Source organism: Heloderma suspectum, chromosome 15 (assembly GCF_057233095.1).
Source record: "Heloderma suspectum isolate Gila_16-S chromosome 15, 16-S_ref, whole genome shotgun sequence".
NCBI classification, from domain to species: domain Eukaryota; kingdom Metazoa; phylum Chordata; class Lepidosauria; order Squamata; family Helodermatidae; genus Heloderma; species Heloderma suspectum.
The window spans coordinates 12,136,654-12,396,202 of record NC_139472.1 but is presented as its reverse complement, the minus strand read 5'-3'; the positions used below and the strand labels follow the sequence as shown (position 1 = coordinate 12,396,202).

Sequence of the window (259,549 nt, the reverse complement as noted above, 5' to 3'; positions counted from 1 at the left end):
CATTTTGTCGCGGGCCCATTGTGACATCTATGCTGGATTTCAAGTACAAGTGTAATTCCATTTCAGTAATACTCCCCACATGCCTGTGGCACAAGGGGGAGGTGAACTGTATCTCTCAACCTACTGATCATGGCAGGAATTAAAATGCCTCAGTGGCGGAACATATATGACCTTTTCAGGCAGAAGGTCCTGCATTCAACCTGTTTCTCTCTAAATGGACCTCAGGAAGCAGGGCTGGGTAAGACCCTCACTGGAGACCTCAGAGAGCCACTGTTAATCACAGGGGGCGGTCATGGGAGAGACAGATCAAGGGTCCTATGTGGTATAAAGCAGCTTCATGGACTCAGTTAGCAAAAGGATCAAAGCGCAAGGGCAGAGCATAGGCTTTACAGCCAGAAGAACCTAAAAGCAGGGGTGAGGAAACGCAGGAGCCTGTGGCCTTCCAGATGTTGTTGGATTACAACTCCCGTCACCCTTGACCACTGACCATGGTGGATAGGGCTGATGGGTGCTGGAGTCCGACAGCATCAGGAAGGCCAACGGCTCCCTACCTGTGCTTTAAGGTCCCACGCTCAATCTCCAGTTAAATGAGCTCAGGCAGCAGATAGGAAAGGGGCCTTGGAGATTCTGCCCATCAACGCAGACAATACTTGGCTAAAGGGACAAATTGTCTGACCCAGGAGAAGGCAGCTTCACAATGTCACTGTGCTTTGATTTGCAGTTATTTTTCCTTCCTTCAGCAAGGGAAAGGAACACAGGCACAGCCACATTGTCAGACTGCATTGTGCTGCCTCCTTGTGGGCACTGCTGATTTTTTAACTGAGAAGGGAGACCTGCAACAAGAAGGTTGCAGCGTATCTTCGCCTCCTGACAGAAGGGCTTCTGTTCAGGGTTCCAGCCAGCCACACCCTCCTCCAGGGTACTCCATTCCATTCCCTACACCACCAGCTTTCCCTTGTCCTTTTCCAACTGACATTCTGTGGCTACTGAGCATGCCGAGTCCTCACTGGACTGTTTCTTTCTTTCGATGGGGGGGAGGAGAGGGTTGCCCCCTTAGGTTTTACTTATTATTATTATTTGGGGTACTCCTGCAACCCTCAGGGCTCCACTGAGCATGCTAACACATCCCTCATGTTTCGCTGTGGCGGGGGGGGGGGGGGATTTATAGCCCTCCAGGTTTGGTTTTGTTAGCATACAACTCCCATGATCCCTCACCATTGGGTATACTGGCTTGGGCTGATGGGATTTGTAGGCCTAAATATACTTATATAGATCACGTTATGCCAGTACTTTTCCAGCTGCGCTGGCTGCCAGTCCATTTCCGAGCCCGATTCAAAGTGCTGGTACTAACATTCAAAGCCCTTAACGGCTTGGGACCAGGTTATCTGAAGGATCGCCTGCTCCCATATGTCCCTGCCCAGACCTTAAGATCATCCTCAGCGGTCCTTCTCCGTGAGCCCCTGCCAAAGGAAGTGAGGTGGGTGGCTACCAAGAAGAGGGCCTTTTCTGCTGTGGCCCCCCGGCTGTGGAATGAGCTCCCCGGAAGGTACACCTGGTGCCTGCACTGTACTCTTTCCGGCGCCACCTCTTTATTCTCCCAGGCATTTTAGCTTCCTAGTCCTTTAGGTGATTTCAATCTGTATTTTAAATCTCTGCATTGCTGCTAGGTTTTATTCCGGTTGTATTGTTATACTGTGGTTTTCACGCCTTCATATTTTATACAGTTTTGTTCTGCGCTTTTGGGGTTTGATTTCTGTGAACCGCCCAGAGAGCTTCAGCTGTTAGGCGGCTGTTGTTCAGTCGTGTCCGACTCTTCGTGACCCCATGGACCATAGCACGCCAGGCCTTCCTGTCCTGCGCTCTCTCCCGGAGCGTGCTCAAGTCCATATTCATTGCATCGGTGATGCTATCTAGCCATCTCATCCTCTGCTGTCCCCTTCTCCTTTTGCCTTCAGTCTTTCCCAGCATCAGGGTCTTTTCCAGGGACTTTTCTCTTTGCATTAGGTGGCCAGAATATTTGAGCTTCGGCGTCAGTATCTGCCCTTCCAATGAGCAGTCAGGGTTGATTTCCTTTAGGATGGACTGATCTGGCCTCCTTGCAGTCCAGGGGACTCGTAAGAGTCATAGAATCATAGAATAGTAGGGTTGGAAGGGGCCTACAAGGCCATCGAGTCCAACCCCCTGCTCAATGCAGGAATCCAAGTCAGAGCATCCCTGACAGATGGCTGTCCAGCCTCGTCTTGAAGGCCTCCAGTGTGGGAGAGCCCACCACCTCCCCAGGTAATTGGTCTTCTCCAGCACCACAGTTCAAAAGCATCAATTCTTCGGCGCTCAGCCTTCCTTATAGCCCAGCCCTCACGGTACAGAAACGAAATAATGAAATGTAACATACATATAAAAAGTAAAGGTGTCCCCAACCAGTCGTGTCCGACTCTAGGGTGCGGTGCTCATCCCCGTTTCTAAGCCGAAGAGCCAGCGCTGTCCAAAGACGCTTCCGCGGCCATGTGGCCGGCATGACTGAACACCGAGGTGCACGGAACGCTGTTACCTTTCCCGCCGAAGCGGCACCTATTTCTCTACTTGCAATTTCTTGCTTTCGAACTGCTAGGTTGGCAGGAGCTGGGACTGAAGACGGGAGCTCGCTCCCTCACGCGGCACTCGGGTCTCGAACTGCTGACCTGCCGACCTTCCAGTCTGCAGTTCAGCGTCTTAACCACTAAGCCACCGCGGCCCCTAACATACATTTACTTATATAGATAATATATATATACAGTTCGAAGGACAATATAAATATTGGTTATACTGGCTCAGGCTGATGGGATTTGTAGGCCTAAAGATCTGGAGGGTCACCTGTCCCATTCTCCAATCCCCCCAGCCCTGTTTTGGTTCCATTTCTTCGCTCTCGCCCCACCCGCGCCCACTACCACGCTTCCCCCACAGTAAGCCTGCTTGCACACGCATCCTCACTTTGCACGCCTTTGCCCGCAAGCAAGCCCCCGCTGCGCTCCACGAGGCGTGCTCCTGGCCGGTGGGCGGGGCTCCCGGCAGGCGTGGGCGGAGCCAAGCCCCCGGCCCCGCCCTCCCCACCCCGCTCCTCAAATGTACGCGGCGCCTCCGCCTCCCCGTTTTACCTCCGCCCTGGCATTAGCACGCAAAACTTATGCGCATAAATTTGCATGCTTAATGAGGCCGGCCGCGCAGCGAGCGGGTCGATGCGTCCAAAATGGCGGAGCGCGGCAGGAGCGGCGGCGGCAGGAGCGGCGGCGGCGGCGTCAGCGGCAGCCTGGACAAGAGCATCACCCTCCCGCCGGACGAGATCTTCCGCAACCTGGAGAACGCCAAGCGCTTCGCCATCGACATCGGTGAGCGGGCCGGGCCGCGCGGAGGCGGACGCGCCGCCCTCCGTCCCCGCTCCGCGCCGCCACAGTCTCTCTCTCTCTCTCTCTCCGTCTGAGGCGGCGAGAGGAGGCGGCGGCGGCGGCACAGCTGAGGCGCCGCGCGGGGCACGCCGGGAGATGCAGTCCTGCGCCCCATAGGCGCCCGTTGCCGCCGAGGGGGCAGCGGACGGCAACTCCCGGCGTGCCGCGCGCGGCGCCGGGCGGCGCGGGGCCCGGCGGGAGGTGTAGTCCGTGTGCTCGTGCGCTGCTAGGGCTGGCGCCGCGCGAAAGACTACGAAGCCCAGCGTGCCCGCCTGGCTGTGAAGACTGAGGCGAGGCGGGCGGGGGGGAGAAGAGAGAAGGTATAAACAAGGTGCCCTCATGATCGCCCCTGTCCCTCGTTTGGGGTGGTGCGGGGGGGTGGCTGTTGCCCCCTCCCCCAAGTTGGGGGGGGGATGGCTGTTGCCCCCTCCCCCAAGTTGGGGGGGGATGGCTGTTGCCCCCTCCCCCAAGTTGGGGGGGGGATGGCTGTTGCCCCCTCCCCCAAGTTGGGGGGGGGATGGCTGTTGCCCCCTCCCCCAAGTTGGGGGGGGATGGCTGTTGCCCCCTCCCCCAAGTTGGGGGGGGATGGCTGTTGCCCTCTCCCCCAAATTGGGGGGAGGGGAGCCTCTGTGACAGGAAGCATGGAAGGGGTTGTGGGGTGAATGCTGCCCTGGGAGCAAAGGCAAAACACTCACAACAGTGAGGAGGTGGAAGCTGCCAGGAGGAGTTTTGGGGAGCCTTTATTATTGGGGTGGGGAGGGGGTTGGGTTTAAGAGGTGCTCAGTGGACAGTAAGGGCAAGGTAGGACAATAAGGACTAGCCGCTTAGGAATCCCCCCCCCCCCCCCACACACACACAGACTTGCATGTGCTACTGTGTATTTGTTTATTTGCAACATTTGTATACCGCGCCACATCTGAACGGATCCCGGAGCGGCGAACAACGGGAGATAAAATGACACCGATTTGCATATAATGTGCATGTGCTAATGTGTATTTGCTTATTTGCAACATCTGTATACCGCTCCACATCTGAACAGATTCTGGAGCGGTGAACAACAGGAGATAAAATGAACGAGAGATAAAAAGGATGAAAGGTGATATTAGAATTATTCTTTAAAAAACAGCTTGCCAATAAAACCGAGGCTGGTTAACCGAGGAAGTCTTCCTGGAAAAGAGCTGTTTTCAGCAGGCGTCAAAACCAACCCAGTGTTGGTGCCTGCCTGACCTCCAGGGGAAGTGAGTTCCAAAGAAAGGGGGCCACCACATTGAAGGCTCTTCTCCGGGTGGCCTCCAGTTGGTCCATAGGTCCTGTATAGATATAGTATGTATAGATACACATTTCAAAACCATTATTATGATTTCATTAGAAATACAGTCCATCTTGCAACTGTGCGGAAGACAGTGAGCAGGGGACTTGTGTGTTTCCCAGTTCAGTATGCTGTTCAGGTGCTAACTGTGGATGGGCAACAAGGTCCTTCAAATAGAGGACTGTCCTCTGTAAAAGAGGACATAGGGCCACTGCAGTGGGGCCCCTCATGGGGAGTGTAGGATTAGGCTGTTGCTATGGAAATAAGGTTTTGAACATAGAATAAATAATAATACAAGGTCGTGTATGCAGAGTGCTTTGAAAGTGGAAAGCACTATATAAATGCAAAGCAATAACAACATTTTTTATTATTTATTTATTTATTTATATTTATTTATTTATTTCATTTCTATACCGCCCAATAGCTGAATCTCTCTGGGCGGTTCACAAAAATTAAAACTAAACAACACACAATAAAACAATTTAAAATATATAAAACATATTTAGTGTTTTATACCGTGCTTTCAGCACTTTGCTTTCCTGTGTGGTCTGGTATTATCATTAATAACAGAAGGTGTATGTAAAGTACTTTGAATATCAGAAGTGCTGTATAAGTGGCACAGCCTTTTGTTTCTTTGTTTTTATTTCACTGTTGCTCTCCCACCTTTCTATGATAATGTCGAACTTGAGATGGTTTACAAATATACCTCACAAAACCTAAAATAAGCTTAACAATGACAAAACAAGCAAAGCAGTAAAAAACAAACAAAATGGCATCATAATACGTCATCATAAAAACCATGTGAGCAACAGCAGAATTAAAACCATATCAAGGCTCAGTTTTTAAAATGCCCACCTGAATAAAACGGACTGAAAGGCCCATTTAAAAGCAGGCAAGGCGGGGTGTGTGTGTGTGTGGCAAACCTCCCTTTGGAGGCTATTACATAGTAATTTCCCATAGTTATTTAGCATTTGTACAATGCTTTCAGTGTTCAAAAAGGGCTTTGCATACATGATTTTGTAGTGTTGTTATGTTTACTACTACACGATCATGTATGTGAGATTACTTCAAACACCCAAAGCACCGTACAAATGCCATGGCATTTATATAATGTTTTCCAGTGTTCAATGTAGTTTGCAGATGCATACTTATCATAGTGACTGAGGTATGGGGTGGGGGAAGGGATTTAGCTCTCTAAGGCTGAAATTGATGGATAATTTTCCACTGTAGCCCATGAGGCAGACAGTAAACTCTCACATGTTATAAGGTGAGGTAATGGAAGGTATGAGGTGTCTTGTTGGGGGCAACAAGGAGAACTAGTCTGCATTTATCAGTATTGCCTCCTTATATTTGCTTCTGATTTTTCTTTTCTCCGTGTTTGTGTCTGAGTGAGATGAGGTCTGGAAGAATTTGTGGCTTGGCCAATAGCTGGCTTAGTTACGTCCCTGTCAACCTCTTTACCAGCATTGCCTGTCTAAAAGGAAGGATAATTTTCATTTTATCCGTGGGTGCACATCTCTGAATTTGGATGGGAATAATCCTCAAGATTTGTTCCAGAAAGATGGCGTTTGTCATAAGAGAGTTAGTAAACTGAATTAAAATGAGCTAGAAATCTCTTGTCATTACATGTAATCATGACTACTCAGAACTGTTGCTTAGTAAGCAGGAGAAAAAGACATTCTGTGTCTTTTCTGCTCTCCTCTATTCATACTTCTACTTCCACCTTTTGTTTTTTGGAAGAAAACCCCAAGCTGTGGTTTTGTCAGGTGTGGTTCAAAACCAGAATCTCAGTTTCTTTCACTCTGGAGTTAGCTGTGTTGCAACAACAGACATTTTTCTTTCCCTCATTTTTATCCAAGTTTAAAATGTTCTGTGATTCGGGCCGTATGGTAAGAAATAGAAAACTCTACTTAAGAACCTTGCTTTACATAGTGTGTAATCAAAGTAAATGGTGCGTGCTTGGACTGAGAGCTTGAGTTGCCACTTTTCCTCCTCTCATACCAAAGTGGGGTATAGTTTTCCCAAAAGGTATGGTTTGTGTTCTTGTTTATCACAGCATCGACTGGAAGTGTGGGCTAATGCTTGAGTGTGCTCCCTTCTCACTGGGTCAGAGTGGAATTAAAGCAAAGGGATTAGCTGTGAACCTCAGATGCAAGAGCATCCCTCAGTTTTCCAGTTTCAGAGGGAAAAACCTCCAATAACTGGATTTTGCCAGTCTAAAATCTGATATCACATGTTGCTATACTCCAGCAAAGCTTGTGTGCACGCCTACACTTTCAGACCAGTGTCACAATGGATAGAAATATAGTTTTTCATTTTTAAAGAGAGTTTTATTCAGTATGCTGATGCTTTGATTCAGTGCCCCCTTTTCAGGTACAAAAAAGGGCAGATTTTTAAAACTTCCTGTGACAAGCGCACTAATTCAGCTGATGTAGTAAAATTGGGCTCAGATGCCCAGGTTGTTTTATCTGATCCTATACTCACCAAGGTTTCTATCAAATCTGGAAAAATCCCAGAAGAACTTGGAGGTGCTTTTCAAAAGACACATTTCTAGTCATGCTTGAGGTTGATTTCGGTTCTTTTTAGTTTTTATTTCACTCTGTTTTGTGGATAGTTTGTTCAAAACTCTGTGCAGTCACAAAGCTAGCTGGATGGGCCCTCTCAGCATAACAGGGTGGTTGGTGGTTATGTTGCAGGCATAAAATGTGAAAACTCCATGTAGGGAGCTATGATTTTTTGGGATGGGGAATAGGATATAAACGTGACAAATATTGGAGAAGGCAATATAAGCAGATGTTTCTTGTGTTCAGGCATGTAATTTCCATGGTCTGCATGGCTATCTATCCATCTCCAGGGCCTCCCATTGTATTCCCTGTGGAGAAGTATGGAGTGTTGCTGGTGCCTAGAGATGTGAAAATGTAACCAGGGCCTTAGAATTGCTGGCACCCAAAAATATAATGCTGACTTTGAGAAAAAAATACAAAACTGGAAATGGGTTTTGTCCCTGCCAATCCATCTGTTTGCTACAGTGCTGCTTATTACAGACTCAGATGCATGATTAAAAAGTCATGCAATTTTATGCAAAACTAGTTGAATAGTATATGCCTCTTTGGGCCTTCTGCTAGAAATACAGCTAATAGGTTTATTACATTAAAATAAATCAGTTAGCTCTGCCAAATGTATTTCAAGCAAGGAACTTGTGATTTCTTTGGGCAGAGTAAGGACAACCCTGAACCATAAGGTTTGTTTCCAGTAGCGTTCAGAGTATTTTGAAATGAGGCCTTTCTATGCATGGCTAACTCCAGTGACTTCATCACAATTCTTGCCTTATGTCAAGCGAAATATGTCTTCAGAGGAACATAACTTATTGCCCCTGTTCAGACACACGTTGGGGAAGGGTGGTTAGGCTAACCATGGTGCATGGTGGTTATGGCTAACCACTGTGAGTGCTACTGCCACACGTGCAGGTAGTCATGTGTGGTTAGACCAACCATTGTCTAACCACCTTCCCTCCCGCAGGAACCCGCAGTCCTCCGGATGGGCATCCCAGCAGCTTTTGTGTTGTCAGCTGTTTTGGTGCTTGGTGCTGCCGGCCATTTTGGTGCTTGGTGGCTGCTCCTCCTTTGGCCACTCTTGCCACGGAGCTCTATGGAAGCTGTCAATTAACCATGGAGGCTGTTCAGACATGCTATCATGCTAAGCCATGATAGAGCCCACTAATAATCTTGCAGCAGGTGGTTAGTGAACGTGGTTACTCCATTGTTAATAAACCTCCAGGGACTGATGCATGTTCAGACATCACAGTAAGCCAACATGGCTAGCCCCAAACAACTAACCATCATGGCTTAGCGTGATGTCTGAACAGGGCCGTTGTCTTCCCAACTGTTCACCAGAGGTAGCTTGATAGTTATCTTGTCGTTGCCCTCAAACTGGAAATACGGAGTTGATCCTTGTAATCTCTTCTCTTAAATCTCCTTTGCTGTACAAGTTACTCTTTCTATGGCTAAAAAAGTATTAACCCACTACTGAATTGGAGGACGTGCATGGGAATTGAATGTGTGGTACAAGACGTTTGTTTACTTATAATTGTCTAATTTTTACTTAGGGGCAACTCCTGTTGAACCATTTGTTGGATTGCAGCTGAAGCATATCTGGCTGGGGAATGCTGGGAGTTGTAGGCCTTTACTCTGCCTAAATGTGCATAGGATTGCGCCCTTAAGAGTGTTTGTAGTACTTCGCATACATTCTCAGTAATACTTTCAAACCACCCAGTGTTGTTAGAGCTGTATTGCAGATTGGGAGGGTGTAGCTGGGAGACTAGGGGGTTTGTGGCAGAGGTGAAATTTGAACGAAGTCTCATAACTTGGTTTCCTAATCACTATACTACACTTCCAGATTTTGGGGTTAAATAAGTGGATACTCTTCAATGTGGCTGGGTTCACACAACACACTAGCCCACAGTCAATGGTTGAGTGTGGGTTGTTGTTGAACCGTGGGCTGTCGTGTTGTCTGAATGCAGCGTGGTTTCCGCAGGGTGGCTTGTTAACCATGCAATGTGGCTTACTTTTCTCGAGCAAGCCACTTTGAGAGCTCACTGTTGTTGGGTTGTTCAGGATGGTTAACAAGCTACGCTGCATGGTTAACAAGCCATCCTGTGGAGAAAACGTTCCTGCGTTCAGACAGCACGATAACCCACCCTGCAGAAAACATGTTGCGTTCAGATAACACGACAACCCACTGTTCAACAAATGACCCACGGTTCAAAAACATCCCACACTCAACCATTGATTGCCGGTTAGCATGTTGGGTGAACCCAGCCATGGTCTCATTCCCTGGTTCATGCCTTTTCCGTAGCAGAGGCTGCTTTTTGTGTGTGTATGTTTTGCTTTATACCTTCATTCAGTTTCCCGCTACTACACTTGCCTCCTTCACAAATTCCTAAGTTGAAAATGTATTGTAGTCAGTGGGGAAGAATTAGTTACTCCCACTCAGCATTCTTAGAAATTGGGGTGAGAACCACTGTAGACCTTGTGCAAAACTAGTAGAAATTGTTAAGTTTTGCCTTGCAAATAATTCCACAAACTCCTAGCCCACAATAATCTTTGTTACTTGGCCACCAGCACATACCTGTGAAAGGAGGAGAAGAAAAATGAACCAATTCTCTTCTAGTCTGTCACTGCCTTCTTGCTTAGGTGTAATTTTACTTGTCCCAGGTGACCAGGTTAAGTGGGTGTTCAGAAGAGTGGTTGCAGTACCATGTTCTTGCTTCTTGTGCCATATTAGCAAGATTTTCTTGTATGTTGCATTCTGCGTTAATCTTAGCATTATAGTACAATTGCGAATAAAGATCAACATTCAACAAAGAGTCATGTGGCACCTTAAAGAGGAATACATTTATTTTCTCATAGGTTTTCTTAGCCTAATAATTTCTTGCATCTAATGGAGTGGAGTTTGGTCCCTGAAAGCATAGACCACAACAAATTGTTCACCTTCCAGGTGCTATAAGGGCCAAGCTATGCTATACATGTAATGCACTTAATGTGCCTGGTGTTGGTTCTTTTAAAAAACAAGCTGGGGGAGGGGGCCAATTCAGAACATGGGAAGGGGCGGTTAACCCTTTACCCCTACTGCAGTCCCAATTAACACCTTCCCCCCAGGTGCTAGTTGACCTAGGAAGGAATCTGTTATTGGTGTAAATAGCAGCTTCCCTTCTGGGTCAGCCCACAGCTCCAGGGGTTATGACTTTGGTTGGGATTATGGTCCAGGGGGAAGGCTTAAACCCATTTTTCCATGCGCCACAGTCCTGATCTCTCCCCCCGACCATGGTTGTTATTTTAAGAACTAAAAAGATGTTTATCTTGATCCTAATAAGTTGTTTTGCTGCCATAGACTAATACTGCTATGGTGTAGCTCAGAATTGTCACTGAACTGGGATACGTTTCCTTGATAATCCTTTATTTGTGTTTCACTAGAGGTCCTGGGGTACTTCCAAAAGAGGCTTTTATCATGCCATCACATGTCTCATTCACAGTATGATGGGGGGGGGGGGCAGGCAACATCTTCCACTCATAATCCTCCCATGTTTCCCTACCACTTCAATCTTTTTTTCCTACTGCAGAAAATGTGTTAAGGGGAATAAGATGAAATACCTGCAGAACAGCAGTGCTAAGAGCACTCCCCCCCATCCTTTCACTTGGATGAAAGAAACATAAAGGGCCATTGGCAAGGATCCACCGTAACCAAGGGCCAGTTCACACAATCAGCAAGATCAAGTGGTACTGAACCACTTCCAACTGTGTGTGTATGTGTGTGTGTGTGAGAGAGAGAGAGAGAGAGAATTGTTCCCCAGTGGAAAAACCCTCCCTGGGTTCACCCTAACCTTCTTCCTAGCATGCTAGTTTTCTATGTATAAACATTCCCCCACCCCTTGGGGAACACGTCAAATGTGCATTTTACTTTAATTTTTTCAGCCCAGAGTACAGGCAGCTTGGCCTTATTTTACCACACATCCCTGATTCAGTGTAACACAAATGTGGTTTTTTTCCTCTCTCAAATACCGGAAGAGGCTAAGCATACACTGTTTCTCTTTTTAATTTTGGAGACCGTTCTGGGAAAGAATTTCCTACTGTTATGCAAGTTTTAAAAGCTTATTTATTAAAGCAGCATACTTAACAAAAAGCAGGAGAATGTTAATTTCCTGTCTGCATGTTTTCCTAAGGAAGTAGGCAGTTCTGAGGTGGGGAGGGGAAACCCATTTAGCATTTTCAGCAGTTTTCTGGAGATCAGTCATAACTGAAGGAAATAGCTGTACATGTTGGGGAAACATTTGTGAGCACCAGCAAATACCATTTCTTTCCTATTGAGAGGGTCTGCTTTGCAGGCTTGGACTTGAATATAACATATCCTTGTACATAATCATTGTCTTCCCTCTAAAGGCCTGCCTGACTACTTCACTAAATAGCTTAAGTCCTTAGGGAACAATCCAGCCAAAGGTATGCAGGCACGTAGAAGCCCTTTTCAGGTTGCATAGCTAAACCAAAGCATCTGCTTCCTGATTTAAACTAGCTGCAATTTGTTGTTGCGGACAAACTGAGAACTGCAGTTAGTTTAAGCTATGATGTAGTAAAACAAGCCAAGATCAGAAGCCACAGGCGTTAGTGGCTGCTTCTCATCCCCTTTTCTGTTGTGTGCTGGAGGAGGAGAGGAGATGGGATAGCACTCAAGCTCATAACAGTAGCTAAGCCATAAGGCAATGGTTTGGGTGAACTGGGCCTCAGTCTCTCTGATTTCAGTGGCAGACTTATGCACATGATTAACTCACTCCCATTGAAACCGGTGAGACTGAAATGTGCTTAACTTTGGCTGGATTACACGCTTCTTCTTCCGCCAAGCCTTTTTAGATGTCATAGCGGGGAGGGCTATTTTGTTCATTGGTTTTTTATTATCCTTGGAGCAGCTGTGGGGGAGATTTTTTCAGTCAAGGGCTGCATTCTCGGGTAATTTGTGGGTGGGGTGAATATGCCATTGAGGGGTGGGGCCAAAACCAAAAGTACACAGGCCACTCCTTCTCTCTCTTTCTGCCTCCATCTTTCTCTCTGGAAGGATGTAAATAGTGGGGTCCCACAGGGATCTGTATTGGGACCAATACATTTCAACTTGTTCATAAATTGTCTGGAATTAGGAGTGAGCAGTGAAGTGGCCGCTGTGTGAACAGAATGCTGGACTAGATGGACCCTTGGTCTGATCCAGCAAGGCTCTTCTTATGTTCTCTTCTTCCCTGCCAGGAGAGGGACAGATCATGCTTGCTAGAGGCCCTCCTCTGTGGTAAAATTAGTCCCAAAGCCATAGGTTTCCACCCCTTTGATTATGCAGAACCACTGTTGTATTTTGATTGACATTTTTGTGTGCTTTATCCTTAAAAAAATGTTTTGATAGGGAGAGTTCCCTCCCTCCTCAAAAAAGGTTAGTATAAAATCTTGAAAATAAACACATAAAATAAGGTAGGATGCCAAACCTGTAAACCCCTCCATGTCTTTACAAAACTGAATCGTAACTAAATCATGTTGTGCCATTGGCCTTACTTATCTGTGGGAAGATTAGCTGTATTACTCCCAGACTCAAAATTCACTACTTTAAATTTCTGTCCTGCTTATTAGTCCATGTGGGGTTAAATGAACTAACTAACAGAATAAAATTGGAATTAAAATGTTACTAAGGGTGCAGACTTGGCTGGGTCGGGGGAATGGTGGGAGTTGCAGGACTGTTTTCTGTCTAAACATGCTTAGGATAGGGTCCTAAATGCTACCATTGCAAACTGCAGACGGGAATACAAAATGTCAGCCATTGCAAACTGTAGTTGGGAATACTACACCCTTCAGTTCTGTGCAATTGCTTTTTTAAAAAAAATCTGTGTTCACCATCTTCCTGAAAGGAGAGAACTCGCTCTTTCATCTCCTTCAGCAGGGAGTTCCAGAGGTGAGGTACCGCTACAGAGGTGCTCCAAGTACTTGCCAATTGCATTTGAACCTCATAGGTAAGGGTAAGAGGAACCATCTCCTGGTGGCCTTCGACTGGGGCTGATGAGAGTTGGAGTCCAACAACATCTGGAGGTCACAAGTTTCCCACCCCTGCCTTAAGGCATGGGGGGGCCCTGGATATGTAGGGATGGATATATGCCTTGAGCTGCTTTGACTCATGCATCACTTTCTCCCTCCAGTTCTTTATTTAATTCCAACTTTAAAAGGTCTTTGCACTTGTAGCAGTGATCCTATAGACACATTCAAGCATTTATCTCACACCTATCCTGTTTTATTTTGCTAACAGGAGGATCTTTGGCCAAGCTAGCTTATTATTCAACAGTGCAACATAAAGTGGCAAGAGTGCGATCTTTTGATCAGTCAGGAAAGGTAAGATTATCATTATTATTATAAGTATTTTGCATTTATTCACTTTTCTGTAGAAATAAATTCAAAGTGACTACAAATGTGTGAATATTGCGATACTATATGCAATCCCATGGTGCTAAGATGTTAATTTGCAGCAAAAGAGCAACCTCTGAATTGTGTTTCTTCCTTAGAGGAGGAGTCTTGGCAAGAGAAGTTAAAAAAAAACAACCCTGAAACCTTGAGTCGTTTGCATCTTTTTGTTGTTGTTCCCAAAGGACATAGAACATGAATCGCCGTACGAAATCACAGTTCAGGAGGAGATAACAGCTCGGCTGCATTTCATTAAGTTTGAGAATGCCTATATTGAAACCTGTCTGGATTTCATCAAAGACCATCTCGTCAACACGGAAACCAAAGTGATCAAAGCCACGGGAGGCGGTGCATACAAATTCAAAGACCTTATTGAGAAGAAGCTGGGATTAAAGTAAGTGGAAAGGCGAGGAAGCTCCTTGTGTGGAGAATTATTAGACTTGATGGGGTCTGCTTTGATCACTTGGTAACAATGCCAGCCACACCATGAAGCGAAGTAAAACCGTTGCTTTGGGAGGCAGGCTTATGTCCTTCTCACTTTCATCTGTCTGTTTTGTTAAAAAAAAAACAACAATTAACTGTTAGGTGATTACTTAAGAGAGCCAGTGTGGTGTAGTGGCGAGAGTGCTGGACTGGGAGCCAGGAGATCTGGGTTCTAGTCCCCACTCAGCCATGGAAGCTCGCTGGGGGCCTTGGGGCAGTCACAGACTCTCAGCCCAACCCACCTCACAGGGTTGTTGTTGTGAGGATAAAATGGAGGAGGAGGAGGAGGATGTATGCCTCCTTGGCTTCCTTAAGGCGGAAAAAGGTGGGATATAAATGTAATAAATAAATAAAATAAGACCTAAGACTAACATGTGATAAACAAAATAACTTTCTCCATCAAACAAGTGAGGCTGCAATCCTGTACTCCCTTACCTGGGAAGAAGCCCCACTGAACTCAGTGGGAGTTACTTCTGAGTAGACATATATAGGACAGTGCTAAAGCTCTTTGAGCTGACCAAGGGTGAAAATCTCAGTCAGTAATTCTATGTGTAAATAAATCAGGTACAGTGCTTACACATAAATGTGCAAACTGATAAAAACTAACTTAGGGCGCAATCCTATGCATGTTGAGAAAGAAAAAAGTCCTACAAAAAAAGTTCTACAGTCCTGCATGCTGGGAGTTCTAGGACCTTTTTCTGAGTAAACATGCATAGGATTGCGCCCTAAGTTGGCTTTCTTCTGAAGGCAGAATATGACAACAGACTTTCCAGTTTGTTTGGGGGTTTGTTTTGTTTTGAACTTCATGAGTTAGAGGGAGAGGAGGGTGGCAGGTTTATTGGGGCCTGTAGATGCAGAGCGTGGGGCAGTGGGCATCAACAGTGTTCCAGAGAGGGTTAAGCCTTACCTAGACTTGTAAATGGCCACTTTCCTAGCTACCTGTGGTGAGAGAAAACAGAGTCCTGTGATATCTTAAGAACTAACCAATTCGTTGTGGCATAAACCTGCATGGGCCAGAGCCCACATGATGAAATACAGGAATTGTCATCCTCAGCAGTTATGTATATCCATAGGTACAGAAAAAAGAAAAGGCCAGGATCAGGAAATGTGACTACGAAGTGTGGACAGATCAAGAGAGAGATGGATTGCCTTAGAGTTGAAAGCAAATAAGGCAGAGTTAAAAGTGTAAATGATCCAGTCAGAAGTGGGCTGACCCACTCCCCACTTCTAAACTGGCCAAGCAAGATGAACAGAATGCAGAAACATCTTACAAGGGACAGTTTACTTTCCCTAGTAAAAGAGAATCATCTTTAGGTGACCATGTAGGGAGACTTCATGAATGGGGGGGGGGTCTTTATTTTAGCTCACAGATGACTAGGATGGGTATGTATGGGCCTAGAAACGAGAGCTGATCCAAACTTGCGTGTGGTGGGGGGAGAGATTGGGGGTGGTTTGTGAAAAACAGCAACCCTAACCCTGAAAAATGCACCCCTTGCAATTAGAGGGGGAACCGCAAAATAGGTTCCCTGTTAGGAAGTGGAGTTATATCAAGTCAAGACAGCTCATCTGTCTAGTTCAATGTTGCCTATATTGATGGGCAGGGGCATCAGACAAGGGACTTTGCCAGCCCTACCTGGAGCCATTGAGGATTGAACCTGGGACCGTCTGCATACACTGCATATTCTCTACTGTTGAGCTATGGCCGTTCTCTAAGAGTGAGGGCAGAGTATTTGTTGTAGCTAGGAGGAATTAGAACATTCCTCTCTGTTGGTTTTGAAGATACCTGATCTGCTTCTTGAAAAAGCCTTTGGGCTCTGTGGCTACCAGTGATGCCAGTGATAAGGTTTTCTTGAAAAGCTTTGATTTGTGCTTTTATTTTTTTCCTCTTAGGTTAGATAAAGAAGATGTCATGACCTGCCTAATTAAGGGGTGTAACTTTGTGCTAAAGAACATCCCCCATGAAGCATTTGCGTACATGAAGGATGCGGACCCAGAGTTCAGATTTCAGATGAACCACCCACATATTTTCCCTTATCTGCTAGTCAATATTGGCTCTGGAGTTTCTATAGTGAAGGTATGTAAAATCTCCTTAATGACTGAATTGATGATCATTGCGCATGTTTTTAAAAATGTAATTCAGACTGTTAAAGGAAAGGTGATTTGAACCTGGCGGGTGCTTGTCCATTCAAATGACACTTATAATTTTTCTGGGTTTGATCTAAATGATATTAGATCATTTATGCATGATGAGATTTTGCTTCCTTATGTCTCTGCCCACACTGTCTCCAACTGTGAAGATGTTCTTGTTTCTTCATTTCCCCCTTTCTTCTAAATGCCTATATTGATTATTTACTTTAATTTATTTTGGAGATCTATATCTCACCTTTAAATAGAATGATTCTCAAAGCAGTTTACAACAGGTTGCAATAATACAACACACACAACCCAACAAATTGTTATCAACCCACGCCCCCCACAGAGAGAGAGAGAGAGAGAGAGAGAGAGAGAGACTGCAGCAGTCCTTCATCCTCTGGCTGATGGATGAAGTCAGGGAGCTTCCTTTGGTTTCTGCAGCCGAAGTGTAATTGGCAATAGGAGCTGAGTGTCTTTACCTGTGAGGGCGGGGAGGCAGGAAGTAAGGCTCTTCTCTGGCTGATGGATGGGGCCAAGCTGGTCTTCTCCTTGCCATGATCTTCCTGAGATGCAGGGAGTGCAGCTTCCCAGTGGCCCTTCTGGTCTCTTCTGTCTTCTTCTCTACATCTTCATCTCTACAGTCCCGGGCAACTGGCATTTAGAGCTGAACGTTCTACCTATTGACATGCATGGAATTTCTAATATCTGTGCTGGTAATATAGAATGTGTTGTGGAATTTCAGGAAGGCATCCTAGCATTCCCCAAATCAGTTGATGATGTTTATCTCTAATCTGGCCTGTTCAGATGTTAGTCCTCTGCCTCACCCCAACCCACCCTTCTGGTACATAGGATCTCCCTGGGATAAAAATAAGCCCAAGTGGATATATACTGAAATAAAAATGTGTTTATGTAAATATCACAGCTGCTGCCTGTGTGGGATAACTTGGTCCTTGCTCTTGATAGGTGGAAACGGAAGATAAGTTTGAGTGGATTGGTGGAAGTTCAATTGGAGGCGGAACTTTCTGGGGTCTCGGAGCATTGCTTACAAAAACGAAGGTAATACTGAAAGTTACAGTTGCATCGTGTCACAGGTGTGTTGCTAGTAAGGGACGATGTGTCTTTGTCACATCTTAGAGGAGAAGAAGTAGAATGACACATTGGGGACCCCCTTCACCCAGAATAAAAGGCGCAAGGTCCTGTGCTCCCTGGCCAAAAGCCACATTCTTATGGAGGTGGTGAGTCTGTATGTGGCCTGTACCACTTTCAGGTGGGGGGTCCACATGTTTGATTGTATGTGTATATAGTATTAAACTTCATTCTATTTATCAGTTGCCCAGTAGCAGCATTTCTCTGGGTGATTTACAAAATAAAAACAAATCCTAAAAAATCACCACATCAGCCAAACAGAAATTCACTAAAGCAGCAAATAAGACAACTCTAAAACAAAACAGATCATTTTAAAAGTAGAAATTAAAACATCACAGCAGCAGTAGTTTAATTCAGAAAGCTAGATGAATAAATGTCACAGGGCTACACTGCTCTACTAAAATCATAGTATAATGCAGAGATTAAAAATAAGAGGGCAGGTAAAAAAAAATTAAAAAGTCTTTCCCTAGTGCCAAAAAGACGTTAAGGTGGGCATGAAGCAGGACTCTCTGGGGAGGATATTCCACAACTGAGGCCACTGCTGAAATGACCCTGTAAAAAATCATGCTCACCACCCCCAGCGCACACATATAACAAACTACTGACTTGGATTCCTGCATTGAACAGGGGGTTGGACTTGATGGCCTTATAGGCACCTTCCAACCCTACTGTTCTATGATTCTAGCATTAATAGAGTATAGCTTCCAAATCACGTGAAGTACTAGTTCCCCTCTACTCAGCACTGGTTAGGCCTCATTTTGGGTACTGTGTCCAGTTCTGGGCACCACACTTTAAGAAGGATGCAGACAAACTGCAAAAGGTTCAGAGGAGGGCAATGAAGATAATCAGGGGACTGGAAACAAAGCCCTATGAGGAGAGACTGAAAGAACTGGGGATGTTTAGCCTTGAGAAGAGAAGACTGAGGGGAGATATGATAGCACTCTTCAAGTACTTGAAAGGTTATCACAGAGTGGAAGGCCAGGATCTCTTCTTGATCATCCCAGAGTGCAGAACACGGAATACTGGGCTCAAGTGACAGGAAGCCAGATTTCGGCTGAACATCAGGAAAGACCTCCTGCATGTTAGAGCAAGACGACAATGGAACCAATTACCTAGGGAGGTGGTGGGCTCTCCCACGCTGGAGGCATTCAAGATGAAGCTGGACAGCTGCCTGCCAGGGATGCTTGGCTTGGATTCCTGCATTGAGCAGGGGGTTGGACTTGATGGTCTTGTAGGCCCCTTCCAACCCTACTGTTCTATGATTCTATGTTAGAGTGAAGGGACATATTCTAGTGTTCTCCCTGACATGCTAGTTTTCTATAATAAAACTATTTTATGTATTTTGGGATGGAGAAGCATTCAATCATATGAGCCCTCATCTGGTGTGGTACAGTCCCGACACAGGTTGACCACCTCAGTGTAAAGCTAGGCCATGTGAGACATCGCAAAACTCAGGCAAAGTGGAGTCAGACAGAACTTGCACTGTTCCTACAAATAGCTCATGACTTTTTGCTGAGGAGAAGGGTGGCGTTAATACCTATGTCCTGAGTAAGAAGTGCAGAACGACAAGTGTGGATAAGAATTACTAATCTATGGAGATGTTCGAGTGACCATTTTTTGGGTGGGTGGGGTGGCGGTTGTTTTGTTCTTCGTTTTAGAAATTTGACGAGTTGCTGCAGCTCGCTTCAAAGGGACAACACACAAATGTCGACATGCTGGTGAAAGATGTGTATGGCGGGGCCTACCAGACCCTTGGGCTAAGCGGAAACCTAATAGCAAGTAGCTTTGGGAAATCTGCCACAGCGGACAAAGGTACCACTCAAGAATAGACTTCGTAGTGCTGGTGCATTGATGACTGCCCCCCTCCTGAAAGCACGCATGTGTTTGTTCAATGTATTGCTGTCTTGCTCTCATGCTTTAAACCAAGCGTAGCCTTAGGGCGCAGTCCTATGAAGATAGTTGCCAGCCTCTGAAGTTGGGGGCTGGCGGCTGTCCTGTGCAGGGCGGCTGAAGCACCAGGGGGATCCTCTCCTCTGTGCACCAGCCACCCTGCATTTTTGGCTAGATGGCCAATTTTGGCTGCCTAGACGCAGCTTTGGGGAAGGAGGCCGCACGGCGCATGGGAAGCTGTGTAAAGTGGCTTCTGCGCTCTCTGGACCCCAGGACCCCACCCCCTTTCTCCCATCTCTGTGCCCTGCTTCTGAGTGTAGAAAAGTAGCCAGCGTAGAGAGAACCACACCAGCTATGAGGGGGAGGGGGTGGGGAGTGCGGTTTCTGGGAACCGCATTCGGAGCCCTGGCTCCAACCTCAGTTCCCAGAAGCCGAAAAATCCTATGGCCCTCTAGACAGTGTCTAGTGGCATAGGATTGCTCCCTGATGTTTCTGGATATGAGATGAATAGACATAAGCAAACCTAGCCCTCCAGTGGCCGATGGATTCAGTCGTGATACATTCTAGAAAAACCACCTGAGTTTTATGAGCATTCTGTTAGGTGTGTTCTTCCCTCTATTCTTGCTTCTTGTTTTTAGAATTTTCCAAAGAAGACATGGCAAAAAGCTTACTGCACATGATCAGCAATGACATCGGGCAGCTGGCTTGCCTATATGCCAAACTCCACAACCTGAACAAAATATATTTTGGAGGCTTTTTCATCCGAGGACACCCTGTTACCATGCGCACAATCACTTACAGTATTAATTTCTTCTCCAAGGTATTGAACACTTGGTTATTTCAGGAACCTTACAGTAGATGAGAGAACACGAGGAGGAGGCAGCTTTAATTGGGGGGGGGGGATAACGAAGAGGGTGTGTGTGTGTGGAGTTGGGAGGGAAGGGGAATCCAGATGTTTGATTAATCCAAGAACTGCAATCCCTATTCTCTCTACTTTTGGAACAATTCCCATTGAACTCAGTGGGGCTTTCATCCAATGTACATAAATGCATGCTGTAAGTCTGTAAAAAAACCAACAAAAACAACAACCCATCATTGATTTGAGCCATTCTAGTCTAGAGGTGGGCAACCTGAGGTCAAACTCTGCAAGTGATCAGTTCATAGCTCTAGCAAGAGCGATCTGTCCTTTCCCCACAGCAGCTTGCTGGGTGGGGAGAAAGACTGAGAGAAGGGGGTGGCAGAAAAAGAGAGTGGAAATACCCTACCCACCATCATGATGTGGCCCCTTGCATGCTGCCATTGACAGCAAAAGGGTTTCCCACCCCTCTTCTTTAGGGGTGTTAGCATTTTTAAAAACACACAATATTGCAAGCAGTCCTGCAACATGACCTGATTTGGATAACAATGTCACTAAATGGAATTGTTGTCGGCCTTTCAAAAGCCCTCTAAATCCCAGGGATTCTCATTGACTCTTGTCACTGTGAGATTCCCCAAGTCAAGAGAGTGTTTAAGCCCCCCACCATCAATACAAACATACATTTATCCCCCAATGATTCTACTGCCCGTGTGCACTCTTCCTGTGTTCCTCTGTCACATTTGTTAAAAGAAGAGTCCAACCAAATTGGATTAATAATGTGCCTGGATTTTTCTATGGTGGTGGAACCAAAACAGTTCAAAACGCAGCGGAAAGGAAACTTTGGCAGCAATGTTCTCTGTTGCTTGCCTTTCCAGGCAGAAATGGCTGATCCAGGAGGAATTACTGAGAGGGAATTTGTGCCCTCTTCCGTGGCTCTCTGGTTCTACAACATATCCACTGCAATATTTTCACCTATATTCTCCTTTTATCCTGGATGTAAGCAGAGACGCTGAAAGCCCAGTTTCAGCTCTTGTGCTTGTAGCCTCGCAGAGTTCATCACGCTGGAATGCAACTTAGAATTGCAGCATGACCCCAGCGTTACAAATATTTTCTGTGCGTGCCCTTTTAGAATTGTGAATGTAGTCATGCAAAAGAGCCGTTAGCCATCGGGGCCATCCAAACACAATGTTTCATATTGTGGCAGGGGGAGGTTCAGGCCTTGTTCCTGAGACACGAAGGCTACCTGGGAGCCATTGGGGCATTTTTAAAAGGAGCCGAACAAGACAGTAAGTACAGCAACCGCTACGTTCTGTAACTGCAGTGTTCTGAAACGTTCAGGTTTCTGGGGGGAGTCTGTGTTCCCACCCCCATCAAAAATGATTAAGCCACATAAACCCCACTCCCCTTGACATGATTGGATTTCTGGGCACAGTATTCCCCATTTCTCACTCCATTTGCTATGGTGGGTTTTAAAGGATTTGGGCAACTCTAACCTGTGTGTTTGTGCTGAAAGTTGCCCTCCCCAACTCTGCATGGAAAGAGGGGAGGGGAGGTGCTGGGCATCCAACCATGACCTCTCCCCTAGCAAGGCCCAGCTGTGACTAGGGTAGTGTTCCAAAAGAGCATAGGATTGTCAGTTTGGTTGTCTGCCCATGAGAAGGCTCTCTTTCTCTCCCCCTGGCCCCACACGCATAAAGGACGTCATACCCACGCCTGTACCTTTTTGGGGATAGGGTGGGTGTGATCACTGTCGTTCCTTTTCTCCCTCTTCCCTCTACCCCCAAGATCTGATTTAACTGTACTTATGACTGCTAACTGGATAAGCTCTCAAACAGTTACTGTCAGGATCGATTCTGAGCGCAGGGAGATAGTTAGCAGCTCAGATACAGAAGAGGAGCAGCCAGAGCTGGGGGAGGCATTTTCACAAGGCAGTTCAGATATGGATAGGTGCGCTTCTCAGGTTACCAGCTCCCAGATGGCCGGGCATGAAACCTCATCCTCACCCCACTCTGAGAAGCAGCAAGCAAGAGGAGCAGGGGATTGAGGACTCTGACCTAAGGGACGCCAGGTGGTGACACATAGCTAAGAGGGAAATGTCAGGGGCAAAGCTTAGACATTTGAACCGGTTAGCAATGTGTGATAGGCTATGCAGGGAAGCAGCAGGCGAGGGGCAGAACCTCCCTCTCTATGCTAGCCTAGTCAGACAGCCGCCTTTTCAAACGGCCAGGCAACTCTCGTTTATTCCCATTTGAATCCCCTGGAGGCATTCCTTCGTAGCCAGAGAGTCTTTGAGTATTTGCATCTGTAATGAACCTGAGAATAATGAACTAAAGGCGTGAGACTGAAGCCTCTCTTTTTGTGTGTTGTGAGTGCTGGAGGAAAGGGGGGGCAGGGGAACCCTGACAGTTACACAATCGGGAAGCAACAATGTTTGTCATCTCTGACGGTCAGACAGTAAACAAGCTTCCAGGCACTCGCCGAGAGTGATCCCAGTTTTACACACATCGTGGTTTTAAATGCTCCCAGGGGTCAATGCATTTGTTTTTTATTTTGCCTGCTGTTTTCAATGCAAAAATAAGCTTGTCCATTATGGGAAAAGCTTTGATAAATCCACTTGTTAAGCCTGAAAGGTCTGGCTCAGTTGCTGACAGCTTTATTTTTGGGGACGTGTGCCTGGCATTTTGGCACATGTGAGGACCCCCTGCCCCCTTCTTGTATATGTTCTTACTTTCAGTTTATGCCTCATGCCTCCTCCCCCCACACCCTCTCTCTCTTCCTAGATCCGAATCTATACAGCTGGGGAGAAAACTATGCCGGCAGTTCTGGCCTCATGAGCACGTCGCCTGATATCTGCCCTATGCAGCGAGAAAGGAGTGGCACGGTGAGTCTCCATAGGACAGGACTGCCCAGTTTTTGACCCACTGACTTGAACACAGCTCCCTGCCACGTATTGCGGCCCCATTAACAGCAAGAGCATCCCTTTCAGGCACTTGGCATGGCTGGTGATGTTCCCAGGTCGTCTTAGGTTCAAGCAACACTTCTTTTTCAAGGACGCTGGCTCCTGTGCAATGCCTTGAGCATGTGGGGTCAAAGGAAGCACCCTTTCCAGCTCTTAGTCCGGGGGGGGCAACAGCTGTGCGGGAGTACAATTCTGCTGGAAAACTAGGGGCGCGCTCCCTGTGTGTCCTGTTTCCCAGCAAAACATTGTTTCTGCAGAGAAACAAGACGCGTGAGGATTGTGTGCCCCGTCTCCCTGCCGAATCACCCACTCCCACAGCTGCTTAGTGGCCTGGTGTTCCCCAGAAGTTTTAGATGACAGCTCCCACCAGCCTCAGCTAGCATGACCAGGGGTCAGTGATTACGGGAGTTGTGGTCCAAAATATCTGGAGGGTGCTAGGTTGGGGAAGGCTGGTGTGGACAATGCTGAATGAGAAGGACCAACAGTCTGAGATCCAATATGAGGCAGCTTCCTATGACTTGACTTGGCACCTGGCCTTTTGGATTTCTGGAATGCTGAAATATGTTTGCTTACAATTAATGGGACTTGAGGGCCATGTAGGCGTGCTAGGTTCAGCTAATGTGTTTAAAGCATCGTTTGTTTTCCAAGAAATTCCAGGGGAAAACCTGTGTCTTTGCACAGGTCACCTGACTGGCCTGTTCATCCTGTGCTTCTCATGATCTTCCTCTCCCTTCCCAGTTTGACATGTTGGAAATGGATCGTTTGGAGCGAACGCTCGTGAATCTTCCCTTGCTGAAGGACCCATCTGCTTACATCCCTGACACCGTTGATCTCACAGATGATGCCATGGCCAGGAAATACTGGCTCTCATGCTTTGAAGAGGCCTTGGATGGGGTAAGGATACTCCTAAAATGCATCACTGTCTAGATTTATGAGGAGCCACGGATTTTCTGAGGGAGTTCACTGGTTCCACAAGAGCATTTGTGGATATTCAGTGGCTTATACTGAGATCTCGTGCTTAAGCATACTTTTACGATTGCATGTGGTTCTCTTGTGTCTGCCTAGGCACCCGCGTGTGGTGTATGTCTGTGCATTCCGCATTTGAAAGTTACCGTGAAGGGTAGTGGGGAAGAGAGAGCCAGATGTCTGTCCACATGTTTGTTCCAAAAGGGCAAATCCCCCTTGCCTTCTGGAGCACATAGCTGCACACGTCCCCTCCTCTGAATTCTCCTTTGCACTGCAGTTTGGAGAAAGTAAGAAGCAACATACTGATTTAGGAAGGTGTCTGGGTGTCCACTGTGGGAAACAGGATGCTGGGCAAAATAGACCGTTGGTCTAATCCGGCAGCAGGGTTCCTTTTATGAAGCTGCCTCATATCAAGACAGACCAGTTGTTCATCTGTCTCAGTATTGTCTGTCCCAACTGGCAGCAGCTTTCTAGGTTTTCAGACAGCAGTCTTTCCCAGCCCCACCTGGAGATTCCGGGATTTGAACCTGTGCAGTGCCTTGAGCATGTGGGGTCGAAGGAAGCACACTTTCCAGCTCTTAGTCCAGGGGAGGGGGAGCAACAGCTGTGGGGGAGTACAATTCTGCTGGAAAACTAGGGGCCTCTGGAATGCAAAGCAGGCGCTCTACCACTGAGCTGCACTCCTTCCCTGCTGTTTTCTTCTTCTTCTCCAAACAGTGCAAATTAGAGAACGCTTCACCCCGTCACAGGCTGTCTGCACGTGTCAGAAGGGGTTGATGCTAAATGGAAATAGAGGTTAGCTGGTCAGTTAAGCCAGCATTTGTGGACCCTGGGAGAGAAAAACATGAAGCTTTTAGAATTCTCTGCGATCTCTTCCTGGCATCTTGGCTCTTGGGCATATTTTATTTTGGGGCAGCTGCTCTCTTAAACCAAAGGACCTCTTCTAACCAAATTGCTGTCAGTAAGGACCTGTTGTTACGTTCTCTTTGCTTCGCAGCCCCTCATGCTTCCGTTTCTGTTCTTAATGAAGCCACATGGAGTTGGAAGCGCACGTCACGTATTTGGCATGGCCTCTCTGCTCTCTCGTCCCCTTGCCAGGTTGCGAAGCGTGCTGCGGCCAGCCAGCCAGACTCTATTGATGCAGCTGAGCGAGCGGAGAAATTCCGGCAGAAGTATTGGGATAAACTTCAGACGCTTAGACAGCAGCCTTTGTAAGTCAGTGATGGCAACAGTGAGGGCCTGAGCTGGAATTCAGTGCCTCTTGCGAAGTTTGTGCATGCTTTCAACACTTCTTGATGCATGTGAGCCTCCAACCGCAGTCAGATCTGGGATAATTCCACATGTGGGGCCAGTTTTGTGGATTGCAAACTCAAAATTCTGCATGAAAACTCTGCATGAATGGATGGTTTAAGAGTTACCTAAAGCCAGCAGTATGCTTTGCCTGGTTGTTAGTTCTCATCTCTTCCTCATTCACATTCCAGAAGATAGCAAAGTGGCCAGGGAGCTACTGCTTAACCACTAGCATAAATGGCGTCCAGGCTCTCAAAACATGCTCCAGTTAGGTCACTTCCAAAGAAGCAAAACAGAAAAGTTTAAGCTTAACAGCTGATGATGTAAATATGAGCAAATGGTGTCTGTGTGTGTTTTCTTATTCACAGGTAGTATCCTCTTTTCACTGCTTAAGGCTTCTGCTAACTGGATCGTTTTTATTCACTTATCATACAAGACAATCCCATGCCACAACAACCTCCTTTTTAATTTTAGCTGCTTTTTTTAACCTTTTGCTTATTGTTACTTTTCAAATCTTGTGTGTGTGTGTGTGTGTCTGAGTTGCCTCTAAAGGAGTTGCATAGTCCTAAATCATGGGTAGGGAACTTGCTTTGGACTGAGGGCCACGTTTGGGGGGAGCCTTCCAGGGGACTGCAAGTAGGTGGGGCTAAAGCTAAAGTGGGCAGGGCTATCCTACACTCTTTCTTCCTCACATGTGTTCACTTGTTCATTCTCTCACTCTCACTCTCTCTTTCACACACATGCACGCACACACACCTGCTCAATTCAAGGGCTGAGATCTAAGTATCTTTAAAGGTCTACTTAAGGGTTTAGACATTCCAAGCTGGACTTCTGACTTTTTCTCTCTCACCAGCAGACCTCCACAACATATTACAAATTCGATTTTGAGGGCGAGGTTGGGGGGCAGAAGCAGTTTGTAAAACACGAGCTGTCTTAGGCATGCAGAACTAAGTACATGGTTCTTATGCATTCTCACATACCTAAACCATAAACCTTTGGATGTATGTTTTAAAGGAATTTGAATAATTCCTTTATGTCTGACAAACTTGCTTCATTTGGGGAAGGATGTGTCATTCTCTTGCCTTATGCATCATATCTGAGCCTCTGTTGTGGTGATGGATACGAGGTGAGAAACCACTCAAGTAGCATAGCAGATCTTACAATTAATTATCCTGCAGGAGTAGGATTGGGTTGAGGTAATAGACAGACACTGCTTTTTTCCCCTTGGGGTGGCTGACTGATATGTTCCCTCATTCTTTTTCAGTGCCTATGGCACCTTAACAGTTAGGAGTTTGCTGGATACAAGAGAACACTGTTTGAATGAGTTCAACTTCCCAGATCCCTATTCCAAGGTAAGTCCATTCTCCGTAACTTTCCCGCTGTACTCCAGTAACATTGATTTTGAAGTTTTGTTGTTCTCATGAGTAATAATGTTATATCTTTATATAAAATTACCATAGCAGGTTCCTGCCCTGGTTAGCTTCCCATCAGTGCAGGAGGCAAAGGAAAAGCCAGGAGTGTGGAGTTAATATGCACAAAAGAAGTTACATGTACCTAGACTCTGTTTCTGTTGGGGTGAGGGCATCAGGGGATGTGTTTACACAAGTCATTGTGTGGTCTGCATCTTGTTCCCTGACAACGGTGCACTTTCTTCCTGAGTAAGAATGCTGCTTAATACTGAACTACAGTGCCATCATAAACACCCAAATAGGCTCAAACGTTTCCACTGAATGTTGAGGGAAAAAATACCTTTATCAGTTTGGTGGCATGAAAGATGCTTTTCCATCTTTGGACATTTCTTTTGAATGGATCCACTCAATTCAAGGGCTGACATATACATATTTTAAAGGTCTGCTTAAGGGTTTAGACATTCCCAGTTGGACTTCAGACTATTTTCCTTTCAACAGCAGACCTCCACAACATACCGCATATCGATTTTGGGGGTGCGGTGGGGGGCAGAAACAGTTTGAAAAATACAAGCTGTCTTGGGCATGCAGAACTTGGTACATGGTTCTTTAGATCTCAGCCAGTTCTTAAATTGTTAGAAATAAACAGGGCCAGTCTCAGCTTACCTTGGAGTATTATTTGCTGCTTGGCGTTCTTGGAAACCTCATGTAAAAGCTGCTACTCTTAAAGCTGAACAAACAGTTGATGGGCTTCTTATATATTTGACAAACTTCAGGAGAAGGCAGGTTCTATCTATATTGAGCCTGATAAAATCTAAAATACAACCACCAATTCTGTATTGTTCAAAGATCTGAGGTCTTTTCAAACCCCTGAGGGTTTAGACCGTATTTGGAACTGACTTAAGAACTATATTAGAGACATCCAGATCTACCTTGGCACTGTACTTACTGTTGGAAACAGGGTCCTCTTCCCTCACTATGAAAATCTATTGGCAGGTTTTAAATGCTGGTTAAAACTGATAGGTACGCTTGACCAAAATGTGTTATGTGGGACAAATGGTATCCAGTTTAAATTTTGGTACCGAACATACATTGTGGCTTTGTAGAAAAGAAGTTAGTCTTGTGATCTAGAATTGCAAACATAAATAAGAGCCCTGCTGGATCTGATCAGAGGCCTATCTAGTCTAGCATCCTGTTTTTCACAGTGGTCAACCAGATGCCCCTCGGAAGCCCATGCTAAGACATGAGTGCAATAGCATCCATCCGCTTGTGGTCCCCAGCAACTGGTATTCAGAGGCATATTGACTCCGATCCTGGAGGTAGTATATACCCCTGATGACTAGTAGCCATTGACATTCCCCTCCCAGCATTTGTAGCAATTAAAAGAAATCATCCTGAGAGTGATCATTTTCCATACTAGCCTTAATCACGATTAATTGGCCCAGGAAAAGCTTGGAGAGGTGATCTTGGGAATGAGAGTGTTGATAAAGGAGTACGTTTCTTCCCTTTCTTTCCAAACACACTGTCTTGTGTCTTTCTCTCCCACAGGTGAAGCAGAAAGAAAATGGCATCGCGTTAAAATGTTATCAGAGTGTAATAGAATCTTTGGATTCGTTAGGCTGGGAGGAGAGGCAGTTCGCTCTGGTGAAAGGACTTCTTGCAGGAAACGTATTTGACTGGGGAGCAAAAGCGGTCTCGGAGTAGGTATTAAAATTCTTTGCAATTTTTTTAATGGACTCTAAGGGCGCAATCCTATTTGGGTATAGACAGAAAAAAGTCCTACAGCTCCCAGCTATTCTGGCTGGGGAATGCTGGAAGTTGTAGGACTTTTTTCTGTCTAAACCCACATAGGATTACACTCTGAATGACCCAGATGTTTCTCAAAGCAAGTGCACAGATGGCTCACGCTTTGTCGTCTGCAAATGTTTGTTGGTTTTGTTCTGGTAATGGTTGTGTAGCAAATTTGGCATCATCCAAGATAAAATGGGGCAGATGGGTGCCTTCTTTAATGTTTGTATTAATCTCACAGAGACTCTAAATGCATTTATTAGCAATGGGTTGTATCGAACATTAGTCTAACCTAAGCCCATTTATTTCAGTAGGTCCATTCTGACATTGGCTACAACCCAATCTGTGGTTCTCTGTTTTCAGTTTAACCTGTCTAGTTCCTTCTTAAGAGATTAATATAGAACTTACTGGGTGTTCAGTTTCTGATATGATGACTGGGAAATCACTTCATCAGCCAGTTCAGGATGGAGGAACTAGTTCAGATTAGACCAATGAACCAGCCATGCTTCCTCTCCAACTGACAGATGAATGGTGCTTCTAGTTAGGATTGTGTGTATTCCATACTAGGAATAGACCATTGGTATCTGAGGGGCGCAATCCATCCTCTCGGCCCGTCTTCCTCAGCCTGGTCCCCACCAGATGCTTTGGACTACAACTCCCATCACCCAACCATTGGCCATGCTGTCTAGGTCCAATGGGATCTGCAGTCCAGAACCCCTGGACCAATCTGGGTTGCGGAAGGCCGCCTTAGGCCCCTGATCCAAAGGACCATCTTTCCTCCCACTCCAAAGGCTCTTTCTCCAAAGCTGTGATTTTCTGTAACTCTCTTCCCCACTGTGAACGGCAACAGAGCAGGGCGAGAGGGCTAGGTCGCCATTACTGGTTTCTTGTCAAATCTCATTCTTATGTGATGTGTATCTATTTTAATGCTAAGCAGGGGAGCATAACTCACTGGTCGATCACCTGCTTTGCTTGCACAAGGTCTTGGATTCAGTCCCTGGCATCTCCACTTAAAACGGTCAGGTAGCAAAGGCCTCTGCCTAACACCCTGGAGAGTTCCTGCCAGTCAAGATTAGGCAGTAGTGTGCTAGACGGACCAACAGTTTGTGTCAATAGAAGGCGGCCTCATATGCATGTTGACCAGCTTCCTTGCAGAAAGTGCTCTGCCTTCCTTCTCAAAATGTGAATGCCTGTTGTACTGAGTGCAGTCCATCTGCTATTCCCTTTCGGAGCCAACTGTTGAGGTATATATTAAAAAAGAAAATCTTGATGGATAGTACGTGTTTGTTCAGCTGCGGTGCTGTTCGAACAATGGTACTCTATAGAATCTCTCTGACAGCATTCCTGTTCTTCCTTTTTTTTTTTCCTTCTCCTCCTCCTGATGTCAGCGTCCTTGAAACAGAGCCACAGTTTGGATTTGAAGAAGCCAAGGAGAAATTGCAAGGTATTGGATGGGGAAATTGCAAGGAAACTCTCCTTCTTGGCATGCTACTGGGAGAGGTGATGATGCTGCAGCTGGTGGAAGATGATGAGCATCACTGAGGGCAAGCAGAGATGTGACCCTTGGAACACAAGCCCTTGTGATGCTCTCCCTTGCAGCCCCCATTGAGATAAAACCAAAGGTGTCTGAGAGCATGGTGGCTGTTGGTGCCATCATCCCTATTTCTGTGCCGTGCATGAAACTCCTTCCAGTCTCCTGCCATATTGGAACACCTTTTCATGGCTCCGCTCTCATCAGCTGAGTCTTCCAGCCAATTCAGGTGACCAAAACACCTGGTGTTGCAAGCCCCAGATGATTAGGGAATCAAAACCTATTGCATGTTTTCTAGGGATTTTGAAAACCCAATACATTAACTTGGTATTTTTCCTGATGTGCTGCCTGTAGGGAGGGTAGAGCTTGCTGGTAGAACACAAGCTTTGCAGGCCAAAAGTTAAAGGTTCCATGAAGGTTCCATGAAGGTTCCAAGTGTCTTCAGGTAGGGCTTGAAAGCCTTGAAAAGCCACTGTCAATCGGTGTAGACAATGTTGATGTGTTCTGACTCTCTGTAAGGCAGTTTCCTGCATTCCTATCTATAGATTTTGTTTACCCTATCTTCCCTCTTTGAGGCAACTTGCCATTTTTTGAAAATTTAAAATGAACGTTTTGGACAGGCTGCGTTAATGCTTTTTTTTATGTTCCTTCTCTTTGAGCATGAGGACTTGCATGCTTTGTAAAGTGTTTGGTAGGGCTCACTTGGGCTCTTACAGGTCGCTCAGTTGTGAACCGCAAACAGTTTTGCCCACCCTTTGCTTGCTGACCCAGAATCTCAATCAGGTTCTCCCAGTTTGCTGACATGCATGTAGCGCTGAATCAGCTTGGTCTTAGAAGAACTAAGACCGCTCCCCCAGCCCCCCAAGAAAGCTTGTTGTAATTTTAGGTCCGCTTTCCAAAGTGCTATTTTGAGCAAGCAGTAACTGCCTTGCTCCATCAATTGGAGCTCAAGCGCTTTCTGAACATGTAGCGGCAACATCAGAGTATTTATTTTTGAAGCTTTTTGCCTTACTTCTCAATAGAAGGATTCTCAGGATTGGAGGTTGTTATAATATAACTACACACACACGCACACACACACACACACACACACACACAGACCTCAGCAGTCCTTAGTCCTCTGGCTGATGGATGGGGCGAGAGCATGCTTCCTTCAGTTCAGCAGTCCTAGGACAACTAGCAGTTGGAACAGAGTGTCCTTTCTGGCAGGGAGGTGGGAAGTAAGCTCCCTGCAGCTCTTCCTTCTTTGCCACATGGATAGGGCCGGGCTGGTCTTCCCTTTGCCATGATATTCTTTCTGTGAGGCAAGAAGTGGGGCCTCTTGGTGGCTCTTAGTCCAATGACATTGTGTGTTTCCCTTCAGCTCTGCGGTTTCCAGGCAACTATGCTATAGCAGCCTGGAGAATGAATAGCTTTAAGTGTCTGTTGAGCTGAAGAAACTCTTAGTAGACACTCCGCCCCACCGTGCATTGCCCTGAATGTACACACCTACAGAGTTGATAATATGCCATTTTTAATGCCATTTTACAGAACGCCCATGGCTTGAAGATTCTTACAACGAGTGGCTGGAACGTCTCAAGGTATGTTGTACTCTTTCGGTGCCAGGTGAAGACCTTTTTATTCTCCCAGTCTTTTAGCTCTGGTGTTTTAAAGCTGTGTTTTAAATCTCTGCCTTGCTGCTAGGTTTTATTCTGGCTGTACTGTTAGACTGTAGTTCTAAGCTTTCATATTTATATGGTTTTATGCTGCACCTTGTGGTTTTAATTTTTGTAAACCTCCCAGAGAGCTTCGGCTATTGGGCGGTATAGAAATTAAATAAATAAATGTGCTGTCAGTTTAACAACTGAATTCAATTCGGTTTAACAACTGAATAGTATACATTTGGGCAAAGAAAGTCTTCAGATGTGTCAACTTGTGTCATATGTCTCAAGTTCTTATTTTCTTTTAAACCCAGCAACAAATTGTGGGTTAAAACTCTGGGTTGTTTTCCCCTCAACAGCCCAGTGTTCTGAGTTTGCACGTCACGTTGAACAACCCAGGAATGGGGCATTCCTAGGTTATTTTCTAAACCAGATTCATAGCGGAAACAGCAAGTGTGCGGAAGGCAGTACGCTCGCTTGTTCCCGCATGGCCCTGACAACCATTGGTTGTCATTACATGTGAACCAGGTCATAATCTTTTATCTGCCTTTAGCAGAATCTCTGGGTTTCGTCCTACCTTAGCAAAATCTGAACGATTTATGGTCCTGTTAGGTACGCTGTTTTTTAAAGATGGTGTTGGGTCCAAATATGTTAAGAATCAGTTCCACTTGGCAAGTTTGGCAAGCTGAGTAGATCCAGGTTGGTTTGGGCCTGTGGTACAGCAAGTCCTATGATCCATTTGCTGCATGCCCTAGTTCAGAGTTAACTTTGCACTGCAACTTTTCAAATTGCTATTTTGCTAATTTTATATTGGTATTGGTTCTTACAAATGAACACACCGTAAGCCCTACCTTGCCCACTGTAGCCCACAATTTTCTCAAAGAGCTAACGAGAAACATAGCAAAGAAAGAAATGGCAATTTGGTATGTCGTGAAAGAAAAGGAGGGGGAGAAAGAGGAGAGAGAGAGAGAAGGGTGAGGGGTACACTAACTTAGCATGAATGGAAGTGCATATACATTCAGGGCCAGCCCTGCCATACAGCAGCATGAAGCAACCTGCTTCAGGCATCTCTATGAGCGGGGACAGATGAAGGCAGGACTTGGTGACTGAATAGTGCAACAAAAGTTCCTTAAAGCGTTGGCCCTGGAGAATGGGGTGGGAACACTATTCAGGCAGCAAAATAGCCAGCAGCACAAGCTTCAGTACTGACCCAACTTTCTACCACATAGAAATGTACATTTCCAGAGTTTTGTTCCTCCTTGGGCACAGGTGGGGAACATTCCAGATGTTGTTGGATTACAGGTCCATTCACCCCGACTTGGCCATGGTGGCTGGAGCAGATGGGCATTGGAACTGGCAACATCTGGAGGCCCGCAGGTTCCTCCTCCCTGTGCTAGGTACAAGGGCGAATGCTTGTCAGTACGTTATGAAAGCCATCACAGGTTTGTGCACATCCTTTCTGAGCTCTTGCTAAACCTGAGGTGTGTCAAAGGCTCTTGCAAAGTATACTCAGAAATCCCTGATGGTTTCCCCCCACCAACACGTCTCAGTCTGCCTGTTGAAACAGGTGGAAAAGGGATGTCTCTAAGAGATTTCAGTAGGGAGAGTTTAACAGACTGCATGGCCAAAAATGGCAGGGGAGGGGGGAACAATCAGTCCCTGCCAAAGACCCTTGAGACAAGAGCATCTTCAGCAGTGGATTGCTGCTGTTAACTCAGCTAAGAAGAAATTCTCAGTAACTGAAGAAGCAAGCCTCGTCTCACATCCAAATCAGACTCACGTGAGCCTACACTTAATTTGAAATTGGTCACAAGCTTTTAACCTTTTTGAATGCTCACCCCATCCCTATCTCTTAATATATGATGCTTTTTTAGCAGATGGAGCTCACTGTTCTTTTGCCCACTGCTCAGTAGCAGGAGAGCTGTGAGATTTCAGTATTGGAAATAGCAACCTCTTTGCCACTCATGAAGCTCGCTGAACCCATAAAGTATATTTAGAAATACCCCATAAAGATGAATATGACCCAGAACCAAGTGGATTACAGGGTGTCAGGGGGAATATCACCAGGATATTACCAATAGTAATGGGGTTGGCGTATTGAAGTGTAAATATTTATTTTATTAAGGGAGCGATCCTATGGCCTCTAGTCGGCAGCTAGACGGTCATAGGATACATCAGTTTCTGTGAACCGGCCTCGGAGCCTGCGCTCCGAGGTCGGTTCCCTGAGAACCAACCTCCCCTCACCCTTCTGCACTGCCTCGCGGACAGCTCGGAACGGCCCCACACTCGGAAGAGGAGCGCAGAGCGGTGAAAATGGGACACTCCAGGTGGCATTCCAGGGCAGGGAAGGCAGAAGTGCTGGTATGACACATCCAACGTGTCGTCCAGCAGCTGCTTCCCCCGCTCCACCTTCCTGCTGCTAGACAGCCGAAATCAGCTGTCTAGCTGCAAACGCAGGGCCTGCCTTGCATTGGATAGGCGGTCGCCTCCGCGTTCAGAGGCGGCCGCCTATGCCGGTAGGATTGCTTCCTTAGTTAGCGTATTTTTGCTCAGCAGAGCAAGTTCTATATGATAAATAAGAACAAGAAAGTTTCTGCTGACAGGCTTAAAGTCTAAAAGACATGACACAAAAGGGGGGAAAGGGATAGGGAGGGAAGAGGAAAAAAGCAAAGTCCAGCACCAGTTTTTAAAAGTTAAATAGTTCTTATAATGACTCGCTGGAATGGAAAATGGCTCAGGGAGAGGAAGAGCCAACTGGAGCTGGTCTTTCAGCAATGCTGCTGGAATGGCCCTGCTCCTCATCTTCCTCATGGAGTGATCCTGCTCCATGCTTTTGCCTGTGGGGCTTGGTGAACTCAGCCCACGACATTCCTTTAAATTTGGCATGGAGGCCCCCTCCACCTTGCTTCACAGGATAAAGAGGAAGGGTGTGTGGGTGTCTTTCAGGCTGTACAATAGCTTTGGACTAAGCAGGACTTTCCTTGTGGAGTTCTAGAAAAAGGCAAATTCAGAGAAGCTGATGAGCCTCTTTTGCTCTGGACAAGCATCTTCCCAGAGATATCACTTTTCTTAAGCACAATTGGTTTAGCTGAAGTGGCTCACAGGTACCCAGCAAAATATTTTTACCAACTTAGGGAGGAGGGGGTTTGTGATGGCCTAATTCTGTGTACATATTTAACATACATCTTAACCTGTCAGTTCTTCTCTGATACTTTTTTTTTTCCTTTGCAGGCTCCCCCTCACAAATGTGCCTTAATTTTTGCAGATAACAGTGGAATAGACATCATTTTAGGCATCTTCCCCTTTGTCAGGGAACTGCTCTCTAGGGGCACAGAGGTCAGTTGAATTACGGTGGCATCCTAAGGTAAAATGCCTCAAACAAGCTTGAATGGCACTGCAGAACATTTTTTGTTATTGTTTAAGAAGTTAGTGGCATAAGTAATTGGGGTAATGATACACCTGTATTCTGGCAAGTTTGGCCTAGTTCCTCATAGATGGCGTGGAAGGAACTATCCTATATTAAACCCATTGGTGTCTGAGAAGCTATAATGGAGGCTCTGTGGTGGCTCAGTGTATAGAGTAGAATAGAAATGTATTTGCATCAGCCACAAGCCATTGCAACGCCATATGTAGAACACAACGGAACAGATAAAATTGTCAGATTAAACATTATAGAAGTTACTTACACTAGCCACAAAATACATCAGATATAAAGCACTAATAAGCAAATAGAATTGATGGACTAAAAAAAAAAAAAGGACTCCGGGATTTATTTTAATGGCAGCTATCAAAAATTTGCAGACTTTGTTATCACCTGTACATTTTGGTTCACAGAGAGGAAATATATATACAAACAAGATGGGTGCACTGAGAGAGATACTAAGAGTGGGGTAATGAACTCCTTTTGCAAATCTCTATATGCAAACTCCTTTTGCAAATCTCTATATGCAAACTCCTTTTGCAAATCTCCTCTAAAGGGACATTATGAGGTTTTATGGAGCCTAGTCCTAGGCCTTATGCTGTCCAATAACTTCATTAATTACTTCATTGAAGAAGTGTGCAGCACACTTATCAAATTCACAAACAACACAAAATGGGGAAGGATTGCTGGCCCTATGGAGGATAAACTAAACGTCCAAAATGACCATGGTAAACTGGATTGCTGGCCAGAGGGCAAGTAAATAAAATGTGGCAAAGACGTGAGATAGGCAAGAAGAGCCAAATTCCCAAGCGGTGTGATGGGAGAAATGACTGGGCAGGCAGTAGCATGGCGGAGAAGGACTGAGAGGTTTATACTTTGATTGTTATAAGGTTCTGAGGTAGAAACGTGGCAGTGCTATTTCAGAGACTGTGATGGTGGAAACTTCAGTTAGAGTGTGGTCTGCCAGTTGAGATGTCCCAATTCTAGACAGTTGTTGACAAGCTGAAGGAAACTCAAGATGAGGATTGGGAAGATGATGTGAGGTAGTGAAGGCAGATCGCACAGAAAAGGGATGGTGACGGTAGAGCGTCTAGCCTGAATAAACTTCTGGATAAAGAAACTAGGTATCCCAATTCTAGGCATTTACATGGCAGTAAATCTAATTGATTTCAGTGAAACTTTACATCCGCATTAAAGTGTATCTAAGATCACAGCCTAAGAAGAAGGAAAAGGCAACTAGGAAATGTCGGCAAACGGCTAGAGATTTAAGGGAGCAACACTATAAACCTCATTATGGCAGAGGCTGGAAGGATAAAATGGCCAGGCAGAGTTCCAGATTCGCTAAACTATTATATACTCCAAAGCCCGCTAAGTGAAACTAGGGATACAGTTTTAATATTTTCAAGATGTCTGGGTTGCAGTCATGTCACTAACCAGGCGTACTGTCTCTCTTTGTGCAGTTGGTAGCTCAAAAGAACTAATATCACACCAGGTTCAGGAGATAGTTTGGGGCAAAAACCCTGGTGTCAATAGACTTCTTTTGCGTCTCTTCATATTAAGGAATCATAGAATAGTAGGGTTGGAATGGGCCTACAAGACCATTGAGTCCAACCCCCTGCTCAGTGCAGGAATCCTGGTCAAAGCATCCCTGACAGATGGCTGTCCAGCCTCATAGAATCATAGAATAGTAGGGTTGGAAGGGGCCTACAAGACCATTGAGTCCAACCCCCTGCTTAGTGCAAGAAGCCTTATACCCAGGCAGTCCCCCATCCAAGTACTAACCAGGGCTGACCCTGCTTAGCTTCCGAGATCAGACAGTGGAAGGATTGAAGGAAATGCATTGCCTTCAAGTTGTTGACTATAAATATGGTTATAACTTATCTCTGCTGCCCACACCAGAGGGGATGGTGCTTCTCTTTTAAGTTGCCTTTCACAAACTAGGCAGGGCACGTGCCTATAGGATCAGGAAATATGACTGGAGAACCGTAATCTCACCTGCCTTTGAAATACATTCTAATTAAAATTTGAAGTTGATAAGCTTTCGTATATGGCTGTCTATGTAGATCTCTCAAATAGTCACACTTTTCCAGAATGACTTTCAGCCCACCCCCCACCCACCCTTTCCTCCTCCTCTCTGGACTGCAGGTTATCTTGGCTTGTAATTCTGGGCCTGCTCTGAATGATGTAACCTACAGCGAGTCCCTGCTTGTCACAGAGAGGATAGCAGCTACAGATCCAGTCATACGGTGAGGACTACTTTGGTGTGTTCCCAACCTCTCACCCCTCAGAGTGAAAAGAACGATGATTTGAGACTTAGGGCACAATCCTATCAGGATAGTCGGGCACCTCCAAACTCGGAGGCAACCACCTATCCAATGCAGGGCAGGAGAAGCGCAGAGGGAATCGCCCCCCCCCCCCACACACACACTTCAGCCACTCTGCATTCACAGCTAGACAGCCAATTTCCGCTATCTAGCCGTGGGGAGTGGACGCCGGACGACGCATAGGAAGCATTGGAACGCCCCCAGGAACGCCCCGTTTTCGCCACTCTGAGCTCTTCTTCCAAGCATGGGGCCATTCTGCACTGCCTACATGGCAGCATGGGAGGAGGTGGAGGTCAGTTCTCAGGGAACCGACCTCGGAGCGTGGGCTCCGAGCTCGGTTCCCGGGAACTGACCTATCCTGTGGCCATCTAGCCTCTGACTAGTGGCCATGGGATTGCGCCCTTAATTACAAAGTTTGAAGAGTTGATGGCTTACTGAAGGAGGAGGATCAGAATTAATGTTTTCTGACTTTAGGGTGTTTCAGATACATTGATGTAAGCTGCCTTGAGCAGCCTTGATAGGTGGCATATGAACCTTGTTGTTGTTGTTCAGTCGTTCAGTCGTGTCCGACTCTTTGTGACCCCATGGACCATAGCACGCCAGGCCTTCCTGTCCTGCGCTGTCTCCCAGAGCGTGCTCAAGTTCATATTCATTGCATCGGTGATGCTATCTAGCCATCTCATCCTCTGCCGTCCCCTTCTCCTTTTGCCTTCAGTCTTCCCCAGCATCAGGGTCTTTTCCAGAGAGTTTTCTCTTCGCATCCTAGCCAGTAATATATTATGGCTAAATAAAAAAAGCTTCGTGGTCAAAGCTAATTTGCAGCTTCAAAATCTGGTAAAAACATTTTGTTTTATTTCTTCCAAGGCTTTTATTGATTAACCAAAATTCACTACAATGATGGATTATCATAAAATACACTGCACTACTTAGCAGGTGAATTTGGAAATTACAACAGTATTGTTCGTTATAAGTATTTTCATTATGAACTTCAATCATATTCCCAGGGTGGCTTACAAAAATATCTTACTGTAGACACTGTTAATGATCAGGCAAATTTAGCACCCCGAAGACCTAATCTAAACAATATTTCTAATTATTATAGGTGGCGTCTTGCAAAGCATTAATTGTTGTGAACCGCCCAGAGAGCTTCATCTATTGGGTGGTATAGAAATGAAATAAATAATGCAATCATAATTAACGTCTGACTTTAAAACTTCATAAAAACTTCAAAAAGTGAATAACTTGCCCAAAGCGACAGGGTGGTTGAGATGCAAAAGTTTCATTCCCATTACATGTGGATAACCGTGAAGGTCTGGGTAGGGGGGGGATTAAATGTAACATTACTTTGCCAAATAAAAAGTAACATTTTGATTTCTTGTGCCAGGATATTTAAGATTAATTTGCATAATATAATAATAAAACTTGCGTCTTTAAGACTGTCATGTTCCTGGCATGTTAACTTTGATGACAATTTTAGAATTATGGATCTTTTTTTCTTTTAGAGCTGCCTTGAAGGAAGAGAAGTTGCTCTTGGTACAGACAGGCTCAAGTTCACCCTGCTTGGACCTGAGGTAAGTGGTCTTCTTGCTGTATATCACAATCGCAGTGAGCTCAGGTGCCATCCCCATTTTCTTTCAAGGGGGGTATATGTAGAGGAAGTTCCCTGTGGCTTGTGACTGCATGTGGAAAGATCCCCCTCTCCCCAGAAGGGGGCAGTGAGTGTACGCTTTCTAGGTGTGTGCAAGCAAGGACCACAAGGTTTCGCTCAGACCCCAACTTGGCGACGCAGAAAACACCCAGTTTAGGCTCGGACCAATTCAGAGGCAGCCCACTTCCACTCAGGTCCAAATCTGGATCTTGGTTCGGAAATCCAAATCTTCATGCTTCCAGTTGACTATCATTGGAAATCAACAAACAGCTATAACTTCGTGTCTGTCAGAACTAGATGAAATTTGCCAGTACAGTATTCCCTTATGTGGGAATTATGCCTGCCAAATTTCAGACAGGTAGGTGGGGGGGGTTTGTGCTATGCACCCTTACATTTTGATTTTTCTTTTAAGGAATCTGCCAGCTTTTATCTTGGCACAATAGGATGCACTTTGTGGGGATAGTTGCTCCTGCTGAAGGAATCAAGGCTACCAGGTTTCAGGTGAATTGCTGCAGAGAGCTTTGTGCAAAAGCAGCCTTTAGAGTTTGAGGGTTTCAAAAAAAAAGGAGGCACTTATCCCCCTATGTTTTTTGTGGGCAGTTGTTATGAAAATAACTTACAGCACAGAGGTGTTGCTAGGCAAGAAACCTGCAATTTTTCAGAAAGATAGGTGCAGGGACTAGGGAATTGTGATAAATGGAAAGCAGCTTAAAATGTTTTCTTGCCAATTTCTGCCCTATTGCCCTTACAGCAGGTGGATGATGAATTATCATCATCATCCTATTTCTATACTGTCCCATAGCCAAAGCTCTCTGGGAGAGTCACAAGAATGGAGAACCATTAAAATACATTATACAAAGTAGGAAAACAATTTACATAAAGGCATAAAAACAGATAGCACACACAACAGACAACATATATCAAACAATTTTTTAAACAATCAGCCAAAGACAATCCAGGACCTGATTAACAACTCATTATATGCTGCCAAATGCCTGAGAAAACAGGGCAGTTTTAATCTGGCACTGAAAAGTGTTGATGCCAGGCAGGCCTCGTCAGGGAGATCATTCCATAACTGGGAGCCACCACTGAAAGGCCCTCTCCCTTGTTGCCACCCTCGGAGCCCCCTTCAGAGGAGGCACCCAGAGGGTTACCTTAGTTTGTGCCGGGAGAGCCACGCCATCACGATGTTGAGCGTATTGTGGAAGAGGCAGGAGGACTTAAACATCCTGCATTTTCCAAGCAAGCACCCAATGCCACAATGTCCCTAGCTTCATGCAGCATACGCATTCCCATGGGGGCAGAGCACACCATGCGAAAGGACTTGGCCGGTGCTGGAAGAATGGCCCCCCGCCCAGCGCTGGCTGAGTCCCATGCCAACTGCATCCCTGCTGTTATCTCCCGATTGGAAAGAGCAGCAGGGATTCTCCTGCATGGCACTCCCCCTACCAATTGGGAATCCCTTGCAAATCTCAACTCTAAGGTAATAGCAAGAGCTTGGGCCGGAAGTTATGCATCCCTATGTTAAAGCATCTATTCTTGCTAGAGAAATAAGCACTTTCTAGGCATAATTGCTGAGATCCCATGTTAAGAGGTACCCAGTGAGAGAGAGAGGGAGGGGGGGCGGAGAGAGAGAGAGAGAGAGAAGGCTTTGCTTCTCTGTGCCACGTGGATTTATTTTATGTTATTGTTCGTCATGCCCCAGGGTTGTACTTACCCATCTTTAGAAAGCAGCTGAAGCTCTTAAGAAAGCACGAAGAACTGCAGAGAGCTTCTGACACTAGTCTATTTTGCTAGTCAGTCCTCATTGAGCTTCTTTTGGAGTGTGTGGGTATGTTTCTTTCCCTAAAGAGGTTCCCCCAAACCTGCTAATACCTCCCTCCCTGCTAATACCAGCCATTTTTGCTGTATTCACTCTTGGAGAATGAGTTCACTATTAGTAAATAGGATAGTTCCAGGATATCACTCTGGCCTTTCTTCTGGAGCAGCCCAGTGAGGTCTCCTGGCCTGGAATTCTTCCTGGCTGTGGGTTCGCTTCTGGGCAATGATGAAGTGAATGAGTGAGCCAGAGCCCTATCCACAAGTGCCTGTTGTAAACTGCCTTCTTAGCAGATTGAGATTTAGCAACCCATTAAGAACATGACAGCTACTGCAAACGTGTCTGTGAAAATGCTTATCTGACATTGCAGTGTGAAATGTAGAATATGGGTGACTCCTACAGAATCAGTAAATGAGAGCCAGTTTCATGGTCACAAGAGAAACTTGAAATGGAGAACAGTGTTTACTCCCTATTTAAAAAGCAGAGGGGGAGACCCCTAATGCCACTCAGCTAGAGTCAGACTTCTGGACCGCCGCCCATCTCCTATATGGCCTTTTATTGATGTCCATCTCAATCTATCAATATGCTCCCAGAAGACCTTATTTAACTGGTGAGTTGTTTTTTCTTTTAATAAAAAGCAAATCCTACCGACCCCTGTAACACAGTGAAAGCAGACTGGCTTGTTTTTGCATCTGACTTCCATTTCAGCTTCACCCTCTTGCAATTTGTTTGTTTTGAAGAGCGCTAAACCAAGGCTGTTGCTCCCCCCTTCACTCTACTGGTTGGGATATTTGTAGTTTTTCCAGTTGTGAGTTGCCATGGGAGAGCGGACAAAATTAGACAGTGTCCACCTGCAGCCTGCCAGGTATTTCTCTTCATTTCTGTTTTATTTAAAACATTTGTATACCACCCTTCTTTAACACATGCCAGGGTGGTGTACAAAATCCATTAAAACTGCAATTAAAATTGAAATAAAAATCCACAATAAAAACAAAGGATCTCATTAAGCTAGACATTAAACTCATCAAATTCTTGGTTAAACAAATACATTTTTAATAGGCGCTGAAACACCATCAGAGCTGGTGCCCGCTGTATAGCAGGGAGGAGAGAATTCCAAAGGCAGGGCACCACAACTGAAAAGTCCCCTGTTGCCATCAGATGAGCAGTTGCAGATGACCAAATGGCCAAGAGGCTCTGATCTGTAGATCTCATTGAATGGGCAGGCTGATATGGGAGAAGGTGTTCCCATTGCAGAGCATGCGTACAGCTGGGCTGAAGTTGCCAGTGCCCCACGTGCAGAGATGGGTCCCAACTTGCAGATCATGGTGGGACACGTGGCTGGCCTTCTTTGCTGCTTTGGTTTTTGCCAAAAGCAACACTGGAGTGTGAGCTGTGCACCTTGAGGCTACGGAAGCTGACAAAAGACACGTTTAGGGCACAATCCTATGGGGATAGGCGGCCACCTCCGAACTCAGAGGCGACCACCTATCCAGTGCAGGGATCATTCCCTCTGCGCTCCTCCTGCCCTGTGTTTGCAGCTAGACAGCCGATTTCGGGAAGGCGGAGCTGGGGGAGGAGGCTGCTGGGCGACACATAGGATGTGTTGTACCGGTACTTCTGCCTTCCCCGTCCCATTTTGGCTGCTCTGGGCTCTGCTTCTGAGCACAGAGCATGGGGCTGCGGAAGGGGGGGAAGGCCGGTTCTCTGGGATCCACCGTCAGAGCATGGGCTCCGAGGTCGGTTCCCAGAAACCCACATACTCTATGGCTGTCTAGCCGCTGACTAGCGGCCATAGGATTGCTCCCTTAGCTTGTTTTCAAGCTAAATGTGTCTCTTAAGCCTTTGTAGCTGATAATTGTTTTGCCACTGCACCCCAGGGATGGAGGTTGTAGCAGAGAATGGGCTTACGAGGCGTGTGTTACCCATCCCTGACCTAGACTTTCCACTACAAACTCGAATCTGTCCCTCCCTCGAATAGCAAAGTCAGATGATGAGTGCCAACAGGAATGGAGCCGCTGAGAAACCAAGGGACGTGTTGACATGCTTGAAGGAACTCTTAGGTTTGCAAAAGCACAAAACAACCTTTTAAATAAAAATTTAAAAAGTCCACTCCAAAACAGCCCAATGAGGATCGAGCATGGTCAGTAGCCATGGAATATTTATTTATTTGATTGATTGATTGATTGATTGATTGGCCACCCATCTGGCCAGCCACTCTAGGCGGTATACAGTACTAATAACAAACTTACATAATCAACTAAACAATAACAACAAAGCCTAACAAAACAACACTGCTCTAAAAAACCCTAACCGACCCCATAGGCCCACCTGAACAGCTGGGTTTTTAAAGCCTGGCAGAAGCTCATCAAAGAGAGGGCATGGGAGGGTCACTAGGGAGGGAATTCCATGGAGTGGGGGACACCATAGAAAAGGCCCTCTTCCTAGTCCTCACCAGCCTAGCTGTCCTGGCTGATGGGACAGACAGAAGGCCTACTGAGGCCAGTCTTGTTGAGCGGCGTCCTTGGTGTTGTTGGAGGCAAGATATTGAGTGTTAGCTAAAGAAGAAAAATGGGTGATGGGGTAGGGAGTGTCCTGCTTGAGCTGCTTACAGGAGGCATGACTGGCTGGAATGCTGGACAGGAGCACTCCTGCTATGAGGTTAGTATATACTGCAGGTCCTGCTTGTAGACTTTTCATAAAATTTAAGTACATCTCATGTGGCCTGCATGATTGCCAAAGTAGATCCTGTATTACTTGTTCATGGTAGTAAAACACTTCCATCCCCATGATGGTTTGTGTGCCCTGCTCTCTAGGCACAAGCCTCAGGTGTCCTTTTCCTGGCAGGCTAATACCGGGCGCCCTTAATGTGGCTTGGACTACAGTTCCCATCAGCCCCTGCAGGCCAGTGGTTGGGGATGATAGGTGTTGTAGTCCAAAACCTCTGGAGGCCTTTGTAGGGTTGATTAGATGGAACATTTCACTTTTCTCAGCCGGCTCTCTGATTCTTCTTGCAGCCGTCTGGACAAAGGTTTGGCCAACCTGGTCCGGGAGCGGAAGACGGATCTGGTCCTCATCGAAGGGATGGGCCGGGCCATCCACACCAACTACTATGCAGCGCTCAAGTGCGAGAGCCTCAAACTCGCCGTCATCAAAAACTCCTGGCTGGCCGATCGCCTCGGCGGGAAGCTCTTCAGTGTCATTTTCAAGTACGAGGTGCCCCTGAAATGATGCATCCCGAGGAGAAGGAGGGACTGCAGGGGGCGAGTGGCGGGGGTGGCCGCCGGAACAGGACTTGCACTAGTTTTACTTTTAATTGTAAAGAATGTATTTTTATTACCACAGGGAAAATGAGTTCACACACAATTCCGTATTTATATTGTGCTTTTGTGACTTAAAGTGACATATATCTCTCATATTGGTTTTTTGGGTAAGTGTTTATTTTAATGCTGCAGTATTTGTGATGGGAAAAGATTTGATTTTCTTTTCTTTTTGTTCTGTGAGACATTCGTATTGCAATATTTAAATGTCAATGAAATCTCTTTTTATATTTTGGCCTAAATATACACCAGCCATTACTTGGCAGATACCAAATAGAGTTTTTAAAGAGCTGGAAGAAGTCTGGTTTTGGGGTGAGTATGATTTTGTGTTTTTGGTTAGAACTGTTAAGACATCAAAACAGCCTGGGGCGGTGGGGTGGAGTTGCTTCAGAAACCCGAAGCAATTGCCTGGGAGGGAAGTAGGCCACTGTTTAATAGTGGCAGCAGCATTTGCTCCTTCCCAGTGGCTGGGTTCACATAACACGCTAACCCACCCAGTGTGGGTTGTTGTTAAACCGTGGGTTATCGTGTTGTCTGAATGCAGTGAGATTTCCACTGGGTGGGTTATCGTGTTGTCCGAACGCAGTGAGATTTCCACTGGGTGGGTTATCGTGTTGTCCGAACGCAGCGAGTTTTCCACTGGGTGGGTTATCGTGTTGTCCGAGCGCAGCGAGTTTTCCACTGGGTGGGTTATCGTGTTGTCCGAGCGCAGCGAGTTTTCCACTGGGTGGGTTATCGTGTTGTCCGAACGCAGCCTGTTTCCCACAGGATTGTTCATTCACTGTGCAGCGTGGCTTGTTGGATTGTTCAGGGTGGTTAACAACAAGCCATGGATTTCTCAAGGTGGCTTGTTTGGGAAAAATAAACCACACTGCATGCTTAATAAGCCATCCTACAGAAAAAAACATGCTGCATTCAGACAACACAATAACCCATGGTGGATTAGCATGTGTCTGTTGCAGAAGGTTACTGATACTGAATTTTGTCTAGGTCAGCATGCCCCAACCTGATGTTGCACTTCAACTCCCAGCATCCCCTAGCCAGCCATGCTTGTTTGAGGTCTAAAACATCTGGCGGACACCAGGCTGAGGAAAGCTGGTCTAGGTAATTGTTTCCATATAGCAGTGTTATGATCTGTTATCCTAGGATAAAACCCCCTAATGTGAACACTTTTTTACATGCTGACAAAAAGTGAAGCAGCTGGGAGTGAGCACCTTCCAACCTCAAGGGCTGTGAGGCCTACACACTGATGACTTAGTTTTGGGGGTTGCGGTCAGGGTGGGGCAGAAGGATTTTAGCCCCTTTTCTAAGCATGGATTGGTAAGATAAAGGATATAATACCAGCCAGCTCGGGTGATTTTGAAGTTGTAATTTAAGTTTTTCCAGGTGACTGTCCTTAGCAAGCACACACACGTTCATAGTCTATTGATTACTAAACGGCAGGAAGGATGAAATCAAACCTGCAAACCACCCCTGCTAAGCCAGGTCCTTGTCTGGTTGGAGGAGAGGTGGGAAACCTTTTTTCCCCGGAGGACCATATGTGGGTGGTGAGCTGCACCTCTGCGAAACACACAAGTGGACATGCCAGAAGAGCCGCCCCACTGCCCTCGCACACACGCACACCCTGTGCACATGTATTCCGAACACTTGCATGAACTACAGGCAAGGATGGGGAGTGGAGACAAACACTCTGCAGCAGAAAACCACCTCTATCCATGGACGCTCTCTGCTGCCTTGTACGTAAGGAAGGTGACTAGGGTGTGACGTGTGTGCGTGTGTGTTGGGGGGCGGGGAGCTTGTGTACTCGTTCCCCACTCACTCTCCTCTCATCTAGAACCAGCACACTGTTAGAACGCCTGCGTAGGGTTAGCCTAAGCATAGGCAACCTGCTGCCCTCCAGAAGTTTTGGACCACGACTCCCATTGCCTCCAGTCATGAGCAGTGGCCAGGGATGATGGGAACTGGGTACCAGGTTTCCTACCTTTGGGCTAGACCAGGAGTGGACAGCACCTTTTTTGCCCAAGCCCGCATTCCCTCGTGAGTCTTCCTTTGAAGGCTGCACATCAATGGTGAGCAGTGCCAAAGACAGCAGTAGGCTAAACTGAGCAGGTGACCCCTTTTTTCTTTTTTCCTTTCCTCTGCCCCCTCCCTGGCTTCCCTCTCCCTCTTGTTTCCCACAGAACAGGCTGCCAGGGACAAGACAGATCGCGCTTCCCAGAACCAACTGCATGCAGAGGGCTTTTGAAATTCATTTTAGAGTAACATGAAATTAGGCTATAACTGGGCTAGACAGATGAACATGGAAAGAGAGGGGGGGAGAGACCCAGATTCAGCCTGCCAAACAGCTGTTAGGTGGGCTGCCCAGGGGGTGATTGTGCCAGGGAAATGCCATAGTGGGATGACACTCCTGGCTTCCCTAACAATTTGCACAATGGGGAAGGATTTGGCAGTGGGGGTATCCTTTATCCTGCAGCCCCACAGATTACGTTTTGCAGGGCTGCAACTTCACAAGAAGTCCAGCATTCCTAAAAATGAAATTAAACGCTCTTCCCAAAAATGCTGGTGGGGAGGACTTAAGCTGAACATGTCTTTCTCTTCCTTTTTGAGCCCAGAAGTCCTTTTTCTTGCTTATCCTTTAGCAAATTGGAGGTGTTGACCTAAGTGTAGATATACAGGGAGACAGTTTGGCCGCAACTCATTTTTTATTTAGTTGATTTGTAATACATAAAAACGACAGCTAATTCTTTGTAATGCAAGCTGATTGTCCCCCCTCTTTAAAAAAAAAAAAAATCTGGCTGGCTTGGTGTGAGGGTTTCTTAGAGATTTCTACAAGTGGAGACACAGCATGCTTAAAAATAGCTGGGGTAGTGGCTGTTTGCTTTTTAAGTGACCCTAGCTTGCTTCCCAACTTAATCTGCCCTTTTCTTTTTAAATTCTCAGTAAACTTCACATGAAATAAGTGTGAGCCCTCCCTGCCATTCTGCGATTCTCCCTGGGACACCTTTTCCCCCACCCCGTGGATACTCCCAATCACTCTGCTGCTGTTTGCAAGCAAGCGGAAATGCATGCCGTTTAGATTCTCCTTTAGGTAAAGAACTGCTGGCACTTTTTGGCCCCAGTCCAACACAGACTGAGTCATGCTTAAGCCAACTGAAATCTACAAGTCTCAGTCCAGTGTAGGTCTGGTGCCCTGAAAAAAGATGGGCATATGCACTGCTATTATGGGTAGCAGCAGCCCAGTCCAGACTCACTTTCTAAGCTTCAGCTGCAGGACACACCCTAGAATACCAGGAGGGGAGCCTTCCTGCCATCCACTGTTGAATTACTTGCTAATGGCACAGCTGAATGGGTAACAGAGGGCCACTTTCAGGGTTGCATGTACACTAAATAAAATCCTGGGCTAAGAGAAAGCTGTAGCCTGCATAAATTCTGCACACTGAGCAAGTTTGCATAATTTCATTCTGTTGCTGCCGGTCTCATGGAAGAGCAAGCTGCTCCACGGGCAACTGAAGCACTATGTCCGCTCTCCAGCAATCCCTCAGAAATTGTATCCAGCAGTGCCCAAATGTTTTCATGCTCCTAAGGACTAGAAACTTGGTCTTTAAAAAGATCATCAAGAAGCTCAATTCTACATTCAACTCTGCGTGTCACCCAACGCACATACACACAGAATTGCTGCTGTTCACCTAGAGCTGTGAACGATGCTTTGCATAGCTTTTCCTAAGCTTCCAGATGACTACGGTCAGTGCCGATCATCTTGCTAAGGCTTGCTGTTTACAGAAATCAGTAACACGTCCCCTCGAACACTAGAAATATTAGAATCCAGAACCCAGGCACGAGCAGTCCCCTGAATGGTTCAGTTGTCTGCAATGTTATGTAGAGAGTTAGGGTTCTAGGATGTGTTATTACAGAAAAGCTACACTAGATTTTCCCAGACATCCCCTACTGTTAATGAGAAGCTCAAGAGAGCATCACTATGGAATGCACAGTAGGGTAAAAATCAGAAGAAAAAGTTCATTAAGGTTTGGCCTCATGCTTCACCTACATCATCTCATGGCTTTGTTTTCCCTGCATTCTCTTGCTTCTTGTCTTCTCTCGTTCGCAATCGTTGGCTCAGCTCCTCTGTGAACACAGAGCAGCAGGATTTCTAAGAAAAGAAAAGATGGAAGAAGGGATGAGAAGGAGAAATCCATAATACACTAAGGCTCTGGCAGCAGGAGTGGTATGATGGAGGAAGAGAGCGAAATTGGCCTTTTAAAATTGTGGATTTAAATCATTGCCTCGATTTAAATCCAGCCTGCCTCCCATAGATCTAGGTACTGATAAGGGCTTTAAGACCTTAATCTTTAATTTTTTTTAAGCGAGGGTAGAAGTCAGAATGGGAAACCTTTGGCCATCCATGTTACACAGGCAAATCACCTTCTCCCAGGTGATCCCACAAGTACACAGCACCTCTCTCCACGCACTAAACAACAACATTCATTCTGAACCAAATCACACAAATGATATTGGGAATGCAGAATATAGGTGGGGTGTCTACCTTAATGCCAGGCATTGTGCTAGAGCTCAATAAATAAGGCATCAAGAAATGCAGTTTATAGAGGCTAGCTATGTTCGTCTATTGCAGCAAAAACAAAGAGTTTTGTGGCACCTTAGAGGCCGACAAATTCATTCTGGCATAACCTTCCATGGATTATAGCCCACTTCATCGGCTGCATTCGAGGTGTAGCTCACCTTCTCCCGTTCAGCTGTGCGCCGGCTTTTTTTGGATAACTCCACCACAGCGACGATCATTCCCAACACAAGGCCCAGTGCAAGTATGAGGAAGATCCCTCCCAGAGCGTGAGGTTTCAGGGGGCTCCACTTGTCATGATCTTCCTGGGAACAGCTGCTTTCCCACCACTTGCTCCGGAGGTAGTCAAGATCACCAGATTCTCCAAGTTTCAGGATAGCCACTGACAGTTTATTAGTCCAGGAGGATCCTAAGAACAAACAGGGAATAGTAAAGGAGTTGCTCTTGGCTTGGCCAATTCAGAGGCAAGTATTCCTTACCTCTCCAGAGAATGTTGTTCACACCCAAATCCAGGCTAGAAATTGGGTAACGTGTGTTATTTATTTAATCTTTCCCCGCTTTTCTCTCTCTCTGTCTCTCTCTGGGTTGGATCCAGAGTTAGGCACATTTTATTTATTTATTTATTATTAAATTTATTAATCGCCCATCTGGCTGGTCACCCAGCCACCCTGGGCGATGTACAACGTACAATAAAAACAGTTTAAAACAATAAAATTCTACAATAAAAACATTTTCTAAAATACCCTAACCCACCCCAAATGCCTGCCTGAACAACAACGTTTTTAACATTTTTAACGTTTACGTTTTTAACGTTTGTAACGTTAACGTTGTTAACGTGTAACTTGGTTGGCAGAACAGCCCCTCCAGACACCTGAAAATGCTACACAGAAGATTGGGGGACAGTGTGATGCAAGGGGAAGAGAATGTCCAAAAATCATGCTGAGACGACACCTGTGGACAGAGCCTCCTGCAGCCCTTTCTTGCACCAAAGACAGATACTTGATCCAATCCAATTTCTCCGTGGAAGATGAGGAGTAGGAGGATTTTTGCTCACGTATGGAGTGATCCCTAAGTGATCCCCACATTGGCGGCTGGGAACGATTTTAGGCTGGGTCAAATTCGGTTCAAGTTACACTGAACAAGTAAGAACATACGATGAGCCCTACTGGATCAGACCAAAAGCCTACCTAATCCAGCATCCCGTAGTCAACCAGATGCCTCTGGGAAGCCCACATGATTGTACAATAGCTTTTTCCTGGGGTTGCTGGATCCAACCCTGGAAGTAGCATATAGCCATCGTGACTAGTAGCCACTGATACTCTTATCCCGCCATACATTTGCCTAATTACAATGCATAACTTTTAAAGCCATCTAAGCTACTGGCTATCGCCACACCTCATGGCCATGGAGTCCACAAGTTAATTATGTGCTGTGTGAAGAAATCCTTCCTTTTGCCTGCATTGGATTTTCTCATCTTCATTGGATCACCCCAGATTTTACCGTCATTTCTTCACACGTCCATTTTAGAACTCCCCAGCTGCCTGTTTCCTAAACTAAAAAGGCCCAAATCTTGTCATCGCTCCCGTAGGGGAGTTGCTCAAGCTACTGGGTTGTTTCGGTTGCTTTTTTCCAGGGCCTTTTCCACCTCTGAAATATCCTCTTTGAGATGTGGGGACCAGAACTGTAAACAGTATTTCAAGCATGGACCCAGGTTTGTATAAAGGCAGTGCAATATAGACACCAGGGGGTGATTTGAACTCCCCCTCTGCAGCAAAAGACTCATGTACCCAATTCAAGGGACTGGACAGTAGCACCATGGTACTAGTGCACAGCTGGATGTACATCTGCATTGGCAGCAAGTGCCAACACCTGCTTCCATGTATGAATCTCTCCTGCTGGATCAAGACATCTTGCGTGTGGAAGGGCGCTTGTGCACACATCTGCACCTTCCTATGTAACATGTGACTGGACTCACCATTTTTAGCCATCTGGAACCATTTGCTCTGCAACCCTCACAAGACCGCACTTTGATAGCAATGTTCGATGTTGTGGCACACTCTGGTCTAACCGTATGCAACTCTTGGTCCCATTCCTTGAACTATGTGGCATTTTTGGTCCCTTTATACCCCCATAGGAGGACCTCTAGCAGCAAGGAGCCTTAAAACTGGCTCCTCTGGGGAGCTTTACTCCCGTAACCACCCTGCGCAAGTTTCTAGTCCTCAGTTCAGTGGACATCTGCTTGAAAGTGTCAGCCATACTGGAAACACCTCAAGGTCTGAGAACCTGGGATTTTGCCTTCAGGATCCAGGAGAACTCTTTGTTCCTCTGCTGAAATCCCTCTGCACACCATGGCTATTAGTCCAACAACCCTCACATCTCACTTGCCCCCACACTTGACTGTGCTTCTATTTCCCATTTGTTTTTTCTGTTACAAATTCCCAAGCATTTGAATAACAAGCTCTTGGGAGGCAGTGCAACATAAATCATTAAACGCAACATTTAATTTGCATTTATTATCCCGAGCACATAATTTTGATTGGGTTTTTGTTTCTAGGTGTGTTTGTTTTTTACAGCCCCAACAACAACAATCTTTCATGTGTGTTTCCTGAAAAACTTCCTTAGCCTTTCCACTGGCTTCTGAAATTTCACCCACGTGCTTTCCCTAAGTTTTCCTCATAGCATTTTGTATTATTATATTTATTTATTATATTTCTAATCTGCCCTATAACTAATGTTCACTTTAAAAAAATGAACTTGAGTCAGGATGGTGAACTCAATGCCAAATCGTACACAGCGTCCGAAACGTAACCCCTTTGTTAGGACCAATGTAAAATGCTAGAAAGCAGTGAGCAAACCTTTGAATAACGATGGATGAATCTCTGAATTTCAGTTCATCATTTCAATGAACATCTTTCTTCTAACATGCACATTTTTGTATGCATGTTTGTAACTGGAGAACTCCATTGCAAAATGTGTAAAATTGTGCATTTTGAACAATAACCGAGTTTCAGTTTGCATAGTGGTTTGAAGGTCCAAATTAGAAAAGTTCACATTGAAATGTGAACTGAATGAATCCGCCCCCCCACACCCCACCCTGGCCATCTGTACCTTTGAGCGTATCAGAGTTTTTGTTTAGGCTGAATTGTAAGCCAAAAAGGGGAGAGAGAAAGATGCTGTAATAGTCCAACTTCTCAAGATAAACTGGAGGTGTCATGCTGACAACAGATTAGACCATCAGAAGGTTCTGTGGTGTTTCGATCAGTGCTAAAAACACATCCAAATAAGTGTTGGTGTTTATATTTTCAAAGGGAGACCAGCCAACATTTCTCTATCCCCAGAGCTCTTGGAACAATCTGATTTGCACCATTTGCAGCCAAACCAAATTAAGGCTGCATAATAGCTCGTTCTCCATTCCACCTTAAGTATTTCAAACTCCAGGCTTGGCTTTTACATTATGCCTTGCAACATTTCTCTTTCCCCCCTTTTTTATTTTTGCTTTTGCATAATATCCAGCCTGAAGAAGAGGTGAATTCAAAAGCTCCCTTGCTACCTGAAGACATTTTATCTGGTCCTAATAAAAGTCTTACACCAGTCTTCCCCAATGTCATGTCCTCCAGATGATTTGAACTACAACTCCCATAAGCTCCAGCCAGTGTGGCCAGTGGTTCGGGATGATAGGAGTTGTAGTCTGAAATATCTGGAGGGCATGAGTGTGGGAAGGCTGTATTACACTAATGTTGATACATTATCAACAGCATAACATAAAAGTAGTTTGAAAAGTCTAGGGCAAGCAGTAGCCATGGTTATAAACAAATGCCAAAATAATGAGAAACGGCAAAAGCCAGAATGAAAGCTTAAGACCAAGTAGACTGCAACAAAAAACATCCCAGGCAAGAACATTGACACTTGCTGTCTTACCTTTCGGTGTAGCAATGCCAAACCCCCTGGCCCCGAGGACCTCCGGAGAGCGGATCAAGTTGCAGTGCCTGGCGACAGCGAGATCTTGAGAGATGGACTCTCCGATGAAAGCATAATTTGAATCCAGTACACGCTGAATTGCCGCCTGGTAATTCTTTGCCAAAACGGTGTCCTTCTTCTTGTTCATGGATTCGTAGACCATCTGCTGGATGGGGTTCTTGGAATTCTGCAGCGACAACCATGTCTCACTTGTACAAGGAAGGGCAGAGGCAGCCCACTGTGTACACAAGCATGTCCTTTGTGTGTGCAAGAAAGCTGCTACTACAGTTAAAAAGAACCACAGTTGGGGTTTCGTTAGGGGTGGGTGAGAAGTTAGTGAGGGTCACGTTTTGAGAAGGATTCATTGAAATCCACGCATTTCTACATGAATGGGACGGAAAGAACGTAAGATTTAAAACAATATGTATGTGGGAGAAACGGAAACCATCGCAGGAGATTTGTCCATCCAGGTTTTGAGTTCGTAGCTCTTAACAAGTCCGAATTTGCTTCGCTGTGTATTTACTCACGTTTGTGGTTCTGAGTTTTAAGGTTGCCACCTCTTTTTTTTCCTGAAAGGACAAGTCCCTGGGGTTGAATCTAGGATCTGCCTTCCATAAGAGGAAGAGCTCTATTTGCAGAACGTCCCTCTGCCCAATTTTGAGGGACCCCCCCCACAGCTCACCCCATTTAGCAGGGTCTCCTGACCTTGTCTGAAGCAATTTCAGTGGGCTGAGCGGGGGGTGGGGGCTACCGTAGGAAGGAGGGGGCAGGAAAGTCCCTTCCACCCAGTGCCTTTGATCCGGATGGAAAAGCTTCCCCACCCCTGATTTACAGAGTAAAATTAGCCACAGCATTAACAGAATAGGATGTAACTAGGAGAAATGCAAACATTCTCATGGGATGAGGTCATGAGCAACATGCTTGCATGTGTGAAACCAGCCCTCCAATTCCTGCGCCCGCTAGTAACAGAGCGGCCCTAGCCAGCACACCTTGAAATACAGGAGGGTGGAGGACCCTTCCATGGTGCCAAACTCCAGCTGCCTCTGCTTCACCAGATCTTCAAAGGTCTGGATGGAGAGCTGTTCGGATCCTGACTCCAAAACGAAGCTGAAGCCGGCAATGTATGCAGTCAGTAGCACGATGCTAAACAGCCACCAGATGGCAGAAATTATCCGTACAGAGAGAGACTTGGGTTGGGGCACTGTGCCTGCAAAGGCAAAGCAGAACGGGTTTAGCAGCCACCCTAACAGCACCGTAAAGAACATCGAGGCGGCTGAAAGACTGGGAATGCAGTGCTGAGTCTGTGTTTTAGTTAAACTTACTCTCTTGTGGCTTGAGAACAATTCAGTGCTACAGCCTTAGTACAGAAGCTGGACACACCTTCTTAGGAACCTTGGGAGCTGCCTTAAACTGAAACAGACGCTTGATCATAGAATCATAGGCTGGGAAAAGGCCTACAAGACCATCGAGTCCGACCCCTGCTCAGCGCAGGAAGCCTGATTCCCAGGCGGTCTCCCATCCAAGGACCAACCAGGGCTGACCCTGCTTAGCTTCCGAGATCAGGCTTATGCTCTAGCCTGGTACTGTTGACACTGACTGGCAGCAGCGGCCCTCCAGGTTTCAGGCAAGACAGTTTCCTATCCCTGCCTGGAGATCCAGGGATCAAAGCTGGGACCTTCTGCATGCAAAGCAGGGGCTCAAATACTGAACCATGGCCCCTCCCGTCTCTTCACTAATGTGAAAGCTAGGTTCCTAATTCATTTTTTGACAGCAGCCTCCCAAAACCTTTATTAGTGTTTCCTGAATAACTCGCTAGGCCTGGGAAAGATTTTTTTAAAAAATCAAAGAGAAAAAAGTTAAACTAGAAACAACAACAACAACAACAACAGTTTTCATTTAAAACAATAATGAATAAATTAAAAATAGTGAAAAATGAAAATATATTTAAAATTAAATTTTAAAAATGAGTAAAAATATGAATGAAATATAAACATAATAAAAGATGAGAATAAATAAAAATAGAATAAAAGCAGGCAAAAACATAGGAAGGTTGCCTCCACTGTACCTCATGCTCTGCTTTGGATGGCCATCAGCCTCCCATGTTCAGAGGCTGGTGGCCATCCCCATAGGATTGCACCCTTACCATGATCAGAAAAGACCATGGTTCCCGTGTTTGGTGGAGAATTGCCTGATCTTCTGATAACCCTAAATGGCGCCCTGAGCCCTTAGGCTATAACATCGAAAGGCCACGCTCCCGTTATATGGCTTACCTTGCAAGGTGAAGGATCCTACACCAAACCACAGGCTGTTCAGGAATGTGAAACGATTCTCTTCATTTCCATCCCATTCACAGGGGCTCATTCTAGGAAAACAAAAGCACAGTGGCATCATTCGCCCTTCCCTGGTGGACGCTCTGAGTGCACTGCAGGAATTCCCCAAGCTGTGCGCGCCACACAGGAGAGAAGGAATGACTCCTGGAACCGTGAGAAACGTGTAACGTAATTGGTTCAAAGCTCTTGGCTGGAGCCCCCACACACAGATATTGACTGCCCTCTGTGCAGGTAATTCTAGACTCTGGACTTCCAGGCACATAGGAACCCAGGACGCTGCCTTATCCCTAGTCAGACCATCCGTCCATCTAGCACAGTCGGCAACGACAGCAGCTCTCCAAGGCTGCGGGCAGGTGGAGGGGCCAAGGATTCAACTTGGGGCCTTCCGCACGCAAAGCAGGGGCTCTGCCACTGAGCCACGGTCTTCGTTCCCACCCTGTATTATTTTGTTTGCTTCAAATGGCTTTACGGGGATCCCATCCCTCTTGAGATGGCAATGTGTATTGCTTCCCTCACTTCAAAATGTGGTAAACCAGACCTGCTGTGTTGGGGGGGGGGGCTCCTGCTCATTTTGCTGAGCGGGGCCCCAGACATCTGCCCCCTAAATTCTGCCATGCCAGTGTAACTGGCACTATCTAGGTATCACCTAGACCACCTAGCTCCCACCTGTACCCAGGTAGCCGCATTCTACACTAGAAGACGTTTCCAAACCATTTTTAAAGGCAGCTCCACGCAGAATGCATTTCACTAATGCATGGATAACTGAGGCAGCTCTCTCCAGATAGGACCAGAGCTGGCATACCAGCCTAAGCTGGTGACACGCACTCCTAGCCACTGCCTGAGCTTCCCCAGTTAGTTCTGAGTCCAGGAGAACTCCCAATGAGAAGGCCAAAATAGGATAAGTCCTCTTCCTTTCTCCATGGACCTTTTGAAAAATTTTGTAGCCTCCCCCACACGCACATCACTGAAATGGGTCCCACATTTTAGCCACCTGGGATTGGGTGGTGTATTTGGGGGGGCCATTTTGTCTCAACCCTAAGAGGTGGATATGATCATTTACCATGTGGTGGTCTATCTATGTGTGTGCAACTGCTCCGCAAGCTGGGTTCTCCATATCCTGCTAAACGTTGTGGAGAAATTTTATTCTACACATACGCACAAACACACAGCAGGTGCAGGTGCAGTAAAAATGTGCAGATATAATAAAAAATGTGCAGACACTGTAAAAAATGTGACTGCAAAAAAAATGTGCAGACACAGTAAAGAAAAAAAAACACCTCGGTTAAGATAATTTTTGGTATCCACAACTGGGTGTTATAGCATGCTTACAAGCACACCACAGTAAATTATCACTTGCTTAATTTTTTATTTATTTCATTTATATCCTGCCTTTTTTCCTCCTTAAGGAACCCAAGGTGGCGTACATAATCCTTCTCCTCCTCTCCATTTTAGCCTCACAACAACAACCCTGTGAGGTGGGGTGGGCTGAGAGTCTGTGAGTGGCCCAAAGTCACCCAGTGAGCTTCCATGGCTGAGTGGGGACTAGAACCCGGATCTCCCGACTCCCAGTCCAACATTCTCGCCACTTCTCCCTCCTAACAACCCAGAAGGGGAAAGAGATATTTCACCTGGCGGCAAGGAACAAGCAAAGGCTGGAGAGCAGGTAGGCTGCAAGGATGCCGCCCCAGGTCTCCTTGCTGAAAGGGGTCAGGAAGTGGAAGAGTGAGGCGTCCTCGAGGGCAGACTCCTTCTCAAGCAAAATACCGATGCCGGTGTGCAGGAATGGCTGGGTGAAGTCAACGGCATCTTCTCTTGCTGACGTAATAGTTAGCGGAGCAACAGCGAGGTCTGCTTCCTGTCAGGAGAGCAGATGAGGTGGTGTCTGACAAGCCCTTCATGGTGGACTGTTTCTGGCACAATGTGAAAGAACACGGGGGGACACCCCCCCCCAAAAAAAAGGATATTGTGGAGTTGGAACGGGTACATAAAAGGACAACCAAAGTGAACAAGGGGCCAGAGCAACTCCCTTATGAGGAAAGGTTACCACATTTGCATCTCTTCAGCTTCGAACAAAGGTGTGCAAAGGGGGACATGATAGAGGCGTATAAAATTATGCATCGTGTGGAGAAAGTAGATAGGATAGAAAGTGGCTATCGTAATAGTAGAACTCAGGTTCATCCAATGAATCTGAGTGGTAGGCGGTTCAGGACAGATACAAGGAAAGACTTCTTCACACAGTGCATAGTTGAAAGTATGGCATTCACTTCCACGAGATGTAGTAAGGGCCACAAACTTGGACATTTAAAGTGGGATTAGGCAAATTCACTGAAGATAGGACTTTTGGTGGCAACTAGTCATGATGGCTATATATTACTGCCTGTACCAGTGGTACACCTCTCATTACCAGTTGCTGAGGAGCACCAGTTCTGGAGGAGGGTGCACTCATGCCCCAGTTGTGTGCTTCCCATTGGAACATCTGGTTGGCCACTGTGGGAAATGGAATGCTGGACTAAATAGGCCTTTGGCCCGATCCAGCAGGGCTCTTCTTACGCTCTTAAATAGCTCCTCCCGCAGTTGGAAATCATACTCGCTGCTATTTATAGCTTCTCAGAGGAGAATCCTAATTCTGAAAGGCGCCTCGTCATTCGGGGTGGACAGTCTTCAGGGTTGTTGTCCAGTTCTGCTTGGAGGGCTGCTGGGACGGAGTTCCAGGGATCCCGTCAAGGTCAACTGAAGGCACTTAGAGTCTGAGAGGGGGCTAATGATGTCTTGTGGGTTAGTTTTGATGGCTGTCTCCCCTGTGGGCCCTGGATCTGCCTCAAGTGGACAGCTCCTCGGTGATATTTGTTACGAAGATGGCCTGCCATATGCACGTCCAAACCTGTTTTTGTGTTGGCATTCAAGCACAAAACGTTTAAACAGGTCACCAGAGCTACACAAAGACCCGGTCTGAGGCAGCCAATTCATACCAGGTCTATCCACTTTGCTTTCTCTCCGTTTCTCATTTTTCCAGTTTTAAGTTTGCTTAGTCCTGAATGTCGATTTTTATTTTATTTTTTTAGAATTTCACATGAAAGTGTGCATGCACTTTTGTGCATATTTCGCCTATTACATGCACCTTTGTTTTGAAACTGGTAAGGCATCTATCCTAGGCAACTTCATACTGCCCTTTTCTCGTTGGGGTGGGCATACAACATGCCAGCCCACAACCAGATGTGCGTGCGTGCATGCAACACACACACACATGCTCTCCTGAAACTTTTTATATCGTATTTAACGTTTTCACTTTTGTAAGCCGCCCAGAGAGCTTCGGCTATGGGGCGGTATAGAAATGTAATCAATAATAAAATAATGATGATGCGAATTCATCCAGGAAAAATCTTACCTTCCTCACGACTTCTCCGATCATCCCAGACCAGTTTCCGTTGGGACTCAAAGCGCCATACTTCCCATCCTTCACAACGCCCACCTTGTACTTGAAGTGCAGCATTTGAGAAAGCTTCTCCAGGAGGTCAATGCAGTATCCCTCTAGCTCCGTGCCTCTTGCCATCACATAGGGGTCTTCCTATGGATGAGGCAAGGGAAAACTAGCTGAAAGGACATGCCGACTGCCCTGTCCCTCCCACAAGCACGTGTGAAAAGAAACATCATACATCAGACCCTACGGACAGAGCTTCATGGTTCAGCTGACCTGGTTCCCTTTTGATTGCTAGGGTTGTCAGGTTTTCATCCGGCCTCTGGAGCAGTGTCATCAACTAGGGAACTTTTTGCATGCATTTTTGTGGGGAGGGACAGGGTCAAACTGCATCTCCCCTTTTGCATTTACTGGGGGGGCAAGTCACCGGTGTCCCTCTGTGCTGCTGCCCTATTTTAAAATCACAGAATGCCTTGGAACAATGCTATGTTGTGATGTGGTGTGGGGTTGTTTCAGGGCATTATGGGATTTTTTAAAATGAGAGCTGGAAGCACAGAGGAACCCCACTGAATGTTGCATTGCACTGTCCTTATGCTTCACCCCATCCTGAAAATAGCCAAAATCTCTCACACGCACACTTTCTGTTCTGCGCTCTGTCACAGTGACAGCTGAGTATCAGTCAGTGCTGTGAAGCATGGGTTACAGGGTTCTGTTTGGGATTGGGTCTTTATAGGGTTTGGGGCAAGTCAGGTTTCCTAGGTAGGCAGGAATGGGGAAAAAGACTGTGGAGATCTCTGAGTGATGAAAGGGCTGGAAGCCAGATAAGCTCATCTGTACGTTGCTCCAACAAGCAGCAGATTGTGACTGAGCTTAAGTATGGTTTTGGCTTCCTTTAGGCTGGATAGCCCTGCCTAGGGATGTACGAAAGTCACTTACCTTTTCGCAGCTTGGCTTCACGGTGGGGGGGAGGCGCTTCGCTTCTCCCCCCGAAGTTCAGGCGGGGGGGGAGGCGTCCCGCCTTGCCCGGCCGAAATTCAGGCTGGGGAGAAGCGCCCCGTCTCCCCGGCTGCGACAAAGAGTGGAAAAAAAACCCCAAACCCCGTGATAGGCTACGTAACGATTAACGTAGCCTATCACGGCTAGATTTCCAAAGTCAGCCGTGATAGGCTACGTTAATCATCATGTAGCCTATCACGGCTGACTTTGGAAATCTAGCCATGATAGGCTACGTTAATCGTTACGTAGCCTATCACGGGGTTGTTGTTGTTTTTTACTTTATTTTGTAATGGCGGCGGCGGCAGCCGGTCGGAAGACCAGCCGCTGCCCCCGCCGAAACGCCTCCGAAACGCCGCTGAGAGGGACATTCGCAGGAGGTAAGTCCCATCCCGGGGGGGGGTGGCGGCGGAGAATTTCACTGCCAATTTCGGGGGGCCGAATGCATTGGCATTCGGCCGCACCGAGATTCGTGGAGAACTTCTCAGAACTTCTCCGCCATCCCTAGCCTGCCTCTATACTGAACATACTATTTGCAAATTTCACTCGGGACCAAAGTTTTGTGGTTTGGGTTAGATACATACATGAAAAATATATGTGCCATACAATATGTTCTCAGGGATTCAAAATGAATGTCACCAGCTGTAGCAAGGCAGTCTGTGTGTGACATGGTGCCTTAGTGTTCATGTGCACTAGTGAAAAGATTCACCCATCATTGCCACTGCCTCCACCATCACTTGGAGATTAAAATTCTGGATACCTGGGAGAGGGGGCTGAATAGTGCTGGAATTACATGGGACAGAGGCCCCCCAAGCTTTGTGTGATGGCCCACATAGTTACTAATATTAGAATGGGGGGCATGATTTGGTTAAATTGGGGAAGCAGGGGTGTTTATACATTTCATTAAGGGCCATCCTACTCTTCCCCCCCCCCAATAATTCAAGCTGAAACCTGGGGGGAGAAAAACTTACAAGAAACTCTCTTCATCTCATATATAACATGTAAGAAAATGTCAAATCTCTGAATGTGCCCCACCCCCAGACATCCAGATGTTTAGGAGGGTTCTTGCCCCTTCCTAAACATCTGAAATTGGGGGGAGGGGATGTTTCAAGTCCTCCCGTCTTTGGGGTCCACCCATATTGCAAAGATCAGCCATTTTAGCCACGTTCCAGCAACTCGCTCATTTGTAGAAAGAGTAGCGCTGAACTGTCTTACCAAGATGGTTGTGACATAGACTGTGGGCAGGTCCTTCCCACTTGCACCCACAGGGTCGCTGTCCTGTGGATGAAAACATCTTAGAGACTCAGCACCAAGAATAGAAAAACCACACACACACACACACACACACACAGACCATTCCTGCATTAGCAGTCACAGATGGTGCATAAGGTTGTTTTTCCAGCTTTCTACAACCAGGGGACACTTTCCCAGACTCGCATCTCTGCCCAGGAACGCCTGTATGAATTGCTGGAGTTTCCAAGGAATATTCCCAGATGCATGCTCAGTTTGGGGCTTCACCGTTGCTCTGTGTGAACTGGGAATGATCCCTAGAAATCACCCAACGCTTCCTTGTGTCTGGACTTTGCAGGGAAAGCTGGGTAGCTTAGAGTCATGTATGAACATAGGAAGGTGCCTTATACTGTAGTGGTTTGAGCGTTGGACTGGGAGTCAGCCATGAAGCTCACTGGGTGACTTTGTGCCAGTGACTGGCTCTCAGACTAGCCAGCCCCACAGGGTTGTTGTGAGGATAATATAGAGAGGAGGAGGACCGTGTGAGATGCCTTGGGTTCCTTGCAAGAGGAAAAAAGTGGGATTTCAATGTGATAATGATGATAATAATACTGAGTCAGACAATTGGCCCATCTAGCCCAGTATTTTCTGTACATACTGGTTTGACTCTTTCCAACCAGTGGAGGCAGGTGGTTGGGAAAGCTCCTCTGAAGTTCTGACTGGTTCTGACTGAAACCCAGAGCAGATTCACAGCCCCACTGACATCGGAGCCACCAGCCTCCACTGTCTCCAGCATTACGTAGAGTTGCCAGGATTGAACCTGGGGCCTTCAAAGCACAAAGCAGGTGGTCTGCCCCTGAGCAACAGCCTTCATGGTGGACCAGCTGCCCTTCAGGCAACTTTCTCCTCCATGACTGCTCTTCTCACCGAGGATCCCCAGGAAAGCTTCCAAGGAACTACTGCTCCAAAACGGTGTTCCTTAGAATGCTCAGCCCAAACAGAGCCTCTTCAACATGACCCTTGAGACCTCATGACCTTCACGATGACCCCAGAGCGGATTCACTGCCCCACTCACATCAGAGCCACCAGCCTCCACTGCATGGAAGTGCAGTGTTTTAGAATTGGAAGGGGTCTTGGAGGTCATCTAGTCTACACACACACACACACACCTGCTCAATGCAGGAATCTTGCAACTAAAGCAGTGCAGGAATCTCAATGCAGGAATCTTGCAACTAGAGCAGTGCAGGAATGAGGAACCTCATGCAGGAAACTTGCAACTAAAGGGGTGCAGAAACTCAGCCTGAGGGACGAGTTGCATTTCAGATGGCCTGGAGGCCACATCCCAATAGTGGGCAGGGCTAAAGGCAAAAGGGGGTGGGGCTGAGGTTAAAGAAGGGTGGGACCCAAACCCCCAAATTACCAGCATATTTTGGCTTAAAGCTCTTATGCCCAGTAAATAGGCCTCAGAAGAGGCATTTTGACCTTTTTAGAATGGAGAACAAATGGCACGAAAGCCGGGAAACCAGCAAGCAATGAGTGGTTGGGGGGAAAGTGGTGGGCCCAGGGGACAGGGGTGTGGCCTTCTGGGCCTGAGGTTTTGCATCCCAAAACCACAGCATGCCCGACAGAACGTCACCCAGGCTCTGCTTAAATACCTCCAGCGAAGGAACGCCTGCCGCCTCTCAAGGCAGACTGTCCCAGCGTCAAACAGCTCTTATTGTGAGGAAGTTTCTCCTAGTGCTGTGCCGAAAATTCCTCCCACATTTTTTTCAACCATTCTCACTCAATTTGATAGAAAAGAAATGGCTTTCGGAAAGAAATTTGAAGGAGAGATTTCAGAGAAATCCTGGGTTTGGGGTTCTTGTGTTCACCTTACTTGTGAGGTGGCCGAGGAGTGCGCATGAGTGTGCTGCCTGTCATTGTACAGTAATCTCTGTGGCAGCCTGCAGCCTCCTCGGCTTCCCACGCTTCAGTTAAAGCTGTCATGAGGAAGCCATCATGAGGCAATTCCTCTCAGGGAGCTTTTTCAGTTCAGAAAGTGCAGGTGGCCTGGGAGGCTGCAGAGCAAAGGAAAGATGTGCAATAGAGAGAGAGAGCACACAGCGCCCTCAGCCACCTCGCGGTGATTAGGTAAGCTCAAAAACCAAAAGAAATGCAAAATTCTGCCTCAGAAGAGTGGAAGCCTCAACACAGTGGGTGCTGTCCACCTACAGAAGCAGTGCAATACACCAAAAAACCCTGAGGAAAAAAGGAAGAAGCTGTGCTACAACCTCTGCCAATCGTGAGCCCTATCTGTGAGAAGCGGTTGGAGAATTTCTCCTCCCCTAGGAGAAATTCGGTGAAATCCCCCCACCCCCATTTCTCTGACCACAAATAGCCTGGAGAATTTTGAGAGGCCGTTTGTGCACAGCTCTAGTTTCTCCTAATGTTTAGCCCAAATCTGCTTCTTTGCCATTTCCACCCCTCCGTTTTAGTTCTGTCCTCTGGAGCAACAGGAAACAAGTCTGCTCCAGAAAACAAGTTTCCTGATAATTACCTATGGACATGTGGAAACCACACCCACCCACCTGCTAGGTTTTAATGAAACTCTTTTAGTTTCCCTGGATTTTTTTAAAGATGTTCAAACTCCCAAATTCACTTGGACGGTCACTTTCTGGGAAATTTCAGGGACAAATCTATGTTGCAAATGCAGCTCCCTTCTTTCCCCCTTCACTTGTACCAGCCTCCAGACATGCCTTCTGACAACATGCCTGACTGTGAGTTGTATTTCCAGTGTTGATCTTGGAGTTAGCCTTGCTGAACAAAATGGCGGACGGGATCTCACACAACCTCCCTTCCTCGGCACAGGCTGGCGTCTTTCTGCACGAGCCCCTTCCTGTACCGCCCCCGCCCGCCCCGACTCTATTATTCAGTGTTCCCTTAATTAAGTCCAGTCGTTTCAACTTTACTCATGTTGCCAACACAATCTACCCAAATGGAACGGGCTTTTAGAAAACCATGTTGGCAGTTCTTTGGTATACACATTCTTTCAAAAGGATCAATTTGTGTCACCAGAGGAGAACAGCTGGAAGCCAATTAAGGGCTCATTATGACAGAGTTCCCAGGATGCTCGCAGAGATGCAAGGAGGGAGAGAGAGAGAGATAACAGGGTGCGAGAGAGAGGGGTGCGGGGGGAAGAACTTCCCTGGCTCCCCTTTGAAAGGGCACGGTGAAGCAGAAATAGCCTATCTTTTCACGTTAGAAACTTACACAACCAATCTGGAGCATGTACAGTTGTAAGACCATAAGGGCTATCATCAGTTCTGGTCCGACACCTCAACAGACAGTGCCAACAGACAAGTGCAGGGCAGCAGCAGGAGCCCAGCTGGCACGATGCTGAAGCTACACACACCTCACCCCACACATACGCACACATTCCCAGAAGCAGTGGGATCCTGGACCACTCGGAGCCTGGACGTAATGGTCTTACGTGTGTGTGTGTGTGTGTGTGTGTGTGTGTGTGGCTTTAAACTTTAAGGGCACGATCTTATGCATGTTTAGGCAGAAAAAAGGTCTACAACTCCCAGCATGGCTGGCTTGCGCCCTAAATAGATTTTATTTTATTATTTTATTTTAATTAATTACATTTCTAAATCACCCAAGAGCCAAAGCTCTCTGGGAGGGTCACAAAAAAGTAAACCGTTAAAAATCCAATATAAAACATAATATAAAAACCATTTACACACAAAAACCATTTAAAACGATTAAAACAACAACAACCTAGGACTGGTAAAAACCTGATCATATGCTGTCACACGCCTGGGAGTAGAGGAAAGTCTTAACCTGGCACCAAAAGGATGATGATCTTGGTGAAAGGCAGACCTCACTGGGGGGGCCACCACTGAAAAGGCCCTCTCCCTTGTTTCCGTGCTCTGAAGATCCCTCTGAGGAGGCACCTTGAGGAGGACCTCAGGTGACAAACATATTATACAGGTAGGTTCATACCAGGAGAGGCTCTGCATATCAGTTTCGGTCCCAAACCATGTATAGCTTTGTATGTCAAAACCAGCACCTTGAATTGGGCCCAGAAATTTACAGGTGGCCAGTACAAGTGGGCCACAATTAGTGTCATATGTTCAGACTTTCTGGTCCCTGTTCTCAATCTGGCCGCTGCATTTTGCACAAGCTGCAGGTTCCAACCCATCTTCAAGGGCAGCCTCATGTGCAGCGCATCACAGTAATCTAGCTTGGAGGTTGCTGCTGAGGCCAAGTTATCCCTGTTCAGATAGTCATGCATATTACTTCAGTTGCAAAACACACAACTATCACTTCTCCCCAGCCCCACCACAATTCCGTGTTTTACAACTGCTTCTACGCTCCTGATATGTTAGAGCAAGACAAACAAAAACTAGCTTTGCCGACCCTGATTCAAAATAAATAAATAAATAAATAAATATTCTGAACATGTGCAGTTTCACATTTAAAACTCACGTAAATCATAGCACCATCATGACTACAGGGCCAAAATGGAAGTCACTTCTCCTGCCCCGAGGCGAAATATATTTACTTGAGATAAGCACCATTTTGTGGCAGAAAAGGAGAATATAAAAGTAAAACAATAAATGAGCATCTGTAGCTAGGTACCTGTCCAGCTGGCCAGCCCCTGTCTAGAACACGGTTTTAAAAATAAGAAGAAAGGATGCTGCAGTGAGCAGCATCAGCCCCAGTGACCTCAGGTGTTCATGCTGGACCTGTTTGCCACCGCCCCCATCTCTGGCTGGCCATTTGGACTTCAGCCCTGTGGTCCAGCCCTAGCTGCACCAGTGCCCTGAAGATGTGGAATGTAAGCTTTGGAGACGGCTACGCAAGCCTGCAGTCCATTCAAACATTCGAAGATCCGAATGCAATCCACTTTAAAGTGCATGATCTCTTCTGATGTCTTCTTTGCATCAAAATCTTGCAAGTAGGGATGCAGAGGAATTTCGTTTTGGCTCACAAAACATGCGAGCGACGAGCATGCCCCGTTCAAAGCTCCAAATGTGTGAACACAAGCGTGAGCACATGTCCACTTGAAAATATTTGCAATTTGTCGAACACAGGCTCACGTTCATCTCATTCCCAATTCCCAGTTCAATTTGCCCAGATTAGACTGAATCAGCACCGCTTTAGCCTATGGAGGAAAGTTGTGCAAATTAGGAGATATGTGTAAATTGGGGAAAATGTTTGAATGCTGCTCAATTTGCTCACATTTCCTGTTCATGCAGTGAGTAGCGCTTGCAAACACAAATGGGAATCAGCCAAGACAATGTTCAAAGAAACTTGGTGAGCAGGGATGTCCAGCGTTTGCAAATCTGGCCCTTTGGGGGCCTGACAGATTCCCACAGCCTGATCAGCTTGCATTTGAAAGCTGACATGAGGGGTTCCCAAAATCCAGGAACCTTTTCCAGTTTTTTTTTCATAAATACAAAGTTGCACAAATTGCAGCTGCAAATTTACGCAAATTCCAGCCATACTTTGCACAATTTGCCCAAATTGCAGCTATAATTTGCACAACTTTCTATTTACAAAAAACGCAAAATTGGAAAAACTGTGAGTTTGGCCTGACTTGATCAGGTCGGGCCAGCTTGTGGGGATGCGAGCTGAAGTCTGGGGGGCCGAACTGATGAAAGCTTGGTGAGGTCCACCCCTGGATGGATTCCTCCAACATCCCTACTTGCAAGTTATACAAGACTATGGACATCAACATCTTCCTCCTATCATGGCTAGGAACATTCTCTCTCTCTCTCTCTCTCTCTCTCTCTCTCTTTATGCATGGATGCAAGCAGAAGGTCCTCACTATCTGTGTTCTCACTTAACAATGAACACTGGCAATCAAAATTAACTCCAGACATCACTAACATGCCCAGAGATGTGGATACGCACCTTGCTGATGGAATCTCCATCCTCAGTAGCACCTGAAAGTACAAAACAAAAACCAGTGCATTATTATGGTATTGCAGCCACCATGGTGGGTCCATCATCCTGCAACTCCCCCAAACCTACAATGTAGATACATGGATATTAGGGTCAGTAGACATCAGGAACGGCTTTATACCAGGTGAGATTATTTGTCCATCCAGCCTAGGGATGCAGAATTAATCTCGGGTGGGGAATTGCCCCCCGCTAGGCGCTCTTTGGGGCAGATGACATCATTGCCATACATCCATTTTCACATTTCTTTGTGTATGGAGAAAGGGATGTGGCAGGCATTGGGAGTGGCCCCGGCCACCTACATCCCTGCTGTGATCTCCAATCTTAGATAGGACATAACCGTGTGGACACCTTCAGGGGCTGGGGCTTGGAGGAATCGAAGGAGGCTCCGCAGGCCAGATTCAGAATCTCTGCAGGCCGCATTAGGCCTGCAGGCTGGAGGTTATGCATCTGTGATCTAGCTCAGGATTGTCCACTCTAACTGGCAGCATTTATAAAACAATGAGCAAAGATTAAAAAAAAAAGATATTGTTCATCATCTTATTGTTTGTGATTTCTCTAAATAATTTGTAAAGATGTATGACGTATATACAGATATAACATTGACAACTAATTGCTAAAGGGGTAAACCATGTTAATCTGTCGTAGCAGAAACAACAAAGAGTCTTGTAGCACCTTCAAAATTAACACATTTATTACAGCATAAGCTTTCATGAACTACAGTCCACTTCATCGGATGCATGAAGTGCTATCCTGGTCAGGAGTGTTGTAAACAGTGACAGAAGAGGGAAATGAAGCACAGAAAGTATGGCCCATGATGACAACTATATTCTTAATGGTGGCCATTCACAAAATAGTTGTTGCTGAGAACACAAACATCCTGGCATTGGGCAAGTTAATTAACACATGTAGTGCAATATTTTTTTTTAAAAAAACCCTTCATCCTGATTCAGGCAACATCAGGTAGAACGGAACTTGTTGATGAACCTGTTGACTCAAGAGTTTCTTGTCCTAGTCTCCCTTACAAGTTTGTTTGCTCAAGAACATCCACTTTAAGGTCAGTGGCAGAGTATCCTAGGAATAGGGCTGGTACAAGCTCTCCCACTTCCTGAGGAGGGAGACGATACATGCACCAATGCCCCCCCCCATTTCTGGCACCAGCACCCCATTGTTGTCCCCGTCACTCCAGCCACTGCCGCCTTGCATCCAACCCCTTGTCGCCATGTCCCACCCTTCACCCCACTGTCATTGCCTGGGCTCTCTTCAGAGAGCCAGCCATGGCCAGTCCCAAATGCCTGGCTCTGAGGGGGTCCTTCCTCAGAGCCAGGCATTGTGGGACAGGTGTCCCAGGAGATTGCCTGTATGGCTGAGAAAGACTTGTATCTAAAACCCTGGGGAGCCATAACCAGTCAAAGGCAATACTGAACTAGATGGATCAAGGGGCTGACTTGTTATCAAGGGCCAATTTCCTCTGTTGCTAATTTGGGAAGGTAATGGGGGTAAATTGTCTCAAATAAAGTTTGATTGACTGAAACACTGGTATGCACACCGCTGAAATCTCAACAAACAAACCTACACATTTTGGTTTGTTTAACCAGAGATAATGGCATAACAAAAAATAAAATAAAACAATAAAATGGTTATGGTCACTAAGATATATGTATATTGGTTCCTGTATGAATTTAACTGATGTGGCTTTTCTCCTCCCCCTGCCACCTTCCAAGAACCCTGGAATTACAATTTGCTGCCAAGGCTGAGAATTCTCTGTTAGAGTCCCTTAGCTATGTCTCCCTCACGGGGCAGGCTTCAAGTGTGAGGGAGAACCATCGGCTGGGCCCCTCTCATAATTTCCCTGGCCCAATGGCCTTACAAAGGGCAACACCAGTGCCACAATCCATGGTAGGCCAATGCAAGCCTCCTGCCATTTTAAAATTTCCCACAATGCCCTGACATAGCATTGCTCTGGGCCGCTTTGGGAAATTCAAAATGGCGGCAGCTTCTCAAGTCTAGTGACTGCCATCATGAACCCACCAGAAGGAGCGCCCAGCATCAGCAAGTAGCTGGACTTGGTATAAGGCCGCTTCCTCTGTTGAGCAGCTGTGTCTTTATGGGAGGCACCGTGGCTCCGTGGTAGATCACCTGCTTTGCACACAAATGGTCCCACTTTCAATCCCAGTCATCTCCCGCTGAAAGAAGCAGGTAACAAGGGATGAGAAAAACACTTCTCTGTCTGAGGCCTTGGAAAGCCAGTTAGAGTAGACAATATAGGGCAACCGACCACGGGAGTTACTGGGCTTGGGGCGGGGGATGCTTGGGGGATGCATGTCATGGGATAATTAATCAACAGCTGAAACAGATACTGCGAACAGTTCATGTGGCACAGATAAATACCAATTTACGGATGCTAGTGTGTGCAAATGTTATATGACAGCATGCATGCAGGTTGCGTCTTGAAGTCATGAAATGACTACAAATGTGATGCAAAGCAAAGGTATTCAGAAGCTGAACAACGTTGCTTCCAGAAGAGGCTTTTATTGTGCCGTCACTCTGCCTCGTTTGCAGAATTTTACAGGGACTGGAGCGAGACGGTGACGTCTTCCACTCGCAAACCTCCCACGTTTCCCATCCGCTTCTTCCATCTGTTTCCTTACTGCAGAAAATCCATTAAAGAAAGGAAGATGGAATTCTGGTAGGTGGCACTACGAGCCCTCCACCTGAAGGAGGCCTGTCTCACCTGGAGCACCATTGGGTCTATGGCCAGCCCTGATACTGAGCTAGCTGGACAAAGCATCTGACCTGATAGAAGGCACCTTCCTATGTTCCTTCACCACCATCTTGCCTTCTACTGAACAACAGGAGCTAGCACTGATATAGTGAGAGATGTTTAGACCCATCCCCCTTTGAAAGTAGAAGGAAGACTAAGGTTGGACTGAGTCAAGTGGGCAGGGATCTAGCAGGCTACATAGGTAAACAACGATTTCTATCTTGAAAATCAGTTGTTGCTTTTTGCCACCATCATTATAAGTAGTATTTACCAAGGAGATCCTACAAGCTAGGCTTCAGCAGTATGTGAACCGAGAACTACCGGAAGTACAAGCTGGGTTCCGAAGAGGCAGAGGAACTAGAGATCAAATCGCCAACATTCGCTGGATCATGGAGAAAGCAAGAGAATTCCAGAAAAACGTCTATTTCTGCTTCATTGACTACGCGAAAGCCTTTGATTGTGTGGATCACAACAAACTGTGGCAAATTCTTAAAGAGATGGGAGTACCAGACCACCTTACCTATCTCCTGAGAAACTGTACGAGGGTCAAGAAGCAACAGTAAGAACCGGACATGGAACAACTGATTGGTTCAAAATTGGGAAAGGAGTACGACAAGGCTGCATATTGTCACCTTGCTTATTTAACTTATATGCAGAGTACATCATGAGAAATGCCGGGTTGGATGAATCACAGGTCGGAATTAAGATTGCCGGGAGAATTATCAATAACCTCAGATACGCAGACGATACCACCCTAATGGCAGAAAGCGAAGAGGATCTCAAGAGCCTCTTGTTGAGGGTGAAAGAGGAGAGTGCAAAAGCTGGTTTGAAACTCAACATTAAAAAAATGAAGATCATGGCATCTGGCCCCATCACTTCCTGGCATATGGAAGGGGAAGAAATGGAAGCAGTGACAGATTTTATTTTCTTGAGCTCCAAGATCACCGCAGACAGTGACTGTAGCCATGAAATTAAAAGATGCTTGCTCCTTGGGAGGAAAGCTATGGCAAACCTAGACAGCATAGTAAGAAGCAGAGACATCACCTTGCCGACAAAGGTCCGCATAATCAAAGCTATGGTTTTCCCAGTAGTAATGTATGGCTGTGAGAGCTGGACTATATGGAAGGCTGAGCGCAGGAGAATTGATGCTTTCGAACTGTGGTGCTGGAGAAGACTCTTACGAGTCCCCTGGACTGCAAGGAGGTCAAATCAATCAATCCTAAAGGAAATCAACCCTGAGTACTCATTGGAAGGAGGACAGATACTGAAGCTGAAGCTCAAATATTTTGGCCACCTAATGTGAAGAGGAAAGTCACTGGAAAAGACCCTGATGCTGAGAAAGATTGAAGGCAAAAGGAGAAGGAGACAGCAGAGGATGAGATGGCTAGATAGCATCACCGATGCAATGAATATGAATTTGAGCACACTCCGGGAGAGAGCGGAGGACAGGAAGGCCTGGCGTGCTATGGTCCACGGGGTCATGAAGAGTTGGACACAACTTAACGACTGAACAACAACAACAACAACAACCAAGGAGAATCAAAATACCATCCTGCTTAGCAGAAATACAAGGACATTCCAGAATTCTGGCCAATGGAAAGCTCTGTCTCTTTTTTTTACACTGTTTATAATTTTAAAAAAAAGTTCATCAATTTTGCCTCTTCTGTCTTGGGCTAAACTCTAAATTATCCCTCAACAAAAGGGGCTTTTACCCACACCACGGCAGCTCTCCATGGGAGCTGGGGAACCGCTGAAAAGAGGCCTCTTGTTCCCATTCAGTATCTGCCCGTTTGAGCCAGCGGGAGTTCCTTCGGCCTCCTTTCTGAAGACCTGCGCGGGAGCCTTGGAAGGAAACAAGTGGCTCCATTGAAGCCTTCAGCACCCCCGCTGCGGGCACAGGATGGGGGCTGCTCAAAGCACCATTGTCGAAGATGCCTCCGAGCTCAAAACAAAACAAAACTACACACACAAAAACTGCACACCAACCTCCTGAAAGAGGCCGTAAATAATCGAATGGCAGCAGTGACCCAAAGTTCGTGACAGCGACATTTGTGCAGCACCCAAATCCGACGCAGACCTTTTTGTTAGAAGCTCCGAACAAGTGCCACGAAGAAAGGGGACACAAGGTAGAATAACAACCATGAGTAGTACAGTGTGTGAGCTGAAATCCCAAAGCAGGCTCAAGACTCAGGGACGAGAGGCCATCTTGGGGCCCACAACAAAATCACAAAAATGTGCAATTTGCCATCCTGTGTGTTGCAGACTCTGGCTGTGGCCAGTTGGACACCTCAGGGAAATTCACCCCAGGAAAATTCACCTCAGGGAAATTTACAAGCAAGGTGTAAAGGCAATATACATTCCCAGTTGTCAGAGTCCCTCCTTTCCCTCCCTGACATCTGGTGGATGGAATAGGGTGAGAAATGTTACCAGTCTTGACAAAACTCTTCTAGCTTGCCTCAAAATCCTTCCAATGTTTGTGTGAGGTTATGGAATATGGGGTGTACATAGAAGGTGAATAGAAGGCAAAGGGAAATCAAGGCAAGGTGGAAGTCAGTTGGTGATCACAATGTCAGGAGGTCACCCCTTCCGCTTTCTGAAATCCTCAGGTAGCCAGAATCAATTTATTACCATTCAACCTAATGACGCTTACAGATGCTAATTGCTTGATCCTACGAGTGAGACTTAAGAGACCTGCCTACTCGGGGGTTCTAACTTTATGAATCAGTTGATCTCCATTTGGAGGGGAAGGTGGGAAACCTCTGTACTTATGGGCTGGGAGGAGAGAGTTCACCCTTTTCCCGTGGGGCATCGGGACGCTGCTGTTGCCGTTGCGCCAAGCGGGCTGAGCACCTCCTCTCAGCGCCCGCCATCTCCCGCTTGACGTTGCGCCAGCGCCTAGCATCCAGAAACTGCTGTTGCGCCTCCCTCTCCCTGCCAGGGTCACTATCATTCTCAGGAACGTGTACCAGGAGGGGCTCTCCCCCTGGCTGCTCCTCTGAAACGCGCAGGTTCCTCTCCCATGGTTTCTATCTCTTCCTCAGAATCAGAACTGCTTTGGGGCTCTCTGGGCTCCGATCCAACCCTGACACACAATAGTGAGGAAGTTGAGGGAGAAGAATGTGCAAGAAGGGAAGAGATCGGTCGGGGTGGTAGGAAAAAGAGGAGAAGAAGGAAGCAGAAACAGGTAGACTCCAAGGAAATTTCTATGCGGACTGTTAATATCCAGCTAGTGAAGGGGATTTGCCCTCATTGTTTAGAAATCAGAAGTTGCTTGGTTTCAGGTTCATTTTGTGTGTTCATTTCTGCATAATTGATTCCCTCCCTGCCTGGGCTTACTGTGTTAATTCATATGACAAAGAAATAGTGGAGAAGTGCCCATCAATCCAGATGTAGCTAGTTCATATCTATCACTGAGGCCCCGTCTACATGGCACCACTTTCACCCTTTACTCCGTCGCAACTGCGCAGCATTTCAGCTTCAGATTAGCTTCTCCTGGGATAAAAAGGTAAAGGTGTCCCCAACCAGTCATGTCTGACTCTAGGGTGCGGTGCTCATCCCCATTTCTAAGCCGAAGAGCCAGCGCTGTCCGAAGACGCTTCCGTGGTCATGTGGCAGGCATGACTGAACACCGAGGTGCACGGAACGCTGTTACCTTTCCCGCCGAAGCGGTACCTATTTATCTACTTGCAATTTCTTGCTTTCGAACTGCTAGGTTGGCAGAAGCTGGGACTGAAGACGGGAGCTCACTCCGTCACGCGGCACTCGGGTCTCGAACTGCTGACCTGCTGACCTTCCAGTCTGCAGTTCAGCGTCTTAACCACTAAGCCACCGCGGCCCTTCTGCTGGGATACACTCATGATTTACTGCACTCTTCCCTAACAGACGCCCCCGTGCCCTTTTTTTTTTTTTTGCCAATGCACAGTTGTGCAGTCCTGTGAGCATGGGGGTGTGACACTTCAGTGGCTGGTTTGTATTTTAGGGGCTCTGTTGTGTCTTTCTGTCCCTCATTAGGTAAAAGGTGGTGTTCCATGCTCCTTCATTTCCACACTATCTGTTTGTCAGTTCCCCAGCCTGAGACTCTTACGATGGTTCGCACTCACAAGCGTGAGCGGCACGTGCCTACCCATCGCTCCAAAATGGTGGCCGGAGCGAAGTTGGTCCTCCTCCAAGGACCCCCGGCCCTTGGGCACTGAGTCCAAAAGCAACCATTGCAAAGGTACAAAGCTGCAAAAATGTGTGGAAGTGGGATTAAATAAATGGAAACGCCCCTCTGTGCCTCTGTAACTGCGCAGCTGCGAAGGGACGGGGGGGGAATAAAGGGGTGTCACCGAGAGCTGCAAGCACTACGCACGCCTACAGTGCGCCCACTGCAAAATGCGAAGTCAGTTTAGGGAAGGGACAGACGGCTCACAACTGCGGGGAAACCCGCAGCAAACAAAAAACATTGCAGCAAAACGCCTCCTTGGAAATCCACATTTTCCGGGAGAAAACCATGGATGGCGGCGAAGTGGCAGCTGCGTCGTCTGTCCCGAGGGACCTCAACTCGCAGCCCCCCCCCGAGTAAAAGGCTCGTGTAGATGGGGCCTAAGAGACAGTGAGGTTTCTATTTGAAGAGGAACCCTCTAAATTTACTTTGAATTTGGCTTTAGGCCAAATCCAGCAACGATCTAAGGGTGCATTGGCGCCTCAAGCTACCTAGAGGGTGGGGTGAAAAAATGGAATTCATGTGTAAAGAGCAAGCAAGCAAATTGTGCAGAGCTTTCTGGAGAAATTCCACGTACCCAATTGCACCTTGAGATGAAAGTTCAGTGACAGCTCCAATTGTACCATTTTTTTCTGGAAATGGAGGCTGAGCTTTTGGGAGAGATTCTTAACAGCCACTGATAGAGTGGTCCTTTACATATTTATCTCCTCCTCTTCAAAAGGCCATTTCTAAAATGCTAGCAGACTTGCTTATTTTAAATAAATAAAGAACCCACCTTCAAAAGGCAACTTGCATTACTACAAAAACATTAATTTACCATTACAGTTAAACACACACACACACCAGTAGCTAATTATTTTTAAGCTCCAAATGCAGACTGGAATAAATGCATCTTCAGGATTTATTCAAACGCCAGCAGAGATGAGGCCATACATGTCTTCCGGGGGAGGAAGTTCCAAAGGGTTGGGGCCACCACTGAGAAAGCCCTTTTGCTTGTAGCCACGAGCCTCATGGCTTTTGCTTGGTCTGAGGTTGCTCTTCGTGCTTCGGCAGGCTCAAACATGTGTAGGCAGTCCTTCAAATGATGTGGTCCCAAACCATTTAGGGCTTTAAAGGCCAAAATCAGCACCATGGATTGATTGATTGATTGATTTAATCTATTGCATTTCTATCCCGCCTATTTTTCTTTTGCAAGGAACCTAAGGCGGCTTACGTTATCCTCCTCCTCTCCATTTTATCCTCACAACAACAACCCTGTGAGGTAGGTTGGGCTGAGAGTCTGTGACTGGCCCGAAGTCGCCCAGTGAGCTTCCACGGCTGAGTGGGGGCTAGAACCCGGATCTCCCAGCTCCCAGTCCAACGCTCTCACCACTACACCATGCTGGCCCTCAGCGTGGAATTGGACCTAGAAGCTAATAGGCATCCAATGTAAATGATGCAGAATAAGAGTAATAGGATCCAAGCGCCTAGCTCCCACAAGTGCTTGAGCTACTACATTCTGTACCAGTGCAGTTTCTGAATTGTCTTCAAGGGCAGCCCCATGTAGAATGCATTACAGTAATCTAACCTGGCCATAATCAAGCCATGTATCACTGTGGCTAAATTAGCTTTTTTCTAGATAGGATTGCAGCTGTTCACCCATCACTACACACGGTTGTATGTGCAGTGGAATCTGGTGGAGAGCACACAAGGCAACCAACAACTAGGTCGGTACAATGCAAACAGCCTTGGCTATCTTTGTCTTCCTCACCCTGGCAAACTTCCAATTCCCTCTTCCTTCACAGAACATCTTGGCAAAGGCCAGTCAAACAAATAGCAAGCGTTGTCATTTGATTTAAGAACAGCCACAACCCCCAGGACAAGAGGAAAGGAACAGGGAAAGGGAGGGAGCTCCTCCGTGGGGTAAAATTTAAAGTCAGGCTCCAAGAACATCTCCAGCACACTGAACAAAAACAGCCTTTAAATTCTGGGAAATGCCAACTAAGCCAGACCTGTCCAATTTAAAAGCTGATACTTCTCTCACATTTGTCAAAATCTTGATTGCCCAGTTTTTCCCCTCTTTTCCAAAGTTCAAACATCCCAGATATTTTTTAATATAAATAAGTAAGTAAGTAAGTGTGAATGAAATTGCAACTATGGAAAGTTTCCCACGAACTTGCTAGATTAAAGGAAAACACCTTGCAAGACAACTTCTCTGCAAGCACATTGAAATAAGCTTTGCAAAACCTAAGCCAATCAACCAAAGCTCAGCTGCTTGCAAGACCGCAGCTCCTTGGCATAAACATCCCTGAAAAAGTCTCCCTTTTGCAGGGTGAGGAGAGTTAATAAAGATGATTTGTCAATCAGACCTGCTCAAAGCAGTTGCTGCCAGCAGATTTTACCTTCCCCCCAACCACGCAAAGCCTTAACTTCTCTGTCATCGACACTCACTGCTCCAGGCCCCTTACTTTTTCTTCTAACAGTGTAATCATCTTGCACTCATTGCACGTGTAGGCCATGTGGATCTCAGGCAAGAAAACAAACATTGAACAGACCTTGCAGGTCACCACCACTGGAGAGTCTTTTCCTACCATAGTCTCTCTTTCCCTTTTTGTTTCTAGCTTTCTGATTATACTGGATTTTACCTCCCCACCCCCCACCGCTCAAAGCCTTAAGTTCTCTGTCATCAAGCTAAGCAAGAGCTTAGCTTTGAAATTACGAATCGAATAATAAAGTCTTCAACACTTGACTTTAGGTCAAGTTCAGACCTGAAAAAGCAAAACAACGCAGACTTAAACCAGCCCTTGAGTTTTGGTTTTGCAGAATAGGATTTGAGTGACTGCAAATATCAAAGTATCAACTCTGAGTGGCCACTGGCATGTTCAAAAATAAATAAATAAATAAATAAAGTAATACAGCCCTCTTGAAACTGTGCCACTTAACATAAGAACATAAGAAGAGCCCTGCTGGATCAGACCAAGCGTCCACCTAGTCCACCATATACTCCCTATCTATCTTGTCCAGCGTTCTGTTAAGAACATGAGAAGAGCCCTGCTGGATCAGACCAAGGGTCCATCTAGTCTACCATCTAGTCCAGCATTCCATTAAGAACATGAGAAGAGCCCTGCTGGATCAGACCAAGGGTCCATCTAGTCTACCATCTAGTCCAGCATTCTGTTAAGAACATGAGAAGAGCCCTGCTGGATCAGACCAAGGGTCCATCTAGTCTACCATCTAGTCCTTATCCATCTAGTCCAGCATTCTGTTAAGAACATGAGAAGAGCCCTGCTGGATCAGACCAAGGGTCCATCTAGGCTACCATCTAGTCCTTATCCATCTAGTCCAGCATTCTGTTAAGAACATGAGAAGAGCCCTGCTGGATCAGACCAAGGGTCCATCTAGTCTACCATCTAGTCCTTATCCATCTAGTCCAGCATTCTGTTAAGAACATGAGAAGAGCCCTGCTGGATCAGACCAAGGGTCCATCTAATCCAGCATTCTGTTCACACAGCGGCCAACCAGCTGTTGACCAGGAACCCACAAGCAGGGCATGAGCGCAACAGCACCCTCCCACCCATGTTCCCCAGCAACTGGTGTACATGGGCATACTGCCTCTGTTACTGGAGGAAACACATAGCCAGCAAGAGTAGTAGCCATGGATAGCCTTCTCCTCCAGGAATTTGTCCAACCCCCTCTGAAAGCCACTTAAAACCTGCTGAGGCAGCAGGGAAGCCATTTCATGCAAGGCTGTCCCTACCATTAGGCAGAATAAGGCAGCAGATGCTGGTTGGGGGTGTGTGTGACTGTGCCAGCTCCATGTTTTGGAGGCCCTTTGGGCAAGACACCCTCCATGGGTCCCCTCTCTCAGTGGGTCGACCTTCTCACCGCCATGGTCACCAGCTGCTCTTGCTCTTCATCCTGTTTCCCATCATTGCTCCCACTTGCATGCTTGACAGGTCAATGAGCAAGGAGGCCGCAGCATCTTCTGCTCCTCCTCACCACCACCACCACCCTTGTCTGGGCCAGAGCAAGAGGCAGGGGAACCAGCAGGATGCAAGGGTGAAGAGGAGGAGCAAGTCCGGGGGGCTCTTGTCAGTAGGCCTCTACTGGAGTGTGGGCTCTACCCTTGACGCTGGCCTTGGGGGGTGGGCAGGGAGTGGCGGTGAGGTTTTGGAGGACAGAGCTGTGTGTGCCCCAACACTTGCCTGCTACCCTCAGTTGTGGTGGTGGTGGTGGACACCAGCAACGTTCCGGTAGGATTCAGCTCCCAGTCCAGTTGACTTCTGTACATGGAGGGAGGGTGGGGGGACGACGCCCATCTCGTCCTTTGCCTCATGCAGCAAAATGTAATGGGCCAGCCCTGATTTTAAATGGCAGTGTTCCCCCACGTGAAAGCCTCCCTGACTTTGGAAGATTCATAATCCAGTCATCTCCTTGAGATGATTTTGTTTACATGCAGGGAGATGGTTATGGTGTTCTGTTCTTTTTTCTTCCTCCCTCCCTCCCTCCTTCCCTCCCTCTCTTCCTCTCTTCCTTCCTTTCTTTTAACATGGGGGCATTCGTGATGGGCAGAAAATCAAGAGTCGAAGCGTTCTTCACCATTGAAAGTCCATGCTGACCAAACTGCATCTGTTGGATTTCTGCCTGCACACAGTTGTTAAAGGTTAAGAGCCTCGTCAGAAAAAATGGTGGCAACCCTAGCAAATATGTGGATTTGTGGGAGGAAACTGGGTCAAAAGAAGACTGCAAATGTACGTATATAAGATCTGGATATGTGAATTTAGACTGACTAGTGTATAATTTATATATATATTTAAAGCTGTTAAGTCTCCCTAATGAAGCTGGACTCTCTTTAATGAAAACTCTTGATTTAGATACGAATGGGAGGAGGAGGAGCTTCCTTGTAAGTAGGCAGATCAATCTGTCCATTATATTTATATATTGTTTAATTGTTGTGAACTGGCCAGTCCAGAGAGCTTCGGCTACTGGGTTGTATAGAAATGTAATCAATAGATAAATTCAAGTATGTATTTTCTAAACTTTCATGGAGGCTCTAGAACATAAACTTGCCCTGGCTGGATCACAGCGAAGTCCATCTAGTTCAGGTGGGCAGCCTTCAGCCCATGAGCCCAAGGACCCACTGATCAGCTGGACTGTGGGGAAAAGATTGCTATTCTAGCCCTGCTGTCAGCTGAGGTGGAGGAAGCCTTTGAAGCCAGGACCAGTTGCCGGGGAACATGGGCGGGAGGGTGCTGTTGCAGTCATGTCCTGCTTGTGGGTTCCCAGTCGACAGCTGGCTGGTCACTGTGTGAACAGAATGCTGGACTAGATGGACCCTTGGTCTGATCCAGCAGGGCTGTCATTATGTAGATGGATAGGGACTAGATGGTGGACTACATGGACCCTTGGTCCGATCCAGCAGAGCTCTTCTTATGTCCTTAAAGGAATGCTGGACTAGATGGATAAGGACTAGATGGTGGACTAGATGGACCCTTGGTCTGATCCAGCAGGGCTCTCCTTAGGTTCTTAACAGAATGCTGCTGGACTAGATGGATAAGGACTAGATGATGGACTACATGGACCCTTGGTCCGATCCAGCAGGGCTCTTCTTATGTCCTTAACGGAATGCTGGACTAGATGGTGGACTAGATGGACCCTTGGTCTGATCCAGCAGGGCTCTTCTTAGGTTCTTAACAGAATGCTGGACTAGATGGATAAGGACTAGGTGGTGGACTACATGGACCCTTGGTCCGATCCAGCAGGGCTCTTCTTAGGTTCTTATGACCCCACTAATGGTGGTTGGGAAACAGTACTCCCAGTCAAGGTTGCTGGGGGTGGGAGAGACTTTAGCCTCCTCCTACTCCAGTGATCACATCCCCCTGCAGGCAGCCTCAATTTTATTGCCAATCAATTTCATTGGGTAAACTCAAGTTCTAATGCAGTATGAGGAAAAGGAGGAGGCAGAAGTGCATTGCTGACAGATTCAAGGTCAATTCAATGCCATTTGTAAGCCATGGTAGTCCATGAGAAAAAATATCCAAAATCCACCATCAGGCAATATCATTATTAGGACCAACCCAAATACACCGAACTGTGGGCAAGCTTTTGAGATCTCCAGATCTCTTCATCAGGTAAAACGTTACAAAAAGCAGAGTGGGGGTCTGTGTTGTCAGATCCTTAAGAGGGGCAAATGGATTAGAGGAAGAGGAGCAAATGGATTAGACTCTGCTAGGCCTCATGCAGGTTTCAGGTTACACCTAGGACTGTTCACACCAAGCAGCAAACTAGTTCAGCCATTTTACAGCCTATGGCATACAGCGGTCGTCCAATGAACAAAACTTCAGCCAATTTGTTCTATGAGTTTTGACTGATTGATCGACCAATTTCATTTCATATGAGCAAGAAAAATATGCCCAAAGCAAAAAATAAAATGAGAGCATGCTTCCTTTGTTTTAAGACGATATGCAGGGCTGCCAAAGCGAGCAACTGTCTGTTCCAAAGATTACATTTGATCCACTCCTATGTTAACCATGTAATATCATCATCAACAACACTATCATTATGAATATTAATATCCCATTCTTCTACTTTGGTAGTCAGAGCGGTTTACAACTGACCGTACATCAAAAGACAGCATGAAATGCACAACAAACAATTTTTAAAAAAATCAGTAGCCATTCGGAAACCCCTATACAACTTGCATTGGTCTATCGAGTCCAGTATGGTCTCTTTGACTGGCAGCAATTGTCCAGCAAAAAAAGGGAGTCTTTTCCATCACCTGTTACCTCATCTTTTTTACGCGAGATGCCAGGGATCGAACCTACGACATCCTGCATGAAAAGTACATGCTCTACCGCTGGGCTATGGCTACACCAACTAGATGGAGCTGCCTCATACCACATGGTCCATCTAGTCCAGTCCTAGAGGGTGGCAGTTCTAGAAAGATCCAGAAAGCAGGATAATACTCCCAGCCCTGATAGCCAAGAACCTTCTAACTGGAGATGCCTGGCTTTGGACCTGGGAGCCCCTTATGTTTAGAAAGCATGTGCTCTATCACTGAACTATGCCCCCACTGTCATACAAATAAAGAGCATGTCATGATAAGAGCGAGCTTTCTTTTCTCACCTGCGCAGTTAGGTTTGCCAAGCAAAAGCAAAGTGGTGGAGATGCAAAAGGCAACCTGGAGAGCTTTGTCCATCGGTGCAGAAGTTGCAGCTGCCAGTAGGGGAGCCCTGTTGGAGTAAAATGCAGAGCAGGTTGTTGTGATTTATTTCACACCTATTCTTTCAGGGGGGGAAATAGGGAACTGTACCACTTCAGCATAGTGATAGTGGCATCAGTCACGTGGAATATTCCTCCACATGAAAAGAAGAAGAAAATACCACCCTCCTCCAGGCCTGTGGAAATCTAACACCAAGGAGAATGGTTCTTGCCTAGCTTTCATCCTGACATGCTAGATTACTACTTGCAGGAAGTTTTTTTTAAATGGGAGAGTGTCCAGTCATGCACCGGAAAGCATTCTGAAGTGATGGGACTCCAGCAGGACTGTACCACATGCGTTTCCTGATGGCGTGAATTACTGATGGGCAACAGTCCCAGCAGATGGGATTATTCAGTACAAGAAAGGGCACAGTATTGAAAGAAGTTACACATTGTTCCCCTCCCAAAGCTGGGTCCTGAACTGAGGGGTCGGGTGGGGGCATGGGCGGGGAGGCAATATGCTTCTATAATGCTTCGTGTGCTTGAACATACAGACACACAACTCCCAGGGGCCCAGGGCTGATATCAGAACATGGGGAGAAGAAGGAGGTAATATGGGGTGCTGTGTGGAGGAGGGAGCTGGAACTGAAGTAAGGATTTCACAGGCCTTTAATTAAGAAGAAAGCATCAGCTAGGCACGTGTGCAAACTCCAGAATTACAATAAAAAGCAAACAAAGATGAATAGAATTGAAAAGATTAAAACTGAATCTAAAAATGTAGATTATTATTATTTTTTTAATCATTCATCAAACAAAGTTTATTAGAAGCTTTGTAAACAGTTCCGCTCCTGTGCCAGTGTGCAACCAGTTCATCAGCAGCCAGTCAAAATGATTCCACAGATGAGCAGTTGGACATCACGGGCTAAGCCACAGGGGTAAGAAGAAGCATCCCCAGAAAAGCCAGACATATCTTTTCCTGGGATGTGCTGGAATCCAAGGATGTGTGAAAAAAATTTTTTTCCAGAATTTACCCAGTTTGCACCTCCCAGAACCGAATGCGGACCTGAATGCAATCTGTGGTTGAAGTCTGTACATGTCCAAGCATGCAAAGCAATTCACAGAAGGAGAATACTATGACTGCAAAATGCAAACTTTTGAAAAACGAGGACAAATGCAACTTAAGCAATGGGAGAAAACTACATACATCTCAAAGATGTGCACAATTGATGCGTCCATCTGGAAAACTGCACACAAAAATATGTATGGAGTTATTTGTGGAAGGAAAAAACAAAGTTCACAATCTGATACAGACACAAGTCGGAACGAGTTTAGAGGTGAAATTCAGAGACCTCGATTAGCTCAGGTTTTGCTAATTCACACTTCCCCAGGGGTGTGTGGAAGTTCCCAGAGAAATTTCACAAGCCTTATCCAAACTCTGTTTGGCCTCTCTCAAAATCTCCTCCAGAGATTGCTCCTGAACAAATACCTCGACACCACTGGGCAAAACTTAGTAGCAGCTTTCCCACCCTACACTGATACCTGGAAGCCAAATTAGCAGGATTTTATATGCTGATGCCAGCCCTGCCTTGCATCTACCAGCCTTTGGGATCCATCAAGGGCCCCAAATAGATCAATTCATGTCACACCCGGGGAGTAGGATTTTCATCGGATGTTCATCCAAACTCCCCATCAAGCATGCTGTGTGGATGCACCTTTTAAACGGAAACAGATCCTTTCATAACCCTGGGATTACAAAGAGTGGGGAAGATGACAAATGAACTCTCCTTTCCTATGTCCAGAGAAAGAGCGGGTGCTGTTCTTGGGGGATTTGCCAGAGAGAAGAAATGTTGCTCCCTCTAAGCCTACAGCATCTCCTACTAAATATAATGCTCGAGGGGAATTGTGCACAGAAAAGAAAGAAATCGAAGTCACAATTATTGGCTGAGGATGGTGAGGCAGGAAGTGGAGTGGCAGGGAAGCAGTTTAGATAATCTCACTTACGGTTAGTGATTCTTCTGGCTTCGGCAGGACAGCCCAGCCCAGCAGCAGTAGCACCGATGGCCCAGCAAGGAGCTTCTGTGGAACGATCGCATAAATCAACTGTACAGACCCTCTTGCTCAATTCAGACTTAGAGGAGGAGGAGCTTTGGGGGGGAGGTTTCCAAAAAGGGAGTAGTGTTGTTGTTTTTCCAGTTCCTAGCTGGGAGAACATTGTGCAGCATTGGTTACTCTCCCAGTCGCTGAGCACCACATTTAGGCTACATTAAAAGAGCATTCTGCAGTTCAGAGAGGCCTGATGCACACTGCCGGTCGCAAAGTCAGGGGGAAATGGTCCTGGCCTTTCCCTGTCATGTTAGATTTCTACATGCAGGGAGGTTTTTTTTTTTTTTAATTATTCATTAATTCATCCATTTCATTTCTATACTGCCCAATAGCTGACACTCTCTGGGCGGTTCACAAAAATTAAAACCACAAAGCGCAGCATAAAATATAAATATGAAAGCTGAAAACCACAATATAACAGTACAACCAGAATAAAGCCTAGCAGCAATGTAGGTCTAAAACGCCGGAGCTAAAAGATTAGGAACCCAAAATGCTAAAATTCTGAGAGAATAAAAAAGTTTTCACCTGGTGCTGGAAGGAGTATGACATAGGTGCCTGGCGAACCTCTCTAGGGAGCTCATTCCACAGCCGGGGGGCCACAGCAGAAAAGGCCCTCTTCCTGGTAGCCACCTACCTCACTTCCTTTGGTGGGGGCTCCTGGAGAAGGACCCCTGAGGATGATCTTAGGGTCCAGGCAGGCACATATGGGAGGAGGCGATCCTTCAGGAAACCTTGCCCCAAGCCATTTAGGGCTCTGAATGTTAAAGACTGCATTCAGTACCAGCAGGACTGTACCATGTTGTTTTCCTGAACGTGTGGCTTGGCTCTTGGATGATGGGGGAAGTGACACAGCTGCTGGGATTTATCCAGTTCAGGGAAGAGCATGGTATTCAAACACCACTTGCTGGGGTTACCCATTACCCCCTGACTCACAACACAGGTCTTTCAGTGCTTCACCCTTGCCATACCCCTCAGAATTCCCCAAGGGCTAGTTTTGAAAAGGTGGGGGAAGGAGGCAATATGGGGTGCTTCGAGTAAGGGCACCACAAGGCTGAGAAACGTTTCTGATGCGGTCCTGGAATATACAAGCCACAACCGGGAAAGGAGGTCCAGCATTTGCTGGCCTCGAACCAAAGAGTGGAAGTTGCGGGGAAGAAGGCTTTGGCTAAATCTTAGAGGAGACACTTCCGAATGCTGTACTGAGGGCTGTCAAATGGTCTGCCTCAGGAGGTGGTGGGTTCTCTTTTGCTGAGGGGATTGGGCCAGATGGCCGCCTGTCAGGGATGCCGTTGCTACATCTTGCACTGAGCCGGGAGTAGATCAGGTGTGTTGAACCTCTTCCACCGGAGGGCCAAATGCAGTTTTACTCCAACAGGGACTCCCCTGCTGGCAATGGCAACTTCTGCTACTCACGGGAGCATGCACGCCAATGAAGCATTGCTCCCTGTTCACTGTAAACCTTATATTCAGCAACCCGCTCGGGTTTCTGAGTTTCAACGGGGGGCGGGGGGGGGGAGAAACAGCCGGTGCAGGAGACTGGGTAATCAATCCAAGCGGGGCCATTCCTGCTCCCCACACATTTCGAAACCTGTGAGTGTTGCAGGAGGAAGACTTCTAAAGAAACCATCAAAGAGATCAGCTTTTTCTGTCTCCAGAGGTACAGCTTAGATTTATAGATTGATATCAGTACGCTAGCCTCCTGCACACGCAGGATGTTTGCTTACTTGTCTGTTTTCTGGTGCCGCCCTTCTGGTGTGTTCTCTGGATCAGCACCAGGAATGCTCTGGCAGGGGTCCAGCACCCAGGCAGGGCATTGACACCAACCTTGCACCCCCTTTAAACATTTTTTTTTTCTGCTGGCACCACCAGGCCACCATTTTAATAATATCCCACAATGCCCCAGCCAGCAGGATTAAAATCATATGTAAGCAGCTCGGGGAAATTTTAAGAAGTCTTTGCTGGCACCAAAAATGGCATGTGTCAGCAGACTTCAGGCTCGTGGAATCTTCTTTGCTTTTATTAGAACCTTGGGGCTCACCAACCAGAACCAGAGGCAAATGAAAACAGTGGCTTAGGGCTGTGTAGTATTGGGGGAGTGAAAAATTACTTACATTGCTCTGTTTTGCAGAGATGGGGCAAAAGTTGTTTGGTTCACATTTTACCGTAGACTTCCCTAATTTTGTGCTTTCAAGCCAATATGTGAACCAAGACTTGGTTATCCTTCAACATTTGCGCTTCTCCGAATTTTCAAAATGGAGTTCTCCCATCCAAAAAGAAAACAAGGAAGTGTATATTAGGGGAAAGTGCACACAAATATGTATATTAGCGAAAATTGCTTGCAAAGAGTGTGTATATTAGGCAAAACTGCATACATGAATGCATTAGGAGAAAGGAACTCAAAAAGGCATACCAGTTTTCAGGTGTTTCTTGTTTTGTTTTTCATTTTCGATGTTCGAGACAAACTGAACTTAAGACTGGGAAAATTCTCAAAGTTCGGGATAAACCAAACTTAAGAATGAAAAAACGAGAAGCTGAGAGAAACCACACAGATTCATCCATCTGTACTGGGTTGACCTGCATATACTAGGACAAATTATATTAATAAAGATCCGGGTAAGCCAACAATTTAATGTACGAATGGGGAAGCCTTTTGATGTTGTTGCTAATGTTAAGCAACTTGGGAGTAGAAGTGGTCAGAAACCCACTGTCATCCATCACTAAAAGATTCCTATCCCACCAATAGATTCCTATCTACTTTCTACCCACTGCTGCATGATAATCTCTTCCCTTTAAATTTTACAAATCCAGCCATGGAAAGAAGTTGGTACTTCAGGAGGATTAACAGAGGAATAACCTTGAGAAGTACCCATGTGTGCTAGAAATGCTTCATTTGCACCCATTTCGATGGCCGATTGACAGCTGCTTTGAGTCTCGGTAAGAAGCACACAAGGCAAACATCTAAATTCAGTATATATAGCAGCTTCCTAGTTGGATGCAGAGAAGAAGTATAAAGCAGGTAATTCGCTGGATTGGATCGGGGAAGTTTGAGCGAGGCCAGTCACGCTCCTGGGCTAGTAAGAGCTGCGTCTTGTACTCAGGTTTTACATATATGGCAAACAACCTCCCCCCCATCCACCCCGCAGCCATTCACACTGATGCTAAATGGTGGTGGACTTTGAGCTGGTGCCTTGCGAATATTAATGAGAGAGGCTTTATTCCAATGACAATACAGGACGGGTCCCAGCACATCATACATTCAGTTTTGCCCATTGGCAAGATCCTTCCAAGACTTGAATGACATTGTAGGGTCATAGCAAAAGTTACTGCAACTCCCTAGCCCACAAAAAGAGAGTCCTGTTTGCCTTTGCCTTTTTAAGTGACGGGAAACAACAATTCTGGGAAACAACAATTGGCAGAGGAGGCAGTTGGGGTGAGATGGGACTGAGAGGCAACGTTCGACTCAGATTTGGAGACAATATTTAAGCTGAATCACAGGCAAAGAATGAGAGGTTCTGTTTTACTGAATGTATGCAGGTTGGCACCAGGTCCCAAGTGTTCCGATAAGCAAAGAGCTTGAGCACTTGCGTTCAACACGCTGCCGATCTCTCAGCCAACAAGAAGGATCTCTCTGGAATTGCCTGATTCCAGGAGAAGGCCTGTCCACATGAACAGACTTGCATGCCAGTGGTGCCCTGAACTGGTCACATACGAGTTGTGGAATTTCTGCTCCTCATGCCAAAATCACAGCTCAACTGACCCAGGCTCCAGGCTGGGCCAGTTCTAGAGCTGGGGGGCCACTCGGTGGAGAGCTGTCCAATGAGCACCCAGTTGGCTGCAGCTACCATCTTAGCTTCTCCAAACAGGAACGCCCTAGAAGCTCCATTATTCTGTGGCATTGGGGGTAAAAGCAAAGAAACATGGAAGCTACCACGTTTTTGTGATAGATGTCTTCTTTTTTTTACCTATAATGCCATGAAACAACATTGCATTTTGATAACTGCAACCCCAGCTGTTACATGCCCAGAGCAGGTGCCCTGGCAGACATCCACATTGGCAATGGACTCCAGCTGATATCACCACCGGCAGCGGGCCATGGCAACTGCCCCGCATATGCTGGGGCCATTGTGGGTATGCCAAATAGCAAACAGCCAATGCCAAATGGTGGCATTTGTGTGGCTGCAGCTATTGGGCAGTGGTAGAAAGGGTGGGGGGACTACAGCTAGGGCTTCCTGATCTGTGTCCTGTTGCTCCTTTGGTGAGCTATTTGGGGGCAGCAACAACAAAAAAAGGCTAAGACAGTTGCATCATCCCTCTAGATTGCCATTTATTTCCACTCACCCGGGTGCCCATTCCACCCCACATCTGACCTGTCTATTAATGCTTCCAGGTTAGGCCTGGATCAATGCCTGGACAATTGCCAGATTCTGGCCTTCTCTATAAGGCTCTCTAGGTGTTTTCCAAGTACCTCCACTTCCCACCTTGCCTATTCTCCAGTCTGTCTGGTAGTGTTGTCTTCCCAGTCCTTCCTATGCCACCACACTTTCCTTGAAGCTTGAGACACACTCTTGTGGGACTCATACCTCCAACGCCCTGTGTTCCTTCCAATACTGAAACAGCCCAAGGAATTTTGGTTCAAAACCCAATTTCATCTTCCTCAGCACTATGCCCCACTCTTGCAACTGTCATGGACCAGGACCCTGAACCCTCATCCTCAGAGGATCCCAGCCCCTGGTCATTGAGGGGGGCGCCAGAGTTAATAGCTCAGGAGGAAGACTCAGTCACGAAAAGGCATCACAAGGCTTCCACCTTCCCAGGACCTAGTTCCCCAGAAAAATTCCAGGAGTTGGCTTCCCTAAGTCCAGAAGAGGTTGCCTTGCCATCTTCAGACTCTGGCCACAAGGACACTGTGGATGTGTGGATTGTGTTAAATCCATTCTGTCTGTGTTTCGTGGATTGTCAGGCACCTTTGGTTCTGTTGTCCAGCCATCTACGAAATTGGATTTTTTCTCTGAATTTGCACAAATATGCATGTGCACAAATTCACATATATGCAAATTTCCCCAAAATGTGCATTTTCAGGCTTTAGCCTATGGGGCAAATGTGTGTTCTGGCTGTTTTTTAAGTTTTGCATATTTTATTGCGACAAAATCTGTGCAAAATTTGGGAAAGTTAGAAAAATGGTCCACAAGTCCACAGAATCCTCTGGACGGGGGAAAACCCGGTCCACTGTGGAATCTGCAGGTCAAATTCATGGAAATCCAAACTCATTTCATCTGTTGCAGATTTCTACACCATCCCTGGCCACAACCACTCCTACATCGTTGCAACTTGGGGCTGCTAAAATAGACCATTCCCTTTAAGAAACAAAGCCTCAGTTAGTGTAGAGGTGGACCCAACCCACCAAAATTCAGGCAAATTTATACTTAAGGCTCAGTCTTGATGTGCTTCTTGTTGGACCAACATACAGACAACCCTGTCTGGCTTCCAATTCCACTGGGAACTTTCCATTGTGCTGATCTCTTCCTGTCTTGCTTACCTCAGAAAACTGACCTAACCAGAACGCTGCTCAAGATTTGATCCATAGCAGTTCCCTGCAACCCATGCTACAGTTCAGGGCATCAGCAGAACCCACTGCCTGAAATGATATAGCCACCCCCTGCCATATGACTCAATAATATCTCACCTTACCAGGAGTTTAATCAGGAGATTAAGTATAGCAGCAGAGCTGTCCGACAAGGAGTTGCAGGGAGCACAGGAAGATTGAGACGTTGTTTCAGCACTGCCTTGGCTTCGGCTGAGCAGCTTTACAGTCGGTGGTGCTGCCCCACTGCTTCCTGGCCATCATCAGGGCCCTGGAGCATATGAGCAGTCAGGTGTCCTCCTCACGAGTAGGGTGCAGGGAGAGTTGACCTTGTCCTGTCAGACAGGCACTGCACCTTTGGCTCTGAGCTTCCAGTGGGACATTCTGCCACTCTGCTCCTGGGATCCTCCAGATGATTTTGGTGGGTTTGGGTCAAAGAGAGGAGACCATTCCAGGGCATTAGTTCTTCCAAACCTGTGGCTTCCCAGGAGAATTATTGGTCTTCACCAATGCCCCTGGAGCCCTAAGGCCAGCAAGTGTCATCTTCTTCCTCTGAGGACTCATGAAGTTCAAGGTTCATCCCACTGGAAAGGCGGTGGGACACAAAACACTTAATATATGGAACAATCGACCAGGTAGCCCATCTAATTTAGTATTGACCTTTACTTCTGAGTTCCTTTGACTGTAGATGTGGGATCTTCTGCATGCAAAACATGTTCTCTTCCACTGAGCTATGGCCCCTCATATACAGATATACCGGCCTTCCATTGAGTTGCATCCATCCAGCTGATATCTGTCTACTTCTGTATATTTTTGTGAACCACGCAGAGAACTCTGGCTAGTGAGTGGTATAGAAATTAAATAAAATGAAATATTTCAACTACAGGCTGCGAGTAGCGGCTTTTCCTAACATTCGTACCTGAGTTCTTTGGGAGACACTAGGGATCAAACCTGGGACCTGTGACGCCTCCGTTCTGACATGAGCCACATCCACTGCCCTTGTGCAATCCTCGTGATATATGATCTATTATATTTGTAAGAGCTGTAGGCTGGAACAACACCAGAGTACAAGATGTACAAAAGAAAGAAGAAATCAAACCATGTATTTTTCCCCCCAACATATCTCTGAGGATTAATAACAGCATGCAGAAAATCATTATATCCCCACCACCACCACCGCTCCAGCACCATAAACACCTCATCTGTCTTCATATGGAACACTGGCAGAGGCAGAGCAGAAGGTAAGCAAACCTGTCCTACAGGCAGGACTGTCTTAAGGTTTCCTTGCAGAAAACCTAGGAAGGGCAGAATAAAGGCCTCCCGCCCCAAGAACTGAGGGTGGGCTACAGAATCACCGGAAGCCAAGGAGGACTCATTGTTCAGGAAGGAAATTAGTTTGGTGGGTGACCTTGGAATTGTGCTGCCACAGGGAGGGAAGTTATCTACTCTGTTTGTCAAAAAATTAGAGGTAGCTATATTGATCCAGTTGAAAAAAACACACACAAGAGCCACAGTAGGGTAATACTGTTATTACGACCGACCAGGAACAGAGAGAGCTGTCTTAGGGCATGGGTATTTGTCCAGCTAGTTTGTATCATTAGCTCTGACTGGCAATGGCTCTCTGCGGTCTCAAGTGGAGAGAGGGCTTTCCCATTGCCTGCTACATGATCCTTTTAATTGGAGACACTAACAACTGAACCCAGGGCGTTCTTTAAGCAAAATATGTGCTCCTGCACTGAGCAGTGGTCTTTTCTCAAACTAAAAGGTTGCAGTGAACTTCTCTTCAGGCTGAAAATTAAGAGCAAAAGAAAAAGCAGAGCGAGGAGGAAAAAAATGTTGCAGGGTATGATGAAACACCCCCCCCCCATAAGAACAAAGCTTTATATTGAGTCAGAGCCTTGATCCACCTCACTCAGTATTGTCTTCACTCAGTATTGTCTTTACTCAGTATTGTCTTCACTGACTGGCAGCGGCTCTCCAAGGTTTCAGGCATGAATCTTTCCTAGCCCTACCTGGAGATGCTGGGGATCCAACCTGGGACCTTCTGCATGCAAAGCAGGGCTCTGCTACTGAGCTACGCCCCTTACTCCAGGCTGCAGTTTATAGGATGGAGTGGAAAAGGTGTTACACAACCTTCAGCAGCAATCCTATATACACATACCTGGGAGTAAGTCCCATTAAACTCAGTAGGGCCTCCTCTGCATAGATGCATATAAGACTGCACTGTTAATTGGGCTGGAGCAGCCTTCCCTGACCCGGTGCCCTCCAGATGCTTTGGACTGCAACTCCCATCAGCCCCAGCCAGCATGGGCAATGGTCAGGGATGCTGGTGGTTGTAGTACAAAACATCTGGAGGGCGCCAGGTCAGGAATGGCTGGGGGCAGAACAAATTGCAAGTTGCAGCAAGAGCTGCTGGGACAAAGAAATTGCAACAATCTTTGTAAAGTGCCCAGAGAGATCTGTGCTTATTCAGATCTCCTTTTTCCATCATGCCCAGCAACAGTTCTGGTGAACTTCCAGGCGTAGTTTGAGACGTCTGAGATGTTAGCTTGCTAGTTGGAGATGTTTCTAGATGGTCCTCGTGAAAGGTCTGATGCTTCTGATAATTCTGTGTTGACAGATGAGTAAGCAGGTTCTGGCAAACGCTCCAGGCAAGCTTCTTGAAACGTGCAGCTCCTGTCCCAGCTCCCTTTCATTTCAGTGCGCCTTGTGAAAGTGGACTTCCTGATGAACTAGGTGCCCTGTTCCCAGTGAGGCTGAGCAGGTGAGTGGGCTCTACAGAGGGCCTAGCCTTCGCCACCCGCCGAGGCTCACACCCCAGGAGGGGACCACATGCCAGCACCCGGCGCCCTCGGCCCTGCTGCTGTCTGTTCAACTGCCCTCTCCAAGCAAGCAATAGGTGAGAGGAGTGAGGAGGAATGGTTGTCTCCACATGGCTTGTACTCTGCCCTCTAGGACGTGGCGCAAGAGGCAAGCAGACAGGGAATGGCAACAGCAGGAATGAGGAGGACCCCCTGAGAACATCTTCTGCAAAGGCTCTCCAAAGCCTGAAACTGGCTCTGAGACCGGGGTGGGGGGTGGGGATTCTGAACTTTCCAAAACAGCAAGACTTGCAAAGTTGGATCCCCCGCCCGACTGGGGAGACCCAAGTTCCAATCTCCAGTCATCCATGAGACTCACCGGGTGACACTGGGCCAAGCATTACCTCTCAGCCTCACCTATCTCAAACAGTTATTGTGAGGATAAAAATGGGGCAGAAATCATGTAAGCTACCATGAGCAACTTAAGAGGAAAGGCAGGATATTAATGTAATAAAAACAAACACATCCATATGCTTTTTAAGCTGTAGATGGACCAGTCAGAGACAAATAGGTTAAATAATCTTTATTTTCAGTAGTGTCAGCTGGTTTTACAAATAGATTTTAAATTATTTGCAATATATAGAGAAGAAGTGTTATAAACAAACCACCCACACACACACACACAAAATCAACCCTCACCCAACCCCATCTCTCCTTCCCCGCCCCACCCTCCAGTCAAATATAACAAGGGCTGAAAATTAAAGTACAATTTCTTTTTCTTTCTAAATGCATCTTGATACATTCTCCCTCATTTTCTTCCCTAATAAAACGTACATCCATAATAATAAATGATAATGGTGGGAAAGGGGGAATTAAAACAAACATCTTTAAAAAGAGGTTATTTAACTCTGAATAGAGCTAATCTTGCCTAATTTTCTTTGTATACAAAAATGTATTTTGCACAGCAGTGCAAAACCAGACAAAGAAACCAACGAACTAACCAACCAACAGGAAGAGGTCATTCTACAGGTGATGTGATGTACAGTTGACCCTTCAAAGTACTACAAACATTTCCTGTTTTAAGTCCATGTTTCTGGGAAATAACATTTTCAGTGCTTACAAAGCTAAACAAAGGAAATGAAAAAAACAAAACAAAACATGGTCCTGCCTGTTTCATTGGCTACCAGAGCCCCTTTTCCCTGAATAACTAGTTAAAATGGGAAAGAAACACTGAAAGAGATTTACAGCAACTTGGACTTGCCTGAGCAACCACCTCCTCACAAGTCTTTCTTTTGAAGTTCTCGCCTATCACCATGGGTGCCTAGAGCATTAAAAGCCCTGAGACTGGCTGCTTGAGGAATTTGGACTTTGCAAATTCTAATACAAACTGCCCTGTCTCTCACCTCCCCGGGTACTGCGTGGATCAGAGCTCGGCTTTCCCACTGCTTTCGCTCTTCCTGAATGTTACGATGTGGTTCTCGGCTCAAAAAAGGGTATCCAGATATGTTTAACAATATGCGTTTTGAGAGAAAGTATGTTTAGTACAATGCGTTTTGGGAGAAAATGAACGGAATGCCATTTTTTGTGTGTAAAGTATAAAAGAGATCAGGTGCAGATCAATAGGAAATGGGACAGGACGGACTAAAGGGAGAATGCATGTGAAAGTGACACAGAGCAGAAACAGAGTGATCTGGCCATCCCTCCACCAAAGCACCAAGCAGGAATGGAATCCTTCTATTCCTCCACTAGTCTTCCTGCCCACCTCCTTTAGGCACCTGCTCAGGGACCAAAAGTGGAACCTTGTGACTCACAGGAAGCAGGCGAGAGGGCCGTGAAGTAGCAGGACGGCCGGAACAATAGCGATGCCTTGCTCGATACCTCAATGAATATTGAAAGTGACTAGGGATGCCAGTGAAATTGTCCCAAGCCAAAGTCAGGAATGAACTTTGTGGAGTCGGAAAGCCCACCTCAAAGGGGGCTTAAGGCCCCCAAACTATTTCCTAGCTGAGATGAAAGTCCAAACCAGAGAGGAATCATAGAGTAGGGTCGGAAGGGGCCCATAAGACCACTGGGTCCAGCCCCTTCACAGCTCCTGACTCACTCCTGGTGCATTCCCCCCTCCCTAGAAATCTTCCCCCCTCCCAAACACACTCCCCTTCCCTAAGGAGATAGAAGTGTCAGTGCAAGCAGTAGCAACAGAAAGAGGCAATGGAAACCAGTGGCCTATGTGGGATGTAGTTCTTCCGCTGGCTGCTGCTACTGCAGGTACCCATTGGGAGAACTACATCTCCCATGGGCCACTGGGCTCTGTCACTAGAGGGGAGGGAGGGAGGGAGGGGGAAAGACCATCCTTTCCCTGCTCCTGCTGCTTGCACCATCATACCGATCTCTTTTTGCCAGGGAATCATAGAATAGTATAGTAGGGTTGGAAGGGGCCTACAAGGCCATCGAGTCCAACCCCCCAGGGAAGGGAACAGGGGAATCAATTTGGCTGGTGGGGAGGACTTCTGGAGAAAGGCAAAAGGGCTGGTTGGTTTTTCAAACCCATTCGACTGGCTCAGAGAAGTTATCTGATTTTTCCTGGGCTCCCCCCCCCCCCGCCAGACAAAACTGGATCATTAACAAATCAATCTGAGGTAACGGCCAAGAAGCTTGCCCATCCTGCAAAGTTGCCTGCACTGTTTCTAGACTGTCCACCCTCCTCTCACCCATTTCAAGCAACACTCGTAGCCCTCATTTTTAGGCAGGCACAAGATGACCGCTGCTCATTTGTATCTAGGGATTTACTTAAAGTAGGGATGGCGGAGAATTCCGCCACGGACTCCAGTGAGGCCAGATTATTTCGAATCCGCCCCCCCCCCCGGAGTCCATGACGGAACGGACTACCCCCCCGCCACCCCCCGACGTCCCCCCTGGAACGGACCTACCTGGCGGCGGCAGCTACGGGTCATCTTCTGGCCACTGCCGGGCTGCTGTGGCCGCAAATGGCGGCCGTTGTAGCAGCCGCCATTTGCATTCCTGCATTAGGCCGTGATAGGCTATGTAAATACTTAGGTAGCCTGTCACAGCCTAATGCAAGGACGCAAATGGCGGCTGCTACAATGGCCACCATTTGCGGCCACAGCAGCCCGGCAGCGGCTGGAAGTCCAGCTGCGGCCGGCCCTGGCCGGCGGCTCTGCAGCCTTGCCGTGGAGCGGAGCCGGCTAGGGAGGATTCCAGGGGGGAGTATTCCAGCAGATCCAGGCAGTGGACTGGTAAGTGGCATTCGTACATCCCTATGTAAGCTATCACGGCAAAGCAGGGACGCAAATGGCGTCCCCTACGCGGGACGCCATTTGCAGCCGCAGCCCGGCCGTGACCAGAAGCCAGGCTGCGGTGGTCAGCCCTCACCGGCGGCTCTGCGGACTCGCCGTGGAGCGGAGCTGGCCGGGGAGGATTCCAGGGGGGAGGAACGGATTGCCTCCCCCCCCATCGAGGATTCCAGGGAGAGGAACGGATCGCCTCCCCCCCAGCAGACCCCCTGCGGAGGCAGGTAAGTGGGGTTTCGTACACCCCTAATTTACAGACTTGCAAACAGAAATATTGCTCATTCTGAGGCAGTCTGTGAGAGAGGTCAGGCCAAACCTGCGAGGAGGCAGGGGGCCTTGTGTAGAAGCAAACACTGTGGTGCAGGGAGAGATGTCTGAGCAGAAAACACCTTGATTTTTTGGATTAAATAAATGTGAAGAAAATAACCCCAAGAGATGGGGGAGAGATTTTTATACTGTTGTATCTGCCAGAGCTTTAACCTAGGGATCTCTGGGAATCGTAGTTTTGTTAAGGGGTGAACATCACTGCTTAGAAATGGCTACATTCCCTCTTCTAGCTTCATGGAAAATTAGGGATGGTGCGGGTGCCTGATTTAGTCCAGGAATCCAGCGGAACCACCCCTGCCTGCACCACCGAGCCCTGCTCACCGAGCCCCTGCTCACCGCTTGCCCGCACTTGGCAAATGGCCTGCACTCACCCCGGTGGCCTCGTCAAGCTTCGCAGTTGCCACTTTTTGAGAAATAAAATGGCAATTGCAAAATGCTCGTATTTGCGCACATATGAAAATGCGCATTTTGCAAATGTGCATATTCATATATGTGCAAAAATGCACATTTTTTTCAAAAAGCACGCATTTTTGCACACACACAAATATGCACCTTCACAAAATGTGTGTTTCACACATGAGAATATGGACATTCACAAAATGTGCATTTTCGCGCATACAAAGACGTGCGCATTTTTGCAGTCACCATTTTATTTTTCAAAAAAATGTGGCCACGGAGCTTGATGAGACCACGGTGGTGGCTGCTCGCTGAGAGTGGAAGGAGCTCATGTGTGGTCCGGGGACCAGCAAGCAGGGGCGGGGGCTGGGCGGGCATCCAGAGAACCCGGACATGGGTGAGTTCGCACATCCCTACGGAAAATCCCAGGATCTTTCAAGGTGACAGAAGCCATGAGAGTTACAGCAGAAACCCGTTTTGCCTTCTTTGTGAAAAACTTAGCCACCAAACTGGAGTGCTTTCAGTTTCTGGTGTAAACCCATGGTGCCCTGGAATACACTGGCAAGTCTGTTGGCAAATGAAAGTGTGAATGTGGAATAGGAAAGGCTGGAGGGATGAGGTCAAGACCAATCAAGAGAGGATTGCCAAAACAAAACTGAGGTCCAACCAATGGCAGCAGAATCACATAGTAAATTGACTTGGGGCTCTGAATTTGCAAGCAACAAGGAGGGTGTTGATCCAGGCGAGAAAATTTGCCTGCACCCTACCATCCCAAAGTCTGTCCCACTCCACCCCATCCTTTTCTCCTTGGCCAAGTTTCAATAGAAATCAGCTCAGCTGGGAGAAAGCATTTCTGTGGGTGAGGCTGTGGGGAGACAGACAGGTTTCCTAAAATAATTTTGTAGTGGTTCAAAGTCCTGAAAAACCCATTAAGCCAACAGCGGACAAAACTGTTGAGACTACAGTAGGATAAACAAAATGTGTGACTACACGGCCAACAGCAACGACTCCTGGATTGTATAACCCCAAGACTTCTTAAAAATTAGTGCTTGTCCCTCATCAAAAAAGCTTTGGATCATTTGCACCTTCCAAATAACGCTTTGCCTCCCAGAACTGAAGCCAAGCTGTAGCGGCTTCAGCGAGAAAGTCAAGGCAGCTCCGGATGGTAGTTCCATGTTGGTTGTGTGTTGGGGACTCTGTCTTACCGGAATTGTAGTCCAAGAAAAAGAGGCTGTAGGAAGGTTGTGAAGATCCTTAGACATGCTTTCAAGGGAACATGGAGGGGGGAGGGATCTTCTCATGATCTGTTCCCCCAGGAAAAATCTGCTTGCCCACTCCCCATATTGCATGCTACAGGTTGCATTATTATTAGAAGTAGTAGTATTTCACACATATAAATTGTTCTTTAGAGGCTGGGAGGAGGAGGAGGAGAAGGGAAAGGAAGCACTATTCTTGAACGAGGGTGTTCCTTATCATGTGCGTTCTTCTTTTTTGAAAAATGTGTGGCTGTTGCTTTTGTTGCTTTTGCTCCAACAGGAATGTAAACATCGATCTCGTTCAGCCCTTCCCAGCGTTAGAGTTTGAACAGAAAGACGGCTTCAGTCTCGCGGTTCAAGTCAGTTTGGTTTTTGAGTTGGGATGTAAACAGACTGGGGGACGCCATGTCTAGACAGGCCCCGCCAGGCAAGCAGCATGCTCCTTCGGGGTTCCCCCTCTCCTCAATGGGGCTCCCCTTGTTCAGAGCCAAGCTTCTCAGCCTCTGCCGCTCTTGTGCCTGCTTGGCTCGATTGGCAATGTACCTCACCCTGCTCTGGCTCCTGGATGAGGACCGTCGGAGGAGGCCCACTCCTTCCTCTTCCTCCTCAGACTCATTTGGCTCGAGGCTGGTTGGGGACGTGATGTCGTCCTCCTGCTGGAAGGTGGTCAGCTTCTTCAGGCGCTCCGCTAGCACATCCAGGGGCTTCGTGGAGGACCTGGAGGCAGCACAGCGGCGCTGTTCCCTCATGGACCAGGGGATGAAGCTCCGGCTAATGCTGCGGTACTTGCTCTCAAAGGTGCACGTGATGTCCTCCGAGGTCAGGTCACCAAGGCTTTTCGACTTGGCCTGGTTGGTCTCAGCATTCTCCTGCTCTTTGGATTTCAGGCAGGACTGTTTGAGGCTTTCCATGTACAACCGACTCCAGGTGTGTCTTCTGGGTATGGACGATACGCCCAACTCAAGACCTCTGGCTAGTGGTGTAGGGTGCAGCTCGTCCTCCCCGGGTTGACTTGACCTCAAGTTGGGGTTGGATTTGCTCTTGGTCACCATGGGCATTTCACGCCTAGATGCAGCATTAGCAGACCACGGGCGCACACCTCTTCTCTCAGGGACCACATCAAAATTCTCATGTCGGGCCCCAAGGTCTGGGAGGCTTTTCCGAGCAAGATTGGGCACAGAGAGATCTATGACTGTGTCATTGGAGGACATGCTAGAAGAGGAAGACATGCTGTCCCTATGACTGTTGGAGTCAAGCTTGCTCCAGATACGGTCATTGACTGTGGCATCTGAGTATACTTCAGCTGCTGGGGAGGATCCGCCGGGATGCCTCATCAAGACTGAACAGTCACAAAGTTTGTACCCTTCGCTCTTGGACCTCCTCGCCATCCCATGAAACGTGGAGACTGTGGCAGCTTGAGTTACTGGGGGAAATTCTTGAGGTGAAGTTGATGGGATGTTGCTTTTCACATCACTTTGGTGTGGTTGCCCAGCTGTGGTGCTGTCCTTCTTCTCAATTCCCTCAACATTCATCAGTTCTTGAACCATCCCATCTCTTTGCTTCTGGAAAATTCTTGCAGAATGGAGCCAATGGCTGGCCAATGCTACATTGTCCTGAGTTTGTGAACCAGGCTGATCTGGACTGCCATGCGCCCTTTTCGGTCCGCCTCCTTCTTCCCTGCTTTTCCTAACATCTTCCCATCCCAGGACACTTGCAACGGTTGGGCTGGGAGCAAGGAACACTTTCTCCTCTGTAACTGCCACTGCATGCTGCAGAAGAGGAGGTCTCTCAAGATGATCTGATGGATCACCTCCATCTGAACCAGCTTCCCAGGAATGATCCATCACAGGCCCTTCTTTGGGATCACTGGCAGGGGTAGTGGGCAGAGGAAAGCAAAAGCTGGTGGGCTGGTTCTCGTTGGCAACAAAGGGTTCTTCGTTGATAGTCTCCAGGCTGCATAATGAAGGGATTGACCTCTGCATTGAGAATTGGTGGACATCTGAGGGAGAAGAAAAACCAGGACTCAGGGCCAGGTTGATCAACAACTGATAAGTGAATTCTTTTACAGATAGATCAGACCAGTTTGGATTATCCTTGCCCCACTCAACCATTTTAATGTGTGGGAAAGGAGAGGGTGTGTGCAGCTCCTCCCTACCCACCTTGGCACCTGTGCTTACAGTGTCGGATAATCTGATTTTCATCTCCTCACATGTGGATCACATGGGATCACATTGCTGATTTTCCAGACTGAATCAAGAGGATCAACCACGTGATCTATATGCACGGAGGTGGAAACTGGATGATTTACCCGTGGGTACAAGAGGAATGGCAGGGATGGGTTGCCGAGTGGGCAGGGAGTAGTTGTGCACACTCACCCCCTCCATGCATTGGGCCAGTTGTGTGTGTGTGTGTGGGGGGGAACTGTAATCCAAAATGGCCCATCCTCTTGAAATATGAGATGTCTATGAAGATGTGCAACCCTTGAATACTTTTCTTGCCACGTACGAGTTTAGAACTAACTCTAAATGCCCAATAAATGTGTTCACCATCTCATGCCTGACCTGGCCCTTCTGGTAAGCATGCACCCTATTTTGATGATGCGTCCATGGGCTCCTGCACATTGGTGAATTAAAAGGAAACCCACAAAATGATTCTTGATGCCATCGTAATGTGTAGAGTTACATTAAATTGCCTTCTGGAAGCATTTCATCAATGTGAGGGCAAGGAAGACACGAATAAGCTGGAAGCTATGGCAAAATTTTGCGTCCACAACGCTCTACACAAATTCAGACTTTAAAAAAAAAAATGCAATGACTGACAACATTTAGAATTAGAAATACTGGAGAGGAGAATTCCAAAAGCATTCATTTCCAAGTGCAAGTCAAGTGTTACTATTTTGCAGAAAACTCAGATAAATGGAAGATACACACACACACACACACACACACACACACACACACAGAGGCATGCTGGAACAAAACAGGGATGTTAGCAGTAACATTTCTGAGCTATTAATGCCCGTGCATGTGTGTGTGTGTGTGTGTGTGTGTGTGTGTAACATATACATTTGACATTTCTTATGCATTATAAGGGGCTGGGAAAGACTGCCACCCAGTACCCTAGAGCAAATGAGAAACATGCATGGGATGTATGCAAAGGTACTCATGCAAAGATTGGAAGGGGAAACCATCAATAATTATCGGAGGTGTCAGACAGAAATGAGGAGAAACCAGGCAATATCTAGCACGTAAACTAGCAATGCTCAAGAGTTACCTGTAACTTGCTCATCCTTTCAGTTCTTAACTACAGAGACAAGAGTGTGCATGTGGAATAGGACAGAACAGAGGGGAAAAAAACCAGTTAATTCAGGGAAGGCCAGAACAGATAAAGAATAACTTAGTAGGGAGAAGCAGGGGCAAAAAGATCATGGAAACAAGCTAACTGTAGGATCCTGAGAATTTGTTTTTGACCAACCAGTGGTGCCCCAGGCAAACTGTAATCAAGGGGTGGTTTTATTATTGTATTGCCTTTATATCCCACCTTTTTTCCTCCTAAAGGAACCCAAGGTGGTGTACATAATCTTCCTCCTCTCCATTTTATCCTCACAACAGCAACCCTCTGAGGTAGGTTGGGCTGAGAGTTTTTGACTGTCCCAAATTCATAGAATTATAGAATCATAGAATAGTAGGGTTGGGAGGGGCCTACAAGGCCATCGAGTCCAACCCCCTGCTCAAGGCAGGAATTCAAGTCAGAGCATCCTTGACAGATGGTTGTCCAGCCTCATCTTGAACGCCTCCAGTGTGGGAGAGCCCACCACCTCCTTAGGGAATGGGTTCCATTGTCGTCTTGCTCTAACAGTCAGGACGTTTTTCCTGATGTTCAGCCGGAATCTGGCTTCCTGTCACTTGAGCCCATTATCCGTGTCCTGCACTCTGGGATGATCGAGAAGAGATCCTGGCCTTCCTCCCTGGGACAACCTTTCAAGTACTTGAAGAGCGCTATCCTATCTCCCCTCAGTCTTCTCTTCTCAAGGCTGAACATGCCCAGTTCTTTCAGTCTCTCCTCACAGGTCTTTGTTTCCAGTCCCCTGATCATCTTCGTTGCCCTCCTCTGAACCCTCCACAGTTTGTCTGCACCCAAGTCACCCAGTGAGCTTCCATGGCTGAGTGGGGACTAGAACCCGGATCTCCAAACTCCCAGTCCAACACTCTAACCACAACACCACGCTGTTTTTTTTTAAAAAGGCCGCTCTTCCAGGCATAAGGATAAGAAACAAAATGGTCACACATTGTAAGGAAAAGAGTTGTGATGCTTCGTCTCTCTTTTGGATTTGGTACGTAAGGCTGTGAGCATTGTGCAAGTGCTTTGCAAATGTGAAACTCCAACTGATGTATGGTGCTGGCATTGTTATGGAACCACTTGAGACTGCAAAGAAATTCACCTGGCAGCTACATTGTGGTCTTTTCAGCACCAGCTATAAACCTTTTTAATTATCCCAGGAATTTGTTCTGCAGTTCTTACAGTTTAAATCTATTATTTTATTTTTGAGGTCTTTACGCCGCTGCTGGTTTTTATTCTTGCTCTCATTTTATACTGTAGTTTTAAACTTTCAAAAAAGTTTTATACTGTGTTTTGTCAGGTTGCTGTATTCTATGGTTTTAATTGTTGCGACTTGCACTGAGAGCTTTGGCTATTGGGCAGTGTAGAAATGGAAGGAAGGAAGGAAGGAAGGAAGGAAGGAAGGAAGGAAGGAAGAAAGAAAGAAAGAAAGAAAGAAAGAAAGAAAGAAAGAAAGAAAGGCAGGCAGGCAGGCAGGCAGGCAGGCAGGCAGGCAGGCAGGCAGGCAGTTTCTATAGTAAAATGCTCCTTCTGGCTTCCAGACCACTGTCAGTACGCATAGAGCAGACAGTAAGAAAACAGAAGTTGGCCACCCTGATTTACAGTGCAATCTTTACTCAGAAGAAGGTCCCACTGAGTCTACTGGGTCTTACTACCAGGTAAGTGTGGTATAGCACTGCAGACAAAGGCTCTGATTCTATGCACACTTACCTGGGAGCGAGCTCTACTGAATACAGCGGGGCTTACTTCTGAGAAGGCGTGCACAGAATTCTAGATGCACCAGTCCAAGGGTTTAGGGTGTGTAACAATACGTTATGATCCTAACGCCAATCTGTTCAAATAGAACAGCTTAAAACAATTACAAATATTAAAAGGGCTGAGCTGAAAGGGGCTAAAAGATTTCCATGAAATCTTTCGACGGTTGCAAAAGGTGTTCTCTTCTTTTGGTAGTTGTTCACTGGTTGCTCCGAAAATGAGTGAAAGCATTTGCCCCATCCAGACAGAGGGCAATGCCGATGTAGAAAAGAGTGCTCTCATTGGTGTTTGCTTTGGCCACTTGCCAAATCTGCCTGGCTGTGTAGCGGTGCGATGTTGTCATCCCAGCTGATTGGCTGGGATGAGCAGGAAGAAGAAGAACCCAAATGGCACTACAGGAGCAAAACTTTGAGAAATTATGGCGGGGAACAGACAGCAAAGTGAACAAATGGGGTTTGGGGCTAGTATTTTGGCTCCCCCAAAACAGCACTTTCACCCTTAAGATGAAATGGGTAAATAATCAGCACGGTCCTAAATATTATATCCATGGTCATTTGTTGTTGTTGTTAAAGTCTTATACCATCAACATGAGTGGATCTCATGAGTTGGATCTCATCCAACATGAGTGGATCTCATGAGTTGGATCTCATCCAACATGAGTGGATCTCATGAGTTGGATCTCATCCAACATGAGTGGATCTCATGAGTTGGATCTCATCCAACATGAGTGGATCTCATGAGTTGGATCTCATCCAACATGAGTGGATCTCATGAGTTGGATCTCATCCAACATGAGTGGATCCTCTACTTCTTGCTTTGGGGAGAGGATTGCTTTGGCAGCTGAATATGTAAAATCCTATAAAAGTATCTAATTGAAACAAAATTAAATGTAATTAAATTCTGGGTTGGACTCGATGGTCTTATAGGCCCCTTCCAACCCTACTATTCTATGATTCTATGATTGATTCTAAATAAAGCCCAAGATGAACCCTGTCCCAAAGTCTAGGCTAAACCCAACCAAAAAGCAACATGTTACAGGTTTTGCAAAGATGTCTTAATGCCCAAAGTTTATACAGCAAATATCTAAGTATTTGACACCATCACGGGCAATACTGATTGTGAATTAGTTCTCTCTTTCCCTACTGTAATGTCTGCATGATACAGATACTCTGGTTGGATTAAAAACAAATCTTAGAATCATACTTACACTGTATATGATTAAAAACACACACACAGAGAAAGAGAGAGAGAGAGAGACAGACAGACATACAAACCACGGACATCTAGGGAAGGATTTGCTGCTGAAGATGGTTTGGCATATAGGAGAAACAAATATTCATCTAAGACTGGACACATTGAGAATGGACAAAGTCCCAGACAGAAACACATGTATGAATAAATGCTTCTGTGTGTGTTTCACCCCTCCCGCCCCCAACAGAAAGCTAAAATGGCAAAAATTAAAAACTAAATAAATAAAGAATGCAGGGACTTCTAAGGGGAAACTAAAACGACAACATTATCTATGGCAAATGGTTGGATGAAGAAGATCTGGTCTTACCAGTAAAGAATATAGGAGATTTACTCCGAATTTCCTCCAGTTTTTCAGCAAACAAGGCATTCATTTCCCTCTGAAGGGTGCCCACCTGTTTCCTGGAGCTCTCGGACCGTTTGGGGAAGTCGGGGCTTCCGAGGCTCTCCAAGCTGCTGGAGTTGGAGGATATGGAGCCATTGCTGGTGGTCACCAAGTTGACAGTGCTTCCATATTTGCCACCGGGCTGGCCCTGCCACCTTGGCCGGGAATGACCTTTGACCCCGTGACATCTAGAATCACCGACTTTCTTCCCTGAGGTCGCAAAGGGCTGGCAAGTCCTGGGAAGGCTATTGGCAGCCCCGTGGCCACTGCAGAGGTGCAGGTCTGCCCGCGGCCTGGGCTGCTCCTGGATCCCCCCATTTTTTAGCTCTAACCTCTCCTCCTCTCCTGTCAGGCTGCTATACTGGTTGCAGTGCGGAACATTATTAGCGGCAGGCCTAGCAGTGGCGTGGTCACTCCACTTGCACTCTGAATCAGGGCTCTCGCTCGAGCCAATCATGCATTTCATGCAGTTGCTGGCCATGCCTATGCTACCTGAGCCATTGAGGGCACAGCGGGCAAAGACACCCTGCTTCTCGTTTGGTGGCTCCTGAAGGCGGACCCGGTCGGACCTCCGGACAGGCTCGCTGAAGGCGGCATCCCCGCGTGGGCGGCCTTGGCTGCCGCTTTTACCTTTGGCGAATCTTTGGGCCTTACCTTTCAACCCCTTGCTCTGAGCCTCCCTGTTGACACCATCTCTAAGAGAAGGTGCCGGAGAAGCACACTGTGGCTCTTGGTCAAAACGAGGATGGGAGAAGTCTTCGAGTTCATGGCCTTCGCCGGCCCCTTCAGAGCTGTTGTCTTTGGTGTCGATAGCAATCTCGGGAAAGCCCTTCTTGGTTTTCTTCTGGGTCTTGGTGGGCGCGCTGGCTGTCCGCCGTAAAAGATGGCTGCTAAAGGAGTGTTTGCGGTTGAGCTGGCCAGCAGCATGACTGTCTAGAGAGGCCTGCTTTGGATTTCTGAGAAACAGACCTTTTAAGCCCAGAGCTTGCTTGACCTGGAAAAGAGAAGAAAGCCCCCATAACGGAAGATGCGTATTTCTTCCCCAGTGCGCAAAGACAAAAATGTTCGTGATATGCAAGGTGTTATTAACCTCGTGGGCGGCATCCCCTATCCAGGTTTGACTGGAAGACAGAATTGGGAGGAAGGTATGAATGGCAGTTTTGATTCAAGATTGTGTGCTAGTTTCATTTTGCGAATTTCTACCTCCCTCCCCCTGCTCACCCCCCCCCCCCTGCAGCAGCCTTTTTGCCCCAATTCACTTGTGTGCTTATTCGGGAATTAAGCACGCAAGCTTATGAATGTTTGCTAAGAAAACTGCCTCACTGATTTTAAAGGAGGCTTAATTCCTTCCACCATGGGTAGGAGAATTCATTGAGAGGGATGGAAGGTAGTGGTCTAGGCCCACGTGCCCTTTTTCAAAGTGGCAAGTGGCCACAGCTGCAGCCAACGCCCCCTCCAGTTGCCTTTGGGTTGGTAACTGGAGAGCACCAATGCTCCTTGGAGGTGGAGAATTGGCCCTGGGCGTCATGTTGCCGACTCCTGCTCTGGGTGTGTATTTAGGACCGTGGCTTTAATTGTAAAGAACTATCATTATATCTCACTTTTCCTTCCCTGGACAGGGACACGTTTTGCAAGCATAGAGTACACTGAGTATCAGTTACTCCCTTTAACCCTAAATTGGAATTAAGTGGCCAATGAGCTACAGAAATCCTCAACAAATAGGGGACCCTCCCAAAAAAAGACCCCCCCCAATCTGGTTTCATTGCCACAGAAAGGCACAGGACCACAGCTGCCATTTTGGCTCCAAAGTATTTGAAAAGGATGTGCACGATCCAGCCACAATTAAGCATTTTAACAGCATAGTCTTGTATGTGTGTATTCAGAAGTACATCTTATTAAGTTCAGTGGAATTTATTCCCAGGTAGGTGCGTATAAGATTGCCGCTAAAGGGGGATATCAACGTCACGCAAAGCAGAAGCCAAACTAGCATGACAGATCATTCCTTTTCCCGTCTCCCCCCACCTGTATTGCCCCTGCAGTAGGCTTCGAACTCTTAATTTAGAGGTGCCAAGATACTGATAAATCAGATCCAGGTTTACTTACAAGGAAATACCTTATTGAGTACAATTAGCACACAGGCATACCCCATGGCTGGATCAGACAGCTTCTCTCAACCCAGAGCCATGGGGTAAAATGGGTTTTATACCACACATGTCAGCAGTGAGGCAGCATGACAGCAGCAAGCGTTAACTAGCATTCGTCTGCAGCTTTCCCAGCACAGACACTTGCAGCTCAGCCTAAACATAGCTTCACTTCCCAGGCACATGGAGATAAGACACTCCACTCGTTAGTGTGGAATGTGCTGAGGCTGCTATCAACCTTTGACTCATCTCACATGTTCGGAGGCCCACTAGCAAGGTAATTGCACTAATAATGAACCTAAGCAAAGCATTATGGATCTCTAGGCCCCTCTAACACTACAGGTAACTTGGTTACAGGCCTGGGGCCAATACATCACCCCAGCAGTCCCAACGTCCCCCTGAAAGGCCTCTCTCCAGAGCATCGGAGGGACCTACCAAACATTGTGGTCTGTGGGAGGGGGAACTACTAAAATCAGGAACCTTGGGCAGGGGGTGTAAGATTACCCTGACCAGTTTCGGACAATTCCCTCCTTCCACTGCAGGCCCATAAGACATATCCCACAGTGTTTGGTAGGTCCTCCCCCTAATCCACTAGGGGTTGTAGGGGGGAGTAGAGGGGACTTCAGGGAGGGGAGGAGGGAAAAATCCATTGTATGAGCTGTCGTCCATTTGTGCAATGTGAGATTTCACTCAACAGCTTCAATACTATAGACACTCAGCTGGCACAAAGCCCCACTGAACTCAATGGAACTTACTTTGAAGCAGACATGCATAGACTGGATTGCAAAACTCCCATTAATAGCAAAAGGAGAGGCTGAAGCATGCAATAAATTCCTCCATCGAAATTCAAAGAGCTTAATTTTGGCTAGATCGATCCTTCCATCTAAGTTTTCTTAGCAGCCTCTTATAGTGAGTTCTACACCTTTTCGTAACTTCAGTCTTTGCATGCACAAATTCATTTTGAAAACGCTAAAAGCATTGGAATATTTTTTTTCTATAATGTTTCTTTCTTTTTCTTTTCTGTTTTTACAGATACCTTTGCTCAAGGTAAAGCAATAGTTAGAGAAAAAGTTTAATCTGAAATGGAGTTGCCACCAAAATTTCAGCTACAGTGAAACTCAGAGCAATGGGGGGGGAGGGGTCTTCTTTGTTAGGCAAAATCTCTGCGGATTTTCCAGGGAAGTTAAAAGATCTTCAGCAAGACTAGGGAAGTGGTGGAGTTTTCACATCCCTCAATGGATTAATATTTGCAATTTCAAAGTGGATAGCAATATCCTTCCATGAGTAAGAAAACGATCTCCGAACCAAGGCCACCACATTGCAAAGCTTTTGGGCAATGGTATGGGTGTTCAGAAAGGATGGCGATCCAGTGGTGCTGTGTGGTGCATAGCCACCTTGGGGGGGGAAAAACACTCTAATTGTCTCTTTAGATGCCCTGCACAATTTTTAGGTAATGCAATTAATTGTTTGATACTGCAGCAAATTTGCTATGCATTGCTGTCATTGTACATGCTTATCATTTCCACACTGTAAACATTAGCAAAGTCTTAACACATACATCCTAGTGTCTCTTGTGCATTTATTACAGACAATTCTTGAAGATGAGCCCAAACAGTTCCACCCCCACCCCCATTTAGAATTTGGTGAAATGGAGGGTGGTCACAAACGATCGCTTTTCAGATACTTGACACTGATTTGAAAGAACAATTATTGCCACATGGTACAGGCATTCATTTTTCCTCCCTTGCCCTGTTGTTGTACCTGAGGTCTGAACAGGCACTGTTGGCTTTTATGGTGCTTCAAAAACTTGCAACACCTTCTTGGTCAGAAGAAGCCAATGTGGGATTGGGACCGGGGGTGTGGGGACTGATTGCATGTAACATGGGCAATGGTGGCTCTATCATAATGTTTACAAGTGTCTAAAAAAACCTCCCTTCTGCCCCAACTAAAAGATTCAACACTCCTATAGTCATTCCACACACACTTGCCAATTTGTTAGCAAATGATCGTTTCATCTTTGTGGGGAAAGGATCTGGGTCATAAGCGTAAGAGATTGGGCGGTTTCTACATGGGACAATTGTTTGGAACAGAGGAGAGCTGACTGGGGGAAACTGTTAATTGCTCGAGTATGACTGTATGATTGGCAGGCCGGTCATGGATGTAACTGGAGTTGGGCTTGAAATGGAGTGGCAGAAGGGGTTAAAGAGGGCTCATGGCTAGGGAAGGGAAGTTCCGTGGCTCCAGTTACTTCTGCATCCCAGCACATTCTCCTCGCTGTGCCCCACTGCAGCCTTCACCAAACTGGTGCCCCTCTCAGGAATGAATCTGAGCGTGTGGAGATACCTAGCCGCTCCGATTCAGAATGGGAACAGCCAGAACAGGGGGAGGCTCCCTCCCCAGTGAGCTCAGATATGGCAAGACCTTCTTCCCGAGACCTTGGTGCACAGATGGCTCAGCCTGAAAAGCCCCCACTTTCCTCCTCCATGAGAAGCCAGTAGGGATGTCAGAGAATTTCTCCCCGAAACTTCGGGGGGCCGAGCGCCAACGTGTTCGGCCCCCCGAACAAGTTTCGGGGAGAAATTCTCCGCACCCCCCCACACCCCGCACCCCCCCCGGGACGGGACTTACCTTTGCCGAATGTCCCTCCCGGTGGCGGGTCCGGCCGGCGGTTCGGCGGGTGTTCGTGCGGGGCGGGAGCGGCAGCCGGTCTTTCGACCGGCTGCCACCGCCGCCATTCCAATAAAAGAAAAAAAAAAAAAAAACGCCCCCGTGATAGGCTACGTGATGATTAACGTAGCCTATCACGGCTGACTTTGCAGATCTAGCCGTGACAGGCTACGTTAATCGTCACGTAGCCTATCATGGGGGCGTGTTTTTTTTTTAAACTTTGGAGTTCGCGGCTGGGTGAGGCGGGAAGCCTCCTCCCCGGCCTGAACTTTGCGGGGGGAGCAACGAAGCGCCTCCCCCCCACCGCGAACAAGCTTCGATGACAGGTAAGTGACTTTCGTCCACCCCTAGAAGCCAGGGTTCAGGGGAGGAGGAGAGTGAAGGGCTGACTTGAGAGATGCTAGGGTCCATTGCAGAGCGAAGCGGGAAAAGTTAGAGGCAGAGCTCAGATGCTTCACCAAGTTGGCTACACATGAATGCCTATGTCGGAGGGCGCCAGTCTAATGGAGGGGCATCCCTGCGAAGCTAGTCTGGCTGAGAAGTTCTTGTTCAGACTGCTGGCAACTTCTCTAATTTCCACTTCAGCCCCTCTGCTGGTATTAGTAATTGGTGGAGTAGCTGTTTTCATTGTAGTCTGAGAATTTCCTAGAATTTGCATTTGTAAGGAACCTGGTCGTTAACTAATAGTGAGCCTGAAGCCTGGTATCTTGGAGTGTGTTGATTGCGAAGGGAGAGGATGAAGGAATGTGACAGCCCCCAGATGTTTGGGAGTACAACTCCCATCAGGCCCAGCCAGAATGAGCAATGGCCAGGGATTATGGGAGTTGGAGTCTAAAACACCTAGAGTACACCAAGTTGGGGAAGGCTGTCTTGTCTACTGAATCTTTTACCAAATGGATGGCAAGCTATTGCTAGCCCAGCCCAAACAGCAGGGTTCCAAATTACTGAGTCAAATTGGCAAGTGCATATAATGATGACCAAAATGGTGATCAGATCCCATGTCCCAAGGGTTAAAATCATATTTGCAAAATCCAGGGGGAAATCTCTGTACACAAATACACAAATAATAGGGTTTTCCCCCCCCCACAAATAAATAAAAGAATCCCAGTGATGGAATGGGGTGATGTGCAGTGACAATTCCACCAGTTCAATCCATCTAGATCACTTGATGCATCCCAGTGAGGCTATTGAAGCTTGAATCAAAACAAGCGATTCAAGATCCCAAATCCAGTGCAAATTTGGTTGGAAGAAGAGAAAGTCATTTAAGAAGAAGATCCAGCATATTTGCTTCCATCTGTTTGCAAAAAAACCCCCAACAGTGGATAATTGGGTTCGCCAAACACTGATCGAAAGAAACTGGCAACAGATCACTTATTACATCCTAAAGGAGGATTTTCTCAAAGTGTAGCAAGTATATTGCGGTTAGAATGACTTCAAGCGGAAGAGAAAACAATTTTCCCCTTCCAAAATTAGTAGATGGTGTGAGACAAGGGATTAGGGGAAGTGATTGACAGGGGGAACAGCAATGGAGAATATAATATATATATATATATATATATATATATATAAAAGAAAAAAAGAAATTTATCCTGGATCTACTTCAGAAATGCAGAGCGCTTTGCTTGTTCAATGGCCCGGCAAACGTTCCAGGAAATGTTGCAATCCATGTTATGAGTGGAAGAATTTTTTCCCAGGAGAAAAAAAAATAAAGTTGAATAAGGAAAAGACACCAGATGTTAATGATGTTGTTGGTTAGAGAAGCATGCAAGCGTGTCGCTGGGAGCACACTACACCTTCCTGTGTCAGGAGGAGGGAGGGGGGTACCTTGAAGGCGTCTAAATTTGCTCTGCTTCTAAAAGGAGACTTTTTTTGACACAGAGAAGTCCACTGAAATCACAAACAGACAGAAGTAAAAGGCAGAAAGTGAGACACGGACCAAGCTGAGGAGACTCTGCAAGAGATATAGGCAACATTTGGGGGAAAGGGGCAGGAAAGAAACCACATATGAGAAATTTGACGAATAACATAAATAAAGTACGAGAGAGAGAGAGAGAGAACAATGAGAGGGGTCAGCAGGAGGCAGCACAGTTTAGAAAAAAAATAGAACTCTGAAAGTAAACTAGCAGGGTTGTGTGTTTGACTATGCCATCCCCCCCCCCCCGCGCCCCTGGTCTGCAGAACAGGCAGCATTCAGCTTTTTGAGAATCACAATTCGGGGGGGGGGCATTATAGCACATTTCTAGCCCTTATTGTGGAAGAGATGACCTGAGAATTTGTGGGCAATGCCTGATTACATCTCAGAAGCCCAAGGAATTGTTGAAGATGATTACTCATAGAATCATAGGCTGGGAAGGGGCCTACAAGACCATCGAGTCCGACCCCTGCTCAATGCAGGAAGCCCGATTTCCAGGCGGTCTCCCATCCAAGTACTAACCAGGGCTGACCCTGCTTAGCTTCTGAGATCGGACGAGATCGGGCACATCCAGCCCTTTGCTCGTCACTCAGGCCCTTCCACTATGGCCAACAGAAGCAGAACAGGGCAGACACATACACAGAGAGAGAGACAGAGAGACAGAGAGAGATAGACACAGAGAGGCAGAGTATATTATGCAAAGTAAGAGGCATTGTGCAATCTGGTTTGATTTGCATGATTTATACTGAATGCAGAATGCCACTGTTCATATTCACAGGCCTGGTGCTAATGAAACTGAGTTTCACAAGCATTACAGAGAACACAGTGGTTAATCTGACAGCCTCAGCGCATAACAAATTTTCAGTTTGGAAATGGTCCAGTCCTTAAACACAGGAAGCAATCATGACAAAGAAGGTATCTAGGAAAACGTGCACCACAGCCTATAGGGAAGAGCTCAGCTTTGTTGGGGTGGTACTTTAGACACCTAGAGCTAGTGGCTAGAGTGTTGGACTGGGAGTTGGGAGATCCAGGTTCTAGTCCCCACTCAGCCATGGAAGCTCACTGGGTGACTTTGGGCCAGTCACAAGCTCTCAGCCCAACCTACCTCACAGGGTTGTTGTTGTGAGGATAAAATGGAGAGGAGGAGGATAATGTACACTGCTTTGAGTTCCTTGGAGGAAAAAAGGTGGGATATAAATGTAATAAATAAATAAAATAAATAAATAAATAAATGCCCTGGGCTGGGAATGAACTCTCATTATGCTCTAAGATAGGGGTCCCCAATGCAGCACCCATGGGCACCTCCAATGGCACCCATGAAGGGGTCCCCAATGTGGCACCTTAAAACTTTTAATATTTTTAAAATCCATGTTTTAATATATGTGCATGGATCTGCATATATCCATAGCAATCAATACAAATGAAATGCATATAACTTTCTAGCAATTATAAATAGGCTTCAACAAAAGCAGACCAATTATCCAAAGACGTATCCATTTGAAGGTGGCATCAATATGCCATCCGTTCAAATACCAAAAGCGTTGTAAGGTCCTCAATCCATTGCATTATAGGAGATGAGCGTTTATCCTTCCAGTGTTGTAATATCCGTCTTTTAGCTGTCAAAAGGGTATGGAGGATCCATTTATGCTGACCAGCCGTTAATTTCCACAAAACAGGTATATAATTTAAATGAAGGTGTACCTCAGTGAATACTAAAGACTGTTCCAGTACAAAATTTATGAGTGTAATAACCTCCTCCCCAAAAGAAGCAACTACTGGACACGGTCAAAACATATTAAAAGAAGCATTAGCTGTATTGCACCACCAGCAAATAGCCGAATTAGATAATCCCTTATTAAAGAGACATTGAGGTGTCCAATAGACACAGTACAAAAGTTCTTCCCGAATTAGACACAACCTAAGATTCATAGACATCACAGGTGGATGCCAAAGTGGTGACCCACTGATCAGGCATTTTGTGGTGGTGTCCACAGCATGGTCTCAAATTCCCAAATGTGCCCGTGGGTCCAAAAAGCAATAGACAGAATAGTTTAAAATCTATGTTTAGATGGTATACCACACTTCCAACATTGAACATAATTGAGAGCCAGTGTGGTGTAGTGGTTAGAGTGTTGGACTGGGACTCGCAAGACCCGGGTTCTAGCCCCACTCAGCCATGGAAGCTCGCTGGGTGACTTTGGGCCAGTCACAGACTCTCAGCTTAACCAACCTCACGGGGTTGTTGTGAGGATAAAACAGAGAGGAGGAGGAGAATGTAAGCCACCTTGAGTTCCTTGCACAAGGAAAAAAGGCGGGATATAAATGTAATAAGAATAATAATTAAAAAAAAAATCATAGTAAATCACAATGACTGTTAGTGCTATTTCTTATGGAGCCAAAATATCACCCCTCCACCCCCATGAAGAAGCTGGACCTTATCTGCACATACGGAGGGTCTGTGATTTTGCAAGGGGATTTGGGGAGTTGAGACTATATTATTCGTAAACAAGATAACTGAAGTGATATTATTATCATATAATAACAGTAATCATTTTGTTCACGTATACCAGAAGGAGAACTGGTCTCATTTACAATAATCACAGGATGCCTTTCCTTTGCTAAGAATGGGAAAATGGTTTTTAAAAAACCCTGTTCATAAATGACTGGGAAAACAAACTATGTATGTGTTCAGGAGCAGCTAAACTTACAAGTGAGGTTTGATCTCAACAAGGCAGTGTCTTCCCCCCTCCGCCTAAGTGGTCTACATGTATTCATTACTGGGGAGTGAATCCACATTCATCAAATGATACTCTACATTTATTTAATCATTTGTGATATTCATGAAGTCAGGATATTTAATGCATCATGAATTGATCTCATTCAGTAATCTTTTTGTAGATTGCATATATTCTTAAACTTCTAATGAAATGTAATGTAACTGCCCCAGGTTGGAGGGAAAGCCACATCCACAGAGAATCACACAAAGTTGAAGAACAGCCCAGAAATCCTCCTGTCTCACACAGAAGGCTCAGTGAAGATTTTCATAGTTTGGAAACAGCAGGACACTGACTTCGGATCCCACCAGGTCTGGTGCCCAGACTGAGATGGTGCCCGGGTAACCCAGTGTACCCCAGTGGCTGATGGGAGATTGCACCCAACATGCTTAGGATTGGCAGGAAGGGCATTCACGTCAGAGAGTGTGGCTTCTGCCATGTTTGAGCAGGGCTGGCTCCAACCCATGGCAAAGTGCCATCCTATGGGTCCACCTCCCATCCATGGACCTATTCCCAATGCCTACTAAATTACCTTTTTAATTTTATTGAAATTACCTTTGCTGCCCCCAGAGCAATGCACTGCTGGGAAGGTTCTGCCCACCATCTTGGATTCCCCCCCTCCCCGCAATGCCCAGAAGTCGAGTGATTCTGGAGCACTGTGGGAAAGAAAACATAGTGGCAGCTATCTCTTTTTTTTCACCTAAGAAGATCTCATTTGAGGCAAGATTTTCAGAGCTTGGCTCCCTATCCCAAAGTTTGTTTGCCAGAATTGCCCTGGAAGTTAAATAATTCATTCTTGGATTTTGACCAGTATTTCTGGCTGCACCTCCTAACCCATTTTTATTACCCCTCCCTGTCCCCAAAAGCCATTCGGATCAGGTGTCATCCTAGCTTGAGAGTTCAGAAGGATATCATGATCAATGGCATTGAAAGCCGCTGAGAGGTCCAGCAGAACCAACAGGGGCTGAGTACCATGTCCAATTCCTGGCATTCATCATCTGCCATGGTGACCATGGCTGTTTCTGGACCAAAACTGGGCCTTGAAGCCAGATTGAAATGGATCTAGATAATCTAGGCAATGCAATGCTGGTGGATTTAATGGTGAAGATTTAACGGTGGCAACCCTACCTGGCCTGCAAATAGCAAGATATTTCCCCCCAAATTTTGGATGGTGGCTGACAGGCTGTCATGGCTTTCCTGCCTCTGGCAAAAGGGAGGCTCATGCCAGGTTCAAATCTCTGAAGGGTTCCAGGAAGGGGAAGGGAGAGTCTGGAAAGACCCAGCTTTATATGAAAAAAACCGTCCTTTGAAGAAAATATTTTAGAATCTGGTCAAAAGCATTACATCTGGAGATATATTTTTCCAAGGAGAGATACTGGACCATGGCCTCTTATATGTTCAGTTTTGTTTAATATTCAGTGGGACACATTTATGGCCTCGTTACAGAAAAATAAGAACGGGGATCTCTTCTTCAGCAAGATTAGAGTCATGAATTAGCATATTGACTCCAACAAAACTAAAAGAGGCAGAAATGGTAATGAGAAGCAACAACAGGTAGGTAATAGATTTGAGAACATGAAGACAAGATATAAAGCAATCAGAAAACAAATCAGCTTGGGAAATTGGAAAGGGGGGGGGACCTGGGGATGAGTTCACCAGATACGACAGGGGGCTTTTGATGCTCTTAAAAGAGAGCGACACATGGTGGACAGAGTTCGAATGGGAATCCATGAAGCCCCCAAATTGCTGCCAAGGCTTAAAAAGAAGTGTCAGTCAGCTGTAAATTAAAACTATCCATCAGAAAGCTACCCAAGCAGTAAGAGAGAAATCAAAGTGGGCAGAAACTACGTAGGACTGATCAAAGGAGGTTAATAAAAGTAGAAAATTGCCATCGACCAAGAGGTGTGTGTGCGTGTGTGTGTGTGTGTGTAAGCAAAACCTGAGGAGTGTCCTCTGCCCAAAATACACAAGTTTCAAATAAAGGGAGTACATGCCATGTCATTACACAATGTCTCATTAAAAAAAGATCACAGAGATACCCTGTCCACAGTTATCTATGCCCTGGTAGCAGGGGGGTGGAGCTTGACCAGCTTTCATTGGCTCAGTCCCCCAGACTTTGGCTCATCTTCCGCTACTTGGCCTGACTTGGTCTGCAATGAGTTGGGCCAACTTCCTTTCTAAGAATGCTGTAATAACTGAAACTGAGATCTTTAAAATATGTAGCTATAGTAGTTAAAAAAAAATCTGTTGTTCTTTCGTTTGTTTGGTTGAAACCTACAACAAAGAGTTGATAAAAAAACCCAAAGAGTTGGGCCAGCGAGCGGATTTTCTGTATTGTTGTCTGTTTGCGCAAATAGACATTTGCACACATTGCAGCTGTAATTTGCGCAAGTGTCTATTTCTGCAAATAAAAAAATATGGGAAAAGTTCCCAGATTTCAGGGAAAACCTGTGGCTCGGCTCGCAAATGCAAGCTGAATTGGGGGAGCCACGGAACTCCAGCGAGCCCCAAAAGGGCTGGATTTCCTGGTGACAGATATCCCTAGTCTGAATACAGTTCAAAGTACTGGTTTTAACATATACAGCTGTATATGGCTTGAAATGAGGGCAGCCTCTCCCAACCTAGTGCTCTCCACACATTTTGGATTTCAATTCCCTTAAGCCTCAGCCAGCATGGCCACTGGTCAGAAATCCTGGGAATGAGAGTCCAAAACACCTGGAGGATACCAGCAGGTTGGAGAAGGCTGGACTAGGGTGTGTCAAGGAACCACTGCTCTCATAAGAACTTGTCCATCCTTTGAGATCATCTGCAGTGTCTCCCCTGCCAGTGACAAGTGGAACACTTTGAGGGGCCTTATACTGAGTCAGACCATTTGTCTAACCCAGCACAGTATTGTCTAAACTGACAGGCAGCTGTTCTCCAGGGTTTCAGGCAGGATACTTTCCTAGCCCTACCTGGAGGAGCTGAACTTGGGACCTTCATGCAAAGCAAGTGTCACTGGGCTACAGCTCATCCCAAGAGAGAGGCAACTGGAGGTATGACCTTTGCTACTATCTCTCATTCCAGTTGTGGAATATCCATCCTGATATACAAATATGCAGGCCCAGCCCAAGATATTTTGTTGCCTGAGACAAGGTGGCGCCCCCTCCCATTCCATGTACAAAAGCCGACTGGAGTGACAGTCAAATCTTTCTTCAACACTGGCAATGGGACTTCAACACTCCACCGCACCTGAAGATAGAAGACTCGATAGGGGATGCAGGCAGGCCACAAAGCCCATGATTCTGTCCTCCAACACCTTGCTGCCACCTCTCAGCATCTGCCACTTGAGGGAACTGCCTCCTTCTGCCTAATGGTAGGGCCGGCCCTGCATATATGGCACCAATGTTATTGACTTCTGGGTGGCCAGGTTAAGAGTAAGACACTTCTGTTCTCCAGTTCTTTCAATGAATGTGTTTTCTGCTTCTGCTTATTCCATCCTGCATTGAGCAGGGGGTTGGACTCGATGGCCTTGTAGGCCCCTTCCAACCCTACTATTCTATGATTCTATGCTTCTATGATTTTTCATGACTTCATAGCACAATGTTTTTAAAATACTGTTGGGTTCCATTTTAAAATTGTTCTTAGCCGCTGTGCGAGCTTTTGAGTAAAAAGCCAGGATAAATAAAGGGAATCAATACTAATTTTAAAATATTCTTCTGTGCCTGTTTAACTACAGCTTTGGGCTTCTTCACGCAGAGGTTTCATCCTGCTATTGAGATTGCTCACTCATGGAAGTTTGTGGGTTTATTTATTTATTTATTTATCGCCCATCTAGCTGGTCACCCAGCCACTCTGGGCGATGCAGAAAGTATGTAACAAAACAGTTTTAAACAATAAAAATTATTGAGATGACGCCATTAACTTCCAGGGCATCTCCTGCACTAAATGACCTTTATGCCATTTTTAAATAGATTGGAGCTAATGAGGTATCAATTTACCTTACTTGTGTTCTGCTTGAGTTCCTTCCGTGTAAAAGGAAAAGCCGCAAGAAGAGGAGTGAGATCAATGAAACACAAGGAGGCCTCAGATAAGGGGGAGAAGGAGGGGGGAAAGGAAGCATGTGTAAAGGGAGTCCATTGTGATCCTGCATTTAGAACGGAAGCAGTAGGAATTCAGGCTGGTGTAGAGGTGCTCTTTGTTTCACACAAATGGATAATGCGGTAAAAGCACACCCAACCAGGACTGTACCACCCCAGCCTGCAGGTGGGAAACTGCATGATTGAAATCATCTTTGGGGAAGGGAGGACCTCTGTGCACATACAAAACTAGCACATCAGGATGAGGGTCTGGCTCAATGTTTTTTCATACCTCCCCTACCAAGACATCTGTGTGTGTGTGTGTGTACACATGCGTGTGTATAAAAAGAGTATTTTATACAAAGGAGCATTTGCCCACATGATCTCAAACCAGCATTCCAAAGTGGTACGATCCCTCTGGAGGAGTTTGCACCCAACGTTCCACAGCGGGGAGACGACAAGGAGATGAATGTGGAAAAAGGAAATTGCAAGTGTCTGGGTCTCATCTCAAGTTGGGGATGAGAGATAAAGGGATTGAAGCCAAAGGCTTCGTGGACAAGGTGGGTTTTGTGGAAGGCTTCGAGGCCATCTAGCTAAAAGGTAAAGGTAAAGGTGTCCCCAACCAGTCGTGTCCGACTCTAGGGTGTGGTGCTCATCTCCATTTCTAAGCTGAAGAGCCAGCGCTGTCCGAAGACGCTTCTGTGGTCATGTGGCCGGCATGACTGAACACCCAGGTGCATGGAATGCTGTTACCTTTCCCGCCGAAGCGGTGCCTATTTATCTACTCGCAATTTCTTGCTTTCGAACTGCTAGGTTGGCAGGAGCTGGGACTGAAGACGGGAGCTCACTCCGTCACGCGGCACTCGGGTCTCGAACTGCTGTCCTGCCGACCTTCCGGTCTGCAGTTCAGCGTCTTAACCACTAAGCCACCGCGGCGCCTTGTATATAGGCGCCGCGTTATACACTGAGTTAGGCTTGTATATAGGCCTAACCTATATACAAGCCCATCCAGCTGTGTGGCCTGTAGAGAGCAGCAACCAGCTCAATGCTGTTGTTTTTTTCTACTTTGGAATTGGATGAAAGTCCTGCAAACACCTGTAAGTAGAGAAACAGCAGAAGGAAGGGGGAGGGGGGAGAATTCAAGGGTTGCTTTAATGTAAAGGTTTAACTTCTCTCCTCCCAGCTTCTCTTATACTAAAGACTGGAGGTGGTGGAGGTGGGCTCCCTCATGCCTGGCTCCTTCGCACCCGTTGCCATGCAACATTCCAGCTCCCGCTTCTTCCCCTCAGGATCCAGAGCATCTGCAGTTGGATGCTCTCCGGCTCCCCCTGGGCGTCTTTGAACCCAGACAGAGGCTTGCTTGTTCTTTTCAGTAAAATTTTCCCTGCCCTAATTACAGTCTCCTGCCACATTTTTCCTGCCTTTAATTAGGCTATGCAAAAACAGCAATGCGGTTGAGAAGCTTTATTTTGGAAAGGATACAGATACATATCCCTCCCTCCCTCCCATTCCTGACCTGCCTCCTGGTCTTTTATTACTGTTATTTTATTTTTCAGAGTTTGAGATGCAAGAGAAGGAACCTTCCAGGTGCTTTCAAACTGGGCTGGGTATGTAGAGGAGACGGGAGAGAGGAATGCCCCTGGAGTGAAGCAAGAGGCATTTTTTTGACGCAGAACCCATTCACACAACGTATAAATCATATGAAGAGCCCTGCGGATGCAGATTAAAGGCCCATCTAGTCATCTTGGCTATATATTACCTCCCGTATCAGAGGCAGTACGCATCCGATTACCAGTTGCTGGGGAACAGGAGCGGGAGAGGGCTACTGTGGGTGAGATGAGTGTGAAGGAAAACAGGTAGAGCAGCATCACTTTTCTGCTGAGGTTGCTAGGCTGTGTAGATACAATCCAGAGAGTCCACCGTGGGTCTGGGAGGACCTGAAGCCAGCATTGCTCTCTCTCTGCCCTTTCCCTATCCCAGGCTAACTAGGGCAGCCTTGGGACAGGAGGAAGGGGAAAGGGCTTTCTCAGGGGAGGATGGTGTCTCTGATGTCAGTGGGGCGGTGAATGCACTCCGGGTTTCAGTCAGTACTAGTCAGAACTCTAAAGGAGCTCTCCAAGGTGCTGTCCAAGTAACTATCTAAGACTGAAACCCGGAGCAGATTCACCAGCCCCCGCTGAGCTCTCTGGAAGCATTCAGATGGAACCCTCACAAAGCCTTTGGCCTTGGCAAGCGTTGCCTGGAGATGCTCACTATGGCTCGACCCGGTCAGCGGTGAGCAGAGGGAAGCTTGTGCCACCCATATTTTAAAAATGGCCGTTTGCTGATATTGCAGATTCACGTTGTTCAGACAGACTGCTCCTGCTCAGAAGCTGACAGACAAACCTCCTGCTCACTGCTGCTGCCCAACGCCCACAGTAGCAGTATGCAATGGCTGAGCATGCTTTACTCTGGTAGGCATAGGTCCAACGGGAAGTGTCTAGAGTGGAGCCTTTGCTTTGCATGCTGCCTTGACTACGCCCCCAAGAAAGCTGGCACTTGACTTTTCATCGGCCTTCTCGGAAATATGCGTAATGACACCAAACTGCAGAGAAAACGGCGTGTCGCTTGACAACACTACTGGACTTGTGCAAGAGCACATATGTGGAACACAGCAACATAGGAAGCTGCCTTATACTGAGTCAGAGCCTTGGTCCATGTAGCCCAGTATTGTCAACACTGACTGGCAGCAGCTCTTTGGGGCTTCAGGCAGGATTCTTTCCTTGCCCTACCTGGAGAAGCTGGGGATCAAACCTGGGAGGTCTTTGTCAATTGTTTCCTTGGGGTTTAAATGGAGAACAGAGTGCACCCGAAAAACATTGAGAGACATCTGATCTTTAGCAAAATGGGTGGGAACATCCTTTCCCAAATCCTCCCCCCCCCCAACTAATAGAGCAATGTGATTTTAAAGAAACCTCAGGTCTCCAAATAAGAGCTGTCCCCCTCTTACCAAATGGTCCCCCTTGCAAAGGACAAACCTCCCCACCTTGGGTGCATCATCACTCACCTTACCACATATGTCATTGATAGCTACATGCACAAAGATGGATGCCTCCTCCATGCCTTCCAGGTAGACGTGCCGATAGCCTGAAAACACAGAGCAAATCAAAGGAAGTGGATAGACGACTGACTTCATGTGTTCCTAGAGCAAGCCTCATCATTACACACAGTTGGGAGGAGCCGGAAGGCCATTTACTCCAACTCTTTTCCACAAAATTCACACTGTCCCTTCCCATCCCCCATTCCTGTTGGGGAGTCAAGTCCAGTGAGGGGTGAGTGGAGGATGGATGAAGAGGATAAAATGAAATTCGCAGGTTGAGAGGTGAGCTGAGAGCGGCATCCAGCAAAAGCAGGGTGCAGGGGTGTCGAAGGTGTATCAAAGACAATAGGCAGTGGAAATTGTGAGGCAGTGAAGATAAGAAGAGGCTTCAAGGTTTGAGATGGGTGAGTTCTCACCTTGGATTAACTCAAAAAAAGAGGAAGGGAAGGGGGGAACCCTCTTTTCTATCTTTTCTGTTGCTTCTCCCTCCACTTGATAGAGCACCTGCTTTGCATGCAGAAAGTCCCAGGCTCAATCCCTGGCATCTCTCCAGGTAGGGCAGGAAAACCTCCTGCCTGAAACTCTGAAAAGCGGCTGCCAATCAGTGTTGACAATACTGGGGCAGTTGGACCAAGGGACTGACTCAGTAGAAGACAGCTTCCTGGGTTGGCTCAGTGTGACTGTCCTAGGAAAGGAGGTTGTATGTTGGGAAGGAGGGTGTTCGGTACATCCTCTGTCATGGAAAGGGTTTAGCACTGTTGGGTGCTGGTGAAGTCTGGGTTACAGAATTCCACTATGGATCAGGGGGTTACCAAAGTTTTCAGCAAGCCAGGTTTTTCAGGGAAGAAGTGACAGAAACAGGGCACCACCATGGAGAACTCCAAGAGGTGCTGGGACTGGAAGCCAGACAAGCTTGCCTGTAAATTGGTCCAACAAGGAGCAGAGCATGACTGAGCCTTAAGTATGGGCTTGGCTTCCTTTATGCTGGTTGGCCCCACCTGAACAGTGACTGAGGTCTTTTCTCTTAAAGGGGCCTAGACTGTTCTACCAGTCTCAGGCTGCGACAACATGGGGGTGGCTGTACCACATGCTGGTGTCTTCGTGGCTGGAGTCCTCAGAGTCTGAGCATGGCAATGCAACCTCCTCTGGATGGAAGGAGCAGGTCCCTGAGGTCTGGAGAAGTCCTCTCCCTAAGCCGTTAACTCAGGAACTTCTTGTTCTGAGGATGAGGGGTCAGAATCCTCTGAGGACAAGGGTTTGGGGTACGGGTCCATGACACCTGGTGAGGATGACTTTTGGGCACCAGGAAGGCTAATGGAAATGCGTGGGAGAGGCAGCCAGAACTCCAGCTTGGATTTTGACCTCACCCTGAGAAGAACTCATGGGCTTCAAAATTGTCTCATTGGAGGCAAGATCTGCAGAACTCCCTGTCCCAAAGTTTGTTTTCAAGCCTTGTCTTGGGACAACTTCACCAGCATCTCTCATCCGGGGTTGCATAAGGAATAGGAACAGGCAAAAGCAAGAAGGACAAGCAGGGACTCCATGTAACATACCCATACGTGGCTGGTTGTGCAGGCAAAAGTATTTACAGGAAGAGGAAACTAAGACAGGGGCAGGAAGCAGTAATAACAGGGAGGGGCAGAGCAAGGAAAAGAGCCAGCAAATTTCTTGAGCTCACAAAGGAGGAGTAACTCCAAGGGCAGAGCTTCTGCTGGTTTCCCAGAATTCCACTGCACCCTCCACCATTAATCCTGACACTCCCACAGCCCCACTCCATTGAGAGTGCAAAGCCCCCTCCCCCCCACTTCAGAACACTGTCTAAGAGGAAAGCACTCCAGAGGCTGCAAGCAACCCAAATGCAGCGAGTGCTGAAATGAGCAAGCCCAGCCTCAGAGGCTTCCAGCTGCCCATATTTTTATTCCAGTTTCTTTATACCTCACTGCCACCTTCAATTTGCCTAGGAAGAGGCCCATTTGCAGAGTTCAGAGACAACCCTGCCTGGTTATCAAAGAACACTATTCTTCCTTCATTATTGCAGCTGTCAATCCTAGAATTTCTAATTGATTTGCTGTTCCCTCGGAAGCCATTATTAATGTCATAATCGGAATTTCTTTCTTTCTTTCTTTCGTTCGTTCGTTCGTTCATTCTTTTCTTTCTTTTAAGCCAGATGGATTCTTTCCTCCTCTTGAAAAAACTTTTCCTTTGCCAAGTTTCCTCTGCTTTGAAGAAGATGGAGAACAAGAAGAAAAAATGGAAAAAACAATAACACAGGCGGCTTTTATCTGAATTGGGAAGGCACAAAGAGAGAGAGAGAGAGAGAGAGAGAGAGAGAGAGAGAGAGAGGAAATGGACAGAGGCAGGGGGAAAATGTGTTAAAAGCCTCTGAATTTTGCAGCCACCGGCCTGCTTTTAACATTATAGGCAGTAATTGCAGTCGCTAGTGAACTGTTAACAAAAATGGGACCAGAAAGAGACTCTGGTTCCTTTCAAAAAGGGCTTTGAAGCTTACCCCATTGACTATGAAATCCCTCCTATCCATCTGAGGTTGTGCAAATTGGAAGCTGGCAAATATAATCGTCAAGTAGGAAAATACCCATCATTATGTAGGAATGGGGGAGAAATGATTTCATTCACATTTGACTGTACACTTACCTAATTCAGACTTCCCAAACCAATACACAAACTGAATTGTTTAACATTCGCATTATTCCAAATTTTGGGATGCAATTCTCCAATCAAAACATGTATACAGAAATATGCATATTAGAGGGAAGTGCACACAAAAATCTGTATGTTAGTGAAAATAACATACAAAAACACATATTTGGGGAAATTGCTTGCAAAAATGCACATATTAGGAGCAATGCACCCAAAAACGTGCATGAATTTTTGTGCAGACTTAAAAAAAACCCCAAAACTCACAAACTGATGCAGAAATGGGATGAAATGACCTTATGGTTGGAAAAATAAGAAAATGAACAAAACTGACATGGACAGATTTGTCCATTGCTAACATGATGGGCAGTTGAAGGTAGGGAAGGAAGCCAGAGAGAGGGGCTCATATGATGTAGAGGCCATGTCACGGTGCAATTGCACACATTCTCATTCTCTCTCTCTCTCTCTCACACACACACACACTATTGGGAGGCCTCAATGTAGGCCAAGCTCCTCCAATTGACTCCAAGTATATTGTTTTCTCCCCCCGCTCCATAGGAACGGAACCCATTCACTTATATGGAAGACAGCAATGGTATATGCTTAAGAATATCACTGAGTTAAAGCCTTAAGTCTGCCCCAAGTTGCCATGGTTTTTTTTGGAAGGAGCAGGTTTTGCCCTTCACCCACCAGATTTGCTGATTGCATCTCCACAGAACTTAATGGATAGCCACTGGGCACCAAACTTGTCCCTATTTGCATGGCCCTGCCCTGTCATCTGCTTGGCCATTCCTTCACAGTAGCTGAATTTTTAGTGCTATTATACAACATGGTGATATTGGACAGGATGCTAGTCTTGTTTAAAGGTAAAGGTGTCCCCAACCAGTCGTGTCCGACTCTAGGGTGTGGTGCTCATCTCCATTTCTAAGCCGAAGAGCCAGCGCTGTCCGAAGATGCTTCTGTGGTCATGTGGCCGGCATGACTGAACACCGAGGTGCATGGAACGCTGTTAGCTTTCCTGCCGAAGCGGTGCCTATTTATCGACTTGCAATTTCTTGCTTTCGAACTGCTAGGTTGGCAGGAGCTGGGACTGAAGACGGGAGCTCACTCCGTGAAGCGGCACTTGGGTCTCGAACTGCTGTCCTGGCAGCCGACCTTCCGGTCTGCAGTTCAGCGTCTTAACCACTAAGCCACCACAGCCCCTAAGTATTCATAACTCTAAAAATCCCTTCCTGTTGAATTACTCTGCATAGCACAGGCAGGGAGTAGGCAGAGCACATCAGCTGAAGCTTCACAAGATGGCCTTGGTCACCAGTGGTTCTCACCGATGGCCACCAATTATTCCTCAATTCTGCCATTTTTTTTAAAGGAATGCCATCTTACCTGGCATCATGCTTGCAAACGCTATTGTCCTCTGTCCAATAAAATCCCTCCCAATGGGATCATGATCCCACACCAGGAAGCGAACCAGCACAATCTCCGGCATGCAGATGGTGAACACCAGCGTTTCTTCCCACATTGGATTGAAGCCTGCAAAGCAGAGAGTTGGGAGTTTGTTGCAGCTGGGAAGGTGCATTCTGTAGGAGAGGCCATTCCCAGTTGTCTACAGATGGCATGCTTTTCCCTGCCATTTGTGTGTTTGGCTATGCTGGATGTTGGTCCCTTCCTGGAACAATCCTTACCAGGCTTCCATGGGGAGAAGGAACACCTGATAAATCTGTTTTTAAGTCTGTCATGCCCAGAGAGGAAGACAGATGGACACATAAGGAGGAGGATGGCTTTGCCGGAGAAAGGCCGAGTCTTTGCAACCAGATACTGAGATTTCTCCTCTCTGGACTTTTCCACATTGTGCTGATTGGTGATGCATCATCATCATAAAAGCACCATCAATGTTCATGGACCTTTACAGGGTCACATTAGATTTCTGTATTGGAGGGTTGGACTAGATGACCTCCAAGGTACCTTCCAGCTCTAAAATGTCATCCTATAAGCTTAAAGGTCTGGTCCCTGACCCAAGGAGGTTACCATTTGAATTTTGACAGCAAGAAGAGATAAAAGACGATGAAATAGAGAAGAGTAAACATGGGCTAACGTAAGCAAATGCAGTGATACTTTGGCTTCATGTTCTTTGCGGATGAGGGCCAAAGGGTTACGCTAAAGTGTGTGGGTGGGAGGACCATTTAGCCTCTGTTACTGAGGAATTTTCCCCATGTTCTGGTGTATTCTAGTATTACAGTGCTACACTGACATTGCATTGGAAGCTGTTGCTCTATGAATGTGGCTTTACACCACAGTGTTTCACACACACATAATAGTCATCCCATGGGATGGCACCTTATAGAGACTTCTGCTAAATATTAGGAAGAACTTCCTGACAGCATGAGCTCTTAAAAAGTGGAACAGTCTTGGGAGTGGGTGGATCCTCCTTCGCTAAGGTTTTCAAGCAGAGGATGGAAGGCCACCTATCAGAGATGCTACAGGCAGCAGATTTCCTGCATCAGGAGAAGGTTGGGCGAGATGGCCTCTCTGACTCTGGCTAATGTGGAGATAACATTGGTCTTGTGCACTGTCTGTAGCAGAGATGGTAGACGAAACAGAATGGACAGAAAAAAGAGGGGGAGGGAAAAGCCATACCATTGTCATCAACAACTCTTGTCTGCTCTTTACAGCAGTCCACGGGCAATCCGATTACCTCCACTTCCACAAATGGATCTATAATCTAGAAAAGAGGAGACAAGTGAGCAATTTTACCATCACATACAGGGATGAAACCAAAGATTCTGCCCTGAAGACCTGACTATAATATTCTACTTCAGCAGTACTGTCAACTCTGATGGATGACAGCTTTCTGGGGTTTTAAGACAGGTATTTCCCAGAACTGCTGCTACCCTGGATCCTTTTATTTGGAGATGTTGCAGTGGAACCGGACAGCTCAGTGGTAAAGCACAGGCTTTACATGCAAAAGATCCCAGCTTCGATCCCCCACATCTCCACTTAACAAGGAGTACACAAGGCGTTTAGCACAATTTGAAAAGTGCATTCTCAAAATGCATAAGACACACATGCACACATGTTAGTTTGTTACATTACCTGTAGTTGCCTCCAAGAAACCATTTCTTTCAGGAGCACAATCACAAAACGTATTGCATTAGACAATTGTTAACATGCACTTCTATTTATGTGGTTTATTTAATTGAATGTAAAAAAAAAATGGATGTCACATGCAATATGTAGGGAAAATTACATTGGAACTGAGAACAAGATTCTGTAACCACAAATCTGCAATTCTTACCAAAAAACTAAAGCATTCTGTTGTAAGACATTTCAACTCTCCTGCACATAGTCTCTCGGATTAACAGTTGGTTCCAACAGAACAGACAAAAGACCCTATATGCTTGACAAAAGGGAAAATTTCTGGATCTGTAGTCTCAGATCTCTCAGTCCAAGTGGCCTTAATCTGGAGGACAATTTGGAAGCATTACACCAATCATACCTCTGTTTTATTTCTCCTAAAAACCTTTTATCTCCAGGCATTCTAAACTGCCACTCCTGATACCCAGTTAACAGCACAGCTACTGATCATGGTGGGAGCCACAACATTTAGCTTAAAATATATATTTAATACTCTGTTGTTTGTCTTTCTGTCTTTCATAGATAGATAGATAGATAGATAGATAGATAGATAGATAGATAGTTGTTGTTTATTCGTTCAGTCGCTTCCGACTCTTCGTGACTTCATGGACCAGTCCACGCCAGAGCTTCCTGTTGGCCATCACCACCCCCAACTCCCCCAAGGTCGAGTCTGTCACCTCCAGAATATCATCCATCCATCTTGCCCTTGGTCGGCCCCTCTTCCTTTGGCCTTCCACTTTCCCTAGCATCAGCATCTTCTCCAGGGTATCCTGTCTTCTCATTATGTGGCCAAAGTACTTCAGTTTTGCCTTTAAGATCCTTCCCTCAAGTGAGCAGTCTGACTTTATTTCCTGGAGCATGGACTGGTTTGATCTTCTTGCAGTCCAAGGCACTAGGGGTGGACGAAAGTCACTTACCTGTCATCGAAGCTTGTTCGCGGTGGGGGGGAGGCGCTTCGCTGCTCCCCCCGCGAAGTTCAGGCCGGGGAGGGAGGCTTCCCGCCTCGCCCCGGCCGAAATTCAGGCCGGGGGGAGGCTTCCCGCCTCACCCCGGCCGCGAACTCGAAAGTTTTTTTTAAAAAAAAAAAATGCCCCCGTGATAGGCTACGTGACGATTAACGTAGCCTATCACGGCTAGATCTGCAAAGTCAGCCATGATAGGCTATGTTAATCGTCACGTAGCCTATCACGGGTGACTTAAAAAAAAAAAAAGCGCGTACGCTAATGGCGGCCCCCATAGGGAGCCGCCATTCGCATTCCTTATTTGGTTGCTGTAGTCTACGTAAATGTTTACGTAGACTACAGCGACCAAATAAGGAACGGGAATGGCGGCTCCCTATGGGGGCCGCCATTATCCGTACGCGCTTTTTTTTTTAAGTCACCCGTGATAGGCTACGTGACGATTTACGTAGCCTATCACGGCTGACTTTGCAAATCTAGCCATGATAGGCTACGTTAATCGTCACGTAGCCTATCACGGGGGCGTTTTTTTTCTTCTTTTATTGGAATGGCGGTGGCGGCAGCCGGTCGAAAGACCGGCTGCCGCTCCTGCCCCGCACGAACACCCGCCAAGCCGCCAGCTGGACCTGCCGCTGGGAGGGACATTCGGCAAAGGTAAGTCCCGTCCCGGGGGTGTGTGTGCGGGGTGTGTGGAGGATTTCTCCCCGAAACTTGTTCGGGGGGCCGAACACATTGGCGCTCGGCCCCCCGAAGTTTCGGGGAGAAATTCTCCGCCATCCCTACAAGGCACTCTCAGAATTTTCCTCCAGCACCACAGTTCAAAAGCATCGATCTTCCTTTGCTCAGCCTTCCTTCTGGTCCAGCTCTCACAGCCATAGGTTACTACAGGGAATACCATTGCTTGAACTATGCGGACCTTTGTTGTCAGTGTGATGTCTCTGCTCTTCACTATTTTATCAAGATTTGTCATTGCTGTCCTCCCAAGAAGTAAACGTCTTCTGATTTCCTGGCTGCAGTCAGCGTCTGCAGTAATCTTTGAGCCTAGAAAGACAAAGTCTGTCACTGCCTCCACATTTTCTCCCTCTATTTGCCAGTTATCAATCAAGCTGGTTGCCATAATCTTGGTTTTTTTGAGGTTGAACTGCAACCCAGCTTTTGCACTTTCTTCTTTCACCTTCGTCATGAGGTTCCTCAGCTCCTCCTCGCTTTCAGCCATCAAAGTGGTATCATCTGCATATCGGAGATTGTTAATGTTTCTTCCAGCCATTGTAACTCCAGCCTTGGCTTCATCAAGCCCAGCACGTCGCATGATGTGTTCTGCATACAGGTTGAATAGGTAGGGTGAGAGTATACAACCCTGCCATACTCCTTTCCCAATCTTAAACCAGTCCGTTGTTCCATGGTCTGTTCTTAAGGTTGCTACTTGGTCGTTATACAGATTCCTCAGGAGGCAGACAAGATGACTTGGTATCCCCATACCACCAAGCACTTGCCACAATTTGTGATGATCCACACAGTCAAAGGCTTTAGAATAGTCAATAAAACAGAAATAGATGTTTTTCTGAAACTCCCTGGCTTTCTTCATTATCCAGCGGATATTGGCAATTTGGTCTCTAGTTCCTCTGCCTTTTCTAAACCCAGCTTGTACATCTGGCAATTCTCGTTCCATGAATTGCTGGAGTCTACCTTGCAAGATCTTGAGCATGACCTTACTGGCATGTGAAATAAGTGCCACTGTTCGATAGTTTGATCTTTCTTTGGTGCTTCCCTTTTTTGGTATGGGGATATAAGTTGATTTTTTCCAATCTGTTGGCCCTTCTTGTGTTTTCCAAATTTGCTGGCATATAGCATGCATCACCTTGACAGCATCATCTTGCAAGATTTTAAACAGTTCAGCTGGGATACCGTCATCTCCTGCTGCCTTGTTATTAGCAATGCTTCTTAAGGCCCATTCAACCTCACTCTTCAGGATCTCTGGCTCTAGCTCACTGACCACACCGTCAAATCTATCCCCGATATTATTATCCTTCCTATACAGATCTTCCGTATATTCTTGCCACCTTTTCTTGATCTCTTCTGCTTCTCTTAGGTCCTTGCCATCTTTGTTTTTGATCATACCCATTTTTGCCTGGAATTTACCTCCAATGTTTCTAATTTTTTGGAAGAGGTCTCTTGTCCTTCCTATTCTATTATCTTCTTCCGCTTCCGCGCATTGCTTGTTTAAAAATAATTCCTTATCTCTTCTGGCTAACCTCTGGAATTTTGCATTTAATTGGGCATATCTCCCCCTATCACTGTTGCCTTTTGCTTTCCTTCTTTCTTGGGCTGCTTCCAGTGTCTCAGCAGACAGCCATCTTGCCTTCTTGGTTTTCTTTTTCTTTGGGACGTTTTTTGTTGCCGCCTCCTGAACAATGTTGCGAACTTCTGTCCATAGTTCTTCCGGGACCCTATCTACTAAATCTAGTCCCTTAAATCTATTCTTCACCTCCACTGCATATTCATGAGACAGATAGATAGATAGATATAGATAGATGTAATTTGCCTGTTAAAATACCTCTTTTCCCAGTATCTCCCTATCTTTCAGAAGAAATAAAGTAATTGTACAGTAAAAGCTTTTAAAAAATAGGCTAAGTTCCAATAAAGACAGAATACAGTGGGTAGGGATGGATGAATCTATCAGTTTTACTTTCTCTCAGATTTGAATTTTTTAAATCCCAAGTTCTTTCTCTCCTGAATATGAAGACATGAGCACATTTTGGTAAATTCTTATAAAAAGCCAACTGAAGCAAAATTCTCACCCATCTCTAGCAGCGTGCCTCCCCAGAGGACATAGTCCACTCTTGTGATGCCACAATGCAAATAGGGAAAGCCCTCCCCATATTACAAAATATACACTTCCCCTGTGTACATCTGTGTCAGATCTAAATACTGGACATGCATTTGAATCACCACATTGCCTTCGCAAAATTCAGGGAAGCGGCCATCAGGAAAGAATCAGCCTGCCTGAGGAAAGCAGCGACCGAGATGTGCATCTGGAATGGGTGTGTTGAGCATGTGTTTTGTACTCAAGCATCCTGTATCCGATGTGAAGTACGAAACGACACTCGGAGTTTTTCCCTTGGCAGGTCAACTAACAGCTGCAGGGTGGGGGGGAGGAACCATCCACAAGGCCCCCACCCTCAAAACTTACACCCAGTGAAAAAGTGTGAAAGAAAAATAAATGTTTCTAAGTTGTGGGAGACGGGGCAGGGGAGGGACACTGTGTACACAGAGCCCAGGAGATGCTCAAAAGGAGTCCCGTCCATCTCGGACGACAATCTGGGTGCTTTATGTGGTGTTAGAGTGACATTCTGGGTTTCTAACTTGGCTTCCCTTTGGAGGTGGGATTTCTTTTTTTTTCTGCCCAGAGAGGTGTCCTGAATAGAGTCCTGTCACATTGATTGAACATCTTGGCAGCACACAGCCATCTCCCCAAAGGCACCCTGCAGACAATAAAGCAAGCCCAGCTCTTTTTGCACAAAGAGAAAAGTCTGAGCACCTGCTAGTCTCGGGGAAAGAAACGAGTTGTAAAATCAGTCTAAAAAATCAGGCCACAGGGTGGACCTCTCTCCGCAGTCAGAACGGACAGCAAAGATGAAGAAAACTTTGGAGATTTTAAACAAGCTATAAACAATCCAGCTACTTCTTAAAAGTGTAAGTGGGAGATGGCAGTCATTCTCAATGTTTGCCTGTCTGTCTGACTGTCTCCCTCTCTCTCTCAGTGGCCACATTCGGACGTCACAGTAAGCCTGAATTGTTTTGAATTCTGGCTTACCATGAACGAGCAAGGGTGCTGGTGCATACCCCTCAATTGCTCTCACTTGACTCCCCCTGCTAGCAGGAGTGGCAAAACAAGCCAGGGACTCTCCATCCATGGTTTGTTTAACATGACATGTGGACCTGGCTTGCTGCTCTCCCAACAAAGCAGAGCCATAAGCCAGGGCTTGTTCTTGGCTTATGACTCTGCCTTCTTAGGAGAGCAGCAAGCCAGAGTTCCCAGTTTGGATGGCACATTAAATAAATCACAGACAGAGGGGCTGTTCACACCACACACTAACTCACACTCAGTCTGGGTTGTTTTGAACTGTGGGTTGTTTGCTGAGCCGCAGGCTATTGTGTTGTTTGAACGCACCCAGGTGGCTTGTTAACCATGCAGTGTGGCTTAGTTTCTTGAACAAGCCACCTTGAGAAGCCATGGTTTGTTGCTGGGTTGTTCAGGGTGGTTAACAAGTCACAAGACACCCTGGCTGCATTCAGACAACACACTAACCCACCCTGCAGAAAACGTGCTGTGTTCAGACAACACGCTAACCCATGGTTCAACAAACAACCCATGGTTCAAAACAACCCACACTCAACCACTGAGTCTCTGGCTTGTTCAGCCACTCCTGCTAGCAGAACAAGCGAAGTGGGAGTGATCATGCAGCATGCACTAGCATGCTTGCTCATTCACAGTAAACAAGAATTAAAAATAATCCTGGGTTACTGTAACATCCAAACATGTCTTCTCTCACTTGTACACACACAGAACAGACAAATAGACTGAACAGCCATTCCCTCTCAACAAGAAACCCCAGAAACTGTAGTTCTCTGAGAGAGGACTGCTTTTCTCTGAGAGAGAAGCTTTAGCATCCTCGCCAAACTACCCTTTGGAGGCCTCCAAGTGACAATAGCAGCAGCGGTCAGGACTGAAAACCACAGCCACTCAAGGAAACTCTCCTTCCAGACCACAGAGCACTGCTCTATCAGTCACCCTCCAACCCCCCTGGTAGCAACTGGCTTCGACTAACTACAAAGAGGCAAAAGGCATTCTCTATACCTTCCCTTTGCTGCGATTTCCTTGTTCCACTCTGCTATTGGAAGAAGCCAGGCATATTGGAGGGCAGATGAATGGGCAAACGGACAGTGGCAGTCAATGAGATGGGGAGCGTTGCAGATGACTGCAGCTCTCAGTTCCGACAGCTGCTGCTACAGTCACCTAGAGGCCTGTCAGCCCATAGTGGCTGGATTTCCATATTGCTCTATTTCTCTCCCCAGTTCCATACCTCGCCTCTGTCTCCGAGCATGGAATCCCGGGGTTTCGGGAGCTGCTGCCCACTGATTATTCTTAATACAAGCTGCTTCTTCATCTGGCCAAGCAGGGGATCTTCGGAATTTGGGTTGAAGATCCCTGGGAAGGGTTCACAGAACATACGCAGAGATTTAAGGCAGAGCTGAGTCATTTATTCATAAAATATGTGCTATTCCATCTCCCTCTCTGGACATACTGGTCCATCCACACAGGAAGCTGCCTTATTCCGAGCCAGACCACTGGCCCACCTGGCCCAACACCGTCTACTTTGACTAGCAGTAACCCGGAGTCTCTGGCAGAGGTCTCTCCCATCACCTGCTACCTGGTCCTTCCAGCTGGAGATGGCAGGTTTTGAACCTGGAACTTTCTCCATCCATAGCATGTGGTCTACCACCAAGCTAGGGCCCACCCCCATGTATATAACAACATCAGAACAACAGAAGAGCCCTGATGCTGGATCAGACCAAGGGTCCATCTAGTCCAGCATTCTGCTCCCACCATGGCCAACCAGCTGTCGACAGGAAACCCACAAGCAGGACATGAGCGCAACAGCACCCTCCCACCCATGTTCCCCAGCAACTGGTGTACACAGGCATGCCGCCTCTGAAACCAGAGGTAGCACATAACCATCAGGTCTAGTAGCCATGGATAGCCTTCTCCTCCAAGAATGCACCCAGCACCCTTTTAAAGCCATCCAAACTGATGGACGTGGCTATGGCAAATGCCTTTCCATTTATGTGGAATTCATTTTATCAGATAAAACAGAGGCACTGGATTAAAAAAAAGAAAGCTGCATGTGTCTGTTTTTTTATTATACTATATTTTGGGGATTATTTTATTCCTGGTTTTCATTGCTGTTATCCATCCTTGCATGATGTGTAAGCAGTAGAAGTATGGGATATAAAACTTCAAGTAAATAAATAATTTGGGGACACAGAAATGGTGGCTGTCAGGCTGTGGCAGCCAGGAAAACCCGCTGGCAGTGATGGAAAATGGGTGGGCTGGAGGTGGCACAGGAGATGTGCGCCACCATAGGGGAAAGACGAAGTGCTGTGCAGGGCACAGGCTTCAGCCATAGGCCCACTTAAGCATCTGAGTCATCTTGAGCACACAACTCATCAAATGTTGCCTGTGCATGTTTTACATGTATTTCTCCATTGCCACGAAGGTCAGAAAATTACTTTACGAGGTTTAAGGAATGTTGATGCATAGATGCTTGTGGCCTGAGCCTGCCTGGTAGATGAGCTTCTTGAGGCCCTGCTCTGGGTCTCTCCACCTTCTGAAATATGTCAGGCGGTGACCAGAGATGGGGCTTTTTCAGTTGTGGCCAATGGTGTAGTTAGGGATGTCCGTCACTGGGAAATCCGGTTCTTTTTTGGCTCGTCGGAGTTCTGCAGCGTGCACAACTTGATTTGCATTTGCGAGCCGAGCTGTGGGCTGGTCCCTGAACTCCAGGGATTTTATTTGCACATTTTTCATTTTGGACTGTAATTTCCACAAACTGCTCAAAAATTTGCGCATGTTGCGGAACCTGAAAACCCCCCGCAAAACGCCTGGAAAATCTGCAAACTGGCCCGACTCACTGCAGACCAAGACGGGGGCTGCAGCAGGAACTGAAACGAAGTCCGGGGGGCCAGCCCTAGAAAAACTCAATGAACTCCACCCCCGAAAGGATTTCTCCAACATCCCGGTGTAGTGGTCAGTTCTGAAATTCAGGCAGCCGGCGTTTTGACAGTCGTCATAGCCATGCCCCCAAACAGAGTCCAGAAATTCCGGCAGCTCTATTAATCTATATCAAAGCCGTTCTAGTTTTCATCTTCACCAGGAGCAGGTCTTTTGTAAAGCTAATGGATGTTAATTGCCCATTCAAGAACAAAGCACTGCAAAATACTTTGCATTACAACAGGGAACAATATAGAAGTGCTAGGAAAATTCATTTCCCCCAGCAAATGTGAAGACTACAGCAAATGTCAGAGGGAATAAAGAATTTGGGGGGGTGGTGCGGGTGGCAAATGACGCCAGCATCCCTACTAATCAAAAAGTTCCTCCATTTCATCCCTGCGAGCCCTGGCTCTGGTACACAACTGTTTGGTTTGGGCCTCCCTCCCCAGAGAGGTTCAGCTGGTATCAGGTGAACAACACCTTCTGGGTTTTTTGTCCAGGCCTTTTAAGGTGTTTTAATCTGCAGGCATAGTTTTATGCCGTTATTTTATTCTGCTCTCCTGTGATCTTTGTGAGTACATGCGTTTGTGTGTGCACACAGAGGGACACTTGCACGTGTACAGATTATGGTGTGTTACTACTGTTTTTATTGCTCTTATTTTGCAAGCTGATCCGAGAGCTTTGGCTGAAGGGTGGCTGAGAAGTATCTTAAACAAAATAAACAAATAAAATCCCCCCTTCTGGGGAAAAAAGAAGAGAAAGGAGATAGCGTGTTTGGCAGTTAATCTGAAGGCAAAGATAAAAACGGATTCTTCTCAGGCTGTGATGAGATAAGGGATAACAAGGACCGTACATCTCCCAAGTTGTAAAAAAAAACACACCCCACACACGGCAGCCAGAGAGGAAGACAAGAGGCTTGTCAACAGAGCAAGACTACACAAGATTTAATTTAATCACAGTCCAGGGGCGTACAGACATCAAGACAATGAAGCACAGCATGTTGCGTGCCTACGTCAGACAGTTCTAGCACCTCCACCGTACTAAAATGTTTAGCCTTGAACTGTTTTATCTGCCATGTGCAGAAGAGCAGATAAGAGGTATCAAAGAGGTGGAGAAAGATGGGGAGATTAATCAAAGGTGAGAGCCACAAAGCAGAAAGGGAGGGCTCGGTGTAAAGAAGCAGCGTAATGTAAGCCCAAGCAAAGAGATCACAAGAACGTCTTGAACCAGCTGAATACCATATGCTAGAGCTGGACCAATTTGGCCGTCAAATTCTTCTCTGCAAATTTGGATGCCAATTTCCCCCCAAGATATCCTCCCAATACTCTAATACTGGCTAAACCAGTCCTCAGATTGGTGCCTTCCAGATGTTTTGGACTACAACTCCCATCAACCCCAGCCTGCATGGCCAGTAGCCAGAGATGATGGAAGTTCTGGTCCAAGACTCCTGGAGGGCACCAGGTTGGGGAATGCAAGCCTAAAGAACCATTTGAGATCTGCATTGACACCCAGTGAGATTTGACTTCCCTATCTGAGATAAGACCATTGATATTTGGCGGTTTTGACAGTTGACATGCAATGGCATTTGGTGGAAAGCTTGCACTAGTATCTGACTGCATCTGATAGTTGTTGACATATGATGGCATTTGCTATGTGAAAGTATTTGATAAATTGACAGTTTATGAGATTTGATGCCTACCAAGACTGAAACCAGAATGGCAAACAAACCTGAATTTCATTCCTGTTTCACTGTTTAAGGTAAAATCTCACAGCTGAAATTAAAATTCTAATGTCAAGTCCCAAATCTCCTACCCACAATTTTTTTTTTTCAGTTGTCAAGGGCTTGTTACAAAAAAAAATTCCTCTGTGAACCCCACTGTATTGGACAATTTTTGGCCAGTCTCCAATGGAGTGTGTGGTAGCATCTCAGCTCCAGAGGTTTTTGGGTGAGCTGTGTGAAGGAACAGAATGGACCTCCATTCTGGCATTTAGTTTGGTTTTATGATATTGTAAAATGGGGTTATCATCATCAACAACATCTTGCTAGTAAGTTTTAGTCATACAGTTAATACATTAAAAGGTCAAGAATTTAGTTAGAATGTAAAGGTCAGAAAGTTTAGTTCACAAAACAGGATATTTAAAAGTTCAGCCAAGCTTGAAAAATCAAATGCCAACCCAAGAGGCAAGATGTTGTAAACTTCAACATAAAGTGTTGAATCTTAGGAATAAAGAGGGCATAAAGTGTTATCTTAGGAAGCAGAAACTGAGTTGGCAGGAAGAAACAAGAAGCTACTTCCTGATTGGTTGGAGTAGGAGGGAGCAGAATTTTTGCAGAAGAGAAAAGCCAGAGGCAGAAAGTCAGGGAGAGCGAGAAGGAAAAAGAAGGAAGAACACATCTTTCTGCTGGAACTGGAGAACAGCTTGAGAAGAACAGGAAGATACTGCATGGATAAGGAACCTGGATAAAATCGAGATCTGGTCTAATTAGGTTGGCTGGATGCATTTTTCTCTGATTGTTTCATTGTCCTATTTATCATACATTTATGTGTATGTGCACTGAGATTGTGTCCCTCACCCCCTCGACATTTTCCTTCAGTAAACCTTGAACCTTCTTATTTGAAATTTTGTGGTCTCTTTTTTCAGGTACCTACCTTACATCTAATAGACATCCCACACTAGCTAAAGTAGATACCAGAGACCTAGAGTTTTGAAGGTGGTTTGCTGGAGGCAGTCAGAAAAATAAAGATTCTGACTTGATGGCAGCACGAAAGCCCACAGGAAGCAAAAAGGGGTGTGGGCATACTACTGTGCCCATTTTCTGTTCCACTCATGGAATAGGATGTTGCTGCTCCATGAGAAGCGGAAAAGATCCATTTCAATATGACTTCAAGACCACTTATGGGACGGCTCCCTTGTTTCTATTGGAGCTCTCTGTGGATTCTAATACCAACAGCCATGAAATCCTTCTGACTCCCTGACTTGGAAATACTGTTCTAGTCCTTCTTGGAGGGACAGTTTCAGAAGGTGGTGCTGAGGTACTCCTATTTGACATTGGCCTATGGTATCCCTCAGGGTTCCATCTTGTTCTGCATGCTATTTAATATCTACACAAACCTGCTGAGTGAGGTCATCATCCTTTCCAGCTAAATCTGGCCACAGTGATACATGCTTTAGTTACAACTTGTCTGGATTACTGTACTCTTTAATGAGCTTCCGTCGTGCATTAAAAACGTGGTTGTTCAGGCAGGCATTTGGGGTGGGTTAGGGTATTTTAGAAAAAAAATTATGGTAGAATTTTATTGTTTTAAATTGTTTTATGGTATGTTGTACATCGCCCAGAGTGGCTGGGTGACCAGCCAGATGGGCGATTAATAAATTTAATAATAAAATAAAATAATAAAAAAATAATGCATTCTATGCAGGGTTGCCTTTGAAGAGTGTTCACATGTGTTATAGCAGGCATTATCTTATTAGAGGCCTACCTGTTTGCAAAGAAAGGATGGATGCCGCTTTTAAGACACTGCTGACCACCTGCAGTTTTTATAACTGCTTGTATCAACCCTGAGTGCTCATTGGAAGGACAGATCCTGAAGCTGAAGCTCAAATATTTTGGCCACCTAATGCGAAGGGAAAAGTCCCTGGAAAAGACCCTGATGCTGGGAGGGACTGAAGGCAAAAGGAGAAGGGGACGGCAGAGGATGAGATGGCTAGATAGCATCACCGATGCAATGAATATGAACTTGAGCACGCTCCGGGAGAGAGCGCAGGACAGGAAGGCCTGGCGTGCTATGGTCCATGGGGTCACGAAGAGTCGGACACGACTGAACGACTGAACAACAATGCGAAGAGAAAACTCCCTGGAAAAGACCCTGATGCTGGGAGGGACTGAAGGCAAAAGGAGAAGGGGACGGCAGAGGATGAGATGGCTAGATAGCATCACCGATGCAATGAATATGAACTTGAGCACGCTCCGGGTGAGAGCGCAGGACAGGAAGGCCTGGCGTGCTATGGTCCATGGGGTCACGAAGAGTCGGACACGACTGAACGACTGAACAACAATGCGAAGAGAAAACTCCCTGGAAAAGACCCTGATGCTGGGAGGGACTGAAGGCAAAAGGAGAAGGGGACGGCAGAGGATGAGATGGCTAGATAGCATCACCGATGCAATGAATATGGACTTGAGCACGCTCCGGGAGAGAGCGCAGGACAGGAAGGCCTGGCGTGCTATGGTCCATGGGGTCACGGAGAGTCGGACACGACTGAACGACTGAACAACAACAATTAGAAATGTATTTTTTAAAAAATGTACTACCCAATGAATCAGGGGTGTCTCTTTAGTCAATTAGAAGACCTCTTCAAATCAAGTAATCTAACCAGTTAAACATTGTTGTTGGAGGTGTTATACATCCTGGGATCTGTTTGCTGAAAGGCATGGAAATGGGCCTGCATTAATAATAAGTACATAAAGTAGATGCCACCTTGTTGGTGCTTCCTTTTTAGTTGATCTTTTTAAGAACCCGCTCTTCTTATTTTTATCTGCTCCTGCTTTTAATTCTGTTTTTAGTCGTCTGCGTTTTTAACTTGTTTTGTGATATTTGCTTTTCTATTGTAGATTTCTGTCAGGACGTGACTTGGGCTCTTAGGGTCAGATCCAGGCTTACGTATATTTAGAGAAGACTCACTGAAATCAATGGGACTTAGGGCACAATCCTATGCAGGTTTAGAAAGAAAAAAATTGTAGGATTGCGCCCTTAAGAGACTAACTTACATCCCATTAATTTCAATGACCCAATTCTACTTATGATTAAGTCTGGAACCAAACCTTGAAGTGCAATCCTATACATGTCTACTCAGAAGTAAGCCCCATCGCGTTCAATGGGATTTACTCCCAGTTAAGTGAGTAAATGATTGTAGCCTTAGTACAGAAAGGTGGGATATCAATTTTAAATAATCATTCCCTCTAATAGCAAACTCAGGTGGCGACAACAGGTGTCAACAGAAATGAAGCCAAAATGGGACTAGTGAGAAACAAGAGAGAGGTACCTTGAGGTTTGCAAAAATTCAAACAAATATTTTAAAAAAAAAAAAACCCTAAAGGGCAACCCACACTCCAAACAGCTCAGTGAGGACAGCGTATGTTCACCCAGTAGCCATGGAACATTAATTATCGGTTGGAAAAGGAAACTGGAAAACATGTGCTTGTATGTAATGGGATATCCTGAGGGCAGGCAGGGCTGGAGCCCTGAAAAGGTTCCTGCATTGAACAGGGGGTTGGACTTGATGGCCTTGTAGGCCCCTTCCAACCCTACTATTCTATGATTCTATGAAAGGGGCATCCCTGTTAGAAAGTGAGGATACACGGTAACACTCGTTGCAGGGCCCACTTGTAATACCGAGTGTTCCTGTGCTGTTTTTGGTAGATTAAAAGAAACAAACAAACAAATAATCCAGGCTGCCATCGCTAATAAATGTTGAGCTCGACCCGTCCCGTACCTTGACACATGCACTTGGGTTTGAGGACGTAGCCGCAGTTCCCATTGGTGCTGAACTTGGCGCGGTTCAGCTGGAGCATCCTTCCCTCTGACTGGTAGTTTAGCGCAACTGTGATATTCGGGTTGGGGCAGGGGAGACAAACAGCCAGTAATTTGCAGGAGGAATTTCTAAGGCAAAGCCGTCCGTTCAAAATGAAACAGAGCCACTATTGAATGCAAACATGACAGAGAGCATCCTTGACGCCAGATGCCTCAGAACCAGGCTGGGAGAACTGTGAGGGAGAGAGAGAGGTTTTCTGTCCTCCTGTGTAGCATCTGTAATGCGAGGAGATGCGACGTTCTGCCCCTTTGCTCACAGGAGGTACAGAATCCGCCCGCTACAAAGTGGCATGGCAGAGAGGGGGGGATAATATCCCCCACCCCAATCCCCTGAAACCCAATGTGCTCACGCTTACGAAATCCATAAAGGAGCAGTGGGCAGTTCAGTTCCACGGAGGAGGAGATAGCTTGGATGGGGTCCAAAACCCTTGAAGAAGAAGAGAAACCCACAGGGCAAGAAGTAAGATGGGGATGGGGGGAGGGGGACGTTCGCCTCACTCTCCCCCCCCAAATAGAAATAACACAGAGACAGTGGCAGCTCCAGGTTTTTAGAGGGCTTTGGGCAAGCTGCCCTCCCCGTGAGTAACTCCAGCTCCTTACTTGCCCGATCTCTCTGGGCCCAATCCACCCCTCTGCCCAGGAAAACAAGGGCAGCCATCAGAGCTCCCTGATCCTTCTCCTTGTTCCTGCCATGGCTTACTTGCTCAGAGAGAGCAGGTGAACAGGCTGTGAGGAGAAGGGACCAGGGGCTCTGGAGGGCAGGGCTGGCCCCCTGCAGGAGAATGGGCCTTGGGAGATTCCCAGGGATATTGACCCCTGAGGCTCAATATAGCAGAATGATTAAGGCAGGGCCGGGGGGGGGGGGCTTTTTTGTGTCATTCCCTTGGGGTAATCTGTTGGGGCCACATCCTGGCAGTGAGGGAGGCTGTAGCTCACAGTGGGTGGGGCCAAGGCCCAAAGTGGGCAGGGCCACCCCTTTCCCTCTCCCCCTCATTCTGCCACCCTTTCCCCTCTCCCCCTCATTCTGCCACCCTTTCCCCTGCCCCCTCATTCTGCCACCCTTTCCCCTCTCCCCTTCATTCTGCCACCCTTTCCCCTCTCCCCCTCATTCTACCACCCTTCTCTCTCTCTCTCTCTCTCTTTCTGTCACCCTTTTCCCTCTCCCCCTCTTTCTGCCACCCTTTCCCCTCTCCCTCTCATTCTTCCACCCTTTCCCCTCTCCCTCTCATTCTGCCACCCTTTTCCCTCTCCCCCTCTTTCTGCCACCCTTTTCTCTTTTCCTCCTCCTTCTCCTGCCTTGCCCACCAAGCTCCCAAAGGAGGGACAGAATATTCTTGCCAGATGCTGAAACTGACAACTTGCCAGGGGATTCAGAAATTAGCTCAAGAGCTGCAGGTTGCACAACCCTAGATTAAGGGGACCCAAGTGGAGCTGGCAAAATGACCCCAACAGCTTGAGAGATTTGAAATTTCAGGGAATGAGTGGAAATGGAAAGGAAGCAGGTTTCAGCTAAACATTTGGGGGAAATTTCCCAGTGGTACAGGCTGTGTGACACTCTAACAGACTGCCTTCAAAGTGGTGGGCTCAATCTTTGCTGGAGATATTTTAGCAGAGGCTGGGCGGCTCTTTGTCAGGAATGCTGTAGAGTCCTGGACTGAGCAGGGGGGTGGGCTAGATGACCACCAAGGTTATCTAGTCCAACACAATAATTCTATGATTCCTTGCAGTGGGGGCTGGTGGCTCTGGTGTCAGTGGGGTGGTGAATCTCAGTCAGAACTCTAAAGGAGCTATCCAACGTGTGAAGCCTTAAATACCTTAAATATTTATTACGGCATATGCTTTCGTGGACTACAGTCCTGTTCATCAAATGCATAAAGTGTTATCCTAAGTTGGCAGGTTGCTTCCACACCTTGGACAATTCCTGTAGAGTTCTGACTGGTTCTGACTGAACCCAGAATTGATTCACCTCCCCACTGACATCGGAGCCACCAGCCTCCACTGGTTTCTTCTTACCCAGTTGGCAGCCAGCATTCCAGAAGGGCTGAGGGTTGTAATTACTGGAGTCTACACGGTAAGAGGAAGGATAGATTCGGGACAGCTGGTGTTGGTTGAAGCGCAGATACTGGGCTGGTTTTTGCTGCAGGATTTGGTGAGCTTTCGTTTCACTGAAAGATGAAACTTGCCAGCTGGAAGAGACTGTAACAAGAAAAGAAAGGGCATTTTCTCTTTGACAGAGAGTGCTTTCAGCTACATAGCTTGGACTTAACCACTTTACCCCTACTCTGGGAAATTGTATTTTTTTTCCTCTGTGGCTTATTTGGATGGTGGTCTCGGGGAGGGGGAAGTTTCAGATGCGGGCATGAAGGATGACTTGTGAACCAGGCATGCAACCACATTTTGAAGACAGGTGGAGATACCACTCCCCCACTCTAAGCAATTATATTTTTCTGGTATTGTATTGTCAACCTTCCCCAGCCTGGTGCCCTCCAGAAGTTTGGGACTTCAACTCCCATCAGTCCCTGCCAGCAAAGCCAGTGGTCAGGAATTCTGGTAGTTGTAGCATCAAACATCTGAAGGGCACCAAGTTCCAACTGACTGGCGCACACAGTCAATTGGAAGCTGCCTTATACCAGCTGAGCATGGATCCATCACACTCCGTGGTGGGAGCTCCGCAAGGTTTCAAACAAGGATCTTTCCAAGCCCAACGTGAAAATGCTGGGGACTGAATTTGGGGACTTTGTCTGTGCTCTGTCACTGAGCTACAGCTTTTCCTTTAACTTATTGTCATCTCTGTCTGATCAAATAGTTTCTGCAGGTTTTTGAAGCATTACATAAACCTGCAAAACCTGTCAACAGAGATAATAATGAGGTGGAACAGTCTGCTACTGGAGATGGTGGGCTCTCCTTCATGCACGGTATTTAAGCAGAAGGACTGATAAACAGTTCTGCTTGAAAGAAACACATGGGGCAATTCCTGACTGTGACTGCAAACCTAAGTACATTTACTGGGAAGTAAACCTCAGTGAACTCAGTGGGACTTACTTCCAATTAAACATGCATAGGATTGCACTGTAAAACAGCAAGATTAACCAGAGCTTTTTCTTACATACTTTTTAGCACCACCTACTTTCAGATTCTACATCATGGATCCCAACAGATTTGGTGTATTTCACCAGGTCCGAGAGCGCCCGTGATAATTTCATGGTTTTCTTCTGCCGGTTTGTTCTATGAAGACAAAACAGGTTATATTCACCAATTCTGATCCAAGAGAGAAATCAATAAATTAATCACATATTATTATTTTTCCTTGAAAAGATGAAGGTGTACAGAGACGAGAAAGGGGGGAAACAGAAGATGAGAGAATGAGCCGAACAAACATCCATTGTTATTTTTATCATTGAACTGAATGTTACCTCTTCGAAACCAGTTCTGGGGTTAACTGGGGCTAATCAAATTACACGTTAGCACCAAATAGGCTGACATTCTGCAAGCATGAATATTCTGTGACTGGAATTATGCAAACGAAGCAGTTTTCCTGCACTGGCATAAACTAATCTGCTTCAACCAAGGAATGAGAAGGTGGAGAGGATTTTTTTTTACTCTGGAGATTTTGACACATATTGGAACAGAGGCTGCTGTGTGAGACACTAAAGTACGGTGTGAGTACTAAAATGTGGGGTCCTGGAACTCCAAAATGCCTCCATCCTCTGGACTGTCTTTACACCTGCAGGTGGCTGTGGTTTCCCAGTGAAGAGTTAAATGTACTCTGTGGGGCTGTTCATACAACACACTAAGCTTAGCATACCAAATTGCAGACTTACAGTTCTTTATATATTCTGAATCTCTCTTAGCATCTTCAACAAAGATTATATCCCAGATCTTACAAAGAGATGCACCCTGCATCATCATTACTGAGTAAATCAGTAATATACACCCAGGACATTTTCTGCAGGTGGCATGGTAACCATGCAGTGTGGCTTATTTTTTCTTCAACAAGCCACCTTGAGAACCCATGGTTTGTGTGGTTGGGTTGTTCAGGGTGGTTAACAAGCCACCCTGCAGAAAATGTCCTGGGTTCAGACAACATGCTAACTCACAGGTCAACAAACAACCCACAGTTCAGCAACCCACACTCAACCACTGAGCGTGGGTTCGCATGTTGTGTGCACAGCCCCTGTGTGTGTGCAAACACATCTTTATTCTGATGTTCCAAGTCTGACCTCTAGCTCACAGCAAATCTTACAAAAGCTTCTTCTTTTTGTCTCTGCGTTTTAAAGATTCTCTCTGCAGTCTCAAGGACTACAAACGTTTTCCTTTCCTTTTCTCTTTCTGCCTCTGTGTCTCTGTCTCATCTGGTTAGGCTTGATCGAGAAATTGGTCCTTGTGGGCAAAGTTGCTCGCACATCTATTCAAAGAAAGGACGTTACCCAGAATGCACTGCCACTTACTTGCTGTAATGCACTGAGCCTCTGGCTAAGTTCCCTTGACAGTCAAAGTCACCCTCACCCTCTTCCAGACTGGATGTCCTTTTGAGCTTGCTTCCTTTTTTCTGTGTAAATGGGGGAGACACAACCAAGACGAAAATAAGCTGCTGATAGCATTGTATACAGTGGAGGCTGGTGGCTCCAATGTGAGTGGGGTGGTAAATCTGCGCCGGGTTTCAATCAGAACCAGTCAGAACTCTGAAGGAGCTATCCAAGGTGCTTTCCCTTAGAGTTGTGACTGGTTCTGACTGAACCTGGGAGGGGGATTTACCGCCCCAGTGACATCAGCGTCGCCTGCCTCCACTGACTGTATAGACCCATGTACATCAGAAACAGAGGGAAAGACTCTCTGTGCAGGCTGACCAAGGAGTTGTACATCTCTTGTTGTGGTTTGTTATCAACTGGCAAAATGGACATCTGGTTTCACACCAAATTGTGAAACCAGATGTCCATATTGCCAGTTGATAACAAACCACAACAAGAGATGTACAACTCCTTGGTCAGCCTGCACAGAGAGTCTTTCCCTCTGTTTCTGATGTTCGGGCTGCGAGAGCTGTCACGTACGTAGCCAAAATGGCACAACCCCTGCACAAAAGCACGGAAGCAGCAGACTTGGGGCAAAACCCAAGATTTGCAGTAGTACAAAACATATTTATGAAAAAAAAAAACCTTAAGGAGTGACACCCCCCCCCCCAAAGCTTATCCAGACAATTATGAGTGTGAAACAATGCCTCTTCCATACCACCTAGAACATTCTGAAACTGCCATACTTGGAACATCCCACAGAGCAGCAACGAGAATTCTATGAGCGCCCCTAAGAGAATTCTATGAGCATCCCTAGGCCCAAGAGAGGGTGCATTGCCAAGCGCCCCCCTGCCCGCTTCCTTTTGCTCTGATCTGCCCCCCCTTTTTGAAAAAAACATCCGTTTGCAAAGTGCACTCTGTTTAGCAGGAGGAAAACACACACACACCAAAATCCCCATGGTGTGTGTACAGGAACATCTCTAGGTATTTTGGTGCCCTGGGCGAGGTGGTATTTTTGCACTCCGATGGACATGCTGCCACAGCTGCTCCCCTCCCTGGTCTCCCTTCCCCATCCCCCACCACCACCCACCACCCATGTTCTGACTTCCTCTTCTTCAACCTCTGCCACCCTCCTCCTCCTCTTCTTTATCTTCCTGCCACCTGCCTCCCTCTCCAGGCCATGCTTTGAAGGGTCCTTCCTTCAGAATGCCAAGGGTCCTTTGAAGGGTCCTTCCTTCGGAATGCCAAGGGTCCTTTGAAGGGTCCTTCCTTCGGAATGCCAAGTGAGGCATTCTGGTTGAGGGGGCCACAGCATCACAGGTGATCTTCACAGCTACCACAACAAGAATGTCTCGCTTTATGGAAGGACCCCTCGAAGCACAGCATTTGGGCCTGGGCAGCTCTCCAAACAGCCCAACTGCCCAATCAACATCTCTCTCTGGGAGAGTCCTCAGAGCGAGCGATTCAGCAGGCATGAGGGTTCTCTGAGCAGCACAGATGGGTTGTTGGTATGGGGAAGGAGCCGGAGCACTGCCACTGCCTTTGGGGGGCATTTTGTTGCCCCCAGAATTTGCTGCCCAAAGTGGCTGGCCTGTTTAACCCCACCCCCAGGCAACGGCCCTGTCTTTGTGTGTGTTCCTGAATTGGGAATGGTCCACTTAACACCAAAATCCAATGGTTAGCCTGCAGGATATGGGGCGGGGGGTGGGAAGGTCTGGACTTTCCCCATCCATGATGCTTGGGAGAAGGAGTAATGATACCATGGCCAGAAAGAGTCCAATATCCCCCCCCCACACACACACACACCCATACACACCACTCCAAGGCAGAAGAAGTTGGCCATCCCTGGTGGTTCATGTGTTATAGTCTGGGCTCTACATGATCAAAATGAGGGCAGAGAATGTGAGCAGTAGTGATGGCCACCAACTTGGATGGCTTTAAGCGGAGGTTAGGCAAATTCCTGGAGGTAACACACAGTCCTGATGGCTGTGTGTTACCTCCAGTACCAGAGGCAGTGAGCCTATGTCCACCAGTTGCTGGGGAACATGGGTGGGTGGGTGCTGTTGCACTTGTGTCCTGCTTGTGGGTTCCCGGTCGACAGCTGGTTGGCCACTGTGTGAACAGAATGCTGGACTAGATGGACCCTTGGTCTGATCCAGCAGGGCTCTGCTTATGTTCTTAGGAAACCATTGCCTCCTCTCCCATGCTTGCCCCCATATCCAACCCAGGACCAGCCCAATTGTTAGAAAGAGTGAGGTGGCTTCCTCAGGTGGCAGATGCTGGGGTGGGCAGGAACTGCAACAAGGTGCTGGTCTGCTGGAGGACAGAGCTGCGTGTGCCATGTCGCCTGCTTGTACCCTCTAACCTGCCCTCCTGCCCTCAGCAGTTGTGGAAAATGTTGGGCTGTGACCAGAGTCGAAGTCAGACTCAACTGCCAGTCTGGTTGGATTCTGTACATGGAAAGGGGGGGGCACCATTTTGTACGTCACCTCAGGCCAAAAAATGCCTTGGGTTGGCTCTGATCTGATTCCATATCAAACACATTGGTTGGTCTCCTTTGGCGTCTCAACTTATTTCCCACCAACCCTCCCAAGAAATCTGCTCCTGATTCCATTTATGTGTAAACATCTTCTGGAACATTTAGGTCTCTGCCAACATTAATCGGATGAAACGCTGTCTTGGCTTCACATTTCCTTGCTTACCTGGCATATGGTTTAAAGTCCTTGTCCTTTCCTTGAACGTCCTCCTCCGCCTTACCCCACCCACAATTCGCATAAATGGCAATTTAAGGGAGAAAAAAAAAAACACTCCGAAAATCCGCAAGCTAGCCTGATAGAGATTGGGTGGGGCCAGCTTGCAGGTAAGTGAGCCAGAGTCCAGGGGGTTGAGCTGCTGAAAGCTTGGTGAACCCCACAACCTGGATGGATTCCTCCAACATCTCTAGGCCCAACAGAGGGTGCATTGCCAAGGGCCCCCTGAAACCTGGAGTTGGCTCTGTCCCCACCTCCAACTGAAATGATGTCTAACAACCTGTAGGTGTTTCTGTGCAGAGTTTATCCTCCTTGCCATCCACACACTCCCGAGCTCGATCAAAATCTATGTGGCAAGCTCCCCGGGGGAAGGACCTGCCTTTTCTTCGTATGGTGCTCCCTAAAGCACAGTGCAGACTGATACTGCTGTGAGAACGAACAATAAACAACAGCACTTGTGGAAAATAATGAGCTCAACATGGATTGGACTGAAGTCACCATGCAGTGCCCCATAAGCTTCCTTGCTTCTATATGGGGGCAGAATTCAGCAGCACAGACAAGAAACATATGAAACTACGTGATCCCTAATTGGTTGGGAGCACTCTAGGAAAGCGTCACAGGGAGGAATGACACCAGGGCAGCATCAGAAAGGGGAAACAGTGGCAGCGTTTACACATTCGTCCTTTTCCCCATAAGAATTTAAGGGATTTTCAGGAAATTTCCCCTTATCCCACACTGAACATACTCCAATTAAAAAGAAAAATGGGAAAACACTCAGCACAGAGTGTACTCGTAAGTGTATGCTAGAAACCCACACTGGTGTCATTTTTGAAAGCATGGCTTTTCATGGCAGTTTCAGTCCCAAGGAAATGTGATTGGGAAAAACCGAGCTACTGCATGGGATGTGTTCAGTGGCTACCATGTGGTAAGTTAGTGGTAGTGAAACTTGATGGGCTTCAAAGTATCTCAATGTATATTATATTCAATATATGGTCTTTTAGAAGTTTCCTAGTTCTCTCCTAACTATGTGGCAACATTAGCCCTAGTTAGGAGGGATGAGAGAGGAATACGTCTGGGGAGTGAAGTTCGCCAAGCTTTCAGCAGCTCAGCCCCCTGGATGCCAGCTCTCTTACCCACGAGTTGGCCTGGCTCTATTTGCATCACGTCATACCCACCCGTTGATTTTTGGGTTTCTTTTCCTTCTAAAATCGCTATGTGCACAAATTACACCTATAATTTGCATAATTTGCACAAACTGTCGCTATAATTTGCACAAATGAAGCAAATTGCATGCAATTTGTGCACATTGCGCAAATTATGTCTGCAATTTGCACAAATGGTGCCCGCGGGTGCCACGCTGGGGATCCTGGGGAAATGGTGATTTTTAGAAAAAAAAAATCCAATTAAGTTCCCAGATTTTGGGGAAAAGCCCATGGCTTAGCTCACAAAAGCTAAGCTGGGGCGCTCCGGGGAAATCCGGTGAGCCCCCAAAGGTCCAGATTTCTCCACAATGGCCATGCCAACTAGTGAGTACCCAAACTCAATGGGTTTCATAGCACTGTGATGTCATCATGTGCACTATCTAGTCCTCTAGCCCTGTTCTGCCCTAACTTTTTATGGCCCAGCTACTTGAGATGTTGAAATCTATCCTGAACCTTTGGAGAAAAGCAGACTAATATACTTTTCCACATATGTATAGAAGAATAACCTTGCGTTTGGAAAAACTCCCCATCAGAGATCGGTTGTGCCGTTTGTTGATGACAGCGTCTTCCCCCAGGTCCACCTCTTCCTCACGTTTGTTCTAGAATAGCACAGAAGGACAACAATATGCAAGACTATCAGTGATTAGACAGACAGACAGAAAGACACAATGGCAGCCAGAGACTCAGACATAGGGTTTGTGCAAAGCCCCAAAACCCACATACCTGGAACCAGTAAAAATATGCCAGTGTAAACATTCTTGCATGACATTTAGGACTTTTCAAACTGTGCTGGTACCTCAGAGTATTAAAAAGCCACTTCCTTAGGCATCATATGTCCTACTAAGCAGATTACGGAGCAATCCTATCTAGATAGGTGGCTGCCTCCGAACTCAGAGGCGACCGCCTATCCAAAGCAGGGCAGAAGAAGCATGGAGGGGATCATTCCCTCCACGCTTTTCCTGCCCTGCTTTTTCGGCCAAACAACCAATTGCGGCTGTCTAGCCACGGGAGAATGGAGCAGGGAAGGAGGCTGCTGTACGACACGTAGGATGTGTCATACAGGCAGTTACGCTCTCCCCGCCCCAGAATGCCCCCAACCATGCCCCTTCCCAGCCGCTCTGTGCTCCTCTTGCAAGCGCCGAGGACGGGGCTGTTCCATGCTGCCTCAGAGGCAGCGCGGAAGTTAGGAGAGGTCGGTTCTCTGGGAGCCGACCTCAGAGCACGGGCTCCAAGTTCAGTTCTTGGAAAACAACATATCCTATGGCTGCCTAGCCACTCTCTAGCAGCCATAGGATTGCTCCCTTAATAACATTTGGGAGACTATGAGTGTGTATAAACTTACTCAGCAAGTGCAGTGAGCAAGGATTCTAGGGATGTACGAAAGTGACTTACCTTTCCGCGGATTATGTTGATGGTGGGGGGGAGGCGTTCCGTCCCTCCCCCCGGAATCCTGGCCGGCCGGCTGTGCTCCGCAGTGATTCTGCGGAGCCGCCAGCCAGCTCCACAAGCAGCCAGACATCGGGCCGCTGGCTAGCAGGGACGCAAACGGCGATGGCCATAGCCGCCGCCATTTGCATCCCTGCAGTCAGCCGTGATAGGCTACGTAAATGTTTACGTAGCCTATCACGGCTGATTAAAAAACATCAACAATGCGCATACGCAAATGGCGGCGGCCATGGCCGCCGCCATTTGCGTTCTTTATTTTGGCACGTCTTAGTCTACATAAACATTTACGTAGACTAAGAGGGCGAAAATAAGGGGAACGCAAAGAGCGTAGCGTCTACGCTATTTGCGTTCCCCTTATTTTCGCCGTCTTAGTCTACGTAAATGTTTACGTAGACTAAGACGTGCCAAAATAAGGAACGCAAATGGCGGCGGCCATGGCCGCCGCCATTTGTGTACATGCATTTGTTTTTTTGGTTTTTTTTAAGTCAGCCGTGATAGGCTACATAAACATTTATGTAGCCTATCACGGTGTTTTTTAAAATCTAGCCATGATAGGCTACATAAATCTTTACGTAGCCTATCACTTCTTTTGTTTGTTTGTTTTTTTTAACCTGAAAATGGCGGTGGTGGCAGCCTGTCAGAAGACCAGCCGCCACAGCCGCTGCCGCCACACCGCCACCGGAGCCGCCACCGCCGCCAGGAAGATCCGCCCAAGGTAAGTCACGTCCGGGGGGGGCGGGGGGGCCGTTCCGCCACCAATTTCAGGGGCTGAATGCGCTGGCATTTGGCCTCCCCGAGATCTGTGGCGGAACTTTCATACATCCCTAAAGGAATCCTGATTCGAAGAATGATATCATGGCATCATGTTTTCATTCATTTCCTGTGTTGAGGCACTTCAAACTTTGTGATAAAGTTCCAACAAAGTACAGTTGCCTGTCTTTTTTCTGACTGATACGCACAAACACACAAAATGAGATACACATTTGCACGCTCCTTTTATATGTTGTAGGACTTGCATTTTTACGTTCATTAGGTATTGAGCCCTACCTAAATAGGTATTGAGCTCCTCAGTTACAGACTAAGATTTATAATTAGTGAATTCCTTCGTTTCTTTTGTGATTTTGATTTATTATTATGTATGTCCTTCTTTTTGTTGCTTTTGTTAACCTGATTTCAAAATAAAATGCCATGATAAAATAGTATCTCTTTAGTCTTTAAAGAGATACTCTTTAAAGTATCACATTTCTATTCTGAACTTCCTCCACAGAGCTCAGAGCAGTTTACAATAGGGGTTATATCACCTATTATCTTCACAACAACTCTGTGAGATAGGCTAGGCTGAAGCAGAGTGCTTGAGCTGAGGCTTCCTAGCAAATGTCAAACAAATCTGACACTGTATCTTCTACACCACATATTTCCTCTTTGTTCAAGGAAATAATAGCTTCTAGTCCAAACATTCTCCGGATGTCAGATGAACTCTTTTACTGGAGGTAGGGGAGCAAAAGACATCTCAGGGTGAGGGCACAAAAGGCAGTGCCATTTTATTTATTCATCCGCTGCATTTCTACGCCACCCAATAGCAGAAGCCGTCTGGGCGATTCTCAAAATAAAGGTTAAAACCATAAAATACAAGACGATTACAATGAAACATACTGTAAAATCTAAACAAATTGAAACAGCCGCAGAATAAAACCAAAGTAAAACTAACAGCAGAGGACAACAGCAGTGCAAGGATCTTGAAAAGCACTAACATGTCTTTTGAAACTGAAAGACTAAAATGTCTGGGAAATGTCTTCTTTACCTGGCACCGGAAAGATGACAAGGTAGGTGCCAAGCGGGCCTCCCTGGGGAAAGCATTCCACAACTGGAGGGCTACCACTGAAAAAGGCCCTCTGTCTCATACCCATCCATTTTGTGTGTGTGTGGTGGCTGCCTTTCCCCCCAGAATTCCCCTCAGAATGGGGCATTTGGGGAGGGGGGAAGATGGGGGCCATGAGTCTGATGGAGCTGAAAAGGAGTTCCTGGAAATTCCAGCACACCCAAAATACACGGATGTCCACCCAAAATGCAAAACAGGGGAGTTGGTTTCACCCTCCACACGTGGTTCAGGCCTCACTTTCAAAGTTTCACACATTCAGCCCAGCCCTATATCTGTTGAGAATATTGCAACCTCGTCCGCAAGTTACTGGAAGGGGGCAGTGTTGCAGTTGGTTAGTTCATGGGAATTTAGGCCACAACTAGCCTCAGGATCTCTATAGCCTGCAGTGTGGTTTCCTGTGAACTCTTGGTTTTGCTCCTCCCCTTCCTTCTCCCCACCCCTCCCTCTCTCTGACCTCTTCCATTCCTGGGAGCATGTATGTTTGCCCTCTTGCTCCTGCAAGTGCTATAGAACTCAAAAGGACAACCTGCTTTTGAAAGCTCTATGCTGTACCTGCATATTATATGCAAGAATATTGTAAGCAAACTATTATCAGACTATTATTATATCTAAAGAAGGGTGTGGTCTCCTTTTTTGCCACTTTGTAATATAGGGCTATTAATACTGTGTGCACGTGGGACTGGTAAATGCTCATTCTGCTTTGCTTTTTTTTTTTTTTTTCTCTGCTAGCTGCCTTTCTAATAGCAGACATCGTTACCAAATAATTCTCATCCATATTGTGACTCCATGGGGGGCACAATGCATTTTACAATCCTGCCTGACTAGCAGTGATAGCAGGACAACAAAGAAGTTGTGCTCATGAAGTGCTGAGATGGTTCTATCGTAGCACCTTCAATGCAGCTGAAAAAACTATTAGCCAACTCCTTTTGAGTCCCAGCATCTAATTCTAGCCTTTTGCTGCATCTCAGCAAAACCCCTGCAATGCATTTTGCATAGAGCAGCTTTCCTCAAGTCCCTGGTGGTCGGTTAAGAGGTCTGGGAAGGGGAATAGCAGTATTTGCAACTTCAGATGTTCAAGTGAGGCAAGCTGAGTACATATTTAGAAGTGACACTTGTTATGAAATTAACCCATAAGCAAGTCCACGAGCCAGAAGGAAGTGTGTGGGGGGGGGAGAGGGGGGGAGACATTTTCATACATAAAACCTTCCAGTTATTAAAAAGTGCTTCAGTTTTATGATGGGAAACAAGACTGCTGGCACTCGAAGTGAGGCACAAAATCACCTGTGAGCATTTAATGCTCTAGTTGCCTTGTGCTGGCAACCAAAGAAGCTGTGTGTCTCCTGAAAATCTCGCTCACCTGGCTTCCTCATTAACTGTGCGCATTCAGCTATGCAAGCCAGAGTCATTAATAAACAATTTAGAAAGGGAGCTAATAAAACAGCAACAAAGTCAGATGCTAAGGACTACTTTCTCCGTCCTCCTCGTTTCCATTTCTAAAGCTTGCCATGTTGCATTATTCATTTATGCTGACAGATTATCCCCTGGATCAAATGGGCACCATAAATTAAAAAAAAAAAAATACAAACCAGGTGCTAATCAAAATATCATTATTACAAATACAGAAAGAAACATCTCCCATATGGAAAAGAGATGTGTTCCCATGTCGTCGTAAACAATGCGAAGAGCTAAGAGAAAAGCAACAGAAGTCAAAATCGTTCTGTCTTGTTAACAATTGCCACGCAGACTCTAATCTCAAGATGGGTAATGATTCTGGCAGCCCTCCTTCAGATTGACATGGGGCACAGAATCCATTCCTTGGAGGCTTAGATGATGGGAAAACAAACACACAAAAAGTGGGCTTCAAAAGCCTTAAGAGCATAGACACAGGTCCTGAGGATTGCCCACTATGCAGATGGCCAACGTCAGGTTACCCATATGTAGGGATGCTGGAGAAATTCGAGACAGAGTAAAATGAGCTCGGATTTCTAAGAATCTGACCTGCGGAATCTGCTGCAGAGCGACCTCTTCAGGCCATGCGGAGTCCGTGGACTTTCGGATGATTTTTTTACTTTCCTGAAATTTACGCATATACATCTCTAGAAAAATTAGGGATGTACGAAAGTCACTTACCTTTTCGAAGGGTGACATTCGTGGTGGTGGGGAGATGCTCCGTCCCTCTCCCTGAAATTCTCTCCGGCTGGCTCCGCTCCGCGGAGATTCCGCAGAGCCGCCAGCTGGGGCTGCCCACAGCTGGACATCTGGCCGCCGGGACGCCTGCAGGGACGCAAATGGCGGCGGCTGTAGCCGCCGCCATTTGCATCCCTGTATTTTGCCGTAATAGGCTATGTAAATATTTACGTAGCCTATCACGGCAAAAAAAAAAAAGGGAATGCAAATGGCGGCAGCTACAGCGGCCACCATTTGCGTTCCCTTTTTTTTTTTTGCCATGATAGGTTACATAAATATTTACATAGCCTATTACAGCAAAAAAAAAAAAGGAACAAAAACGGTGGCCACTACACCATTTGCGCTCCTCTCTTTTGCCGTAATAGCCTACGTAAATATTTACGTAGGCTATCACGGCCAAAAAAAAAAAAGGAACACAAACGGTGGCCACTACACCATTTGCGCCCCTCTCTTTTGCCGTAATAGCCTACGTAAATATTTACATAGGCTATCACGGCCAAAAAAAAAAGGAACACAAATGGCGGCCGCCATAGCCGCTGCTATTTGCGTTCCCTTTTTTTTGCCGTGATAGGCTACGTAAATACTTACGCAGCCTATCACAGCTTCCGCAGGGACGCAAATGGCGTCCCTGAGTTAGCTGTGATAGGCTACGTAAGTATTTATTTAGCCTATCATGGCTATAGTGATGAAGCGAATGGCGGCCGCGGACATGGCCACCATTCGCAAGTGTCAGGAGCGCCCTGGCGGCCTCTTTCAGTAGACTCCAATAGCCAACTCAAGACACAGACGAAAGGATCCTTTTCAAGGTTTAATCCCTTTACAACTTAATGACTCTTTCAGATGCTAATCACCAGCAACTAAGCAAGGAACAGCAGAGTGGCCAATGCTCCGAGTAGGCAGTTGTTCCCCGTTTGAAGGAGAGTCACTTGAAGACCCTGAACTTATGGGCTAGGGAAAGATTCTCCCTCTTTCCCTTGGGTCCACAGGAGGCGGCTGTTGCTTGCGCGCCAAACGGGCTCTACGCCTCCTTTCCGCACCCTCCATCTCTCGTCGCTCCCTGCATCTGTGTCGAGCGTCTAGCAAGCCCCGTTCCCGCACTTTCTCACTGCTAGGATCACTATCTATCTCAGGAATGCTGGCGGGAGGAATCTCTGCCAGCTGCTGTGCCTGTAAGCGATGAGCACGCTTCTCTCCCACAGGTCGTTGCTCTTCCTCAGAATCAGAACTGCTCTGGGGTTCTGTCGGCTCAGTTTCCACCCTGACAGCAAGTCAGCGCGAATGGCAGCAGGCAGGTGTCCTGTTTTGCGCGCCTTTTGCAGGGTGGGAGGCGGGGGGGCTTCGTTCTGCCACAGATTTCAGGGGGCCGAATGCACTGGCATTCGGCCTCACCGAGATCTGTGGCGGAATTCTCTGACACCCCTAAGAAAAATACGTACATTTCTGCTGAGGAAATGTTGAATGGAATGAGGGACAATATGCTAAATGTTACGTACCGAGGTAAATTATGTAAATACTTACGTAAATACTTACGTAAATATTTCCACATTTTTCCACACAATGAAAAAAAAAAATTCGCATCCGTCTGTGGGTGTCAGGAGTGCCCTAGTTCCCTCTTGCAATCCCCACCAATAGCCAACTCAGGACACAGACGACGAGGAATTCTTTCTGAGACTTTATTCCTTTATTACTCTTTCAGAATACTAATCACTAGCGCCAAAGCAAGGAACAGCACTGGGGAAAGATAGCTGAGTAGCCTAAGCTCCAGGTAAGGCAGATGGTCCCCGTTTGAAGAAGAACCATGGGAAGACCCTGAACTTATGGGCTAGGGAGAGATCCTCCCTCTTTCCCTTGGGTCCTCAGGACGCGACCGTTGTTTGCATGCCAAATGAGCACTATGCCTCCTCTCCGCGCTCTCCATCTGTCATCGCTCCCTGCGTCAGCACCGACTGTCCAGCAAGCCCCCCTCCAGCGCTCTCTCACTGCCAGGGTCACTATCTCTCTCTGGAATGCTGGCAGGAGGGATCTCTGCCAGCTGCTGTGCTTGTGAGAGATGAGTGAGCTCCTCTCCCACGGATTGCTGTTCCTCCTCAGAATCAGAACTGCTCTGGGGCTCTATGGGCTCAGTTTCCACCCTGACAGTGGGCGGCTGAACGAGAGGCACCTGATAATCCACAGAACACAGATGGAGCGGATTTTACGCAGTCCACGTATGCTTATATCCAGTGGAGGCTGGTGGCTCCAATGTCACTGGGGCGGTGAATTTGCCCAGGGTTGCCATCAGAACTCTAAAGGAGCTATGCAAGGTGCTTCACACCTTGAAGTAACTGGGAAGGCCCCTTTAGAGTTCTAACTGGTTGTGACTGAAACCCAGAAAGGATGCCTCTAGGGATGTACGAAAGTGACTTACCTTTCGTGGGTTATGTTGATGGTGGGGGGGGAGGTGTTCCGTCCCTCCCCCCGGAATCCTTGAACGGCCGGCTGTGCTCCACAGCAGCTCTGCAGAGCAGCCGGCCAGGCCAGAGCTGTCCGCAGCTGGATTTCCGTCCGCGGAGGGCTCTGGGTAAAAAACAAACAAACAACACAACCAACTGCGTACGCAAATGGCGGCGGCTACAGCCGCCTCCATTTGCATTCCTTCTTTTTGGCCATCTTAATCTACGTAAATATTTACCTAGACTATGACGGCGAAAATAAAGGGGAACGCAAATAGCGTAGCGGGCGCTATTTGTGTCCCTTTTTTATTCACCGTTTCAGCCTACGTAAATCTTTATGTAGGCTAAAACAGCGAATCAAAAAGGGACAGAAATAGCTCCCGCTACGCTATTTGCGTTCCCCTTTATTTTCGCCGTCATAGACTATGTAAATATTTACGTAGATTAAGACGGTAAAAAGAAGGAACGCAAATGGCGGCGGCCATAGCCGCTGCCATTTGCGTATGCAGTTTTTTTTTCTTTTAAACCCACCCAACCATGATAGGCTACGTAAAGATTTACGTAGCCTATCACGTCTTTTTTTTCTTTTTTAAAAAAACCTAGCCATGATAGGCTACGTAAATCTTTATGTAGCCTATCATGTCTTTTTTTTTTTTTTACACACATGCCTGGAAATGGCGGCGGCGGCGGCAGCCGGTTGGAAGACCGGCCGCCGCTGCTGAAGCCGCCGCCGGAGCCGCCGCCGGAGCTGCTGCTGCCCAGAAGATCCTCCCCAGGTGAGTCTCGTCCCAGGGGGAATCCGTGGGGGGGCAGGGGGGGCAGGCCGTTCCGCCACGGAGTTCGGGGGGCCGAATGCACTGGCATTCGGCCTCACCGAGATCCGTGGCGGAATTCTCTGACATCGCATTCACTGACATTGGAGCCCACCAGCCTCCACTGCTTATAACCAGTGCCAGGATTAGCTACTCATCCCTCCCTGTGCCTCAGAGTCCACTGGAAAGAGCCTGAGCTTGCTTGCTGGCCTTGCAGCGCTCCCTGGAAAAGGAGGCAGGAAGCAGACTGTGGGGAAGTGACAGTTACTGTTGTCACATGCAGCAGCAGAAGCAAAAACACACACAAACCTTAGGAAAAAAGAAAGAAGCCACACTACCACCACTGCTATTGATGCACCCTACCGCTGAGAAATGGTGGGAGAATTTCTCCTCCCCTTGGAGAATTTGAGCCTTTCTACATGAGGCATTTATTGTGCACTCATCATTCCCTACGCATGGTCGTTTACAGGTTGTTTAGATGCATTGAGCAGGGGGTTGGACCCGATGGCCTTGTAGGCCCCTTCCAGCCCTACTATTCTATGATTCGATGATTCTAGATGACGTTCTGACAGTTTCGCTTCTGTTTTGAACCAGCATTTTCGATGAGTGTTGTTTGTTTTACAGCAAGGAAAATGTGGTATTGTTTGTGAAAACGAAAGAAAATGCTTTTTCAACTTGTGTAATTGCACCATTCCGCTATACCACAGTGCCACCTACAGATTATGTAGTGGAAATGCAGGAAAGGAAATGCTGTTCATGGATGCCCGGATCTCAATTCTGCAACAGAAGCGAAAGCAGATACAGCAGATTAACAGCCTCGTGTAGAAAAGCTTTTCAATGAAAAGGTCTCTCTCCCTTTCTTACTCAGTCTTTCCACCTATTTAGACACTTCGCTTCCCTGGACATACTCCTCAACCCCTTGAAGTGTCAGGTCCCTGGATTTTCATAACCAGGAGTCTTGGAGGAAAGGGGTGGAGCAGAGCAGAGCGGTCCTTGCCAACTTAAGAGGGCAGAACATAGCAGTGGAGGCTGGTGGACAATTTGATTGGTGGGGCTGTGGGCAAGGGGGTTGCAAGAGGTGGAGAAGTCTTTGAATTCTAGCCCAGGGGCGGAGCCAGATGGAAGTGGGAGAAGGCAAAAGGCCGCATCCTTAATTCTTATTCCTAATTACATTTATAGGCTAGGGTTCAAATCCCTGCTCATTCGTGACGCCCAACAGATGATTCAATCTCTCAGTCTAACTGACCTCACGGGGTTGTTGTGAGGGTAAAATGCTGCCGTGAGCTTCTCGGAAAAAGGGTGGAATGAAAAGGCACAGAAGCACACAAACAGCTGTAACAGGGCATTGAAGAAGAAGGTCTTTTTAAAAACTTGAACAGGACTTGAACTGTTTGCTCACAAGACTAGTGGCTGTCCTGTTCTGGACTGAGCAGAAGCCCATGGGGATCAATACGAGGCAGCAAGAGGCAGGGCGGCAGCACCCAGGAGAGCTCCTAGTGAGCGACTTGCCCTGACAAAGTCTGAGGCCAGACTGAAGCCTTTTATGCTACAGTCCCAGACTCCGCCCTTTCCTAAGAATGGAGGCCTTAAAGGGACAGGCCTCTGACTTGTAGCCTAGCACTCCTCCGTCTCTCCAAGAGCTCATGCCTGGCACGCTGCCGGCATTGGCGCATTGGCTCCCTGGAATGTGGGGCTCTTGTAGACGAGGGCGCTGGGGCTAGGCTCTGGGGGCTTTGGAGGTTTGGGCTCAGGGGGCTCTGGCAGGCCTGCAGTGGTGCTCAACCCTGGTGTTTCCTCTGCTGGCACCACTGGATCTTCAGCTTCGGAGTCCACGTCACTGCTGGACTCCCGGGTCATGACAACGCCTGATGGAGTATGCTCGTCATGTTGATTTCAAGGTGTGAAACAGCCCAGCGACGTGAATCAGATCAACTGATGCCAAAGAAGAGAAGGGAATGAATGAGGCATTTCTGGGTCTTTAAATCATCATGCCTCTAGAGGGCAGTGATCCTACGCAGAAACAGCTTAGCCACAGTGACAACCGCGGCCGACTGCGTGAAAGAAATCTCTGGGCAAACTGAGTCAGACAACTGGGCTCACCCAGAGGAGTTCATGCACTCAGACACAAACCACGCCGGATTTGTCATCACTTGATTGCTCAGAACACATCCCCTCGCAGGGGAGTTGTGCAAAGTGACAACTCCGGGGAAAAGCATGGTGTTCCTTAACGGTATTTGCTTTGCAGTGCCTCATTCACACATGCATGACATTCAGAGTAGGCGGGGGTGGGGAGTGGGGGGCGGGAAACCCCAGATTAGTTTGACAAGATTCAGGAACTGTGGAACCTAAGAACATGAGATTTTAGCATCTGCGGCGCCTCCAGCTAAAGAGAGCAGGCAGCAGGCGATGGGAGGGTCCATCAAGTCACAGCAGACAGAGCTGGGTTAGATAGGCAAAGGGTCTGGTATCAGGAAGTTTCCTACGTTACTATGGCCAGGGAAACCTGGGGGTCAGCAACAGACCCCGTGCTGGGGGGTGGGCCTCAGCAGGTATTAGACAATGTTAGCCCCTGACACCAGCTCAGGGGAGCAGATGTCACAAAAATAAAACGCTGAAGGCAGGCCTTAATGATGCTCAGACAGCCACGAACTGCAGCACGGAACATTTCAAGTTCCCAGGGCTTCCTTCCCCTGAAGACTCTGCAGACCGGGGTACCTGCTGACTGCTCAAGCTCGCAGCTCAGTCAGGATGCATTAGAAATTACAAAGAGAACCCGTCAAAGCTGGCTTCATGACCTCCGGCGGCTGGCAACGGCCTCGTTCTCACAGCACTGGTAAAGCTGCGTTTGGGCTGCTGATACCTCTTCAGACTGCACTTGGAGGGTCATGCAACGGAATGCATGGAGGCAGAAATAGACTCCCATCCCTTCCCGCAGAAAGCTAGCATGTCAGTGTTCTATCTGTGGGAAATTTATTTCGTTTGATGTGTTGGAGCTTTCCCTTACGTGGGGGGAGTCATCCCCACATTCAGGTTGAAGTGGTGCACCCCAAACACAGCCTTCCCACCCAATGGGCTAGCTCCAGGTTTGAGGGGGGCCCTTGGCAGAGCACCCACTGATGCCTCCCTACACACTGGCCGGCAGCAGCAGGTTCACTGGGCACCAGCTGCAAGCAGCCTTCTAACTAGCGCAGTGCAGCTGGGGGCTGCATCTTAATTTCCCACAATGCTTAGGGTGTAATGTCGCTCAGGGGCATTGTGGGATCTGAAAATGGCGGTTCCCCCAGAACTAGCCATTGACCCTGATCAGAGCACTGGGGGGGGAATCTTAAAGGGGAGAAACAACAGAGGCATTAGCAGAGGGCCCAGCCAGGGCGCTGCAACCCTGACATCTACCAAGGGCACTGTGTGTGCTGATGCCAGGCTTGATCATAATGACCCTTCCAAGATCTGTAGTGGCCACAGATGGTTGCAAACTCCCTATCTTAACAAGCCATAAGGTTTTTAAAAATTTATGTATTTATGTATTTATTTCTATACCGCCCAATAGCTGAAGCTCTCTGGACGGTTCACAAAAATTAAAACCACAAAGTGCAACATAAAACTATATAAAATACGAAAGCTTAAAACTACAGTATAAAAGTACAACCAGAAGAAAACCTGACAGCAATGCAGAGATTTAAAAATACAGATTGAAAACAGCAGAGCTAAAAGACTAGAGTGCTAAAATGCTGGGAGAATAAGAAGGTGCCGAAAGGAGGACAACGTAGGCACCAGGCAAATCTCTCTAGGGAGCTCATTCCACAGCCAGGGGGCCACAGCAGAAAAGGCCCTCCTCCTGGTAGCTACCCGCCTCACTTCCTTTCGCAGGGGCTCCTGGAGAAGGATCCCTGAAGATGATCTTACGGCTGGGGCTGGTACATATGGGTGGAGGCGTTCCTTCAGGTAAACTGGCCCCAAGCTGTTTAGGGCTTTAAATGTTGATACCAGCACTTTGAATCAGGCCTGGACATGCACAATTTTGATTGCAGGATTAGAGAAACAAGACCGACCCATCCCCGAAAAAAACCAATGCACCCACCCTTTGTGAGCTTCTTTGTAGACTCGAAAGGCCTCCAGAACCTGTTGCAGCAGCGTATTAACTAAAATTCGGCTAACGGCAAGAGCTCGTATGCGTCCAAGCTCAGGTGCTGAGCTTAAAAACAAGGGTGTGGATGCCTGTATGTTTCTCTCCACCATGCAAACTTCCAAGACATTGAAGAGTTACACAACCCAAAGAAAGGCACATGGAATGTAGGCTGGTCACCAAGGGAGCAGCAAAGGAGTGTTCAGAAGCCGTAATCCAGTGTGACATTCCCTGGCTGAGCACTGAAGCAAAGCATGGATGCACATAAGCCTGATCCAACCCCGCCCCCCCCCCGCCCTTTCACTCCTTGACTACAGAAGCAACAAAAGCAAGAAATAAGAGCGGGCAGAACTGGGTGCGAAGACCCCCATGAGGGACACCACAACATACAGAATTGCACCTAGAAATGCGAAGACAGGCAAGCGATCCAGTTGGAAGGAGGACACAGTATTACACAAGCTGTCCCATGAGCTTTAGGAAATTCAGGGCCATTTTTGATGGCCTGTTTGCTTTGAGGAAAGAAAGCTGGAGAATTACAGTGTCTTCATAGCGATCTCCTTATTCAAAGCTTCAGCAGGCATTGCAGGTGTGGAGAAACAGGCATGCTGTGGGAGTGGGGCCAGCCATTCTCGAAAACTGACCCGGCCTCCCACAATCCCCCTTAGAGCTTCACGTGCATCAAGGGTTGGCATTCAGGGGCATCAGGGGTGGGCACCTGCCAAGGCCCAAGGCCCAGACACCACAGTGACCCAATTTGCACAATCAAAACAAGCCACTGTGGCATCAGTAATCCCTGGTGCATGCCACTTCCCAAATTACCCGCCCAGGTGTGTCATCAGAACCCAGGTGGCATGGCTTGTTTGAGGGGGAAACAACCCTCAAATAACCCTACAAGAGCCAATGGGTTATAGTGGACTGTTTGATCGTGCAAACTGGTCCCTTGGCTACGAAGGTGAGTTGTGAACCAAACCCCTGACCAGCCCAGCCCAGCCCAGCCCCATTCAATCTCACAGCCACAGACTCACTGACGCAGTTCGCACAACACAGCAGCCCACCGTGGCTTAATTTAGCCACGGGGGCTGTTGCGTTGTGCTGGGCTCCCTGTTTACCTGGCACCCTCAGGGTGTCAGGGTGGACACTAAGCCCATAGAATCCCAGAGTAGTTCCGATTCTGAGGAAGAGCAGCTGCTCCTGGGAGAGGAGCGCGCTCATCCTTCCCAGGGCCAAGAGCTGGCAGGGATTCCTCCCACCGGCATTCCTAGCATAGATAGCGGTCCCGGGAGTGAGAGAGCATGGGAAGAAGACTTGCTAGATGCCGACGCAGGGAGCGGCACCAAATGGAGGGTGCGGAAAAGAAACGTAGTGCCCGGTTGGCACGCAAACAACGGTTGCGCCCAGAGGATCCAAGGGAAAAGGGGAGGGACTCTCCCTAGCCCATAAGTTCAGGGTCTGTCAGTGATTCTCCTTCAAACAGGGACCAACTGTTCCAACCTAGGGCATAGGTACTCTGCTGCTCATATCTAGTTGCTGACAGTAGAGTTGTTAAGTTGTAAAAAAGGAATAAAGCTTTTCTTTGAAAAGAATCCCTTTGTCTCTGTCTGGACATGGCTACTGGATTAGACTGAGAGAGGCCTCCAAGGAGCCCTTGACACAGGGGCTCCTGAGTCCTGCTTGCTGTGTCATATGCACCTAAAACCAGCTATGGGTTATTTGAGGGCTGTCTACCCCCTCAAGCAAATCACAACGCCAGGGTCACGCAACACAGCAAGCTACAAGCCTGCTCCAGCTGGCTGCATATTCAAAATGGCGGCAGGCGCACTCCACTAAACCCCTCGGGGAAATTAATCCACGGTGGCTTTGTGTTAGGTGTGAACAGTCCTGCTGCGTGGCCTTCGACCAAACCACCTTCCGTCTACAATACGTCCATTGCAACGGCAGGTATTCTTACAAAAATACACCCTGCAGCCTTTAATAATAATAGTAAAGAAACAACGAGCTTCATTTGTGCTGCATGCCATTTCTATTGTAAAAAAAAAAAAGCAATAGGCCTCTCTGATAATTAAAGGGTAGATTGTCAGAAGGTCGAAATGGAGCAAAGCGTAACCAAAAGAGAAGAAGAACAGTGATGGGTATGAAAGATCACTTTTCATTTCTGCTCCAGGAGTCACAGACTAAGAAAGCAACATATTCTGAGATCAGATTAAACACGTTCTTCTCACAGACCGATCCTGATTGAGTGGCAGGAGGCAGCGATTCATCCCCCTTTCCTTTCATTCATAAATGTGGGCCAGAAATGTCTTCTTATTGATAGCTTAGAGGCAAAGGCAGAGCAAAGAGTGACATTAAAGGCAGGGAGGATTTTAGACAGGATTCAGGCCAATTCACTGCCAGAACATCTCCTGATGCCTCGCTCCTGCTGAATGGTCCTACCTGGTCCCGTCGTCTGACCTCTCTGAATAGGTTCCGGGGAGATTACACACAGCTGACGCAATCTGCATTTTTAAAATGCAGGAAATGCTGATCAAATTTGCCAGTGACACAAAATTGGGTGGGATAGCTAATACTTCGGAAGACACAAACAAAATTCAAAGTCATCTTGATAGACTGGAGCACTGGGCAGAACATAACAGAATGAAATTTAATAGGGATAAATGCCAAGCTTGGCACCTAGGAAAAAGGAACCAAATGCAAAATTACAAGATGGGGGATAAGTGGCTCAACAACACTACAAGCAAGAAGGATCTTGGAATTGTGGTAGATCACAAGCTGAATATGAGCCAACCATGTGCAAAAAAGGCAAATGCTATTTAGGGCTGCATTCATATAAGCATAGCTTCCAAATCCTGGGAAGTACTAGTTCCCCTCTACTCAGCACTGGTTAGGCCTCATCTGGAGTACTGTGTCCACTTCTGAGCACCACACTTGAAGAAGGATGCAGACAAACTGGAGAGGGTTCAGAGGAGGGCAGCGAAGATGATCAGGGGACTGGAAACAAAGCCCTATGAAGAGAGACTGAAAGAATTGGGCATGTTTAGCCTTGAGAAGAGAAGACTGAGGGGAGGCAGGATAGCGCTCTTCAAGTACCTGAAAGGTTGTCACAGAGAGGAAGGCCAGCATCTCTTCTCGATCATCCCAGAGCGCAAGACATGGAATGATGGGCTCAGGTTACAGGAAGCCAGATCCCGGCTGAACATCAGGAAAAACTTCCTGACTGTTAGAGCAATACGACAATGGAACCCATTCCCTAGGGAGGCGATGAGCTCTCCCACGCTGGAGGCATTCAAGATGAGGCTGGACAGCCACCTGTCAGGGATGCTCTGACTTAGATTCCTGCATTGAGCAGGGGGTTGGACTCGATGGTCTTGTAGGCCCCGTCCAACCCTACTATTCTACGATTCTATGAAAAACTGCACAGCTTAAATGGCAAAGGTGGGCTTAGAGTCATGTCAACTTTGGCGCTTAGCTTGGGGCCAAGTTCAGGACTGTAAGCACAGGGGGAAGCCCCTCCCTCCAGGACATTCCAGGGCTAGATCTACACTCACGCTTTTTATCGGTATTGAAGTGCACTGATTAGGGATGCCTCAGGAGTCCAAGAAGGGGGTGGAGTCCAACGGATGCCCCCCAGCTCGGCCTCTCGGACCCTGTGTGCCAAGCCGCCACCGCTTACCTGGTCCATGAGTACCTGGCAGCCGCCCGTCCTCTTAGCAAGCCATCATTTTGCATAAAAATGGCGGCTTGGGGTTTTACAGCTTCCATTTACATAACATTATATATCTGGAAAACCCTAAGCTGACCTTTTTAACCAAAATGGTGGCTCACTAAGAGGACGGGAGGCCCCACAGCCCTTGCCAGGCGCTCCAGCAGCTCACACAGTAAGCAGGGGTGGGTGGCAGCCACGGCTGGGTGAGCACTCTGTGAAACCAGATGTAGGCGAGTCCATCTATCCATTATATATTCCCTATTCCACTTTTCTAGTGTTATTCCCTGCTTTTTATTCTGTATTATCCAAAATGCCACAACAGATGTCGTTGTGTGTGCTACGAGGTATAAATGTGCAAGAGGAATATAGCGTCACCATGATGGGACAGTATCGATATGACACGAGGTGTAGATCTATCCCAGGGCTCTTCCATAGACTTTCTAGGAAATCCTATGCAGAGCCAAGTGCATCAAAAGCACTCTGAAATCAGCTCTGCATAGGATTCGGCTTTTCCTCATGGATATACGAACAGTGAGCAGAGGGTGTTCGCGATGGCTCGGTGAGAAGCAAATCTGCTCCTACCTTCTGACCAATGGGCAGTATCCAACAGCATCATTCCACAAACTCAAACAGTGCTAGCGGAGTTCCAGAAAATCTTGCAGTTGCGCAAGTCATTGTGCATTTATATTTGCATTTGCACAACTGTTTGTGCAAGTATAATGTGCAGCCAGCAATGATTGCACAAGCATAATGCACAACTGCTTGCACAGCAGGTTGTGCAACCATGCTTATGCAAACCTAACTTTGGCTGGATTCTCCTCTTGCGCATAGTTCAGAACCTAGTTAGTGGAATGACACAGTTGGATACTGCCCAATGAATACAAAGGTGATGGAATAAATGAGATGCACTAGGCAATTGGATTTTATGTCATCAATATTCAATGCAGGTAAATGTACTAGGGTAAGCTGTTCTGGCTGTGTTGCATTGATCTGTTCAAACCCCCAGAGCATCCTTCAGCTCCCTTGCTACAAAATTTCTGGCTACAGGCCCGGATGGGATGATTTGAGATTTACTAGAACGCCTGCAGTCCACTTACGTGCTTTAAACCTACAAAGTGAGAGTGCATGTTCAGGCTGTCTTCACAATTCAGGCATCTGTAATCGAAGTCAACTGACTGAGTCGGTGGTCATGCTTAATCACGTAACGGTGCTGGAGCAGAACAAGACTCCACTCAGCTCAGCATTCTTTGCAATAACGGCAGAAATCAGCAGGTTCTAGGTTCTACCTTCCTCAACCTTGCACCCTCCAGATATGTTGATCCACAACTCCCAGCATCCCTCAAGTCAACCAACATGGCTGGCTGGGAGATGCCGGGATATTTGGGCAAACAATACTAGGTGGTCCACTGGAAAATTAGCCAGTGGCCTACCAGTGGATGCAGACTACTGCCTACTTTCTGGTCTACATCCACTGGGCTATCAACCCTCTTGATAGATGTCATCCCTTCCTGTTAGGTGGAGGCCATAGCTCAGTGGCAGAGCACCGGCTTGACATCTAGAAGGTCCCACGTTCAATCCTCAGCATTTCCAGCTAGGGCTGGGAAAGACTCCCTGTCTGAAACCCTGGAGAGTCACTGCCAAGTCAGCATAGACAATGCTGAGTAGTTGGACCAGGGAGCTGGCTCGGTATAAAGCAGCGTCGTACGTTCCTGTCCAGATGAGCCATGGCAGATGGTAAGTGGAGTGGGATAAAGCAGTTTCCTATGTTCATTAGGAGCAACTATGGGGCAATGGTGGCTGTGTGTGTATACAATCATAGAATCATAGAATAGTAGGGTTGGAAGGGGCCTACAAGACCATCGAGTCCAACCCCCTGCTCAATGCAGGAGTCCAAGCCAGAGCATCCCTGACAGGTGATATTGAGACAGAGCTCTGTCTTGAGACGCTGGAGAGATACTGCCAGTCAGTGCAGTCAATGCTGAGCTAGATGGACCCGTAGTCTGACTCAGTGGGGCTGTTCACACGACATGCTAACCCACACTTAGTGGTTGGGTGTGGGTTGTTTTGAACTGTGGGTTGTTTGTTGAACTGTGGGTTAGCATGTTGTCTGAACCCAGGAATTTTCCATGGGGTGGTTCATTTTGAATCGTGGGTTGTTTGTTGAACCATGGGTTAGCATGTTGCCTGAACGCAGCCAGGGTGGCTTGTTAACCACGCGGTGTGGCTCATCTCGAGGATCCATGGTTTGTTGTTGGGGTGGTTTGGAGTGGTTAATGAGCAACACTGCATGGTTAACAAGCTGCCCTGGCTGTGTTCAGACAACACAATAACCCACCCTGCGGAAAATGTGCTGTGTTCAGACCCAGGGTTCCAAAAACAACCCACAGTTCAAAACAACCCAGACTCAACCACTGAGTGTGGGTTAATGTGTTGTGTGAACAGCCCACAAGGCAGCTTCCTACAGTAATGCAAAACAAAACAATCCCTCATTCCTTCCCCACCTATTATGTTTAGTACTTTCCCAATGAACTGATGCCAGCGCCATTAATTCCCACTGATGGTGGGATCTTTGAATGAAGTTCACTTCACTGACCAGTCTCTGATGAAGATGGCAGCGGCAGCTGTCGCCGCAGGACCACCGTCGGGAAAGTGATATTAATGGTTTCGCACAGGGGAAATAAAACCGGTTCTCCTTGCATCATTTCCCCTCGCCCACCTGATGGAGCGTTCACAAAAACAATGGGCAGCCTGGGCTGACGATAAATATTTATCACGATTAAGGGGGAAGCCAACGAAGGCCCGCTAATGCTCCAAGCTCAAATTGTTCCCGCAGAGGAAAAAGCAAGAGCAGTGATCAGTCAGGATTAACGGTGATTACACACCCAGCTTCACCGCTGCAAAGTGCTTTCCAAACAACAGTAAAAAGCTATGTGCTCCCCCCCCCAAAAAAGCAGAACTCCCTGAGGGTCGATTTGGAGATGGTTCTTGGATGCCTCTGTCCACCAGTTGCTGGGGAACATGGGCAGGAGGGTGCTGTCACATTCGTGTCCTGATTGTGGGTTTCCTGCCAGCAGCTGGTTGGCCGCTGTGTGAACAGAACGCTAGGCTAAATGGCGTACTAGTCTGATCCAGCAGGGCCCTTCTTATGCTCTGATCAATGTTCTTATTTTGGTGCAAGCCGACCTTGCTGCATTGAGTCTCCAGGAATGTAGGAAGCTGCCTTATACCGAGTCAGATCATTGGCCCATCTAGCCCAGTACTGTCGATACTGACCGGCAGCGGCTCTCCGGGGTTTCAGGCAGGATTCTTTCCTCGCCCTCCCTGGAGAACCCGGGGCCTTCTGCATGTCAAGCATGTGCTCTACCACGCTGAGCTACGGCCGCTCCCAGAGACCCCCCTATGGCTCTCTAGGGCTGCAGAGAGCAGATAGGGCAACTCTTTGTGAAGTGCACGTTCAGGCAGCACCCCTAAGCCTGCCTAGGAGTAGAGTTATGTGACCAGTGATCCACCTCGAACCTTTAAATCCCCCAGCGCATCAGGAGAAGAGGCAGCTGTGCCTTCTCTGGCAGATCGCTCCAGTTTGCTCTAAGCCTTTGCCTAGCCCAGGGAAAGGGGACCTCTGGCCCAGAAGCCAAATCCTGCCCTCCAGAGTTCCCCAGATGGCCATGTCCCCTTTCCCCAACCACCGAGAGTTTGGTGGCTTTTGTGCTTTCTTTCTTTCTTTCTTTCTTTCTTTCTTTCTTTCTTTCTTTCTTTCTTTCTTTCTTTTTGCCTAATCTAAACATTTGAAATGCTTCTCCTAAGGCTTAATTGCAAGCAGGAAGAGCTTTCTGCTAAAATATGCTGACAACTTTGGGTTTTTGGCTCCACCCTTTTGCCTTTGGCCTTGTCCACCTCTGGAATGTGGCCCCCAAGAGCTTCTCTGAAACTGAATCCGGCCCCCAGGCAGAAATAGGTTCCTCACTCCCTGGCCTGTCACATTCAGCTGTTCAAAGCACCTTGCACCCATTGTTGAGATCAGCAACTGGCTGTCCCTTTCTCCCCGGTCCCGTTTGCCCATGGCTCACCTGAGATGTGTCACACCTGAAGGCCTGCTTGTTACATCAGTGGGTGGGGGGCGGACAATAGAACTGGAGAGGAACAGGCCAGAGAAACTGCGGCTTCCTTGTCTCCTGAGATATTGGGGCACTTACAAGGACAACGTCGGTCTCCAGCTTGCAACCTAGCAACCCTAGTTCTGAGGGCACAGCTCCAGTTTGACCATGTTGTTGTTGTTCAGTCGTTCAGTCGTGTCCGACTCTTTGTGACCCCATGGACCATAGCACGCCAGGCCTTCCTGTCCTGCGCTCTCTCCCGGAGTGTGCTCAAGTCCATATTCTTTGCATCGGTGATGCTAACTAGCCATCTCATCCTCTGCCATCCCATTCTCCTTTTGCCTTCCATCTTTCCCAGCATCAGGGTCTTTTCCAGAGAGTTTTCTCTTCGCATTAGGTGGCCAAAATATTTGAGCTTCAGCTTCAGTATCTGTCCTTCCAATGAGCAGTCAGGGTTGATTTCCTTTAGGATGGACTGATTTGACCTCCTTGCAGTCCAGGGGACTCATAAGAGTCTTCTCCAGCACCACAGTTCGAATGCATCGATTCTTCGGCGCTCAGCCTTCCTTATACTCCACCTCTCACAGCTGACCACGTTAGGCCCTCACATTTACAGCCGCTGATCCATCACGTAGGTAGAATACTTTGAACAATCTAGCATGCAGGGCCGGCCCTACCATGAGGCATAGTGAGGCAGTCATCTCAGGCAGCAAATTTTGAGTGTCATAAAAGGGCAGCAAATTGTTATTTATTTACCTTGTTGCTATTGTAGTTCTACTTCCATGGAAGGTGGAGAAGTGCTGATGGGATTTTCTGCCATGTGCACCACAATAATTCTGCTAACTTTGCACCTTGACTTGGGGGGTGGGCATTATTTGCCGCTCTGCCTCAGACAGCACATTGACTTGGGTTGGCCCTGCTAGCATGTAATGTTGATGTCTGGTATTATTGACTTCTTTCCCAGACGGGAGATATCTTGGATGAAACCATCTGTTTGGGGGCAGGGGGAGGAGGAAATGAGTGTCTCTTTTTGCTGAACCAATTTGCCCTGGTATTACTGGGAAAGTGAGAGATGCTCCTTGATTCTGTGCAGCCTCCTAACACATCCTTTCCCTCCCCATGACAGATGCTGTTCTCCAATGGCAAACGCTAAATCAGGACCAGTTTCCACAGTAGCAGAGATACCTTCTTGGAAATTATTAGTGAGAAAACCAAAGAGCAAAAGGAGCTCTGAAGCAAGCAAGCTGTCCGCATGTATATAAAAAGGGAAAGGAACACTACCCAGGAATAGAAATACCAGAGCATGACACAATCAAGAGACCTACCCCAAATAGATGGTTTTCCAGACTTCAGCTGCTCTTTAAAGGCAATGGGGAATCATGTGGGTGTTTTGTGTTTACAAACAAAAGCATGCTGGCGCACTAAAAATACAGCCTAATTTATCCAAGCATGACTCAGTCGCTGATAGAACCACTCACGCTAATGGGAAGAGCTGCCTCTGCTTAGGGCAGGTTGTGGCAACGCAGCCAAGTTTACCTTGGTAATCGCGGAGTGGTGTGGAAAAATTGCCCAGAGTGCCTTGCTTGTGAGACAACTAAAGGGCTCAGCAGAGCGATCCCTTTTTCTCCCTGTAACCAACTCAAGAGCGGATTCTAGTGTTTAGAACAAACACATGATATGGCACAGTCCTCTCTGGAGCGTACCTCTCATTCCACTTAGTTTCATCATAGGGACTGCTGAGACAGCGAGGCCCCCTCTGTCAGCCTGGCTGGGACCACCAGACATTTGGCTCCTCCAATCCTGGTTAGAGATTGAAGAAAACAGCACATATCCAAAATTTAGGAGACGTTTGCTTTGTACCTTGCCTTGAGGGCTTTTAAAGATAAAAGGCAGGGTAAAAAGACACTTGCGAAGAGAAAACTCTCTGGAAAAGACCCTGATGCTGGGAAAGATTGAAGACCAAAGGAGAAGGGGACGGCAGAGGATGAGATGGCTAGATAGGATCACCGATGCAATGAATATGGACTTGAGCACGCTCCAGGAGAGAGCGGAGGACAGGAAGGCCTGGCATGCCATGGTCCGTGGGGTCACGAAGGGTTGGACACGACTTAACAACTGAACAACAACAACAACAACAACAAAAAGATGCTTGCTAATTAATTAATTAAAATCAGAATGCAGGTGGGGGGGATTAACTATGCATTTTTCATGCTTTAGTCAATGGGGGAAAGTGCGCATTTTAAAAAGTGCGCACAACAAGCAGTGCACACTTTTCAAAATGCTCCTGGTCTGGACTTGGACCCAATTATGTAATGACTGAATTGGGTCCAAGTCCACACCAATTTTCAAACTTTTTATTAGCACTATTGTTGTTTTTAGTAGACCTTAGTACAACTGCTTGGAAGCAGGACTATTCTATCTCCTTAGCTGGGAGATCAACTACCTGTCACCTAGCTGGTGGCCAGTCCATCCAGTTACCTGAACTGTTTCCATCCCACTGGTTGTGGTAAAACCTGTAACTTTAGGAACTTGTGCCTGAGGGAAAAACCACCATAACAGTAAGGTATCTATTGCAACTTCATATCCTAGCTTTCTCCCTGACATACCAGTTTTCAATGTTCAGGGAATGTATAGACATACATACATATGAGCATTCAGTGGTTTGACTTTCTAGCTGTCACCTGAAGTGGTACAACCTAGACACATTTACTACAACCATGAGAATGAGGCCTTAATTATGATTTTTTTTTTCAGGTTGCCTTTTGGGACAAACCAGATGGATCAGAACAGTTCCCCCAAAATGTTACCTTCTTGAGATCGTGCTTATTGCTGGCTTTCCCAGAGGGAGGCAGGGTGGTAACTGTAAAATTATTTGGGTCTTCACAATCACGGATTTTGGATTCCTTGATCAGAGAGTCCAGCTTCTTCTTTGCAATGTTCTCCACTCGCTTCCGATTGGAGGTGGCCTAGAAGAAGAAAACTAGGGAGTTAAGGACAAGCAGGAGAGGCAGAATTTGGGGTTTCTCTAGCCAGAGCCCAACATCAACTAAAAAAATGAAACGAAGAAGGAAACGAAGCAAATAAATGAGAGCAAAGTTCTAAGTTTGCTCTGAACAGACTATTACACTACCTCATGCTGGCACATTTGTCATGGGACGAATCTGCACGACAAACATATATGGGTTTTATATATGGGTATATATGGGTTTTATACCAGTTTAACTGTCATGGCCTCCCGCCGCCCCCAAGAATCCCGAGAAATGTAATTTGGCTGAAAGCGCTGAGCACTTTCTCTGCTTGAGATCTCCAGCCCTCTTCACAGAACTACCCTTCCCAGTGAATGACTGTTAACCCAGCTTAGGTGCAGTGTAGATATGACTCATGGCTTGTTCATTACGCAACAAAGTAGCATTCTGTTCTCTCCACTGGAATGATATGATTTCTTCCCAATACCAAGGCTGGTATTTTGAAGAGTCCTGAATTTGGACACATTCCTTTGGAAAGATGTCGCAATGTTACTATCAGTAGTCATGAACGAGCGAAATCGTGAAAAGGAAGGGAAAAAACACACACGGAAAAAAACTTCGTAAAACTGGAAAAGAACCACCACCACAACAGAGGGGGGAAGCAGAGAGCCTACTGTGAGCAACAACACGTTTGAGGAGCCATGCTATGTTACCAAACCACCGCTGCACTTCCTGGAAATAGCTGACACAGAGGGTGAATCGTAACACACCAGTCACGCAGTTATTTTAACTTCGAAATCATTTGCAAGATAGCCCAAAATTATCCATTAATGCTAGGCAGGCCCAGACATTTTGTAATGAGGATAAAGTGATGGGTGTGTGTGTGTGTGCTGGGTGTGATGCAAAACAGAAATATGCTGAATAAAAATACAGTCATTCACAGTGCAGTCCTGTGCATATTTACTAGGGATTCCACTGCGTTTGATGGGGCTTACTCACTGCTACATTTGTTGAGGACTGTAGGCTGTATTTCTGAAATTAGGTGCACGGAAAATTACCAGATCAGCACACCAACTGCCCGTCGATAGCCTCAGGATCTTTTCGCTTACTGGCTAGCATCCCGGAAGGCAGTAGCAGCCTCAGTTTTGCAGCTGCATTGTGGGGGAAATAATACAGGCCTCCACCCTTTGAAGAGTCATCCTTGTTATCTATATGGTGTAGATAGTCCTTCCTAAGTGGTCAGAGTACTTCACTTACATGATCTTTGTTTTCACAGGAAAGTGGGATATCCATTAATAGCGAACTCAATTCTGCAAGTGTCAGCCCTCACGTAGCCAAAATGGCATCATCTGCACATGAGGAGGCTTGAAGGAGCCCAAATATTCGCAGAAATACAAAACAATATTTAGAAAAAAATACTGGTGGTGGGAGAGAATCCCAAACAGCCGAATGAGGACTAAGTATGCTCACTGGGCATAGAATATTGAATGACTATTGGGGGGGGGGGTGTTGGAAAATGTGTGTGTGTGTGTAATGGAGCATTCTAGAAAGGACATGGCTGATTGGCTGGCAGGAGCATACCACACTGCAACATTTCGTCACAGCTCCCACTTGTATATGCTAATAGCAAATTCAGGTGCTGGAGTTGTGGTTGTGGTGGCTAGCCCAAACAGGGCTACTTAGGAGCAAACAAGGGAGATATTGGCACATTTGGAGGAACCCCAAGTTTTGCAGAAGTACAAAAGCATTTGAAGAGGGAGGGGATTAAGGGGGCAAAACAGCTCCCCAAACTGCCCAATGAGGGCTGAGTAAACTCAGTGGTCACAGAATGGGGTGGGGGTGGCAGGTGGGGGGGTGGGGGGAGAATAGGAAACCAAGGGGAATGGAAAGGGCATGGATGGCTAGAACACTGAACAGGAGCGCTCCAAACTGTAACATTTGGTTATTACAGAAATAATATCTTGCTTTTCTGTTAAAACAATGAAAAAGCCATGCATGGAAAGTGATTTGAACACTCAGAAACCATACTGTCTAAATGCTAAGCATTACGGACATGACTGAACGACTGATCAATAACAAACAAATATTCTGGCCTGTTCTGCGGCCTCTGTGTAGATAAAACCACATTAAATATGACATCGTTATATGTTATATAGCATATAGCACACCGCATATGTATTTGCCTTTTCTTTCCAACTTGCACCTTCAAAAGAATGCAATCAGTGCTTTCTTAATTGGCCTCAGAAGATGGCGATTAATGCTATCAGAAAACAAGCTGTCATTTTCTGTGCTTTCAAAGTGTCATTCAAGAGCAGGGCTAGTTAAACACATCTGGGAACCCAGGTGCTATTTGCAGAAAGTTAAACACAGAGACAAAACAAATTACAAGCTAATGAAGACAAAGATGAAATGCAAATCTAGGCCTACATCGACTTTTTTTTAAAATCTAAAGTAGGCAGGCTTTCTTTGGAAGGAATGAAAATCCTTCTGCACTCAGCTTTCAGTCTCCAATTCTCCTCCGAGCCTTTTTGGAAAGAGGAAAATAAATTTCATCTCATCTCACTGCTAAAGCTTGGTATTTGAAACTTAACCTGGGAAGATTCACAGCAGGGAAACGGTGATGGTTTCAGCTGGATTAATAATTTCTGTAGCATTTGTGCGAGCTGTTGGGGAAACATAATACTTATCTAGTACGACTGCATATATTTTGAAATTACTCTGTTGTTCATCTATTTTTCATATATATATATACATGTGTGTGTGTGTTTGTGTGTGTATGTGTGTGTGTGTGTGTGTGTGTGTATATATATATATATATATATACGTGTGTGTGTGTGTATGCATAATCCGGACAAAACTCACTTTCTAGCCTTATTGCACCTAGAACGTGAACCTATTGCTGAGACCTAGCCTAGCAAGCAATGTGAGATCGAGTCCTTGCCCTATTCCAGCCTCCAAGCAGAGCAAAGGAGCTCTCCAGCTGAGCAGGAGAAGGGCTGTCCAGCAGGTAGGTAGATTAGGAGCTGGACTACGGTGGATGTTGCATCAGCAGCTTCTAGGCAGTAAATGGGGGTTTAAAATGGTTTAAATCATAAAACTGGGGAACTGGCAGCCCTCTGAGAGTCAATGTGGTATAGTGATTAGAGTGTTTGGGACTCTAGAGACCCAGGTTCTAGTCCCTACTCGGCTATGAAGCCCACCAGGTGACTTTGGGCCAGTCGCTGACTCTCAGCCTCACCTACCTCACAGGGTTATTGGGAGGATACACTGGGGCCATGTAAGCCTCCTTGGGTTCTTTGCAAGAGGGGAAAAAGCAGGATATAAATATAATAAATAAATAAAATGTGGTTAGACTGCAATGCCCATCGGCCTCAGCCAGCATGGCCAATGGTCAGGGATGATGGGAGTTGTGGTCCAACAACATCTGGAGGGCTACAGCTTCCCCATCCCTTGTGTGAATACACTGCATGGGCGGCTGCACCCTTCCTAGTGTGTGACTGAAGCCCTGATCCTGACCATGCTTGTGGTCAGGCTTCCTCCTTGCGTGTAGGACTCCGACACACGCTGCCTCGTTCTGCCACATGTGTGCTGTGTCATCAGGACCAAGCTTTGGTTCAGGCAGAATGCACACTTGAAAGTAGCCGTCAAGTGCACGTGTTTTCTGCTGGACTGCCTGTTGGCCCTAAGATCTAATTTGCCTCCCTGATAAATGAACCTCCAAATCCTAGAACTATTGACCCTAACCCCAAAGCTGTTTACCCATAAAAATATATGTTTGGGGGCTTCCCTAAAATTTGAGTGCAATTTCAGTTTGGAGTTTTGCCGAGCATGTTAGATGATTGGTGTCTGGTCTCCAGTTTCTAAAATGTCATGTTTCAAATGAATAGCATCACAGCACCAACACCCCCACCCCACCCCCCAACCTCCCTGCACTGTTTCAACACAGCCATGGTTTGGTAACACAGCAGTTTGATTTAAAGCCAAGCGGGCTAAACTCTATGACGGACAATCTGCTTCTACCATACCTTCCACTTCAAAAAGATGTGATGGTCAGGCAAGAGAGGGAGACAAAAAGCCATCAGGAGCGTCAAACATCACAAAGGTATCAGGACTGACTGCTGAATGGACAAGGTTTTCCCTCAAATAGGATTTTAAAGGCCCCCTCCTCCCTAAGGGGTTTTTCTTCAAAGGAAATTTAGAGGTCAAGCAAAATCAAGTGGTAAAGTTTTTCCTGGACTGTACCATTTCAGGTGTGGGTGCAGGTAGCATCTTTGAAGGTACTCCCACAACAACAAACAAAAAGCCCTTCTGAATATGAGCTGAATATAAGCCAACCATGTGATGTGGCTGCAAAAAGGGCAAATGCTATTTTGGGCTGCATTAACAGAGGTATAGCTTCCAATCATGTAAAGTACTCATTCCCCTCTACTCAGCACTGGTTAGTCCTCATCTGGAGTACTGTGTCCAGTTCTGGGTACCACACTTGAAGAAGGATGCAGACAAACTGGAGAGGGTTCAGAGGAGGGCAACAAAGATGATCAGGGGACTGGAAAGCCCTGTGAGGAGAGACTGAAAGAACTGGGCATGTTTAGCCTTGAGAATAGAAGACTGAGGGGAGATACAATAGCACTCTTCAAGTACTGGAATGGTTGTCACAGAGAGAAAGGCCAGGATCTCTTCTCGATCATCCCAGAGCACAGGATACGGAATCATGGGCTCAGGTTACAGGAAGCCAGATTCTGACTGAACATTAGGAAAAACTTCCTGACTGTTAGAGCAATACGACAATGGAACCAATTCCCTAGGGAGGCGGTGGGCTCTCCCACACTGGAGGCCTTCAAGACGAAGCTGGACAGCCACCTGTCAGGGATGCTCTGACTTGGATTCCTGCATTGAGCAGGGGGTTGGACTCGATGGTCTTAAAGGCCCCTTCCAACCCTACTATTCTGTGGTTCTCCCAGCACATGCCAAGGAGACATCAAGACCAGTTCCTTCCTCATGACATGCTCGATTTTTTCATTTTATTGCATGTGCAGGGTGGTTTTGCTTTTTAATCAGGCGAACATTTCAACATGGAGCCCTCCACCCGCGACCTTGAATGGCCCAGTCCAGGTTCACTTTTTAAAGAGTTTGCTTTTCTTCCTGATCCTGCTGAATGTATAAAATCACAACCACCAACAACCACCAAGACCAAAATGACTGTACGCATAACTGTGAGAGCAAAGAAATGAAGTCTGGAAGAAAAGTGAAAGGAGTACCAGATGCTCATTGTCTTCATCCAAGGTAATCGTCTTATTCTAAAAAGTATTAAACACTTTGACTGTATCATTTATAGGGCTGAGTTCGGGCGTACTGGTGATAATAAATGGAACTGGAACAAAATCTAATGATGAAATGTTGCTCTATATAGTTAAAACATAGACATAAAAACAGTAAGAATACACTGTTATTGTGCTGAAAAAGAAATATACATCAAACCAATGAGAGGGAATACGATGTTGTTGCGTTATAAAAACCTAACCATACCCAAAATAACCAATACCAAATAAACCACATGCCTTTCAATGTACAGTCTTCCTTGGCGGTCTAGTGCTAAGTATGTGGTCTAGTGAATAAGAGGTATGCCCCAAAGTAAACACACACACACACACACACACACACACACAGAAACACATTGCATACCAGCACCGTAACAGTATATTCTTTCTTATAGTTTTATGTATATGTTATAAATGTATAGATAAACATTTCACTATTCGATTTTTTTCCAGGTACTTTTACTATCACTAGTACTAACCCAGTTGTTTCATTGCTGTATTTCTAAAGGGTTGGGAGGAAACCTCCTGTTTGGGTTAGGTCGTTTATAGGTCTGAGCCATAACAGCCTCTCAACAATTTTGCCACCTCGTTTGTAGGGTGCGAAGTTGGAGCGGCATTCTGGGAAATCTCCAAGAGTTATGCAAAAGTTTGCCCCGGCGCTTCTGAATTTCCTAGCAGCCACCCCCATGTGATTCCACCTTCAAGTGAAGGCAAGAACAATTGTGCTGACTCGGATTGGCTTCAAGTGTTCTGATGATGTCATCAAACAGCATGATGTCATCAAACAGGGAGCTATGCTTCCAACCCTCACTTTAGAGGAAAATTGCGGGGGTTAGGGAATGATGGCTGCCAGCCAGCGAGACATCCAGGAACACTGTTGCTTCTGCCCCAAGCACACTAAACATCTATGTGCAAAAGCTTACATAAGCACGCATGCAGTTCAGGCTATATCTTTATCATGAGGCTGTGGTTTAATATATTAGCCAGTATTTGTATATTATGTATATTAGATTGAGAACCAGATTAATTTTGCACGTTGTTCATTTTGATGTAATGGATCACTTTTTACTTTTCTAAACAGTAAACATTTACTTTAAAAAATTAATATGATTTAACATTCTTAGCTTTCATTTGTTTTAGGTTTCTAGACCTCACGGCTGCCGGGAAAGGTTTTCGAACTATCCTGGGGCATTGGAGATAGAGAGAGATGTTATCTCTTTTTTTCTGTTTGGTATGTATGTGTACTTGGCTGTGAGGTATCCTGGATTCTACTTTGAAATGCCCGATTTTTACTGTGAAGAAAGGAGAGGTATGTTAATCAGCCATAACTAAAGCATTTGAACGGGTTCAATTATGCATCGCTTCTGTGGCTGTTCCAAAATGTGAGGATTGCTGTTGTTATGAACATCTTCTATGCCAGTAACCTAGGGCTATTGTAGAGACTTTTTTTCATAACTTCCACTAGGAAAAAGTCCAATTGGAGTGAGAGAAATTAATGGAATGACAATTATCACAGCTAGAAGAAGATGTGGATTCAATCGAGGCTGGTGGCTCTGATATCAGTGGGGCCAGTGAATCCGCTCTGGATTTCAGTCAGAACCAGTCAGAACTCTAAAGCAGCACCTTGGATAGCTCCTTTAGAGCTCTGACTGGTTCTGACTAAAACCTGGAGCAGATTCTCCCTACCTCCAGCAGCGTGACCACTGGCATTGATTAGGGCTGTCCTAGGCTTCATTGCTAAGCCACTCTACAGTGTGTCAGAAGGTTGTTGTGCTTTTGCGTATGTAGAGGTTCTGCTTGTGCCCCCAAAAAGTCTGCAAGGGAACCTTTGACATAGGTCTCTTTTCAGGAGGCTCCAAATTTTCCACAAAAATCCCTCAAGAATGTAAGAAGAACCCTGTTGGATCAGACCAAAAGCCTATCTAATCCAGCATTCTATTTCCCACAGGAGGCAATCAGATGCTTCTGGGAAGGCCACGAGCAGGACATGCTATTCTTCCCTGGCAACTCTGGTGCCAGTAATCCTGGAGGTAGCATTTAGACAGCATGGCTATTGGCTACTGGCCATTGATAGCCTTCTCTATTAAGGTGTCTAATCCCCTTTTAAAGCGACCTAAGCTAGTGGCTGTCACCACATTTTGTTTCAGTCAATTCCATAGGTTCACTATTCACTGTGTGAAGAAGTGTACTTCTTTCTGTGGCTATCTGCTGACCTCTGCTGTGGTTGCCATGGCAACAGCACCATTTCCCCCCTTCGCTTCTCCAAATGGTCCTAACCAATCAGGGTTGCCATGTAGCCAATCAGGGTGAGTGCCGCATTGCTTCTTGCCTTCATTCTGAATGGATGAAAACACCAAAAATCACCAGGTTTTTTTGTGTGTGTTTTTTGCCGCTAACAAAGTCTTTGGCAAAAAAGGGCTCCCTCATTATTAGGCTCAGCCTTAATATAAATAGAGGGTGTTCATTATGAGCACTCTCAACTCAGTATTGCATCAACTTTTGTATTCAGTGTTCCATTCAACATTTCAATGCTTACATCTCCATTCATCAGTTTACAGTCATCATCAATCTCATCAGCACTGTCCTCATCAGACACTTCTCCTTCCTCTGCATCCTCACTAATGTTGGCTGGAAGCTTCTTCCCCTAGAAAGCAAAAGCATCATTAAGCTGATGGAACAGCACAACCTAGGAAAAGAATCAATACAAAGTGCTGTATTGACGATATCTTAGACTAGCAAGCATTAAAAGATAAATATCATAGATCGATACACACACACAGAGAGAGAGAGAGAGAGAGAGAGATTTCTCCCATTTTTATTCTATACAAGATTGGTCCCTCCTCCCATTTTTACCCTCATGACAACTCTGTGAAGTAGGTTGAACTGAAACTTTCCTAGTGACCTCCACCATGACCGCTCTTTGATGTGCTTTCGCCAGGCTTTGAAAACTTGGCTGTTCAGGCAGACATTTGGGGTGGGTTAGGGTTTTTTAGAGCCATGTTGTTTTGTTGATTATGTTGTATTTTGTGTTATTTGTATTGTACGCCACCTAGAGTGGCCAGGTAGCCAGCCAGAGGGGGGGGGCAATCAATCAATCAATCAATCAAATAAATAAATAAATAGATCCAACTTCACTCAGTGGGCTTCCTGTTTGCGTAGGGATTTCAACCTGGGTCTCCCTAATCCAAAGGCAAACATCTATGGGGAAAAAAATCTATGGCTGCTCCATTTCAGAGCCAAAAATAACCTCTTCTCATGAGATTTGTGTCACCTTGGAGAGCCAAAACTTTGCCCAGGGCTCAGATTGTTCTCATCCCAGCTGTCCTCTGAACATAGGAGTCCAAATCAGACAGGTTGATATATATTTATTGATTGATAATCTTCATCACAAAATCCCCCAAAACGTTAGCTAGAACAGTTGCAGCTTCATCTACTAAGATGTTGGGTTATCAGCAATGAGAGAAGGATCTCCGGTACTTATCAAAGCTCCATCTAAACGAATTACTTTAAATGCGGAAGATTCTGGAAGAAAGTTGGCATTGATCTCCAGCACTTCAAAATTCAATCATCTAGAAATGGCCAACAGCAGCAGCAGACTGGATAAAATGTTTTGAGGAAAATGAAATGAAGTTTGCAGGGCTCTGTGTGGTACACACAGTAAGTGTATAGTGCAAAGCTGGCATGGGGCAGGGGTGGCTAGAGTTCAGTTTGAGGGAAAAATATTTTCAGTCATAAGTTTGGAAGGAAACCAGTGAAAAGTTAAACAACAACAACACTGTACAGTTACTGAACTTACCAGAAATATGTAGATATTGTATATATCTACATACATACATACATACATATGTTTGTGTGTAGATACATACAAATGCTGCAGTTCCAATTTCTCAAAGCATTCATAGAATCATAGAATAGTAGGGTTGGACGGGGCCTACAAGACCATCGAGTCCAACCCCCTGCTCAAGGCAGGAATCCAAGTCAGAGTAGGGATGTACAAGAGGCACTTACCTTTCATGGGTTATGCTTATGGTTGGGGGGGAGGCGTTCCGTCCCTCCCCCCAGAATCCTCTCCAGGGGGGGAGGCGCTCCGTTCCTCCCCCCCCCCCCCGGAATCCTGGCCGGCCGGCTGTGCTCCGCAGAGATTCTGCAGAGCCGCCGGCCGGCTCCGCCAGCAGCCGGACATCCGGCCGCTGGCTAGCAGGGATGCAAATGGCAGCGGCCATAGCCGCCGCCATTTGCGTCCCTGCAGTCAGCCGTGATAGGCTACGTAAATGTTTACGTAGCCTATCACGGCTGACTTAAAAAAAAATAAATGTGCATACGCAAATGGCAGCGGCCGTGGCCGCCGCCATTTGTGTTCCTTATTTTGGCATGTCTTAGTCTACGTAAACATTTACGTAGACTAAGATGGCGAAAATAAGGGGAACGCAAATAGCGTAGACACTATTTATAGCGTAGACACTAATAGCAAGTAGCGTAGACACTAGTAAATGTTTACGTAGACTAAGACGTGCCAAAATAAGGAACACAAATGGTGGCGGCCATGGCCGCCGCCATTTGCGTACGCGCGTTTTTGTTTTGTTTTTTAAAAAGTCAGCCGTGATAGACTACGTAAACATTTACGTAGCCTATCACATTTTTTTTTAAACCTAGCCGTGATAGGCCTATCACATTTTTTTTTTTAATTGGAAATGGCGGCAGCAGCCAGTCGGAAGACCAGCCGCCGCCGCTGCCAAACCGCCGCCGAACCGCCGCAGCCGCCGCCACCACCGCCGCCGCCGTCACCAGGAAGATCCGCCCAAGGTAAGTCTCATCCTGGGGGTGGCGGGGGGGTGGCAGGCGGTTCCGCCACCAATACACCCGAGATCCGTGTAGGGGTGCACGAAAGCCACTGACCTGGTCTCGCAGCTTGCTTCGCGGTGGGGGGGAGGCACTTCGCTGCTCCCCCTGAAGTTCAGGCCGGGGAGGAGGCTTCCCTCCTCGCCCGGCTGAAATTTAGGCCGGGGGGGAGGCTTCCCGCCTTGCCCGGACGAATTTCAGGCCGGGGAGGAGGCGCCTCGCCTCGCCCGGCCGCGAAAAAAAAAAAAAAACGCCCCCGTGATAGGCTACGTGATGATTAACATAGCCTATCATGGCTAGATCTGCAAAGTCAGCCGTGATAGGCTACGTTAATCATCACGTAGCCTATCACGGGTGACTTAAAAAAAAAAAAGCATGTACGCAAATGGCGGCCCCCATAGGGAGCCGCCATTCGCGTTCCTTATTTGGTCACTGTAGTCTACGTAAATCTTTACGTAGACTACGGCGAAAATAAGGGCAACGCAAATAGCGTTGCCCTTATTTTCGCCGTAGTCTATGTAATCTTTACATAGACTACAGCGACCAAATAAGGAACGCGAATGGCGGCTCCCTATGGGGGCCGCCATTAGCTGTACGTGCTTTTTTTTTTTTTTTAAGTCACCCGTGATAGGCTACGTGATGATTTACGTAGCCTATCACGGCTGACTTTGCAAATCTAGCCATGATAGGCTACGTTAATCGTCACGTAGCCTATCACGGGGGCGTGGGGGTTTTTTACTTTTATTGGAATGGTGGCGGTGGCAGCCGGTCAAAAGACCGGCTGCCGCCTCTGCCCCTGTCGAAGACCTGCCGAACCGCCGCCAGGACCCGCCACCGGGAGGGACATTCAGGAAAGGTAAGTCCCATCCAGGGGGGTGGGCGGGGTGCGGAGGGGGTGCGGAGAATTTCTCCCCGAAACAACTTCGGGGGGCCAAATACGTTGGCACTTGCCCCCCCCAAGTTTCGGGGAGAAATTCTCCCCCATCCCTAGATCCGTGGCGGAATTTTCGTACATCCCTAAGTCAGAGCATCCCTGGCAGGTGGCTGTCCAGCCTCATCTTGAATGCCTCCAGTGTGGGAGAGCCCACCACCTCCCCAGGTAATCGGTTCCATTGTCATATTGCTCTAACACTCAGGAAGGTTTTCCTGATGTTCAGCCGGAATCTGGCTTCCTGTCACTTGAGCCCATTATTCTGTGTCCTGCACTCTGGGATGATCAAGAATAGATGCTGGCCTTCCTCTCTGTGACAACCTTTCCAGTACTTGAAGAGCGCTATCCTATCTCCCCTCAGTCTTCTCATCTCAAGGCTAAACATGCCCAGCTCTTTCAGTCTCTCTTCATAGGGCTTTGTTTCCACTCCCCTGACCATCTTCGCTGCCCTTTTCTGAACCCTCTCCAGTTTGTCTGCATTCCACATACTTAAGCTAAACACATGCATACATTATACTCCGAGGTCTTTCCAACAACCCTGTAAGGAAAGCCTATCATCAAGAGCAGCTTCCAGTTTGAAAGGTCCCTCAGCCAGGAGACCACCAGTGGGCCCCTCTGGCTTACTTTGCAGCGTTGCCAGGCAGCTAGGTTTAGGAGCTGCCATTTTGCTTTTAAGAACGTAAGAAAAGCCATGCTGGATCAGACCAAGGGTCCATCCAATCCAGCACCCTGCCTACATAGTGGCCAACCAGTTGTCAACCTGGAACCCACAAACAGGACATAATGCCAAAGAGCATTTTACACAACGCCCAAGAGCAATTCTCCATTGGGGCAGGATAGGAAATTGAAATGGCAATTCCCAGATCCAGATGTTTTTAAAAGGCATCACTGGTGAACAGACAGCAACAGGAAGGAGGGGGAGCACCAAGTCCAGAGGTCTCCAGGGTTGAGGACCACAGCAGGTGCCCAACACTGCACAGGCCCCTGTTGCTGGCCTTGCATATGTTGGAAAACCTTCTATGGAAGGAGCCTCCCTAACTTTCATGGATAATTGATTCAATTGGTTGAATGACTGTTAGAAAGTTCTGGCTGAAATTTAACCTTGGCTATGAAAGAGTCAGGTTTGTATGGGGGGGGGGGTTGGTTCATAAAAAAAAAAAACACCCATTAAATGTTCCATTTTTACAGTGAAAAAGATAACGACTTTCACAGCCAGCCACAGTTAAGGTTATACATACATATATCAAAACACAAAATTCTCTCCCACTAGTGTGACAGTTTATCGATGTGCTCAGAATGTCAGAGGGCTCATTACCACTTGCATATCTCTCATGCCAACAACCTTCAATCTCACGAGCATGCCTGCGCATACACATGCTGTCACAAGCAAGGCTCATCCACATCATGCTTCTTCCAAGGACTGGACGCAGGTTTTGTGGAACATTTAATTCTCCCGGTCCACATGACTGAGGGACCATCTACATTTCTCAGTTACACCAGTTTGAAATGAGTTTAACCCTTATGGTTTCCACCAATGAGCCTTAAGGATAGTTGCCCCATGAAAGAGCCAACAAGTCTTGGTGAGTGTCAGGAGGATATAAGGTGAGTCATGCTGGATCAGACCAACTTTTCCAGCATCCTGTTTCTCACAGTGATTAACCAATGGAAAACCTATAAGCAGAGCATAAAGGTACACACACACATGGCAGTGTTTGCTCCAGAGTAAGTGGTATGCAGAATTACACTGACTTTGAATATGGAGGTGCTTCTAGTTGGGTATTACAGAGCAGAATCTAATAGGATGCTTATGCCCCCACCCATTCCCTTCTGTCCCGCCAATTCCCTTCCGCAAGAGGTGGGCCCCGCTGATTCCATTGCGCAACTGGGACCCACCACTTACACAAGGGAGATTTAGTGCTTCCTAGAGGAAGCCCCTGAATGAGCAGAAACACTTCTGGAAGGAGGCAAGTCGGCGAAGTGGGCTGACCTGCCTCCTTCCAGAAATGAGCGTCTCTACTCATTTTGAGTTGCCCTGGAAGCGCTAAATTGCCACTGCACAAGCGGTGGGGGCTGCTTGTGCAATGGAATTGGTGGGGCAGAAGAGAATTGGTGCGGGTGGAAATGCCCCACTGAATTCTACCCACAGCTAGGAATTTCTCTGATGCCCTTTTAAAAAAGCCCTGGAAGCCAGTGGCTATCACTAAGAAGAACATAAGATCATAAGAACATAAGACTTGCCCTGCTGGATCAGACCAAGGGTCCATCTAGTCCAGCATTCTGTTCACACAGTGGCCAACCAGCTGTCAACCAGGAAATCACAAGCAGGACACAAGTGCAACAGCACTCTCCCCCCCATGTTCCCAGCAACTGGTGTATATAGGCATTCTGCCTCTGATACTGGACTAGTAGCCATTGAGGGCCTTCTCCTCCAGGAATTTATCTAAGCCCCTTTTAAAGCCACCCACTACATTTTGCAGCAGCCAATTCCATCCATACATTATGTGCAATGTTAAGGACTTTCTTGAGCTGCCACATCTTGAACCTTGAGAGAAAGTCAGGTAGGGAACCAGGGAATTGCAGAAAAAACAACCAGAACACCTGCTGTTCCAATAATATTCTTGTTTCTATGTGAGTCCAGAGGGCGTACGCACTTAGGTAGGCCAGAGCTAGAAACTCTGTTCTCAGAGTGAGGAACTGAGTGGGCAGATGTAGTTGGAGCAATCTTGGATCAAGCTACAACAGAGCCCAGAACATGGCTAAGTCAGAGGGGTCTCAATGCAGGAGATCCTGAGCTGCTGACGCATCCCCAACAGATAGCTGTCCAGCTTCTACTTATAGAATAGTAGTCATAGAATAGTAGGGTTGGAAGGGGCCTACAAGGCCATCTTGAAAACTTGAAAACTTCCTGTGAGGGAGAGCTCACCCCTATGCATCATTGGTTCCATTACTGAAGAAGGCTTTTCTAATATTCAGCTCACATCTACTCTACCATCAAATACACCCATTAGATCTAGTCCTGTCCTCTGGCGCAGTAGGGAACATGTCTTTGCCCTCGTCTCTGTGATGGCCCATTAAGGATTTGAAGATGTCCCCCCTCCGCTGTCTTCTCTTCTCCAGGCTCAGTCACACAACACACACACACACACACACTCAACTTCAATAGGTACTCATAGGTCAAAGCAAGGTGGGACTTTTTCTAGACATCTGTGCAATAAGAACTGTTTCCTGAACCCATCTTGGATATGTCTACGTCCATAGACTTAAAGTGGTTTAATAGCCATTCCCTCCAGGGGAACACTGGGAACTGCAGTTCTATAAAGGGGGTGGGGGAATCTATGAACATTTTGGGCTGCTTAGTTTAGGAAAAGGTGGGTAAGAGGGGACATGATAGAGGTTTACAAAACTATATATGGGATGAAGGAAAATAACTTTTTCTTCATTCTCACATAATATTTGAGGGAGAATAATCCAGTGACATTTATTGTCAGTAGATGCAGGACAGACACAAGAACGTACTTCCTCACATAGAGCTTCGAGAATCCACTGCCAGATGGGCTAGGGATGGTCATTAGCTTAGATGGCTTAAAAGGGAGGTTTTTCAAATTCATGGGGGAGGGGAGATCTATCAGGGGCTACTAGACATGGTAGCCATATAGAACCATCAGCCTCGGAGGCCGTGTACCTCTGAGCATACCAGTTGCTGGGAAGCTAGAGCAAGGAGAGGCCTGTTGTCTTCAAACCATGCTTTGCAGAGTTCCTAGTGGCTTCTGGTGGGCCACTCTGGGAAAAATGGCGTTGGATTAGCTGGATCTCATCCAGCAGGGCTCTAGCATAGCCCTCAGCACCTTCACCAAAGTGATGTTCACCAGATTCTTAGTGGAGGAGATGGGGGAGTCGTGACAGTGAAAAACTGGCATGAAACTGATAATGATACATAATTAGAGTAGACGTGTGTTCCGTGTGGTGTGCGTTCCTTCACCCTTTGTTTTGCAGGAAGAGGCTGCTGCTTTCTTTCCACCTCTGGACTAGCCTCCCACAGAAGACGATGTCACGGCTCATGTCAGTCTCTGGTGGCCTTTCCCCAACACACCCGTGCGGCATGATGCATTGTGACGCGGCACTTTATTTAGACCCCTTTGTTTTGCATCTGTTGTTTGCTTAAGGACATCTTCGGCATTTACACTGACCTTCCTGAAGGATTAGCCCAGAATAAGTAAACACAGTGGAAAGCTTTTCTTGTTAGACCTTTCTTCCCCCCGCTACAACCCCTGCCCCCAATGTCTTCAAATGACATTGAAAGTCTTTTTTCTTTTTTGCAGACTTGTACCCAGACTCCATTATTTGGACTACAGTCTATAAAAAGTTTGTGATTTTTTTTTTTTTTTAAACAGCATATGCATTAGAAGCAAGAAGGTGCCATGGCCTCATTTTACAACTGGCAAATATAAACTTTCAAGAGACTTCACAGACCCATCCTTACACCTATGCGCTGTTGGTGCATGTGGGGGGGGGGGACAAAAAACATGTTTATGAAGTGGAGGTGGGGAGAGAAAGGAGACAGAATCTGAAGGATCACAGGCGGTTAGCTTTGTGAGTGGAATAATGATGGGAAAATACAGCAGCTTACTATGTACCTTGTGTAGAACTAACTAAGGATGTGCTTTCCACCCAGCAGAAAGTTGAGACTTTTTACATTTTCCAGCTGAACACTTGAAAAGGCCCCCCTCCCCCCCCCACTGACTGCTTCCTTTTCCTCCTACCCCTGCCCTAAGGTCTCTAAACCTTTCATTTTTCCCCCTAAGAAAAACATTATCCCCAAGAAAATCTTGACCGCCCCCCAAAGTTCCCTGCTTCCAAAAACCTTTGCAAAAGACTCTGTGCAGCAGGGCCAGTGGGCGCTCCCGCAAAAATGGTCAGGGCAAGAGGGTGTGGCAAACCATATTCCCACCACTGTCAGGTACCAAGCCCTCGGAGCACACCTCTTCCCCACGGTACGTTTTTGGCCACCTTTGGCTGGCCTGCCCACTATGACCATTTCCACAGCACCCCCAACTCAGCTTGCAAACCGGGCTGCAGGTTTCTTCCCAAAATCTGGGAACATTTTCATTGTGATTATTTTTGGATTGCGTAAATAGCAATTTGCGCACATTGCGTCTGCAATATGCGCAATTTGCACACATTTCGCTTGCAATGTGCACAATTTGTGTAAATCACACCCAGAATTTGCACAAATTACACCTGGAATTTGTGCAAATTACAGCTGAAATTTGGACAAATAATACAAGTGACTGCAAATTGTGCAAATTACTCTTTACACTAATTTAAAAACCCTCCGAAAATCCACTAACTGGACCAACTCAATGTAGATTGAGTCAGACCAGCTCGTGGGAAAGTGAGCTGAAGTCCGGGGGGCCAAGCTCCACCCCCCTGGCCGGATTCCTCCAACATCCCTACTTTAGATTTCTGCAAAGCACTCTGCACAGGGTTGTCCTTGAAGGTGGCACAGGGGATGCTGGTATGCAAAATGCAGCAGCTAGATTGTTGTTGGAACAGCATGTAGGAACAATATAACACCTCTATTAAAGGAAGCACGTTGTTGGCTGCCAATACCCTTCTGCTCTGAATTCAAGGTGTAGGTCTGAGGTAGGGATGGCTGAACTCATCCCTGTCTGCACCATCCTCTGCGAGCTGCCAGGTGGTACACGCACGCCCAATCCCTCAGCGAATTGCTATTTTGCATAAAAATAAAAATGCTCCATTTACGCCTGTCATCTTGCATAAATGGCCCCTGTAAGGCTGCCATTTGCGTAAATGGGGATTTACGGAAAAGCCCGAGCCGCCATTTTTACGCAGAATGGCAGCCTGGAGGACCAGCAGGGACTGCCGCACTTGCCCAGCTCAGCACATGCCAAGTCAGGCAAGCACGGAGTTCCGCAGACTGGAGTCCAGGAAGCCAAGTGGGGGGAAGTCCGCTGGACTCTACCCCCTTCCTGGACTCCTGCCACATCCCTAGATAAAGGTAATGGGGACCAACTGGTTGACACAGAGGAATGGAATGGGAGGGGAAGCCAAGACGCCAGTGTCTCCTGAGGCTAATCTCACAAGCTTCACAGTACGTGGCATTAAAGTCTGATTAACGTTAGGAGGATTCTGGAGAGACAGTGGAGTTCAGACACAGTCAACCACAGATTTATGTACACAAAAAATAAATACATGTGGCTGGTGGATGTTGGCCACAGCAAAGACCAGGAGGAGCAGCCAAAGCACGCTCTGTAACTCTTACGATCAGGAGCAGTCATGGGTGGAAGATGCTCCCGATCTCGTCTGATCTTGGAAGCTAAGCAGGGTCAGCCCTGGTTAGTCCTTGGATGGGAGACCGCCTGGGAATCAGGCTTCCTGCATTGAGCAGGGGGTTGGACTTGATGGTCTTGTAGGCCCCTTTCCACCCTAGGATTCTTTGACCTTGAGCAAAGGACTGTATGTGCCCGATCTCGTCTGATCTCGGAAGCTAAGCAAGGTCAGCCCTGGTTAGTCCTTGGATGGGAGACCGCCTGGGAATCAGGCTTCCTGCATGGAGCAGGGGGTTGGACTCAATGGTCTTGTAGGCCCCTTCCCACCCTATGAATCTATGACCTTGAGCAAAGGGCTGGATGTGCCCGACCTCGTCTGATCTTGGAAGTTAAGCAGGGTCAGCCCTGGTTAGTCCTTAGAAGGGAGACCGCCTGGGAATCAGGCTTCCTGCATGGAGCAGGGGGTTGGACTTGATGGTCTTGTAGGCCCCTTTCCACCCTATGATTCTTTGACCTTGAGCAAAGGACTGTATGTGCCCGATCTCGTCTGATCTCGGAAGCTAAGCAAGGTCAGCCCTGGTTAGTCCTTGGATGGGAGACCGCCTGGGAATCAGGCTTCCTGCATTGCGCAGGGCGTTGGACTCGATGGTCTTGTAGGCCCCTTCCCGCCCTATGATTCTATGATTCCATGACCTTATACCAAGGCATGTGCATCAGAAGAAAAAAAAAGCCTGAATGGTGAAAAGCCATTTTTGCGTACCTTGACTAATATTTTCCCTTTCAGACTCTCTGGGGAAGGCAGTTTTGTGAGGTCTTCGTTGCTCACTGAAGACAGGTCCAGCTTGTCCCCCAGGATTTCAGTCAGATACTGGGCCATCTTTTTCTGCTGGGTAACACTGCAGTGGTTCTCAATTGACAAAATGACAGGATATCTGTGGGGAAAGGCAGAGGCAGGGGGACCCAAACAAGCAAGAAACGTTAGGTCACACACATATATTACTGGCTGATATATAGACACCGTCATATTCTTGGATCCAGCTGCAAAGTGCAGACCGTGAGAGAGTTTGTACCAACCCAGTTTCCAGCAAGCGCGAAGGCTTAGCCGGTGAGGACTCTAATACTTCCTACTTTTCTTTTATATATAAGTCTTTTTCCAGCTTCTGCCCCTTAATCTTACTGGGCTTTTGATGACAGACTTTCTCCTGCCCTCCTGGAAAGCCCCGCACGATCAAGAGACTGCAGAGGGGCAGCAACGTGTCTCTGAGTGCAAAATAGAGGGACACATTGCCACTACCCAAAGCAGGGTCCTAACAGGTTGAGCAATGAGTCTTCAGTTCTCTGTGCCCATCAGAAAAACAGCCCAGTTTTCTGTGTGTCGTGCAGCCTGAATTCCATCTCCCTTAATACCCATCTTTCCTTCATTGAGTTAAAGATTTGCCACTCCTGGATAATGTATCACAAAAACATGGTATACAATGGCTTTCCTGTACTCCCAGTACCCCCTTGTTATCTCTAAACCTGTGCACAGCAGCAAGCCAAGCTGCACGTAGCTTGCTGGCAGCCTCTGAGCTGGTCCTTAATATCACTTAATTATCACTTTTATAATAGTGGCCGGCCTTGTGGCTTGTTCTGTTCTCTCCCCGCTACACGCATTTTGCCTGAATGTAAAAAGCTCCTGCGAAATTCAGAGTATTCAGAGGTGATAAACACCGAGATAAACTGTCTCATAAATAGGACTGTGGTTGGGGAAAGTGCAGAAAATACTGCCCAATTTATTCCCTGTGCAGGCATCTAGGCTGCTTACAATCAGCCATCGGACTACTCCAATGGGAAACAGCCAGGAGCATCTGCATGCACTGAGCAACTTAGGTGATTTTTTTCTCACCACTTTCCTTGTACTGTGTGCCTGAGAAGGTGGCTCGCTTGAATCGTAGGCATAAATTGGTATTTGTGCTGTTGTCCTAGAGTTTGTCCCCTACCATCAGGACGGTCACCCCCTTCCCCTGCCATTTCACTATCCCATTCGCATGTGGCAAAATGGAGGGTGACATTTTGGGGGAAGCAGGGGCAAATATCCAGGGGTTGGAGGCAACTGTATCCCTGGCAGGGGCCAAATTTCTCATGGAGGCTAGCAGCTGACATTTTAGTTTCCCAGAATGCCACAGGTATAGCGCTATTCTGTGGCATTCTGGGTAGAAAATGGCAGCTGGCAGCAAGGTTTGCTTCCCCCCCCAAAAAAACCCCCCTTTGCCCTGATACAAAACTACAACTGGGGAATTATGGGAAAAGAAAATGGCGGCCACTGGCCTCTACCTCCTTTGGGTGGCTCTGCTACCATTGCTGCTAAATAAAGAGGCAGCAGAAAAACAAAAAGAAAAGGAAAACCACTGCAACCACCCTGAATTTTCCATGTAATCTCACCCCCACACACACGAATCTGAGGATGACTTCTCAAATTTTTGAGTTCTGTACCAAGAAAACCTGAACTTTGCCATCCTGTGTAAGTTCTGCAAGCTAAGAAAATCATGCCAGCAGGGTTTCTTTTGTATTGCTGATTCTGGTTTTGCCCGTCATAGACAGAAGGACAAGGGAACTGAAAAACCACTACTGGAAACCACCTTCCATTTTTGCTATATGTAGAAGTGGGGCAGTGGAGGCTGCAAAAAGGCCTGGGGGGGATGGGGGGAGATGCATGTAACCCTGCGTAATAGTCTTGGGAATACCAAACTGGAAGAGTTCACGCCCCCGTCTCTCCCGATTTCCAAAATTGACCCCCATCAGGACAAGGCACAAATAATAAAATAAAGGAATTAACCGTCATAATTTTTCACTGGGATAACATCCCCCCTCCCTATCTACATTCAGTTCTTAAAATGGAGGGTCCACACGAATACATACTCGCTCTTGATGAAGGCATATTTGTTGATGGTCTCAATCACATCTTTAAAAAGGATCTTGGAGGTCAGTGTGTAACCGTGATGGACTATCGGCTCACCTTCGGGCCCATCCCAACAGTCAACTGAGAAGGGAAAGAACCAGAAATTTACATTTAGGGTTCAGATCCACAGACTGCTTCCCTCCCCAATCAGCAGGTATTTTGTTTTCTTTGGGGAAAAGCATGTGATGGAAGACTTCCTGTCTCTGCCACTAGGGAAACAGAGCCACTTTCAGCTTGGGGGCTTGGGTTGATCTGGGATCCTGATAATGTCAGGGCCCAGTCAAAATAGATTCTTTTATTTGAATTACAAGGTGAAATGAAGCCACTTGTGCAAAAGGATGACAGTTTCTTGACAGAAAATAGATGCAGAATAAATATGCAAAGAAAGCTCACACCTCTCATCAGCCGATGAAGTTGTCAGATCTGAGTGTCTATCTGGGTCCCCAAGATGGACAAGAAGGCATTCCTAGAGGGAGGCACAAGTTTCTCCAGGCTGGTAGCATGCTTTCCCCCATGGAGAGAGACCAAAGTACAAAGCCTGCAGGTTGGATTTTATAGGTCTCTTCTCCCTCTAAGCTCAGGAGCTGACAGGCTACCTCTGCCCATCCCGGGGGGTGGGGGGGCTCTCCTTCCTGTGGGAAGTGAAACCTATCTCGTTTTCTAGGAGCTGACTTCATCTGGTGGGGCAAAACAGCTTCACGGTGAAAGCTGTAATTTACTAGCCTGTGTGAGAAGCCCACACTCCTTATTAACTATCTGTCGGTTACGCCAAACTACACAGGTCTCTAGGTGGTGTCAGGAATGAATCTGAGCGTGTGGAGATGTCTGGCAGCTCAGAGTCAGGATTGGAACAGCTAGAACAGAGGGAGGAACTCTCCCTAGTGTAGGGATGGCGGAGAATTCCGCCACGGGCTTCAATGAGAATCCGCCCCCCCCGGAGTCCGTGGTGGAATGGACCACCCCACCCCGCCACCCGCGAAGTCCGACCTGGCCGGATCCTACCTGGCAGGCTGGCACCACCAGCTCCGGATCCGGCCAGGTCCGTCTGCTGCCCCGTGCGGATGCAAAATGGTGTCCGGCATAGCCGACGCCATTTGCGTCCTTCCCTTTTTGCCGTGATAGGCTACGTAAATCTTTACATAGCCTATCACGGCCAAGGGAGGCACACAAATTTGTGTCCATAGACCAGTCGCGGCCAGAAGTCCGGCAGCGCCAGCTCTGCGGACTTGCCGCTGAGTGGAGCTAGCCAGGGAAGATTCTGGGGGGGAGGACCGGATCGCCTCCCCCCCTGCGGACCCCCCAGCGGACCCAGGTAGGTGGGGTCCATACACCCCTACCCTAGTGAGCCCAGATACAGCAACACTTTCTTCCCAAGACCCTGACACACAGATGGCCCAGCCTGAACAGCTCCCGCATCCCTCCAAGTTTCGGGGGAAGAGGAGGAGGAGGGTGAGGGGCGTGACTTGAGGGATGCTAGGGTCCATTGCAGAATGAAGTGGGAAAAGTTACGGGCAGGGCTCAGACGCTCCAGACACTCATGGAAGCCAATGTAGGGAGCCACCCTAAGGGAGGGGCATCCCTGCCAAGCAGGTCTGGCTGTGAATTTCATGCCCAGACTACTGGCAACTTCTCTAACTTCCACTTCCTCTCCTCTATTGGTATTTGTAGATGTGTGGATTAGCTGGTTCGATGCAGTCTGAGAGTTTCCTAGAATCTGCATTTGTAAAGAAGCGAGTCGTTGACTAATAAAGTAGTGTTGGCCTGAAGCTTTGTTTCCTGGAGTGTGTTGATTGCAAAAGGAGAGGACAAAGGAACGTGACAGGTGGCTACCAACAGCATACAGGGATGCTGTGAAGTCCACCTTATTGCTCACCAACAAACTTGCTACAGGGCCAATTCCATTTCGGAGAAGCTCTCCGGAGCTGCATTCCAGTGCTGGGCGGGGCCAAAGGCAAAGGGGCATGGCCAAAGTACCAGTATATTTTAGCTTAATGCTCTTCCTGTCAGTAACTAAGCCCTAGAAGAGGGATTTCAGCCTTTTAGAATGGGGGAAAATCTGCACAAAAGCTGGGAAAGCACCCAATGATGGGTGTTTAGGGGAAGGGGGCTTGGTCATCTGGGGAATGCTGGGACCCCAGAAGGATGAGATTGCGTACCCTGGGCCTGAGCAGTTAAGAACATAAGAACATAAGAAGAGTCCTGCTGGATCAGAGCAGGGTCCATCAAGTCCAGAATTCTGTTCACACAGTGGCCAACCAGGAACCCACAAGCAGGACATGAGCACAACAGCACCCTCCCACCCATGTTCCCCAGCAACTGGTATACATAGGCATACCATCTCTGGTACTGGAGGTAGCACACAGCCATCAAAACAAGTAGCCATTGACAGCTTTCATGAATTTGTCCAATCCCCTTTGAAAACCATCTAAACTGGTGGCCATCACTACATCCTGTGATAGAGAATTCCATAGTATAACTCTGCACTGGGTGAAGGCCTTCCTTTTATCTACCCTGAATCTCCCCCCAGTCAGCTTCATGGTATGCCCCGGGTTCTAGGATTTTGAGAGAGGGAGAAAAATGTCTCCCTCCCCACATTCTCCACACCATGCCTAATTTTGTAGCCCTCTATCATGTCTCCCCTTCCCCTCCTTTTCTCCAAGCTAAACAATTCTCCCAATTCTCCAGATTCCAGGCAGGAGTCAGCAATAAAGGCAACTTCCTCTGACTCACAACCATCCCCTCTTTTAAGGTGATGGATGGAAACCAGAAGCTACGGAATGCACAGATTATTCCACAGTGCGCAGCGGCAGCGGTGTGTGTTTAAACGGGTCAATGGGACGTATGCTTCAGGAGCTTTACCTTCTACGCAACGGCATCCAGACTGCAGAACCCAAGCGTACATGTCGACTCTGGACTGAGACATCAGCTGGTCCCCCATGAGGTAGGTGTTATGAGAAGAGGTGATGAAGTAGTGGCTCAAAGGATGAGCCATGTCTTGGTTGACTTGGTAGTGTTCTGGGTTGAAAATGTCCCCAGCTGGGCTGCGCATGTAGTTGGTGAATCCTGCAGGGTTGAAGATCAGGTAGGGTGAGTGGCGATGCGATTGATCAGCCCATGTCGTGCTGCGGTTAGAGTCATGGACTAGGGCTGTGAGGCCCGGGATCATGCCACAAAACTCACTGGGTGACCTTGGTCTGGTCATTTGTTTTTGTGAATGGCTGTGAACTGTCCAGACAGCTTCGGCTATTGGGCAGTATAGAAATGAAATAAATAATAATAATAATAACCTCTCAAGCCTAACCTACCTCATAGAGTTGTTGTGAGGAGAAATTGAGGGAAAATGGGAGATTAAGCCCTGACTTGGATGCTCTCAGCCACAGCTGACTGCTTCTTCCAGAAGAGCTGACTCCATTCTGACTCTTCCCCTTATGATACTGTAGGTTTGAACAATCCATGTGTTTGGGCTAAGGTAGTAAAACATGGATGCTACTTCTGTGTAAATGAGTTGCAGGGTGCCTTCCAGCCTGCCAAGATGGAAGGCACCTGTTCATTTCAGCTTCAATCAAACACGCTGTTGTGACTAAGATGTCGTTTTCATTGCAAAATGGTGACATCTGGAGAATAACTGCTTTCCAGTCTGCAAAAATGTCCACAGTTGCAGAACAGGGTGGTTTTTATCAGAATTCCTCAAACATCCCTACAGAACAAGGAGGTTTACAATGGAATTGCTAGGCTATGTCCTATCAGGGCAGCGACCCCACCCAAGGTGGCTGCATCACAGGCCATATCAGATCATGGCCCCGGGACTGTGCTTAGACAACAGAGTGACCCTAAGGATATCAGAACCTAAGAAGAGCCCTGCTGGATCAGACCCAGGGTCCATCTAGTCCAACATTCTGTTCACACAGTGACCAACCAGATGCCCAAAGGAAACCCACAACCAGGACAGGAGTACCACAGCACCCTCCCGCCCAAGTTCCCCAGCAACTGTTGTACATAGGCAGACTTATACTTGAGGTAGCATAGAGCCGCCATTCTGTGCAAAATGGCAGCAGTAAAGAGGCCCATGGATGCAACATTACAGGCGTAAATGGTCTAAATAGACCATTTATGCCCGTAATGTTGTGTAAGTGAGCCTCTTTATGGCTGCCATTTATGTAAAATTGGCCTTTACGGAAAAGGCCAAGCCACCATTTTGCACAGCATGGTGGTTTGCTGGAGCAGCGGGGCACACAACAAGTCAGGCAAGCATGGCAGTCTGACAACTCCTGTCTGGGGGCCCGAGCTGGCGGTAACCTGTGGATCTCGAGCCTGGAACCGGACTCTGCCACCATCCCTGTTCAAGAGCCACTGTAGCTTTAAGGTTCTGTGATAAGCATCCTTTCTTCAAACAGCACAGTTCAGGGAATAAGAAGTCAGTGCTCTTCCCACAGAGCTCCCAGTGTGAGAGATCTGTTCCACACAGAGGTTGTTCCCTTGGTCCCAGGTGTGCAACAAACTAACATGCAATATCCGCCCCGCTTCCTCTCCACACACACGCACAATATCATTCCAATTGCTCACAAAGGGTAGCTGATGGAAGCTCAGCTTTCTGTTTAGAAAAATTATCCAGATCAGCAAATGCACCATAACAAAAAAACGTGTTCTTCCACGTGATCTTTGACATTTGAGAGGGCCAGGCCCATGGAGAATTGATTTCGCCATGAAGCATAATTACGCCCGGAGAGCCTGGCTGTGATATGCAAAGCTACTTGCGAGATGGAGCAAAACTACCCAAGCATCTTTTAAGCTGCCAGAACTTTTCCTGGGTTCCTCCAGCAATCTTTCAATGGATCCCACTGGGGGTGACAGATGTGGATTTCAATGAGGCAAATGCTTTCAAAAGCAGGTACACCAGCCCAAAGCTTTGCCTAATGTGATTTCTCTGCTCCCAACCCCCCCTGAAAGCCAGACTGAAGCTTTTAGAGCCTTTCATCGGACCTTTCTAATGATTTGCCATTGGCTTTTTTGTTTTCAGCTGGGTGATCTGCGTTTTCTGACTCACATCCACTTGGCTTGGTATAGAGACTTCCTAACCTTCCACAACAGTGTTTTTGCTGTTTGACTTTGTGTCTGCTCTTGGCTTGTGACAGCTTTGTCAATTTTTGTTGCTATAGATTTCCTAGCAACCTGGCTTGAAGTGTATCACCTTGGATGTCTGACGTAATATATGTGTGTGTGTGTGTGTGTGTGTGTGTAATTGATGTCTTCAGTCACATACAGTCAGGGCCAGAAATATTGGAACAAGGATAACTGTTTTGGCAGTTGGCCTCTGTATACCACCACATCGAAGTTGAAAGGAAACACACCCAAATGGGAGCAAAGTCAGGACTTTCAGTTGTAATTCAAGGGGCTTGACAAAAGTGGGGCACTAACCATTCAGGAAGGACAGCCAGTGGCATACACACACACCCATCATTGGTGGCTCATAATGGAACAAACCAACATCATTTCAAACTTAAGGGTCGCCTTTAATACCTGGATGAAAATCCTTTGCAGTCAATGACTGCCTGAAGTCTGGAACCCATCAACATGACCCAATGCTGCGTTTCCTCCCTTGAGATGCTTTGCCAGGCTTTCACTGCAGCTGCCTTCAGCTGCTGCCTGTTTGTGGGTCTTTCTGCCTTTAGTCTTGTCTTCAGTAAGTGAAAAGCATGCTCTATTGGGTGGAGATCAGGTGACTGACTTGGCCATTGAAGAACATCCCACTTCTTTGCCTTGAGAAACCCTGGGGTAGCTTTTGCTGTATGTTTTGGGTCATTATCCATCTGCAATATGAAGCAGCGTCCTATCAGTTTGGTAGCAGTCGGCTGAATCTGAGCAGAAAGTATAGCCCTATACATTTCAGAATTCATCCTGCTGCTTTTATCAGCAGTCAGGTCATCAATAAACACCAGTGAGCCAGTTCCATTGGCAGCCATACATGCCCATGCCATAACACTGCCTCCACCATGTTTGACAGATGATGTGGAATGCTTTGGATCATGAGCTGTTCCTTTCCTTCTCCATACTTTTCTCTTCCCATCATTCTGATACAAGTTAATCTCGGTCTCATCAGTCCAAAGAATCTTATTCCAGAACTGGGCAGGCTTTCTTAGGTGTTTGCTGGCAAAGGCTAATCTGGCCTGTCTGTTCTTGAGTGTTACCAGTGGTTTGCACCTTGTTGTGAAGCCTCAGTATTTACATTCATAAAGCCGTCTCTTGATTGTAGATGTTGACAATGACATGCCTCCCTCCGCAAGAGCATTCTTGACCTGGCTAGATGTTGTGAGAGGGTTCCTCTTCACCATGAGCAGAATTCTGCGGTCATCCACTTTAGTTGTCTTCCGTGGTCTTCCAGGCCTTTTGCTGTTGCTGAGCTTGCCAGTTAATTCCTTCTTTTTCAGGATGTTCCAAACTATTGTGTTGGCCACTCCCACTGTTTTTGCGATCTCTCTGATGGGTTTATTTTGTTTCCTCAGCCTAATGAGGGCCTCCTTCACTCGCATGGACACATCTTTGGACCTCATGTTGGGGGTTCCAGTGAACAGCTACCATATGCAAATGTAACACTCAGAACCACCTCCAGGCCTTTTATCTGCTTGATTGGTCATGGGGTGCCCAGGAAACAGGCCACACCTGGCCATGCAGCTGCTTGTCAGCCATTCGTTCCATTACTTATGAGCCCCCCAATGATGGGGGTGGGGTGTATGCCACTGGGCGTCCTTCCTGAATGGTTAGTGCCCCACTTTTGCCAAACCCCTTGAATTACAGCTGAAAGTCCCGACTTCGCTCCCATCTGGGTGTGTTTCCTTTCAACTTCAATGTGGTCGTGTACAGAGGCCAACTGCCAAAACAGTTATCCTTGTTCCAATATTTCTGGCCCTGACTGTACATGTCGCCCTTTACAAGAGGTTGATTTTTAATACCAACATATGGAAATTATTCAGCAGCTGAGTTTAAGTCTCCATGGTTATTACGAACAGCATGTAAGGACTTGGGATCTCTCCGCTCCCCCAAAGATTGGATAACTTTGTTATCATTAGGGGGGTGTGGGCCCCACTCTGTCTTACCCTGAAAATTAAATAGCCTTTTTGAGCTGAATGCTCAAAAAAACAGCCTGAGGACTAGAATGTTTGAAAGGCCTTACTGTGGAGAAGAAAGAGGGAGTAACAGGCAAGGTGAGAGGAGATAATGATTCAGAGGGCAGGGAGGATGTGGGTGAGGTGTAAGCCCCCATCCTTTGAGTTGGGTTTGAAGGCAATTTAGGCCATCAGGAAACCACTTTAAAGCATCCCTGACTGATGGCTGTCCAGTCTCTGCTTGAATATCTTCCAAAGACTCACTCCATTCCTAGTTATAATCATCAGGCCAGCACCAGTACGTGGTATCTTTGGGCAGCTGCCAGAGCCCCAGTGTGCTGGGGAGCCCCCCACCCCCGACACCCTCGCTTTAATATTTTTTCCCAGCCTAGTGCTCTGAAGTAGCGCTGGCCAGGTGGGCTGAAGTGACCATTAAAACTTCCCACAATGCTCCAAAGAACAGTACATCAGTACACCCTGCCCCCTCACAGCCAGCATGGAAAGAACCGCACTGGCTGCTCTCCAACGTTGGAGAAGTGACCTTGAAGAGGGGGGGAAAGGGGCCGTTCCAGTCGGCAGGGAGGGGAGGAGACCAGAGAAGCCAGGATACGAGTAATCCTAAGCCTCTTTCAGCCTCCTTCCCTCCCCCTCCCAAATGTCTTCATCTGATGGGCAGAAATGCCCGTCTAGCGAAAAATGCAGGGTGGGATGACAGGGAGGCAAAGATCACCTCTGCTGCTGCTACCGCCCTGCAGTGGATGACTGGAAGCCTCCAAGTTGGAGAGCTTCCGATCACTGAGAGTGCAATCGATAGGGAGGCATGGATCAATGTGGCCAGACCTACCTTCCTTGGGGAGGGTGACAGCCAAGCTGGGTAAGTCTTCCTGGCCATCGGCCATCCAGGAGCAGTTCTGGATCCAAGATCCATCAAGCTATGTCCCTGAGCCTTCAGTGGGAGTGCAACCCCACCCAGGCCTTATTGGGGTGGGGGGCAGTGGGACAGACTAGCCACCATGAACTTGGTTTTCCAGTAGAAAGAATCGTCGGTATATTTTCTTTGGCTGAATCCGTTAGCAGGGATCGGCTGGCGTTGAGCCTTCATTTATCTCTCCATTTTCCCCGCCTGACTTCTTATCAGAATCAACAAGGCATGATCATTTTTCAAGCCTGATTCTAACTTAATCCAGTCGCATGAAATCAATAACTTTAAAGGCTGCTGTAGCTTTGCGAAACAACAGCTTCAGAAACAGTGGACATCTGCAAGAGGTGGGGATTAGGCACTGGGGAGATGGGAACGTTGCTCACATTTCAGAACACATGTCGGAAAAGAAAAGGCCAAAGGATGCATGTTTGCAAGTGCCGTCTTGATCGTTGTTCTCCCACAACTACCAATATTCTGTGTTCATATGCAAAAGTCATTGCTTTTATTTTTAGCTTGTTTGTTAACTTAAGCTTGGGGGGGGTACATAAGCCTTGAAATTGGGTTTTGGCATGCAAATGCAAAACTGGTCTTGGCTGGAGTGCTCATTTGCAGTACAAATGCCCTTCCCCATTTTCTCTTCCACATGAACACTGATCAGATATTAATTTCAATAATGGGAGGGAGGCTCACATGGCATTTAAACTAGTGCTGGGCCAAACTTTTCAGCCCATCTTTTTTTCTGCAATTCATGCGGCAGTGAAAAGAAAACGCCTCCAATGTTTTTGGGGTGGGGGGAGAAATTAGGCCCCCAAAACCAGAAGTCATCTCAGTATCCTCCCCTCCTTGCAGGAAGGCGTTCACTGTTTTGGCATTCCAGCCAGCCATGCCCTTCTCCAAGACAGCCCATTCCGTCTTCCCCCTCCTATTTTTCCCCCAGCTGACATTCAACATGGCTACTGAGCATGCTCAGTTCTCACTGGGCCAATTATTTGGATTATTATTTGCCCCCTTTGCTTTTATTATTTTAATATTTGCTTTTGTATTTCTGTACATTTTGTGGTTCCCTCAAGCATGCTTATACCTCCACTTTGCTTCCCAGTCCAGTTTTGGCTCCATTTATGTTGGCTCTTAGATGGAATGATTTGCTATGAATTCAACAGGATTTTCCCATAGACACACACACACACACACACACACACACACACTGCTGGTCTTAATGACCATTATTCCTGAAGTCAATAACACTGACGTCGCAGCACTGACTCACACTGTCAGGGATGAGTCCAAGAGCCTTGAGATGTTTGTCAGCTCCAATTCTGAATCAGAGTTGGAGCACCTAGATCAGAGGCCAGGGGAGGGACCTTCCCTCGTGTGCCAACATGCTGGGAGAGAGTCCTCCCAAGACCTTGACCAACAGATGGCCCAGGCTGAGTCCCTGCCTTCTCCTTCCACTGTTAGAACTCAAGTTTCTGAAGAGGGGGAGGAGGAAGAGGAGCATGACTAAAGAGACACTAGGGCACGTCGCACAGCAAAGTGGGAAAAGTTAGGGGCAGGGCTCAGACACTCTGCCAGGATAGCCAGTCAACATAGGAGGGAGCCACCCTAAGGAAGGGGAATCCCTGTGAGGCAAGTCTGGCGGTGAGGTTCATGCCGAAACTGACAGCAACTTCACTACCCTCCAGTTCACCTCCTCTAATTAGGGGTTGCAGATTAGTTGTTTAGGGGCCTGAGGCCATCTGAGAGTTTCCTGGAATCTGCATTTGTAAAGAGGCGAGTTTCTAGCAAAACAAAGTTGTATCAGCTTGAAGCTTTGTCTCCTCATGGTAGAGATGTCAGAGAATTCCACCACAGATCTCGGTGAGGCCAAATGCCAGTGCATTCGGCCCCCGAAATCCATGGCGGAACGAAGCCCCCCGCCCCACCACCCTGCGAAAGGCACGCGAAACAGGACACTTACCTGGTGTCATTCGCGCTGCTTTGCGAACGGCGGCCGCGTCTGCAGCCACCATTCACTTCCCTATTTTTGCCGTGATAGGCTATGTAAATACTTACATATAGCCTATCACGGCCTCCGCAGGGACGCAATCACGGCAAAAAAAGGGAACGTAAATGGCGGCCGCCATAGCCACCCCTTTTTTTGCCGTGATAGGCTATGTAAATATTTATGTAGCCTATCACGGGGAAAGACAGGGGCGCAAATGGCATAGCGGCCGCCATTTGCGCCCCTGGTTTTTTGCCGTGATAGTCTACAGAAATATTTACATGGCAAAAAAACAGGAATGCAAATGGCAGCCGCCGTAGCCGCCGCCATTTGCGCCTGCAGGCTCCACGCGGTGCCTGCGAATGCACCCGGCCGGCGGCTCCGCGGAGTTGCTGCGGAGCGGAGCTGGCCAGGTTAGGATTTTGGCCCCCGCCACGAATCACCCCGTCGAAAAGGTAAGTGACTTTCGTACATCCCTGCCTTGTGGTGTTGACTGTGAAGGGGGAAGGACGATCCATTTCTGACACACACATGACATACCTAACACCAGTGGGGGCTGGGGGCTCCAATTTCTGTGGGGCTGTGAATCCATTCCATGTTTCAGTCAGAACCAGCCAGAACTCTAAAGGAGCTATCCAAGGTGCTGAACCCTATCCCCCAAATAGGTTCAGCACTTGGGATAGCTCCTTTAGAGTTCTGGCTGGTTCTGGCTGAAACACGGAATGGATTCACAGCCACACCAAAATTGGAGCCAGCAGCAACCACTGCCTAATGCATCATCCAGTAGACATAAGGTCTAGTTTAAGTGAATACAACAGGAGATGAGTCAAGCAAGATCAGGTTTAACAGGGTGCGTGGCACACGAGCAGTGCTAGCCAGGGCTGCCCTTGACAAATGAATCCACGCCTCATTCCATAAGGGGAGAGCATAGCTCTACTTACAGAGCACCTTGCGAACAAACTCTGCCACGTCTTTCGGAGGTGCTGAAGTAGAATGCTAAAAAAAATTTGACGACGTTAATTAGCATGTGCTTTGCCCATCAGCTCAAATATAACGAAAGGAAAAATAATCATTTCTACTGGCAGCAGGAAGCTAGAGTTCACAGCCTTGATGTGAGAGCAGCTAAGTGACAGTTTCTTAGGGTGTATTCCAAAGAAATGCTTCCCACACTCTTCCTTCCCAGCTTGGGAGCTGAACTGGAAGCAGGGAAAGTGGGTAAGCTCAAACGCAAACACACCGGAAGGTGGAGAGGGGTTGTGCAGTGCCATGGAAGCAAAAGGCTTCCTGTTCAGTGAATGCGCAGCCCACAGAACAGTCAGAAATTGCAATGGGGCAGTGTCTGAGTTTGGGGAGAACAACAATTGATTTGGAATTATATCTGTTATATGGGGTAAGAGGGATTCCTACATCTCTAAGATGCTGTGACGGAAAATTGCTTCAAGGGAATGTCTACTAGGAGAACACCCACACACACACACACACACACACACACAGCCGATGTTCCATCTCATACCTTTTAAGGCTATTCTTTTCAGGTCTCACGGAACTTTCAGGTCCCGCAGCAGAACAACAACAACAACAACAACAACAACACACCATCAGTGTGCAGGTACTTTGCAGAGTAGAAGAGACTGGATCTTTGCCACCTAGTCCTTTCTAAAATCTCTTTGCCCATTCTAATCTCAGTTGATCAGGAAAACAGTGTGGTTCTCTCACTCCTCCTGCATCTTGCCCTGTGTAAGAACCACGATGAGCTTTTAGATCTACTCCAAGAGGAGGTGGTTCACCTGCTGCTACAATGCACAGGCCTTTTCTTGCTACTGTATCTTGGGAACTCCATTCAGCAGACTTTAAGAAACATTATCATCTTCCAAAAGAAAGTGAAGGCTTTCCTCTTTTGGAAAGTGTTTGAATTGGAATGGCATGATGTTTTCAAATTGTCCTGGATTTTTATGAGATGCATTTCTTTATTATTTCATTTATTTTATGGAACTGGACCACACCTGGGGTTTGTAGGCTAGAGAAAGGTGGGTAGGAAATTGACGACAACAACAACAACCCCATCCTGAAAATTGTTCCAGAAGGAAAGCCAAATTAATCAGGATCAAGAAAGATGCCCATTCTTCATGGAAGATCAGACAATATTCAGTGAAAGCATCCAACATTATCTAACATTCAGCCACTCTCAGTTCTGCCCATAAAAGTAACTGGAATCTTACCGTCAATCCCAAGAGCTCCTTGTTTCTTGTTCTCTGGACATGGTTCAAACTGATTGATAATTTCCAGGCAATGATCCTTGGTAACATTAATCATCTAAAAACAAAAAGGAGGTATTGGGTGTGTTTTGTTTTTGTTTTTTAAGGTAGAGATTGAAACCAATCCATCCACTAAATAATGCTCTGCTTCCCCTCTCTAATACTTCTGCAGCTGGACTATTTTCTAGCTTTGCATGATATATTTCCACCCCTCCTTCCAATCATCCAATGAGATTCCCATTGCTGCCAATCAATGTCAGCTTTGATAAAGATCGGTCTGTCTGGCGTAAAAGCTACGATCCCATCAACAACCGTCAGACTGTCCCTAGCAGAAAGCATGGATTGGGCTTGCTAGGTCAGTTTCATTCCAAGTGGCACTCAGTACCCAGGGGACATCAAAATGGCACAACACTGATTGCCCGAGTCTGGTGAGATGGTCCCTGTGGTGAGATTACACAGTTCGATTCGGCTTGTCAAGAAATTACGGCTGACGTTCTGGACATGAAGAAGGGGATGAAATAAAAGTGATAATAAATGAGTGGGGACCCTCCAGAAATAGCCCAGATGGATTTTATTACACTTATTATGGAAGTGGTAGGGCAGAAGACCTCAGTCTCTGGGAAATGGTGTATGGAAAATGGTTTAAACAATATTAAGGGAGGGGAATTGGCTTGTGTAGGCATGAGCTTCCCATGAATCAAGAATGGACACTTTTGGGGCGCTGTATCCCGAGGTTCTCAGGAGTCTATTCAAACCCAAAGTGCAGACAAACAGCTATAGCTGATGCAGGTAGATTACTACTAGCAGTGATGGTGGTAATAGTTGTGTTCTATTCTACAACAGTCAGGACACTTCTAGAGTACTGTGACTAGCTTTGAGTGCCAGACAATGTTGCCAAACTGGAGCATGTCCATGCGGGGTCTGAAAACCAAGTCCTATGAGGAACAGTTGAAAGAGCTGTTTAGCCTGGAGAAGATTAAGGGGAGATATGATAATGGTCTTCAAATAGCTGGATGGCTATCATGCAGAAGATGGAGCAGAAGATGATACTCCAGCGGGCAGGACTAGAACCAATGGGTAGAAGTTGCAGGGAAGAAGATTCTGGCTGAGTGTTGGGAGAAACTTCCTAACGGTAAGAGCTGTTCAACAATGGAACAGAAAGTCTAGAGAGGGGATGTGCTCTCTGCTGGAGGTTAAGAAGAGGCCGGGCAGCCATCTCTCAGGGATGTTGTGGCTGCATCCTGCATTGCAGATACAGGATTAAGCAGGGGGTCAGACTGGATGACCTCCAAGGTCCCTTCCAACTCTGATTCAATGATGATATTGATGACATGGAAGGCCAACAAATCATGTGAGCGACTGACTGCAGGATGAAGTGGTGCCCAGACACACGTTTACTATCCCACTGAGAACTAGTGGAAGAAGGTGTGGTAGGAGAAGCAAAATGGATGGGTGGCGAAGGAGGAATACAGAAGTCTAGGGATGGGTAAGGATTTTGTTGCGGTTTTGATAAGAATTTACCAAAATTTGCAATGTTCTCTATATTTGGGACAAAAAGATCTTGAGATTTTAAAAAATAGAATGTGGGAGAAACTGGAACTGACAGATCCATCCATCAAGGCCCAGGGCTTTGCATGCTTTGCTCTTAAAAGTCTGGGTGTGATTCCCTGTGTATTTGACCCTGTTAGTGCTGAATTAGGGTTGCCACCTCTTTTTTTCTGATAGGCTCCTTATCTTTTAACATCATAATCTCCATGCTGGGAATAGCTGTATTTACTGAATTTGGCCGGGGCATGAGTAGTCTGCATAAAATAACAAGCACCACCCCTATTTGAAGAAGTAAAAGGAGCCATTGAGACTGTTCAGACAACACGCCAACCCACACTCAGCGGTTGAATTTGGGTTGCTGTTGAACTGTGGGTTGTTTGTTGAACCGTGGATTAGTGTGTTGTCTGCAGACAGCCAGGGTGGCTTGTGAACCATGCAGTGTGGCTTGTTAACCACCCTGAACAACCCAACAACAAACCATGGGTTCTCAAGATGGCTTGTTTGAGAAAATAAGCATGGTCAACAAGCCCCCCTGCAGACATTCAGACAACAGGATAACCCTCTGTTCAACAAACAACCCACAGTTCAACAACAACCCACACTCAACCACTGAGTGTGGGTCAGTGTGTTGTCTGAACAGCCACACTGAGGGAAGGCAGAAAACATGTGAGGGGAACAAGTGACAAGGTTTTGGGTGAGGATCTTGTATCCCTCAGGGTGGTCCCAGCTCTGGTCAGCTGTGTCAAGTAGTAAAACTGACCAGACAACCCAGCTCTCGTCACCTTTGCTCCTTGACACAGGCAGGCTACAGTTAGGGATTGACGGACTGCTGGTCTATTTCCAGTCTGTGTCAGTTTCAAATGTGTTCAGTCATACAGGCGTTGCATTCCATTTTTCTGCTTTAAAAATATACATGAAATATGCATTTAAATTGTATGCGTTTCCCCTTAAAATATGGGTTTCTGTAAGCAATTTTGAGCTGAGAACTGCATTGCAAAATCTGGAGAAGTGTGCAGTCTGAAGGATAACTGCATTCCAATGTACCTATTAGTCCAGGAAGAGAAAAGTAGGTTTATTTGCTTAAAAATGTGGACCAAGTGAAATTCTCCAACATCCCTAGCTGCAGTAAATCAGAAGGTGCTTGCCTCCCTTCCAAAAGGGGTATGAAGGAAGGAAAAACACACATCATTTATCCTGCTGCTTATGTACGCAGACCAAACCATGCATCAAGCATTTATTCTCCCCCTCCCTCGCCAACATCAGGGGGATCGATAGCCCAGTGATACGGAAACCGATGCTAACTCATTTAGAGGGGCATCAGGCACAAAGACAAGATTATCATCTGTGCAAAGGACACATTTGGAATCTCCAGTAGACCATGAAAAAGCAGATGGAGAGTTACTTAGGAAGAGATCAGCCAAGGAAATTTATAGCAGAGATTTCCAAAGCAGGGCACTTAAAGATATGCACAGGGGAATACAGAAAACCTGAAGGAAACAACAAATCCATTGCTTGCCCTTTTTATTTTAGGATTTGCTTTGCATATTGGGCGGTGAGGGAAAGGCTCTCTGAATGTGCTCAGAGGCACTACCAGTCATTATTACTTCAAGGGTTCCAGGCATGGTCCAGGCATTTAAAATCAGTAGTGGAGCTGAGCCTTCATTATTACAGAACATAGCATAGCTTGTGAATAAGTATTTTCCTGAGCCCCTTCTGTATTCAGGCAGATAATTTGATGGTCTCATTCTTTCAAAGTTATGGGGTGGGGGGACTCCTGGCTTTTAAACAAATGTACACACACATGGATGCATTTCAGCCTCCAATCTCAGGGCAAAAGCAAAACAGGAAAACAACTGGTATTATTTTTTATTGGAATCTGATTTATGCCTATGCAGGGCATGAAAAGCCATAGGGGGGTACATATGTATGTGTGGAATACACCACTTAATTTTTGCCAGAGGCGTAACAGCGGGAGCTTCATTTGCTTTTTATGAAAGCTTTGCACAAACCATCAGGAAAGGAGATCTGGCTTCTTTCATCTGCATCATATATTGCCTCGATACAAATCGCAGGCATGTGAAGGCTACAGGACCCTCACAGTTTAGTCTCTTGTAACACAAAGAACAAAACCAATAATTTGGTAGCACGGAGCAGACGTTGCAGCAGAGAGTTGTGAGATTACTTTACTGCCAGTTAATTGACAGTGCATAAATAACTCCAAGGCAGGCATGTAGTGGAACCCAGGTTTTTATTAGGGAAAAGAACCTGGTAACGCTACCAATAAAAGCAGGCAAATGCATCTGGGTTTTACACATACACTGAGAGTAAAGCTTTCAGTCCAGAATGGAAGCTCTACCACAGAAAACTGCCTAGCATGGCAAAAATGGAGCCAAAATAGAAATGTGACAGCTTATCGCTGTCTTCAAGGGAAACCACAGCATCTGGGATACCCCAAGAAGTCTAGCAACGGTAAGATTGGAAGCTATAGTGATCCTCTCGTCCTCCTCTTTCAAGGATTCTTCCTGCAAACACAGCTGACTGGACCTAGCAACTGAGTTCTTAACGTAGCCTACGTTGATGATCTTCACTGTCAAGAATTATATTTAGGGGCATCAAGGAGGAAATTACTACTTGATAGCACTTTAGATGACCAGAAATATTCTACAACCAAGGGGGATAAAACTTGGCATGTACACTCCCTTTGTCCTGCAACGTTCTTCTGTCTTTATGCCAATGAGCTCACTGGCACACAACACAGGATATCTGTCTGGGCTTAGCATTCCTAGATTAAGCTGAACACAACACCATCCCCAAAGTATCCAGAGACGAAGAGTGCATCATCAGGAATTTGTAGGCACAAAATATTGGGGGCGGGGAGGCAACAACAGAAAGTCCTGTGGCACCTTAAAGGCCTTGAGTATTTATTATGGCATACACTTCCATGGACTGGAGTCCACTTCACCAGAAGCGTGATCCAGTGTGGTGCAGGGGCTAGAGCGTTGGACTGGGAGTCAGGAGATCTGGGTTCTAGTCCCCACTCAGCCATGGGAGCTCACTGGGTGACTTTGGGCCAGTCACAGACTCTCAGCCCAACCCACCTCACAGGGTGGTTGTTGTGAGGATAAGATGGAGAGGAGGAGGAGAAGGTAAGCCGCCTTGGGTTCCTTGCAAGAAGAAAAAAGGAGGGATAGAAATGCAATAAATTAATAAATATTTCTTGTTTTCTTGATATTCTAATACAATTTTAATATTATTGATGATTTAATTATATTTTTAGCTTTTAACTTTTGTATACTTCTATTTATAGGCTTTAATTGTACAAGTTTTGATGTTGTAAAGCCACCTTGAGTCCCAGTATTGGGGAAAAGGTGGGATATAATAATAATAATAATAATAAGTAAAATAAGTTGGCAGGTTATGGGGTGGTGACTGGAGGCTGGCAGCTCCGATGTCAGTGGGGCAGTGAATCCGCTCCAAGTTTCAGTCAGAACCAGTCAGAAACCTGGAGCGGATTCACTGCCCACTGACATTGGAGCCACCAGCCTCCACTGGGGGTGGGAGATATATACTTGCAACTCAGGCTAACACTTCACACATCTGATGAAGTGGACTCAACTCTATGAAGGCCATAATAAATATGTTAGTCTTTAAGGTGCCACAAAACTCCATGTTGTTTTTGCTACAACAGAGTGACACATCCACATCTTGGGGGGCGGGGGGACGTGTAAGAAATTTGTCTCCCAAAACAAAATATGATTTTTTTTCATTTGCATACTTTACCAATGCAGCTGTTTTTTCAAAGGAACAGGCTACCTGGTCCAAATGCATTTATGGATTTGTGCTGAAGACAGAAAGCTAACATTTATTTCCTCATCAAATGCCCAGGCCATTATGAAGCAGTATTAAAAAATGAGAAAGATTTCTTAAAAAAAAAACCCTAAATCCTCAAGATGATTTATATGTTTGTCAACTAACGTTTGGACAAATTCCCAGATTGTCAGAGAGGTGACCTTTTCTTCACAAGAGACATTCATGTCCGATGTGCATTTTTGTGGAGGCAAAATCACGTTGAGGATAGTGCAGACATTTCAAAGGTCGTTTTCAAGTGGAAAGTATGGAATACCGGAAGGCTGGAGACAGTCATGTCCCTTTGATGAAAAGAAGGTATGGGACAACTTAGCGGCTTGGGCCAAGCTTCTCCCAGCCTTCCTAAGAGGGGACAAGCTGGGAGGTGGAGGTAGGACAGAGGAAAGATGTATGTTTGTTCAGGCCAGGAAAGCTCAGACCAGGCATCAGAATGGAGCAGGACTCAAGCCATTCCATCAGGCTGTGATGGCGGCAAAGAAGGGCTGCCATCAGCCGCATTGAGAAGCCAGTTCTATCAGGGTTTATCTAGGCATTTATGTATCATTCAAAAGTATTTTAGGCTGCTCTCAAGGCAGCATACAAAGACAAAAATTGTACAAAACAGGTGCTACAAAATTCAGTAAACATATATTCATTAAACAGGGTGGCTAGTTACATGTTACAAAAAATGAGGACGTGCACTGCCATAGAAGAGGCTCTTCTTCTGTTCTTATTAAAAGCGGGTTGGACAAATTCTGGAAGGAGAAGGCTATCAATGACTCCTAGTCCTGATGGCTCTAGGCTACCTCCAATATCAGAGGCAGTTTGCCTATGTACACCAGCTGCTGGGGAACATGGGTGGGAGGGTGCTGTGGCACTCATGCCCTGCTTGTGGGCTTCCCATGGGCAGCTGGTTGGCCACTGTGTGAACAGAATGCTGGACTAGATGGACCCTTGGTATGATCCAGCAGGGCTCTTCCTATGTTCTTATGTTCAGAGGCTAGATGGCCACCTATCAGAGATGCTATAGCAGTGAATCTCCTACATTGACAGGGGTTGGACTAGAAGACCTTTAAGGTCCCTTCCAGTTCTCTGATTTAGTGACAAGTATAGGAGGCGGGGCAGCAGAGGAGCTCCAAACACAAGACAGAAGACTTCTCCTGCTTCTTTTGTTTCTGTGGTTTTTAGGGGCTGCTGGGAGATCAGAGCCAAAGAAAGCAGGGAAGTTCAAGGGCTCTCCAGTGAGTGTGCAGGATGAGGCAAGGGAATGATCCCTGATGTTTACCTTTTGCTCCGTGTCGAGGAAGCGTTTCAAGTCATCCACATCCAGGTAGTCCTTGTGGTTGCTGTAGGTGAGCATGAGCAGGTACAGGTCACGCCGGGTCGACATCATCTTGTAGAAGGCGCAGAACTCTTCAAAATCCAGAGTCCCCTGGTTGTCGTCCGTGTCGGCCTCCTAGTAGCACAGAACAATGTGGCAGTTAGCAAGCCCCCTTCTCCTCCCGAGAAGCATCACAGACAGCAGACTGAACATTTCAGTGGTAGGTTTAGGATGCTGAACAATTCTGCAAGGCCAAATCCCATGGCTTCACTGCTAAAGAGTTTGGGGTGCAGTATCTCCAAGATACAGATGACACGCAACTCTTCCTCTCATTTAAATCCTCGCCAAGGCTGTAGAAACCCTGTGTCTGGAGTCTGGAGACTAAGCTGAAACTGAACCCTGCCAAAACCAAAGTACTTTTGGTGGGAAAAAAAGGGGAGGTGGGGGGATGTTGACCTGGTGTTCAGTGGGGTGCAGCTGCCCCTGAAGGACCAGGTCCGTGGTCTGGGGGCCAGTTTAGACTCCCAGCTGTCCATGGAGGTTCAGGTGTCAGCCGTGAGCCAGATGGCGCTGTACAAACTCCATATGATACGGCAGCTGCACCCCTACCTTCCTGACCATCTGTTCCCATCAGGAGTTCATGCCCTGGTCTCCTCTCACCTAGACTACTGTAATGCTCTCTATGTGGGTTACGCTTGAAGATGGTTCGGAAGTTGCAGCTGGTGCAGAACATGGCGGCCTGATTAAAGGCAGGCGTCAGTGAGACCATGTCACTCCAGTGCTGAAGGAGTTGCACCCGTTACCAGTTGTTTTCTGGGCCCAATTCAAGGTGTTGGCGTTTACCTTTAAAACCCTATATGGTTCTCGCCCAGTCTATCTTAAGGAGCACCTCCAGCAACACCGGGGATGCCACTCAACAAGATCGGCCTTAGAAGACCTTCTGTCTGTCCCTTCAGTCCGGACAGCTAGACTGCTGAGGACTAGGGGGAGGGCCTTTTCTGTGGTGGCCCCCACTCTCCTCCATGCCCCCTCTTTGATGAGCTTCCACTAGGCCTTGAAAACCTGGCTGTTGAGGCAGGCATTTGGGGTGGGTTCGGGTTTTTTAGTTGTTTCGTTCAGTTGATTATGTAAATTTGTTGTATTTTGTGTTGTTATTTGTATTTGTACACCACCTAGAGCGACCGGGTAACTGGCCAGATGGGTGGCTAATAAATCTAATAAACAACAACAACAACAACAACAACAACAACAATACTAGTGGTGTGTTGGGATTACAGCTGAACTGAAAATGGCTCCAAATTCACCATCTCATTTGAAAGCAAATGATTTGAGGGTCATTTTTCTTTTTCAAGGGGGTGGAAAAGTCTGCAAAAAATGTTATGGGTACTAACTATTGGCAGTGGATCTTTTGGTAGCCACCATCTCCCACAACACACACACACAGACCCCAGAATTCCCTGGATGCAGCATAGTTCCATGGCATTTGGGGCAGGTGGTGGTGGGGATTGTGACTGTTGGTGGGGAGGGGGTGCCATTTCTTCCACCAGAACAATGCTATGTCAGTGGCATTCGGAAGGGGGGAGCAGAATGGAGGCAGCCACAGAGAACTCCACTACAGATTTTTTACAGACTTCACGTGTGTGCATGAGGACACACACACACACACACACACACACTGCTGAAATGGAAATCTGGTCCCTCCCCCTTCCTCAAATTTATCCCCCTCCCCGCCAATGTTTCAGCCCTAGTTGGAAAGCACCCAGACTAGAAATTGTGTCCGGTGCTCTGGAAACCTTCACCCCTAACCCAGCATATATCTAGCCTAGTTGTGTTTAATCAGTGGTGAGGGGAAGCCACTCTGCATATGCTCAATGACAACTTTTTCTGTATTATTACCTTTGCAGGCCTGAAGGCTGGCCTGCCACATAGGTTCTGTTGTACCCAGCCTCATGGGAGGAACGCACACACTTTGCAAATGTTTTTATCTTAGCTCTCTTTTGTCACGACACTAATTGAAAAGGTGCCCATTCATTGACTAGAGAGCTAAGTCTGTCCTCTTCATGAAAGAGGGAACATTTCCCCATTATGGCACTTCCTAATCATCCCTTTGATGTTTCAACTGGGACCAACAGTGTTGTGATGAGAAGCAAATCTCTGGGAGCTCCCTGGACTGCAAAAATGGTCCTCTTCTTAATCAAACTTCATTTTGATCACAGAAGAGAACTGGAATGCAGTTTTGCCTATATAAACACACAATGCAAATCAATGGGCATTAATGGATTTCTCACTGCATCCTTTAACGGCATTTGCTGCTGCTACTAAGCATTTTTTTTCAACTTCCTACTGATCATTGATCCACTGGCTACGACTGCAAAACACCGGATTCTGTTTTCAATTTTGCCATTATGCAAAGCTTCACACTCCATTAGCATCTGCCGGCATTTAATAGCAAAGCAACGGCAACATGCTAAAGCTTTCTGATGTCCCCCGGAATATACAAGAGCTCTCGCACTTATGTAACTAATAAGCATCATTAAACACAAAAGATTCCTCTTGCCCTTCTCTCCAATGGCAATTTCCTTTATTTTGCAAAATTAAGGTGACTTATTGGCTTGTTGAGGAGCCTCTTTGAAAGTCAGAGAGTATAAGATAAAGGCAATCTACACACACGGAATAAATACGTGGTATAGCCCCGTTGGGATTGTTCAGTTGAATGCAGGCAGAAAGGTGGCATTTTTTTAATACTTTGCCGCACGGAAGCATGCTGCCCATGGAAAGCTATAGTGTCTGGGTTTCCAGTTCACACCTGAGCAGACTGATCAGGCAGTCTTCCATACTATGGTGGGATGTAGAGCATTTCTATTTAAATTATAATAATAGTTTCCGAATGTGCATCTGTGAAGGTTTGAGGCCCACAGAGGCAAAGGGGGAAACGGTCAGGCTTAGAGACCTGGCAGTTTTTGCTGGGAGGGGTTATCTCTGCGAGGAGTAGTTTCATTTCAAGTGGGGTCAATAAACGTGGAGTGAGGTGGCCCATGGGTATAATTAAAGAAATAAGCCATTCATCCAGAACAGACAGCACGTCATCTCAGAGAGTGCAATCTGAATGCGGCTGCAGCGGTTCGGTCCACAGCTTCGCCTTACTGAAGTTTCCATTAAAACCAAGCGGCTCTTAAGCAGGGAAGAGAAAGGGAAGGGTCAAAAGACTCAGAGAATCCCCATTTGGGGCCCGGCGCTTCAGACATGTTCTCTAGAGAAACGTGATCAAGCTGTAGCTGGGCGATGCCAGGAGGCAGTGGTGAGGAGTTGATGTTTGGATTAAAAAGGCACTTGTGCAAATAATGCCAGGAAGAAGACAGACAGTTGAAAGCACAGGCAGCAGAGCAGTCCGTTTCCTCCCACCCCCTGGCCCTGCAGCCTTTGCATGACAGCGCTAGTTACCTTGAGAACGGGCAGCGACTGGATGAGGGATGATGAGCCCTTTCTTGGCCCAGTGCTGTCCAACGCTTGCAAAGGAATGCCAGTGCAGTCGTGGCTAGAGCAGCCTTCCCCAACCTGGTGCCTTCCACATGTTCTATAATCCCCAGCCATCCAGTTGGGGATGATGGGAGTTGTAGTCCAATACATACAAAGGTTACCAGGTTGGGGAAACCTGGGGTAGAGGACTGGGCTTGGGTTATGACGTTCACTGGGCAAAGGTGGGTCAGGCACTCTCTCCTAGCCTAGTAACTGATGTCGCACAGTTGTTGTGAGGAAAGAAAAGATGATTTACTATCATTATCACTGTCGTTACTCCAAGGAGCTCAAGCCTCACAAGAACCCCTGTGAGGTAAGGTGGGCTGAGAGAGCACGGGTGACCCATGTTCACTTAGTGAGCTTTGTGGCCTAAGGGACAATTTGGTCCTGGCCTCCACAGTCCAATGCCACACTCCACAAGTGCTGTGCAGCTAGGAGGAAAGGTAAGATTTAAGAAATAAATAATTTCTTAAATCACGCAAAAGGCAAAATTCGCCCCACCACACACAACTGTCCATGAGGCCCAACACAGGCTGTTTTGGAGATTGCACAGGGCCAGCCCTACCATTAGCCAGAGTGAAGAAGTCGCCTCAGGCGGCAGATGCTGGGAGGTGGCAGCAAGGTGTTAGAGGAGAGACCTATGAGCCGTGTGGCCTTCTCTGTGCCCCTTGTTAGCCTGCAGCTAACGATGGGGATGGGGGTTGTTCCCCATTTCACTTCACTTCACTTCACACACACATGCACACACACACACACACACATCACAACTTTATTTCCATCTAGCATTGTGGCATGGGTACCATGACTCACCAGGACAGGAACCCAAGGAAGTGCACCATATTGGGACCATTGTTTCCATCTAGCTCAGTCTGGTCTGTTTCAGGCACTCCAGGGTTTCAGACAGGAGACTTCCACTACATGGAGATCCCAGGAATGGACAAACCTGCATGCAAAGCATGTCCTCTGCTACTGAGCGACGGTTGCTCCTAATGATTTGAACATAGGATGCTTGCCTTACACCCAGCATCTTACTTGAATCCCACAGCTTCGCTGCCTGCTCTGTGAGAAGTAATCAAATCAAATACTCTTTATTATTGGACCCGTTCAAGTTAAAATATGTATACAGGCATACAAATATACAAATATCAGGACACAGGCTACAATTTCTTCAATTTAACTAATACAGTCAAACAACTTGGCTCTTCTTCGCATGACGATTAGAAAAGAAATTAGCCAGATGTTCAGTGACATTTGTGGGATTTTATCCGAGAGACAGTTGATTACCAATCTATCGTCTGGATGGCCTGGGAAGCTGGTCAGAAGAGGACAAATTATGCGGCGTCTCAAATCAGAGTAAAACTTACAATACAAAAGTACATGTGTCAAAGTTTCATGGACTCCTGCTTTGCATGGATACAATCTGTTTTGAAGTGGGATTTTAAGAAATCTGCCCTGGAGTTCTGTGAGAAGTACTTGGGGGAGCTTCTAATCTGGGTTCTTTCTCCCTGCCCCACTTATTTTCCAGCTGATGATAGCAGGCTGGTCAGATTCAGCATCAGTTTGTGACAGACAAACGTAAGCATGGCATCATATATTGGAGACATTTTCGGCATGTGTTGTTGTTTATTCGGTCAGTTGCTTCCGACTCTTTGTGACTTCATGGACCAGCCCACGCCAGAGCTTCCTGTTGGCCGTCGCCACCCCCAGCTCCCCCAAGGTTGAGTCTGTCACCTCCAGAATACCACCCATCCATTGCCCTTGATCGGCCCCTCTTCCTTTGGCCTTCCACTTCCCCTAGCATCAGCATCTTCTCCAGGGTATCCTATCTTCTCATGATGTGGCCAAAGTACTTCAGTTTTGCCTTTAAGATCCTTCCCTCAAGTGAGCAGTCTGGCTTTATTTCCTGGAGTATGGACTGGTTTGATCTTCTTGCAGTCCAAGGCACTCTCAGAATTTTCCTCCAGCACCACAGTTCAAAAGCATCGATCTTCCTTTGCTCAGCCTTCCTTATGGTCCAGCTCTCGCAGCCATAGGTTACTACAGGGAATACCATTGCTTGAACTATGCGGACCTTTGTTGTCAGTGTGATGTCTCTGCTCTTCACTATTTTATCAAGATTTGTCATTGCTCTCCTCCCAAGAAGTAAACATCTTCTGATTTCCTGGCTGCAGTCAGCGTCTGCAGTAATCTTTGCGCCTAGAAAGACAAAGTCTGTCACTGCCTCCATGTTTTCTCCCTCTATTTGCCAGTTATCAATCAAGCTGGTTGCCATAATCTTGGTTTTTTTGAGGTTGAACTGCAACCCACTCCTCCTCGCTTTCAGCCATCAAAGTGGTATCATCTGCATATCGGAGATTGTTAATGTTTCTTCCCGCGATTTTAACTCCAGCCTTGGCTTCATCAAGCCCAGCACGTCGCACGATGTGTTCTGCGTACAGGTTGAATAGGTAGGGTGAGAGTATACAGCCCTGCCATACTCGTTTCCCAATCTTAAACCAGTCCGTTGTTCCGTGCTCTGTTCTTACGGTTGCTACTTGGTCATTATACAGATTCCTCAGGAGGCAGACAAGATGACTTGGTATCCCCATACCACCAAGAACTTGCCACAATTTGTGATGATCCACACAGTCAAAGGCTTTAGAATAGTCAATAAAACAGAAATAGATGTTTTTCTGAAACTCCCTGGCTTTCTCCATTATCCAGCGGATATTGGCAATCTGGTGTCTAGTTCCTCTGCCTTTTCGAAACCCAGGTTGTACATCTGGCAACTCTCGTTCCATGAATTGCTGGAGTCTACCTTGCACCAAATATCACTCTCATTCCCATCTTTCAGACTGCTGCCATAAAGGCTGCCATTTTTAAGACATCCGTTGATTTCCCTGGAGAAAAAGTCTGACTGAAGGCAATGAATCAGCACCATGGACAGCAGCACCCAACTAACAGGGGTGGCATTCTAAAGCTGTTGCTCTCCCTCAAGGCAGGACTGTGGCACATGGCACTGCTTTATACCAAGTCAGGCTATTGGTACAGTGTTGCCTGCTCTGCTCGCAGCAGTTCTTCAGTGGCTGAGGGGAGCGGCCATAGCTCAGTGCGATACAGCACATGCTTGGCATGCAAAAGTCCCAGGTTCGATCCCCGGCAACTCCAGGTAGGGCAAGGAAAGAATCCTGCCTGAAACCCTCGAGAGCTGCTGCCAGTCAGTGTTGACAATACTGGGCTAGATGGACCAATGGTCTGAGTCAGTATAAGGCAGCATCCTATGTTCCTCTGAGGCTGAGGCTTTCCCTTTTAGGAACTGTCCCATCTGGTGAACCACTGAAATGCAAGTGGCAGCTTCTCCATGAAGAACCTTCAGGCCATGGACTGACTCTGCTTAACCAGGAGGGCCAGTGCATCCTCCTGGGCAGGATAGAGTAGAAGAGGACACCCCTGTTCCAGCTGAGATTTGCTTGAGCAACATCATTTTCCAGAGCTCTGGTGTGTTCCTGTAACCTGGACTGGTCTTCAGTCCCACCTCCTGACTCGCTCCTTGACCCTGTGTCTTGACCTTGCCCCGTAGCTCTTGGTTCCCAACTCCTGGCTCAACCCAGTCTGTGGCTTACCAAACCCGGGCGTTCTCAAAACTGACATTCCCAAACCTTGGATCCTCTTCTGAGCCCTTTGATTACATGGAGAGCTGGTGCTCAACCATGGACAGGGATGGCACAGGAGTCCGAGGAGGGGGTGGAGTGATGATCATGGACGTGTGAACAAAGGCTCAATAACATGCATCAAAAGCCAATGGATGCAACCACCACAGGTCAAACTATTGCGCCATCTAGGCCAGTATTGTCCACTCCAATTGGCAGATGCACTGCAGGCTCTCAGGCAGGCTATCCTATCATATGCTATCTGACCTACTTTTAATTGGAGATGCTGAGGACGCAACCTGGGAACTTCTGCACGCACAGCCTGTGGTCTACCACTGAAGTAGGGTCCCTCCCTGAGCTAGTAGTTATCTAGCAATCCCAATTTCCTTTTCTCCATCCACAGTCAAGTGATTTGCCTCATTTCAGTAATGTGGAAGGACGTTCAGTTTTGGCAGCTAAGGGGTTTGTAGCTAAAGCAAACCACTAGCATATTCACTGCTGGGAAATCTGGTTTGCTTTTGGCTCAACTCAGTTCCGCTGTGTGTATGACTTACTTTGCATCTGTGAGCTGAGCTGCAGACTGTTTCCCAAACTCCGGGAACGGTTTTACATATTTGGGGGGCAAGGTTCTGCAATCTGCATGAATTTCTAAGCAATTTGCACAAACTTTGACTGTAAGTCACATAATTTGCACAAATTGGGTTATAATTTGCGTGAATTGCTCTGAAATTTGCACGAATTGCAGACACACACACCCCGCCGCCACCTCCACCACCACCCCACCAATGTGCAAAATTCACCAAAAATCTGCAAACTGGCTCGGCTCGCTACCAAGTCGGGTGCCACAGCGGCAACCAAAATGAAGTCCAGGGGGCTGCTGAGTCTAGGAGAATGTGTCAAACTCAACTCCCCAAAGGGATTTCTCCAACATCCCTGCAAACCAGACAAGTTAGGCAACAAACAACCCTCCCAAACATCAAATACAGAATGACTTTCTAATAATGAACTGCCTCTCATTTCCATCAAACCAGACAGGGGAATTAATGAAAGAATGAAGAATTAAAGAACAATGCAGAGCAGTCAGCAATTTTTTTTTAAAGTCCCAGCACAGCCAGGGCTGAAAGACAGGCACTGAACTGACTTCAATTAATAGCAACCATTCAACTGAACAAAAGGATGCATTTGTTTATTTCAAGTCTAAAGGTGACGGGCTCCAAAGCGCATCATTCATTCATGCCACCCTTTCATGTGGTTTGTTTTTCCGTGGATGGATGTGAGAATGGTACCTGCAAAAACTGTGACTGCTGAACTACATGCATGAGAATGCGGTGGTAGCTGGGCTAATTCAGACCATTGGGGTGGGGACAGGAATCACATGAGTGAACATTCCCTGAATATCCAAAAAGAGAGAGACTGCTCTGAAGTATTTGCTGACTGAGAATTCTGACACCAATGGATTGTTACCTTCTTCTGGAGCATCAGAGGTGACCACAACCAGTAATGGAATGTGGTGTGACATGGAGCTGTGGAATGTGGTGTGACGTGGAACATGACCAATGCATGTTCCAGGCTTGCCAAAGCCAGTGAATCTAGCTAATGTACCCTTCCTCCGCTAGGTAGCAGAACTCATTGGATCCAGTGCTCCTAGTATAATTTGAGCCCCAACAAACCCCCCTAGAGAATCCAAATGTGCAGGACTGTAATTATGTACGCAGCAGATCATTCCTTTATGGAATACACTACCACACAGTGTGGCAATGTCCACTACCTAAGATAGCTTTCAAAGGGAATTAAACAAAGTCATGGAGGATGACTCTATCAATGGCATCTAGTCATAATGACTCAGTGGAACTGTATTCTTGCGTATATGGGTGATTCACAGCACCATTTTGCGTATAGCTGTACGTGCACATATTCGCGATCGCCATGTTTTCCTGCAAAATGGCGCTCACGATGGCAGAGGACAGGGCCTGGGTGAGTGTGGGCAGCTTGGTGAGCGTGGTGGGGGAGAGGTAGAGCATGGATCTGGGGGCACGTGGGCAGGGGCTGGGTGGGTGCCCGGAGAACCTGGATGGGGGGAGTGCTCGTTCATCCCTACTCAATGGAACCTTCAGAGATCACGGGAAGCATCAATGGGAGAGGCCTATTGCCCTCTTGCCCTGCTCCTGGGCTGTTTGGCCACCATGAGAAGCAGCATACTTTTCACCTAGAGGCCTCACTTGTCTGGGAGCTGGACGCAGGGCAGACCAAGAGACAGATTCCCAGAGAACAACCTGGCTCATAACACCTAGTGTGTGTTTGTGTGTTTAATCACATATGAACCCACTGCCGGCACTCTGCATCTGCTTTCCCTTCTCCGCTCTGACAGCTGAGGCTCAAAAATGCACTCCCTCCCTCCCTCCCCGCTTCTCTGAGGCGTCTGTGGAGTCCAGCTAAATGTAGATATCCTCCATGGATCTACACTTGTAAGATACGCTCAACTGGAGCATGAGATTATAGTGGCTGACTGACTTGCAAGCGCTGGGAAAAGGGGTGGGGACAGAGGATGAAGGGGGAAATCAAACACAATGGCACAGTCCCTGACATGTGGAGAGGCAAAGCAGCCTTCCTGAACTTTTCTTCTGGAGAGGCGGAATTGTTGGTGATAACTTTTGATCTCAAGGCTGATGGAGAGATTTGGTAGAGGGTCCCATGGTCTACACAGCAGGAACTATTTGTTAGGGTGGACACTGAGCCCATAGAATCCCCAAGTACTGATTCTGAAGAAGAGGAGCGTGCTCCTCTTTCCCAGAGCCAACAGCTGACGGAGATTCCTCCCACCAGCATTCCTAGCTTAAATAGCAGTCCTGGGAGTGAGAGAGCATGGGAAGCAGACTTGCTGGACGCGTGACGCCGACGCAGGGAGTGGCGCCAAATGGAGGGCGCGGAAAGGAGGCATAGTGCCCGGATGGTGTGCAAACAACGGTTGCGCCCAGAGGATCCAAGAGAAAAGGGGAGGGACTCTCCCTAGCCCATAAGTTCAGGGTCTGCCAGTGATTCTCCTTCGAACGGGGACCAACTGTTCCAACTTAGGGCATAGGTACTTTGCTGCTCATATCTAGTTGCTAACAGTAGAGTTGCTAAGTTGTAAAAGAGGAATAAAGCTTTGAAAAGAATCCCTTTGTCTGTGAATCCATGAATCACATGAATCCATGGCTACTGGATTAGACTGAGAGAGGCCTCCAAGGAGCCCTTGACACTATTATAGAGTAGGGGAGAAGAGCGCCTTCTCCCCTGCATCCCACTCTGCAGCCTAAGATCCTCTGGGGGCTCTCTGCCGTGGCAGCCTCGTGTAAGATCAGCAGCCACGCGCAAGAGGACCTTTTCCTTTGCCCCCCCCCCCACAGTTGTGGAACGACCTGCCGGCTGAAATGCGCCTGCTGACCTCATTGAAGGTTTTAAAGCAGGAATTGAAGACTCTATTGTTCCAGCAGGCCTTCCCTTCTTAGAACTCTCTTTCGTTTTGCTGACTCTTGCATACTGTTTTCACGCTGTGTCGTTTTCATTGCTGGATTTTTTGTTAAATTGTTTTTAAGTTTGTACGCTACCTAGAGTATTGGTATATAGGCAGGCTATAAATTAAATTAATAATAATAATAATAATAATAAATGAACTTACAGAATAAAGAGAGCAGAGCTTTTGCAAACTTTCCTCTTTGCTTCCTTTCTGCTCTTTCATTTTAGTGCCCTCCAATACATGGATTGGAAATGAGGGCATGCAGAGCTTTTCCTTGTTGCTGGGAACTCGCCATCCACCAAATGGGGATGCTGTTAAAAAACAAACCAACCTACCAACAGGCACCTTGCCTTCCATCCTTCCCCTCTTTTGGTTCAGAGCAGCTATGGATAAGCTGGTAGCATCAAAAATGCCAGCTGGAAGAGAGAGAAGCTGGACCTTGGGGAATGTCCTGTTCCTGCCACCACTGCTGCCTGGCTTAGAATCGCCTTTTACTCGAGAGCTTTTCGAGATGTCCGGCAGGCCAGGGGCAAGGCTTCCAAGACAAACCCAGACAAACCCAGACTTTTGAGAGCTAAGCATTCAACGTCCTGGTCCTGGATGGTCAAATCTGTCAATTTCGGTTTTCCTGACATTCAAATTTTTAACAATCTCAACTTCATTTTGTCCCGAATATGGAGAACATTGCAGATTTGGTAAATCCTTATCAAAACTGAAATGAAATGAAATTCTCATGCATCCATGGACCATGCTCCGATCCAGCAAGGCGATTCGGGTTATGATCTGTGATATAGCTCAAAGGAATTTCCATGTTCAGAGGAAAGAAACCTCTGAATACCAAAATGCAAGGAACAATGCTATTGCCTTCATGCCCTATTTGAGAGTTTTCCTGGAAGCATCCAGATAATCGCTGTCAGAAATAGAACACTGGACGAGAGGATCTGATTGTTCTTATATGTTCTTAAAGTCTGTATGTCTAATAAACTCTAGCAACAGAACCAAAGGAAAAACAGTTATGTCAAGGCAGAGCTATTGAAGCTCCATTTTTTATATAAGCAAGCAATGAAAAGGATCAGCAAAGCATCCCTAGGCAGCTTTGGAAAGAAAAAAATCTGCCATTTAAGAGAAATCCTCCTCCTTTAAGTCTCACTATACCCACACAACATGCTTCCAGAGCGTATAGCATCTCTCGCTATTACCTGGGCAAACGATGGCAGATTTAGGCTTTTTTAGGGAGGAAAAGAAGAACTCTTTCACCCCTCAGCACATCTGTCAGTGCCGACAACACTTTTAGTTTCTACTGATGCTGGGGAAATGTTTCCAAGGTAAGCGATACACAAGAGCCACACACACATTTGCCTACCACAAAGCCACTCTGACTGAATTCCCAGCAGCATCGTGAAGTACACAACGAGACATTTGAATAGCGCTGCACATTGCCCATTTCACTTTAATCTTTCCCCTCGTTCAATCATAAAATAGGTCAGGGCCAAAACGCATAGGGAAGCTTCAGAAACAGCCTCTGTATGCCTGACAGCAGGTTTCCTAACACCCCTCCTCCCACTGCCAAAACCCCCAGAACCCGTCATCATGACAGGTGCAATTTGTACAGGCGGACCGCGCTCCAGATGGACAGACGGCTCTTGCATTTGGAACCCCCTCGCAGTAGAGTACAGGAACTATACAGCAGCTCAGATGATGGCCTATATACTCGGGTAGGATGAGGGAGCTCCACCCCCACCCCAGTGAGCCTGGCAGAAAGCTCTGCAGAGGCCAGAGGTCTGGCCCAGCTGAACACATCTGGATGGGAAGAGACAGGAAAGGCAGGTTCATTTCCACTCCAGATTCAACAACATCCAAAACAGAAGCACTGGAAGGGGGTGTGCAGACAAAATATAAAGAGGTCTCAACTTGCATTCGGTGTCTGCCCCTTTTTAATGAATGTTTGGTTTTAACATACTGCTGCTAAACACGTACACCCACTTCTGAGTAGGGATGTATGAAAGTCACTTACCTTTTCGAAGGGTGACATTTGCAGTGGGAGGGGGAGGCACTCTGTACCTCCACCTGAAAATCTCTCCGGCTGGCTCCGCTCCGTGGAGATTCCATGGAGCCACCGGCCGGGGCCACCCGCAGCCGGACATCCAGCCACTGGGCAGTCTGCAGGGAGGCAAATGGTGGCAGTTGTAGCCGCCGCCATTTGCATCCCTGTATTTTGCCATGATAGGCTACGTAAATATTTATGTACCCTATCACGGCAAAAAACAAAACAAAACAGCAGACGCAAATGGCGGCGGCTATGGCGGCCGCCATTTGCGTTCCCTTTTTTTTGCCGTTTTAGCCTACGTAAATATTTACATAGGCTATTACAGAAAAAAAAAAAGGAATGCAAATCGTGGCCGCTATGCCATTTGCGTTCCCCCCTTCTTTTTTTTGCTGTAATAGCCTACGTAAATATTTATGTAGGCAAAAAGGGCAAAAAAAATGGAATGCAAATGGCGGCTGCCATAGCTGCCGCCATTTGCGTTCCCTTAGTTAAGCCGTGATAGGCTACGTAAGTATTTACGTAGCCTATCATGGCTATATGGAGGAAGTGAATGGTGGCCGCAGACGCGGCCGCCATTCGCAAGTCAGCGTGGACGGCAGCAGGTAGGTGCTCCGTTCCAGGCCCATTTCGCAGGGGGGGGGCTTCGTTCCGCCACTGGCATTCGGCCTCATCGAGATCCGTGGCAGAATTCTCTGACATCCCTACTTCTGAGCAGTGAGGAGTTTCAGAGATTTTTGGTGTTTCTGTGATAAAAGGTTTATTTACACATATAGACAGGCTGAGCCTAAGATGAGGGTCCATAGCATTACCACTCCAACAGATTCCTGTTCCTCACTGATGTGTAAGGAATATTTTAGGAGAAAATGCATTCAAAAATATGTATTTAAATATTATGTAATTGAGAATTTTCATATGAATATTAAATGACGTAACCTACTTGGAGCGAAACAGGCTAAGATCGAGACATCCAGCCATTTCTACCGCTAAAGCTCTTCTAGAAGACGATTTCAATATCCACAGCACGTGGAAACAACATGGGCTAGGAAACTGCCCTCCACAATGCCGTAGGTTGCCCTGCATCTTGGAAAAACCACCCAGATTTGACCAGCCCCGTGCGATATGGACAAACTTGAACCAAATTCGCACGGGTCATGGCAGATGTGCAGATGCCCTTTATAAATGCGGCAAAACAACATCATCAAATTGTGACTGTGGGGCTGAAAAACAAACTATCCAACACATAGAGACAGAGTGTCAAAACCGAGCCTACAATGGAGACTTTGCTGTGACAACTGAAGTAAAAAACTATATCTGTAACCTAGACATACATTTGTAATATTCCTGTCTATATTTTATATTTTACATTTCATATTTATTATGCTCTATGTTTTTATTGTAATGCGATGTAAATGTGCCATAGGATGGATGGATGGATGGATGGATAAATAAATAAATAAATCATATGAATTGTTTAAAAACAAAACCCACAGATTATTGTACAGATGGACTAGGATAGACATGTGTATGAAGATGTACGAAAGTGACATGTGCTAGAAAGAGACTGATATGCTCATCCCTAGCCCAGTTTCTGCCTCCTCCACCAAGAACAAAGTACTCTGCAACAGGCTGCCTGAGATGAGGAGGGATTCCCATTTCAGACAGCCTGTTCTCAGCTGGGGAGGGGTGTTTTGAGGGGCTCTTTCCCCAGGAGCATGAGGAGGAGGAGGAGGAGGCGGCAGCAGTGGCAACAAAGATAAGAATCCAAAGCAGGAGAGGGAGATGATGTGATCTATCTAAGCTGCTCAGGTTTCCGGAGCAAGCATAGGAGAGGAGGCAAGGAGAAAAGGCAGTTCAGCAGCTTCTCTCCAATGAGGAGTTGCTCACAGCGGCGAGCCAAGCCTGGGAGAGTTCCTAGGGCTCCTATTGGCTCCCCAAGTCTGCTGATTCCTCTGTGCTGATCACTTGCAATGCCCCTCCCTGCCACTGTCAGGATGGGGGCGCTGTGGAACAGGAAGGCTAAGGCCAGCTAGTCCCTCTACCTGGAAGTTGTCCAGGCACAGAGAATAAGGTGCATGAGCCCTGCTTTCAGATCCTTTAGTTCGAGCCCTCTGGCATCTTACAGCAGGGGAAGAAAGCTTTGAATTCCTGAGGTGGAAGTGGCTCAACACACATGCACGCGCGCGCGCGCGCACACACACACACACACCAGGGGTAGACAATCCGGCGCCCTCCAGACATTTTGGACCACAATTCCCATAAGCCCTGGCCAGCATGGCCAATGCTCAGAGATTAGGGTAGTTGTAGTCCAAAACATCTGGAGGGCACCAGGTTGCCTACCTGGTAGATATTGGTACCATATTATTGGTATATGGTATAATATCTATCTATTGGTAGATATTATTTACAGTGCTAATGCTTGGCCTTGCAACATGCTATGATAAAGGAGAATTTGCCCCTGAGAATCTACAAAGTGTTTTTCCATCACCAGCAACCAGAACTGGCCTTTGAAGACCTAGAATTCCAGGGTGGGTTTACTTCCAGCAAACGTTAAGCCTCATCACTGCTCATTTGTAGAGAAGGAAGCATGGAATCTGTGTAAGAACGATCACTAGTCTTCTCAAACATCTTCCTCCTCAACATCTGATTGAGGAGAAACCTGCAAGACTCATCTTGATGCCTGCTAGGCAAAAAAAAATGCAGTGGCAGTTCTGGAAACTATCTTCAAGAGGCTGCTTGGTCTTGAGCATGGAGGTTGTGGCATCTGCGGCCACGAGGCAGTTGTGTGACGCACATGCAGATGTGCAAAAACGTGAAACGGATGACATCTGCTGGGAAGAACAATGTGAAAAACCCAAGGCTTGCAGCCACATGGAGAAGCAAGCAGGAACACGAGCTGTCAGGGAAGTGTTTACGTTGCGGTCTATCACCCCGGAGAGCAGCTGACTGCCCTGTTAGATGCAGCAGTGACTGACGTGCCTTACCTTGAACATCTGCTTGACTTTCTGCCGGGGTAGGTTGACGTTCAGTTTATGCATCAGCTGGAGCACCTCGTTAATGCTCAGGCTGCCGTCACCATTTTTATCTGCTTCATCAAAGGTTTGCTTCAACCACATTTAGCGGGAGTCAAGGAAAGGGAAGGGACAACTCAAGCAAAGGGAAGACAATGCAGAATGGCGTGAGGACTCCTTCCCTAGGAATTCCAAAATTGCAATGCTCTAACCACAGAGGAGGAGGAGGATGAAAAGCCATTAACTGGGTATAAAAAGCTCCCTTTTCTTCTTCGACCATCAGTCCATTTTACCTAATGCTGTGTGTGTCTCCCCAAAACCTTCCGCACAGGGAGGTTCTTCTCTTGCCTTCTTACCTGACAACCTTTAGGTGGAGATGGGGGTGGGGGGATTGGAACTCGGGACTTCCTAAAGTAGGAACTTTGATGGGGATTGGCACTGTTGTCTCCGATCACTGATCAGAGATAACAGCAGAGATCCCTCTCCCCACTAACTCTAAAGAGGCAGGGCTTGGGAGGGGCCACGACTACAGGCCGGATGGGCTGGCCTGGTGGACCAAATTTAGCCGAACAGCCAGAGGTTCGTCATCTCTGACCTACCCTGAGAGAGGAAACCAGGAGAGAAGTAAGGATAAGGAGCAACAGCTTCCACTTGTGATGCCCTTTCTTCAGGACAGTGGTATGGATGGGGCCCAGAGGAAGAGGACAAGCTAATGATCCAGAAGCTGGAGCTAGTGCAGAATGCAGCAGCTTGGCTGTTGTCAGGAGCTGCCTCTTTTCAGCATTTAACTCGTTTGCTGAGGGAACTGCACTGGCTGCCTATTCGCTACTGGGCCAGGTTTAAGATTTTAGTACTAGTGTATGAAGCCCTAAACAACTTGGGACCAGGATACCTGAGAGAGTGCCTTCTTCCTTACCAACCTGCCTGGTCACTGAGGTCATTGGAGGGCATGCTCCTAGTGGTTCTGCATGGACCTATGGCCCGGTTGGAGTCCACCAGGAGAAGAGCCTTCGGCGTGGTGGCCCCCTTCCTGTGGAACTCAGGCAGACACCAACGTTGTGTTGTTTTCGGCACCTCCTGAAGACATTGCTATTTCGAGAGGCCTTCCCTGAGTGACCAGCTGCGGTTTATTAAGTTCATATTCTGTTCTTTTAAAATGTTTTAATTGTTTTAATTATGGGGTTTTACTCTTTTATCTTGTTCACCACTCCAAAGTCTTTGATGGTGGAGTGGTATATAAATATTGTAAATAAATAAACAAACAAACAAACAAACAGGCAGCTGTAACAGACGTGAGGAGGGGCCCCCCACTAAAGACATCTTGCCCAAGTACTGCATCTCCCCCCCCCCCATGAAGGATACTGGTCTCTAGTCCTCTGCCTTTTTGACAGGCTATCTTCATCGCTAATCCCAGCCATCAAGTACTTGAGACCGGTGATCCACGTCCGAGCCTCCTCCCCACTAGATGACACCAGGTCAAGGGACTCCATGTGGTCTCCGTAGTAGATGCTGAAGCAGCAATTGGGGTCAAAGCTACCATCAGCATAGCGCTGAAAGATCTCGGACTGCTTCCCCTCGCACACCTCCTGGATCGAATCTATGGAAACTGAGAGAATAAGGGAAGAGGAAAATAAAGGAGCTGCAAGAGGGGCTATGTGGCAACCATACAATGGTTGGAACAGTCAGAACATGACTTCCCAAAACTGGGGCACAAGTCTCAGTAAAACCTTTTATTGCAGTAATTCTAGTAATTAACTATACAGTCCCAAGAAAGATCCACAGGAAACAGATTGCAACATAGTTCCTTGACCAGAATCAGTTCATGAGCATCACAGCATCAGACCTGGATTCAACACCCAGAATAAATCCAAACATGTGTACAGTTCCAGTGAAACCAGGAAGCTTTCTAAGTTACCAAGATGTTGCTTCGAGAAAAGTCTGTTTCCCGTAGCTTTGGTTGAAATACAGGCCAGTGGCTGCTAAAGTTCGCTATTGGACATTCACTCCTGGCAGGGGAACATTGCTCTCAGATGGTTGCTGCACCACCCTGGATGCCTCTGAACTGCCCTCTTTCGTTGTCAACACACTTTAGGACACACACACCCCACCCCCTCTCCTGCAGAGTCCACTTTCCGCTTCCCCGTTCTGATGGAAGATGTCCTTGGTTGAGAAACACGGGCCTCCATCGAGGTCAGGTCTCCCAGGTGTGGAAGACAAGCCATGACCGCTTCCTGAGTTTCACCCCCTCCTGGCTCGTAAACCAGTAGGAGGCCCAGTAGAACTGGATTCTCAGGCTCCTGGCTCTGAGTCAGCTTCCCCCTCTGACTCAGAATCGGTGCCACAAGCTGTAGTAGCTCTCTCTGGAGTACAGCAAAGTCTCACACAGCGCAGAGTTAAACTGTGGAATTTGCTCCCACAGGATGTAGTGATGGCCACTGATTTCGATGGCTTTAAAAGGGATTAGACAAATTCCTGGAGGAGAAGCCTATCAACAGTTACTAGTCCTGATGGCTATGTGCTACCTCCAGGACCAAAGGCACTACGTCTACATACACCGGTTGCTGGGGAACATGGGCAGGAGGGTGCTGTTGCACCCATGTCCTGCTTGTGGGTTTCCCGTGGGCAGCTGGTTGGCCACTGTGTGAACGGAATGCTGGACTAGATGGACCCTTGGTCTGATCCAGCAGGGCTCTTGTTACGTACTGATGTTCTTAGGAAGAAAGGCTCGGTCCTGGAAGAGGAAAAAAAGTAACCCTCTTTCTTTTCCACATTTGATACCTGGCTTGAATTAAATTAAATTGAATTGAATTGTTCACTTTATTAATCATTTCGCATATGGTAACACAACCTCTGGTACATTTTGGTGATGCCCTGCAAAAGGTCTTCCAGCTGTTCTTTGCAATAGTCCTTGGAGCAGGACACTTTGCTGATGATTGTTCGGATCCGAGTCATCTTCTTAAACGAGGGAGGAATCTATCTGGGGGGTGGAGCTCATCGAGCTCTCATCAGCTTGGCCCCCTGGGCTTGGCTTATTTTCCTGTGAGCTGACCCACCTTGATCTGCAAATTTGGGCTGTGATTCGCACAAACTGCAGCCATAATTTGTGCAATTTGCAGAAGTAACTTTGCAAATTACTGAATCTGAGCCAGAGCAAGACAGGTGAAAAAGTAGCTTATAAGGGTAAAGAAGAGGCGCAAGTCCAGGGGGCTCTTGTCAGTGGGCCCCTGCAGGGTTGTGGGCCCTTAGCAAATGCCTGCCCATGCCTACCCTTGACACCAGCCTTGGTCATGCCCATCTGCTCCACACACTTACTTTTGGCTTTTTCGTTCTTTCGCGAGGGTCTCCAGCGAATGCATGACTTGTGCTCATCCAGATAGTAGAAACGAACAAGACCTTTGGAGCTGCCTCGCAGTTTGATCATCTGAGTGCCAGTTTGCATGGAGCTCATACATTTTTCCACTGTGAAACAAGGAGGAAAATAAAGACATGTTATGCTAAAACACATGCACCAAACATCCAATGTTCATACTCCGGATATTAAAATAACACTTTGCCAAAATGCAATAAAGGCAACAAGATGCCATTTGATGAACACAGCTATGGGTGAGGCAACCTGGTGCAGTCCAGATGTTTAGGACTACAATGCCCATAATCCTTTACCATTGGGCTGGCTGGGGCTGATGGTAGTCCAAAACATCTAGAAGGTCCCAGGTTGCCTACCCCCTGGTTTAGAGGGAAGGAGGAGGGCTGATGCTCGGGATGAACAAATTCCTCAGTTTTGGTTTCTCTCAGTTTCTTATTTTTCCAAACTTAAATTCAGTTGATTGATGGTTGCAAGTAAGTTAAGACATTCTGTCCCATCAGCCACCAGAAATTCTGCTCAGTTTCTAGCTAGTTTCAAAGCCCTCACCAGAAATAGCCCCCAGCTTCTGAATTGTTTCCTGGCAAATAAACTGTGACATTTGCTCTAAAAGAAACACAGACACACAGAGACAGGCTCCCAAGAATCTGTAGAAGCTATGAGGTCTCAATTCTATTAATTCAAGGCTCAGTTAAGACCAGGTTTTTTCTCCGGCAGAGCTAAGAAGATTGTGCATTATCAATTACTGCTATTGTGAATTGTGATTGCACATGTCTTATCTACATTTGAGCTCTGTGCAGAAATGTCAACAGGGGTATTTGCCTCTTGCATTTCATGGCATTTTGGCTCAACTGTTCACAATGTATTTCTATATATCCAGTTATTCAGAATATTTTTGGATTGCCCCTCCACTCAATGAGTGCTCAAGGCAATCACAATAAATATTCAAAGAGTAAGGGTGCAACCCGATTCATGCTTAGACAGAAAAAAGTCTTACAGCTCCTAGCATTCCCCAGCCAGCATGGAGAATGGCTGGCTGGGGAATGCTGGGAGTTGTAGGACTTTTTCTGTCTAAACATGCATAAGATTGTGCCCTTAAATGCTTAAAAATACAAAACAACAACAACACTAAAATGTATTTTAAAACCTGGGCTTCATGATGAAAACAGAGAGTGGCACTAACTAACAGAAGCTTGGTGGAACAACATCACCTTTAGATGTTATACGGTCTGTAAAATGCATACCAGATACGCGTCTCGCTGATGTCTGCGGACACTCATCAAGGGCAGCTCCATGTAGAGTGCATTACAGCAAACTAAGAATGTAAGAACCCAAGAAGAGCCCTGCTGGAACAGACCAGGGGTCCGTCTAGTCAAGCACTCTGTTCACACAGTGGCCAACCAGCTGTTGACCAGGAACCCACAAGCAGGACATGAGTGCAAGAGCACCCTCTAAATGTGATATTATTAAGGCATGGACCACTGTGGCCAGATCCACCTTATCCAGGGCTCAGGCACACCAACCGAAGCTGGGCAAAGGCATCCCTAGCCACCAGCACTGCCTGACCATCCAAGAGCACCCCTTAACTCCATGCATGACCTTTTAAAAGAAGTGCTACCCCATCCTGAACAGGCTGGACTCCCAGTCCCAGCCTGGCCTGTCTATTGACCAACAGGCTCTCCATTTTGTCTAGACTGAGCCTCAGTTTGTTCACCCATATCCAGTCCTTCACACTGCCACCAGAAACCAGACGCCTTGGCAATCTTTGGAAGGTGATATAGAGCTAGGTACTGTCAGCAGAGAGATAGCACTGGGTGACCTCTCCCGAGTATATGTGAAACAGCATGGGGGAAAGAACAGAGCCTTGAGGAACCCCATAGGCCAAGGGGACAAGCGGTAGTTCAGCTGAACATATGTACGTATGGACAGTATGCAGTGAGTCATTACGCTGGGCCCATGACAAACTTCTAACATGGGCCTCTAACCCTGCTCCACTTCCTGAAAAACTGGAGGATTGATTGGTGTTCTTCGGCTTCTTTCCATTCCGTTGCCTAAGTTCTGACACTTCGGGCTGCCTGATTTGTATTAATGGCTAGACACGGCACTATGGCAAGATGTATATAAATGATAAGCAAGTGACAAATGCTATTCATATGCTGTTTCCTCTCCTTCAGATCTAGCCTTGTTCATCTATGCACTCTGGAGACCAACAAACACCCATGTTCTGGGGCAGGAATCCCCAATAGGCTAGTGAGGCTAGAAAGGCAGAGAAAGAAGACAGCCCAAACATTTTCCAAGGGTTTTCTGAAAACAATTTTTTTGAAGGAGGCAGGGAGGGGACAACTTCAAGGGCACCATTGGAGGTCTTTGCTGGTGCTATGGCACATGCGTTGTGGACCCCTGATCTGCACACTACTTAAAATGCATTATCGATTGATATAAAAATGTGCAGCCCACCCTTCTGGTGCTTCCGTACCACTCAGGGTAGCTATCAACAATTACAGCCAGTAACAAAATACAGTAAAATCCCCACCCCACACCCAACAGTATACTAATACTAATAATACAGCAGTTAAAAACAAAGACATTGGATCAAATATACCCATCTGATAGAACAAATGCCTGCCAGAGCAAGAAGGTCTTTATCGTGTGGTGAAACAATGCTAAAGAGGGTGCAAATTGAGCCTCTCTGGGCAGAGAATTCCACAATTTTTGGTGTGGCCGCAGAGAAGGCCCTTTGTGTACGTATCATATTTGCTCAGGCACTGCAGAAGATCCAAGGGCACCCTGGGATCTTTGCAGCACCTAGGCCAACATTCTGCAAAACAGCAAGCTTATTTTTAAGGCCCAGCTGGCAAAACTCTTCATAATACTGCCAACTTCGAGCCACCAGAACATCTGGCTCTTGAATTGCCAGCAAACCCACAGGCAATGTAACATGACATTATTCTCCCATTTGGTCTTCCAAAATGCTGACAATCCTTCCCATCTGAGAAGTCATCGGTGGGCTTTGTCAGCATTCTATCTACCTCAAACTCAAATATGCAACAAAGGAAGGGAGGACGGAGAGGAACCTGGGCCATGTGGATTATTATAAACATCCTGGAAGCCCTATAAAAAATTCACAAAGGCACATTGGGACAAATTGCCTTAGAATGGTTGCTTTTCAATATGGAAGGAAGGGCATTAAAAATTAACAAGAACATGGTTATTAGAATAGTAAGTACACTGGATCCTGACTGCTTCTCAATGTGAGATGGCCAGCTGTTGAAGAGTATTCCAGAGCAGGACGTTAGAACATTTCATACCGATTCTGATCAGCGTTGCGTATTAAGTGCCCAAGATGACAAGATGAAGACTGACACAAAGAAAAATAATGAACACTAGAAGTGGCATCAACCTAAAGTTGATTTTATCCCCATGTAGTGGAGATATGATCACATCTTGATAGAGAGAGATAGAGAGAGATGATAGCGATGGAGTTAGAGATGGAGATGGAGGTAGAGATAGAGATAGAGGGTGTGTGTGTGTGAGTGTTTTACCAATGATTATATATATTGGTAATTTATCAATGATTTACCAAGGCTTTATCTTGCCTAGAATGCAGCCCCTGACAGCTTCTCCAAAATGGATTCAGCCCTTGGGCTGAAAGACATCCAACACCCCTGCACTAAAGTGACTGAATGTGCCTGGCTATGTAATGGCATTATTGAACAGTGAGACTTTTCCAAAGAATTGGACTTCTTTTATCACTTCCAGGAGCAATGATGTGGATATTAATTAAAATGGAAATTAATTCAAATAAACACTCTTTCACCATTATAATATTTTGTGATGGGGAAAAATAGGAAAAAGGTGTCAGGATTAGAGGAACGAGAACAGAAAGATACCTTAGGTCGCAATCCTACAGGATACCACCCAAATGACACAAGCCTCCAAGAATCCAGCACCCAGCTGGGCTGTTGCCGGTGGGATGGCACTTTTTTTGCTAGATGGGTCACCGGGGCTGTTCACACAACCCACTAACCCACACTCAGTAGTTCAGTGTGGGTTGTTGTTAAACTGTGGGTTGTTGTTAAACCGTGGGTTAGTGGGTTGTCTGCACCTAAGACATTATCCACAGGGTGGCTTCTTAACCATGCAGTGTGGCTTGTTAACCACCCTGAACAACCCAACAACAAACCATGGGTTTTCAAGGTGGTGTGTTGGAAAAAAATAAGCCACACTGCATGGTTAACAAGCCACGCTGGGGAAAATGTCCTGGGTTCAGATTACATGCTAATCCACAGCTCAACAAACCCAGGGTTCAACAACAACCCACACTCAACCACTAAGTGTGGGTTAGCGTGTTGTGTGAACCAAGTCATTGAATAAATAAAAACTGGGGGACAAACCAGGAGGGCGTTCCTGTATATCCTTTGGCCCTGATGCCTGGTTCCCTGACCCAGTCTTCTGCCCTGACTACTGGCTTCTCCTATGGATCTTGGCTCCCAGCTTCTGACTTACACTGTTGCCCTCGATCCAGCTCCAACATGGTGCCAATTCATTTTACCTCCTTTGCCATTCATTGAAATAATGTTATTTTTTACAAGTAACCCCCATCCCATTTCCCCACATGGAAATTTATGAAGTGTTCAGAAATCAGATGCTATCTTGGACAGTGATCTGGAATGCTGAGAGTGTGTGAGGGGGAAAATTGCTCCCCCAAAATGAAAATCATGGTTACTCATCTTTGCTCATCACCACTAAGAGCTGTTCAGGAGAGACTCCGATATCAGAGCAGACATTGCCAGGTTAAATGAGCAAATAGTCTGACCTGGTATAAATCAGCTAGCTTTTGTAGTTGCCTTTTATTGTGAAGTGACTCATTTATAATGGGCTTCAAAATGTAAGTTTTTAAAAATAAAGCATTATATTATTAGACAGCATTTGAAAAGCAGCCTTTAAAAAAGAGATCACTGTTCTGTACATGTTCTCGTTGCAGCCAAAATATGCGCTACAGAAGTGTGTAAGCAACTAGTTGCTCCAAATATGCCTGCATTGTTCAAAACCACAACAGCACCGGGACTGGATCAGAATGGAGAAGCTGACAAGCTTTCTTAAATTAAGACAGAAGCGGGACCAGACTCAGGGGTCAGCAGTATCGGGAACCCACTCAAGTCCACACGCCAGCAGGGGACCCACTGCCAACCCCACGGCCCCCTCCACTTTGCTGTTGCTGCCTGTTCACCTGCCCTCCTTCAAGCATGCGAGTGGGGACAAAAGCAAGGAGAAGGAGGAACAGCCTCTATTTGCCCTTCCTTGCCTTTCTAGGTTGTGGTGCAGACTGGGGGGAGGAGGACAATTGAATGGGAAGCAGTGACAATGGTGAGGAGGACGTGAACCCATACTGGGAGGGCACCTCTCAAAGCCATCTGGCCCACAAACCCTCCAAAATTTTGAACCAGCGCTGAAAAGAGGCATGGTTCTTTTGACAAATTTGTAACTCTATGGCAGCCTTTTCTAGGGATGTGCAAACACACCCCAGCTCAGGTTCTCTGGCCACCTGCTGACGTGCCACCCCCGTTCACCCCCCCTGGACCCGCGCTCGAGACCCCACAAGCTTGGCAAGTCACCCACACTCACCGCGACCCCATCCGGCAAGCACCTGCATTTCGACACCTTTTTTCTGTGTAAAAAAGGTGGCGAAATGGCGGGACCTCACTGGACAGGGTCATGGTGAGTCCGGGAGGGCACAAGTGGGCGTGAGCAAGGACAACGGCTCGGCGGGCGCAGTCCGGGGGTTGCAGGTGGAGAGAGGTGACGGGCTCCCAGACCTGGTCGGGCACCCGCAACATCCCTAACCTTTTCTTATTTTTCCTGAAAATCCATCCACAAGGTATATGGCTAACAAAGGCTGATACAGATATAAGAAGAACGTTTGGGCTTCACTGATGTCCATATGTGCCAAACTTTGCAACCTTGACCTTGGAAAGCTTCTGATCTGTAGTGGTTCCAGGTTTGGGAGGCCCCTTGAGCAAGACACCCTCCTCCATCCGTGAGTCTCACCTCCACTGTCACCAGCCACTATTGCTCCTCATCCTCTTTCTCATCATTGCCACCACTTGCTTGCTCGACAGGCAGAGAGCAAGGAGCATCTCCAAGGAGCATCTCCTGCTCCTCTTTCACACTACCGCCATGTCTAGGCCAGAGTAAGAGGCAGGTGAAGAAGCAGGTTGCAATGGTGAACAGGAGGAGCAATTCCAGGGAGCTTGTGCCAGTGGGTCCCTGCTGGGGTGTGGGCCCTTCACTGATGTCCATATGTGCCAAACTTTGCAACCTTGACCTTGGAAAGCTTCTGATCTGTAGTGGTTCCAGGTTTGGGAGGCCCCTTGAGCAAGACACCCTCCTCCATCCGTGAGTCAACCGTCTCACCTCCACTGTCACCAGCCACTATTGCTCCTCATCCTCTTTCTCATCATTGCCACCACTTGCTTGCTCGACAGGCAGAGAGCAAGGAGCATCTCCAAGGAGCATCTCCTGCTCCTCTTTCACACTACCGCCATGTCTAGGCCAGAGTAAGAGGCAGGTGAAGAAGCAGGTTGCAATGGTGAACAGGAGGAGCAATTCCAGGGAGCTTGTGCCAGTGGGTCCCTGCTGGGGTGTGGGCCCTTTGCAGGTGCCCAACCATGCCTACCCTTGACGCTGCAATCCTGTGCATAATTATATTGGATTACATTCTACGGTAATCAATGGGATGTACTTCCAAACAGGTATGTGCAGAATCAGGCTGCATGTTTGCTAATGAGTTTCTATTTATAGTGCAAAAGTTGAGAAATCATTCATTCAAAACAACCAGTATTCACAGATATTAACCCATTCGTCTTTGGGTAATATTCCCCCACCCATGGTTCTGACTTGAACGCAATATAGACAGACAGCTTTACTTCCTAGGACAGAAAGCTTATATAGGCATGAACAACCAATTCCCTTTCACTGGGAGAATAACACAAGTGTCATAGAAGGGGCTGTCAGGCAGCGCCTGGTACCATCCGCCAAAGAGCCTTCTTTTGCCAAGAAAGGACACAAAGGCACAGTGTCAGAGCTACTCCAGTCTCTGCTTACAAAAATGGCACACTCTGCTTGAACAGCCCCCCATGCTAGGTAGAAAGTCACTGAGGTCCCCCACACATCAGGTCTGTAAGCCACACTCCTTCTCTACATGTACACAATACATCGGGCAATGACTGGAGCATCTTAAGGACATCAGATGAGCCTTGAAACTGGATCACAGCAAAGGGCCATCTAGTCCAGCAGCATCCTGGTTCCACAGTGGCCAACCAGATGGTACTGGGGAGTTCACAAGTGGGACATGGCCACAGCCTCTCCCATACATGCTCCCCAGCAACTGTTGATCAGTGGCACCAAACCTCTAAAGCTAAAGGTTCCATGTAGCCATGGCTACTAGCCACTGATTGTCCTGTTCTCCTCCGTGAATTGGTGTAATCCCATAGGAACATAAGAACATAAGAAGAGCCCTGCTGGACCAGACCAAGGGTCCATCTAGTCCACCATCTAGTCCTTATCCATCTAGTCCAGCATTCTGTTAAGAACATAAGGAGAGCCCTGCTGGATCAGACCAAGGGTCCATCTAGTCCAGCATTCTGTTCACACAGCGGCCAACCAGCTGTTGACCGGGAACCCACAAGCAGGACACAAGTGCAACAGCACCCTCCTGCCCATGTTCTCCAGCAACTGCTGTATAGGCTCACTGCCTCTAGTACTGGAGGTAGCACATAGACATCAGGACTAGTAGCCACTGATAGCCTTTTCCGCCAGGAATTTGTCCAACCCCCTTTTAAAGCCATGCAAATTGGTGGCCATCACCACATCCTGTGGTAGCAAATTCCATAGTTTAACTATGCTCTGTGTGAAGAAAGACTTCCTTTTATCTGTCCCCTCTGAAATCCCCTTTGAAAGCCATCTATTTCAAATCAGCCAGAGATCTGCCAAAACTGACAAAGGCACCGTTGACATCTTAAAAAGACCAACAAATTTATCTACAGGTAGGTCCAAATCTATTGTCTGTCTGCCAGCCAGCCCTATCATATTTATGTATTTACACTACAGACTGGGAGGTGTGGGTCAGGTCAGTTCGTATTCCAATTTACAAAGATCGAATTGCTCAAGCATCTAGCACCTATGTGTTTGTCACACATTGCCTGTATCAGTTGGTGATGATAGCACGTATAAATAAGCCATGGCAGATTAAATGACCACCTTGAAATTGCCCAGCACCACATCAAATGCAGTGCTTGTTGGCAGAGCCTGTTCATTCATTCAGCTGTGACATGTTCAGGTTGATTGGCCAAATGATGATTCTGCATGTGTGAAGAGCTCTGAGTCTTGCTCCAGAGTTGTGCACCTTTCCTGGAAGGGGCAAAGGCTCAGTGGCAGATGTTGGCACTGTTTAGATGGTGATGGAGATTCGACCATATGTGGTGGATCTATAAACAGGCTTAAGAACATAAAAACATAAGAAGAGCAATGCTGGATCAGACCAAGGGACCATCTAGTCCAGCATCTAGTCCCTATCCATCTAGTCCAGCGTTCTGTTAAGAACGTAAGAAGAGCCATGCTGGATCAGACCAAGGGACCATCTAGTCCAGCATTGTGATCACACAGTGGTCAACCAGCTGCCCATGGGAAACCCACAAGCAGGACAAGAGAGCAACAGCACCCTCCCACCCCTGTTCCCCAGCAACTGGTGCACATAGACATATTGCCTCTGATATTGGAGACAGCACAGAGCCATCACGACTAGGAGCCATCAGTAGCCTTCTCCTCCAGGAATTTGTCTAACCCCCTTTTAAAGCCATCCAAATTGGTGGCCATCACTACATCTTGTGGTAGTGAATTCCATAGTTTAACAATGTGCTGTGTGAAGAAGCCCTTCCTTTTAGCTGTCCTGAATCTCCCACCGATCAGCTTCATGGGAGGACCCCATTGGGTTCTAATATTATGAGAGAGGGAGAAGAATGTCTCCCTATCCACACTCTCCACACCATGTTTCTGTTTTGGGTAAATGTTATTAAGGAGATATAGGAAATACAGTTAGTGCTGGAACTCACAATGCATCTCCTCAATTATGTTAAACAGGACAGCTTATCAGGACAGTCCAGCAAAGATATAACAATGCTTTCTGTATATTTTAACTGCAAAGAGACAGATATTTTCAAAAATCTGGAAGGCAACACCTTAAAAAAAAAAAAAAAAGCTTGATTGCATAAATACGAAAATTTAGAAAGTGGGCTTCACTTTCTAAATGTAGAAATTATATCGTAGGCTTCACAATATAAGGGAAAGCAACATCTAAATGAAAGAAGAATGAGTCAGAAAAGTTTGGAAACTCTGTAATTTAGTTAAAACAACAACATATGAGGACAGGAACATATACCAAGTCGGAACATCAATCCATGTATTTATCTGAAGCATTTTGACTCCACCTTTTAGCCAAAAAGCCTCCCCAAGTGGCTTATGAAGATGAGTAGTAAGACAAGCCCTGCCCTCAAACTTACTGTCTAAAAGACATGGCACACAAGAAAAAAAGGACAGGAAGGGAGGAGGAAAAACAGCTCAGACACCAGTTCTTAAAGTCACAGGCCTTATCATGCCCAGCTGGGATGGAAACAGCTCAGGCAGCCTGATGGAATAGCTGCTAGCCAGGTGACAGCTGGGGAGAGCCAGAGGCAGTTGGTCACTCGGCAGAGGGGATGGAAAAGACCAAATTCACAGTGTCTTTTTCTATATTCAAAAACACAAATACTCTGGTTCCTCTTCAGATCATATAAGTCTTTCGCCTTTTTCTATATTCAAAAACATACACCACTGGGAATGTTGTAAAAGAAGCCCTCAGAGTGTCTTATGATAATAGTGTAGAACAAGGTCATAAAGATATCTATTTTTAATGCAAAATGCAAAGACCAGCATTCACTAATCTCCTGTTAAAACAGAACCAGCCCTCATTCTTAGAAAGTCTGGTTGGAATAAATACATCTTCAAAGGTCTTCAAAAGATCCCAGCAGTTGGCTTTTTTCAGTACCACTACTGGGAGAAAAAAGCTCTATTTCTGGTAGAGGGTAATCTTACTATTTAAGCAGTAAAATTAGAATAATGTCAAATCTTTTTTAAAAAATGCAGGGAATAGAATTTTGCTTGACTATTATCTCCCTCACCAGTTCGAACTTCTTTCTAGCTTGACCAACAGCATCTCTGTGTGAAAAGTGCACCTATCTCTCTCAATTGGTTTCCAACACACATCATATTTCCTAAGGTTAACTCCGGGTGCTGACCTTTAAAGCTCTAAATGGTTTGGTACCAAGTTACTCCCTTTATACCCACATCAACCTGCCTGTGCCTTCAGATCAGCAACAGACACCCTGCTCATATGCCTGCCAATAAGAGTAGTTATGATTGTGAGAATGAGAGACGGAGCTTTCTCTGTGGTGGCTCCATACCTCTGGAACTCCCTCCCACAAGCGGTATGACTAGCTCCCATCTTATTTTCTTTTAGGTAAGCCCTAAAAGACTTTTTACCATTTCAAAATATTCTTACACAGATTTCAAAATGTTCTTACACAGTTCTCGGGTTAAAAAAAAAAAAAGTATCAAAATATTTTTAGAAATGAGTACTGTGAGGGGGAAAAGGCTTAAAAATACAGATTTAAATACATATTTGACTGCAAATTTTCATGCAGATTTTCTTCTTCAAAACACACACACACACAAACAGATTAATTCAGAAATGGGATGGCATGGGCTAACAGGCCATGACTTTTGAAAGTGACGCAGATAGGAAATAGACCGTTTTGTCCATCCTAATTACATATGGATTCACATTCTAATGAAAATTCTGCAGGGCATTTTAGCTTGCTCTGAAACTCAACCATTTAACGATAACTTGCATCAGAGGTGTGGTTAATACTCCGCAACATGAGGCTGGGAAAAGAGTGTTTGTACACACATGTACGTGCGCACACTTCACTGACCAAGTGGACAAACTGTTACAAGAACAGTGTCAATGGACAGATGCATCAACCACTCTAAACAAGTTACAGCTACATTTTTGGTCAAATGTCACGAATCCCAAAGTTCTGGAAACATCCTCTCAAATAACCAATAAATCAACCAAAGAACAGAAATGCTACAGGCTGAGGATTATTTGAGAATGCACGGCACTTTGAACAACTCCTCCACAACTATGAATAGTCAAAGCTGTCATTAAATACCACTTAAACCCCAAAGCCTTTAAGACATTACCGTCTTGAATGAAAGAGGGACTTGGGCAACCTCCCTCATCTTACCTATCTGGCCCATTTTCCATTTGGGAGTGGCAACGATGCTCCCACCAATCCAGAAAAACCCCTCTGCCAGGTGAGCAACCGAAAACTTATTTTGGAGCAAAGGCGATCTGGAGAGATCCATGCTGGAAAACAAGGCCGCTTCTGTGTTCGATGCAAGATTTTCACCTTACCTCCAAGAGGCTGAGGTCAGGCGGTTACAAGTTTCCAGTAGAAGAGCATATCCCCCCCCACAAAAAAAGGGTAACAAAAAACCCTGTCCATGAATTAAAACATCTATTTGTGATTTTAAAAACACACACACAAAAAACATTAATGTATTTGTGAATTAAAAGTCAGATGTTGTTCCAGGCTATTTTGATTCACAGCCAATTTCTCAGTCTGGATTCCTTCCGTCCTTCCACAAGGCTGGAAGACAAACCTTGAGATTGTTTTCTTACTAATCCAAGTCATTAGCGCTTGGATTGAGGCGCTTTTAAAAATAAAACAAATTCTCACTTAAGACGTTGTGGGGGGAAATAATGAGGCATTATTAGTCCACAGTGAGGCAAGGTGGCAATTCGAAGGGTGTAAAGGCAGGCCTTGGATTCATGCTGTTCTATTTCCTTCCCTCGTCACCGATGCTACACAGCCCCGGGTGCCGTTACTCAAAGCCCCTGCCATCTCTTCCTTGCGCTGCTTACCCTTTTGACCGCAAAGAGTTGATCCCCTCGCACATATTGGATTGGGAAAGCACTTGAAACCCTGATGAACGTCCAATGCCAGTTCACATACTTTTGATGAGAAACACACAAAAAGGGTTGCTTCTGCTCTGCGTGGCCAGTCGGTGACCGCAATTAAATATACTGAGCTTCTACTGTGTGCGGTGGCTACAGAGGGCTGGGAACGCCTCTTCAAATCCATCTAGACACCTAGACATCTCATCCTTTGTCAAGATCTGTATGTTGTCATCTGTTCTTTCCTTTTTCAAAAGCTCAATTCACGTGCACTCTATCAAAAAAGGCATCTTTTAACTCCTTCTTGCCTTCTTGCTTGAACTCCAAAGGACCTCTTAATCAGCATCTTTAGAGGAAGGAAGGATGTTTTCAGTCCGGCAAGAGGAGGAAGAAAAAACCTATCCTCAATCCAGTTCCAGCAACACATGTTTGCCTGAAACCCTAAATCCAGTGTATACGCTAATCCCAAAGCCGTGGTTTCTGCCCTATCCAGTCGAGGGATTTAAAGAGGGGTGTGGGTGCGTGCGCTGCAGCCACAGGAGAATGAGACCATAAAGAAGAAAAGCAGCTCTGATTTTGCTTTCTTTGCCTGAATGAGCAGTCTCTCTGTGATGGCACATGCCAAACTGAACTGAATGGGTACCCCTGTCCTATGAAGAGGAAAGTGGCTTCTACAGTTGCCTGGCATTTCACCAAAAGTGAAATTTAGAGGCAAATTTGAATGCTCTGGCTTGAGCAAAACAGCTGGGAAATTTCTAGGGACACAGAAAGGGTTTTCCCAGGGGTTTCTGCAAGCCCCGAGTGGTCCTGCCCACAGGAATATTTGTAGAACAGGAGAGGGCAACCTGGTGCCTGTTTTTGCAGTCCTGGTGATGGATGTTGTAGTCCAAAATATCTGAAGGGCACTTGGTTGTCTACTCATGTTGTAGAGCACGGTGCAAGAAAACAAGGTGCTCGCCCCTACGGTGGGTCAAAGAATTCCGCGACGGATCTCGGTGAGGCCGAATGCCAGTGCATTCGGCCCCCCGAAATCTGTCACGGAACGAAGCCCCTGCCCCCCAACCCACAAAAGGCAAGCGGGACGAAGCCCCCGCCGCCCCCAACCCACAAAAGGCGTGCGAAACGGAGCACTTACCTGCTCCCGTCCGCGCTGCTTTGCGAATGGCAGCCATCCTGCAGACGCCATTTGCTTCGTCTTCATAGCCATGATAGGCTACGTAAATACTTACGTAGCCTATCACGGCTAACGCAGAGACGTCATTTGCATCCCTGCGGAGGCCGTGATAGGCTACCGCCATTTGCGTACGCTGGTTTTTTTCCCCCTGCCGTGATAGGCTACGTAAATATTTACGTAGCCTATCACGGCTCAATACAGGGACACAAATGGCGGCAGCTATGACAGCCGCTATTTACGTCCCTGCAGGGCTGCCCAGCGGCCGGATGTCCGGCTGCGGGCGGCCGGAGCTGGCCGGCGGCTCCACAGCTTGGCCGTGGAGCGGAGCCGGCCGGGCAGGATTCCGGGGGGGGGAGGACCGGATCGCCTCCCCCCCCATCAAGGATTCCGGGGGGAGGGACGGAGCACCTCCCCCCCACCACGGATTGCCCGGCGCGGAGCCAGGTAGGTGTTTCGTACAACCCTAGTGGTGGGCTTCCAGAATTTAGAGGTGCCGAGATAATGATAAGCCAGATCCAGGTTTGCTTACAAAGAGACTTTATTGAGTACTTACAGCACACAGGCGTACCCCATGGTTGGATCAGACAGCTTCTCTGAACCCAGAGTCATGGGGTAAAATGGGTTTTATACCATACATGTTAGCAGTGAGGCAGCATGACAGCAGCAAGCATTAATTAGCGTTCGTCTGCAACTTTCCCAGCATAGACTAACTGCCCCAAGTCAGAGCGGAGACAATCAGAACTACCCCAGCACAGATACCTGTAAACAGAGCCTCACTTCTCAGGCGCTTCCCAGGCCCTGATAAGATTCAGAGCTCCTTAGCATGGAATGTGCTGAGGCTGCGCTATCGACCTTTGACTCATCTTATCAGCCAAGAGGCCCACTAGCAAGAGAATTGCACTTACAATGAACCTAAAAGAGTACTATGGATCTCTAGGCCCCTCTAAAACTACAGGTGACTTGGTTACACTCCCAGAGCCATTACATGTCTGTATTTTTATTATACTGTATTTGGAGGTTATTTTATTCCTGGTTTTCATTGCTGTTATCCATCCCTGCATTGTGTATAAGCAGTAGAAGTATGGGATATAAAACAAGATCCAAGGCAACAAAAATGGAGTGAGCTTTAGTAAGTGCAACTTGTAAAACACTTTGCTCAAGATTCTTTCCACATGTGAGCAGGAGTAGAAAACTAGAGCTCAGTCCTAACTGCTTAACAATGTGTGTGTGTGTGTGTGTGTGTGTGTGTGAGAGAGAGAGAGAGAGAGAGAGAGAGAGAGAGAATGAGCCCATTTTCAATTATGCTAAGAACATTTCCCATTTTTGGCACTCCTTGTGAAAGTATTTGCTCATTCGTTTTCAGTTGCCTTCAGTGACATCATCACCATGTAGCCAAACCTGACTGGTTGTGAACCAATGACATCATCATGCCTGACCTAGCACTTTGTGAGGGCTGGATTCTGCTATGTGACAAATTCAGAATGGAGGGGGGGAAGCAGCAGCTGGGAGTGTGTCCATGTGTGCATGGCACCAAAGAAACAGAAGCCAGGCAGAAGAGTTTTGTTGAATAAGATTTTTTTTTTAAAGAGATGAATATTTGCATAATCAAAAATAGGTGGGAGGAGGAATTCTACCCTGCCCAAACTATTAGCTTATACCTGAAAATCAAAGCTAGTTTATATTCAGCAAGCCCTAGCCAAAACAGCATTGCATCAGACATGTTTTTCCAGAGATGCCCTTTAAGAACATAAGAAGAGACACACCGGATCCAACCAAAGGACATAATACTATAAGGAGCGTTCTGTTCCCACGGTGACCGACCAGATGTCTACGGGAAGCTCACAAGGAGGGACTGAAGTGCAATAGCACCCTCCCATATGCATGGTGGAGAATGCGATGCCAAGGGATGTCGGAGAAATCTGCAACGGATTCAAATGACTTCAGATTTCTATGAATCTGATCCATGGATTCCACAACGGACCAGGTTTTCCAGAGTTGCACAGATTCCCCAGACTTGCAGACCATTTCTTCACTTTCTGGAATTTTGTGCAAATTTAGTTGTAGAAAAATAAGAAAAAACACTGACTGAAAATGTGCATTTCCCCCAAGTGTGGAAATGCACATTGTGGGAGGATTTGCACATTTGCACAAATGCACACAAACGCAAGTTTGGGAACTTGAGGAAAATCCAATTCCGCCAATGAGTGGATGATGAAACAAAGGAGTCCACACAACGCAGACAGAACGGATTGAACAAAATCTGTACATCCCTAGCAATGCCCAAGACAAGATAAGAAAAGATACAGACTTCGGCACTATACCAGAATGTGCAAATACTAGGGATGTACGAATCCCTTACCTTGCCTTCTGCTGGGGGTTCACTGGGGGGGGGAGGCAATCCATTCCTCCCCCCCCAGAATCCTTGCTGGCCGGCTCTGCTCTGTGGCAATTCTATGGAGCCGCTGGCCGGCCGGCTCCGAAGTGCCAGCAATACGGCCACCATGCTGTATCGCTGGCTGAAAGGGACGTGACATACTGCAGCCACAAATGGCATCCGGGACGCCATTTGTGGCCATAAAGGCCTTAGTTTAAGGTAAATGCAGCTGTAAATTGCTGCATTTACCTTAAACTAAGGCCTTTACAGCCGCAAATGGCATCCTGGACGCCATTTGCGGCCACAGTACGTCACCTTCAGCCAGTGATACAGCATGGCAGCCATATTGCTGGCAATCCAAACCGGACGATCCTCCTGAAGAGGATTCCGTGCGGAGGCGGGGGTAAGTCTTCCATTCCGCCATGGACTCCGTGGGGCCGGATTCTAAAGAATCCGGCCGCACCGGAGTCCTTGGCGGAATTCTCCGCCATCCCTAGCAAATACAGCCTAACTTTCAGGACATCCAAAGGGGGCTGGAGGCCAGGCAGTAGGCTACTGTGTCAGGAAGAAATATGGAGTGGGGAGAGCAATGCTGAAACTTGGCATAATTCTTCTGCAATCCCTGGAGAAGGACTGAAGTATTTAGAGGGCTGCAAGCTTAGAAGAAGTGACTATTCTTGCCTCCCTTGACATCCTCAGGCAGATCTTGAGAGCACAATAGCTGCACCCGTAGACTCCAGATGCATTTTTAGGGCTGTTAAGAGGGCAGGCGTTCAAGCAGGACCTCCTGCTTTGAGAGCCAGTGGTCTGCAGTGGGAATGCTTGAAGAAGGAGGGCGCTTCAGTGACTGGACAGCACAGCAGTGTAACCAACAAACAAATAAAAGCTGATGTCTGCAAATCCCTGGATGAATGAGCTGATCCTTGCCTCTCAGACTAATGTGTAGATCGGAGCTTCACCATCCACCAAACTGCACAGTTCTCTGAGTGATGCCACAAAGTTCCTGGCAGTTTAAACTGCCAAGTATCACAGTTAACCCTGTGCTGATTTTTTCAATCTATTTCTTTTCGACCATTTGTTGGCGGGGGGGGGGGGGCAGGGGCAAAAAGAAATTGCACCCAAAAATGGTAGGAAGGGGTGAGAATGTCAAAGATATTTCTCTGGGTGCACGGCTTCAGTGTTTACCTTACTATAAGGAGGTGCACAGGGTGTGCGTGCTCTTTCTTTTACCCCCCCCTTCTGTCTTTGCAGCCTCTCTGGCTGCTTGAGCTTCTTGGAAAGCCCCCAAGAGGACTTAGCCAGGACTTCCTTTCCTACAGGAACAGGAATGAGCCCCTGGCTCCTGGTAACTTTAAAAAAAATGAAAATAAATCAATTTCTGAAGGGGTCTGGGAGTGGAGAGCTTCGTGCATGCAATTGGAGCCCCCCAGCAGTGCCTTTGTGCCCACTTTGAAGACTCCAGACCTACAGATTCAGGGAAATTAGTTTGCATAAACAACCTCATATGCAATCTACAATTTAGCTTCATTTTCCCCCTCATAGTAATGGGCTTGCAGCCCCGTTTAGGCACCTGGGTTCTCCAGGCTCAACTAACTTCCCCACCCCGCCCAGGGAGCCAGATGCTAGCCTAGAGTCAATCGTAGTGTGGAAAATGTAGGATGCAATTGTTACCGGCCTCAGCAGGAGAACACACGATCTTCAAAATTGGACTAGTTTTATCAAAACGCTCCTTGCTTTCTTCAGAATTCCTTGGATGTGTCAAACAGCCTCCAGATTCTCTTCAAAATGCAGTTTGGATGGAGCTGGTATGCCTGAGTCAGGCCATATGGCTTCAGGCTGTGGAGAGCGACTCACATGATAGAATGCATGGAATCCTATAATTTTAGAGTTGGAAGGGTACCTTGGAGGTCATCTAGTCCAGCCCCCTGCTCCATGCATGAATCTTACACTGCCAGCTGACACATGGCCTTCCAGCCTCTGCTGAAATGTTGCCAGTGAAGGAGAGCCTACAAGTGCCCGAGGCAGTCTGTTCCACTTAATCTTCTCTTCACCAGGTAAAACATACCCAGTGCTTTCAACTATTCCTCACAGGACTTGTTTCGCAGAAGTCTAACCATCCTGATCATCCTCCTCTGGATGTACTCTAGTTTGCGTGGATGTCCTCCTTAAAATGGGGCGCTAAAAACTTCTCCATGCGCACGCGCACACGCACAATCCCTGCACGTAGAAAACTAGCATGCCTGATCGAATGCTAGACTAGAACCCTCCTCCCTAACACACTAGCTTTCTATGTGCAGCGTTGTTGTTGTGCCGTATGGCAGAACATTCAAGCTCTCTTGCCTGAAGTGGTGCAGCTCAGCTTACCACCTCAGGGAGAATGAGGCCTCCACTGCAGCGGCTCTTCCCTCCATTCCTTCTCAAAATGACCCTTACGTCTGAAATGCAACTCATACAGCTAAAAGAAGCAAATGTATGCAGGAGACATACTTCTTATCACTACCTCAAGCCCTAATGAGCTGAGCTACACAGCTGCCCGTGGCTATTCAATATTACAGGCCAGCTGCTCTAATTGAACTCCAGGGATTAGCCTCCTGGTGTCCGAGAACTGTGATGATCTCTGAGGTGCACAGCTGCACTGCTGTAATATGCTCTGGGCTAGAGCCAGGTTAGAGGTTTGGTAGGGTAGCCTCATGCCATGACACAAGGCATTCACGTATTTAAAATAAAGATATGCAAGAAGAGGCTGCAATCATTTGCCAAGTCGAGGTGGGTGCCAACAGAAGCGAAGGGAAATAGGGGTGTATGGAACACACCTCCGAGTCCGCTGGGGGGGTCCACAGGGCAGAGGTGATCTGTTCCTCCCCCCAGAATCCTCCCCGGCCGGCTCCACTCCGCGGCAAGTCCGCAGAGCCGCCAGCCGGGTCCGTCCGCTGCTGCCCTGCCTGTCTTCGGACGCAAATGGCGTCCGGCATAGCGGACGCCATTTGGGTCCCTGCCGTTTGCCGCGATAGGCTACGTAAAGATTTACATAGCCTACAACAGCAAACGGAAGGGACAGAAATGGCGTCCGCTATGCCAGACGCCATTTGTGTCCGAATCCAGGCAGGAGCAGATGGGACAGGCGGCAGCAGACGGCTGGCAGCAGGCAGGATCCGGCCCTGCATGGATTCCCCCAGGTGGCGGAGGTGAGTCTTTTGTTCTGCCGCGGACTCCAGGGGACTAGATTCTTACAATCCAGCCTCACTGGAGTCCGTGGAGGAATTCTCCGCCATCCCTAAAGGGAAAGCAGCAGTATGACATGGGAAGCTTTGTGAAGCTACTCGTGGGAGGCATGTGTGGATTTTGTAAACTCCATTCCGTCTGCATTTCACGGATTTTCACGTGTGTTTCATTCCGCCATCCACCCATTGACAGAATCAGATTTTTTCCCATTTCCCGGATTTGCACAAATTTGCACTGGCAAAAATGTGGAAATCCCCCTATGCTCAAATCCATCCCAAATGCACCGGGGGGCGGGGGAAGCACATTTTCAGCCAGTGTTTTTTTTTTTAATTGTTTGTCTTTTTCTATGACTGAATTTGCATAAAATTCCGGAAAGTAAAAATAAACAGTCCACAAGTCCACGGAATCCATGCAAATCGGGAAAAGCCCATCTGCTGAGGAATCTGCAGGTCAGATTCATAGAAATGTGAACTGATTTGATGCCATTGCAGATTTCTCCGACATCCCTACTCATGGGTGGTCTTCTGGGGGACCAGCGAAGGACACTGTATAGAGCACTCTATGACCAAGCACGGTAGGCAGTAACATCAATGGCTTCCGAAAGCATGATAGAGGCATTTCCATCATGCATGACACGTTGGAGTTTTGGGAACCCCCACATTTATCGCCAGGCACTTGAGGCTGCTGAGTAATGGTTAAGATCCAGGCTGTGGTGCATGCTAGGTTGCAGCTGGATGGTGGCTCTTGTATGATTTCCAATGAAGCTGCCTCACACTGAAGACAACCACCGGTCTATCTAGCCCCACTGATTCCAGGAACATAGGAAGCTGCCCTTGGTCCATCTAGCCCTGTATCGTTGACACTGACTGGCAGCAGCTCTCCAGGGTTGCAGGCAGTTTTCCAGCCATACCTGGAGATGCCGGGGATCAAACCTGGGACCCTTTGCATGCAAACCATGAGCTCTACCATGCCTTTTCCACACAGCAACACTTGCACTTGACTGAAGACGGGAGGAGATGCGGTATATATGGCATAAACTCTGTCAGTCAGACATACTGTTTAAAGTCATCACTTCCTGGACCAGGGGTGAAAGAGGGCAAACATGGAAAAGGCAGTAAACGAGACATCTTCCACCCGCCACCAGGAAGACGGGTGACTTAAACCTTGAGCATGGATTTATTAGAGAGCTTAGGGCAGCCATCCATATGGCATAGCTGTTTAGAGAACTGTGCATCTCTTAAAATGCTGATGCCACAGGACTTTAGGAGGGCCATAACTTCTCACGCTCAAGCAGAGCTCATGCCAATTTCAAAGTATCTGTGAACGCAACAATACAGATATGGAGTATAGAGCTGAGCTAAAAATTCCTCTTTTTTATCTTTTCTTTTTATGAGCCATTGACTCCACCAAGATGTATTTATTTCTTTTCTTTTATTTCTTTTCTTTTATTACATTTCTATACCACCCATTAGCTGAAGCTCTCTGGTGGTTCACAAAACAAGCTTAAAACTACAAAATAGAATAAGAGAGCCATCCTATGGTCCCTGGGCAAGCATCCCAGGGACCATAGGATCAATTGGATTCCCCCTTCTGAGGTCGGAGACAGTGCCCTGACCTCAGAAGGGGGAGTTGGCGCATTATATCTGCAACCTTTGCACCAGGCAGGCAATTCACCATGCGGTGTGCATGCCCATCACAAGCTCAGCGGTCTATGTGAACACAGGGCTGAGTGAGGATTTGAACCTGAGTCTGCCCAGCCCAAGTCCAACACTCTTAACCACTACACCACAAAGGAAGCCAACAGAGATCTGATAAGAGAATAATGTTCCATGGAAGGGGTTTCCACGTCACTGTCCTTAGGGAAGACATGCAGCATCTTTCAGTTCTGAAGGAACTCCGATCCTTAGGTCTTACCAACCTCTTCTTGCATGCTACACAAATGTTCCAGCTACTCACTTAATTGTTAAGGATTAGAAAGCATTAGCCTCTATCGCTGCCTACCAAGTAGGTCAGGTAACACAACCACCATCCTTTACTAGGGCAGAGGAAGCCCATCGCTGAACAAGAGAAGACCGATACGGTTACCAGGGTAAGATCACAGGAATAACTGAAAACAAAGGGTTAGGCTGGGTTTTCTAATGGAAAAACAAAAACAAGTAAACCTTCAAGTCTGCACCAGCTTCTGGATTCGGCGTTGCATCTCACTGGTGTTAACCGAGGGCTTTCCTAAATATACATACATAAATATATGCTGGTCTCTTTTGCTGTTCTATGCATTTCCAAACTTGGCACAAATCACATATATTTAAATGGCCTTGCAACTACTGCAGTCCCAGTGGTTGAGGTCTCAAGTTCAAATCCCTCCTCAGCCATGCATTGATCAAGTGGCCCTGAACACGTTATTCTTCTCTTAGCCTCATAGTCAGTATTGCACCCGGCAGTCTGCAAAATGGGGAGAATATCACAGGCCTATAGTTCACGCACAGCATCTCACAGAGGCCAAATCGGGATCTAACAGATAACCTATGTGGATTTGGGAAGAAGCCTTCTCCCCAAGTGATGTTGACCCCGAATCGGGATCTAACAGATAACATATCTGGATTTGGGAAGAAGCCTTCTCCCAAGTGCTGCTGACCCCAAATCGGGATCTAACAGATAACATATCTGGATTTGGGAAGAAGCCTTCTCCCCAAGTGATGCTGACCCCAAATCGGGATCTAACAGATAACATATCTGGATTTGGGAAGAAGCCTTCTCCCCAAGTGATGCTGACCACAGGCTTTGCCTGCCTGAGTGTTTGTTTTAATGGGTGGTTTTATCATATGCTATTGTTTTAATGTACCATTTTCTTTTTTTACCTGAAAGCCTCACTGAGCACACACCAGGCAGAAGAGCATGAAAGAAATATTAAATAACAATTATTTGGTGGTTGCTGGCTTTTCCGCTTATTGTCATGGCACAGATGCCACATGGCTGTGGCAGTGGATGTTTGTGGTCCATCAAGACAGGAACCTAGGAAGCAATGAAGGCTGGCGGCTCCGATGTCAGTGGGGAGGTGAATCTGCTCCAGGTTTCAGTCAGAACCAGTCAGAACTCTAAAGGAGCTCTCCAAGGTGCAGCTGTTACCCCTTGGAGAGCTCCTTTAGAGTTCTGTCTGGTTCTGACTGAAACCCAGAGCAGATTCACCGCCCCACTGACATCGGAGCCGCCAGCCTCCACTGCTAGGAAGCTCTGTTCTGCCAAGCGAGACTCTTTCTCCATCTAGCTTAATACTGTCTGCTCTGACTGGCAGCGGCTCTCCAGAGTCTCAGGCAAAGAAGGGTCTTCCCAACACCCACTTCCTGGTCCTTTTAACTGGCTGTGCATCATTCTGAGGGGAATTCTAGGGAAAACAAAGGCAGCTGCCATCCAAGCAGTGCTGGTGAGTTTTGCCCTTGCCTCCAAAAGTTGCCCCCTGCCCAAAACGCAAAAGATGGAAGGCAGTTCCCCCCCCCTTATTTTGCCCCTGCCCACGCCCAAAATCAGCAGACAGTTTGACTTTCTGAACTTTCAGTGCTGGCCTAAGAGAAGCTTATGAACCTAGTTTGTGTATTTCATCCAAACCTAGCACACTGTAGCTTGTGGCAAACCATTGTTTGCTGGGTTTGGACAAGAGCCAGTGTGGTGTAGTGGCGAGAGTGTTGGACTGGGAGCTGGGAGATCCAGGATCTAGTCTCCACTGGGCCATGGAAGCTCACTGGGTGACTTCGGGCAAGTTACAGACTCTCAGCCCAACCTACCTCACAGGGTTGTTGTTGTGAGGATAAAATGGAGAGGAGGAGGAAAATGTAAGCCGCCTTGGGTTCCTTGCAAGAGGGAAAAAGGCGGGGTATAAATGCAATAAATAAATAAAATTATACCAAACTGTGGTACTTGTAATGCAAAGGGAGGGGAGGAGGGAGCATACTAACCCAGGGTTTGAGGGTGCTTGTGCTCACAATGGCAAACCATGGTTTGGCATGTCAGAATGCAGCTAATGTATCTATGATTCTGTTTCTTACAAAGCAGGGATGGGTGGGGAGAAGAAAAGCAACATAGCTACAGTAGACATATTTTACAACTTTGTGATAGCTGCATATCCTACTTAATTCACATCCAGCCATTCAGTGAATGCAGTCTGAAGACTTCTTCGTGCTATACCTCCCCATTTTATATTCCTGGGTGATTTTCTTTCCAGTCGACTCTTAAAATAGTTCAGCGGTGGATTTCACATTTCCTTCTCCAATTAAGAAAACGTTTAGTCTGCTCCCAACAAGCACATACTTCTAAAAAGTTTCCTTTGTATGGTGCCTCAGGGAAGACTGCCTTTTAAATACATGCAGAAGTTAGTGATTCTCACCAATTAAGCAACTGCATATCTCTATCTGATATGTCCTTGGGCTGTTAAGACAAGAAAACTAGGGGAAGCATGTGAGAAGGGAGCATTTGGGATTCAAAAAAGCTTGCATTAAATTCAGCTCATCCTTTAAAAACAAACTCCTATCCATTCCCATTTCTTAAAATATACATCAACTTGGCAATATTCATATCATATTCCACCTCCAAGCATTTCAAAATATCCACACGAACCAAACTATGCATTCCAAAGATATCTGGTTAAGACAATCTTTCTATCACATTCTATTTAGCAAAGGGAGTGGTGTTTTTTACTAATAAATTACATACAATATTGCAAGTAGTGTGTGCGTGTGTCCATGTGTGTGTGAGGAAAGGCTAGGATGAGGAATTGGATTTTGTGTAGAGAGAGGAATGGTTAGCTTGGACTGAGTTCATATCATAGGCCATATTGGGTTGGATTCGGACTAAATTTGTTGGACTTTGGTCCCACTGAAATCAATGGGTCAAATTAGTTGTGACTTAAAATTCCATTAATTTCAGTGGGAGCTCTGTTCAGTTTATTTAGTCTAGATTCAATCCACAATATTTAAATGAAAAAAATAAAACCCTGATCCATGTGTGTGTATACATACACACGCACACACACACACACACCTGTATCAAGATTTTTATTGCAGAGTCTTACTAATACACACATGCTCACGTGTGCAACTGGCAAAACACCATGCATGCCCCCCCTTTATATCATCATTTGTACACACATCAATATTTCTCCCTCTTTTTGCTGTTGTTTTATCAACATGCACAAATACACATGCAACAGTTTGATATAACAGCACACATGGGCACACCAAGATTTCTTTCTCTGTGTTCCAACATACAACACCATGTAAAACCAATCTTAATGCAAATTGTTCCCATCAAGACGGGATGCATGTTCCCATCAAGACTTTGAACTCAGACACTAAAAGCTGTGTGGCAACGTGTGGATGCATGTCAGTCTGTGTACAATTAAGAAGCCCTACTACATTACTCCTAGTACATCGCTTCCACTTTGGTTACGAGACTAGGTCATCAGAACGCCTAAATACAGGGAGAAATTTGGACCAGGACAATTTTAGAAGAATCTCTAGCTTTGGGTAGGCTTTTGACCAGTGCTGGACTCCATCTGGGCTCTGTCCAGGGTCCTGACCACCTCATTTCCTGACTGGCTCCAAGGACGGACGCACGCCTGCCTGCCTGCCTGCCAATCCCTAATACTGTTCCTTTCCGCAATCCTATTCCCACCAGTGACCAGTGGTGACTCTTCCATAGGCCCCATCCTTGAACGGGAGACCTTCCTTCCAAATTCACTCCAATGTACTACAGCCATGCTCTAATAAAATCTTACATTCGTAGTGACAGAAAGAAAAGTCCAACTCAAGTAACAAGGGAACACGCTTCAGCACTAGCAGGAGTATTGTAATGGTGGCAGAGGTGGTGAGCTGGAAGAGGCAGGAGCGTGCTGCTGCAGCCTTCACTTTTCTCCTTTCAGCTATAACAGGTTGCTGTTCCTGACACTGAATGTAATTGGATGAAGTGGTAAATCGGATAATCTCTATGGGATTGTGTGTGTTGGGGAGAGGAGGAGGGCATGAATGTCCTGCCAAGATGTCTGCACAAGGGAGGAGGAGAGGGAGGACGAGGCGTCAGAGTTACAAAGGAGAGAAACACACCTCCAGGAGGTTGCTGACACAGATGGGTGAGCTCCCCAAAGATCAATGCAGAAATTACCCGAGTTCTTCGGGATGAGGAGGACGACTCGGAAGGACTCGGGTAATTTCTCCAAGCCAATCTGAGGACAGAGAAAAATTACCACCTCCACTACCCGCTGAAGCCACAGCCTCTTTCTATCCACCCTGATCAGAACTAATGCAGCAAAGTTGCTATGCTAGACTGCATATGGGGAGGTAGAAAGAGGGTCTGGGGACAAAATCCCAGGATAGGGTGAGGAAACTGACTCCACCCAGCGTTACTCCACAGGGGTTGGTTCCTTTACAGGGGTGGGCTCCCCCTGCCATTACATTAAGCCCTTGCGTCATCTTTCCACCCACCTCCATGAAATCGGAGCAGCTTTTATCTCCCTCTTTCTCAGGTTTTGCCCCTGCAATGGATTCATTTCTCCTTACTGAATATAACAGAGCCATCCCATCCCATTATACTTAACAGGTGGAAATCAAGGAGGGAGCCCACCCCATCAGGTCATCAGTGGGGGGATGGGCTCCCCCTTCCTCCCTCCCGCCACTCCAGTGCCTTAATTTCCCCCCGTTGAATGCAGAAAAGCGGCATTGCTCTGTGACTTTCAGTAGGAGAAAAATGAAAGCCCAGGGAATTTGGCAGTTCTTCTCCACAGTGGATTTTGATCTGAGCCAGAGAAGAATTCAGGGGCTTGTAAAACTTTGAGAGAGCCCCCAAACAATTCTTTCCTGAGCCTGGCTTGAAAGCACTTTAACTGCCTCGCTAGTTGTGCCTGGGCCGAGGATGTCTTGAAGTGAAGGGAACACCTGGAATTGTGTTTCTTCCCCTGCCCGCCCGCCCGCCGCACACACCTTTTTACACCCACAGTAACCTGGTGACTTAGATCAAGCTGAAAGATAGTCAGTGCAATTCTATGCATGTCTGCTCAGTAAGATGCATTTCATTTCATTCATTTCATTTATTATATTTCCATACCGCCCCATAGCCGAAACTCTCTTGGCAGTTCACCATTTAAAAAAAAAACAAAAACCATTAAAATATGTTATATAAAGTATAAAATCATTCATGTAATGCCACAGAACAAAGGGCACACACAGCAACGACATACATCTAAAACAATTTAAAAGAATCAGCCAGAGACAAAGTGACTCCTTATATGCTGCCAAATGCCTCAGAGAAGAGGGCAGTTTTAACCTGGTGCTGAAAAGATGACAATGTTGGCACTAAGCAGGCCTCATCAGGGGGATTATTCCATAAATGGGGGGAGCAACACCAAGAAGGCCCTCTCCCTTCCATTGACAGCTCCATCGAATTGCGCTGAATTCAGTGGAACTGTCCCAGGAAGCTGGCCCAAAGGACTGCATCCAGTAACTAACCCAAAATCACCCACTGAGATTTAGGGCTGAGTAAACACACACTGAGGGCTTATTCTGCAGGAGCACTAGCATCTGAATTTAGGGGTGGACGGGCGCCCCTCCCCATCTGGGTTCTCCAGGCGCCTGCCCAGCCCCTTGCCCCCCGCTCACCAGTCCCCAGGCTGCATTCGACCCCTCCCGTGCTTGGCGACTGGCCCGCAACTTACCCGGACCTGTCCGCCTCCGCGCAGATGGGGATCAGCAGTCTATGCCCATAGACGTATATGCAAAATAGCACCATGAATCCGAGTATATGGGAGATTAACAGCGCTTTTTGTATATAAGTCTATCTGAATTACCAATTACTATTGCCTTCATGCAGGGCCGGCCCAAGGTATTTTCCGGCCTGAGACAAAGGACAAGATGGCACCCCCTTACTACATACAGAAGCCAACTTGACTGGATTGGAAGTTGAGCTTTACTTCAACACGGGCAACAGGACAGCGTACTTCATCGAACCTGAGGGCAGTAAGCTAGCTTAGGGGGCACAGGGTAGGCTGAGTAGCATACACAGCTCTGTCCTCCAACACCTCACTGCTTTTCCCTGCCCCTCAGAATCTGCTGCCTGAGGCAAGTGCTTCACTCTGCCTAACGGTAGGGTCGGCCCTGCTTTCACGCCTTTCTGGTGGGCCTTCCTTGTATGTGGCTACCTGCTGCACAAGACAGGCTGCTGAGCTCAAGAGTCCTTCAGTCTAATCCAGCCAGGCTCTTGCTACATTCATAGGTGTTATGCCAACTACAGTGTTTGCCCCTTGCGTCAGGTTTTTAGGAACAACAAGGACAATCGGTTTCTCAGAGTTTGCTCCCTTCCCCTTTCGGGGAGATGTTAGCTCTCGGCACCCCTGGCTGCCTACTTGATATATTTTGGCAGCTGCTATTTGGGGGACCTTCGAAGCGTTCCCCTTGTTCTGAGCTTTCATGGAGCAAACGTAATGCCCTCAGGTGCTAAAGCGAAAATCTGCTGTGCTGGGTTTTTATTTTATAATGAGAAGCTGCCCTTTAGGAAGGCTCCCGTTGCATCTGAGATTGAGAGTCTCATCAGTCTGTCCTTGTCTCCCCCCAGCCCCACATGCCACCCTGAGCTAGGCAGATTAAACACCCATCAGCCTGATAGTCTGAAAGAATGCAAGTCCATTTCAGCAACCCCTAGGTGGTCAAGAGGCAGCTTTCACAACTCCAGTGCAAGACAGACACCCTATCAGCAACAAATGACAGATTTGGGACTTGCTAAGGGGAAATGATTTTCTTGGTGCTTGTCTCAAAATGGCAGGGGGGGCGGTCACATCAAATGTCTCATTTTAATTTCTAAAACCAGAGGTGCCAGGTGGGAAGGAGCTTGAATTGGCTACAGCTCAGGACTACAGAATGCAACCCGTGACAGAGAAGGCAAGACCAAGGAGAATGAGACAGCTGGGGGTGGGGGGAATACAAATATAGCTGGGGGCAGGGGGAGGACAAAGGAATACAAAAGCAGTGAGGATGTTCAGGACTCTTGGTTGAACTGAATTAGGATGCTTCTATAATGCTGCCCTTCCAATCAAAGCTGCAGGTTTGAAGAACAGCAAGCAAAGTTCGTGAAAATCCTTTCGCCCCATCAACAGCTAAATTGTGCTTTGTTGGGATACCAGAGGGCCTTCTCGGTGGCTGCACCCAGTCTGTGGAACTCCCTACATAGGGAGTTCCATTGGCCCTCTCTTCCTCCCTCTACTGGAGGAGGGGGATAAGATCTTATTGATGTGTGAGTGTTTTTAATTGAAGTAAAATGTTTTAATTATGACTCTATTATTTTGTCTGTATTTTATTATCAGCTACCTTGAGTACTACTTTTAGTGGAAATGAGGATATAACTTAAATAAATAAAGACCCTACTTATTGGCCTCAATGAGGATTACTTCTGAGTAGACATATGTATGACTGCACTGTTGATTTCTCTAAGAGGGGCAGTTGCCTTCTTTGCCTCAGGATCACCTGAGCCTATGTTCTGTCTCTGTAGGTTCTAGTTCTCATCATCTTGGCTATCATGAATGCTCATTATCTTCCAGTCTGGGAAGACTTCTTTTCCCCTTTCCCTGGCGTGGAAGGGAAATCTGCCCATAGAAATCAAAGGAAAAATCCAGGATTTTATTGTAGCTTTGACTGGGTAGCAGGTTTACAGCATTCATGCACACACACACACGTAGCATCCAAGGTAGGCGTTCCTACTAATTCTAATGGGGTTTATTTCATGTGATTTTTATCTTCATATTTAAACATTCAGACATGCAATGCGTCTGCATAAAAGCCAATGGAGTGCAAGGATTAAATGATGGATTTATGTAGAGGGGAAATACAAGGAGATTGGCCTTTGCTACACCCTTAGGGATGTTTCGTGGGGGGAATATTTGGCTGAAAATCCAATCTAGACTATGACCAACCTGTAATATTAACAGCAGCCTATACTGCAGGGCTGTTGTAAGATATCTATCTGAGCCACAGACATCCCTCCACCCCAAAAAATAGACTACATTTGCATTGGCAGGGCTATTCTTTAAATGTATAAATACTTAAATTTTCTCACGAAATAAAACCTGAGTTAGAAAGAGCATGCACTCCCCTCTCTCTTGGCTGCTATCTTTTTACTCGAGTGGGCTGGATTTCTCTATTGATTTCTATGGGCAACTCTCAGTTCGCCCCTGAGAGAAACTGAGGAATGACTTCTCCAATGTGAATCAAGAATTCCCGTATCAAGACAAGATGCACTACTCTGATCTTTTTCCATCTTTGCATTAACTCAAAGTCCTCCAGATTCAGGGAGCTGGTGTCAGGAAAAAGCATCCCTCCAATGCTCTTGAACTATTTGATGTCTGACCTTCACTTCCAAAGCTCACTATGTTTGAATCCTAAAATGGAAAACTGGTGCCTTTAATGTGCTCCAACACCATCTGTTTTTATGTTGCAGGTAATTTACACCTCAAATTGGACAAACTGACCTATAAGGTCACATCCAATTCCTGTAGGCCTCCTGTTGACTAATGAAGATGGACCACTGGCAAGAGACAACTTAAGTCTCATTTCAAACTTTAAATCATAGCATCATAGAATAGTAGGTTTGGAAGGGGCCTATAAGACCATTGAGTCCAACCCCCTGCTCAATGCAGGAATCCAAGTCAAAGCATCAAATGTAAAATCCAGGTGGAGAAGACCGCAAGATCAAATCTCACTTGGATGTAAATCCTATCTTTAATAGGATTAAGGATATGTGTATTTTTCAAAATGGCAAATCACACTTCATTCCAAATGATGAGTCACCCTTTACATACGGCAATACCATTCATTTTACACAAACTCAAAACTCTACGCTAATTTTACTTTTAGGAGGGTCGGGGAGGACTGGGATGGAAAACAACAGGAAAATATTTAATTAAATTAAGAGAGCCAGTGTGGTGTAGCGGCAAGAGTGTTGGACTAGGAGCTGGGAGATCCGGGTTCTAGTCCCCACTCAGCCGTGGAAGCTCACTGGGTGTCTTTGGGCCAGTCACAGACTCTCAGCCCAACCCACCTCACAGGGTTGTTGTTGTGAGGATAAAATGGAGAGGAGGAGGAGAAGGTAAGCCGCCT

General features: G+C 46.9%; 3 protein-coding genes across 16 annotated transcripts; 1 reads left to right on the top strand and 2 right to left on the bottom strand.

Annotated features, from left to right (window-relative positions):
• Nucleotides 1-3,214: 3,214 nt before the first annotated feature.
• Nucleotides 3,215-58,547, top strand: PANK4 (pantothenate kinase 4 (inactive)). 14 transcript variants are annotated; one of them, XR_014786020.1, is made up of 22 exons: nt 3,215-3,362; nt 13,552-13,634; nt 13,889-14,097; nt 16,077-16,260; nt 17,283-17,375; nt 19,124-19,277; nt 19,994-20,175; nt 21,416-21,497; nt 22,992-23,092; nt 23,909-24,064; nt 25,235-25,347; nt 26,691-26,778; nt 28,381-28,532; nt 30,009-30,064; nt 31,682-31,731; nt 35,023-35,127; nt 39,039-39,107; nt 44,018-44,209; nt 44,573-44,632; nt 45,311-45,424; nt 52,824-52,959; nt 55,204-58,547. XR_014786020.1 is itself a non-coding variant. In XM_084821976.1 (21 exons), the coding sequence occupies exons 1-20, from the start codon at nt 3,224-3,226 to the stop codon at nt 45,383-45,385; spliced, it is 2,343 nt and encodes a 780-aa protein (XP_084678102.1). In that variant the 5' UTR covers nt 3,215-3,223; the 3' UTR covers nt 45,386-45,424; nt 55,204-55,290. The 14 variants fall into 14 exon arrangements, 13 of the variants coding, with proteins under 13 accessions (XP_084678102.1, XP_084678101.1, XP_084678105.1 ...); XM_084821976.1 differs by lacking the exon at nt 52,824-52,959 and having other exon boundaries at nt 55,204-55,290; XM_084821975.1 differs by lacking the exon at nt 55,204-58,547 and having other exon boundaries at nt 52,824-53,360.
• LOC146335349 (putative glutamate receptor) lies at nt 47,007-83,045 on the bottom strand. Its single transcript, XM_084821987.1, has 11 exons — nt 82,916-83,045; nt 80,840-80,946; nt 66,720-66,751; nt 60,804-60,866; nt 58,566-58,745; nt 56,809-57,035; nt 55,121-55,212; nt 53,840-54,057; nt 52,812-53,037; nt 49,055-49,302; nt 47,007-48,467 (listed from the first exon to the last, which is right to left on the bottom strand). The coding sequence occupies exons 2-11, from the start codon at nt 80,910-80,912 to the stop codon at nt 48,372-48,374; spliced, it is 1,455 nt and encodes a 484-aa protein (XP_084678113.1). The 5' UTR covers nt 80,913-80,946; nt 82,916-83,045; the 3' UTR covers nt 47,007-48,371.
• Nucleotides 83,046-97,003: 13,958 nt separating this feature from the next.
• On the bottom strand, nt 97,004-241,061 carry PLCH2 (phospholipase C eta 2). Its single transcript, XM_084822068.1, has 22 exons — nt 240,941-241,061; nt 229,550-229,696; nt 227,600-227,843; nt 226,211-226,340; nt 210,506-210,676; nt 203,791-203,884; nt 194,428-194,631; nt 191,529-191,649; nt 189,391-189,562; nt 179,107-179,214; nt 171,094-171,252; nt 148,120-148,212; nt 143,602-143,702; nt 142,281-142,378; nt 141,167-141,349; nt 139,056-139,163; nt 131,875-131,999; nt 125,334-125,418; nt 124,083-124,229; nt 120,012-120,091; nt 103,339-104,407; nt 97,004-98,685 (listed from the first exon to the last, which is right to left on the bottom strand). The coding sequence occupies exons 1-22, from the start codon at nt 241,059-241,061 to the stop codon at nt 97,004-97,006; spliced, it is 5,442 nt and encodes a 1,813-aa protein (XP_084678194.1).
• Nucleotides 241,062-259,549: the final 18,488 nt, after the last annotated feature.

What these genes read in the sequence shown, in the direction of transcription:
- PANK4 (XM_084821973.1), top strand. Translation starts at nt 3,224, where the DNA reads ATGGCGGAGCGCGGCAGGAGCGGCGGCGGCAGGAGCGGCGGCGGCGGC. An exon ending in GCGCTTCGCCATCGACATCG is followed by an intron (nt 3,363 to 13,551) that starts GTGAGCGGGCCG and finishes TTTTGCTAACAG; the next exon opens with GAGGATCTTTGGCCAAGCTA. An exon ending in AAAAGGAGCCGAACAAGACA is followed by an intron (nt 21,498 to 22,991) that starts GTAAGTACAGCA and finishes CTCTCTTCCTAG; the next exon opens with ATCCGAATCTATACAGCTGG.
- LOC146335349 (XM_084821987.1), bottom strand. Translation starts at nt 80,912, where the DNA reads ATGGACAAAGCTCTCCAGGTTGCCTTTTGCATCTCCACCACTTTGCTT. An exon ending in TGGCAAACCTAACTGCGCAG is followed by an intron (nt 66,752 to 80,839) that starts GTGAGAAAAGAA and finishes TTGTACTTTCAG; the next exon opens with GTGCTACTGAGGATGGAGAT. An exon ending in TGCTTGTTCCTTGCCGCCAG is followed by an intron (nt 55,213 to 56,808) that starts GTGAAATATCTC and finishes TTGTTTTCCTAG; the next exon opens with AATGAGCCCCTGTGAATGGG.
- PLCH2 (XM_084822068.1), bottom strand. Translation starts at nt 241,061, where the DNA reads ATGGATCTCTCCAGATCGCCTTTGCTCCAAAATAAGTTTTCGGTTGCT. An exon ending in TATGCCTTCATCAAGAGCGA is followed by an intron (nt 189,563 to 191,528) that starts GTATGTATTCGT and finishes CTTTCCCCACAG; the next exon opens with ATATCCTGTCATTTTGTCAA. An exon ending in CCATGATGTAGAATCTGAAA is followed by an intron (nt 141,350 to 142,280) that starts GTAGGTGGTGCT and finishes TTCTTGTTACAG; the next exon opens with TCTCTTCCAGCTGGCAAGTT.